Here is a 204331-nt window from a genome sequence, read left to right as displayed (position 1 = left end):
CCCTTATACACACACACCTGGCTATTTCTAGCAAGATGATTGTCTTATTTAGGAATTCATTCCTATTTAGAGTCAATGGAGCATTTGGTGTTCATGCTCACAAAATGTTGTGTGTAAATGGACATAGTTCTCCTCCTACCTCCATTTACATATCACCACTTTTTTGGAAGCTTTAATGAGAGTGGACTCACTCAGAGGACAATTAACTAAGCGTAGGCTGTAAAATTTATATTTGGCTGTGTAATTAGAGATTGGTTTGAAATGCTCTTCCCCTTCCCACTTGATTAAACTGTTGCTTACATTAAGCTGTGGTTACTCAATCAGGCCCAGACCTCTCCATTATCCCCAAATACTTTATATAACCTGATTCAAACGCACCCAAATATAAACCAAAACCTCCTCCGCTTTCAATTCAGTTTGATGGCTTCGACTTCACGCATCAGTTAACATCCCAGAATTTACCCTTTTTATCTACGGCCTCATCCAGACGTTTGACTTTGAGCCAAACCTTTAACTTATTGTCTATAACTCTGCCAGGGCAGGTACAAAGCCGAGTGCTTTCAGCAATATTAAACATGGGAATGTTGACAGATTTAATTAAAATTATGTAACAGGTTAATCTTAATGTGAAAACAGCTGCTTGATTATTGCACCCGAAACTGCTCTTGCACAACCTAGATGACAGATGTTGAATTAAGTTACCTGGTAAATTTGACTGATTAAAAAACAGTCTAGTTAATTCACTAATACTGTATTTCTCATTCATATGCAATGTTGCAATGCAGCGTGTACTGTATGTATTACACCAAAGACAACTAACAGTCTCTAATGTCCCTCCAACTGCAACCACATAATGACTGTGGGTGAGCTGAACTTGTTTCTGCAGGTCCAAACGCACAACAGCCACAGACCTGCTGCACAGGTCTCTGTGGCCACACCTGAGCCCAACTGTCATATCCGTTAATGCTGTGACACACACACACACACACACACACACACACACACACACACACTAAAGGCTCTTGCGGCACACTAATATGCACCTCCATGCTCCATCTTTCTCTGTTAGATTCACACACATCCTCAGTCTCCCCTGGGTGCTCTCAAAATACAAATGTGAGGTATTAGTAGCCAGTTTCTGTCTCTCTACCCACACTCTCTTACACACACACACACACACACACACACACACACACACACACACACACTGTGGCAAACACACACATTGTAACCTGCAGGCGTGACAGTCAGCTGTCAGTCATGACTTTCTTTTGGGAGGTTTTTTGTGGTTAATTTTTTTGCTTTGTGTCTACAAATTTGGCATTTGAAGTATGTTAGGGATTTTATTAGTTGAATTAGTTGAAGTAGTGTTTCACTCGCGTTTGCCCCTAAAAGTAGATATGTGTGAACCAGAAAAATTATTTACCAGCACAGTGTGCGAATAAAGACTACAATCTACCATAAAACTTGTGTGAAGCCAAAATATTCCGAATACAGCCGCTGCCACCACCATCAATCTCAGCTGTCAATCATGACGTCTCACCCCGGTTTTATGGCAAATAACTAATTAAAATCAAACTTATCAGAAAAATGAACACTTGAATGAAGAACTACCTGAAATGACTGAAACCATCTTTGGGAAAAATGTATTTGATGTGGGTGTTTTTTTAGTTCAGCCCATGTCCCACCCACTAACATGGAGGGGGTGGGGTTTATGACCTATCTTGCAGCCAGACACCAGGGGGCAATTGAGACATTTTGGCTTCACTTTCAGGGAGCTGTCATGTCGTCCATTTTTATATACAGTCTATGATCCACACCATTGCTCCTTCCTGCCGGTCCCAGGCTGACACTGCTCACTCCGCTGATATCATATAGAGCATAAATAACCGGGCACTACAGAAGGAGGAGAAATTATACAGGCAGCATGTGACACAGTTCAGGAAACTTGCCAATGCCCACAGGAACTGCTGTGAGCTATAGATCAAGCACAAAACCCCCTCGTCTGAAGATATACATCAGAGGATGTATATCAGGACAGTTTGTCACATGATTTAGCTCCGCTCTCTGGGTTTGTTAGGAAGTGGTGTTGGACCCTGTGTGTCTGGCCATCATCACCAGCACTGTCATGTATTTCCCCGTGCCATTTAAACATGTTTGAACTGCTTAATTTAAGAAAGACAAACATCCACACAAACTACCTCCAGAATTTTAGCTGGACATGGGAGTTGCAGTTGTAATTTGTATTCATTCAAGTGATTTCATTTGCACTGTTATTTCTATTTTCTGAATTTCCATTTTAGTATGAACAGTGTAACATGTCTGCATACTGGAAACTGTGCAAGGGCAACACTGACCTTAAGCTTCACGCCCAGCTAAATATCCAACACAAATGCCTCTTGCATACTAAACTGTGAACCTCTGGCCTCCCTCTTTTCCTCCTCCTTCCTCCTCTCAGGGCTTCATCCTTCCCCCTCCTCCCTCTCCCTCGTTCCCTCCCTGGCTATCACACTCGCTCCTGCTCTCCAACAAATACACAGTGTGACTTGCTTTTGCCTTAGAGCTGCAGGATGTCTGGAGGCATAAGTCAGACATGTGGGGTTTTTTTTAAAGACAATATTGTGATTGCGATAATGAATTGCAAGATGATTCAACTCTTCAAAAATGGTCCAAAACATATCGGAGTGCAAGAAAATAAAACTCCAGCACCTTCTGAACTAGAAACTGATTTTTGGGAAGTCTATTTAATGTGAAGCCCTGTGTTGTGTGTGTTGCATTAGTTTACAGCAGTAGGACTCAAACGCCAAATGTGCTCTCAATGAACTCTTGTGTGTCTCATCCTCCTCCCTCCCCTCATGTGTCTGAAGTCTGTGTGTTTGGCAGTGAGTCTGGCCTCCCAGCATGCTCTCACATGCTCTTTTATCCATCATTCGCCCCTGGCATTGTGGGTCGACCACCCTCCCTTTCTCCTCCACCTGCTTCTTTATCACTTTTTGGCTGACCGTCCCTCCCCCCCTCCCTCCTGTCTCTTTCTCTCTGGCTGTCCACCTCCTTCAGTCTGTCTCTCTGCTCAGAGGCTTTCTTGGCCTTTTGTCTGTCTCGTGGGGAAGGGTGGACTCTGTCTCTCTTCTGCTCTTCGCTGCAGTCTCATCCCTCCGTCCGCGTGCAGAGAAAGAGATGAAAGGGAGGAGTGTCAGCAAGGGAACCGAGGCGCCGTGAAACTAAATGGGCAAAACTTCCCACCCCCCAAAGGCAGTTTTAGTATTGTCAGTGGGATGAGCACAGAGAGTTCAGTGTAAAGGAACTGAGTTTTTTTATATAGCTGCGTTCCAATGTGATCATTTTGCAGTACAATCGTCTTGACCTAAATTATCATGACATCTGATATTATCTTGATTATTATTCAATGCTAAAATTGAGCTAAAACAGTATCATTAATATAAAAATTCAGTGACTTGTAACATTAACTTACTGTCATACTTTATAAGTTCTGTATATGTGTATAAAGCATGTTGGAATGGTTAAACTATTAAACTGTTAAGTTGATTTGTTGGGTTGATCAATTAATCCACAGAAAGAAAAATAATCTGCAACTATTTTGATAACAGGTTATTTGTTTTGTCATTTTTCATGCAAAAATACCAAATTTTATATTTCTGGTTTATGAACTGTTGTTTGGACAAAACAAACAATCTGAAGACGTCACCATGTTTTGAGATTTCACAAACAAAATAATGAACCGCTGTAATCGGTAAAATAAACAACCGCATAATCGATAATGAAAAGAGTCGTTAGTTGCAGCCCTACGATGCTGTCTACACGTTTCCAGGCCAACAGTGAGAGTTAGCAGTGATGAGGATTGCAATGTGAGGTGAGCTGGTGCAGCAAGTAAATAAGATAAGAGAAAAAGGAAAACCTGTAACCCGTGTAAGAATAAGTGTTTCATTTATTTAATGTACATATTTATATCAGTTAGTATCCATGCCTTCTGTCAATAAGTCAACAACAAATTCATTAGGAGTCAGAGATCTGTACAGAAACGATGATATTGTCCAATATTTGGTTTATGACTGAGTACCTGCAAAACTATCTTCTTATCAGCCTCAGTTGTACTTTGTGTTTACTGCCAATTAGTAAATGTAACACGTTAAACTAAGATGGTAAACATGGTAAACATTATATGTGCTAAACATCAACATGCTAACATTATCATTAGGCGCTTGTTACATTGGCATTTAGCTCAAAGCACTGCTGTGCCTCTGTGCAGCCTCACAGAGCTGCTCGCATGGCTATAGACTCTTAGTCTTGTTACTGAAACACATGAATCTCTAAAGATATGAGTGTTTCACCCAACAACACTCCTGTTTTTACTAGGTTCAGTCTCATCTGTTTGGTATTTAACATAATACAGTGGAGATTGGTTAGGTGGAGACAAACTGTAGGGAGTGCAGGGAAAGGAGTTATAGCCCAGAGAGTTTATTGCTGTAGTGTCTCTCTTCGTCTCTCCATGCTCTTCGTTTACCTCTCTCTGTCTCTCTCTCCCTCTCCCCTGCCAGGTTGGCTGTTGTCACCACTCAGGCGTCTCGGGAATGCCTGCAGATGTTTTCTATATATGACTCAGACACACACAGTCTCTTGGACACGTTTCCTTTCTTGTGCACGTAAATAGCGTGAGGCAGACTTTGTTTTGACTTCAGGTGGAAGCCTGTATCCAACCTCTGTACTCAAATCCCTTCGCAGTGAACAGATCCAGGAACAGCTCATGTCTCAATCTATTTTCATGCTTTTCATGAGGAGCGACAAACCCAAACTGACATCAGATCTGCGCTTCATAGCAAATCAGCCATGCAGACCCATTTCTATCTCTTTACTTTAGAGTTAACACACACACAGGAGTATAACACAGTGATATCAGTGTCGTTCGTGCAGCTCTGCAGTCTTTCCATGAAGCTCATCTAGGCAGATACCCCAAACCTGTCAGAGCAATTACCCACACATCTCTGCTCGGGTTGCTTTCACACACTCATATAGTCTAATAGCACACATGCAGACTTCTCACAGAAACCACTACAGCATCAAAGAGCTTGATTATCACATACTGGTTTGTTCATCTCTAACTTGTGATTTATCTTTTTCATCTTGACTAACATTTAGCGTTATCATTGGCATCAACATCTGCATTTGACATTGAACTATCCTCTGTTATTAAACCAGTGAACCATAAACTCTGCAAGATTACAGATTGTCACACTGATTATCTGCCGCTGTCAGCAAGAGTGCATCAGTAAAGGGGGTAGTTTGGTAGTTTCGGTTCCTAATCTATAGATATAAATGCACTTCTGTTTTTTATTTTTATTTTATATTTAAGCATGACATCGTAGGTCAGTGTGTTGTCTTGGTTACTGTCACAAAAGCAGCAAAACAGGATTAATACCAGAAACATTTCTAATAATCTTAGATACTTTAATTCTCAGAAGGCCAACTATTCATCATTGTGACTTTTTAGGCCGTCTGCCTTGTTACTGTACAGCTTAAGACCATTTTTGGAATATTTACTCTTGTTCACGTAGAGTTTGAGTCCACTTACTATAAATCACTTTGAGGCAAAAGGGTCTGCCAAATGAATGTAATGTGTTACTTGCATGAGCGAAGGTGTAAATTAGTTTGTCCTCTTTGCTGCCTCTGTGTGTTCATCTGTAAGAGAACAACACGGTGTGAAGGCTTGTTACTACTCGGATATCATTTGCTTGAATAGCACACACACACACACATACACACACGTATACACACACGTATACACATCAAACTACATAATGAGGATTATCACAGTTTAGCTGTAGCTAGCTTCCAGCTAGCTATTAACTGCGATGGGACACTGTGTAATTAAAGTATTGTTGAGACATAACCTTTCTAATAGTAACTATTAGAATAATAAACTGATCAGATAGTTTAGATATATAATTCAACATGATTTGTTTCCACTTGATGTTCATGGCTTTATTTTTTGTAACTTCACAACAGTTGTAATTTAAATGCCCTCTACACACATGGTAAACCCACTCAGGTCATTTAAGTATTTTAGCTGATTAGACCTCCTCTCAAGACTGTGTGGGTTTGCAGCATCTTTAATAGTTCATCTTAAACGATTGCAGATGTGTACGTCTTCAGCCTTTCTTCGTGCCAGTCTAGTTTTCACCACCAGCTACAGTTAACATGATCAGAATGACTGAACACAAACATCAATGGTTGACTGAAACTAAAGGCTGGAGATGTATGTTGAGAGACTCACTTAATCTTCCCTGAATAAATGGATCTTAAACTATGCAGCCATGTCATGAAGCTAAATATCCCACTTGAGGCCGGTGTGTGTTTACATTCCCACCTGGATTTATGTCAAACTGTTTCTGAAAAGGTTACATCGGTGCTCTCTACAGTTTTTTGTAAGCTACTCCCACAGCATGTCGGCCTTTTTTTGTGTGCTGGCCTGAGGATGATTGACAGCTGGTGGGTATCCTCACTGACTCAGCGGGGCAGGGATTGGACAATGATTGATGGGTGTCTGGTCCGCTCACCGAGCACGTCTGCAACAGATAGTGAGTGACAGATGGCCTGCCGAGCTGAGGGTCCTCCCCCTGCTGCTGAGGAAGATGAATGCGGCCGGTGTGAATGCCAGCCTCTGTGTGTTTTATTCTCCAGAGAACAGAGCAGTAGAGTAGCTGTTTGTTCCTTTCCTCTGCTTCCTTTCATCTCTATTCAAGGAAAGGTTCAGTGGTTATGGATATGGAGCCACTTCACCCTGGACAGACTGTGTTTACATTCCCACCTGGGGATGTTTGTCAGTTAAACATCTCGCTCCGTCTACTGAGGCCTCTTTATGATTCATCCTTTGCTCTTCCTCTCTATAAACATTTTCAGGCTCCCTGGGTTTCAACCATTTTACTCAAAGATTAGTTCTTACCTGTTGCTTCTCATAGTGCTAAGGTTGTTCTGTGTAGGGCTGCAACTAATGATTATTTTCATTATATAAGTTCACGATCATCTACCAATGTTAGCGTATTGCAGCCAGTATTGGCATTTATGTCTGCGTATAAGTACAAAGAAAAAAGATATGTTTGAGGAAGAGCATGAAAGTTCACCCTTGACCTTGGAAATACAACTTGAAAGCTCAGTAGCCTTGTGTTAAGATGAAAAGTTTGCCGCTCAGTACAGGTCTTCTTTAATAATCAAATGTACAGGATCCCTATCAAAAATTATGTCTAATTTTATGTCTATGTTCAAATCTGATTTTGGCTGATATATTGTTACTAGATTTTTAAAACTTTCGATATCGTGTCCCCCTCAAAAATCCAGTATCAGTAGATCTCTACTGTGCAGGCGGGGCCGGGCCACCTGACCTAAACTAATAGAGAAGGTGTTCCAGTTTGCATTGCTCTCTAAGTTAGCAGGGATCCACCAGGAATGGTACCTTCTACTCCTTCTAGTTTTAGGGAAACTGAACTTAGATCCACCAGACAAGACCAAGGACCCAGTAGACTCTTTTTTTGACGGAAGCCATCTCATGTTTTCAAACCATAATTTCACAATGTCACGATGATGTGTGGTCACACTTGAAGAGGAATCAGCAACTTGGGGTAGCACATTAGACTGCTGTTGATGAAAACATAAAGTATGTTGGTGAGGTCAGGAGGTCAGATGAGCAGATGGTAAAAATGTTTCTGGGGTTCGTCTGAGACTTTATTAAACTCGTCTTGTCATCTAGTGTGGACCTAGTCTTAAGATTATCAATAACCTGGGATGGTATGAAGCCCTTCACGTGCTTTAGAACAAAACATATTGTACTGTTCGCCTGGTAGGACTGATTAATGTGATTTTACCAGACGATCAGATAAATATTTCCTCTGGAATGTTTTGCACCTGATGTTGCACACTCCTCGTAATGAATTTCTGTGGCGGCTTTATTTGTGTGTGCTGCAGCGTGTGAGCAATAATCCAGGTGGCAATCAAGTACCCCGCCCAAGGTTTGCATAACAAAACAGCAGCAGCTTCCTGACATGTGCGGTTCAACGCATGTCAGGAGAGGGAGGGAAAGGAGTTGTGAAAGAGATTTTGAATCGAAGCCTCCCCATTTTCTCCCCTTGATTTTTTTTTTCCCTTACCTGCCATCTCACTTTCACTGTACTGTTCAATACAAAGTAATATAAAAAAATATATATATAAATATCTGAGGCAGAGTGTCTGTTGCTCTGAGGCAGAGTTGGGCTATGCTGTATATACTCTACGCTGTAGACTGTAAGATGCCATTGTCCTATTTCCCCGCTTCAAGTCAACTCCTCAGAAAAGCAGCAGTTGAGTCACATTCAGCACATCTCTGCTGTCTGTCTCCTGACGTCTTGTGTATGTACGGTGTGTCCAGTGTGTGCTACATGATTCAATTGAAGCACATCAACTGAAACATGATTGGACACGGCCGGTGTGTGTGTGTTGCTTATCAGCCTCATTTTTATTCATTGTAAGATGAATGAGTTTGGCAGTCATGTTTGTCCTGTCACTAAAAAGTTGGATGCAGCTCAAAGAGCAAGGTTTCCTCCACCACTGCCAAACTGTCAGACTCATATGGACCCGGGTTGAAGAAGTGAAGTGGCCATTAGGTGGTGAAAACAATGGCTGCCAGGTTGAGCCACGTTTATCTATCAAGATCCAGCTGCCACAATAGAAGCAAGGGATCATTCTTAAATTCAGTGTTTTCTGCCAAAATCGCCTCTTCTTTTAAGTGAATGACAGTATGGGGGTGGGGTGGTCAGACTAAAGGTTAAAGTTGGAGATTGTTGTGAAAACAAAAAAGACGAGGGGGAGTTAGGGGGAAATTTTTAGTCAAGAGGAAGATGGAAAGTGGTGGATATAAGAAAGGGAAGATGGAGAAGAGAGAAGCCCAAGTCAAGGAGGGGTGGGAGGTGATGGAGGAAGGCCTGGAGGTGGTGAACACTGTCCTGCCGTCATTCTCATGTGGGTGTGTTTGTGTATGTGGGTGTGTTTGGGCAGGGTCAGGTCACCTTGTCCCAGTTTTAGCCATCGCAGCCATGTCTTTCTCCGGTTGTCTTCTCTCTATTCCTGCCTCCTCTTGCCTCTGATAATGTATGTTGTGTAGAGCTGAAACAACTAGACAATTAAAGGTGTCCTTGTTCACTTTTTTTTTTTGGTGCATTGCTTTGTTTTTTGGTGTGTTACTGCCACCAACACAATAGGGGGATTTTAGAAAACTACATTCCCAGTCTCCAATTAACCTCTTGTTTCTGGTGCTTATGTGAAAAGTTAAGAGAGACTGAAAAATGCTGTTTATTACTATAAATGTATAAAGGATTCAGTCCTCAGGAGCTATTTTGATGAACACTTGACTGGCACAGTCGTTGCACGTGGTAGTCGCCCCGTTTTCTATCTCCTTCCTCCTTTCTCTGCTTATTTGTCTGTTCTGTCTGCTTCAACCCTGTGACCCTCTCAGCTGTGCCTCATCCGTCTCTCTCCTCCCTCTCTTCCTGTCCCCATGTTGCTCTCTCTTTGTTTGCCTCGTCTGTCTTTCTCTCTCACTTTCGGCCCCTCGCTAACCACTTCTCTCTCTCTCGCTCTCTTTTTCATGAGCGTGACTGGACAAACTGGCTTTTGCTCCTGCCAGTGTATATTTTTTCTTTCCAGTCTCCATTGCAGATGGTCCACTTGCTGATGATTGTCCGTTTGTATTTGAGTATTACTGCACTGCTAGCAGCAGACCTGTACTGTACCCTCAAGAATAATGTGTTCTTGAATTTAACAATGTACCTTTTGATTACTTTTAATTCCATAGTATTTTCCCAACACATAAAGGCCTGTGTTAAACCAATTTCTCCTTTGAAGGAAACAGTAAATGTTTGTTTTTTTAATTTCCCTCTTCGTCCTTGTCCACTCTATTCCTGGGCATTACACACTGTCTTATTTCACCTTGCTCCCTGTCGCTGCCTCTCTACCATGCCGTCAGTCAGCTTGACATGAATAGGAAATGTTTTTTTTCCCCCGCAGGTTCATCTTTTCAGCAAAATAATACAAAGTGGACCATGTGGCAGTGGAAGACGTCTACAGGAAATTATATGCAAGTTCTGTGAATCCATTAGAGAAAGCCCCTGCAGACTCATGCTTCTGTCATACTGTGTGTGTGTGTGTGTGTAACCTGATAGCTTCAGCATTCCCAACTACAGTACATGCAGTGTGTTACATGACGTAAGTCTGCGCATGTGTTTTTCTAAGCGCCAATATGGCCTTTATTGCCACACATGTTCAGCCAGAAGAACTTGTAAAAAAATCTTCACACCATGTATTTAGTCAGTTAGCCATTCCTATGTTGTCTTTTTCTGACTTGCATGTCTTAATGATAGGTTGAAGTTAAAGGGGAACACCACCACCGCTCCTAAAGCGTTTGAAATGATTTCAAACTCTTCAAGTTCGATCCAGGATGAAAAATACTGGAATTTCCCTCTAAAAACATTAGAACAGAAAGCACCTGATCAGTACCTGTCCTTGACACCTTTCAGATACAGATAACTGCTTATGTTTGGGTCTGAAAAGGCCCAGATAAAAAAAATATCATACATGCATCATTTGCTCCTCATCAATACTCCTCATCTGTTGCTGTAAAAGAGTCCTCTTCCATCTGCTGTTCATGATTTGTTGCTTTTAAAAAAATGTCTTATGTCTTCCTCTTCTGTCATTAGCTGTGGCTTTGAGCACAGTCAGAGCCCGTCTGTCCATCTTTCTCTCATGGTAGAGCGAGCGTCCAGTCACAGCTACAATGGTATTTTCACCTAGTGTCATTTTCAACAGCCCACATCAAGGTCAATTGTGGGATGGGTGTACTGGAGCCCTAAGAGCACACAGATCGCACCCTCTACAATAACACAGTCTTCAGTCACAACTGTGTGGCCTCACTGCCCAAGAGACACGTCCTCATGTTTCACTGGAAATTGAGAGGAGTTTTCTCTGTCTGTCTGTCTGTGTGCGCGCGCATTCATTAAAAGTGAATATCTGTCCTCCTATTTTTGTCCATGTCATGTACGCTTGCACAACCACGCCTTTCCATGACCTCTGTGTGGACACTATCTCTGCACTGAGCGGTCATTATCACTCAGTAGGAAAACTCCAGGCATTGTCCTCACAGTGGAGGACAATGCTAATACACACACACACACACACACACACACACACACACACACACACACACACACATAAAACTGCACTTTAACCCATGTTCTGTCTTGTCCTTCTCAGTCCAGCCCTAGGCTCCTCTATGCTGCTCACACAGTCTGATTGAATTAGCCTCGCTTGGCGCCGTTATCTACTGAATTAGCCCGTCATTACTTCCCCGGACGCCGCTGCTGAATGCTCCTCCGAGGGCTAGTTCACTAACGAGCTGCATGAGATGAGTCATTCACGCCCGTTAGCTGTCGCCATCTTTGTAGTGTTACACTGGGTGGACAACTGAAGGACGAAGTTGAGTGGTCATATTGTGTCAGCATCCTGTCTTTAACTGCTGAGCTCGGTTCATTGACGAGGTGTCAGTCAAAGAAAAGTGGTGTCAGTTTCTTTGTGAGACTAGTTTGTGATGATTCATCTGCTGTTGCTTTTCTACACTACATGCGAATGTGTGTCAGAACACATTCTGTCAACATCTGCTGCTGTTAACGCATCTTTAATACTTGTTGTGTTTGAAGTGACAGAAGACATGTTCCCACCAGCTGAACAAATGACATCCTGAAGGGTGGTGAACTGATCTGAGTGGAACTGGACGATTGTCTCTGTTTGGATCAGATATTGTGTTTTTTTTCTGGTTTAATTGCTGTAACTACTGATAGATTTCTCTGTAAAAGTTTGGTTTATCTTAAACGGGAGGTTGAGGCTTTTTTTATAGAGAAGTGATAAGAGTGCATTCAAGTTTCTCCCTTTGCAGAAAGAACACTAACTCTGTTGTCAAATGGCCCAATGAGAGCCTCAAACCTGCCCAATCCTTATAAAAAACATTCAGATTTATTTAATGTATTAAAGAGGGTATTATATCAGTTATGACTGGATATAATTTAAATATTATTTCAGCTTAATTGTAATGAACTGAAAGGACGTTTGGTTTTGACGGTCCTCAGTCATCAGTGTGTTGGGCCTGCTGAACTCTGTCTTGTCTATTCCTCTATCATAATGTATTGTACTTCGAGGAGAGGAAAGGCCAATTCTTGAGAATGTAACTATAGTGTTTCATCGGGGAAACTCGCTAAATATTACAACAAGGAGAGTCCACAGCCATGCTAGCAGCTCTGTGAGGCTCTACGTAGGAACAGTGATGCTTTGAGCTAAATGCTAATGTCAATGTGATCACAAGGATAATGCTAACATGCTGTTGCCATGCAGGTGTAATGTTTATTGTGTTTGCCATGTTATGTTAGTGTGTTAGCATGCTAATATTAGCACTAAATGGCTGAGGCTGGTGGGAATGTCACTAGTTTTGCAAACAAATAACTCCTTTTGTGAGGAAAGTCAGAATGATGATGTGGATACCAGGTTATGAGGATAGTAGAAGAACTCAAACAACCTCTCTCCACTTCAGTTACACAATCAGGTCGCCATCTGACACACAATCACTTGGCAGTAAGGCCATAGCTCAGCAGAAACACAACAATCCACAGTTACACTCAAACACTCCCAATCTCTTTTAAGCAACGGCCATCACTCGCACTGCAGCTGATGCTGCAAGTGTAAGCAAACATTTCGTCATTGTTTCTGACAGTGACCGGTGTGGATCACATGCACGGGGGGGGCGGAGATGGTGGGTGGAGACAGAGAGGATTCACTGTGTCATGTTAAAATGACGTCTTGGCTGCAGTGAGCTTCTCTCCTCATCTTCAACTGGCTGTTGCTCTTGTGAGTGTAAATAGATCGAGAGAGGTCACAACCTCCGGGCATCCAAGACCAGAACAACCACAAACAGTCTCATGCAGAGTCTCATGCAGACAGGACACACTGCTGACATCTATTGAAGCTTTCCAGCAAAGATTCTCAAAGATGTTGAGGGTAGTGTTTCCCAAACATGGGTAAAGTTAGTGTTGTGATCATTTTTGTATGAATTATTTCACAATGTTGTTGGCATCCTTAGAGTACGGCAACATTTGATTAATAATCGTGATTTGTCTGACTGTCGAAAACCTTTTTGATGCAATAACTAAAAGATTTCAGTTACATAAAGTATTTTATTAATTGGAAATGGGGCAAGCGCCAGTTCATGGGATCATGAGTATCTGATTTTATTAATTTTATTAATTAATTTATGGACAAACTATATGGTAACAGACGGGTCTCATTAAATTAATTCAGCAGATGTTTTCAGCTACTACCTCCCTTGCCGGCCATACTTCCTAGAAACTTCATAGCACTTTTTTATGTACAGTACATGTGATTTCTTAGTTTTTTATTTTTAATAAAATTGCAAAAATTTCAAAAAACCTTTTTTCACATTGTCATTATGGGGTGTTGTGTGTAGAATTTTGAGGAAAAAAATTAATTTAATCCATTTTGGAATAAGGGTGTAACATAACAAAATGTGGAAAAAGTGAAGCGCCGTGAATACTTTCCGGATGCACTGTATATTGATGTCATATTATTTTGGCCAAAAATTGTATTGATAATTATTCGTCAGACTTTAGCAAGTGAGCCAGTAAGTGAACTGTTTTCAGCTACAACAGACATACTGAAGGAAGTACATAATGAGTCATTATTGCAGGCTTTACCTCATGTATTAAAGAGTGATTCTCCATAATTAGTTTTAAAGCTCTAATATAGAGTGACCTCTGCCGTGGACTTGCAGTGTAGGTGTCGGCTTGCTTATAGCCAGTAAATTATGGAGTCTGCTCACCCTAAATCCACAAAGTCTCTATCTTTTCAGATTACAGGAAGTAAAACTGCCCGTCTTCAGTCGGTGTCACCTTTCTTTTCTTATCTAGGGCTCACACAGACCTACCGAGGAGTAGAGAGAGATGAGTCAGCTGTATGTGGAAAGACCACAAAATGACCACGAAATTACAGACATAATTAGTCCACTCTCTGTGTGCTCAAATTCCTCTGCTATGACGAGAAAACACATGACACATTTCCACTGAACCGGACTTTTTTCTCAAAGTTCAAATGTTTTCAGTGGTCATACTATAACGGCAAAATTTGCTTTATGTTTTGTCTGTGTAACTATTCTACATCCTGTTTTCTGCCTTTGCAATAAACCAGTTTCCCCACAGACATAAATGTTTGATCAACAAAGTAATCCAATCCCCTCTCTAAAGACTGTTGAGAAGGTAGTTTAGGTAAAGACTGATTGGAGGATAGTGTTGGAAGATAGCATTAGGGCGCTAACCCCACCCACTGCTGCTTACATTCAGATGATATCATGTTTTCAGATGAGGCTGTGACTGTATGCGCTAGTCTTTCTATAGGGGAACGGGAATCACCACCTGTGGTTTGTAGATGTAGAGCTCAAAGAAAATAAGAGGTCAAGCAGGCAGCAGAAATGCGTCCCAATATTACTTTCTGGCTCCGATCCAATACTTAGAAATCCTTCCCTTGTTTCCACCCACAAGATTATATCACCGAGCAAAAAAAAAAAAGAAAAAAGCTGTCACAAATTCACTTCAAGCCAGATCTGATTAACCAGTGCACAAAAGCAGCCGAGGAAGACTTGACATCATACAGGCTTACTGCCACACATCCACACAAGAATAATTTACAGAAACGTTGAGAGGGAGGATGTGTCCTCGATGTACAGAGTCCCTCTTTTCTCTGTGTCTCACTCTCCACTGACAGCAGCAAAATCGCAGAGGAAACAGGAAAGGCCTGGGCAGCTTGGTGTTGGGACGGATATCCTCTCTCGGAGGCGTTCCCCCTCCTCCCTCACTTAACTCTCCCTCTCTTTATCTCTTTTTATCGTTTTTACCCCCTCGGCCCACTTTGCTCTCAGAGTGGCATTAACTGTTTGGCCGAGCACGGGAGCGTACCAAAGATTTCTGTCCCTCTGTGGGTTTTTTGGGTCATCACATCTGAGTGAACTATGTGTTGGCATGGTGACGAGGAGGATGAGGACAGCTCGGAGGTGAAGTGTTGTTGGCTTGTTTGTTTGATTTGTGTGTTCCTGTAATAACGGGTGAGTGGCTGTGATTTCTAGTGATTAGCGCTCGCTCTCCTGCCGTGTTCCTGATTGTGTGTCTGGCTTGTTGAGTCTCCAGATCTCACTCGGTAGCAAATAGTCTGCTAAAAATGATTTTTTGAAAAGACACAGGAAATGAGCAGAATCTTGAGTCCAGCTGTTTACTGGTACTAAAGTATTTCATTTAAGTTCATGGCATTGTCACCCAGTAGAGAAGGAGCGGTTCATGAGAAAAGGCTGGAAGAGTACAATGGACGGCACAGGTCATGGGACAGCTTTGTACTTCACTTTGATGTTTGTGTGTAGTATTGAGCTTTAGTCCATTTGGCAGGCAGGCGATCCTGAAAATGGCATTTCTAATGGAAGCTTTAGTAACCCTAAAGCTCTTCTTGTAAGCAGGTTGGACATTGGAGATTTGTTTTGAAATATTATAAACACTGGCTGAACAAGATTTTTGTCATTCCTCACTGCTCCTCCTTCATCTTTCTTCCCATCCTCCTGCTTCCTCTTCTAGTATTTTTCATTTTTACCCAAAGTTGCCCTTTTTTTTCTCTCCCCCCATCACTATCATCTCTCCCTCTCTATCTCTTTCCTCCCATTACTGCCTTATCCTGCGCACCATCTCTTCCTCTTCAGTCTACCTCACTCTCAACACCTCCTCTTGTCAGGCTGACTATGGTGTAATTTAAGCCTTTTATTGTCATGACAAAGATTTAAAATTTGTTCACAACCACATTTCCTAATTTCTTTATCCTTTGTCCTCATATTCCTTTTTTTCCCCTTCCCGCTCTCCCTCTCCATTCACCCGTCTAGAGTGACCCAGATGGGCTGTCGGTTCTGGAGCAGCTCGGTCTGGACCAGAACTCGGACTTCTCCGACTCCAGTGTGCAGCAGCTTCTGGACGAGCAGCGTGAAAGGATCCGCAGAGAGATTCGTAAGGAGCTGAAAATCAAGGAGGGAGCGGAGAACCTGCGCAGGGCGACGACTGACAAGAGGAATGCACAGCAGGTTAGCCACAGTTACGCTTAGATCCTCTCAAAACCTTCATCCACCAGGACTGGTTAGAGTCCAAACGTCCCCAGATATTATGATCATCATACCAGTCAAGTGTCTTATTGTTTGTGGAAAAGAGCCTTTAAACAGGTTTCCAACTGGTTATCTGAAATAGCAAAGAGAAAGTCAGGCAGACACTTCACAAGGATACTGTATATGAGAAAGCATCTTTCATTGACAAAACATCAGTAACAGGTCAGGAATAAAATGCTACGCTCATGGAAGTGCTTTGAAGTTTGAAAGTCACTGAATTTTACATCAGTAAGTACCACTGCAGGAATCCAGTTTAATGACTGCTGGAACAGTGGCTGGTGAATCAGTCACATACCAGTTCTTCGGAACTGGGTAGAACTGCTGGTATGTTAAGTTCCTATCCTGTTTGTCCTCACAGAAAAGGCAGGATTTTTTTTAAAGCCCCATGTGACCAATGTTATGACCTTTGTTTACTCAGTCATAGGCTCACTGAGCACAAATTTCCACATTGCGAGGCGGGGACGGGAATGCCACACAGGCTCACACGTATATTTCCCGGAGCTGCCCAGTACAGCTGCCAGGCACCAGTTGTTGGAAGTGAGCAGCAATACTCGAGCGGTTGGAGCAAACAAAGGAGAAGGATCACCACCATGTCATCATTACCAACTCCTTTGAGGAATCTTTCTTTGCTTTTGACAAGTTATTATACACCTTACATCTTTTCTATGCTGTTTTTTTACATTATTTTCAACCTAATGACAACAGTATGTGTTCAAATATGCATTTGGTGGGTGAAAGTAGATTTCTTTTTTTATTATCATAAATAATATTCACTGTGGTTGATAGAGCTGGTAGAATTTAGGTCACGACTGCGCCTCTCTAAAATGTATGCAAATGACTTTCATTTTGTAAACAAATTATTGTTACAAATAAGTTTTTCCTGAACACTGCCTGCAGTCATTGTAATTTCAGGATGGCATCAACAGCTCACTGAACATTCAAGCAGCACGTCTTGATCATTATACCAGCTTTAGTCAGGTACAGCATGGGTTAGCATAAAGTAATTACACCTGTTTGATCAGAGGGCGTGAACACAGAAATACATCACCTTTAGGCAAATCATTTCCCTCAACACTCAGCAGATTACCCAGAGGCATTTTTATTAATGGAGAACTTTCCAACAAGTGTTCACTTTGCTTTATTTAGTTTGACATGTTTGCTGGGGCTGCTTGCCTGCTTCAGCTTGCAGAATAGGATTATATTTGAACCCCGTGCATTAAATGGGATTAAGACAGAAAGTCAACATCAAAATGGGAAACGTTATAGCAACACCTTAAGAATTAAACAGATTTACTGGTATTTAAAGTACAATGTTGAAGGATAAAGGTCTTGTAGAACTGGTTTGAAGTCAAACGCCTGCTCTCTAGTGTCTCATGACATTTGTGCATGTGTTGATGGATGTTTATATCCACACATTGGCCAAATTTTCATAATTTACTACTTTGTTGATACACTGAAATTATTCTCCATAACAAGAAATAATGTTCTGCTGTATTTGATCTGGCCTACAGGTGGACAGCCAGTTGCGGTCTTCTAACCGCAAGCTGGACAACCTTCACGCTCAGCTGCAAGAACTGGATGCTCACATTGTGGTGAAGGGAGGAGAGGAGAATAAAGGTATGCCACCCCTGCTATAGATGTCAAATGTACATCGTCTTGTGGTTCCTTTTGTCTCTGATATAACCAAGAAAGTGAGCAGGTTAGTGAGCAGGACCTGCTTTGTGGAAATATTCAGTTAGGAGTTTTTTTGCATCAGTCTGTGAAGTGCCTTGATTTGTCAGGGTTTTTTTTATCAGTATTTGCTGTAGTGATAACAGGTGAGTTCCAGTCAGATTCATGTGTCTCCATGGCAATAAGACTAATCCAAAAGCCACAACGGATGAGAAAAGACTTCCTTTAGCTGCTGCAAACTTAATCATTACAAACTCCTTGACCAAACCAAGCTATTATTTGAAATGATGTATTATCAGTGTTGTAGTTTTTTTAGTGTTTTCAAATAAAATACTTTTAAAAGAATGAGACTTTCTCTGCTTAACGCTGGAAATTAATCATGATGATAAGCATACATATGTTTGTTAATAACTTGTCTGTAGACATTGTAAACGTTCTTTATGATGAATTTATATCCTCTCTAACACATTCTTGATAAATGGGGACTTCTGAGCAGTGGAAAAATAATATTGCCTGATGATTCATCTTTTCCTATTCCATCTGGGTGGGACACCATTTGGAGAAGCCAAAGTATTGCTGCAAACCTTCTGTTTGTGGCCAGCTGGTAAATGCTGTAGTGGCTCTCTAATCGTATGGACAACAGTCAGAACTGTTCCCATAATGCAGGATATTAACCCTGTGTATGCTGCCGCAGAAATTCAAGAATGCAACAATATTCTTTGACATTACATGAGATTCCCCTGACAGTATTTTGTCTTTAGAGCACGCCATATGAACCCTCATCTTGTTCCTTTTTTATATCATCTACAACCTTCTCCTTCCCTCCACAGATGAGTGTCCTCAGTCTCCCGGGGCAGAGAGTCGTACGTCAGCCCACAAGGAGCGCATTGCTGCCCTGGAGAGACAGCTCAACATCGAGCTAAAGGTCAAACAGGGAGTTGAAAACATGATCCCCATCTACGCCAATGGATCTACCAAGGTAGAGGACTTTGACTGAATCCACACACACAGACACACTATAGACTGTGTATACAGATGGACGACGCGACAGCTCCCCAAACGTGAAGCCAATTGGGTTGGCGGGACCTCGCACCGCGACTCATGTTTGTACAGTGGGAGGAAGTGGAGACACGTCATACATCTTTATATACAGTCTATTAGACACACATGCACATAATGAACTCAGGGAAATGTAAAGAGCATTTATGTTGAGTATGTTACACATTGTACCCCTCCCCCAGCTGCCTGATAACTGACTCTGTGTGTGTGTGTGTGTGTGTGTGTGTGTGTGTGTGTGTGTGTGTGTGTGTGTGTGTGTGTGTGTGTGTGTGTGTGTGTGTGTGTGTGTGTGTGTGTGTGTGTGTGTGTGTGTGTGTGTGTGTGTGTGTGTGTGCGCATCTTAATGATCCATAACCTTGCAATCTGCTGACTCAGATGATGATCTCTAAATGTGTAGGAACAGTGACACACTACCCTTATGCACACACCCTATCCCTGGATTACTTCAACAATCCCCTCCCCCTTTTTTTATGCAGCGTCTGATTCACCTTGCCATTCGACCCTGCTCTCGAACCTCCACTTCACTTTCTGTTTCAATGTTTAAACGCAATAGCAATCAATCAACAGTAAGGAAGACAGGATTAAGATCCTCTGTGTTGTTTATACAAGTTTTCTTGTATAATGATATTTACCTTCCTGCTTCATGTCATGTGATTTGCTCCTTGTCTTGTCCCTGCTCCAATCAGGACAAGAAGATGCTGCAGACGGCCCAGCAGATGCTGCAGGACAGTAAGACCAAAATTGACATCATCCGCATGCAGATCCGCAAAGCTGTGCAGGCCACTGAGCACAACGATGACACACAGGGTGAGTCTGATTGGCTGGATAAATGAGTGAATACAAAATATAACTGATACTTTATGTTATGATGTGGTACCAGTGATTCAAAACCTGTGGCTCTAAACAAACACAACCAAGTTCCAATGCCAGGAAAATAAATTTTGATCAATAAGGGTTACTCACCTTTGTGGCTGGTATATTTATGAGATGATCACATTTAAATGCTGTGTACAATATTTGGGCTATTGTTTTTTCAGTATTTGGTTGCGCTCTAGGATTATTTCTGTCAAAGAGTAGCATCAGATGCAGGTAGCCAAGGTAAACAGTCCCATAACACTTCAAAATACTGTATACTAAACCATCTATCTATCTACAAAAAACAACATGCTGTAATTATTTCTAACCTGAATATTTTCAGTTCACCTGTCACCTGTCAGTGGAAAGTGAGCTAAACTGTTAATTTCAGATGCTGCCTGTGATGATCCATGACTCTCAAGTGTTACACGTTATGTGTGGTCAGCTGGCACTGACAGGATGCTTTTGGCTGAATCTTTTTCATCTCTATCTTCATGTGATCTGCGGTCGCGTTTTCTTTTTTGTTATACAGTTTGCCCTGAGCAACAGCTGCAGACACAGCAGCACAAACAGATCAATAAAAAGCACACATCTTTTCACATCTCCCCGACTTAGTTTTGTGGGGAAAAGAAGATGAAGAGGACAGTTAGGATTGTTACACAGTGGACTGTGTGTGTGTGTGTGTGTGTGTGTGTGTGTGTGTGTGTGTGTGTGTGTGTGTGTGTGTGTGTGTGTGTGTGTGTGTGTGTGTGTGTGTGTGTGTGTGTGTGTGTGTGTGTGTGTGAGAGTGAGTGAGTGAGTGAGTGAGTGAGTGAGTGAGTGAGTGAGTGAGTGAGTGAGTGAGTGAGTGAGTGAGTGAGTGAGTGAGTGAGTGAGTGAGTGAGTGAGTGAGTGAGTGAGTGAGTGAGTGAGTGAGTGAGTGAGTGACACAAAGCCTGTGAAATGGCCCACCTGGCACATTACGGCAATCAATCTAATTCACACACAGATGCTTTTTTTTTTTTAAAGACCCTCCAACAAAAGGACCGGCAGATGAAAAGTCTCTCTTTCACACACAAGCGCACACTCACACACTCGCGAACAGTATTTTATTGTACCGTGTATAGAGGCACAGCAAAAGAAAACGGGCAGGTGATTGCATGTATTAAATGTGCAGAAGTGCGGTCATTATATGTTGTGGCAGAGTGATCAATGCCATTTCAGGGCAGGTGAATGAGTTTTCTGTAGGGCGGTGAGTGCTGTGGACCATTATGGCCCCTCTGCTGGGAAAACAGGCTGATTGATTATGGTCACAAGAGGTGGGTGGTTTGCTAAAATGCAGCAGGGGAGCAGGGAGAGTGCGATGGGAGGGGGTAGAAGTAAAAAACAGACTTTAAAGATGGCGTATTCCCTTTGGGGCTTTTCGTTTCTGCTCACGTCAGACTGAGGCAGCTGATGGCTGTTAAGAAAGTGGGTGTCTTTTAAGGCAAAGAAGATAATGGCCATTTGGAAGGATTATTTAAGGGCCTTTTAAGGGCCGTACTGTCCCTCTGTGCCCTCTATGTGGAAAACCCACTGGGTTTTTAATGATCTGAAGTTCCTTCCACTGCTGCAGCATGATAAAATAGTATTATAGATGTTAATGACTAGACCGAGCAGCAGTCACTTTATACTGAAAGAGGAACTCAACCAAGTCTGTTTACAGGTCATGGGGAGTACTACTGCATATGTGAAAAAAAGTTGTATAAAGCCTCCAGAGGGAGCTGTGTGAAGTCAGATAAATTGCCTCGGGTGATGTTACTTGAGTCAGCGTCAGTTGGGTCTGAAAACTACAAGTTTGAAAATGAATAAAATCTGGAAGTGAGCTTACCAGACCTTTGTAGCCCGCTCCTTGTCTCTGCTTGATGCTAGCTGCTCATGGCTATATTAGCCACTACAAGCATAACACACCCAAATCTCTGACCAAACTGTCTGTGGTCGAGCTGCATTGTGGGTAATGTAGGCACTGGGTTTTTAAAAGGAGGATGCATGCAAGGAATAAAAAGGACGATAACTATGGTTCTGCTGCATCGTTTTGATCCTTTTTTTTTTTTAAACTGTCCATCATGAGTCAGACAGTGTTACAGGGGTACAGTGCTACATCTATGGAGGCCTCTTTTTAATGAAGTTTAGTTCTCCAAAACTTTAACTATTATGCAGATACATAGAGTATCTGCCTTTCTACGCTTTCTCTATAGGTATTTTATTATTTATTAATGGTAACTTCAACACTTAATATTCCTCTTTTGTGCTGGTGTCCCACATAGTCTCTGGATATGTCTTGGTTATTCTGTCTTTCTCCTCACACACACACACACACACACACACACACACACACACACACACACACACACACACACACACACACACACACAGGGGTTGCGTGTATAGTGTACACAGACAGACAGTCTCCAGGCACCACACCCGGTGGAGAGGTCATCTAGCAGGGTCTGGGCTCCAGGCAGAACACCTTATTAGGAGATAAAAGCATGCACATCCATCTCCAGCCCTACCTCCCTCTCTTCCTTTCTTTCTCCTCCTGTCTCATGCAGCATTTTGAACAGCTCATAAGTCCTAAAAATCATTTTTAATCACTCCTCTTGTGTCCTTTTGTCCTTCCTCTTAACAAACCTAGCATTTTAAAGTCAAATGCACCTTTTTTGAATGCTACTTGTGCGATTGTCTTCCTCCTTATCTCACGCCTCCTCTCTCCATATCTGTGTGCTCCATGTGTTTGTTACCCACTATGAGAGGCTGCTGCTGCCATTAAGCTAACCACTTAGCTGTAATTGGGTGCTGCTCTGGCGCTGACCCCATGTTTTGTTTCTTTAAGTGAGGAAGCTTGAGTATGTTTTTACCTTTTCACTGATAGCATTGCACCTACTATTCTGCTTTAATGTAGCTACCGTTACCAAGTCTTTCCATTTAAGGGGTGAAATAACCATTTGTCAGTGTTTTATCAGTGGCATTGGTGCATTTTGAAGTGGTCTGCTGTGGAGAACGACTGTTTTGTCTTAAAGTTATTCATCATTTCTGTCTCTCGTCCTAAAGCATGTGAGCAGGTCCTGATTTATTAAACTATTTGTAATGATGGCAGGTTTTTTTCTATTAACTTGGTCACAACGTGATCAAATAGGGGGCTGTTTTACAGCATAGCAAGAAACAAAAAGGGCAAGATAGACGCTGTAATAGAAAATATTCCAAATAGTTCATACTGGACAACAAGCTATTGTTACTATAAAATCCTATGAAATCTTAGTAGTTTAGATATCACTAATTTGTTTGTTGCCAATTTAATTTATATATCAATAAAATAATGTATCACAAAAAAGAAACATTAATTAGATAATTAAATAAAATCAAAAAGAAGCTTTTTGATTTTATATTTTTTTCTGTTTGCTTTTAAAGATGGGAATAAGAAAGTCGTTCAGAAATGATAATGTTGTTTACTGGGGAACACTCAGAGGCTACTTACCTCCCTCCAGGTGCTGCTGATGTCTTTGTCTTATGTAATGCCTGCATTAAGGCATTAACCTAACTTAGTACGCCCAGGGGAGTTCGCTGTAACACACTACTGCCAAAACAAAAGATGTAGTCTCGATGTGCATCTGCCAAGATCTAACTATAGAATACAACTGAGCAGAAGGTGCAGGTGTGATTAAAGCGGCGTCCTTTGGTATTACAGCCTCAGCTGCACTGTGTAAAATGTATTTTGTCCGTCCCAACACTGCAGGTAACCACGACCTCTGTGGGGTGGAGCTGCGTATTGAAGAGCTGAGGCATCACTACAGGGTGGAACATGCTGTCGCTGAGGGGGCCAAAAATGTGCTCAGGCTCCTGGGGGCCAACAAGGTCCAGGACAAGAAAGCCCTGTCTGAGGTTAGACTGGACACACACACACACACACACATCCTGCAACAGCAAACCCTTCCTCAGACTCAATTTTCTCAGTGCAAAGTTGTGAGACTCTTATAATACTTGCTGTCTCTACATGCCTAACAGTTTTCACAGCATCGTGACATTATGAGGTGTCTGAATGTGATACGTTTTCTCTTTATGGGTCCAACGAGATACTAAAAGCAATGTCATTCCTCAAAGCAATTTTCTCTGAAGTCAGATATTTCACAGAGCAGCTTCAATTACTGCACGCTCTTTATTCAAAGTAACATTTGAGAATCTTCACAGCAGCAGCTGCAAAATCACATATGGCCTAACGCAAAACAACCATATCTGTGCAGTTGTTGGAAGTGTTTTTGATCAGCACTAATGATTCACTGGTTCATTCATTATTTGTTGAGATTTCTGGCTTTGAAAACTCACTTCAACTCTTTGCAGTTCTCAAACAGAAACCCATTACTCTCTCACACACACGCACCCCATTTCAGTCACAGTTTCGAATGCAAAGGCTAACAAGCAAATATTAAAGCAGTATTTTTGCAGTATATTGTGGTATAGAGCATCTTTACATTGTCACACCAATACTCTCACTTACGTGACTGAAATATGGTAGGAGGGAGGGATTGTGTGGGCTGTGAGATTGGACAGAGAAGTAATATTTTCCTTAACGTAAATGGATGTAAATGTGTATTGAAGCTGCTCTGTGTTGATGCTCTGTAGGCACAGTCTCGTCTGAGCGAGGCGTCACAGCGGTTAGACCTGCTGAGGGACTCCCTGGACCAGCGTCTGGCAGAGCTGCCGGAGGACCATCCCAAGGCCAACATCATCAAAGAGGAGCTAGCCCTGGCCTCTTCCCCTGCCTTCAGCTCTCGCCATGGCGCCCCCTACCTCCAGAACCAGTACAGCACCCTCAACAAGCCCTCACCTCTCACTGGTACGTAGAACAAGACAAACAAACCTGTGCAAAGCAAAGTCAAGCAAGTTTAGACCACAAGAAGTCATCATTAAGTATATATAGAATGGGGATTACAGTAAAGTGTGTTCTATGATCCCATATGATCATGTGTAATGGCTGTTCATTGATTTCCAAGCCGGTGATGCTGATTGCTGTTTATGTCTATTTGTGGAAGAGGGCATTAGGCTTTTACAAGTTCACATAATCTTTATAAATCAATTTGTAAATGCATATCTATTTTTGTGTTCAGAGATGTTTAGTCTTGAATTATACATCTGTCCTCTGGTGTTTTTGGTCTTTGGTTGGTTATACCTGACTTTGTGTTCTTCCGTCTTCAGGTACCTTACAGGTGCAGCTGCTGGGCTGCGTGGGGTTGTTGGAGGTGGTCCCAGGTCGCAATAAAGGGACAGCTGTCATGCTGCCCTGCTACAGCCCTGGAGACACCAGGTCCTTCATGAGAGGCAGCAAGGGACTGTACGGACGGAGCGGCTCAGTCAGCGGGAAGACGCCCAGCAAGACAGAAGAGCTCTCCTGTGAGTGGTTGTATGAGTGTGTGTGTCTGGGGGCGGGGGCGGGGGGGTTGGTGCGGTTAAGCACTGTAGGTCACACATAATGGCACAGAAACATCAGCAAATATGGCTGAATTACCTCCATACCCTGAGTAGGCAATTCACAACCAGCTTTTCTCTTTTTAAAGGTCTTGCACTTTCTGCAGTGTCTCCAAGGAAATTAATGACCATCATTAATCAATACTTTAATTGTGTTATTGTAGCGTGAGCATACAGTCGCTTTCATTTTTACAGTGGTCAGGGTTAAAGTGCCAAGTACTGTATAGGACTGTCACCTATAGAGAAGATCAAATTTGCTGATTGTGTGTGCGTGCAGCTGAGGTGAGTGCTGTGCTGAAGCTGGATAACACAGTGGTGGGCCAGACTGCTTGGAGGACTGTGGGAGAACAGGCTTGGGACCAGACCTTCACTGTGGAGCTGGAAAGGGTCAGTACATACACACACACACACATAAATGCATAGAGTGCGTTGAAGTTGAATCCTTTTAGTAAAGTAAAACTGATTGTGTGTGTGTGTGTGTGTTTTAGTCAAGGGAGATGGAGATCGCTGTTTACTGGAAGGACTACCGCTCTTTGTGTGCTGTGAAGTACCTGAAGCTGGAGGAGTTCCTGGACAACCAGAAACACAGAGTTCAGCTGGAGCTGGAGCCTCAGGGCCTTCTGCTGGCCGAGGTACACACACACACATACAACAAACAATGGGAAAAGGGACAGCCACACACAAAGGTGTGGACATGGATGTCCTCGCATACATGACACCCATCTATGCAAGTGCTATAAATACACACAAGTATATTCAAATGTGCGCATGTACACCTGCCCACACACATACACACACAAGCTGTCACATGCACCTGTGCTGAAAAACACTTTGAACCTTTCAAGTATGAAATATCAAAGGGATCATTTCAGTATGATGTCTGAAAATAAAATGTTTTGTGTGTGTGTGTGTGTGTGTGTGTGTGTGTGTGTGTGTGTGTGTGTGTGTGTGTGTGTGTGTGTGTGTGTGTGTGTGTGTGTGTGTGTGTGTGTGTGTGTGTGTTTTCCAGGTGACCTTCTTCAACCCGGTCATTGAGAGAGTTCCTCGCCTCCAGAGGCAGAAGAAGGTCTTTTCTAAGCAGCAGGGTGAGGAAGAGACAGAGCGGAGCAAAATATGCTGATCTGTTTTTCTACTGCGGTCTTAGTGCAGTTTACACGGACGACCTTTTGAAATGAACAAACCGCTTAAAGGGAAACTCCGGTATTTACGTATAAGTTTCGCTCCGTGAGTTGTTGCAGGAAGACGACAGCGTTTCTGGTTAAACAAAAAGGATCTTACTCTTCAACAAAAAGGTCTGTCTCTGTAGGGATCCTTTCCATTATGTTGTCAGACACTTATAATAACAATCTGAGCCTGTCACTGGCAAAAGCAAGCACTTTTAGAGGATGTACTTTTCACGGGCGCAATTGCCCACAAGTATTACATTCCGGCTGAGGCGACCCCCTGGATCAATTCCAAAACTTTTGGTAACTATTTGTCATTTAGACACCAAAATTTGGTTTAAACATACCAGAATTTCCCCCTTAACGGTCTTTATCTTAATATGAAAGAGAACATAACCAGAAGGGAAGACACATTGCAGTTTTCATTTAGACCACAGCACCATCTAGTGGTAAATAAATGATCTTGTTTCTTCATGATGATGACAACTTTATTTACGATTCACTTATCCAATCAAAGAAATTACTTTGCTTAAATAATAATAATAATATTAAAATCAGTAAAAAATAAATAAATAAAGCCTAGAAAGGTCATTCAGCCACTTAGATGACTGATGACAATGACTAGTTTCTCTCTTTCTGGTGATCATGGAAGTTTTGGAATATCATTTAATATCAAGAGTGTATTTCAGACAGTGAACATCAGGGAAAATTATGAATCCCCTTGGGAAGTCCGTGAATACCAGGGAATGGTTTTAACTGTGATCCCTACACTCTCATTGTATGTTGTTTTTTTCCCATAACAATCCCCGACTGTAATAAAAAACAGACTTTTTACCCCTTTAAGATTTCTACAACCTGGAAAAACAATGAGTGAAGGAACATACATTTTAGGTTAAAGAAAGAGTTCATTATTAGTCAGGGAAAGTAAGGATACTGGACAGAAAATATCTACAGAAGTAGATGTGATAATGGTCTCTATATCTATGGCTCTGTGAGACATACATTAGTGACTGTAGATGTGTGTGTACGTACGTGCGTTTCCAGGTAAGGCGTTCCTGCGGGCTCGTCAGATGAACGTGGATATCGGGACGTGGGTGAGGCTGCTTCGAAACGCCATTCCAACTGTCAACAACTCAGGAACCTACAGTCCCAACGCGCACAGCTTAACACTCAACTCCGGGTGAGACACACACATACACAAAGCAAACACAAATAAACAGTGCGTAAGCCACACAGATGCACACACAGTTAATTGTACTGTGTGACGTTTGATAGCTGTCAGACTTTGCTATCAAACACAGCAGCATTCCTTGAACCTTTTTCCTTGTGTTTCCTGGCAAAGTATAAAGCATGTGATGCTTTCTCTGCCCCACATCTAACAGCCCTTTTGTGTTTGTCTCTGTTCATCTGTCTGTCTGCATCAACGCGTTGGTCTGCTTGTTATGTGTCCGTGTGAATTTTCCAGGGAGGTCTCAGTGGAGAAGCTGAGTCTGGACAGCGACTCTCCGATAAGAGGCGATTACAAGAGAGACACGGACACACACACCCCGGTGAGACAGGCCGAGAGAGAGGAAGCCTGGGAAATGGAGGGGGGGGGGAGCATATTAAAAGCCCAAGCCCTGTTTCACAAGTAAAGACTAACTGTAAACACGAAGATATGGGATAAATCAACACATGGGCATTTGTCACTTTGATCAGTGAATAATGTAATAATCCATAATCCAGGCTGCAATAACTACAGTGTAGGACAAGTTTGGACTGTATTTTGAATTTATAGACAAATTTTGCATTTGCAAACGAGAGATCAAAACATTTCGTTTTGGATTTATATTCGTTTGAGATCATTATAAAAACATTATAAACATTATAAAAATATCTTTGAAGAAATTATTAGATGTGCTCCAAAACAGCTGTTAGATAATGCAGCGTTCATGTCATATCAGAATTATTACCCGTCTTAAAATTTTGTTCATATCAACATCTATGTTGCAAATACAACTGGAAATTTTCTAAAAGCTCTGATATATCCAACTTGGTGCCTCATGTCGACCACAGTCAGTTGTTTATCTAGTAAATTTGGGTTTAATTGCATTATAGTTTTATAATGTCAATGCTCAATATCCTCACTCAACCGATTTGGTGAATGGCTGCCTGTGGAGATTATGGACTACAACACTGCGCGATGGTCCAGCTTGTTAGGTTTAAAATTCAAAGCATCCCCAACAAGTGAGTCCTACTCACTGGAAAGCTGTTGGTATGTCATTTATTGTCTTCTATCCTGTGTCCTCTTACCTCTCGGTCTCTGCATGTCTCTCTGTGTCTTTTCCTTTGTGTCTCTTTCCTCGCACGTCCCCCGTCAGGACCGACTGCCAGTCATCGAGCCCTTCTCCCCCCCAGACCTCACCCCCGAGTGCCCTGTCCCGACCCCGTCTGTTAGCAGGTATACACACACACACGCACATAAACACTGCATCCTTATTCTTTTATTTTTTACCTTACCTGCATTATATATTTCTTTTGTTGATATAATTACTACAGTTTTCCTTTATGTGTATGTTTTATATTAGGCCTTTTGCACCAAAGACATTTTGACATGTTACAGTAGAAACGTTTCAGTTCAGTTAATGTTTCAGTCTCAGGATCCTGGTATTGTGCATGTTGGCTCACTGTCAAAGTCTCAGCACTTGCTGGGACACTTGACACAGAGCAGAGACATCGTTAATGTTATTAGTAACACTGCTTTTCCTACTATCACAAGTCAACATGGCTGCTGTTAAAAGTGCTTGTCTGTTAGCATGAGAATATTACCTTTGAAAACGCAGTGCTCTCTGTCTGCCATGACACATTATACTGTTCTGTTCTGAGCCTGCTGGCTGTGTGTGTCCGTCTCTCCAGTAAGCAGAGGAAAGGTCCTCTGTCTCTCCAGGACTTCAGGATGATCGCTGTGTTGGGCAGAGGACACTTTGGGAAGGTACAGTGTGGCAAACGGTCGGTTTTGTTTTTTGTTTTTTTTAATGAATGAAACTTTTAACTCAGAATATACAAAAAAAAAAAAAACACTGGGAAACAGGTCAGTAATAACACAAAGAACAGAGGAGGGGAGTTCTTGAATTTAAAATGCTCAACATGTCTGAGCACTTACTGGCACAAGAAACACAAAAAGGCTTGGACTGGCAGCTCCTCTGGATTCCACCGTGTCCTTCAGGCAGCATCAAGAGGTTATGCTTATTTATTTCTTGAAATAAGGAAAAAACAAAAAGTGTTGTGTTAATTACACCACAACCAGAAAACCATGCATACAAGACAATTTTTAAAAAGCCCTTTTGGTTTCTTTATGACATCAGGTGCCTGTGTTTGTGCACATATTGTGCATACTACGTTTTCTCACTTTTCTGCATGTAATGGCTCCCTTCCTTTTTCTTTGTGAAACATTCAACGTCACATACAAAATTAAAACCCTTGTTTCATACACATTGATTATGTTCATTCAAAAAAGTTTTAAACAGCAGTAATGTAAACAAGACAAGTGAGTTCAACTTGCAGGTTTAAATCATGCAATTCAGACCTTGTTGTGATATCTTAATGAATTTCAGTTTCCATTTCTCTTCCTCATTAAACCAATAAACATGCACATCTAGAAGTTCACTTGTGCTGCTTTTGTTCAGTTTTTAAGAGTGAAACAAACTGAGTTGTTCCTGCATGTGTTTGTCTCCAGGTGTTGTTGTCAGAATACAAGAAGACAGGCACGATGTACGCCATCAAAGCCCTGAAGAAAGGAGATATCGTCGCTCGGGATGAGGTGGAAAGGTGTGTGTGTTGATGTGTTTATTACTTCCTGTGTTTGTGTGGTTGGTTGCTGTTTTTTAGCATTGATCTTTGAGCTCCAGTAATGCATTTTAATTTTGTATTTAATCTGTGCTGCTGTGCCTTGAATCACCATGATTACAGTTCATCTGTGGGATGAGTGTGGGTGTCTCATCAACCAAAATAAACGCTCTCTAATTATGTGTAAATGTCTCTCATTTTTCCCTCCAATCTTTTTTCCGTCCTCCCCTCAATCCTTAATTTCTCTCTCATATTCTGCATCCTTTCTCCGCTTTCCACCTCCTCCTTCACATCCGTACACTTCCTGTTTGTTTCTCTCCCCTCCGTCCTTACTCTCCTCCTTTTCTTGTTCACTTTATTTTGCCTCCTCTCCTTTCCTCCTGCAGTCTAATGTGCGAGAAGCGCATCTTTGAGATCGTGAACATGTCGCACCATCCCTTCCTGGTCAACCTGTTTGCGTGCTTCCAGACTCAAGAGCATGTGTGTTTTGTTATGGAGTACACAGCAGGAGGCGACCTGATGATGCACATCCACACAGACGTCTTCACAGAGCCACGAGCCGTGTACGTAACGTCTGCATACGTGTGTTTGAGAAAGAGAGACTAAATACAGATATTTTGGAAGTGTTTTTATTATTTGTTTGTGTAATAAGTGAGTCTATAAACACACATTGCGTATTCCCACAAATTAAGGCTCTCATACAAATCTGGAAAGTCCTGATAGTGGGGGAAACGAGTTTCATCATTTTCAGGGTTTGGGAATTACTTTAAATCTCAAAGTAGAGTAACAAACTTCTACTTCTAATAAATGTACATTTAATATAGTTATAGCCCCAATAAGTCCCACCATAATTATTAAGAGGACAGAGTCACATTTTTCTATCTTAAAACAATACTTGCATACCCATATGTATATTGAAAGCACTGCTATAATTGTTCCTCCTGTCGATGCTGGCTTAAAGAGATTCCATCTTAAGGCAATAAACCTTTTTCACAGCAGACATTTTGACTTGTCATAGCAGGAAACGCACAGGTGGAATTAATCACATTAATGTCAAAATGTCTCCTGTGAAAAATGCATATTTGATAAAAGTGATGGGGGACAAAATCTGCAGTCTTTCTATGCAAAAATGCATTCAAAGTTCATGACCAAAAGCCCACAAGTTTGACATGAAAGGTATGTATTTAGTAGTAGTGTCCATTTTTGTTCTCATTCATTCAGTTTTGTACTCTTCATGAGGTTTACATTTACATCCCTTTTTATTGCAAAGTAGTAATAATGTTTCTTTGGTTTGACTTCAGGTTTTATGCAGCCTGCGTAGTTCTTGGACTTCAGTTCCTCCACGACCATAAGATTGTGTACAGGTGAGTGGAACTAACACAAACATGTTTCCACACATGATAGTTGGGGTGTAAAAAAAGATGTCTATTGAAGAAGCAACAGACTAAAAAAAAAGAAACCACCTATCCATTAAAATCTGTGCAAAAGATTTTGCAGTGAATGAAGTCCAATGATGCCCAGTGGAGAAGCTCCAATACCTCCACCAAACTATTTCTTTTCTTTTTGAAATTCAAACAAAGAAAACTAATTATCTGAAAAGAAAATTCCAATAGCAAAAAAAAAATAATGCAAGAGATTTTCAGGAATGAATCTTAAATACCTCAACTGTCTATCCCTTTGAATTCACATGAAATGTCTGATTCTGTCTTCCCATCAAGTATTAAGTATTGAGGTCTTGATTTTTAGCCATGCTAGCAGCAGGTCTGTAGGTTGGTCCACCACTTTGGTCCAGATTGTAATATCTGAACAACCTCTGGATGGATTGCCATCACATTTTGTACAGACCATGTGACGATGAATCCTACTGACTTTTCCTCTAGTGCGACCATGAGGTTGACATGTGTGGTACAGACGTCAGCATGTTAGCAGTGTTTAGCTCAACGCACCGCTCTGCCTAAGCACAGCCTCACAGAGCAGCTAGCATGGCTATAGACTCTTATTAGACTAGTTTGTGTCTCTTTTAAACTCCTCGTCTACTCTCAGCTGTGATTGGTGAAAGAGACTCTTATCCTCACCTACATCTTTTTATCTTTCTTCCAGAGACCTCAAGCTTGACAATCTGCTGCTAGACACAGATGGTTATGTGAAGATTGCCGACTTTGGACTGTGTAAAGAAGGTGGGTATTGATATTACTGACAGATGGGCTCATTTTATTTGTCATCACGAGGGCTTTTTTTCATCTTTTTGCCTCTGTCTGTAGGAATGGGCTTTGGGGACCGGACCAGCACGTTCTGTGGGACTCCAGAGTTTTTAGCCCCAGAGGTCCTAACAGATACGTCCTACACCAGAGCAGTAGACTGGTGGGGACTGGGGGTCCTCATCTATGAAATGTTGGTGGGAGAGGTGAGGACTAACATACACAAAGCTCTCACACTGTCCATGGGGAGACAGCTGAACAGATTCTTGTTAGTTTAAGGGGTCAGGCATCTAAACTTCATACAGTATCGTGTAACTGCCGTGTCCCTCGTTCAGATCTGACTTAGTAGTTGTCATCCCATTGTCTCGATATGTTTCCTCTTACTGTGTACTGTAAACAGTTCAATAACAGATCAAACTACACAGTACACAACACTCACAAAAAATAAAAGCTTATTGATTTCATATTGATAAATGGATATGGACCTTAAAATTGGTAAATGGAATAATTAAACATATTGCAAGTGTGCTGAATTTCTTCAGTCTTAGATGCTGAAGATTTATATTCCTACACCTTTACAAAGATAATTGGATGTTCACAATCACTAACAACATGTTCACTGTGGTTAACATGAAAATGGATTGTATTGAATGAGGTTAATTAGTGTGTTCTCCGTTTTGTGTGTGTGTGTAGTCTCCATTCCCAGGGGATGATGAAGAGGAGGTGTTTGACAGCATTGTGAATGATGAAGTCCGCTATCCACGCTTTCTGTCCACGGAGGCTATTGGCATCATGAGAAGGGTAAGAATACACACACACACACAAACACACAAGACACACTCACCGACTTTATTACCCATGAACAATACGTGACAAATGCTGCACATACACAGGAAACACTTATTAGTCAACAATATAGCTTACATGTCCACGTACTCACAATCACAGAGGTCACACATCAGACGTTTGATTGTAATATCCTCCTTATAATTTCTTATTTGTGTGTGTGTGTGTGTGTGTGTGTGTGTGTGTGTGTGTGTGTGTGTGTGTGTGTGTGTGTGTGTGTGTGTGTGTGTGTGTGTGTGTGTGTGTTGTCATGAGCAGCTGTTGAGGAGGAACCCAGAGAGAAGACTGGGCTCTGGTGAAAAGGATGCAGAGGAGGTGAAGAAGCAGCCATTTTTCAGAGTAAGTACACTCGTACTTGTCCATCTCTTATCTGTTTTTTGGTTTTTTTTAATGTGAAGCACCAGGAAATATTCAGTTTGCTGTAAGCGGCTGTGGCTCAGGAGGTAGAGCAGGTCATCCATTAATTGCCGGGTTTGTCGGTTCAATCCTCCCGTCCACAGTGTCCTTGAGCAAGACACTGAACTCTGGCATGATTTAAAGCGGAATATCCCATTCCTCTGGAAACGAGCCTCTACTTGTCCTTGACACTTTGAAGGAAATATATGCAGAACTAAGAAAGATCAGCAGATTCTCACTTTTTTTTATTGATTTCTTGTCTCATTTTTCTCCGTCCAGAATGTGGACTGGGAGGCGTTGCTGCAAAGGAGGGCGCCCCCTCCCTTCGTCCCCTCCATTGGCGGCAAGGAAGACGTCAGCAACTTTGACGAGGAGTTTACCACTGAAGCCCCGATGCTCACACCTCCGCGAGAGCCTCGCGTGCTCTCCCGCAAAGACCAGGACAGCTTCCGGGACTTTGACTACGTCTCTGACCTCTGTTAGTGGACTGGGGGGCTCGCAGACCTCGAGGAATGTTCTATTTTGAAGGCTTCACGGCAGGTTTTGTCGGAGCCGACCGGCGGTCTCTGCTGACTGTTTGTCTGCCATTAATTACACTGTGAATGAATGAGGAGAGACCAGAGGCAGTCGGTCTGTGTTTTGTGTGTCTAAAGATCGAGGACTAAGAATATAAAAGCCGGGACGGATAGCTGATGTGGTAAAATGTTCAATCACAAACAAAGGACAAACAACGCCCCCCCCCCCCCTCCAATCATTGTACAACACACCAGTGACTTGAGTATCTTGCAGACATTAGCCTTTTTAAAATGCCTCCTCCCATCCTCGTAAGTGTCAGTGTGTAGTCACCTGCTCAGCTGTGAGAGGAGGAGCTCGCTGTCTCTTCGTACTGTTGACTGTTTGGGGGGTTGCTTAACGGCCTCTCATAACAATGCCTTACATTTGTATTTGTATTTAATCCACAGAAAAGCATTTCGTTTTTTATTTTGTGGCCCTTTTGTATACAGCAGCAGGAAGAGCGATCCGACGTGCTGCAGAAACACTCTCAACTTCAAGAAGAAAAAAAAAAAAAGGATTTGCTTTGTGAGAGTGGAAATACTGACGTTCAGAGTGAATTTCTACTCAAAGCTTTCCCAGCAGTCGTATGATGACGCCTACTGGGAGAATTATGAGTTGACCACGGGGTAAAGAACCACTGTCTTACTTTTCTTTTGGACTTTTATCAACTACTTTTTAAAATTTGTGCTGCTTGGATTTTAATTTCTGCGACAATTGTTAGAACAACAACTTGCAAAGAAGTCATATTTTATGACCATTAACTGCTCAGTGCATTATTCAATACCCGGCACATACTTTGTTTTAATTGCATATTTTGGTATTATGCATCATTTGATATAAGCAGGTGTAGCAGACACAGAATCACAACCACCAGCATTGAAGCTACGTGGCAAGCAGGTTATTTCTTTATTTCTTTTTTTTATTTAAAAGAAACAAAACATCCGAACACTAAGACTTGATGTACAAGTAACAGACTGTCCATTATGGGTTTGAGACACATTCATGCTACCAGAGTTTTGTGAACATGAAGTAAGTAATTTCCCTCCAAGACAATTTATATCTGACTTAAAACTCTTCAAACACAAAGAGTTGTTTTAGCGAACTGTGTCTTGTGGTCATTACAGGTTTTAGTTTCCATCACAGTGTTAAAATCATCTTTCTTTCAGCCAACACCGATTGATATCTTCGTGATTTTGGAAAATCTGGGTGGCAACACAAGCACAACAAACCTCATTAGCCACTTTTCCACAGTAGAGCCAATTAGAGCTGGCCTCCTTAGATCCCAGCTAACAGGTCCTCTTGGCAATACATTTCAAAATATCATTTGAAGGAAGCAGAATGATAAATGTTGGAAACTTCTGAAACACTTTAACCATTTCTGAGTACAGGAGAGTTTGTTGTGAAGTTGTATGTATGATGGATTTTACTTATCTTGTGTATGACAATACAAAACCATGTGAAAGTATGAGATGACTTATTTTATAAAGAAAACCTGGAGTGAATATTATGTCTGTGTGTGGTTGTTATGGGAGTTTTCATTCAAACCATACATTTAAAATGATATAAAACAGCTGAAAATCAACAAATCTTCACGTTGGAGAGGATCACACCTGCCAAAGTCTGCCATTTCTGCTCATTAAATCACTCAATCATCAGTCATTTTCTATTGATTGATTGATGATCACAACTTCTATCCATCGAATAGAGTCTATACAACTGCACATGTAAACAGGCCAGTACTAATCTGTCTTTCAAGTGGAAAACACGAGAGTGGATCACTACACTGATTAATATGTGGGGTCAGGGCATGTAAAACTGTAACTTTTAATATTGCAACACCCTCATGAACTCTCTGCAGGTTGGAATATACACCGTACTGAATGTGATATTTACAACATAGCAGTGTGTATTGGAGGCAACGCATACTATTGCTGCAGTCAGTGGTCAAATTTAAGAAATCTCCTTCAGTTATCTCTTCTACAAAACATACATTAGTTTATAAAATATCAGAGAATATAAAAAAATATCCATCATGTTTCCAGAGCCAGAGGTGTCATTTTCAAATGACTAGTTTTGTCCGAATAAGAGGACAAAACCCAAAGATATTCATATTTTTCAAGGAAGATGTTGACTGGCCATAGGAAAAGCACAGTGTTACTAATAACATAAATGATGGCTCCGTTCTATTCAAGTGTCCCAGTGAGCCAGCATGCCCAATACCAGGACCCTGAAACTGAAGCAGCTAAATGGAATTCAGCCATCATTCATTTATTTATTTACACCTATGCTTTAAATTCTCACTTTGGCACCAGATGATGTTTGGAGGGGGTTTGGCGATAAATGTTTTGTTGATCAACTAATCGATTAATCGTCTCATGAAAACCTTTTGTAGTTGATCGATTAGATGTCATTAATTTGGTATCTTTACCTCTCTCCACGGTACTTCTGTGAGCCAGTAGCTCTTTGAGGTTTAGCTCCAGGGACCCAGAAGGGGACTTCTGCCCCTCACAACTTCCCAGAGCTCAAAGTAACATTTCAAGTTGCTTGTTTTGTCCAACCAAACAGTCCAAAGTGTTAATATCTTAAGTTTACTCTAAAAGCAGACAATTCTCACACTTGAACGCTGGAACCAGAGACTGTTAGCAAATTATCAATGATTATTATTATTTTGAATTATTATGAAAATAGTTGCAGATTAATTTTCAGTCAATCGACTAAATGACAAATCCTGTCAGCTTTATTGGACTTAACCATTTACTTGACCGGGATACAGTGCAGCAGTTCCCACATCACATCAAATGACTTATCTGGAGTTAACACAACAAATTGGACTCAAGGTCTACTTGTTCTGTAACACATATCTTCTTCAGCAAATGTTTGCCATTGAACTGTAATTTGAACATCTGCAGTCCCATGAAAACTGAGAAAACCACATCTGCTGATGAAGACCTTGTGATTTGGTCGAAAGCGCCTGAACAAGCGAGTCCACTGCTGTTTCCAAGGTCGAGAGTGAACTGTCACCCTCAGCTTTTGGGGTCAACATGGACGAGAGGTCCTACAGATGCTCAAAATTGTGGATAGTCTGAACATTTACACTTCCTTGGTAACTGAACAAACTCAATCTTATGATGAGGATATAGCTGAAAGCTCTAGAACAAGCAGATAAGTGGACCTTGAGTTGAGATAATTATTTAGTCAACTGCTTTTTTCCAAGGCAAGGACTGTGTGTGTGTGTGTGTGTGCGTGCGTGCGTGTGTGCGTGCGTGCGTGCGTCCAGTCAGTCAGTCAGTCAGTGTGCTGCTGGCCCTGCCTGCCTGCCTGCCAGAGAGGGGAGTCGAGAGCTCTGCTGGGAACTACATGGTGCTCAATTTTTCAAGATGTCGTCGCTGGAAAAGAGGCTGTCGCGAATCGAGGAGAAACTAAAACAGGAAAATGAAGAATCTCGCCGGAGAATCGACCTCAACATCGACATGAGTCCACAGCGATCACGTCCGAGGCCGAGTGAGTGTCCACCGGGGAGGACCGGGGAGTCTGTAACGGCCAGAATAGCAGGGGGAAAGATCGGAGAGGCGGAGGGAGGGAGAGGAGTGGGGGTGTTATGCTGCTCCTAGCTACTACATGCTAACAGGCTAGCTACATAAACAAACACCGACTCAGCTTGGTCGGTCGATTTTACTGTCAAATCACTTACTTAACAAGTGGGGCGATTAATATAGCGAGTAAAACAAAAATTAAAAAGAATAAAGCGCTGTCATGAAATATCTCGCTGACAGTCACGTCCCGAAATCTGTTCTGATTCTGTCCTGTCAAACATGCTAAGCTAGCACGCTAGCAATCTGAGTGATAGTCGGTGGCAGGCCCAGCGTCAATCTGAAAATGTGTTGTAGTTTCCAGTCTGCTTATGAAATATTATGAAGGCGCCACTTATCTCCAGCTTATTTGTAGTTTCATATAATTATTAAGCAGCGTGTTTGCTCGTGACTCTTGCGACAAAGTCAATTTTCACTGCCAGTTTTGACCCTTGACGAAACAGACGCTAATGTGTGCAAGCTATCACATCTAGCTAACGTTCAACATACGTTACCCACTGTTGGCTATGGTGCTGTGTTTTATACGCTACTACTGCTTCACATTTAGAGGTAACATTTAATTCTGCTGCAGACTCCATTGAATAAAATACTTAACAGTTTTCAATGAATATGAAGTGAGAGTTATAAAATTGGTGAAACAGTAACGTTGGGCCTTTGAACCTGTCTGGAGGAGAAAGAAAACTCTCCAACAAACAGCCCGGCTAGCTCAGCAGGGGAGTCTGCAACATGCCTGTGCTGGCTGACATGTAGCACCGAAATAAACACTGTGCCGGAGACAGAAAGCTCTTTATTGTCTTACCAGTGTAACATGGTTCTCAAGAAACCCCATTCACTCACTGACTGTACTGAGATCATTCTTTCCCACAGATCACCATTTCTTGTCCCATTCACATGAGCTTTGAGAGACATTGACCACAAACCTGCTCCTTTTTCCTTTCCTGTTCTTTTAAACATGTTTTTGAGGTTACATTAGCTGTCTGGAAGAATGCGAGTGTGAAATGAGTTGAAGGAAAGCCTGGTGGTATTCTGTATTTTTCTTATTGTCAACAAGTCTCATGAAAAGACCAAAACCAACAATAAATTGACCCTACTGACATTTATGATATGATTATTCCTCTGTGACACAAACCTCACTTGTTGTCCAAAAACTAGTAATGCTCCAATCCGATACTGACCTGATTAAGTTGATCAGGCCATGACATAACTAATCTGTGTTTTAGTTCTCAATGTTGTTATACCATTAAGTGTTTTCTATCATCAGTTACATTCAAGAAGTCACAGTTCACCAGCAATCCCTCGCCTTCAGTTACGTTATCTAAAGTGGCCCCAATAAGTTACATGCAGCAAGTTATACACATTTTTAAGTGTGGTAAAAGGAGACCACTGAAAAAAATATATTTGTGACCCAGATTTATGACTTCAGTAGGAACCAGTGGGCTTTGGGCTGAGTGCCACGGACAGAGTGGGAGTCGGACTCGGAAAGTACTGAAAGACGGACTACCGCATTGTTGAGTTTGGTCTTTTCATAGGATTTATTGACAATAACAAAAAGATAGAGTAACGTCAGCTTTATCCTTTAATATTCACTGCTTTTGTTTATGTGTGAAGAGAACAAGAGAATTATTGGAGCGTGTGTGTGTGCACACGTGTGATCGTCTCAGTAGAACAGTGCAGTAATGTGCGTGTGTGTATATTTTCTTTCCTCCGTCTAGTCATCGTGATCCAGCTCAGTCCTGCTCCAGCCCCCTCCCAGCGTGCAGGTATCATTCAATCCATCGCTCTCTCTGCCACTGCTCCTCTCCACCCCCCCCAACACCATTGTCCCCCATTTCACCCCTCGTCTCCTCTTCCCTCATCTTTGTACTTAGTATTTTTTAAACTTATCAGAGGAAAACACAGGCCTTGCTCCGAGTTAAGTTTCCTTTGTTTTGCTCCTTTTAGTAGAGCCTAATATGACCTCAATACTACTACTTCACTTACTTTAACTACTCACATTTGTCTTTTTAACACTTTTATAGTGTAATTTAGAGTATAAAAAGGACAGAATATGTGGAATAATCTGTTACTTCTTTAACAAGTGGCTGTAAAAGTCAGTTCACTTTCTCCAACAAATATAGGGGCATATTATGTGTCAGCCAGACCGACGTGATGGTCTTTTAAGTAACATATAAGCAGTAACTTATGTTAGCATCGGTTGAAAAGGTGTAGTTTGGTTTCAAAGACATTGATTAACCGCAACTTTTAACATGCCTGCATATAAACGTCAAATTTTCTTTCATTTCAGACCTCCTCCCTGCACACACAAGCTTTCTCTCACGCTCACACACTTAATTTCTTACTCTGTGTCTCACACCAGTGCCTGATAAGATTACGACTGAGTTTAATCCATGTTTGTGAAACCAGTCCTTGACCACTTCTGATATTTTAGCCCAGCAGTTCTTTACACCTCCCCTCAAATCACATCCTCTCTCCATCTTTCCATCCCTCCCTCCCTCCCCCTCTCTCTCTCCCTCTCTGTGTCTGTGCCAGTGGCAGGGCAGTGTTGGTGTGTGTTAATGTTCACAGTGTATGTGTGGACGTGTGTCAGATAATTAACCTTCGTTTTGCTGGAGGCAGAGAATCACGGTGCATGTGGCTTTTGTGCACGACACGATGTTTTGGGTTGTGTTTTGTTTGACACAGTCTCTAATCCAGCATCCCAACTGGTCCGTCTGCAGGATTGCTGCAAACACTCTGGCTTCTCTTTCTCTCTCTGTTTTCTTTGTGTGGCGACTGAAGACTTGCCTTCCTGTCCGAGTCCAACTGACTGACTGTCTGACTTCCAGCTTAGTCTGTGCTATGCAGTTTTGGCCGAATTTCTCCTCCCTCTCTCTCTCTCACATCGGACTGTTTGATGTTGCTTGTCTGTTATTCATCGTCTGGCATCCCCCTCATCCTCCTCCTCCTCCTCCTTCCTTTTGCAGCAGCTCTGTGTGAGCAGGAGGCGGTGCAGCAGTGCCTGTGAGTGTTTGTGTGTCTCCCCCTCTCCTCGCTCTGTCTGCCCGTCTATCCTCTCATCCGTCCATCTGGAGCCAGCTGAACTGTGGAGATGCGATCTGTGCCAAAGACTGCCTGAGTCTTCCTTCCCTCCGTACTAACCCCTCTTCCCCTTCACTAACTGATTCTCCCCTTACAGGCTGGTCCATCCAAAGGTGACTCATGGATACAAACACCTGCTGGCACTCTCAGAGGATCTGCCACTGCAAAAATAATCATAATAATAACAGCTGAATGGTCCTCGAAAGGCTTTGCAAACTGGTTTCCAACATTTTGAAAAGTTGGGGGAAAAAATGTGGAATTGATGATAAGTAGGGATGTAAACTCTTAGTCATCAGAGGCCTGAAGCCCCACTCAGTGGTCATAGACGGGGAGGTCATCAAAGCTGCTGAATGTCTGTCTGAGCATTTGGTTGCATGACTGGTCTCTGCTGATACTACTTGTCGTGGGAAGGGATGTGTTGTATTTTCCCACTACACTACTTTAGATAGTTCTGTGCTTTGTACTTGCTTTCTTGTACATACGCCTGATATTACAAGGTCAGCAGAGTTTTAACATGTCCTTGAACGCATGTTTTAGATCTCTGTTTATACGGGGCTAGAAGCATGTTGCATCTTCTGTTTGGAGCCAGTCAGTTGTGAACTGGACCTACAGCTGTCAGTATGGTGTCCAGGGGTATAAAGTCACTTAAGGGGTGTCAATCAGGCTGTGGGGCTTTATGTTGATAATACTGGCTTTAATTTTATTACAACTTGGGTTTTATTTTCATTGGTCCGTCCATCAGTTCTGTCAGTTATGACAATATTGTATTCACCACAATAACTCACTCTTGGTGTTATCTCCAAATAAACTGTTGGGTTGTTTACAACCTGTATCATCGAATGACTGCTCGTACTTGTTTCCCTGTTTGTTGCCACATTCTGAGATCTCAGCAGTCACTTTATGGGGTACAATGCTATCCTAACTAATAAAAGCAATGGCTTGAGCTAATAAAATATGACCCAAGTGTTAATATAAACTGTAGCTTTCCTTTATGAATGAAACGAACTGTGGACGTCCACATCCCTAAACTGTACCTCCCGGGCTGTGAGCTAACCCTGTGCTGTCTCTTCCTGAGAATGGTGTTGCTTTTACTCTGAGATAACCATCCTGTTTGTTTTAACATTAGGTCGGGACATCAGCGAAACAAAAACAAAGCTGTAACTTTGGGGAAATAAAAACAAATAAAATACAAACATATGCTAGTTAAGTACTACACTGGGTCCAGATAGCAGGGCTTTAGTGGAAGAACTCTTTGACTTTTCCAAGGCCCGTTTCTCTTGGTGTCTCATGGGAAATACATTTCAGTTGGTACTACACAGGATATGATGGATCACATTCTTTTCTCATCAGACACTTTGATGTCGTCATTGTGTAAAAAAAAATTGAAACCTAGATTTTAGAAAGGGAATACAAAGTCAAAAGGGAACACCAAAATTAGTTAAACAAAGCTAATGAAGCACAAGTAATGTGAGTCAGTGAAAATGCATGAATAAATGCCATCTTACACCCTCTGGCATGCTGGCCTCTGGTGCGAAACGTACTGTACCATTCGTTCTGTTCTGTGTCTAATGTGTTGTGTGTCCCCCCACCCCAACCCCAGCACTCCAGCTGCCGCTGGCCAATGATGGAGGCAGCCGTTCATCGTCTTCAGAGAGCTCGCCTCAGCACCACCCCTACCCCAGCCGCCCGCGACACATGCTCACCCTGCCCACACCTCCGTACGGCCTTCAGAAGAGCCTAGAGAAGTATGTGGACACATGCTGATGTTCGTCTGAGCAGTGATTAACCAGAAACTGTATTTACAGTCATATAAAAATAATATTCAATACATATTTGATTTTGAGTAAATAATAACCTTTCAGGGGACGTCAACTAAGCGATGAATAGCATTAAGTGTATTTTATTAGCAAGTCTTTTACATTTAACTCTAAATGAAACTCAGGCAGCTGCAACTTTAAATCACAACTATCTGGTCTGAAAATGAACATGAAGATAGACACACATGCACAAACATCCACACAGGATGAGTGAGTGCAACGTTTGAAGTACAGAAGAAGTATTATTATGTAAACATGGAGAGACAAAACAGAGTCACAGTGATCTTATATATATGTACACACATGATTGTCGCATGAACACATACAAGACCACAGCGCAGCCACACACAAACACTGGGGAGTGAGCAGAACGAAGGATCATTTAAAGAAGAGCAGGTTATGTTGCACATGTGTGAATCAAGTCGTTCCACACTGAAACATACTTCATATAGCATTTGTGCTCCCTGACATTGTGTGTTGTGTGTGTTTTGTCCCCACAGTGCAGAGATTGACCAGAAATTGCAGGAGATCATGAAACAGACGGGTTATCTGAAGATCGACGGTCAGGTGAGATGTGCACACGGAGACACATGTTGAGTTTCTCTGGTTTGGAAATCCCATACAAGTCATGAATTACATAACTGAAAACCGTGGTGAGAGGTCATGATCATGGTTATGTTCAACAAATCCCATGAAAAGACCAAAAACCAACTAACAGGTCCTACTAACACATTGTCTTGCATCCAAAGCTGGATATGTCTTATTCTTCTCTGCTATTGACCTCTGTTGTCCAAAAACTATTAAAAACATCCCTGAGCCACACTGTTGCCCTGGCTGACATGTTCCTTTATTAAGATGAGCAATAAATGTGTATTAATCCTGCTGAAAATTGTCCCAACAAAAGCACTATTTACTCCTGTTTGAGTAACATTTGCTACAAACTACAGTGTCCAGTTGCTTTGAGAACTTACTTAGGCTTTCATAAAAATAAAACTACATATTTATGACTTGTTTCTAAATATTTACATCTTAAGTAGGAACCGACGGGGCGGGGGCTGAGCACCAAAGACAGGGTGGAAAAAGAGGAAGACAGACTAACACATTGTTGGTTTTGGTCTTTTCTTTCGACATGTTGACAATAAGAAAAATATAGAATTCAGACAGACTTATCCCTTGACACAATCTCAATCCTGAATTAGTTTTTTAACACTTCTTTGTTCTCTTCAGTATTCAGTAAGCAAAAATCTAATCTATTTCACTATGATGAGAAAGCATGTAGGCTGGTATAGTGAGAATGGAGACCATTGTTAAACCAGGTTAAGGTTAAAACCCTATGAAAGCAAACATCCACACCACTGAAGCGTCCTTCAGCAGAGAATCTCTATGAAGAAAAACAACAGCCCCCCCTGGCAGGTTTTCTTCTCTTTGACAATAAACAGAATATTATAAAAACGAGAGATGCGTGTTGTTTTTATCTACCAAGATAAAATCGAGGACATTGACTATGGTTGTCCTCATTTTGTTTGTTTTTTTTGTCCTCCCTCCTCCAGCCTTCAGGTGCAGTATCACAGTCAGTGCCAGTCACTTGAGAGAATGATTTGACTCATCGCTGCACTCCAGATTGTTTTTTCTTCTTCTCATTAGCCCAGAGGGGTTTTTACATCATGCGCTCAGTGAGATGTCATTCACTGCATCTCAGTCACCAATTATTTAATTTTAATGAAGCAGGGAAATGATGCATCTTCCCTCTGTGTGTTGGTATTCACAGACATGGCCAGTGGGGGAGCAGCTCAATTACACATCAAAACATTTGTTAGTAAATGGGCCCCCACTTTACGATGCTGAAAGTCACAACTGGCCTCATCTATTTTCAGCACATTTTAGCATGTAAAAATATCTTGAGAATGATTTAAAATCTTGTTTTGTCCGTGTTTGTGCCTCCTTGTCCGTCCACAGAGGTATCCAGCGGAGGTGACAGACCTGATCAGTGAGGGGGAGATCGGCAGCGGCACCTGTGGTCAGGTCTTCAAAGTGCGATTCAAGAAGACCGGCCATGTCATCGCTGTCAAAGTAAGAGCCTCCTGCACTCACCTGTTCACTGTTTATACAACACAGTAGGAGCTTGATGCTCAGCCCGGCTTCGCCCTCTGATCTTCTGTTGTGCTTTAATTGTGACTAGTTTACCAACACAGTGGCAGTAATAACACCACATAACAACCCTCCTATTTAAGAGATGACTTAATTGTAGCCGTCCCAGTTGTTGAACAATCAGCGAGTCGATCAGCACACCAGAGGAGTCTTTGTTTTGTGATTTCCTCATGGCTTGTTTGTTAACATGCACACCCAGTATGGTGTGTGGTTCATACATTCAAATACTGGCAGGAATCTTACATGTCTTCTTGTGTGTGTGTGTGTGTGTGTGTGTGTGTGTGTGTGTGTGTGTGTGTGTGTGTGTGTGTGTGTGTGTGTGTGTGTGTGTGTGTGTGTGTGTGTGTGTGTGTGTGTCACCAGCAAATGCGTCGTACAGGAAACAAGGATGAGAACAAGAGGATCCTGATGGACCTAGATGTGGTGCTTAAGAGTCATGACTGCCCTTACATCATCCAGTGCTACGGCGCCATAGTTACCAACGTGGGTTTCTTTTACTATCTTTATTCTTAATAAGTAGCAGGAGCAATCAGAGTACTTCCACAGCTAAAAAACAAACTGCAAGCTCAGGTTTGTGTTTAAACTCCCCTGTGGCACCTCCTGAACTGAGCTGGTAAAAGCTGGATGTTGTTTGTGTGATTGTATACGTGTTCAGACGGATGTATTCATTGCCATGGAACTGATGGGAACGTGTGCTGAGAAGCTGAAGAAGAGAATCCAGGGCCCCATCCCAGAGCGAATCCTTGGAAAGATGACAGTGGCAGTAAGTGGAAGAAACACACACAGATGGGAAAGTGTAACTCCGCTCACTTGGTTGTTTGGTTCTTACAGTCTTGCTGCGTGTGTTTCTGCTCCAGATAGTGAAGGCGTTGCTGTACCTGAAAGAGAAACATGGTGTCATCCACCGGGACGTCAAACCCTCCAACATCCTCCTGGACGATAAAGGTCAGATCAAACTGTGCGACTTCGGCATCAGCGGACGCCTCGTCGACTCCAAGGCCAAGACCCGCAGCGCCGGCTGTGCTGCCTACATGGCGGTGAGTGAAAACCCACACACATCCAGTCTGTCAATCATCTATAGACACACACTCAGTCTTACATATTTGTGTTTGTAGCCTTATAAATGTATTTTCTTACAAGGAATAAATGGTGACAAACAAATGCTAGTTTACACATGATACACACACTTAAATGTTGCCTGTCTCTTGTGTTCTTGCAGCCAGAGAGAATAGACCCTCCAGATCCCACCAAACCTGACTATGACATCCGAGCAGACGTGTGGAGCCTCGGCATCTCTCTGGTAAAACGGCTTTCGTATTATTACAATGAAAGAAGTGAACTCATACCTTGTTTTTAAAGTGGGTGCTGGGTCAGTCTGGGGCTGTAAGGACTGGTAAGGGGTGCCACAAGATTTCTGCATTATTGTATTTTAGATTTTTGCCTATAATAGTATTTATTACATTAAAATTTACATTATTTACATTTTTAAATAGCATTTTTCACATATTGAAACCCCTGTTGTAATGCATAGGTATGATGCGTGAGGTGAAGAAGAAGCAGCTGAATATTTGGCGTTTGATATTTGTATATTGTGTTGAACTTGTGTGCGTCAGCAGTGTAAACAGACTCTGCTGCTCTCTGTCAGCTCAGTGTCAACGCACTGACCTCAGACTGAAGTTCACAACCCAAGCTTGCTAGCTTAGCATGAACTGCTAGCCCTGTTTGAAAGTGATTGTTTTTGTTTGTTTGATGTTTTGCTTGTGTACCTTCATCCATTATTCTACAGCTGGCAAATAGTCCGAAAATTAATGAATAAACTATGGTTTGAGCATTAAAGCGAGTTAAATTGTCTTGTCAAATTCCTGACGAAACCTGCATACATCCAGTTGTAGACAACTGTAGAGTGACTATTTTGTGTTGTTGATTTATTTTCTCTTCACAAACAAGTAAAGCGTTTATTGTCAGTGGATGTTAATGGGTCCTTGTGTCCTCCAGGTGGAGCTGGCCACAGGACAGTTTCCCTACAAGAACTGCAAGACAGACTTTGAGGTTCTGACCAAAGTGCTGCAGGAAGATCCTCCTCTGCTGCCTCTCGGCATGGGCTTCTCCCTCGACTTCCAGTCCTTCGTCAAAGACTGGTTAGTACAAATGATGCTCACTGACTACAGTCCAGTCATAGCTGTCAGGTCCTCTGGTGGTTTTCTAACTGAACCCGGAATAAGATCTAGATCTGGTGAAGATGATTTTAGCTACTTTGGTTCTGTTCTCTGGAACAAACTGCCTGATGACTGGGATCTGTCACAACTGTGTCCACATTCAAAAGTAAACTGTGAACTTTTCTGTTTTCTTAGGCTTTAATGTGATTAGTTATTGTGTGTGTGTGTGTGTGTGTGTGTGTGTGTGTGTGTTTTGTGAATGTCAGTTTTTGTTCTTGTATTTTATTTATTCTAATGTCATGTCACATGTTGCTGTAAGCACATTGAATTTCCTTGCAAATAAATGTTGTCTATAAATACAATTGCCTTACCTTAAAATTTATTTTTTAAATTTCATTGTGTATGTTTTTCCACAGCCTCACAAAGGATCACAGAAAAAGGCCAAAATACCACCAGCTGCTGGTAAGACACCGGCCATACTGAGTAACAAACGTTTTGTTGAGATTCACCAGCATAACATAATGGTCAAAAGTAACTAAACTGTCTCTGTATCTCTCTTTCGTCCAGGAGCATAGTTTCATCCGGCGTTATGAGGTGCTGGAGGTGGACGTGGCCGGTTGGTTCCAGACGGTGATGGATCGCACCGAGTCGCCACGCAGCAGCCAGTGTTACAGCCATCAGCACCAGCTCCACTCACTCTTCAGTAGGTAGCCTAGCCCAGCCTGGCGTTAGCTTAGCCAGACGCTAGTCTAGCCTAGCTTTAGCTTTGCCAAGCCCAGACTCAGTCTGTCCTAGTCTAGCCCAGCGTTAGCAGCTAAGCCTAGCGTTTAGACCCAGCCCGCCTGTCCCATCTGTCCACCAGAGCACCTGAAGAGCCCTCAGAGGAGGGGAAGGACTCTGGATGGACAGATGGAGTGATGGACGGAGAAATGGACTGATGGATGGATGGATGACACAGGTGGTTCTGTTTATTGGTGTGTTGAATCTGGACAGGCAGACAAGGGGAGGAGGGAAGAGAAAAGGGTGCACACTGCAGTTTGCTTCATTCATTTACACGCGGTTACATCTCGTCACACTATCATATCACGTCACATCACAGTGTGTGTAACAGCCACACACACTTACATACAAACTGTGTGTGTATGTTGTATGTGTTTCTACATTTCGTCCACTTTTCAGTAGTTTTTCCACCTACATGTCTGTCTCCAGCATTGATCCAAGCCGTTGGATAAGTCAACAGAGTAGTCACTACACACTGGAACAAAGCATCTGCTACATTAGCAAACATGAATCTCTCTTGTACATAAACATTATGGAGGACACAACAAAGTCTGGTGCAATTATGATTCTTCAGGTGTTTCTACTATCACACATTCTCAGGCTGTATCTGTATCTGTGTGTGTGTGTGTGTGTGTGTGTGTGTGTGTGTGTGTGTGTGTGTGTGTGTGTGTGTGTGTGTGTGTGTGTGTGTGTGTGTGTGTGTGTGTGTGTGTGTGTGTGTGTGTGTGTGTGTGTGTGTGGATCAATATCAATACACAGTCACTGGTTGTTTCTGAAGTGAGATTATATTTGCTAGTCTTTTATTCACCTTCACACTACAGGTGTAACACACAAACCAGAATGAATTAATCTGTTAGTCGTGCTTCATTTTTAACATGTAACGATAGTAATCCTCATTAACTTTGATATGAAATATGTTTAGATTACCCATCATTGTATTTAGCATCTGCATAATTGGAGAAAAAACACAATGAAAAAGAATTACAGAAAAATTAGTGTTGCATTCTAGCTTTGTAAAAAAGAAGTCTGGTTTTGTTTTTGTGTGTTCAGAATGACTTAGATGAACTAGAAGAACATTACAAGAGATGGAGGGGTACTAAGAATATGAGTTTGGGGGGGGGGGGGATGTGACTCTTTCTAGAAGTGTGCGAGAGAAAAGAAAGTAGAAGAAGAGGGGAACTGAACAACTGTTACTAGTGTGAGAAACGAGAGAAGTTGAAAGAGAGAAGTAAAAATGGGAGCCAAGTGCTTTTTCTTTGAGAAAGCAAAGAACAGGAGCTTATCTTGTACAAAGAATATATACTGTTTTGGGGGTATTACCTGTGGAGCATTTCTTTACTTCTCTCTCTGTTTGTCTACCTCTTCCTCTTTGTCCACCTCTCTGTCTGCCTCTGCTGTTTAGTGTGACATAGTGCTCCACAGTGTTTCCAGACCAAAGGCTGCGTGTAGGTTGTTGTTGGTGGAGGCCAAGAGATTTAGACCTGCTCCTGCAAACATTTCAGACGTTAAGAAACCGCACAGACGAGTCTTGATAAAGCACGTGATGGTGTTTTTAGAAACTAGAACAGGGGTCTCAAACTAGATCAGATCTGATCCACAAGGTCAAAAAGCCGTCCACGATTAGAATTCATTCTAAAATCGTACAGTCTTTTGTTTTGTCTTATCCCTGATTTTCTTTAGTCTTTATAGTCTTTTAGGCCTGTTTTATCATTTACTTTTCCCAGAATTGCAAGGGTTTGAATATTTTCATTATTGATTCATCAGTATCAATAATAATTCGTAATTATCTTTTCCTTCAATCATACAGTCAATCAAGTTTCTAGATTCAAAGGGTTAGGGTCATAAACTTAATAATATCCAGTTTGCTATCATTGAAGACAAAGAAAATCAGCAAATCTTCATTGTTGAGATGCTGAAACCAGTGAATTTGCTGGCAGTTTAGCTTGGAACATTATTTAAACGATTAATAAATTATCCACATTTTTTCAGATTAATTTTCTGGCAATCGATTAATTAAGTAATCGTAACTACTTACTATAAGCTCAGACCAGCAGCGCCTAGATTTAGCTTAGTGCACCTGACACCAAAATGTCTCTTTTGACACCCAAAAGAAAGGTTGACCTGGAGCACAGACAGTTTCAAGAGACCTGAACAGTTGATTATGTTTTTGTGGAGTTTAATGTGACTGTTTCCGGTCTTATCTGTAAGGACAAAGCTGCCGTTCTCTGGGAATTCAATCTGAAATGGCATTAGTCAAGAGTTTTTTTTTTTGTTTTTATTCAGAGAAGTGTTTATGCAGCCTCACTAGAAGAAAACAACCTGGCCAGTGGCACCCAGTTGATTTGACTTTGAGACCCCTGAACTAGAGGATTGTGAAGATAAAATTGAGCGTGTCAGGCTTGATAAACCAGGCACAGCTGAACTGGTCAATGTGTTTGAAACTGCGATGTATAGATGTACTTAATGAGCGCAGGTCTTCAGAGACTGACTGACTAGATTCCTACTGCCTCCCCTCTTGCAGGGCCACAGCCAAAGCCTGCTAGATGTGCAGACTCCCACGCCCCGTCACGCACCAAACCAAATCACTGCTAGACACAGAGAACTGAGGAATGGCAACGACAGAGAGAGAGAGGGTCAGAGTGACAGACAGAGAGAGAGAGAGAGAGAGAGAGAGATGCAGTAATGTTGTCAAGATGGCAGAAAAGACGAGTGAAGATGAAACGACAGGAAAACGAGAGGAGAGGACGGAGTGAGGTGAGAGGGAAGACAGGGAGTGTTTAGGAAAGTGGAATGGGAAGTTTAAGGAAAAGTCAAAAGAGGTGGATGACAGGAAGTAAGTGTGTGAAAATTGGAAACTGGGAAGGAGGACATCAGTTCCGCGGGATTGCCGTGCTCTGAGGCTAGCTGGTTATTGTAAAAAGCTTTCATGGTGTTACACCAACCTACCAATTATGATTTTAGCGAGTGAGTTAGCGTGTCGTGTTTATGATGTTTACTGTTCTGTTCAAACAATGTTATTTATAATTACATCGCTACTGCTGCTACTTTTTTTATTGCTTTAGACGCTGCTGTCACTTCTTTTCCCCAAAGGACAAATACTTTATTCTTTTTCTTTTAAACCAAATAAGTGAAATAATGCAATGTCAACACGTGTTACCAAATACGGAAGAGCAAGTCTGAGGAGAGCAACAGCAAGTGAGAGATGGATTAGAAGACAGAACGCAGGGAGGTGGGCTTCACAAAAAGTACTAACTCACACAAAATATAAACACACACCTCACCTCAAATGTAGCTGTATGTGTAATGGAGGTAGTTAATCATTTGTGTCTCGACGTCGCACTAAACTCTGTACAGTGTAGAGGGGGATGTCTGTCTGTCCAGATGCTTATTTGTCACATCCATCCGTTACTCTGTCCATCCATCCCTCCACCTGTCCACAGGTTGCCTGCAAGCTTGACAACCTTGACAGTTCACACCAAAGGTGTCCACAACTCAACAAAAAAATACGGAAGAGCGTTGTTGTTATTGTTATGACTATTGTTATTGACATTATAATTGATTACTCTCAGCTATGATATATATGAAATCTCTCTATAGCTAATGGAAGAGGGTGAGGGGGGGGCGCTGTAGTGTAGCAGTGCCGTGTGTTTGTGTGTGTGTGTGTGTGTGTGTGTGTGTGTTTGTGTGTGTGTGTGTCATATTACTGTACAGGGGGAGACTGTTAACTAACACACGTCAAGGGCTGAGCAATGAAACCAGCTGGCTCATCCCACTTGGGGCCTGTATCAGAAGGTCTCTGGCTTCACTGAACGTTAGCCATCCTGGATAACTGGTATCACACAGCTGGTTAGCAACTGGCTCCGTTAACTCTGGGTTTTCCAATCCAGCTAATCCAGTTCGCAATCACAAGCCAATCAAATTTTATCAATCAAACTAAGGAAAGCTCCCTCCAGTAGCACAGAATACAGATGTTTTATTTTTTACATAATTATCATGTAAATCAAAGTAAATTTACTGATATCTTAAGATATGTGCTTTTTATTACTTGTTACTTTATTGTAAACTGTGTTGGTAAATCTTTCTGAATGATGGCGCCATGTCTCCAGTGATCTGATTGGTCAGTAGGCGGTCTGTTGGCAGGTTTAAATCTGATTCCCTGAAGTTAACCTGCTCCGTTAGCCCTGCAGTATAGGCTACCATGGTGATCTACCCCGGTTAAAAGTGAGCCAGTTTGGTGATACCAGAAAACCTGAGTTAAGCCCAAAGCTTGTGTCTCTTGGTGATACAGGCCCCTGAGCAGATGTGACGGTGAGCTGGCACAACTCCGTTAGCTCAGCCTTTGTCGGGTGGAGACCAGCGTGTGACCTGGACCTGATTTAGCTTCCAGCAGTGAACAGGGACTCTTGTAAACTCTTCAGATGACAGGATTCAGGGCTGACCATGACAGATCTGCTCAGCCCCTCTGCTAAAACTGTTGTATATAAACCTGAATCTGGTGCTTAACATCCGTCAGCTGTACTGCTCTACCAGCACAGCCTGAGGTGTCCTCATTGGTTGCAGTTTCTGAAACTGTCTCAGAGCTGGAGTGACCCACTCTCACTACAACGTTCACCATTCAAACTCTTTGTGTGTGTGTCCAAACACAAGACTGGACCCAGTGTCCTGCTGTCGAAGTCCTCTGTTATTGAGCTGATGTGTATTTCACACGTGCGCACACTCGCTCCACTGTGCTGTTTGCGTGCATTTCCATCCAAACACCTGATTGGGTGACACTGCCACGCTACACCTCTGTGAAACCAATCAGGTCAGGCCAGGTGTGCACCTCCTCTGAATGACTGTCAGTGTGTGTGTGTGTGTGTGAGGAAATTAAACACCTGATTACTAATCTACACACACACCCCAAATGTATGAAGCTAACCCATTCTACACAGTGACGCTCACTACTGCCAATAGTGGCTTCATGTGTATATTAGCTTGTCAGGTGCGAGGCCAGGGGTGTATAAAAACAGGTAGTTCATAGTGTGCCCCTGCGCTGTGCCTTGGCACCAGGGGGAGTGTGTGTGTGTGTGTGTGTGTGTGTGTGTGTGTGTGTGTGTGTGTGTGTGTGTGTGTGTGTGTGTGTGTGTGTGTGTGTGTGTGTGTGTGTGTGTGTGTGTGTGTGTGTGTGTGTGTGTGGTAAACCCATCTGTAAGTAAACCAAATATCATTTTCACTATGCAGTCATTCAAACCATGTCAGCTTGCTTCGATGGGAAAAAAAGCCTCCTGTACATACACAGATGTACAGATAAACTGGAGTTAGTGACAGTGTGTTTTTCTTTTCGAGCCCCCCTCCCCCCCTCCTCCTCCCAGTGTGATGAACATCACCACCTTCAGCTAGTTCACAGAGAAACGAGAGAGAGCAAGAGATATGTTTTGAATGAGCTGACAAATATTTAAGGATTGTATTGGGGTCGGGGAGGGACGGGGGTTAGACTTTGTAGTTTTTGGGGAGATACAGATCAATGCTGTAAAGTATATCAATTGCATGTTATTGTCACCGTTGTAACTGCCATTGTTTTGTTTTTTGTTTGTTTGTTTTGGGGTTTTTTCTTCCAAGACAACGGTTGGTTGGGGCGGGGATGCACAAAACTTTATCCTTATTTATGATTTTTACACACATAGTCTGTGTTTTTTGTTTTTGAATTATTTTGAATTATTGTGTACTTAGGAAAAGACACACTTGTTTTTTTATGTTCTTTGTCAACTTTGCAATATACTTTTTCACTTTGGACCGAGGAGGAGGAGGAGGAGGAGGAGGAGGAGCTGTATCTTTATTAGCAGACAGTGTTTGTTAGAAAAACGTCTCAACGTCCTGTTTTCCCCTCATTCACGTGACGTGTGTCTTTCTTTTCAGTTAGTTGTGTGTGCGAGCAGAGTGTGTGTGTGTGTGTGTTTATTCGTCTACCAAAAGTCTTTATTGATGGTGATTATTATTATTATTAGCTTTTGTTTTTGTTGATTGTTTTGTTTTTTATTATTATGATTACTGTTTTTATTATTATTTTTGTTATTATTATTATTATTATTATTATTATTATTATTATTCAGGGCAAAGATGACACCAAATTGAACAAAGAAATAAATGGGTGATCCCAGACAGATCTGAGAGCTGGACAGTGTCGTCCTTCTCTCTAAAGGTTTCTTTTACTGGCGAGGTGGAGCACCGTTACGCTGTAGTGTCTGTCCACCTTATTTAAACCAACGCCACATAAAGATAACCTCTGAACTGAAAGTCTAATAGTATTTTTTTATTATTATTATTATTGTTATTATTATATATTGTTTTCCTTTGATCAGATATCATGATCGATTTGTTTCTTGTTACCCCAGTTTGGGTCATAAATTGTGTGCTGTTATTTAATTCCCCCCCCCATCATCCCTGCCCACTGCTTTTGGATTTTATTTTTTATTCTATTTTATGATTATTATTTTTTATCCTTTCTGGTTTGTTTGATGCTGTAGTAGTGAGCTGATTGGTCAAATACCAGAGCTTTTTTTCTTCTTTTCTTTTTTTTTTCTTATGCTGAGACTGTCGTGACTGATGTTGCACTTGTGATGGGTTTTATTTTGTTTTTGTTTTGTGTTGCAGATTGTTGTGCAGAGAGGAGAATATTGGGTGTTTTCCTTATTTTCTTTTAAGTCACAGCAGTTATTTTATCAATCATAGATATGTGACACAGCAAGAAAATGATTCAACAGTGTATTTTTTTCACTGATATTTATTTATTGGTCATTTGTATGGTTTGTTTTTGTTGCTTTTCATGTGTATTGCTTTTTTGTGGAGGGCAAACAGGACTCAAGGTAGAGGAGTAATCTCTCTTTGGCATTTTTATCATTGTGTACAAAAAGCAAAATATTGTATTGAACCATCACACTAACGTACAGTCTATAAAGTAACAGGCTAAAATAGAAACCTACAGCACAGTAAGGCGCACTGTTTCTGGCTTTACTGTGGCTGTCCGACATACTTACGTCCATTATTTTGTTTACTGTTTACCCTCTCAGAAGGCCCCAACAAACAAACTGCTCATGGTTTAAAGCCGAGTAGCCGCAGCATAGTGTATTTGAACTCTAGTGCTTTGCTATTAACTCACAGTTAAAGCTTGTATTGTTTGAAACTTGGATGGTTTTAGGTTTTTCAGCTGATGATGAACTACTATGATCGTTGACTGATTGGCTCGTTATTAACCTGCACTCCCCGTTAGCGCGGTGGGACACACCTGCTTTGAGATATCATTGAGGTTTTTCAAATTGCAGTTCCAAGTCTAGAGTGCATGACTTTGCTAGTTTGCAGGGTGGGGGGAGGATCGACTTCAGTCACTGCTGTTGCAGTTCAAAGGCTTCTTGTATGTACGACACCATGGATTTATCGTCTTGACAGTTGTATCCATCGACACAGCTTTACTGCCTGTTTCGTTTATTTTGATTGTTTGTTTGTTTGTTTTTTGTTTTTTTATTGGCTGTATTTTACCCCCCATCCCCCCTCTCCCCACCCCCAGAGTCTCATTTCAAACAGAATAAATGCCATTATATTGTGAATACCTCAGGATTTTTTTGGAGAAAAAAAATAATAAAACACTTAAAAATCAAATAAATAAATAAATAAAAACTCATAAAAAGTTGATGTGTCATGGTTGAATTTTTTTTCTCTTCCAGTTGATGGCAAATAATACACTGTGAAATTGGTTATAGGGCTTTTCCGATTAATGGTGGTCTAATAAAATAAAATGCTATGTAAATTGCAGTATTATTTATACACTTAAGTCACTTAAAATCACATTTAGTTTTCAGAGACCTGATACTTAACTCATAAATGTTGCGTTTATATTTTAACCGCAAAGAGCACTTTACTGATTGATTGACTAATAGAGAATACTGACAATAATACAGATTACAGATGTGGGAAGGTTTGCAGCCCTGAGTTGTGTCTGCAGGCGTCCTCTCAGACTGCAGGCACACATTCCACCAATCAGGGGAGGGCAGTAGCCTGAGAGGAGTTAAAAAAGTCACAAAGCACTTGCTGCTCATGAAGCCTAAATGCTGCCGAATTAAATTTTGAAAAGTGAGAGGGACAGAGGACATTATGCCCTTTATAGTGTCTTTCATTAGACCCTCTGTGCTATCTTTCAAACACACAGCCAAGTTTTTAATTCAGGCTTCCGGGTAAATTCTGTAATTTCCTATTTTTGTTTTCCACAGGTAGCTTCATGTACATGTAAATCATTGGAAAATGCTAAAAACACAGCTCAAAAATGTGGATACACTTCAGGTTGTAGTTGCCAGTTTTGTCCACAACGGGGTGCACTATTCAGTCAGTGTTGGTCTAACAGTGACAGTGACACACAGAGGAAAAGTGTGTTAGAAATGACAACCTGTTTTAAATCTGACATTTCCAAACTGTGACTATGTTTCTAATTAACCTTGAAGTATTTAGTGATCGATAGAGTGGATCTGGACGAGCAATCTTGTGTTTGTGAGTGTAACTCACTGAACTTCTCTGTAGGTAAAATCTGCCGTCTATCCGCCAAACACAGGCGGGCCGATGTGCTCAAACACGTTCGAATAAATGCAGGCGTCCTCTGACAACAGTCTACCTGCACTTTCCCCCCTAGTGAAATTTACCACAATCACCTGCATGACTTGACATGACTTGACATGACTCTGCTTTTGCTCCTTGTTGAAATCTTACAAAACAACAGATGATACATGTTTTTACTGTGTTAACTCACTTGAAACAGCTTTTTATCTGGTGAAGGGAGTGTGAAAGTATCTACACTGTTTTATGCAGAAAAAATATGACTATGATCATCTTACACCGAGGCCATTATGACATGTGTGAGACAGTTTCCCTGTCCTGAAGCGAGCTGCAGGAAGCTGCGTTATATGTGGTGTGACAACAGACTGTGCCCTGTGGCTGCAGAAATGAGCCAACAGGATGAGAAACATAGTCAGCTTTGGATAAACGCTTTGTTTTACAGTTTACAGCCGAAAAATAAACTCTGAGTTTGCAAATTGGTTGCAAAACTCGTCTTCAGTGTTTACTGTTGAGGCGAATTTAGATAAAAGCCAGTCTCCGTTTTATCCAATCACAAAGGAGGAGAAGGGGGCAGCTCGGAGGAGGATTCGTGGGAATGTGTGTTTTCAAAAGTAGCTGTGTAGGAAATGGAGGATATGTCTTTAATATTTTGTATTTTGAGTTTGTAGGAATACTGGTACTTACGTTAAATATAGGCGAGAGATAGTTGGACCAACAGTGAGTGAAGGATTTTACTGATTTTGTATCTGAAGCAGGACAGAGGCTGAAAAATGTTAAAAGGACAAGTTCACCACTCAAAACTATACTCAATGCCCATATGTACATTGAAAGGTTGTTATAATCATTCCTCCTCTCCACAAGGTGTTCTCTGTTTGTACAATATTCAGTATCTAGGGCAAAACCTGCCCCAAAAAGCCCGCTTTCTAAAGCAGTGCAAGTGAAGGGGGACAAAATCCACAGTCCTCGTTCGGTGCAAAACTGCATTCAGAAGTTAAGCAGAAGTTGACGTGAGGCTCCAGCCGTCTGGGCAATACAAATTAAACTGGTTATCTTCCAAAGTCGCAGAGTTTTCAGTACCAAATGTCCTCTTTGTTCTTACGTTCCGACAGCGTTTCCTCATTGAGCGTTTCCTCTCCAGCAGAGGAATAGAAACACAAAGAGGGAGTTTAATACTAAAAAGATTGTAACTTTAGAAGATACCTGCTTGATTTGTCTAAGTCAGACTGCTGAAGCTTCACATCAGCTTTGGTTGAACTGGAAAGCATCTTTACACAGAAAGAGGACTGTAAGATCACTTACATTGAAACTGCTTTAAGAAGGAATCTTCTGTGGACAGTAAGAACAATTAAAGTGACCGACACTGCTTTCATTGTACCCTCGGGCCATGCAAGTATTGTTTTAAGACAGCCTGGAAAAAATGTGAACTGTTTCCTCTCTGAAACAAGCAGCTGCATCAGAAGTAGGACTGAATCAACATTCATCTGAAGTGTCTATTACTGTATACTGTATTACTGTTTAATCTAAATGCCTCCAGTGAAACCCAGTCATGAAACACAGTGTGTCCCTGCTCCGTCTTATTCATGCTGCAACATGCCGCCCCTACACTTCTATCAGCCCATCTTTGATGTGTGACAGATCTGAAACAACAGAAGGACCGGGGCTCGGGGTAATGACAGGGTTTTGAAAAAAGAAACTTTACACCAGCAGCAAAGACACAACAATAGACCACGCCTCCCTCTGCCTCTCTGCTCTGCAGCCTTCTCTCTTTCTGGAAGTCTTTTTCTCTTTCTTTCTCTGTCTCCTCTCTCTGACCATATATGGTAGGAAATTAAACCAAAAGCTCATTGGTGGATGGGAGGCAAAGTGCAGGTAGACACTTCCCCTTGTTTGGCATATGTTGTGGTTTATACACTAACATCATGTCTCTCTCTGTTTCATTTGTGTTTTGTTGTCAAGTAAATAAAAGTTCATCTTTAATTTGTTTTTACAGAGAGAATACGATACCAGAAACAAGTGCAGACATTACTGCACTGTACTTACATGCTTACACTGACAGTGGTCCCATTGACTTGTCATTATAACCATTAAAACATAAATATATAACATAAATATATAAGATGCATGTTGCAGTCTTACATGTTGGTTTCCCCTCTTTATATTTCTCTCTCCACAGCCAGTTATGTGATTTGTGTCATATTTCCAACTTGGACACATCAGCAGTGCCACACCCCTTCTCCTGTTGCAGGTACCAACGAGGGACTGCATTCCTACACACACACACACACACACACCACACAAACACACACACACACAATACAGTCCCAACACTATCTGACCAGATGCTCCGATCATACACCAGATAATCAATGACTGTCCTCCAACAGTAAACAAATCTCAACATATAAACATTTATTCCCTCTATATGTAATTTACAGTAGATGAAGCGGTTTATGTTTCCATTTCTATTTATTAGGTTTATCAATGTGCAAATATTGCTAAGTAATTTTGAAAGAAAGTACTGCACACTTCACAGGTCTCTTATATATCTGAAATATTTGTAAGTTATGTTATTGATACATCTGTTAGCATTTTCTTTTTCAATTAATGAATTAGTCGTTTAGTCTTTACAAGTCAGGAAATACTGAAAAATGTCCATTGCAAGTTCCAAGAGCCCGAGATGAGTCTTCAGATTGCTTGTTTTTACTGATTTTTGGTTGATAAAGTACTTAATTGATTAGTCTGTCATCAAAGCTGTTGCTGATTCATTGTCTGTAGCATATCTTAAGTATTTAAAGCATCTAAAGTCTACTTTAAATAGCTTCATCACTATCAGTTAAGGGAAGGCAATAGTGAGCATTAATTAACATTATCAATGAACTCTATGCTGCCATCAAGACACATCTAGCAAAGTCATGAGAACATCCTGGATGATACTCGATATAAAAGTTACATTATGTCAACACTTTTTCTATTGCAGAAATGTAATTAATGAAATCACAAAAGCTTAACGCGCCACGTCTCCTCTTTATTCTGCGCTTCCTTGAGCCTTTTGGTTTTTAAAGTAGCAAACTGAGCCAGGAAAACAACGCATCTAGTGTTTTAGTCTACTTTTTTGATTCAGAAGCACTTGCAGCGGCAACTCTTAACTCCAGGTTTTTTACGCGGAGCTCTTGAACGCAGCACAGACCGCGGACCGGGGGGCGGGGCGTTTAAGTTACCTGCGAAAAATAAAACAGGGCGGATTAAAGGTGCACACCGTCCATCCTCGCCGAGCCACGCCTGAGCAGCTGGACCGCATGCCAGAGACAGAGACTAGGCTTCTTCCCCCGCAGCTGCGTGTTTTGTGAACAAAGTGTCGTCGAGCAGGACACAGCTGCTGCTGCTGACACGGACACAGAGAGAGACGAACCGAGCTCACCTACAGTGCCTGCAGCTGAAAACCAGGTGTGTGTTCTCGTTTGTTTCTGCAGGTGGAGAGAGAGCTGGGTGGTGTTGACTGTGTCCTGTGAGCTGCTGCGCGCTGACACTTTTAGATTTTAGTTTAAGAAAGATGAGAAGAAATCAATTTGGTTAAAATGTGGCGCACCTGGCCAGGTGTTCTGATCAGGGGGCACAGGGGAGCCCTTTAAACCCGCGCATGCTCAATTACCACCTCTGAATATTTGTATTTACATTATACGTTGTGCATTTTGAAGTTGATTAAACCTTCTGTTAGGACCTTTGCTGAGTCAAGACTGTTTGATAATTGTGACAGCTAACTGTCATATATCAGAAACACTAATAAACTGTTTTCTAAATTAAAAGTTAAATAAATACTCTTATGTTTAGTTAGTACCATAAAGACACAACTTCAGTTTTCTTTATTCACCAGGAAATGATAATATGTGCAGTGACAACAGCAGCAGCATATCAGGACAGGAAAAACAGGCCCATCCTGTGGTATGAAAATTCATGTTTTCATCTCCGGTATTCACTGTTTAGACTTTAGCTTATGCCTGTTGTATTTACCTAGTTTGGATCCTGCCATGTGATTTGTCTTTTTGTTTGTCTGGTGGCTTGCATGAGATGATCCTTTTTTTTTTTTTAACTTCTCTTTCATTAAACAAACTGAACACACCCTGCTGCTGTGTGTCTACCCTCAGGATACAAAAATTGGCATACAGTCACATAGAGGATTTGTCTTTGTGGTGAAGATGAGCAGTTATATCTGACATGAGTTGTTTGTTTTAGCTGGGGCATATTTCTACTTATGAAAATAGTTTGCTGGTCTTCCTCTTTTGGTGTCAGCCCGGATATTAAACAGCGCTGTCTGGAGCAATAAAAAGTCTCTCTCATCACCTTTTTTTAATATACATAAAGTTGAATACAAACATCTTTGTTGCCTTTGCCTTTTCTCCTCTTTTTTTTCCCACCTGTTTCACGTCTTCAGCATACAGAGCAGCTACATAACCCATCCTGCTCCGCCCTGAAACATCTTCTCATTGACTGAACTCGTTCTTTGACAAATCCCCAGCGTCAGTGCCACCACATTGTTGACCTCTTATCGGTCCCTCACCCCACCAGCCTCGTCTCTGCAGCCGGGCTGCAGGTGGCAGGGCTCGTGCCCTCCATGTTAGGTAAGAGCCACGGAGGCAGGGATAAAGAGGGGGATTGACTGGCAGCCAAGAACAGGAGATGCTGTTGAAAACGTGCACGATAAGACGCAAAGAAGACAAGAGACGTAGATTAAACAGGTCCATGCAGACAATACGAATGCTTCCGCAGGGAAAACTAAATCCAAAAGCTTGTGAGGTTAACAAGGTGAGGGGATCTGGACTGATTCTGTCTCCAGACATGTTGGTGGAAAATCCTTGTGGGAAAACTCTCCGGGTCAGATGCTAAGACTTGATTCTTCGTCCTGACCTCAGCAGAGGTTCGCGTGCTCTGGATTCGAATGATAGGAGTCGATACGGAAGGGTGGATGTAAAGATTGAAGTAGTTCATCTTGTCATTCTGAACCACAACGTGTCAAAATGTGCAGAGGCAAAGTTTGTGCAACTTCCTGAGGAAGTTAGTCCATGGATAGCTTTTAACAGTCGAGGTGCACACGCGTGAGAATGTCACAAGTTTTAGGCTTCGTGTTTAATGGTTTCGAGGCGTGAGCCTGACTATTAATGATGCATTCAGCCCCTCGTATGCTGACTGTAAATGCGTGATGCTGTCGGTCGTCTCTGTCCTCTGTGAATACTGCAGCTTTACACACTTTTGCAGGATTTTAGTGCTACATGATAAAACCAGAAGAAATGTCACTGTGTTCCTCCTCCACCTCCCCCACTGATCTTCAAGAGTCTGAGCACATAATGAACTTAAGAGGGACACAGATGACACCTTGTGCACTGATCCCTTTATCCCTCACTGTATAAACACACACACACACTATGTCTTTTATCTCTCTCCACACACACACACACACACACACACACCCTCGCATGCTCTATCCTCTCCCTGAGAGGAGGCAGCTGCTCTGAACTTCTGCTGTGCAAACATTCATATACAAACATTTATGAGCACTTATATAAATGACGCTGTCTTTGATTGAAAAGAGAAAACCTTGGTTTTAATTGATGTGAATTCTCTTTGTAGTTTCCTGAGGTGTCTTACGTCTTTTTTTAAAACGTTTTTCCTTCTCCAAACTGAGGCTCTAAGGCTGAGGCAAATTAGTATATTTATATTATAATATTTTGCAGTAGAAGGATGAAATGGACTTGACTTGTATAGGAATCCTTAAGAAATGAAGAGGAATGATATTCCTGTCTAAAAAATGTCCACACCTTAGTTTTACTTTTTAGAGGCTCGAACATTGTTTTTCTTCAAACGTCTGGAAACCGCTTGTCGCCCAGCTGCTGCTTCTTATTTCAGATGATGTCAATATTGTTTATTGTAATGCTGTTTATGCAGATGTATACGTTTGAGGCTCCGGTTTGGGCTAAATGCCATAAGATTGTTGTAATATTCACTTTTAAGTGCATTCTTTTTAAGTGTCCAGTTTATTTGGAGTTTTTACAGCCATTTATCTCATATTCTCTCTAATCTCTAGTCTCAAATTTTGTTTTTTATGTGAAATACTGGATAGTTCTTCTAACAATCCAAGGAGGGGACATTTACTGTTTGGCTGAGCTGCTCACAACTCATCTCAATTTGTTTTATTAGTTGAGTCAACTTGCAAGAAGACATTTTTTTATCCAAATTAAAAAAGGCTAATAGGAACCACCACCTTAGTCTCAACACAAACATGCTCCCGTTGATTGGAGTAATTTACTGACGCATATTAAATCCACAACTTCTAAGATCATTAAAAAGTAGCCTTTTTTCTTAGTAGAGATCAAGCTGCTCTTTGTAATGTTTACTTCAATATTCCTGAATTCATGTTATATTAATAATAATTTAGTTTTCTTTGAAACATAACGACTTAGTGCTGCATCTCCAAAGGGGATTATCCCGTAAACAATAACTGAGTCCATCATGACGTTTGGTGAAAGCAGAATGGAGGTAATGGATTTGATCTTTTTGAGGGTGTTTTCTTCTGACGAGGCATCGAGTCTCTCTCCAGGGTGTGGCTGGGAGAATAATGACATTTCTCTCTCTGCCCGGACTTGCTCCCGACATTCCTGCCTGCCTCTCTGACTGCAAAGCATCCCTCCGCCGACCTTTCACATAACTTGCACACTACTGGAGGCTTTAAATGCACAGAGCCCGTCTCGCTGTCCTCAAGCAGAACGATACGTAATAGCTGACCATTTGTTACCTGTGACGGAAATTGTGGCTCTAAAGAGAGAGTTGTGGATAATGAGGAGTGGGAGAAGGAGTCAGGAATTTGTGGAATTCTAGGTAATGAGCTGGTGAGGAAGGAATGTGGGTCAGACGGGGAATAAAGGATGGACAGGTAGAGGAAATGTGGAGAGTGAGAGTCGTACTGTGGAGCTCAGGTGGAAAGTGACTAATTGTTTTGTTTTGACCGTGTTGAGCCTCAGGAAATGAATACACCGGCAAGGACTGAAGTGAAACATGTTTGGATTGGTAATACTACAGAGAGTTTTTATCAATCTCCACATTTGTCTACGTTTAAGAGCTTTAGGTTTATAAGTCATAGAGTTAAGAGGTTGCATGCTCGTAATAATGCAGTGAAACAACAGCTGTCGAGGTGGTAATGTGCCCAAACTTGTGCTGTACCTCATGTTACCTCCTGACTGTATAGTACATTTCATCACCTTGCTTTAATGTCGGTGTACACACCTCAGTTAAATATTTATATGAAAAGTGATTATGCAAACTAAACACACACTCATCATCACACATGACACAAGTGACACTTTAAGTTGCATGACGAGCAGCAATAACGGAGGCTGCTGTAGTTTCAGGACACACAAAGTGTACTTTACTTCTTGCACAATGTTGCACGTTACATTGAAAGGTGTTTATAATTTTCCGTCTGTATGTAAATGGAGGGTGGGAAAAAGAGAACTATAGAGTTACACCTCTCTGACAAGACAACTTAAAAACTGGACACCACTCAAAGGTAATAACTCCACCAAGGCTACAGAGGCCTTTTAAATATTCATTTTATTATATTTTTAGGACAGAAATCTTAAAAAAAGAAATGTTTTTGGGGCGTTTTGCCTTTTTTAATTTGATTGCGAGAGAAATGACAGGAAGTGAGGAAAGAGAGGAGGGATGACATGCAACAAAGCCTGAGATTACTGTGTCGGTGTCTTAAACTGCCCTGGCCTCCAGGACGTCCCATGTTTTACGATTTTTTAATCTGAATTCTGATTCTTTTGCACCTCTTGTGGATTTGTTTATTCATAAAATGTTTGTAGGATCACTTGGAGTTGATGAGTTAAGGCAGTTTATGTCGAGGCTGGTCGGCCACACCTGTAAGAATTTGCCAACAAATTAAAGCAAAATAACAGAACTAGTGAATAACTTCTTTCTGCTTCATCTGAATATGTTGGGTGCTAAATTGGGAAACTGGGACTTTAATTTCTTTAGATCTTCTTTTGGGTTGTTTTTATTTTGTGGGTGTTTTTTGTTTCCTGCGTTTCGGTAATCCGCATCAGTTGATTGGGGAGGGGGCACTGTGATTTCAATGTTTTTATGGATTCATAAATGAATAATTGAGCCTTTGAACCCTTGTGAAGAATAAATTAAATCTGTTGGTGTGAAGTGAAAACCGGGACTGTTATAATGATGCATTGCAATGTTCAGGAGTTAAGATTTGTCTGGTCTCTTTGTAAAACTTAATATGGCATCTGAAGCCATCTCCACAGTAAGTATATATCAGTTATTTGAAATGTTTTGTTGCCTCTGAAGCCTTAATGCTAGCTCTCTCTTTGGAAGGTCGGGCTATTGTAAAAGTCTTCATGTTTGTTTAAAAGCTCTCTTGCTCTCTCTTGAAGCTACCATGACGGACGCAGACAAGTTCCTGTATGGGGACCGCAGTGGGGTGAACAACCCCATGGCCCAGGCCGACTGGGCCACCAAGAAGCTGGTGTGGATCCCCTCTGAGAAGCTGGGCTTCGAGGCCGGCTCCGTCAAGGAGGAGCAAGGAGAGGAGTGTGTGGTGGAGCTGGCGGACTCTGGCAAGAAGGTGACGGATGTGTTCATCTGTTAGCATTATGAACTGAAATGATTGTCTGAAAACAATGTCTCCACTATCTGCGTCTCGCTCAGGAAGCCCCTCTCACAGCTGTGTTCTCTCTATGAATCTCAGGTGAAAGTAAACAAGGATGATATTCAGAAGATGAACCCACCCAAGTTCAGTAAGGTGGAGGACATGGCGGAGCTCACCTGCCTGAACGAGGCCTCTGTGCTGCACAACCTGAAAGAGAGATACTACTCTGGACTCATCTACGTGAGTTTGGGTGGATGGATCCACGTGTTTATGTAGCGGCACCATGGATCTGTGTTTGCAGAGGATCTCGTGTTACAGATCTCCCTTCAGTATTGATGGTGTGCATCAACACTCCTCTCTGACAGTAACTCTCTCTCTTCTGTCTTACCCAGACGTACTCCGGCCTCTTCTGTGTGGTGGTCAACCCTTACAAGTACCTGCCCATCTACACTGAGGAGATCGTGAACATGTACAAGGGCAAGAAGAGACACGAGATGCCCCCTCACATCTACGCCATCACGGACACAGCCTACAGGAGCATGATGCAGGGTACCGCGGTTGCATCTTTGAAAGAATCTTTGAAGAAAAACAATGTTGACATGAGACATTATTTTCTGCAGTATATTTACAACACTCAGACTAGAAGTGTGTCCGCGCTGATATGTGCACACACACACACACACACATGGTTTTAGGCCTGTAACTAACGATTAGTTACACTTTCAATTAATAATGACATCATTTAAACTAAAACATATCAGAAAATAGTGAGTAATGTCCATCGTAATTTCCCAAAAGTCCAATGTGACCTTTTTTAAATTGCATTGTTTAAAACCTGAAGATTTTTAATTCATGGTGATGTAAACATATATCTTTTAGAGAATGTTATTAATGGCATTTATGCTTCATAGATATCGGATATTTAGTTGTCGATCAACAAAGATTTATCAACCAATCATTTCAGCGTTACATGGCTTTCACGCAACAGAAACTGTAGAGTTTAACATGTCGTATTATTCTCACTTCAGCTGCTTGTGTTTTTCTATTATGTCAACTTTATTTTTTTTTTCCTCTTTCTCGTCCTCTCAGATCGTGAGGACCAGTCCATCCTCTGCACGTAGGTTACTCTCTTGTCTTGGTATCTTCACAATAACTTAGTTTAGGAGAGTATGCAGTCTCTAGTGGTCAGATTCATACAGTGTCTATTGGTTGTAGGATAAGGTGACCAGGCGTCCTGGTTTGTCCAGGATTGTCCCAGTTTTAAGCTGGGTGTCCCGAGTCCCGATGGATATCTGTAAAACACTAAAATGTCCCGGTTTTCAACATTCACTACCAAATTGTCCTGGTTTTCACTACAATTAAAATAATAATTGCAATATCATACTTGTTTTCAGCGCTTGCATAGACGTTTATCTTGTTCTGTCCCACTCGTTACTACCTAACCCAATATAAAAGCACAAACAATGCACCGTGCGTCTGAAGTACTCGGCAACGAAAATGCTGCATTCAAGGCGTCCATTGTGTTGAAAGATGTACTCGGTAACTGTGCTAAGTGCTAAAATAAAAATGCCTGTTTTTGCACATTTTTGTTTGATCCTATTGATTTAAAGTCAAATTTCATTGAGCTACATTATATTTTGACAAAACAATCTCACCTGAAGCTTTATTTAGTTTCAGTTCTGGAGCTTTTGATCACGTCACATGATCTTTATCAGCAGATAGAGTTTGTCAGGTTGTTGGGCACTTGCAGCTTTTCTCACCCATGTTGTATAAAAAAATTTAGGTTCAAAGTTTGTTCTAGATCTTGGAAACATATTACTTGTTTTATATTTCTGTCTATGTTAAAAGACCTGCGTTGTCATGTGTTGCTTTTAATGCAGCAGGATCAGTACTGCCCCCGCCATGTTGTTCTATATACTGACCGCGGATGATTGATTCATATGATGTGTCTAAATCTTTCTATGTGCTGTGTGTTTTTCTACAGTGGGGAATCAGGAGCAGGGAAAACAGAAAACACCAAGAAAGTCATTCAGTATCTTGCCCATGTTGCCTCATCTTTCAAGTCCAAGAAAGACCAGGTCAGTAAAAACTTTTTCTTTTTCATTTCCTTCTTTCTTTCTGATTCTTTCCTGATGGTTCATCCGAAGATTTGGAAATACCACGATGGACACCCCCCCCCCCCCCCTTGTATTTTTCCTCTCCTCTGATTTTCTTTAGTATAGTCTACCTGAACGAGCTGTGTGGTGACTACTGCACATTCCTCCTTCAGGCCTCGACGTGTCTGCCTCACCTCTCTGACTTACACTGAAGCAGAACACAGAAGTGAATATGTGCGTGTGTGCGTGTGTGTGTTGATCTGTAGGTTGTTTCACAAGACTTTACATGAAATGTTTGATAAATATCTTCTTCATAATTCACTAGGTTGACACCAGGTTTCCTCTGCAGTTACGTAATTTGTGTGTTTGAAGTTGATATCAAATGTGTTGAACTCTCTCCTTTCTCACCTCTTCTCCAGGGCAGTGCAGTTTTGTCACATGTGAGTTCATCCATACGCATGGTGTCTGACTGTTTGCACATCCACTACTCTACTAACGGGAAACATTTTATTGTCTTTGTCTGGGTTTTCAAGGAAATGCATTCAAATCTACTTAAATATAGCCTGAAATATGCTTCATTTTCTTGCAAAGAGTTGGACAAGAAGATCGATACCACTCTCATGTCTGTACGTTAAATATGAAACTGAAGCCAGTAGCATAAAGACTAGATATGGGGGGGCAACATTAGCTAGCTAGGCTCTGTCCAAAGCAACAACCCCCCCCTCCAGCACTTCTAAAGCTCACAAATTAACACGTCATGTCTCGTTTGTTTAAATCAGTACAAAAACCAAACAGTGTAATAAACCATGCCTTGATATTTTTACATTTTGGTTTTCACTACAACAGATAGAAGAAAGATAAGAAGATTTACCCCTCACAAGTTTTAGATATGAGTTGAATAGTTTCTTTTAAAATACAAAAACAAGTTTTCCATGTTTAATAAAGAGTCTGGTGTGGGTTCAGAGGATGAAGAGATACGTCTGCGGTAACAATTATTTCCGTGGCGGCAGTGAACTGCTCAGCGACGCAGCAGAGCAGTGAAGCAGTAACCTTATCTGAGGTTATTCTCACACATGCTGAAATACACCTTTAGTGTTTGTGCCTGAGGTGAAAGTATCCCACTCCACCCAGCAGCTATTTTTTTTCCCTCAATCTGGTCAGTCTTGATTTTGTCTTTGTTATGTAGTAGTTAGTAGCTTGTTTGAGGTGAAATACACTCCTGCATTTCCTCTGGGGGATCTTGGTTAACCGGCCTGTGTGCTTCTTGTGTTCTCCTGTTTGTGCCTGCATGGACAGGGATGGTCTTACAGGGTTTTTGTGCTTGAGTGGGCTTGCTGTGCTGCGGGAATGTGTGTTGGAATGTGCAGGATTCTCGTGCGTGTGTGTGTGTGTGTGTGCGTGCGTGTGTGTGTGCGAGAGAGAGAGAGAGCGAGATTCGGCAATGATAACATCCCCTGAGGTCATTCTTATGAATATGCAGCCTGAAATCTTTTGAATGCGTCATTGCACATAGAAAGAAATTAAAGATCTGCAGCGCTGCAAGAAAATGCATGATTTTAAAGTTGCGCTTGCTTGACTGACGTCCAGCTTGGTCATGATGAAGAGTCTGTAGTTTGCTCTGACACTGTGTCGTCTCTGTCAGGGGGAACTGGAGAAACAGCTGCTGCAAGCAAACCCCATCCTGGAGGCCTTCGGCAATGCAAAGACTGTCAAGAACGACAACTCCTCAAGATTTGTAAGAATGACTTGAAGCACCTAAAACGTTATTTCAATTCCCTACATTTTTTTCTAGATAATATAAAATTAATGTCTAAGAAGCATACGTTTAAAGCCCCGCCCAGAAAAACACACATATACAGAAATCTTTCATATGAAATTAACTTTTTGGACTTGTAGTGAGAAGCTGATTGAGCTTCTTTTTTTTTTAAATGTATTCAACCTTTCAAACACCAGTTTTACTAGTTTTAGTGCTGCATTACAAAATTAGTTGCTTTGTTTTCTCTTGTAGGGAAAATTCATCAGGATCAACTTTGACGTCAATGGGTACATCGTTGGAGCCAACATTGAAACTTGCATCCTTTTTTAAAGATATGTTACTTTCTAAATGATTATGTACAGAGCTGGATTAACCTGCTCGGTGGCCCCCAGCACATTTTTTTCAAAGGGTGACAGAAACCAGTCAGAAGTCCCTGTAATACTGCGCTGCACCAGGTTTGCTTATTCAGCAAAGTCATTTAAGGATATTTATCATGTAAGCTTAATATCAACTGACATATTATAAGTAGTTTCTGACACAGGCCCCCTCTATAAGACAGGGCCACAAGGTTGAGTAAAAATGCAGGTGCTGGTGGAACCTCAGGCCCTGTACATTTCAGTTTTTAATTGTCCTTTAATGGTGGTCACATTACCACAAAGACAACCTGGAGTTTTCAGGTCTGCTGGTTGTCCAGCCTTGTGTCTGCACTACATTTTAAAGATGCTGTTTGTCCTGCTGTATTGGCTTTTGCATTTGTTTGTCCTTGACCGAAATGTTACCAGATCTGCTGGAGAAGTCTCGGGCCGTCCGACAAGCTAAAGAGGAGAGGAGCTTCCATGTCTTCTACTACATGCTGACAGGAGCAGGGGACAAGCTGCGCTGTGAGACATTTTATTACAGCATCAAACTAGGCTACGTGAAAGAAGTGAAATAAATGTGGCTTCTTGATAGCTGAACGTGACTTGCAGTTCAAGAACCAATACACTTATCAAGCAACTTATTGAGAAACACAGGAAGTAACTGATTTAATCCACTAATATTGAAAATTCAGCTTCTCATTTCTTTTTCAGTTATTAGTGTCTGCAGTACAATAGTGCGGAAGTTTAGCTTGAGCTTAGAAGGTCCATGAAAAGCTGTCTCAGTTTAACAAGTCTTCTCTCCTCTTTTTCACTCTCTAGCCGAGTTGTGTCTGGAGGATTACAGCAAGTACAGTTTCCTGTCCAATGGAAACGTGACGATTCCTGGTCAGCAGGACAAGGACTTGTTCACTGAGACCATGGATGCCTTTCAGATCATGAGCATCCCAGAGGAGGAAAGAATTGGTACCTATGATCTTTTTTTTTTTACTTGTTTATAAGACTGTGAGTTTCTGACCTCGAGTAACTATGGAGCAGTCTTTGTTTGCACATGCAGCCACTAATCAACCGGTGGTGATAACACACAAACATATGATAATAATATAATGCGCCAGCAAAGACAGAGAAGAAGACTGCAAACTGGTAAACATGGACATAAAAACGTGTCAACACGTTTAGAGCTCCAGGAATCACACAATGCATTTTGGTGAGAGACTGTAATTTTGGGCAGTATTGTCATATGACAAGAAAAACATAAAAACCAGCAATCTAATTTTTGCTCATCAAAAAAGTTGCAGATAAACTTCCTAATTTTACATTGACAAATCGATAAATCAACATTGTTGCAGCTCTACTTTAATAAAATGGTATTTATTTTGAACAACTTACGTGAATGTAAAACAGCATGAGAGGTGTAACATTTTTCTTAATCTGTCAACTCTCAAGGAGTGTGCTTTGAAATATCTTATTTTACATGAATTTTCCAGGGGTGTTTTGGGGTGAGATTATGGGTAGTATGTATGGGGGGACACATATTATTGATCATGTGATTCTTTGCTCTGCAACTCACAGTGACCTCTTCTGTGTGTTTGTCAGGTCTGTTGAAGGTGGTGTCGGCCGTGCTGCAGTTGGGGAACATGACGTTCAAGAAGGAGCGTCACTCTGACCAGGCCTCCATGCCTGACGACACCGGTACACACATTTCACACAGGCACACCATCATTGTCGTCATCATTTCCTCTGCGCATGCTGTCTGTCTCATCCATTTGCTCAAACCTTCCCAACAACCTTCAATATGACCCCCATGTTTCACCCCCAGCTGCCCAGAAAGTGTGTCACCTGCTGAGCATCAATGTGACCGACTTCACACGAGCCATCCTGTCTCCCAGAATCAAGGTTGGCATAGCAACCAATACATGAAAGAGCCACATAGTTTGTGATGCAAATTTCTACCTTTTTTTTGCTTGTCATTTGATGTCTTGTCTGGACATTGAGAGACATTTTTGACCCTTTTTTCCCCACTTCTTTTGTTGTCTATTTGTGAACCAGTCTCCATGTAATGTTCATTTTAGTATTGGAGGATGACATTGGAGTATTTCTTTGTGCAGGTTGGCAGGGACTATGTCCAGAAGGCCCAGACCCAGGAGCAGGCTGAGTTTGCTGTCCAGGCTTTAGCCAAAGCCTCTTACGAGAGGATGTTCCGCTGGCTGGTGTTGAGGATCAATAAGGCCCTGGACAAGACCAAGAGACAAGGAGCCTCCTTCATTGGCATCCTTGATATCGCTGGATTCGAGATCTTTGAGGTGAGGTTTTCAGGGCTCGACAGATTGGCTATGATTGTTATGCATTGTAACTCTAGTTCTATGATCAGACAGCACCCTGATGGGGCCACTCAGTGTGTTTATGTCAGCAAAACAAGAGTCTGTTTAATGCTGTGCATCCTGTAGTGGTGTCAGTTCAATTAGATCAGAAGAGGCGGCTTCAAATCACAATCAAGAAGTGAATGCGTAATGCCCAGTTCCTCATAAAAATGAATCCGCAGGTCCAATCAGGCAAAATAGTTAAAAGCACCTGTAGGGTTGTACTGTGTTGGTCGGGTCTTTAACGAAGTCCCTGTACTGTAAGACTTTGGAGAAACCCTGACACACACAACAGGTTAAACCTGATGAACAGGCAGCTGCTGCTCATGTTTCTCTCTTATTAGTGATGAGAGGAAAATTGTAGCAATAGTAACAGCAGTTAAACAGTTTTTAGTACAACAAGGGGGGGGTGAGGAAGTATAGTTGCCACAGCTGATGTTTCCATGATGACGATGATGCCAAAGGAAGATTTGAGCTGTGCTGTCCTTCCAAAAGTCTGTATGACCAGAATGATCTGGGGCTGGTTTGACAAAGATAGATTTAAGATGCAGTCAAGTAATAGTCAGACTTCAGATACAGATAGATGTCAAAATTCAGACGCTGAACAAACCTGTCTTGTTCTGAGGAGTTTGCTCTTACTCTTCAATAAACTTTCCACGCAATGGTTTCACATTCTTCCACAGATCAACAGGTGGCAGTAATGCACCAAGAAATGCAGCAATGTGCTATCAAAGGCAGGGAAGAAAGAGACCGCCTGTTAGTAAACATGGATGTACACAATGCAGGATTTAGAATACTTACTAAGTTGAGTAACACTCAATGTAAATATAACTTTTGTTTACAAGAACTCCACATGGCACCTTAAGTGGGATTAATTTGCTTTTCTGGGTAAATTGAGACTTTTTTCAAAGTTTAAAAAACATGGAGCAACCAAACCACTCAGCTCTGCTCACGCTCAGTCAGAAAACGCTTGTCCTCTGGGAAAATTCAACTGTTCAACAACGAAGACATTTCTGTGAAAAATACGACTAACAAGACAACTGGCCTAAAACTACAGATCAGTCTAAAGTAGCAATAGTAAATAACCAGCCCCCCTATGGATAACCGTAAATACTGTATATTCATTTTAGGGCTGCAACTAGTGATTCTTTTCATTATCAATTTTTATTGATTAGTCATTTGGTCTATAAAATATCAAAAAATAGTCCTTGTGTGATCTGACTGACAGATTCAGTTTACAAACATGGAAAATAAAGAAAAACATTTGAGAAGCAAGTGTGTTTTTGCAATACACAATTACTGGATTTTATATTTAAAAAGATTTGCAGATTAATCTTCTGTCCATCGAGTGATGGTTTCTGTAATTCTCTCCTGCAGCTGAATTCATTTGAGCAGATGTGCATCAACTACACCAACGAGAAGCTGCAGCAGCTCTTCAACCACACCATGTTCGTCCTGGAGCAGGAGGAGTACCAGAGGGAGGGCATCGAGTGGAGCTTCATCGACTTTGGCCTCGACCTGCAGCCCTGCATCGACCTCATTGAAAAACCTGTATGTTGCCTCCCACTCATAATTCCTCGACAAGACTCGATACTAACAACACCGACGGTGTCTGTTTCTGGAGTAACACTTTACTGCGTTTTCTGCAGCAAACAGTTGTGTAAAACAAGTCGAGGTGTGTAACTGCACACGGTTCCTTTTGAACTGCAGACTGATGTGTGTTTGTCCTGTTGTTTTTTTCCCTCCGTTGGTCACAGGCCGGTCCTCCAGGCATCCTGGCTCTGCTGGATGAAGAGTGCTGGTTCCCCAAAGCCACAGACAAGAGCTTTGTGGAGAAGGTGGTTCAGGAGCAGGGAACGCACCCCAAGTTCCAGAAGCCCAAGAAACTCAAGGACGACGTTGATTTCTGCATTATGCACTATGCTGGAAAGGTCACTGACGATAACTTAATACATAACTTAAACATATCGAACATGTACAATTACAGTTAGACATGACTTTCCACCCAAAGAAGCACGCAAAGTTCTTGCTTTTCCTCTTGACAATCTAAGTCAGTTAAGACGAGACAGGCTGTATATATTCCTACAGAAGGTATATGAGTGACATTATTAGCACAGTATTATCAGCAAAGAATACTTAAAGTATCTAAAGGAAACAGCACTCATTATACAAGAGTGATATATTGTTAGTGTATTATTATTATTGATGCATTAACATAAATGTAGTATTTTGATGTTGTAGTTGGTGGAGGGGAAACTAATTCGAGTTGATTTATATACTGTTGGGTAGTTTGATCTATATATGGAGTCATTCTATTAGTTGATCATACTTTTATTTATATGCAATTTAACTAGTAATTATATCTGTCATAAATGTAGTGGAGTAAAAGTATAAAGTAGCATAAAATTGAAATACTCAAGTAGAGTACAGGTAGCTGACAATTGAGTGAACGTCCATCGTTGCTTTGGACTGCTAGATGGCTGCAAAGTAACAACATGGTCCGCTGGCTAAAAGTGTACAAAGTTTGGCTCATACATTGAATTTGTAACTTAAGTCAACGTCATAACTGCTTGCACTGTGCTTCAGAATGAGGTGGGGCACCACAGCGTTAATTTAAAGTGACAATGGTTTAGTGGTTACCTTTTATCATTCGATCATTATACATGTTGCTCTCCTCTGGTGCAGGTGGACTACAAAGCAGACGAGTGGCTGCTGAAAAACATGGATCCTCTGAATGAGTGCGTGGCCACTTTGCTCAACCAATCTACAGACAAGTTTACCGCTGACCTGTGGAGAGACAGTAAGTGGTGTAGCTGAATTTACCCAAAACCTTGTAATTCTCACTGCTGTATGTAAATGTAATTGGAGGCATTTCCAACTTGGTACTGACAGTGTGAAGGAATTTAACAGTATCTTTGGCATGATTTTTCTACACACCGGTCTACCAAGTGTGCATTAGACAACAGTAAATTTCTCACCTTAAAATAACCTTCAATTAACTGCCAGTAAAATTTAAATGCTGAAATGAACAAACGGCAGAAGAATCGCACAATGGCAGTTTTTAAATATTAGTAAGGCCTTCTGGTTTCTTGTCAAAAGAGCTGCAGTCAGGGTAGCAGAGTAGTTATTTGTTATCTACATGTAAAAGATGTAACAAACAAACATATTTTCATAATGAGAAATAATGATGGATTTTGTTCCCAGTGGACCGTATTGTTGGCCTGGATAAGGTGGCAGGAATGTCGGACTCCATGCACGGTGCGTTCAAAACCCGTAAGGGCATGTTCCGCACTGTGGGCCAGCTATACAAGGAGCAGCTGGGTAACCTCATGGCCACGCTCAGGAACACCAACCCTAACTTTGTTCGCTGCATCATCCCCAACCACGAGAAGAAGGTACAGAGCAAACAACACTCTGCTCTGAAGCTGTTGCAGAAACTGATGCATGCGTGCTGTCGTACAAGTGAAGGAACATTTAAATATAACAAACTACTAATGTGCTCTGGCACACTGCTACATGTATAAGACACAAGTTTAACTAACAAAGAAGAAAAGAGTGAGAGATTTACGAGCCTTGAATGCTTTGCCAAAAAAAGTCAACAACAAAACATTAATAGACAATTATCAGATTTTTCCATTACAAACAATAAAGAAACAGAACACACAAACCAAACAGCTCTTTAAAGGTGTTTTATGGATTTGTTTCTTCAGGCAGGTAAACTGGAGCCTCACCTGGTTCTGGACCAGCTGAGGTGTAACGGAGTCCTAGAGGGGATTCGTATCTGCAGACAGGGCTTCCCCAACCGCATCGTCTTCCAGGAGTTCAGACAGAGGTGACAAACATCAGCAGATGTATCTGCAAAATTGTGAAGCTCTTTCTTCTTTTTTTTTTTCAATACATTTTTAGAAAGAGACTTAAGTACGTCAAGACCAACTCCATTAAAATATGTTTTTTTTTTCTTTCACGTTATCCCCCCCTTTATAAAGTAATCATCCTCCCACCAGAGCTTTTTCTGACACACATTTATATTTTACCCACTCAAAAACAGATCATTCACAGCCAGTCTGCCGACATGAGACTTATAATCCACAACAGTGAATGTACCTGAAACTATAAAAGCAAGTTGTTAAAAAAGTGGCATGTTTAATTATAAAAATGTAATTGTAATTGTGCTCGTCTGTCTCTCAGGTATGAAATCCTTACTCCAAATTCCATCCCAAAGGGCTTTATGGACGGCAAGCAAGCCTGCGTGCTCATGGTAAGAACAATAAATCAAATTTAGAAGTAAGCAGTTCAAAAAAATGTCTTCTCCATCTGAAGTCTCTTTTAAGACTCGTCCCTGAGTCACTTCTGTCCTCTTCATGTCAGATCAAAGCTCTGGAGCTGGACCCAAACCTGTTCCGCATCGGTCAGAGTAAAGTGTTCTTCAGAGCCGGAGTCCTGGCCCACCTGGAGGAGGAGAGGGACATGAAGATCACTGATGTGATCATCAGCTTCCAGGCCTGGTGCAGAGGATATGTGGCCCGCAAGTATGAAAGATTCACTTGATCCATAACATTGCACATATTTTGTGTACGTCAGATTTAGTCTTTTACTGCGATTGAATAATAAATAACATGCATGATGAGAAACAAAATGGCAAATATGTTATTTACATTTTTTGCTCCAGAGCTTTTGCCAAGAGACAGCAGCAGCTGACCGCCATGAAAGTCATCCAGAGGAACTGTGCTGCTTACCTCAAACTCAGGAACTGGCAGTGGTGGAGGCTTTTCACCAAGGTAAGACATTAAAGAAGGCTTTTTATCATTGTTGTTGGACAACCCAATAATAGGACAGCGGTAGTTAAACCATGCTAGTGTCATGGTTAATATTAGAACTATCAAAATATATGAATAAGAATAAATGGCACCCTGTTTTTACTTGTTTTGGCATTTAAACATAAATTCAGTCCTGTTCTGAATTACTTGCTCAGCAGACTTTAAAACAAGTTTATAAACTTATTATTACAATATTTTGAATCAGGAACAAAGCTGAGCAGTGGCAGCTAAATGTTGCTGCCTGTCTGACAACATATTCATATCTTCAATATTTTAAAACAAAAAAAGGTCCGTAATATCTAAAAGCACATTAATAAGGGAACTATTAAGCTACTCATTTATGTGTATAGACTAATTAATCTTTTAATGATTATCTGAATTTGGAGTTTCCTCCATGTTGTCATGGTGCCGGCAGCTGCAGCCACAGGTGTGTGTGTAAAAGGATATGGAGACATTGTGTCTCTTCCCATTTTGTTTTTAATTATTGGTGACAGTTTGATGATGCTGCAAAAGGTAGAACTACACGCAACACAGCAATTTTTCAACATTTTTGGATCACCAAGTTAAGTCTCAAGTCAACTCAAGCCTTCAGGCATAGCAGACAAGTCCGAGTCGAGTTGCAAGGCAACTCTGTTCCTACATGGGTCCAAATCTAAAGTCTGTAGCTCTGGGTGTAGATTTGTAGATTTTTGAGTACATACCTTGATGTTATTTGTGAGAAATTGACGTCTCAATCGGGCGCCTGTACAGCACTCATCTTTTATTGCACTGCTGTAATGATAATTACAAAAATGTGAAATAAATACATTTTACTCTGTTTCTTGTGAGCATGCCATTTCATCCACCCCAAGAAAGTCCAAACATCACCATTAGTTTTACATTCATTTTTACTTCTTCTTCCAGGTGAAGCCTCTGCTGCAAGTGACTCGGCAGGAGGAGGAGATGGTGGCCAAGGAGGAGGAGCTGATAAAGGTGAAGGAGAGACAACAGCAGGCTGAGGAGCAGCTCAAAGAATATGAGACCAAGCAGCAACAGGTAAGAGTCTTAATGAAGTCAGCTTAATCTACAGTTTATTTTAAATCCGTGAAAGTGGATGGATTTATTTATAGATCTGATCTTCTTACATAGCTGCGATGTAATTTTCCCGTCTCACTTTGACTCTGACTCCCCTCTGCTAGCTGAATGCAGAGAAGCTGGCTCTTCAGGAGCAGCTGCAGGCAGAGACGGAGCTCTGTGCGGAGGCTGAGGAGATGAGATCCCGTCTGGCCACCAGGAAGCAGGAGCTGGAGGAGATCCTGCATGACCTGGAGTCTCGCCTGGAGGAGGAGGAAGAGAGGGTCACCCAGATGCACACGGAGAGAAAGAAGATGCAGCAGAACATCACGGTCAGTAAAATCCTGTGGGATACAGAATGTGAGATGTTTTAAGATGTGCATTAACTTTTGCAAATTGTTTGCGTTGTTCATCCAGGACCTGGAGCAGCAGCTGGACGAGGAGGAAGCAGCCAGACAGAAGCTTCAGATGGAGAAGGTCACCATGGACGCCAAGCTGAAGAAGATGGAGGAGGACATCATGGTGCTGGATGACCAGAACAACAAGCTCAACAAGGTCTCCATAAAAATACAATCCAGCCAATGTTCCAGTGACAAAAAAAGTGCAGCGTGAATAAAACAGAGCCATTACACCTGAGACAACAATTAATCTTAATTTCTTGGATTTTATATCCTCAGGAGAAGAAACAGATGGAGGAGAGGATCTCAGAGTTCACCACCAACTTGGCCGAGGAGGAAGAGAAGTCCAAAAGTTTGCAGAAGCTCAAGAATAAACACGAAGCCATGATCACAGATTTGGAAGGCAAGTATTGTTTACATTATTGTTATTGTTTTTGTTTTGTTGACATCCTGAATAACATACTAGTGTGGTTCATAATGAATTATGTCAATATCATTTTTTTTTCTTCATTGATTGAAATCAAATTTTAGTAGTTTTTTTTGTTGGTCTTTTTTTAAGCATTACTATCCCTTTTTATGGAGCATGTCATGGTAAGAAACTGTTTGCACAATTTAGTAATTGATGCTCTTGAATTACTAGTGTGAGTTCCCAATTTAATATTGTTTTTTGGCGTGAGATACCCACTTCCACGCTCTGTTTCTTGCTCTCACGCTGCCCAAACAAATCTCAGTGACATATGAACATAATCTGACATAATAAATAAGATTTATTAAATTGTAGAGCAAAGTGAAAGAGGCTAAACTCCATAAACACTGCTAAATCAAGAGTGTATTATATAAAGTATAATTCATGCTCACAAATAATGTTGTTGGGGGTTTTTTTCCCTCCATGACACCTCCAAACTTTTTGAGTGCTTTAATGTGTTGTGGTATTTTAACTTATGAAAATAATTACACGTTACACAAATTACTAAATAACAAATGCGGGTTTTTCTGTCTTCTCACTCACAGATCGTCTAAGAAAAGAGGAGAAAGTGCGTCAGGAGTTGGAGAAGAACCGTCGTAAACTTGAGGGAGACTCCACTGAGCTCCATGACCAGATTGCAGACCTGCAGGCCCAGATCGCTGAACTCCGAGCTCAGCTGGCTAAGAAGGAGGAGGAGCTCCACGCTGCACTGGCCAGGTTTAAAACACATTTAAAAAGATTAAAATTAAAAAATGTGATGATTGTGATGACTGACCTAGAGTCATAATCGTATATGTATCTCATCCCTCCTCTTTATCTCACCTCCAGGATCGAGGAAGAGGCTGCAGCCAAGAACTCGGCCCAGAAGAAGATCAGGGAGCTGGAGGCTCAGATCTCTGAGCTGCAGGAGGATCTGGAGCTGGAGAGACAGGCGCGTTCCAAGGCTGAGAAACACCGCAGGGACCTGGGAGAAGAGCTGGAGGCCCTGAAGACTGAGCTGGAGGACACTTTGGACTCCACTGCAGCACAGCAGGAGCTGAGGTAACAGTCAAGCTTATGTAGTCTTGTGGGTTTTTTTTGTTTTTTTTGGAAAAATACTTAATTGTGAATTACTTAAGAGACAGAATCTTGTGTTGACATGAGGTACAGGGAAGCCCTACACTGAAATCAACTGTAGCCACACTAGCAGCCCTGCTGGAAAGTCTGACTTGTTGGAGGTGCTAAATGACATGACATCAAAGTCAATAAGATTCATCCTCAGGGGAAATGTCTGCACTAAATTTCACGGCAATCCATCTATAGTTGTTGAGATACTCGAACACTTTGGTCAATCTGTTCATCTTTGGTCCAAAGCGTCTGTGAGGAAGGCTTTGAGGGAAACACGATATATGCAAAGATTTGTTTCTCTTCTGTTCTCTTCTCACATCTCGTTCTTTGTTCATTCAGGTCCAAGCGTGAGACGGAGGTCGCCCATCTGAAGAAGAATCTGGATGAAGAGGCCAAGATCCACGAGCAGCAGATGGCTGACATGAGACAAAAACACAATCAGGCATTCGACGAGCTCAATGAGCAGTTGGAACAGGCCAAAAGGGTAAAGGAGTGGTCAGAAGAGAAAGATGCCAATGCTTAACAAACCTCTGAATAAACACCAGTAACATGCGTCATGTGTGTCGCTCCTGCAGAACAAGGCGTCGGTGGAGAAAGCCAAGCAGGCCCTGGATAGTGAGTGGAACGAGGTGCAGATCGAGATGAAGACTCTGACACAAAGCAAAGCGGAGTCTGAACACCGTCGCAAGAAGGCCGAATCCCAGGTTCAAGAATTACAGGTCAAATACGGAGAAAATGAACGTCAGAAGCAGGAGATGACCGACAAGATGGCCAAGATGCAGGTACAGTGTGGACGGAGTAGGTGGTTGAAAGGAGGAAAGTGTGTGATGATGATTTAAATTGTGTCTGATTCATTTTCTTTCTATCTGGAGTCTAGACAGAGCTAGACAACGTAAACAACCTGCTGAGTCAAGCGGAGGGCAAGAACATCAAATCCAGCAAAGACCTTTCTTCTACAGAGTCTCAGCTGCAGGATACACAGGTACATAGAGAACTACCATTTAATACTTCTTCTTTTTGATGTCTAATGCACTCTCATCTGTCTGTCTTCTATTCTCAAATAAAGCTGAAACAAGTAGTTGAATAAGGCTTTTCTCTGTTTTATTACACTGTAAATTTAATATCTTTGGGGGGAAAAAAACAAGTGTCTGAATATGTCATATTTACAGAATTGTGAGGCGCATGTTTCACATTTTGTTGACCAAACGATTAATTGAGAAAATAATCTGTGGGCTTTTTGCAGCTAATCTCTTACTGTACCTATTTAATCTGGGATACAATTGTTTTTGGATTGATGATGGACATTTAAGTATCTAAGCAACACAGTATCGGCAACATGTTACTTTCTTTGAACTCTTGGAGCCCAACTTTGCATTTTGAGTCATAACTCAGTCAAATACACAGACTTGATACACGTATTTGTAGATACAGTGCGACTCACACTTTCCAAGGACATCAATATCTCCAGTGTCTGTAAATCTGCTAAGATATCATGAAAAAAGATGCTCCTTATGACCTGAGATCTTGCCTGATAATTATCACCTTTGAACGTTTTCTTCACTATTAAAAGTCATATAGTGGTAGTTTCTGTACACTAATGGTGACACTGCCAGTAACTGCCAATAACTAGTTCAGCATTACTTTTCATTCAGTGAAAACTGAGCAAAAAAGCCTCAAGTTCAAAGGGTTTTTCTCAAGTTGTTTTTTTTTTAATCCTTTTCTAAAATGCAGGAGTTGCTCCAAGAGGAGACTCGTCAGAAGCTGTCCCTCTCCACCCGCCTGAGGCAGCTGGAGGACGAGCAGAACAGCCTGCGGGAGATGCTGGAGGAAGAGGAGGAGAGCAAGAAGAACATGGAGAAGCAGGTCTCCGCTCTGCAGGCCCAGGTCGGTCCGAAGCCCTTATCTTTGTTTCACATTTCACATCAACAGTTATTAAAACTGAGTTCTCAGATCTGTCTGATTCAAGAGAGTTGATTTTAGAGGTCAGTAATAATAACTTTACGTATGTAGTATTTATAGGCACGCTAGTGGCGTAGCTCTAGGGATGGCAATGCCAGTCTGTCGGTCGGTCTGTCCACCACTTTGGTCCAGACATATTAGATATTTGGACCACTATTGGATGGATTGAGATTAAATTTGGTGCAGATATTTAAGTTCCCTAGAGGTTCAATTCTAATAACTTTGGCGAACCTCTGACTTTTCCTCTAGCGCCACCAGCAGGTCAAAGTTTTCAGTCGTCTCAATATATTTTACTGAATAAAGTAGACCATCCAACTTGCCCACATTTCATTCTTGTCTTTCTAATTCCCCTCTTTTTTTTTTTTTTCTTTTATGTCTTCAGCTGACAGAGATGAAGAAGAAGCTGGAACAGGAGGTCTCGTCCCTGGATATGGCAGAGGAGGGACGCAAGCGAAGCCTGCGGGAGTTGGACAGCGTGACGCAGCAGCTGGAGGAGAAGACCGCAGCCTACGACAAACTGGACAAGACAAAAACCCGTTTACAGCAGGAGCTGGATGACCTCATAGTGGATCAGGACCACTTGAGGCAGATCGTCTCCAACCTGGAGAGGAAGCAGAAGAAGTTTGACCAGGTATCATGTCAACAGTGACAAAGACATATATTGCACTAGAAGGCTGCTTATGTTTCTTTTGACAGGTTGAGATTTTGTTAAACTGTCTTAAACAAAAAAAAAAGAAAAGAATCAGAATCAAATATAAGATATCAACACTTTTTGTAGCATCCAAGATTGATTTCTCAAACAATCTTTAATCTGTTCATTTCACCAGTGTGACCCTTTCCCGGTCTCTCCCTTCCCCTAGATGCTGGCCGAGGAGAAAACAATTTCTACTCAGTATGCGGAGGAGCGCGACAAGGCAGAGGCTGAGGCCAGGGAGAAGGAAACGCGAGCACTGACACTGGCCCGCGATTTGGAGACCGTGACGGACCTGAAAGATGAGTTGGACCGGGCCAATAAGCTGCTTAAAGCTGAGATGGAAGACTTGGTCTCCTCCAAGGACGATGTCGGCAAGAGTGTAAGAGACAACACGGAGAGCTGCAATGAGATGTGCTGTGTCTGGATTAGAATGGACGTTGGTTTTGCTGAAAAAGTCAACCCTGGAAACATTTTATTATGCTTTATAGAAACAATAAAGATTGCATTATTGCTCTCAGCAGAACACTGAATGTGTACCAACGCAACCTGCTTGTCCACAGGTTCATGAGCTGGAGAGGTCAAAGCGTGCCATGGATCAGCAGCTGGAGGAGATGAGAGTTCAGCTGGAGGAGCTGGAGGACGAGCTGCAGGCCACAGAGGACGCCAAACTGCGTCTGGAGGTCAACATGCAGGCCATGAAGGCCCAGTTTGACCGAGACCTGCAGGCCAGAGATGAGCAGGGAGAGGAGAGGAGGAAGCAGCTGGTTAAACAGGTACAAGACACAAACCTAAAATGTCTGGAGATGTTTTTTTCACAAACCATTTCAGGCTTGTAGATTAAATTATATTTTCACAATTGCTGAAGTAAATGCTGAATTATGGTTTGACTAAATATCCTTTTGCTGTCCTTCAGGTGCGTGAGATGGAGGTCGAGCTGGAAGATGAACGCAGGCAGCGTAGTCAGGCGCTCTCATCCAAGAAGAAACTGGAGTTGGACCTGGCAGAACTCGAGCTCCAGATCGATGCTGCCAACAAGGGCCGCGACGAGGCCCTCAAACAGCTGAAAAAACTCCAGGTAAAATAGGCAGGCATGCACACACCACACAAGCAAAAGTGTTGCCAAAGACTGGTTTGGCTGGGTCATCCATAACTCAATCAATAGTTTGACTGGGAAATGGATATGAATAAAAAACAAATACTGGAGCCTTGTATCACTTCCAAATTAGTTGACAGGTCTTTATAATACACAGACTAACACTAGAAAACAACTTACTGCAAGTTATGTTAATGTTTTCTGATGCTATTTACATGTTTGTTGGCTATGATAAATTGTCAAACACATAAAATTAGTTTTCATCTATAATCCAAACTGTTCAGTTATGTATGGGAACATACCAGTAATTTTAGAAAATTCGTCCTTTTAAGCACCCGCCTCTTCAGGAGTGAGTTAGGCACTCTTGTTGACTATTAATGACAAAAGTGGTCATCGTGGTCACATGCGTTGATTGGAAAAGCCCTCACAATGGTGGGTGTCTAACTTCAGTACTGCTGTCTGCATGTGCGCTCTCCAGGCCCACATGAAAGAGCTGATGAGAGAGCTGGACGAGCTGCGTTTGTCCAGAGAGGAAGCCGTCAACGGGGCCAAGGAGACCGAGAAGAAGCTCAAGGCCATGGAGGCAGACGTCCTGCACTTCCAGGAGGTATGAAAGTAAAAATGGAAAATAACAACTCAAAACTGGATGTGGAGACAAAGTACCTGGTGTGGACAATTTCTTAGTGTCATAGACCATGTAACATGAGGTATGTTACATGGAATATTAAAGGATGGTGTCACTGGTATACCATCGTTTTAAGTCGTTTTTTGTTAAGACCAAGTCCAATGTATGTCATTAACTCAAATTGCCTCCTTGTTTACAGCGAACTGTCCCAGCAGCCCCTGTAGTATCAGGCTTTAAATCTTAATATGCACTTAATATTCTATGTCTTCTGCTTCCTCCAGGATCTGGCCACTGCAGAGAGACTCAAGAGACAAGTTCAGTCGGAGAGAGATGAGCTCCAGGACGAGATCAACAGCAGCAACAGCAAGAAGTATGAGCCAAACAATAACAGCCAGTTTTCACATGAACTTAAGTTGCACCCACAAATACATACAAATATGCAACCATTACAACTTAGAAATTGTATATTAAAGCTTGGTTCCTCTGCATATCTACATGTACACGTTGTAATGTGGAACTATATAGTATGTACTTATTTAAAAATGCAAGGTCAGTGTACACAGTTAAAGGAAATCTACAAGTTTGTTTCTGTTCATTAACCATCACTCCTCTTCCTCACTTGTTGTTGCCAGTTCTCTGCTGGCAGATGAGAAGAGGAGGCTGGAGGGTCGTATCACCCAGCTGGAGGAGGAGCTGGAGGAAGAGCAGCTCAACACTGAGATGGTCAACGATCGTCTGAAGAGAAGCACACTGCAGGTAAAGACACACGGTACCCCACACATGTTGATTAACAGCTGATCATTTTACCTTTTTTATTTGCAATCAGGAGAAAACATTTTGTGTTCAGTGGAAAGGAAGGAATGTTTTTATATATCTGGCATCTGTAATAACAATTTGGAATAAACAGAAATACACTTAAGTTCGTTGGAAAGAAAAGAAACCTTATTTTTATCTGGACAAAAACCTCAGAAAAAAAACTTGTTAGGTGAACTGTGAGGTTTGCAGTGAAGAAACAACACCGCAATGAGCACCAAAGATGAAGAAAATGTGAAAAAAAAGATCACTACTTCAGGATACGCTGTACTTTAACAATACCATTCTGACATTAGACTGAGCAGCTGACCACAGAGCTGGCTGCAGAGCGCAGCTCCTCCCAGCGGCTGGAGGGGGCTCGCTCCCAGCTGGATCGCCAGAACAAGGAGCTGAAACTGAAGCTGCAGGAGCTCGAGGGAACCATCAAGTCCAAGTACAAGTCCTCCATCACCACCCTGGAGGCCAAGATCGCTCAGCTGGAGGAACAGCTCGATATAGAATCAAAGTGAGTGCCAGTGCAATGGACACTTTGATAAATATTGTGGTCAGTCGGTGAACCAGTCAAAAACAATTTGGATGGTGTTTCAAACAAAAACAGAACTTTTTGGACCAGTCATGACCAGTCCATTTCTTACGAATCCCTAGATCCTAAAGGTTTCAGTAATTCTGTCTGTGTGTCCCTGATTCAGTACAGAAAGATGGATAGAGAGTTAATAAATACATCTAAAGTACAAAAAAAAGTTGCCAGAGTCCCGAGACTGTGTACTGATTCCTCACTGCATTCGATTTTCTTTTCATTTCAGGGAGCGTCAGCAGGCCTCCAGGCTGGCCAGGCGGACAGAGAAGAAGCTGAAAGAGGTGCTGCTACAGGTTGATGACGAGAGGCGCAACACGGAGCAATACAAAGACCAGGTAAGCCTCATCACTAATCTCCTTTTACTTTTAATTTCCATATTGTTAAAGCGAGACGAGAGGAGTCTTACAATGTAGTTTGATCCTCGCAGACTGCTTGTGTTGTTTTTGTCACTATGTGAACCGTCTCTCTGCAGGTGGAGAAGACGAACAGCCGAATGCGTCAGCTGAAGCGTCAGCTAGAGGAGGCAGAGGAGGAGGTGACGCGAGCCAACGCCTACCGCAGGAAGCTGCAGAGGGAGCTGGATGATGCCGCCGAGTCAGCAGACGCAATGAACCGTGAAGTCAGCACTCTGAAGAGCAAGCTCAGGTAGAGGCTTCCAAAGGGTCTTCCTCTCTAGATAAAGGGCAACTACATTCATTTTACACTTGAAGATTAGTTTACTTGTCGTGAGAGTGTAACTCAAGCGCCTGTGGGTGTGGGTGGGTGTGGTTAGAAGTAAGTGATCTTACCGGACCTCATGTCTTCATTAGCTGCAACTAGCATAACACACCCGAATCACCGACTGCTCTATTGGAGTGCAGTGCTAAATGGGTGGACTTCCCTAGTAAGTTGCTAAATAGGAAGAGTAGGATCCAGGGTTTTTGGAGTGTGACCTATTCTAGGATTAAATGTCAGGATATCTCTGCCTCTGCTGTTTTGACTTTAACAATTATTTAAAATCTGTAGCATGGACGTCCCCCAACTTTAGGGACTTCAATTTTGATTATACACTCAATTATGGTCTTTAATACTGTATGCCTCATCTTTTCTACTTGTGTGCAGTATTTGTGCAGCACCTGACCGTGTTTGAACCGTTAATTTGTTTGTTTTAAAGACGTGGGGACTTGCCTTTCAATATGCGGCGTACCCTGAATCGCTCTGGCCTGGACAGTGATGAGGATGCGGAAGCGCAGCCTGAGGCATCTGAGCCTGCAGCTGAGTGACCGGAGGAGAGCCAAGAGGGAAATATTATATTGACCACAGTCCACATGCAGATATAGTAAAATATTAACCATGCAAGCTATCAAGTAAGACTTTTTCTGAGAGGATTTAGCCTTGTATTCCCCTTGACAATCATCTCATAGCCTTACTGTTGCTTTCCATATAACGCATTTATATTTGGCCAAATAATTGTGAACATCTCCGTGAATGTGAGTGGTGTTTTTCTACAAAGCTTTCACACATACTTTTCTACTCAATGGGTATATTATATCATAAAATATTGCTCTTGTAACAAGCCATTGCCAATGAAATTGCCATTTCATTTTATTTGTGCTTGAGGTATATGTGCTGTTACTGTACCATTTTTGGGGGAAACACTGGACATTTTATGCTTGTTTTGCACACAAATATGGGTCTTTTTTTTGGGGAGTTTTGATGCAGTTACAAACTTTGCTAGTGTCAGTATAAATCTGTGCATCTGTACTGTATGTTTTTCCTCTCACTGTGTTATCCTGTCATGTTTTTACCTCAACCAATTTTGCACAATGCCAACACACAAGAATGGAAATTGTTCAGTTCATCAGAGGTGGTGTAGTCCAGAAATACAGCAATGTTGGTGAAAAAATTGAATGATAGCTTGGTTGATGTATCACTTCTCACTGGTTTTACACTTTATTGATTGTTGGTGGTGGGTCATCATGTAGTAGCTCTCACTGTACTATGCTTTGCACAGCAGGGGGGTGGGGGTCTATTGGCACATTAGCCTCTGAATGTTTTGCTAGAGTTGAGTCCTGCACATTTTAGATTAAGTATGATACCCTATCACTGTATTATCAAACAAATTACATGACATATTGATGCCAATATTTGAAGGCTATTCTATATTTTATCAAATGCCTTAATGCAATAAATTGACCAAATATCAAATGCATTTGACCTTCCTCATTCTCGTGAGTAAACTCAATTTTAAAAGTTGTAGTTATCATTCCTCCTGTCCATATGGCTGTGAAAACAACCTTCCTAAAGTCATTTTGAATGAAGACATTGGGGACAAAATCCACAATCCTCTTTCTGTGTAAAACAATTTAAAAAAATAAGTATCTTCCAAAGTTGGTCTTTTTAGTACATTTCTTTTCAAACCACTGAACGAATGATTGTCCCAAATGAGGAACGACCCATAGTGGCTTTAAAACTACTACGGTGACGTTCAAGTTCAAACAAGCGGTCCTCTCTCTACGGGGTACTGCAAATATGTCTAAGGAAACTCATAACTTCACATTTAAAATAACGATGCTGACATGAGGGAGAGCTGAAACTAAATGCCACGAGAAGTTTTCTCAGCAGGAATCACATTAACAATGGGTGTCTCTGAGCTGTAAACTTATGAACCTTATAGTCTGCGTTGAATGTGCAACTTCAGACCAGTCAGTCAAAATGCAGCTCTCCAAATGTATTCACTTACATCTATGTACCCTTTAATTTATGTTAAACTAAATTCTTCTTTGCAAAGTGTTTGTATTAGTAACTATAGGGTACTCGGACAGTAGATATACCCAGGAATATGTTTCAGTTGTGAAGGAGTTCTGTAGGAATTATGCAGGCATTGAGCAGGACAACGAATTGGTTTGTAGGGCTTTTTTTTGGTAGCGTTACGGTACTAAGTTGAAGTGTGATAAGAGGATTTGTCTCAGTTTGTGCAGTATAGTGCCTCAAGAGGACACGTCTCAGCAGCCATCCAATTTAAGCTTCTACAGATTACCCACTGATGGGAGGACTATATCATTTTGTTTCTCCTTTTATTTGGATTAACGATATATAATTAAAACGCATACTAAACCACGTTACGCCAGGAGATCCGCATATTTAGGTTGTGCTTTAGACAAACATCTTAAAATCCTATGGAGACCTAAAGAGTTTAAATAAGAAATTAAATGAGCTCACTCATTCAATTTCATAGTTTGTTTCCTCTCTTTATTCATACTGTGACTTATTTCAGAATCTATCTATCTATTTAATAGAGACTCATAATCAGGCATATGACAGTTTTTTATTTTTTGTTTTGGGGGGGTTGAACATGTTAAAACAGGTTTCCAATCATTAAAGATCATCATCGAAACCGTTAAAGCAATAAAGATAAATAGTTGCACACAGTGCCAGACAATACACTCCATAATGAATAAAAATAAATGGTCCTACTTTTCCTCTCAGGGCTGACACACGGGACAACGGCGCCATCCTGAGGCCACTATTAGAAACGCATTGAACTACACATTCTGGCTTGTTTTCTAAGAAATTCTAACTAAAACAGCAGAATATGAACTCCATATTCTAGATATACATATATTATTATATTGTGCCTTATATTGCAGATAAAGCACACTGACCGGATTTTGATCACCGATCAAACCAACCAATGTGAAATACTGTGGTGCTACTGGTACGAGTGTGTGACAGTGAGGTGATGTGTGGCGACGCTGCGCTGGAGGTGAACTTTGCTAGCCAGATGCTAACGTTAACAGTCGCAGCAGCACAGCAAGTAACGGTAGCGACAACGTCGTTGCACGACACTTGTTACTGCGGTTAAGATTTTCTTTATAACAAAAAAAAAAAGCTTTTGGGACACGATCCACATCTGGACATTCAGAGTGATACATATTATTGTAGAAGAGACTAAAGTTAAATAACTTCCTGGAGTGAGCTAACATTAACGTTAGCTATCTGACGAGCCTGGCCAGAAAGTTATGTATTCAGTCTGACAATCAAAGTGTTAAGGGCAAATGTTGGACTAAAATATTCGCAGATTGTTACAATAAATACAAAACATGGTGTTCCTGAAGCTGGCAATGGTGACCATCGCCTCAATCAGTCCATAACAGACTTCAAAGTCAGGTAAGAGGAGCTAGCATGCTAAGTTAGCAAGCTACAGTGACTGTAGTGCTAAGTAGTGTATCTTGCTGACTGAAACTTCGGCGATCTTTTCCAAAACAAACTGACTGTGATATCTGACAGGTTTTGCGGCGTTTGCATTCAAACTAGTGCTATTTGTTGTAACAAGTAATTTGTGTTATATCCGAGTTGGAAGCAGCCAGCTTGTCGGTGTTAGACTGTCCTGAGAGGTTGATGTCATACTACCTTCACTTTAGCATACTGTGACAGCTAGCTTAACTAGCTAAACTAGCTTGCTTCCACCGGCTTCTTAGAGACTTTGCAAAACGACCTTATTGTTTTGAAATGTGACTCATGACTGCCATCTGATTCCCCCATTTCTAGTAACGTTGGCTGAAATTAACAGCTTCAAAACGGCAGCAGCAGAGAAACTGGACTCCTCCGGCTCAGCATCCAGGTCAAAGATGGAGTTAGCAGCGGTGAGTGCACCTGCTGGCTGCTGTGGACTGAATCTGTCAGTCAGAAGATGAATTATATGAATTATATTTTCCTATATAAAATAAAACGGTTGATAAACCTGTGTTAAACCAACCCATAGTAATACTGTTTGTGTGTGTGTGTGTGTGTGTGTGTGTTGTGACCTTACAATAATATTCTGCAGTTACCCATTTTCACCTTTGATTATTTGGCTACCAGTGGTTCATTAATAATAGAAAAGATAACCCAGTTCAACTTGATGGTACAGCAGTTAAACTATGTGTGGGCAAAACTGATCACCAATCAAAATTCAGCTGTCTTTTAGCTGGTTGCTAATGACATTTGATACCAGAGTAACATTGACTGCCATAAATGCATTATTCTTGACTATATCCCTTTAACATTAGAGATTGATCTCCTGCCCATGATAAAGAGAAAGCCATGCACTTTATTTTGAAATAAGAAATTCACGATTGTTTGATCTATACCAAGGTGGGACAGAGCTGACGTGGAGGGCATTACGGAAAGCTGGGGTTGATTTTTCTCTTGATTAGCCTGTTTTTGTTGACCGAGCCACACAGGCACTGAAATCCAGGGTCTGAAATCACAACACAGACACACACACACACACACACACACACACATACACAGCCACTTCATGACTCATGCCGTTTGACAAAGATGCAATTTAGCAGTGAGCTGTACAGAAGGGGGGGGGGGTACAGATGTGTGAGTGTGTCTCCAAAAGATAAAGATAGAAGCCCATAGAAAAACGAAAGGCTGGATTAAGCTTCTGCTTTGGCTGTGAAACTGGGGGGAGGGAGGACGAGAAGCAGGAGAAAGCCATTGTGGGTCGGCGGGAGAGAGAGAGGGAGGGAGAGAGGGAAGGAAGGTTTGTGAGAGAGATGGGGGTCTATTTTATAATATGCTGTTTGTAAGAGCAGCATCACAGAGAGGGAGGTGAAAGAGGGCAAAATGCAAGAAAAACAGGATTCTCAGAGCCGAGCCCCGGGCAGCCTGGGGAAGGTAGGAGTGTGTGTTTGTGCATAATGTATGCATTTAAGTGGCACGTGTGTGTAGCAGCTACATATAGTATGTAGTGAACGTTGTGTGTATGGCTGACAGCTTATGTACGGTGCAGAAATGTTATTTTGTGTTTGTTGCTGTAATTGTAGTTATTGTTATTGCCTCATAAACACTGAGATAAACACTTTCTTTTCCCCACATGTTTTTGTTTTCTGTGTAACTGTCTGTTTACCTTCAGATGCAGCTAAATTTAGCATCTGTTTGTCCATGTCTGTGTCTCATGCCCCCGCTGCCTGTTTGTCCGTGAGGCATGTAAGCACAGATAATGTTGAGTCTCAGTTTAATTCTACCCAACAGCCCCTGTGCGTGTGTCTCCGTGTGTGTGTGTGTGTGTGTGTCTCCGTGTGTGTGTGTGTGTGTGTGTGTGTGTGTGTGTGTGTGTGTGTGTGTGTGTGTGTGTGGGTTGGTTGTCTCCACACATCTCCATCATCTCCACTGTGTGGGAACCTGGCCTTTGCTCTGTTCTACAGGCTTGTTTTTTTTCTAATGGAAATGTCACACACACATACTTTATATTCTAATTGAAGCCCACTCCCTGTGGAGGAGGTAATGTTTCATTATTTTGGGGCACATTTCTGTTGTGTCAGGATTTGTGATATTTGTGTGGATATCGTTTCCCCGCTCTTTCGAGAGGGTCTGTGGCATTCAACAAGAGGTAACCAAGGCAGAGAAGATGTTGAATGGCACATTTTCACGTTATGCTATTTACACTGTGAGTAATCCTTTACGTTTCTCTCTGCCTCATCCATTTTCTCTGTCTGTCTTCCTCCACCACTCTCCTCTCTCCATGCAAGCTCTTCTCCCTCTCTCCCTGTCCTCTCTTTGCTCTCTGTCCGCCATTTCTTTCTCCTGTCTCTTCTCTCCCTTACATCCTCTTTTTCTTTGCGTCCCTGTGTCTCTCACTCCTTCCGTTGTCACTCTCTCTGTCTGTCTGTTTGTCTGTCTGTCTCTCTCTGTCTGTCCTCGTCCTCAGGCTCACCCGGCTCTCAAAGCCTTTATGTGTGGCTCTCTGAGCGGCACCTGCTCTACGCTGCTCTTCCAGCCTTTGGATCTGATCAAGACACGGCTGCAGACCCTGCAGAACAATGCCAAGCCAGGGTGTGTGTGCACACATAACACGCAGACAAATCTCACGTGTATAAACATGCAAACGCACACACACTACACATTTCACCTGCATGCAATCAAACGCATGTACACCAGCATGCCCCTGATGTTATCTTTTCTCCATCTGACTGACTCTCACACACATCATGATAAGCAACATGCTCTCCAGGCACAAAACAATACACACACACAGCCTGGCACTGCCTGCCAGGCTGTGTGTGTGTGTGTGTGTGTGTGTGTTGTTATGACCCATATAGGGCAATTAGTCACACCAGCACCATGTAATCATACTGTCAGGCTGCTAGGTTCCTGAAGACAGGAACAGGAAATGTTAATGGCTAAAAGTGGATATTTATTTTAAACAACGCTCCACAGGTGGAGGCCGTGCCTCAGTACCAATTTACGCAAGATCATTTCTGTAGTCGATTATTCTACGGTTCTCTGTCTTTGAGTATCAGTATGTTTTTACATGTTTGCACATTTGAATGTGTCCATAACCATTCTTCAATTTCATCCTGCAGTGCACCAAAGGTGGGGATGTTTACCATTCTCATCAATGTTATTAGGAAAGAGAACTTCTTCAGCCTGTGGAAGGGAGTTTCACCAGTGAGTAACGGACCTTGTTTATTATTTTCAACATTCACAATAATTCTTGCCGTTATAAATCCTATTGTTACATGTATGTATGTAGTCAGTAGTCAGTGGTGGTTATTTATCTGTCTCTGGCATAAATCCACATACACCCCTTCTGTCTTTCAGCTTACATTAGCGATACCTCTCTTTCTTGCTGTAAGAATCAGACAGCCAAATTAGGTCTGCTTTTCCTTATAAATAGCACATGACTATGATTCTGTCAGAGTTCTGAATTTATAGAAACAACATCCATCTAGTGCAATGTCTTGACATGGACTAGGCCATCTCTCTGACTTTAATTAGTAAGTCAAACAAAACAAAACACAACAAAAACCAAATAGATGAGACACTATTGTGACATTTAGACATTATAGTATGACTGTAAAATGTTTCAAAATATGTTGAAGTGTGTTTTACACTCTTGGTTGGCAATGTTTATAGCTAATGCCACCTTTTAACACCATCATATCAGGCAAAAAGCTGAATATGAGAAATGTTTAGCACTTCTGTTTCTCTCTGGCAGTCATTTGTGCGCTGCATCCCCGGGGTGGGCATCTACTTCAGCACCTTCTACTCCCTGAAGCAGCACTTCTTCCTGGACCGGGCACCCAACGCTGGCGAGGCAGTTCTCCTCGGAGCAGGTGCCAGAGCTGTAGCCGGTGTCTCCATGCTGCCGTTCACAGTCATCAAGACACGCTTTGAGGTGAGCAACAGTTTCTTTACACACTGAGAGACCTCTGACCTGAGACGTGCTGTGTGATTTAATCACAGGCAAGTTTCAATTAATGTTGTTAACTTATTAACAGGGCAGTTTACAATTCAAGACAGTTGTAAATGTGTGATTGCATTTAGTCAATGGTGCAGTTTTAGGCAATGATTAATGATCTGTCTTTGTCATCTATTTTTGAACCTGTTTTTAGTATTTTGTTATGAGCCAGTTTCACCCTGGATAGACCTTTAGCACATAACAATAAATCTCAATGTATTGATCCAACAAAAGCACTTTAAGAACACTCAAGCCACATGACGAGAAGCTACTTTTTGTGGAGCTATTTGCTCACCAGTATGTTGGAGTCTTATTTTATGCTTTCAGGCACTCCTCATAACCTCATGCTTTTGTAGTAATAAGTATGACTTGTGTAAGGTGCCTTCTTTTTAGTCAAAAATAAAGGCCCCGAACAAAAGTAGCATTTTCATGATAACAATTTTAAAATACATGCGGTTTGGTGTTGCTATTTATCAGGTTCTAGAGCAGGAAGATGACTTCCCTATTCTTAGTCTCGCCTACACAGCTCTGATTGGTCGGTTGTTTTTCCAACTGGGGAAACGGACATCAATGAGCTAGACATGGAAAAAAAAAGTCTGGAAACAGACAAACACAGGACTACTTTGTGCTGCAAGAAGAAAACAGAAGAGGTTATTTGTGTTTGCAGACATTTTCAACATAGACTGAGAATGTCCTTTCATGACATGTCCACCTTCATCTTATTCATTAATCAAGAGTTCTGATTAGTTGTAGCGTTCATTTGCTGACATAACTTTATATCTGAGCATAACAAAGATAGTGACCAATGAATGAACCACGAAGTATCTGTGAGTAACGGACATTGTACTTAATGAATGACCATTCCACCTAGCTTCCATAAATTAATAACCCTAATCTACAGCTGGAAGTCCACAGCCATTCTCTAACACTGTAAAGAGAACTGTATTCGGCTGAGTGTTTCCAGGTGATTAGGCAATTACTCCCAGTGTCATTTAAAAGCAACAGTGTAAATTAACGTGTTCCATATTAATTTTACGTGTTTGTATGTTGTTTCAGAGTGGCTGTTACAACTATGTGAGTGTGGCAGGGGCTCTGAGGAGTGTGTATGAGACGGAGGGAATCAGGGCTCTGTTCTCGGGGCTGACTGCCACGCTGCTCCGAGACGCTCCGTTCTCTGGTATATATGTCATGTTCTACAGCCAGGCCAAGAAGGCGCTGCCTCAAGGTAAGAGCCACACTGCGTCAGCAAATCAAAGTGGAGGTCATTGAAATGTGAAGCGCCTTTTTCTTTAGATCTGATGAGCGTGTGATCCTCGAACAAACAAACGAACAAAACTGAGTGGAAATGCCAGAAATTCTAAGAAAAAAGTTTAAATATTGCAAAAGTGCTTGGCTGAGATAGAAAAGGCAGCGTATCGATATAAAATGTGACAATGGGAGTAGACTTGGTGATTACTCACTGGAGAGATGAATAATTGCTGCAGATGAAAATATCAGATCTGACAAATAAGGAGGCTGTAATGTTCCTCAAATACATGACATAAATAAAATATTTCCAGCAAGTCTTCCACACAGTTTTCCATTGTTTGAGGTTTGACTTGTGCTCTTTTAATGACATCATCTTGTTGCGCCCTCTTCCTCTGCAACATTATGCAAGATGATATTTTATGTGACTTGGTGCCCCTACAGTTTTCGTAGTGTAGTTCACCCTCATGGACAACATTACACGTGCATTTGTTGACAAGCTGAAGGATTTGGATTTGGTGGGCTGATCAACACAGCGAAACATCAAGCAACTGCAACAACACGTTACATCACGAAGCTCTGGCCAACAACTAAGAGCCAGTCCGAGAGTTACTCTTGTCCAGCCTCTTGCTTGGTCACTGTCTCTTTTTCTCGTCTTAGCTTCCTCCATCTACGTCCTCTTCGGTCTCTTTGTCTCTGTATTGAGAATACTGAGCTAGACGAATGTGTGATGTAGTGCTGTAAAGCATTATGCACTTCTTGCAAGAGATCATACCCGTTCAGCCAAGTTACATTGTGCAAGACAAGGCCTTCGGGGTTCACAGTCGGAATGAAAGCAGTTCCATTCTCCCTATTACAAGTCAGGGTACCATCTACAGTCATGGAAAAAATGATTAGACCACCCTTGTTTTCTTCAATTTCTTGTTCATTTTAATGCCTGGTACCACTAAAGGTACATTTGTTTGGACAAATATAATGATAACAACAAAAATAGCTCATAAGAGTTTAATTTAAGAGCTGATATCTAGCCATTTTCCATGGTTTTCTTGATAATAACCAAAATCACTTAAGTTCTTACATCAATAGCTATGGCATTGTACTGCCAAAAACAGTGCTTTTAGGCAGTCCATGTTTTCTTTTCTGTCTGTTTTAGTCACATGATACACACAGGAGTTAGTACTTGATTGCATAACCATTGTTTTTGATGACTGCAGCCATGCGTCTTGGCATGCTCTCCACAAGCTTCTGACATTGTTCTGCTGTCACAGCAGCCCATTCCTGTTGCACAAATTCAAACAAATTTGCTTTGTTTTTGGGCTTGTGGTTCTCCATTTTGAGTTTGATGATTTTCCACAGGTTTTCCATTGGATTTAGATCTGGTGATTGAGCAGGTCAAGGCATGGTTCGAATGTTCTGGTTCTCCATCCAGGCTTTAACTGACCTTGCCGTGTGGCAAGGGGCATTGTCTTGTTGGAAAATCCAGTCATTCGAGGCAGGAAAGAGTTTTCCAGCTGATGGAAGAAGACTGTTTTCAAGAGTAGCCCTGTACATGACCTGGTTCATTCGCCCTTCACACAATTGCATTTGCCCTGTTCCACCCATACTGAAACAACCCCAGATCATCACTGATCCACCCCCATGTTTTACTGTAGGGGCAAGACAGTCTGGTTTGTAGGCTTCTCCAGGCTTCCTCCTAACCAGTAAGTTGGCTGGAGTAGGCATCAACTCAAAATTGGATTCATCACTGAAGAGAACCTTAGCCCAATCATCAACAGTCCAATCCTTGTGATCCCTAGCAAAGAGTAACCGGGCCTTCCTCTGCCTTTCGTTGATGAAGGGCTTCTTCCGTGCCCTGTGTGACTTCAGACCAGCTTCAAGAAGTCGGTTTCGAACTGTCCTTGCCGAACAAGTCACAATTTTCGACAGTGCCCACTCATTTTTAAGCTCCTTGGAGGTCTGACGACGATTCCTGACACAGGAACGGATGAGTGCACGGTCATCTCGTGGGGTAGAAAGACGTTTCCTGCCTCGACCAGCTAGCAATTTGGTGGTACCATGTTCGGCTTGTTTTTTCTTGGTGTAATGAACGGCTGTCTTGGAGATCTTCAGTTTTTTGGCTACCTGTCTCTCACTCATGCCAATTTCCAGCAGTGCCAAGATGGCTGCCTTTGTGGCTTCACATAATTCTTTTGTTTTAGGCATTATGTGAGAGCTGACAACTTCTGAGTTGTGCTACGGCTTGAATGTTAGCAGGAAACCACTCCAGGCCTTTGCATGTGCAGTGCTGCTTATGACATGAAATGGCCTCTTATATACCCTGGGAATACAATTAAGCTTAAGCATGTCAAATAGGACATAAAGTATTATGTAATCAGCTGCATTTTTTGTCGTGTTCATTGTATTCTTCAGGTAATATACCTTTAGTGGTACCAGGCATTAAAATGAACAAGTAATTGAAGAAAACAAGGGTGGTCTAATAATTTTTTCCATGACTGTAAATGATTTTGAAGCTGTTATTTTAAGGTAAAACATAAATGGCACCCGACTGTAGAATTAGTGTCACCATCTGTTAATCTCCAACTCCTAATATATGTGTGTATATATAAATAACTCTGTTGTTGAAACATTTTGGTTCAGAATATAAGATTGTGCACCACCTGCTTTTTCCTGTGTTTCTTCATTTAACTCAATGGACGATAATATCTTATTGTAAATATACCACTCAGCTTAAGTTACCCAATAAGTAACAAAAAACTGCAGTACAAAAATGCCAAAGATAAGATGTCCTGCTCAGTCTTGGTCACAATTATTTTTTAAATGTTTTTTATTTTATATATTTAAAAATCTTGAATTTGGTTTCGGTATTGGTAAAAATCCAGCATTGGTCAGCATCAGTGTACTCTTCTATTTTCTCCTGATACCTGGTTTTTGTTCTCCCAGAGGTGGCTTCGTCGGCCTACGCCCCACTGGTGAACTTCAGCTGTGGGGTGGTGGCAGGTGTCATGGCGTCACTGGTCACACAGCCTGCAGACGTGGTGAAGACCCACATTCAAATCAGCCCATCCCAGTGGAGCACAGCAGATGCTATTCGCTACATTTACATGGTGCGTGCTCATTTAATCCCAGCTGTCCGTTTTTGTCTTACTGCATGTCATTTTCATGAAGAACGTAGCTTGGCCTCTGCATTAGTGACATATCATACTGAACTTTCCTGCTCTGTCCTCTCCCTCAGGAGCATGGCATGAGCGGGTTTTTCCGCGGGGCTGTACCCAGGTCTCTGCGACGCACTCTGATGGCTGCTATGGCTTGGACTGTCTATGAACAGCTGATGGCTCGAATGGGCCTCAAATCCTGAAGAGCAGCAGTGTTGAGCCACAATAAAACACGATGAAATATGAGGGGATAATGATACAGTATTTTGTCACTGAAAGTCCCGTGAAAGAAGAAAAGGCAGCTGCGGAGCTCGTAGAGACGTTGAACCAGGACTACCAAGATTTCAAAAAGAGGAACCAGGTGGATAAATGTCTGGAAAAAAAGAGAGTGGGAATGCTGAGTGTGTGTGTGTTTTTGTTGATATTTAAGTGTTATGTGCCTGTGTCTGTAAGTGTGTAAATTCGAGATTGTCATGTTACACCTGACACACTCTTACGTCAATCTTTGACCGAAGTGACACTCCCTGCTGTGAAGTGAACTTATTCCTCCTCTCACTATTTATGTTTGGACTCCCTGAGGTATGGCTGCCACTAGAAAAAAAGCTCTTGACAGAGGTCCTGTTAGTGTCGTTGACAAGGTATTTTAAAATGCTGTCAAGACAAACGGGACACTCAGCAAGCTGGTGTAGTGTACATCTGCTGAGGTAACCAAAAACAAAGCACTGCAGAGAGAGGAGCTCTGGCTCCTGCCATGTTTATGAAACTTGCATTTTGGGTAATGTTTCTTATTTGCCAATTAATAAGCCGGCTTTGATATTTAATTTGTTTCAGGCTCAGACAATCAAAAGTACTCACACCGCTGCAATATGGGAAAAAAATCACAATAAAGCCTTTGTTGCCGTACAGCTCAAAACTATGCTGATTTACAGTACAATATACCACTGTGGTGCATTTTTTGATTCTGCATAGTGAAACCAGATGTGCTTTTTGAAGAAGTAATGATAGCCAGTCACATCTGGGCTTAAGAAACAGCTGAAAGATATGTACAGGTACAGATACACCTGTGATGGCATCTTAGTCAGGTCAGGATTTTGTGGATTTTTGTAAATGAAATGCTTGATTTTGAAGACAAAAACAGCAATGCAGTTTGCACTGCTTTATGTGTTTAGGTAAGCACTTTTATAATTTGACTTTTTTCCTCCACATTAAGTAAATATTTTAATGACAGGGTGAAATTGCAATCTTTCAAATATTTGAGAATTTGTGATTAAATGAGTGTCCTGTGAGCATATTTCCAGAACATTAAGCTTGCAAGTGAAGCGTTGCTTAATCTTTGCGCAATTACATATATAAAAGAACCCATATCAGTGCTGGAGACATTTTCCAGAGATTTTCCAGCCTCTTCCTGGCTTTGTAAATATTTGACTAAATAAAGAATTATTGGTTGTAACAAATGAAGACCATATTTTTATGTTGCTTGTACAGTGTGCCCTTTGCTATAAATATTATTTATTATTGTTGATAAAAAAAAAAGAGGTGATATATTGAAAATAATTATTATATAGTGTTCATAGAAATAATGCCAAATGGAAGATGTCATTAGTGGAGGAGATTGACAGACTTAATTGTCTGAACAAAATGGATAATTTTGCACTGAAAGTGTAACACTGAAGATTTTTGGAAGTCTTGGTAAAATGACAGTAAGGTCACTAATGTCCAGTGTGATATGTGATATAAGGGGGAAGGCTGTGTAGCAAAAAGAGAAATGTTATGACAGGAGTTGATATCTAAATGCCTCAGTGTTTGCTGTGTAACACAAACTGTCTCTAACTGTGCCCTACATGTGCCATAATTCACACCTGGAAGTTTTACCTCGTCAATTATCTTCATCATCACACCACTTCGCCTTTGTTGGTCCTGTGTTGTGACTATATTGTAGGTCCTTGTTGTAGTAGATATTTGGTCTGTGCATGTGTTTGCTCAGACAGACACTGTGCCTGCCTGGTTTTTAACGTCAATAAATCTTGCTCTTTTTTTAAAAGTAATTTTGGCTTTTTTATATTGGAAATTAAGAAGACTTTACCTTTGTTTTGTTGTATTTATAGATAGCAACTATTATTACAATAATCAACCATACCAACCATCTCGGAAATACAGTATCAACCATGTTATTGACAAACCAGTGCATGCTGCTACTAAACTTGTCAGAGAGCCACTAGATATGACTGTTGCGCAGCGAAAAACAGCCATTATAACCACAATACATGAAATGTATATGATATTATGTGAAGCATTCATTGGAAAATATATCAGATTTTCAACAGCTATTGAAGTCTAAATATAAGGCAGGAGAATTGTTAGACATTGATTCTTTCACAAACCTATGTCCTTAAGTTTCTAAATAGACTTGAAAAACACGCAGACACAAGAAAGATAACTTAAAACTAAACTCGAAACTAACTTGGCCTTGTCATAATAGTAAAATGGTAGTAATAGTAGAAAATATTTGTACAAAACAGACATTATAAAGACATTTTAAAGCATCCTTTAAAAAGATGTGAATAACATTTTAATAGCAGATGAAGTTGAGTTTCTCCTGGCAGTCCCAGTTCTCCCACAGTCCCCCTTTGGTTAAAGCTCCACAGCGTTTCCATATTGGACACTGGTGGTCCGGATCTCCTCCTTGAGGCCAGGCCTCATACACCAGAGGGTCACTGTCCACCCACAGCCAGCGGTCCTCCAGGTAATGCAGGCCGATCCACACCTGCTCAGTGATGTGGCTGTGCTTGATCTTGCTTAGGGCCAAAAGGTGTTCGGTCTCAGATGCCAGGCTGGTGAGGTCAGTGAAAGTCTCTCTGCAGTGCTCCAGAGCCTCCTCCCAGGTCTTCTTCACGTCCACCACGATCAGGTTGAAGCAGAAAAAGGGCTGTTTTTTGGATGAAGGGAAATTGCACCATCCAGGCCACATACAGTTGTGCCAACAAACACTAACATACATGAACTGTGCAATGTCATATGGTTCGCCGGGACTCCAAGGTATGTTTGTTGCACGTACTCCTCCTGACCACTTCCAGTCTGTTCCATTATTTTTGTAGAGACCGATCCAGAACTCACCATAAACTGTCCCATTTACTTCATGTTTCAGTCTGTTTTCATCCCACTGTGTAGTGATGGGGGAAAGATCAATGTAATTTTCTCTGCAGTACTTTTGAGCAGAAAGCCAGTTGTTGTGCTCTTCCACGTATACATGCTTTCCAAATTTCGCTGACACACTTACAATAAAGAGCATTTTCAAAACCACAATCTTCATGGTGGTGAAGTTTACAGATAATGGTAAGGATGAGTACAAAGTGTGTTCTGTTCAAGGTGAAGCCTGTGTCCCTCCTCTGCTGCCTCTTCATATAAGTCAGTGAATTCCTCCTGCCTTGACTAAATGTCATTGTTTGCATGCAAATTAAATTACGCAAAATAAAATCTGATATCCGAGGCGTCCTGGTAGACAAGTGGTTGATACACAGACCATGTGATTGCAACTTCCTTGGTTTGAGTCTAGCCGGGGACCATTGATGCAAGTCAACACCCCTCTCTCCTGTTTCCTGTCTGTCTCAACAAGGGCTGTTTCTAGCTTTTTGGGGGCCCAATGTAAAATGTTGTTTGGAGGCCCCTATTTTGTGAACTATTCTGCTCACAAGACACAGCTCCCCTATCATTGCAGCATCTTAATAATGTTTATAATCTGATGTTTATAAATGAGGGTTTGGATGAAATGCTTAGTAAAATATTGACTATAGTGACTCGTGCAATTCAGTGTGTATAATCCGCTGGTGCTGCTGCAGTTGATTACAAAAGCCATTGATTGCCTCTCATTAAACTAAGACTAAACAGTCTTTTAGTGTCATCAAATTTTAAAGCAATTGGCATCAAAATCATCAAGAACCAGCAGGATCTCTAGCATGAGCTCTAGCTACACCTTGTCTCCTCACAAATCCTCAAAAGTGAGTGGATTCTCCAAATCTAGATAGCAAGATAAACTGGGGACAGAATGCAATAGTTAAAACAGGATTAAGGACCAGACAAAGCAGGCAGCTTCCTGTGCTGTGTCAAAAGGTTTGCAAATTGACACAGGTCACGCACTGACACTTGTTTTACTAAATTTACAAGTGATTAACTGACATCAGTGAAGCCTGCAAGCATTTTCCTAAACAATTTTGCTTAGGAAATTCATTTCCATTTGACGTTGAGAAACAACAGGTGACAGCAAGTCCTGTTTGAACTCACCACATCCTGCCTACTTTGAACAACCTACATAAATAAAGTGAAATGCTTTGTGTAGTCTTTTGGCAAAACAGTGAATTCTTGTCTTGCATCGAAATCTGTGAGCCATCGGATTCTGTGAAGTAAGAGGATCAACTCTGGAGAAAAAGGCTGATGGGTTGAAAAAATATTGACAGGTGAGGTGTACAGGCCCTACAGACAGACCTACTACTAGCCACCACTTTCTGCTACACAGCTCGTCAAAAACTAAGAAAAAGATGCACCAAACTGCGGTCTACAGATCAAAGGTATTGATACAATTCATCATCTCCAAAATCTTCAGAACACCGAGAGTGTCTTGTCCTCTGATGAACCCTGAGTTGCTCGAGGAGATGTGAGTGTTGCTGCTGCCTGACTGGACATGAAGCCTGATGAGACATTGTCACAATGATTGACATACGCCGGCATGTCTTCCTATCAAACCAGTTCTTCTGTGTCACTTTGAGTAAACATAACATTACTTGTAACACACCCATACTTTTGTTGTAATAGAACAAGAATTTTATTGTAAACTAAATGTAAGAATAAGAAATAAACTAAAATAAAAATGAAAACTAGACTGCATGAAAGTAAAACTGAACTTCCACTTCAAATCTATAGTGTTGCCAAATATAAAAAAAAAGTTGGATATTTGAGAAAAAATGTGTGTGATTGCTGCCCACATTTACTGCTCAAAGCATAGATGTTGACATGAAGACACATATTGACAGAGTTGGTTGCCATACTTAAAAAACTGTAGCAGCCGTACGTACAGCTACAATTTTTGAGTGGGGAAAACTATTGCAAAATCTCATCCTGAAAATCTGATTGGACAGACATTGGTGTATTTTTGCACCATTTTCCCTGCAGAATTCAGACAGTCTTCACCAAATTTGGTACAAATTTCTTTTATTTGTTGATATTCCAAATTGGTTCTTGTGTGGTGTGGCGATTTTACATAATATTATCAACATAATTACATAACTGTCATGAAACTGTTCCAGTAATCCTGCTTTCAACCACCATGAACATAGACGTTACTTTAGTTATTGATTTTGGAAGCTTTGTGATTGTTTTTATTTTTCCTTTTGTTCCTACTTACTGTGACAATTCTCTTGTTTTCATTGTAGACTTCGATTTTATATCTTTTCATATGTAGGGTAATTTCACTTATTTCCTGATCTGTATATTTGGCTTGTGTAGCATAAATACATAGCATGAAGAAGTTACTAAAGGGCAGTGAAGTAGAGTGATTACACTCTCTTCAGGCTATCAGACATGATCAGTGTTTATACTGAATATTTACACAGTATTGATACTGTGATTATATACATTTCTAATTACTGTACAACTTATCACTACTTCTTCCACTCTCACACTCAAATGCAGATGAAGTTGAGTTTCTCCTGGCAGTCCCAGTTCTCCCACCGTCCCCCTTTGATTAAAACTCCACAGCGTTTCCATATTGGACACTGGTGGTCCTGATCTACTTGGGGCCAGGCCTGGTACACCAGAGGGTCACCGTCCACCCAGAGCCAGCCTTCCTCTAGGTAACGCAGGCCGATCCACACCCGCTCAGTGATGTGGACTTTCTGGGCCAGAAGGTGCTCGGTATCAGAGAGCAGACTGATGAGGTCATTGTCTCTCAGCGGTTCTCCAGAGCCTCCTCCCAGGTCTTCTTCACCTCCATCATGATCAGATCCAAATAGAAGAAATTGCTGCAAACCACTCCTAGCAGACCATCCATTACCACTCAAGCCCAGTCTAGGTAGCCTATTCTCATCCTGACCACTTCCATCCAGTGGGGCTGTTGGGATCCCTGTAGAGACCAATCCATCCTGAACCGGCTTGACTAACAGACCTTCTGAACACCTGATCTTCCAACTCACTGGTGTTGGGTGAAAGGTCAGGGAAGTAGCTATTGCTGTATTCCTGAGCCCTCTGCCAGGGTTTTACCGTTGTGATAAAGACATATTTTGCGGACAAACTGCATACACTTGTAATGATGAGCACTCTGGAGACAGTGTTATTCTGGGAGGAATGAGATTGTAGTTTTGTTCTCTCCCTCTTGGGCTGAGCAGGTGGCAGAACGCACGTTTGCATATGTATAAACAAGAGCAAAGACAACTTTTCAAACAATTCAAATAATGTGTATACAAAGCAAATCTTCTTAAGCGCATCACACAAACATTTGTGACAATTTGAATGTTGTAGATATTGACATCAAATCAACTCAACTTTCAATTAGAGCCATTATTTGAATTTCACTTTGAGAGGCTAGTAAGTGGACTTTGAGGTACGTTTTTTTTTTTTTTTCTCAAACTAGAATTTTATGGTTGTATAATTTAGGCAATACGAACTCTTTTTAAATTACATTTTAATAGGTTTACTTGCTTTGAATATGAATGTGCTTTTATTTTGACAAGGAGACTAAGAGAATTTCACTAGCCTTTAGAGTAAAATAGTAGCTATACTGTATATTACAACATACTATATTATACATCTGCTGTATGTACTATTCATGTGTACTTTCTATGCAAGACCTCTGGTCTCTACAGGGTCTCTTTTTTCCTTAGCTAGATTCAGAAATCTAGGGTTACCATCTAGAAACGACTTCCATTCATACGAAGCGTACCTGACAGGCGCAGCTCAGGGCTTCTTTTAACTCAAACTATGCGGAAGTAAATCTCACCATAAATATGACGTCTCTTCCTTCTCCGGTCTCTTTGAGCTGCCTTTTACCATGAGGTACAGATCCCAGTACAGCGTTGTCCCGTGGTGAGGAATATATCTTCTCATTATTATAGTCAAACTGTGACTAACATGTCAGTAAAGCTATCAGCTGCAGGGGTACATTAATGAAATGCGTCATTATGACCCGTGTAACGGACACAATATTAAGAAAACGTGCTCTCGTTTAACTCTGGTTATGCTCCCTGTAAATATTACATATGGGTGGATTTAAATAATTTAGGACGGTAAATGTCACTTAATATTTTATTTAAAATAAGTAACATACGTTTAGCTTTGTAGCACTCATCTCTGACATAATTGTACTTGACGTAATTATTTCCATTCTATGCCACTTTATACTTCATTATATTTCAGAGGAAAATATTGTACTTTTTACTCCACTACATTTATTTTACAGCTTAAGGTACTAGTTTGTTTTTTTTGTTTTTTTTACAGTAAAAACATGTGATAAGCTTATGATGTAATGCAGTACTATACTACTAATCTACCGAGTAGCATGCATCGCTGGCTCCACATTGTCGAACTACAACATGAAAATGCTCACATGTATGTGTAAGTGATGACAACAGAATGATTTAATATTCTATTATATAAAACTGTGAAATGAGCCATGCTCTCTTCCATTATATCAGAAGCTTGCCATCAAGAATTGTCAATTTGTTGCTTCTCGCTATCTGACACCTCTTTTTTTTTTTTGTGACCCCCCCTCCCCCAACTCTCCCACTAAACTTGTGGTGCAGAGAAAGTGGTCACGATGTCCAGAGGTCTGGATGTGCTGCAGATGAAAGGAGGAGGATGTGCTGAAGTTCCTTGCATCAGGAACCAACCTGGACTTCCAGATGGGGCATTATGTCTATAAGAGGAAGACTGCTGGTCAGTTTGACTTTCTCATTTTCCATTTCATCGTGATTCATCAGGTTCACACAAATCATAGCCTGTCTGTCCTTTTACTTAGCTGTATTTACTCTTTGAATACATCCTTCTTTCTGACTGTCAAGACTATCAGTTTAAGTTTCCATGCCGGTAATTGGTTTAAAGCTTAAAACATTGCAATTTAACCTGAATGTTGAGGTTCAACATGATTTAGTTTTTCCATTACGAAGAGAGGACCAAGTTTGGAAACCACACTGTTTTTAAGTTTTATGAAATTATACTTACAGACCTTTCTGTATCAGGTGTGGTGGTAATGTGTGAAAACTACAGCCAAATATACATACATTTATACTATACAAACACTTTACTTTTGTCTTATTTCTTGCTGCAAGTGGACAAATCACTGATCATAGGACCTTGACCAACTAGATTAATGCAGATGTCAGTTATAACTTTGTCATGAGTGTGGTAAGTAATTTGGCTTCCTTCTGTCCTCCTCCAGGTGTGTAAATTATTAACATGACTGCAGGTAGCCAGGGCCGTGGAGAGTCTAGCCGAGCACAGGACAGGTCAGTTCGACCAGAATGCAACTTAATGTCTGACAGGCTCCACCTCTCAGAATATGTTCTGTGTATTAATATTGTTGAGCTTATTGCATTGCACTAAACATGCAGCACACCATTAAAGCCTGGCACTGATCTTGTCGGTGTTAAGGTGTCGGAAGTGTGCCAGAGTGATATGGCCAGGTTTTCGCTAACACCATGAGGACTGCTGTCCCATGACTGGGGTTTGATAGTGACCTGAGCCACACTTCAAAATTAAATACTCGAGTGCCTTTTTTTTTTTTCTCTCATACTCCATTAATTGGGCACCTTCTGCAGGCCTAGTCGCGCTAAATAACCTGCAGTGTTTGTTGTCGTCTTGTTTGTGGAGCCCACAAAGCCCTGCCTCAGGTTACTTCATTTGTATTGGCTTCAATGAATCAGCAGATTCTTCAGTGACAGGATTAGACCCATGTGCAGGCACATTGTGAGGCTGTTTGCTGTGAGCTTTACTGGTGTCTGTCATAGCAAAAAAACATGAGGGATGCAGAAATTACAACTGAAGACAATGTCATCCTTTGCCCCAGGGCCTGTTATGAAATTTATATCAGCTGATTAAAAGCCTCCAAATGTGGCATAATTATCCATCAGTTGTCTGTACTTAACTGCCAGACATTACTCTCAAGTGTATAAATGCTGTGTGGGTGTTGAGCTCTGGAATGGCCCTACTCAACAGGAAGATGCTGGTCAATGAGGCCACCGTGTTGATGCACTTGGTCAAATGTTGGGATTGAGCGAAAGCTTTTTGTGCCTCTTTACTGTCCCATGACTCTTTATTTTGGTATTTATTGTCTTATATTGTGTAGGAAAGTAAAACACGTGGTGGATGTTGGCTAGAGAGGTGTTGAGGATGTGGGGGACCATCTCCAGGGAGCACCCTGGGAAGTCATGCCTGATCTTTACTTCTACAGAGACCCAGAGGAGGTGAGCGGTGGAAAAATTGCATGTAAACACGGACTCCCATTAAAGGCTGCTGTAGAGTTTTTGATAATCAAGAAGTGAGATGTATAGATTAGTATACTTGTAAACTTGATATCACTTGCTTCAATTGAACAAGTATCAAATAAAGATTCTAATTGCCTTAAATACAGAAAAATATGATCGGTATATAAAGTGTGTAAAATGTATTAATTTAAACCAGTTTCTACTTTTTTTGTAACACAAGTGACAACACAGCTAGTCTCTACAGAGAACCAAAATTCTTAATTGGTTGATTTTTGGCAGATGTCCGAGGATTAGCGTAAACAGTTCATCAGAAAGCATATCAATTAAATATTTCTCACACTGTTTCCTCTTATTCCTACAGAGGACTGGAGTTCCCAGACTGTCACATGAAGACTGGTCTGCAGCTCCCACTGATAGACGACATGATAAAGATGGACGACATGTCTCCACTTCCTCCCATTATATAAAAATGAAGCCAAAATGTCCCGGATACTGCCGGTGCCATCTTGTGCGTCTAGTGACAGCATTTAGAGCCAGCGTCTGTGCAGTAGTGATCGTGAGTGGAGCCGCGGTATTGATTTCCGGGTCACAGGCAGGAGGAGGGAGGACTCCTCCTGCCTATGCTCTCCTCTCCGTGCTCTCCGGAGCTCTCCTCCGAGCTGAGACAAGGAGGCACAAAATGGAGAGAAGAGTCTTATGCTCCCACCACACAGGCCTCAGACTGGGGCGATGCTAGTTCTGACTGGTCCTAAGTCATGTCTGTCAAAACGCATGAGAAATGCATACCACTATGAGCTGAGAGATCAATAAAGTTGGCTGGTTATTCATAAAACTGACTTGTTTCATTTTGCTTATCTTCAATGAATATGTTCCTAATGTATGCACACAAGCTTAATACAGTTAACATATCAAATGTGTCTAATGTTTACATTTATAGGGACAATTGCATAACATAGTTCAAGGCTACATACTACAGCCTTAATAACCTAAGCTAGTTTGCAACACCTGTCCACACCTGCTTTAAGTACAAAACAAAACAGGAACAACTTAATGAAAAGCACCTGATTTGCATGACTACATCAGTAATCCCCCCCATCTACTTCAGTTTGGAATGATACCATTTATGAGCTCCGTGGATAAGGGCAGAACTTACCCAGGTGACTGCAAATTTTGTTCGTAAGTGGTTCTTAATGGTAGTTACCATTCATCATTTGTAAGGATACATATACTAGTTTTACTTCATATGTGCAAGCAATGGGATCTGGGGTCTGCGAATGGCAGATGCTTTAACATTAAACCTTTGAGAAACTTGTGCTTTAAAACATTCCACCCCAGATGGGACTCGAACCCACAATCCCTGGCTTAGGAGGCCAGTGCCTTATCCATTAGGCCACTGGGGCTTTTATAATTGGTTTCATATAAATACATAATGTAGAACAATGGAGTAATTAGTATGTATGTAATAACGAACATTATTGGTTTACGGATGTATTTTATGGTTGTGTCTTGTATAACACATATATTTCGTAAAATGTTGGGTGGCAGCCACATCTGTGTTACGTTGCTAGGCAACAAGGAACACACCACAAGTTCAACACAGAAGACTCGAGCAGTTTCCTGTTAAGCCTCAAACTCTGTTTGACTACAAAATAAATGTCACTCGTGAGCAATGTTGTAAAACGGTTGCAATGTCCGAGGTTTTCCTTCAATTGGCATCTCGAACTTGGGGTTCGGCTCGCTCAGAGGTTTTCAGAAGAGGGCCATAATATGGGTCACATCAACACTTTACACTTTCCTTAACTTAAACTGCCTCACTACATTTTAGGTCCTTTGCTTGTGCCATTAATTTGAAAATACGAGAGCGGAAAAGGCAATCTAAACTGCGGCATAGATGCAGCAAGCTAACGCTATCCGAGATCATACATAGCAATTCTCCTCGAAATGGTGGAAAAACTTGCCAAACTGTTATTGTATTTTATTGTGTTAGTCGTAAGATAATTCAGTTTAATGACATAATGAACCTCAGTAGCTAAAACGTAACGTATGGTAGCGAACGTGACAGTTAAGCTAACAATTTGTGTTTATCATAGATAAGTTAGGAACACCCAACGTTACCTAGGTTAGTGATAAACAAGTCTTAGCTAGGTACCTCTTCAAGAAAGACGCGGCGACATGGTGAGATAACCTTTTTGCTATCCTAATAGCTAATAAATAGCTAATGCTATAAGTTAGCAGTAGTTTGACCTATTTCTGAAATGGTCGTGCATGTTGGCCCCAACCCACTCAAAACTGTGATAACTTGAGGAAATCAAAATTTCTACCTTGGCAGATCCTCTCTCGCGTGAAGCCAGCCGTGGGAGGAGAGACACCGGTGAGCATCAGTGAGAAAAAGAAGAAAAACAAGACAAAGGTTCCCCACTTGGAGGAATACCTGCAACAGAGAGACTACCTTGGGGCCTTGACACTGTTAGAGGTACATAAACACACACATAACTTCAAAGAAAAACTTAACTTAATCCAATGATAAAGATAATAATTGCATGCTAAGGATTTCGAGGGAATTTTAAAGGGCCACCCTTCACTAGAAGGTACGTGTTAGAGATCCCATGCAGACATGCATTCATGGATCACAAGTAATTTAATCCGTACCAGCTCTGTGTGTGCTGTACTGCCCCTGACCGACATTTTAACAATTTGCAGAGTTAGAAACATCCCAAAAGGGCCTAATTATGTGCCACATCATAATTATTATTGTTACAATCACTAGAAATGATACAACAATGGGTGTATAATTTAACAGAACTGCACTAGGTTCAATACCAATGTAGTAAATGCTAAATACAACAAATTTACAAATGTCAGAGAAATCGGTTCAGTGAAATGAATCCCATGAGTAAGTCCAGTCTAGGGCTGCAACTAACGATTATTTTCATTATCGAGTAATCTGCAGATTATTGTCACGATTAATCAATTAATCGTTTAGTATATTTAAATGTCTATAAAATGTCAAATAATTGTGAAAAATTTTCATCACAATTTCCCAGAGCCCAAAGTGACACCTTCAAATTGCTTCTTTTGTCCAACCAACAGTCCAAAACCTCCATTTACAATCATACACGACAAAGAAAAGCAGCAAATCCTCACATTTAAGAAGCTAGATCCAGCTATTATCAAAACAATAGCACCTTCAGACCACAGCAAATTCCTTGTAATGTATGTTACTTGGCAATAAACAGTTTCTGATTCTGATTCTGATTCTGACTTGCAAAATAGTTGGCAACTCTTTTCTTTCGATTCAACTTTTCATCGTTGTGAAGTGATCACACTCATAGAAACTCTTGGAAAAATATGTAAATACAGTTCTGTATCAGAGCTAGACTGATAAATCAGCCAGGCTGACATATTGGCTAATATTGGCTTATTGCAGATATAATTGTGTTGGTGTATATGTAGGCCAAGAAGTAACAAGAAATGGCAAAGTAGGTTTGAGGTCATTAAAAACCAGAGAGCACTGAGAAGTTCATTTTTCAATTGAATGTCTTAGTATGTAACTAAATTCTAAGGATCTGTATGAAGAGTGTTTATGTTTAAAAAAAAAAAAAAAATACTTTTGACCAATATAATGTTATTGAATTTTTCTATACTGTGGTGCAGACTCTTAAGTAAGTGGTCTGTTAGTTACTGTCTTTTGCCTGCCTGTGATTGATTAGACCATCATTTTTCAAAATTCATGAATGAAGCAGTAATTTCCCATAATAAAAAAGATCCAAATGTGATGGTTCGGCTTGAATAGCTCAATTGGCTGAGATGGAAGTACTGGGCTAACTTGCCCCTGTGGCTGAATAAATAATTGCTGCACTTTCACAGGTCTAACTTTTGTTTTTTAACTGCAATGCTCCTCCTGCAGATTATCCTGTGTCATGCCCTGGAATTAAAGTTTCACAAATAGAGTCACTCCCACATCTATGGTACAGACAACACTGTATTACTGAATGTTGCTGCTCTGCTGCTGATGTGTTTCTGTGTCATCTCTAGTTTCAGAGAAGTATTGGCGAGAAAGAGGAGCATGCGGACCTCTGGATTGGCTACTGTGCCTTTCACTTGGGTGATTACAAGAGAGTTATGGAGGTATTTCTTGTTGTATATGTGTGTGTCTGAAAGACTGTGTATAGCTGGTTCCACAGAATTTCCCTAAATTACCCTAAATGCTGTATTTGAATAACTAATTCTGAATACCTGTTGGATAAATGGATGTGACTGATCACATTTACTATATTTCCTTATGATCTGACAGGAGTACAAGTCTCTGACGATGAGTCCTGATTGTCCTGCTGAGGTGTGGGTCTATCTGGCCTGTGCCCTGTTTTTTCTGGGCCTCTATAAAGAGGCTGAGGAGGCTGCATCTAAGGGTAGGCTTTCCAGCTGAGTACATTTGTAAAGTCATGCTTTGTACTGTATGCTAACCACTTGACCTATATTTTGTACAGTTTTGTTCTGGAAACAACCCTCTTGCTCACCAGCACACTGTGGCACTATTAAGCATTTGATTGTCTCCAAATATATCTAATTATTATTATTATCGTCATTGGTTTATTTTAAATTATTTACTCATTCATGTGATTTAAGAATCACATAAATTTAACTGAGTTATTGTACAATTTTAGATTTTTTTTTTAGCTCACCAAAACCTAATCCAAATGTCACAAAGTATGCTCATCCAGAAAGTCCTCCATTTTTGTGCCTAGGCTTGTCCACAAACTTTTGTAAACCATGTAGTGCATTTTTGAACAACTTTCAATAGCAATTGTGCACCAGGCTTTATTCAAGAAGTCAAATAATCACCCTGCAGGTGTTTATTATTTATCTATTTATATTTGTAGCAGACTTTGCCATATGGGGTTGCTGTACACTTTCAGTTCCCATTAATTCACTCCTCAGTTATTGTGTACATTGTTTGCCAATGCCATTTTTACAGTGCTGTTCAGTTGGTTATGTGATTGCTGAGAGTAAGGTTATGATGTTTGAATGAATTGTGCCTCTTATTCTCATGTGATTGCCGTCGAACTAAATTTGGTATCTCTTTGCTCTACGTAGCACCAATGTCCCCTCTCCAAAACCGACTACTCTTCCACTTGGCTCACAAGGTTGGAAAACTATTATATTATTGTACTATTGTGTGTTTATTTTTCCTCTCTGCCTTCACGATCACTAAAAATTCAACCCTGTAGATACAGGTTTATGTCTATAATATGAGAGAAACAGGTCTGTATTCATGTCATACAACACTGAGTTTGTAGTTTATTCCATCTTGTTTCATCTGAGCTCAATAATGAGGAAAAGTTTGTGGCATTTCCAGTGTTTATGTAATAGATTTTCAGATTTAAGTGTGATTCATGTCTTCTCCACAGTCTTCTTAGCTCTTTGTGTCATTGTGATCACATTTCTTATTGATGTATTCCTTCATTGTTGGTCATCTTTCCTATTGTGTCTCAGTTCAACGATGAGAAGAAGCTGATGGGTTTCCACCAGAACCTGGAGGATGTGACAGAGGACCAGCTGAGCCTGGCATCCATCCACTACATGCGCTCCCACTACCAGGAGGCCATAGACATCTATAAACGCCTTCTACTGCAGAACAGGTCTGTGCTTTTAATGGAGGAGTGTGAGATTTCATGTGCTTCACGCCTTGTGGAACCATAAAGATAATTCAAGTGTCAGTGCAGCAGACCTGCTGAGCTAGCTTCCTCTAACGCTGATATACTGTATCTGTAGTAGCAAGGGTGAGAAAATGAAAGACTTTGATTTCACTAGATATCCAGTGCCACTTCTCTTAGAGATCTATTCATGGCTGTGTGGCGTCTGTGGGCCAAGGTGCATCTGAGTTTTTTTTACTAGGTTGAAGGCCTCTGCAGCAGCTCTGAGCACACGTTTTGAATACATATTAGCCTTACTACAACTACTACTTATTCTGAATGCTAACAGAAAAAAATGCAAAAAATATCAAAATAGTGTTATGCAAAACGCGTATTTCCCTCACAGAAGATTGCAGAAAAACCCAGAGCAGCAGCCGTTTTCCCAAAGCCTTGATGTTGACATTTGTTGTCTTTTTTTCCCTATGATAACGTCTTGTCTCTGGCTTTTTTGCACTTTGTGGGATTTCAATAAAAATCTAAGAATATTTCCATTTATAAAAATATTTGTTATAATATACAATATTTCTTTGCTGAAATGTTGACAAAGAAAATTTACTATGAAAGAAAAAACTGCTGTAGGTTCTACAAACTGTACCACAGGTAACGTTTGAATGAATTCTTGATCTGATTTAGGTAATTATTTAGTTTAATGACATCTGTATACACGCTGCTATGTCAAGCAATATAAGATCATAGTGAGTTTCTACATTTATGACATGGGTATCATTTATAAAATGTCCTGTTCTAAATGGCATATATTTGTTAATTTAAAAGAAAATCATCAAATTGTATCTTGTCTTTCAGAGATTTCCTGGCCCTGAAAGTTTACGTGGCTCTGTGTTACTATAAGCTGGACTACTATGATGTGTCCCAGGAGGTGTTGGCTGTGTACCTGCAGAGCATCCCGGACTCCACTATTGCCCTCAACCTCAAGGCCTGCAACCACTTCAGACTCTACAATGGCAAGGCAGCTGAGGTACTCAACGTTTGATTGCTGCAAATGCCTTTGGTTGTTTTTCATATTGACGTGTTTTCACATTTTCATACACACATTTTTATGTTTTGTGTCGATATCTGGAAGAATTGAAAAGTTAAAGGTCAAAGGCTACATTACATTAACAATGAAATGAGAAAAAGGACAAACTAAATATTTATTTCACAGAATTTTTATTTTCAAAGCTCCTTTCACCAATAGATGAACATAAAAAAATCCAACAAATAATACAATGGCAGATATTTATATTTTTTATAATTAAAACAACAGCTCACAGTGCTTTAACTTTTAGTGAGAGGGAACTAATATTAAGATATCTTCAGTGGTGTCAGCGACAGTGCCAGAGTCAGTAACTGCTGGTAGGTCTGACTTATGTGTGCACCCTCTCCCTCGTAGGCGGAGTTGAAGAACCTAATCGACATCTCCTCCTGCTCCTTTGAGTTTGCTAAGGAGCTTATCCGACACAACCTGGTAAGCTCTTCACAAGCTCTAACTGTGAGTGTGTAGGTGCGTGCCAGTGTGTGCACTAGTGACTTACACGCTTCTTTTCCACACTCTGAATCTCTCCGCTGTGTACTGCAGGTGGTGTTTCGTGGTGGGGAGGGGGCGTTGCAGGTGCTGCCTCCTCTGATCGATGTGATCCCTGAGGCCAGACTCAACCTGGTCATCTACTATCTCAGACAAGGTGTGTGGCCATGGCACTGCAGGTCTCTGGAGTAAGCAAAACAAGGAAAATATTTGCCTTAAAATGCATAAATGCAGGATTTTACTGTAGAATGAGGAGTGAAGCGTTAACGGTATGAATACGAAAACAAAGTGTTTCTTATAAACGCACTGTATAATAAGTTAAAAGTAAACTAAAAATGATGAAATAGTATGCAACACAATGAAATCACGTGCTTACACTGTCACATTTATCATGCAATATTTAATGTAAATGCAGCATCCCTGTTTCCATGTTGCAGCTAATTCAGAGAAAACCTACCGTAGCTCAGGGATTCACATGCTCCATTTTACACTTCCAGATGATGTCCAGGAAGCCTACAACCTCATCCAAGATTTGGTGCCTACGACACCTCAGGTAATGATTCAAAGCGACACAGAGTTTTGTTGTGATATTACGCTTGTTCTTTCAAGGGTGATGAAACTATATCCAGATCAGCTACATTTCAGTCGACCTTGAAAAATAGTACAGTAGCTGGGTTTAACTACAACCTTGTACTGCTTGTGCTTGTACTGACCATTTTGCTTTCAAGGGTTTATAGGTTATGCTCTTTTACAGGAAAGAAAATGTGCAATGAAAACCAGAATCATGCCGGATTAAATGAAGCCTGTTCAAAAACCTCTTCTACTCGCTCCACTTAAGAGTTCCTGGAGAGCCTTTTCTTTTATGTGACCAGTTTTTTATCTTCAAAAGCACCTCAATGTGGCCTGGATCTGAAAGCATGTGAAGTGTTTGGCGTTTGTACCTCCTTTATGCATTTTCTTTTACTTGTTGAAGTGGATTTTCATGGGGTTTGAAGCGGGAATGAAAAAAAAATAGATCAAAATGATTGATAAACTCCTGATGAAGTTCTTAAGAGAAACATTTCTCTTGTTTATCTTTTACCCTCAAGTGAATTATTTCTGTTAAGTGTTTTTTTGTGTGTTTTCTATCAAGATTATCAGGATTGCCTTCTTCCCTCTCTAGATTCTAGACAAGAAGAAGAAGAAGCCTATGAAGTTTTTCATTTTTATCCTTTATTTTCTCAGGAGTATATTTTGAAAGGAGTGGTAAACGCCGCACTGGGACAAGAAATTGGCTCAGTGAGTATTTCTGTTAAATAGTTACATGCAATCAAATTAGTTAACAGTTAGTCTGAGACAAATTTTTGTTATTTTGTCTTTCAGAGGGATCACCTGAAAATTGCTCAGCAGTTCTTTCAGTTGGTCGGAGGCTCGGCCAGCGAATGCGGTAAATTGAGCAGAAGTTTGATCAATATGATCCTTTAAAGCGACACTGCGTGAGCGTGCATGAGTGACATTTCTTTTCCCTTTCAGATACTATTCCTGGCAGACAGTGTATGGCCTCCTGCTTCTTCCTCTTGAGACAGTTTGAAGATGTCCTCATATATCTAAACTCAGTCAAGGTTTGTGTTGTTTGCTTAGTACAAGGCACACATTATATGGTATATTTCTGTGAAGAGTCACAGTCATATTATTTTACTGTGGCATCAGTATGTAAGTGGGGGGTGAAAAAAAGACTCCCACTCACTGGGTGATAGGTGTCACTTCAGATGACAAGAGAGGCTTTACAGATGCAGTATATTTATTCAGGTGTGTGTTTGTCATTTGCACTACCAGCAGAAAGATGACACTTTTTTTGGACATGTGGACACTTAACCTTTTTGTGTAGGCATGACTGTGCTTTTCTTTTTGCAGGGTTACTTCTATAATGACGATACGTTCAACTTCAACTATGCTCAGGCTAAAGCAGCCCTTGGCAACTACAAAGAGGCAGAAGAGGTACCTTACTTCAGCATACATCTACATCTTTTTACAGACTTTGATTAGTTCTGACAAGTTGTTTTCGACTAATTTTAACATTTCTTTCAGGTTTTTCTGCTGATTCAGAGTGAAAAGATCAAGAATGACTATGTTTACCTCAGCTGGCTGGCGCGATGCTGTATGTATAGTAGTCGTACTGATGATAGTATATTTAATTACAAAAATCCCTCTGCAAGGCAGATTCATTCATGTAGTACAATTCAGATTTCTAGCCTCAGGCTTGTAAAGAATTTAGGGTCACTCATGCACTCTTGCTGGTGTTTCGCTCAGCAGCTCTAAGAAATGGATATCTCCATTAAAAGATTTTTCTTCCTTTCTCTGCTTAATCCACATCAATAAAACCTGCCCGCAGGCGTTTAATATTTTCCAAATCAGAACCTATAAAAGTTGCTGAAACTGCCTGTGAATGATGGATTATTGAACAGTCGTCTTATTCTTGTCAGACATAATGAACCAGAAGGGCCGGCTTGCCTGGGAGATCTATCTGAAGATGGGCACTTCCTCTGATTCCTTCAGTCTGCTGCAGCTCATTGCCAACGACTGCTACAAGGTGACGTCATCCTCTGTACTCTGTATCAATCTCTGGTGACCACTTCAATGGGAAGAGAAGTGTAAATGTATGAATTATTGCCGAAACAGACAATTAATCGTTTAATCGGTCGACAAAAAATGAATCGCCAACAATTTGATAGTCAATTAATAGTTTAAGTCATATATCTGGCAAAACATTCTCTAATCTTTAGTTGCAGCCCTAGAAAGACTGTTTATTTGCCCTTCTCCTGTGAATTTAGGCATATGGCTGCAACTAATGATTATGTCCATTATTGCTAATCTGCAGATTATTGTCTGAATCAATCAACTATTGTTTGGTCTGTGCAAATTCACAATTTCCCTGAGCCCAAGGTGACATCTTTGGATGTCCTGTTTTGTCTGACCAACAGTCCAAAACCAAATTCACTTTATAATGATAACAAATTGAAGAAAGCAGAATATGCTCAGATTTAAGCTGGCAGCTTCAAATTTTGGGAATTTAGAAGTGACTCATAAATTAATCGATTGTCAAAATAGTTGCTTAATACTGTTCTGTCAGTCGACTAATTGTTTCAGCTCTGTTTAAGTACAACTGCCCCACTGTCTTCATCTGGCTGTTTCTTTGTTAAAATACCATAATTTATTGCGAAGGGCAGGTTTTCCTGAAATCAAATATGTCAAATGTGTATATAAACTTGATTCCCAAATGTCACCTTAAATGGAGAAATTGCTCATTTCATTCTCCATTTGGCTCCGTTATTGGGAAGTCAATACGTCGCATACTAGTGCTCATGATCACTGCCTGTTGTTTCAGATGGGCCAGTTCTACTATGCAGCCAAAGCCTTTGATACACTGGAGAAACTGGACCCAGGCTCCAACTACTGGGAAGGCAAGAGAGGGGCATGTGTCGGCATCTTCCAGCTCATACTGGCGAACAAGGAGTCCAAGTATGTTTGTCTCTTTTTCCTGTGCAACATTTAACAATGTTTTCTTTTAATTTTTTTAAATTGTCATTACCCAGCAAAACTGAATAACATCTGGACATCGCATATCAAACCTCTGTGGTCTGCTTGAGTGGGAATGATGGCTAAATAAAAGAAATATGAGAGATGGTGCATTCTTGATCTAATCTTGTTTCCTCGCATATCCTGTTTGTGTTCTAGGGAGACACTTAAAGAGGTGGTGTCCCTGCTGCGAAATTCAGGAAACCCGCAGGTTGAATACATCATCCGAGCTCTGAGGAAGTGGGCCAAAGACAACAGAGTCCTCCTCTCATGACAGCCTTCGGCACTGAACTTCAGCTCACTACATCGAGAGTAGCTACATTATGCAGACATCAGCAGTCATTAAAGCACATTCGGCCATTTCACTTGAAAGAATTTTATGAATTATATCTATGCCACATGAAGCAAAGAAATATGGAGCTATTATCTCTTCTATACTGTAGTGTTTTGCATTGGAAATATGTATGTTTTGAATTGTAAATTTCATGTATATTTGTATTAAAATGTGACTGTACTTTTAAAATTAATTTCATGTTGTCAGTGATTAATTTATATGAATTTCAGTGCAGCAACTGACTTCACGCTGTTTTTTCTCAGCTTTTATTAAGCAATACAAAAACAATTTACAGAACAAGACAACAATAAAGATGAAGAAATTTGGGACAAGATATGAGTGACATGTAGGTTTTCTATTCATCTTTGATATGAATTAAATTAACAAAATTAAGCAAAGATGAATTAAAAGATGTCTGTTAGTCCACTATATGTGAATGTGATATTTACCCAGTAAAATTTAAAAATTAATAAGATCCAGCAAGTCAGTATCCAGATTATTTTTGACTAGGTCAAGAGATGAAACATATTTCCAAAATGCATGTGTATGTACTGAAGGAAAGAACAGAAAATACAAGGATCCATCCCCAACTTATATCTCCTCACGGTCTAATGTAATTAATTAATTATTAATTAATTTCATACTTCTACTGACTTTCGAGTATGTAGTGTGTTGACAGTGGAGTCAGTATGCAATAACTAAACAATCCTTAATTCTGCGTCCTACATTGCATTGCATAAAGGAAGTGGAGAAGCTGCTCACAGCTGCAAAACATGAGAATAAAATGGAAATGGTGGTGAGGAAGCTCCACAAACATCATAGGAAACCAACTAACATACAAATTATTTTATAAGTATTTATAAGTGAATCTCTGGAGAAATATTTTGGTTTTTGGCAATGGCATGTTAAAGTTTGATTAACATGCGCTGGTGCATGAAATGTACCACTTCCTGTTAGTACAACAAGGTTAAAGGAGTACTCCATTGAATTAGTATTGCACTTCCATAAAGTTTTTTTCTTTTGCAAGAGACAGTTTAAAAGAAGAATGGTCACAATCAAAGCAGCAGAGGCTGAGAAATCCTGAATTTTAGTCCCTAGTGTAAGCTGAATACACAGCAGAGCTGTTATCATTAACCTAGATTTTATTGTGACGTCATGATTATAAAATAGGGATTTTATCATCAGCAACAACCAGCTGCCTGACAACAGAAACAGAAAAATATGTAGATGAGAATAACTACTGTATATGGTGAATTTGGCTGTATTTGGTTTGTGTGTGTAACCAGTCACAGGCGGGAGATGTGTGGCAGCAAAGTTAATAAGGCAACGTTTTGTCCTCACGCATTTAAATGTTGATACAGCCGATCACACAGAAATAATGATGCAGATTTTCTTTCTTTCTGTTTGGCAAACAAGAAAAGTTTCACTGTGCACAGAGGTCCCTGCAAAAACAACCTAGAAACGCAAATCAGTCTCACACAGAAATGCTGTTTTAAAATCTAGATGGCTTAATGTAGAAAAAATTGTACTCCTCATGATGATTAAACTGATCCTCATGTGTAAAATGTGTAAAATGCTCTTTCAATTGCAAATTTGGCAACTACACAGGACTTGCCACATTGCACAGGGGCCGGGGGTAGGTGGGGGGTGAAGAGGGGGCCAATGACAAATTGTTGCCCTGGGGCTTTTTTAACAGGTTAATGCAGCCATGGTTTACCACAGAAGTACAGAAAATACAAGCGTCAGTGTCAAATTTAAAACTATTCACACAGTTTATTGTTGTTAGTAGCATGTGTGCTACACTTAATCCATATATCAACAGGTGGTCATTAATGCCTGTAACTGAATCAGCTGTGTTGGGGTGGTTAACTGAGACAGCCAATCATCTGGCTTTCTTTCTTCCGTTTAGGATTTGATGTTTTGAGTGTGTGCTGGTGCCATTGTAGAAAAATGCACAATTCAGCATTTTCCTGAATAGACAGAAAGAAAGGCATCAAATGAAAGCTGTCGTTTCTAAAAAACCGAGGGGAAGCTGGACACACACAACATGCGGTCTGTATATCCCTCAGCCTGTCCTTCACTCAGACACTTTATACAGGTCATAATAGTACTGATAGTGTTGTTATTATCGCCTGTTGTGACAGAGGCGGGTTTAGGATCGGGGCACGCGGTGATTGGACGTGATGACCCCCCTGTGTCATGATGCTTCCGTTCTGAGCGTACGCGCAGGCGCAGCGACCCCTCTCTTCTGATATTTTATTTACTCCCGAAACCCAAGATGGCTCCTGTGAATGTCTCGGTCCCATAGCAAATTGAGGATGCAAGTAGCTGCCGAAAAAACAACTTTTCCCCGATCGTCGCATCCCCTGGAGTTCAATTCGTATGGTGCGGGGGAGACCCTAACATCCGTCTAGGCACTGAGCAGCCGCCGGAGCTTCGCGAAACCATCTTCAATCCTCCAATTTGGAGTAGTTTCGCGAAGTAGCTCTTCTCCTCGCTGTCGCTGTCTGTCCGGAGCGAGGTTCAGACAGGCAGGCAGCTCATCCAAATGGCCGAACCGAGAAAAGTGCAATTTGTCACCCTCTCGGCCTTCGCAGCTGGAGCAGCCGCGGAGTCTAGGAAACGCCGGCTGGAGGATGAGGCCGACTTCAACTTCGGTAGAGCCGGGGAGGTCGAGGCAGCGACCGGGGCAGGGGGTGCTGCCAGCAACGGTCGTCTCGGCAAAACCGGCGACGGGGACAAGGCTGGAGCCGAGAAGAGGGCGACGGTGCGGCTCAACCTGTCCCTATCCGAGCCTGACGACCGCTCCTCCGTCGAGTTTAATTACGGCGAACTCGTCCAAAACCTCCAGGTAGGATCTCCCAGTTTACCAGGCCGGGTGAGACTGGAGCTGGAGTTGATTTTATTGCTCTTGGAAGTGTTTGTGTGGACTTGTCATTGCTAAGTAATGGGGGTGGGGGGAGTGCACCTTGTCCTTCTGTGGACTAGCGTGGTTGAAGCTGACCATTAGTGCGACTCAACACAAAAGACAGAAGCAGCAGTTTTTGGCCACGCAGCCAGTCCACTCTGCGTGCTTTCCAACTTCAGCTGCGCTCTAACAGATTGTAGCTTTGTAGCGGGTGTGTGTGTGTGTGTGTGTGTGTGTGTGTATGTGTGTCGGGGGGGGACTCCTCTTTTTTGCACATGTAGAGAGATGAAGCTTATCTTGTGCTGCTACCTGTGTCATGTTCACTCAGACTTGCCCAGCAACAGCCCAGTCACACAGCCATTACAGCACTTGGAAATGCCACATGCAGTTTGGCCCTCTGGCTGCGGGTGATAGATAGATGAGAGAGCATTGCTGATGGAAGTACCAGGATGTAGTATGGGAGCATGGCAAATGTCAGAACTGGGAGATCAAAGACAAGCTCGCCTCATTTTTGATTCTGTACAGTTTGGGATAATCCAGGTTTTGCTGTAATGTTGTTTCACACGAGTGGGGAATTGGGGAAAAGTTTGCAAACCACAAGATCATTTTTTAAAATGTATTATGTGAATCCAAAAGGTGGTCATGCCAGCACCATGTTTGGTATAATTTGTGGTTTTTGGATTGTTATTTGAAGTTTGCTGCCAGTATTGTGGTAATAGATTAAATCTGATTGCACTTTTATTATTCTTGGAGGTTTGAACATCAGTAACTTTTAATTTAATTTTGAATTTTCATTATTTGTTCCAGGCAAAGAATAATCCTCCGAGTCAGACTTCAGCCCACAATCCCAACGACCCCTTCAACGATGACGAGAGAGAGCGGCTCCAGGTTGAGGCACTGGCCAAAAAGTTTGAAAATAAATATGTGAGTTGTTATTATTTATTTATTTATTTATTTAAAATCTCTGCATTTGTAGTGTTTCTATTCAGATCATATTATAGCTCATATATCCCGACCAATACTGTATTTCTGAGGCTGATATCAATATTTGAGAGTTTCAAAAATCCAGTAATGATATATCGGCCATTAAACAAACATGAGCAGGACATTTTACAGTTGAAAAAACAACTTGTCAGTGCTCTCTGGGGGACAAACAATGTAATGGTGACACTTAATAAAATAAAATACCTCATACATATATATGTCATATACATCAATACCGCTATCTGCAATAAGTTGATATCGGCTTATGTATCGGTTAAAATGACTGTGTTTGTTTGTTTTAGAAACTTGGCAGAGTCAAGTCAATTTAATTTATATAGCCCCAAATCACAAATCTTCCTTTAAGAGCTTTACAGTCTGTACGACAGGCAACACCAATCTATCCTTAAACCCTCAATTCAGATAAGAACAACTCAACAACTTTTTTTTAATGAGCGAAAAACCTCAGGAGCAACACAGGCGGTTATACATATATTTAGTGATATTTTTAATCACTTGTTGATAAATGATGTAATAATAGCTCGACTGATATGGGATTTTTGACGCTGATATTCATATTTGAGAATTTAAAATATACACTAACAATTTAATGTCTGATATTCATTTTTTCCATGAATGCATTCCATAAACACTTTTTAATAAAGATGTCTTGTTTGTTTTTAAAGAACTAATGTATATACGGAGCGGGACATTTTACAGTTGGAAAATAAACTAGTCGGTGCTCTCTGGTGGACAGACTGTGTAATGGAGAAAGTGTTTCTGTATGACCTCAGACATATCTTTGGCATTTCTTCTTATCGGTTGACATATATGCCAGTAACCAATATCGACCAATATATCGGCACGGCCGATTTATCAGTGCAGCTCTGGTAGTGTGCTCTGTGCCTGTGTTTTTAAGAGTGCCACTAAATCAACAGCCACATGGAGAAAGTGAGGACATTTTGTCAAACCTCGCTGTGAAAAGGGGCCATTTTAAGATTAAGTTCAGAAAAAATGTGAGGAATTTTCATGTGAATCAAAACTTAATATCTGGGATTGTTTTTTTAAATTTTATTTTTCAGGGTAACACAGGGAAAAAGAAGAGGAAGGACAGAATGCAAGATTTGATTGATATAGGCTTTGGCTATGACGAGACAGACCCCTTTATAGACAACTCAGAAGCTGTGAGTACCCCTCACTTTATTAACGAAGAGGCTATTTTTCCACATATGTGTCTGTTTTTTCCAGGATGTCACTTTAATTTAGTCAGCTGTGTCCCTTTAGTCTTTATAATCGCATTGCACATTGTTTTCCTTTCTCCTTCATTATCTGCGGATTAATTTGCTGTCCTTGTCACATTCCCGAACTGCTGTTCTCATGTCTTGTTGTATTGAGGTAGACATTATTCCTCTGTGGTTAAATATTTATTTCCTGGCTTGCTGTTTTAATACGTGCATTCAGTGGCGCTTCTAAAGATAGATACTTGTCCCTTCTTACAACCAACCTGAGACTATGGTCTAAAATCATCCTTGTGACTCATGAATACGTTCGTGCTCCTTATATGTGTTTTTGTTTGACAGTGTTTGTCGCTCAGTATTCAGAGGATATCGCTCTCTGTCTGACTGTAATAGGTAGAATTACGCTCTTTGTATGGATTCTCTGTCATTATATGATAATTGTTTTGTTGTTTTGATAGCTGTCCTCTCTGCACTCACAAATTGGCAGCGCCTTTTTGACCCCTTTTTCTGTTTTGATATGCTCCGTGATGGAAAAATGTTTCATCTGTGGCCTGGAGGCATTGTGATTCTTTTTAGTGATTTATTTATTTTGGCGCACAACAAGTCATCCATTTTCACTGACCAACAGAAGAGCACGGGCTGCTTTGTGTAATGTTAACAAAAAACATTTTCATTTACTCTATGTTTTGAAATCCGCAGACGACATTTTCTTTTGTTGGGATTTGTTGTTTTCTACATTCCTGTGATCTTATACCACAAACCGTCTTGTATTGTGTTTTTTTCTCAGTATGATGAGCTGGTGCCTGCATCTTTGACCACAAAGCTGGGGGGATTTTACATCAACACAGGCACGCTGCAGTTCAGAGCGGCCTCTGACTCCGAGGGAGAGGGGGACAAGGTGAGACTACATCAACACGTACACATAAAGTTGTTACACAGTGTTTCAAACTCACGTTCTCAGGCCTTGAAAAGATATAGAAATGTATGTATTTTTTTTAAATTTTGTTTAGTTTATTTGACATTGTGAGAAAGAGTCATAACATCATACTATCAACAGGCCAACACGGTGAATACTAGACTCTTTGGGTTTTGGACTGTTGGTTGGACAAAAGAAGCAATTTGAAGGCGTCACTTTGGGCTCTGGGAAATTGGGATGAGCAATTTTTGTGACATTTTATAGACTAAACTATTAATCGTGACAATAATCTGCAGATTAATCAATAAGGAAATAATGTTAGTTACAGCCCTACTTCACCATTAAAATCACTCAAACTCAAAAAGCCCAAAAATAAAGTATAAAAGAGTTACATACACTAATAAAAACCAGGATGATAAGCTTATACCTCCACATTTTTGGTAAGCCACAATTTATCTGTACTTATTTTAATATGCAAAAGTTTGGATTGGCACAACATTTTGTACAGACATACATTTTCCTCAGAAGATAAATTCCAGTGACTTAGGTGATCCCTTAACTTTTCCTGCCTTTTACTAATAAGCAAATTGGCACACTAACACGCTAAACTAAGATGGTGAACATTATACCTGCTTAACATCAGCATGTTAGGTCAAAACACCGCTGTGCAGTACAGCCTCACAGAGCCGCTAGCATTGCTGTAGACTTAGTCTTGTTTGTTTAGTTTAGTACACTTCCTCACAAATAAAAACAATCCTGATCTGCCCGTGCCAAGTTCAGTGAGACAAAACAGCACTTTTGGACACTGTGGACAAATGGTGGTCTAGGAAATTGTAATGTGTCATTGATGTTATGAATTATATGGTTTTGGATTTCTAACTTGGAGAAGTGTGAGCTTCAGTGCCAAGCCATGCTTTATTCAGCAGTAAATAAAGCACGGTTTACTGGTGAAGAGTGACGCGTTTTCATTTTGATAAATAATATGGTTAGTAAAATTCTGCTTGTCCCGTGGTTATTGCAACAACATCTCAACAGTCCCGACAAAGCACATGAATGTCTTCCTAACAGGAGCTTGATTTTCATTGGTTTAAGTGAGATGTGATGTAGATGTTATCTTTCAAGAGAAATCTCTGAAGGACATGCTGGTGCACGCTCACACACTCACACACTCACACACTCACACACTCACACACACACACACACACACACACACACACACACACACACACACACACACACACACCCTGAGCACTGCACGTGTTCCTCAGACAGAATTGATCGTTTGCCACTGTGCGCTGTCGTCATCTGCTAGTTTGAGTTAAGGAGTGTATGTGCTCATGTTTCAGAAGCTGAATGATGACAAGGGGCAGGTGATTAAGAAGAGGAAAAAGAAGGAAGTGAACAATCTTGAAGAGAAGAACCCGAAGAAGAACAGAGTACCTAAACAAGGGTGAGAATCATGGCACTATAACATTACAGTCTGTGTTTATTTTTTGTGGTTGTCTTGTGTCAATTGGTGAAGTTATGCTTCTTCATGTAAGTTTATAGGTTTTTATTAATTAAGAAGCTGAATGAACAGCTCATGAGTATCTGAGCAAGATAAAACTCCTAATTAGGAGGCCATTCCATCTTTTAAAATAGACCTTTTAAAACATATCCCACTTAATCAAATGATTCATTACCATTAAGCCAAGCTATTGAAAAAAAAATGTCCCTTTTAAAATGTCAAAAACACACACACACACACACACACACACACACACACACACACACACACACACACACACACACACACACACACACACACACACACACACACACACACACACACACACACACACACACACACACACACACACACACACTGTTATGTACAGTGCATCCGGAAAGTATTCACAGCGCTTCACTTTTTCCACATTTTGTTATGTTGCAGCCTTATACCAAAATGGATTAAATTCATTTTTTTCCTCAAAATTCTACACACAACACCCCATAATGACAACGTGAAAAAAGTTTATTTGAGATTTTTGCAAATTTATTAAAAATAAAAAACCTGAGAAATCACATGTACATAAGTATTCACAGCCTTTGCTCAATACTTTGTTGATGCACCTTTGGCAGCAATTACAGCCTCAAGTCTTTTTGAATATGATGCCACAAGCTTGGCACACCTATCTTTGGGCAGTTTCACCCATTCCTCTTTGCAGCACCTCTCAAGCTCCATCAGGTTGGATGGGAAGCGTCGGTGCACAGCCATTTTCAGATCTCTCCAGAGATGTTCAATCGGATTCAAGTCTGGGCTCTGGCTGGGCCACTCAAGGACATTCACAGAGTTGTCCTGAAGCCACTCCTTTGATATCTTGGCTGTGTGCTTAGGGTCGTTGTCCTGCTGAAAGATAAACCGTCGCCCCAGTCTGAGGTCAAGAGCGCTCTGGAGCAGGTTTTCATCCAGGATGTCTCTGTACTTTGCTGCATTCATCTTTCCCTCTATCCTGACTAGTCTCCCAGTTCCTGCCGCTGAAAAACATCCCCACAGCATGATGCTGCCACCACCATGCTTCACTGTAGGGATGGTATTGGCCTGGTGATGAGCGGTGCCTGGTTTCCTCCAAACGTGACGCCTGGCATTCACACCAAAGAGTTCGATCTTTGTCTCATCAGACCAGAGAATTTTGTTTCTCATGGTCTGAGAGTCCTTCAGGTGCCTTTTGGCAAACTCCAGGCGGGCTGCTATGTGCCTTTTACTAAGGAGTGGCTTCCGTCTGGCCACTCTACCATACAGGCCTGATTGGTGGATTGCTGCAGAGATGGTTGTCCTTCTGGAATGTTCTCCTCTCTCCACAGAGGAACTCTGGAGCTCTGACAGAGTGACCATCGGGTTCTTGGTCACCTCCCTGACTAAGGCCCTTCTCCCCCGATTACTCAGTTTAGATGGCCGGCCAGCTCTAGGAAGAGTCCTGGTGGTTCCGAACTTCTTCCACTTACGGATGATGGAGGCCACTGTGCTCATTGGGACCTTCAAAGCAGCAGAAATTTTTCTGTAACCTTCCCCAGATTTGTGCCTCGAGACAATCCTGTCTCGGAGGTCTACAGACAATTCCTTTGACTTCATGCTTGGTTTGTGCTCTGACATGCACTGTCAACTGTGGGACCTTATATAGACAGGTGTGTGCCTTTCCAAATCATGTCCAATCAACTGAATTTACCACAGGTGGACTCCAATTAAGCTGCAGAAACATCTCAAGGATGATCAGTGGAAACAGGATGCACCTGAGCTCAATTTTGAGCTTCATGGCAAAGGCTGTGAATACTTATGTACATGTGATTTCTTAGTTTTTTATTTTTAATAAATTTGCAAAAATTTCAAAAAAACTTTTTTCACATTGTCATTATGGGGTGTTGTGTGTAGAATTTTGAGGAAAAAAATTAATTTAATCCATTTTGGAATAAGGGTGTAACATAACAAAATGTGGAAAAAGTGAAGCGCCGTGAATACTTTCCGGATGCACTGTAAATGGACAAGTTTTTCTCCTGTGCTTGAAAAGTTGACCTTTTGGACATCCATGGATTTGTGGGCCACTGTGAATATGTGATGACGCATTTGTCCTTTCTTTACCACGCTAATAATCCACCACCCTGTGTGACACTATACTCCAGTGCTTTTGTGCGGATCCTCTCATACATCTATCATGAGGCAGGGATGCTGACTGTGACTTGCTCTTAGCTGCTGTGACAAGCCAGCCACCTTCTAGAAAACGCTCTATTATCCGCACTCAGATAGGCCGAATACTCATGCCGCCATTCTGAAAATAGCAGCAGCTATTGCCATTGTGCCATTATGAAACAGATGATGTTATATATATGGGTATGTGTGTGTGTGTGTGTCAGATCTTTCAGAGCAGACTGCAGGTTAATCCCCACAGTTCCACGCTCTTCCCACGTTTCTGAGTCGTCTTTGTCAGCGTGTGTTGATACCTCAGTGAAAATGTCTTTATTTGTTGCATGGGTTTCATTTATTCTTGTTTCTTGTTTTTATTCATCTTTCCTACATAACTAGCTAGCTCCATTAATGAAAAATAGTGACAAAAAATGGCAACAAGCGTGGATGGGAATGACTCAGCTGTTGTAAGTCATCTTACAGAAATAACAACTCTTAAATCACTTCTGTGTCAACTGAAAATAACTTTGGCAGGAGGATACGTCATTCAAAACGTATTAGTTAGGGCAAAACAAATTAACCCCCTCAAATATGAACACAATGAGCGTGTTTACATGCACACTAGTATCCTGGTCAGTATCCCTGTTGTGTGCATCTTAGCATCATAACCTGGTTTCAGAAACCTGGATAAGCCTGTATCTTCGTTTTGAGAAATCTGAATATGCTATCTCCAGTTCCCCCTATAGAAGTCGGGATACTGTGGCATGTAAACACATTATTCAGGTTTCTCATCGTTCTCTGTTGGTACAGAACATATTGGCTGAGATGTTGTGGAATCAAGACACATAAAACTGAATACTGTTACGATTATGTGAACAGGGAGATTAATAACTGGTTTCTCATGTTCCATGTAAACGTCATATCCTGAAGGCGTGAGGTGAAACAAAATGCCAATGCAGTCTGAGGAGCTGTATTGCCTTTCGTTCAAAATGTGTACTTAGCATTTTGCTAAAAACAAGGCATTGCTGTGTTTTCCTTCAACAGAGTGACAGCCCTCAACCTCCACCGGCCGGAGAAGAAGAAGAGGAAGAAGCTGATGAAGGACTCGCTGTACCTGGCGGCCATGCTCCGCCGCTTCACCCGGGAGAAGGAGGAGATGAAGAAAAGAAACCCAAACATGGCTCTACCCGGCCCGGCAGGAGGTGTGGCTATCAAACCCCACTCCGCCAACTCAACGAACCACCTGTTGGCCTCCAACTCCAACCACCCGCAGGGTAACGCAGCCAGCAATGACATCTCACTGGCAGACCTCACCTCGGACCCCGCTGTGATGTCACTGCTGGGCTCGGCCAATGAGAAGGAGCTGGAGGTTCTCCTAGGCGACCTGGACTTCAGTTTGTTGGGCACTGACCAGCAGCATGCCATGGTGGCAGCCAGGGAGAACGGCATTCTGGGTGTAGGCGTTCCAACTAATAAAGCAGCAGCAGCAGCAGGAGGAGGAGGTGGCCAAGGGCGAGGCCTGGGGTCTTCCAGCGGACTTTTGTCTCCGCCTCCACTGCCTGATGGACTGCCTGCTCCTCTTATTAAACGCATCGAGGACCTGCGGGCGGTGAGTCAGCTGTAGCCTGTCTGTGGGTGGCTGCAATTGCCTGTGAAGCCTCTTTACTGAAGTTAAAGACAAATGCCAATCAGCTCAGGAAGTGGCACAAAATGTTTATTGATATTGTTTAGTCAAAAGCGAAAAGTCTCCTCTAAAGTATTGGAGAAACATGGCTCCAAGCTGAACCCAGAGGGGTTTTTATGTAACCAACAGCAGGGTTGGCATCACGGTTCTTATTTTCTTGTTGTTCTTATTTTCTTGTTGTTCTTATACCTTGGAGCCACGGAGTCAATCCGCAGCAGAGAAATATTTTTCTAGGTGTTGGTAAAAATGTAAAGAGAGGCAATTGAAAAGGATGATGCAAGTGAAAGATACAGAGGTGAAGAAGAGAAGAGTGAGAAGGAGGAAGGCAGAGAAATAAAGAAATGGTGGATTTTTTTTTGTTGCTTCCAAATATAATATATGTGAATGGGAGAAATTCAACATAAGTAAGGAATATTAATTAAATAAGTTGTCGCTTGGCGTATAGATTCATTTGGTCTGGGTCGTATTGTACATTGTTGCTTTTTAGTTCAGATCGGTTTCGTGAAACAAAGTTATACAGAGCAACAGGTAACTCATTCATTGGACAGTTTTGGTGCCTTTCATCGTGCATTATCAGCTGTATGTGGGGAAATCAAATTCCAGTAACAGACAGCAGATCATGCAGCACTTTTCTGCCTCTTATGTGTATATTTTTCTTTCTGGTGGTCTCACAGGCTCGCAAAGACATAGTGAATTATGAGCATTATTCGTCGAGGCAGCAACTGCACCTTAAGTCATAAATAATGATGGACAGGTAGAAACAGGATGGAAAAGAGGCACTTTTTCTCTCTATCAACAGGTGGATCTAACAGTGGTTTAACTGAAATCACAGAGTCCACCTGGAGGATCTGGTTGTTTAGTCTGCACCAGAGTTAGACTGACGGCTTTCACTCCAGCCAAAATAAACCAAACAAAACGAGCAAACAAATCAATTAGGTGAAGTGTAAGAGTGTATGGTTAAAACTGGAGTCAGCTGATGGGCAGTGTCGGGCAAGTAGAGGACAAGTAAGGAAATGTGTTTCTGTCAGTGCGAGGTCCTCGGAGGCACCGCATCACAGATATATGTATATGTATTTGTACTGTATGGAACAGTGCTGGTATGCTGACTCAACCTTTTCTCCCACAGGCCTCGCGGCAGTTTGATCAAGAGGGCAGGAAGAAATTTTTCACCTTGGACATGAATAACATTCTCCTGGAGTGAGTAGGACAGCTTTTAAATCACCGTCAGCCAAATCCCAGCTCACTCTCCTCCTCCTCCTCTCACTCAGTCTTTCTCACTCATTTTCAGCTGATTTCCCTCGCTACCTCTCCTGCTGTCTTTAAGTGTTTTGTTTGCTCTCTGTCTCTCATTGTCTGTGTTAATGACACGCTTCTTATTTCCATTACTTGCTCTTGTTTCTTCAACTTTATGTCCACTCTCCTCTCATTCTGAGCAACTAGTCTTTCCCATCCTTTACTTCAATCTCCCATCTCTCTCTTTATTCTGTCTCTCTGTATCTCACCATCTTTTTCTCCCTTTTCTACTTCCACCGCCATAACGGCCTCCTTCCTCTTCCCCCTCTCAGTATTGAGCTGCAGGTCCAGGAGCAGCCTCATGCGGTGCGTTCAGACATCTACTCACACATGGAGGCATTTGTGCCGTGCAACAAAGAAGCCCTCCTCAAACGCATGAAGAAGCTCAGTCTGAACATCCAGGTGAGTGAAGCTTATCCGTGTAGAAAGTGAGAAATCCCCCTCAATTTAAATCGATCCAGAATCTGATTCAAAAACATCTTGTGTTGTGCAAAGAAAAACAATTTTAGGAATAATTGTTGTTGCTTGACCTAAAACAAATAATAACAATAATCCATAAGTGATTAGTGAGTCTCCAAATTGATTTACATATTAGACAATTGTGTCTCATCTTAAGAATAGCTGCAAGTATTTACAAATCTCTCTCAATCCTCGTTAAATCTTTGCAGTGAACTGACTTTGAAATTATACAAGATCTGTACTTGTCTAGCTACTTCCTGTTTATGTGTTTTTATTGCACCATATCAGTGATTTCTATGGTCCCTTGTGGCTTATTTGGCCACACACTCATGCTCATCTGTGACCACAAAATATCAGCTATTTGGGGATATTTCATAACATATGAATCAGGGAAGCAAATAAATATCAGTCCAAGTTCTTCCTTCAAACTCTGCTTTCTGATGTGCGCATTTCTGAGCGTTTGATCTGCTTCATTCAGCTCCTGTTGTCTAACCCCCAAAACTGATCCTCTAGTTTCCCCACATTATTTTGTCTCTTCATATAGCTTTTAATCCCCGTCTTCACTACTTCAGTTGTTGATGTGTAGGCTGAGAAGTGCAACGAGGACTGCCACTGAAAACAGGCTTCCAAATGTCTTTTGTTATGGACCATTAAAGTAGCATTGTTGACTAAATACATCAACATACTCCCCCACTTTCTCCCTCTTTGACTCTATCTCTTCTTACCCCTGCTGCTTTTCTTTTTTCCTCCCCCTCCTTTCTACCTTTTTTTCATCTGTTTTTTTCCCTCCTTTTTCTTTTCGTTTTTCTTGCCTGCTGTTGCTCTGCTTCCATCTTTTCCCACTCTCCAATTTCCTCCCTCCTCCAACTGTTCTGTTTAATGTACCTTTCATTCCTGTTGTTCTCCCTCTGTCTTTAATACACCCACTACCTCTTTCTCTCTCTCAGGACGATCGACTACGGACGCCACTGTTGAAGCTCAAGCTGGCGGTGTGTAGTGTGATGCCGGAGCAGATAGCCAGATACAACATGGACTGCATGGCCAAGGTTGCAAAGTAAGTAAATCCTTTTCTTTTGTTTCAGAAGACACACAGGTAAGAAACTAAGCAGGTGAGCTCAAAGTAAAACCTCCCTGTCTTCTGCCTCTGCCTTTATGGCTGTTTATGAAGTTCAACATTTTTACCAACCAACCAAAACCGCCCCCCATCTAAAAAAAATGACAGTTGGAGTCATGTTTAGTTCTTTGTTTACAGAATAGCTATGATTTTGAGGACGGCATCACAATTTTAGCTGACATGTTTTTACAGCCACGTGTCCATACACCTACAAGATGGTTAAGGTGATGCGATAACGTTTATTCAGGCTGTTTGTTTGTGAATGTACGTATATTTTACTGAGTGTGTCCTGCAGGCAGCAGTCAGAAGAGGGCGATAAGAACGGCTCAGAGGAGGAAGATGAGGAAAAGCCTGGGAAAAGGGTGATGGGCCCGCGGAAGAAGTTTATCTGGGATGACAAGCTCAGGTAATGATCCAGGACTCTCCTGGCTGGATGGTGTGCTATGTGTTTGTGGTGCTGCAGGTTTGACTCTGTATCCTGACAAATCTTTCTCACCCTGTCCTCTTTTGTCTTCATCTGTCCTGTTGCTCTCCACTGTTGGTGTCTAATCTAGTAAACAGATCTTACAGAGCTGCTGGGATGGAGAAATATACGAACTCGAATGTTTTGAAAATGAATGGGGGGGGAAAATGGTCATGGTCAAAGTCATGAGTATTCCTCAGCTGTTAGGATTAACATGTCACACTCTGGAGAAAAAACCTGTGTTTCTCTTCACTTCATCATACATGAAAATCAGTCCCATGTGATTTTGGCCTAAAAATATTCAATACAGTCCCTGAATTTAACCAAACAAGACATTTAAAAGAGTACTCCACTGATATAACATTGCAGTCCTGCAAGTTCCCCTTTAAAGTCACTGTGGAAAGACCTGAATTTTATGTCTGCATGAATGAGAAAACCCTGAGTAAAGAATTTGTGTCCTAATGAAGTGATTAAAACCTTGAGACTCGCAGCTGCTTTTCAATAATCATTCATTTTCATAACAGCTTCCGCATTTTTAGGAAATTATTACCATATCATTATTCCCTCTGACTCCCTGAAGAATAACAGTCTCTTTATGTGCTCAACACCTGCAGCCTAATTTAGATTTTAATATTGAATGATGTGTGTTGAAGTGAACATTTGTGTTTGTGCAGGAACCTGCTGTGCAGCCTGGTGCGAGTGAAGCTGAGCTGCTATGAGATGGAGAACCAGTGCTCTCTGTCTGTGGAGGACTACCTCAAGGCCTTCTTAGAGAATGAGGTCAAACCACTATGGCCCAAGGGCTGGATGCAGGCCAGGTGTGTGTCTTTGTGTCTTTGTGTCTTTGTGTCTTTGTGTGGTGTGTGGTGTGTGTGTGTGTGTGTGTGTTCTTGTCCTTACGTAGCCTATGTATGTGACAGCTGTTGAAGAAATTCCTTCGTGGTAGTAAGACAATTACTGAAATTGCTGTACCAATGGAGGTAGGTTAGAGACTGTGTGTGTGTGAGACAGATGCCAAGAGACCAGCCACAGTCCTGGCTGTTTATATATCACTTTTCAGAATAGCATTTTTTTGTTAATTTATTCATTTCTACTACATTTATTGGTTCTACTGCTCTGACTAGTTTCTTGTTTAGTGAATGGGTTTTATTTTATGAGCATGTCTAACCTTATATACAACAGCTGTACATTACAAAGGCACATAATCATACAGTATTGTGTGTGTGTGTGTGTGTGTGTGTGTGTATATATGGAAACACATGTTTCGAACTATAGGGAAAATAGGTTTCAGCAGCAGTTTCAGTATACTAAAATAATGTTTTAAATGGCTAACATTAGTGCTAACAGTGGCCACTCAGCCGAGATAACAGTAATAGGGTGTTTAAGAAGAAGATCTTGCTATGATACTCTGACAGACACTAGTTTGCTAATTTATAAGCTGGAGTTGTTGAGCTCCATTTTCATGATGTGTCTTCTATTTGTGAGGACAACACACATTAATCAACATTTGTGTAAATGTGGTAGTGTTTATTTACAACTGCAGTTCTTTGGCAAGCTATACTAAAACCAGTGAAGTGACAGGTTAAGAAATATGTACATAAGACAGTTAGAAGCCAAGATCAACAAAACCAGCATACACAAATCATGGAAAACACTGATGCGACGGTACAACACACTTCCATACATCCAGCCATACACAGCAGTATAGAGCAACAGAACATACATTAGTAATACTGTTATTAACCACATTTTGCACACATTAGCCATGTAGAGTAATGAGACATAGATAAGATTGATAAGTTTTACAACCAGTAGTATTTATCTTAATAAAGTTGGTAAAATGGTAATATCTTGCATTGAACACGTAACAAATAGTACTTTTACAAAATTAACTTCTAACCGACGTCCATACTATATCTTTTGTGTGGGTCCACTGTTGTCTCTGCTGCTCCTAAACAAACACACAGACAAGTTTGTCTTTCTCACGGGTGTCCCATGTTTTTCCCTACTTTATCAAATCAGTAATGATGCATTAGTTGTAATTGAAAAATCTCTGCTTCTTGGACGTCCATGACGGAGACATTCTTTAGTTAAGTGTGCAGAGAAGAGTAATTACTCGGGGAAATTGAACCCGACATTCTTGTCCTCTGGCATTAACACTTTGTGTTTCTGATCGTTCAGGATTCTTTTGAAGGAGAGTCTTTCAGTTCACTGTCACCTCACTGGAAACCTGTAAGTATTTACTTTATCTCACACAGCTCATGTTTCCTCAATAACACCAACTCCTCAAGGTATTTCTCTGCGACTAGGCCTGAATGCAGAATGTAAATAGGAAAGTCTGAATATTTGCTGGTGTTTTTCCGCAGAGTCAAGAGGAGAATGGTGCCTGGGCCCAAGGCCAAAGCCAAGGTGAGTGACTGCTCAGATAATTTACTGTATAATATCTAAAAATATCCAACGGAGTTTTCTCTTTTTTATATTACAGTTTTTTTAATCACACAGTGATAATTTATAATAATAATAATAAAACATATTTTTTTTACTGGGGTAATTATAAAATAGTTCTGTGTCTCTTTGCCTCTGAGGTAGATTTGAGGATTTACGGTATCTTTTGGGGTTACTAACACTGACGATTTGTCTTGTGTTTTTTAGGAGGGTCTTTGGATCCACAAACCACCTCTCACCATGACCTCCACCCCGTCTCTGCCCACCTCAACCTCAACGTCCGCTCTGACCTCCAATCGCCAGCCCGTCTCCTCCTCGCCCTCTGAGCCCATCTGTCTGTCGGACTCTCTGGATGAGGATCTGACTGCTCCCTCTCTGGACTCCATCTCTCATGCTCTGGCCCTCCTCAGCAATGCATCCAAGGGCCTGGGCCCCTCAGACAGCCCCTTGTCGCCCCCACCCTTACAAATGCCCACCTCCTCTCCTCCCCCCGTCACCCCTCACTACCCCTCAGCCTCTCAGCTCTCTGCCTCGGTTGCATCCACAACGCAGCAACATTCCCTGTCTAAGGTGGAGACCGCTCAACTGGCAGCTGCGTCTGCCGGGAACTTAACCACAACAACGCTAGCAACCTCCTCTTCTACCTCCTCTTCCTCGTCTCCTGTTGTCGCCTCCATGGTTCGTGTGCAGGCAGCAGGTCTGTCGCTGGCCTCCAGGACTGCAAATGGTCCCTACAGCCTGATCAAAGGATCCGGCACCATGGGCCAAACCCAGACTCAGAGAATTGTTACCATGGCATCACCCAATCACAGGCTAAGCTCTGTGATGGGCGGGAGTGGCAAGATACATCCACACCCCTCCCCATCGCCTCCGAAGCAGCGGCCTCCTCCCACGGCTTCCCCTCTGCTGCCCCCCCATCAGAAGGGCTTTGTTAGCCCAGTGGGGATGCTGGGAACTATGGGAGCCCCTCAAGGACTGACCAAGAGCAGTGCCAAAGCCAGCGTCGTGAGCAGCAGCATCACACCTTCTTCCTCCCCTTCTTCACAGTCGCGCTCCAACCCTACCTCCCACCCTGGCCTGCAGACCTTCTGTCCTCCCTCCCCGGTGGCCTCCTCGCCGTCCCCCACCTCGCACACCTCACACTCCGCTCAAAGTAAATCCCACACCCACCACCACCACCAGCCCAACTTCATCACGCCCATGCAGGCCACCCTCACCAAGTCCTCCCACAGCAGCAACTCCTCTCCCATCATCAAGCTCACCCCTCGGCCTCCTGCACCCACCCCTCCTCCCTCCTCTTCCCCCTCCCCGTCATCCTCGCCCTCACACCCGCTCTCCCATCAGATGATGCCCAGCCAACAGCAACAACACCAGTACTCCCCCAAAACCCCCAAATCTTTTCGGCCCCCCTTCAGTGTATCGAGCGGCGGGCAGGTGAAGCAGACGCAAGGCAGCTGCAGCTTCGCTGGAGGCCAGAAAGCTCAGTCCACCACGAGCAACAGTAGCATCAACAACAACTCCAACAACAACAAGGGAGCAGTGTCAGCAATCTGCATTCACCCAGACAAAACTCCCTCTTCTTCTGCACCTTCAGTCTCAGCCAATCACGGGCAGAGGCAAAGGATGGTGGGTGGGGCTAACCAGAGCTCAAAGGCAGGAAACGGTTGGGCGGCTTCAGGAACTTTGGCCACGTCCTCCACAACGTCACACCTCTCACAGGTCAGTTTCTGGGGAAGAATATTGGACAAAAGCACATTTTACGTTGAGCTTGACTCTGTATTTGATGCTGGAGTTACTTTGATCTTCCTTTTCCTTGCATCTTGTGTCTGCAGGTATCAACAGCAGGCACTTCCCTCCTGGGCAGCCCCTCAGCTCTGCCCCTGGGCTTTGGGATGTTGGGAGGCCTGGTGCCTGTCTCGCTGCCCTTCCAGTTCCCCTCGTTGCTCAATTTCAGCCCTCCTGGAGCCCCAGGGGCTGCTGGCATGGGCTCAGCCCCCAGTTCCAACTCAGGATACCCCCTAGCACAGAGCGACCTAATGGGTGAGCAACCACACAACTTCTTAAAGCATGTTTAGTCACTTAACATTGATTCAGAGAAAAAACATTTGGGATTTTAGTGCTGTTTTGAAAGCCCAAAGACAAAATTGGGTGAAATACTATAATTTCTTACTGTCAACAAAGTCCATGAAGACTAAAAACAGCGATGCGTTAGTCCATCACTCAATACTTCTCAATATTTCCCTACACTGTCTGTGGCACTTGCCCTGAGCCCACTGATTTCCTCTGAAGACGTAAAGATCTTTTAAAAAGCAGGTAATAAAGTCTAAAGTCTAAGTCTAAGAAGTCTAATGATACATAGTTTCATTGTTTAAAATGTCTGGGCTGGGCACTGTAGTTTTTAGCAAATGTTACTCAAATACATAAATAAATAATACATTTGTTGGGGACCATTTTCTGCCGTGGATTAATGCACATTTGGTGCACAAGTGAGTTATTTGACTATTTCAGTCAGTGCAACAGTAGGTGAATCTCTGTGGCACAGAGAAATAAGAGGCATCAAGTTTTTGGATACATGTTAGTAGGATCATTGTTGGTTATTTCATTTATTGACCTTTTTATAGTTTTTAAAAAACATTTGATATTAAGGTCCATTTTTTTGGAATACAATTTATTTTTGTGCTGTTTTATTATGATAATTTACTTGGTGCAGTGCAGCAGCGACTATACAGATTAAAATACACATGTAAAGCTAAACTATTATGTCTTAACAAGCTGTAAAAAGTTTACTGAAAATTAAGAAGCAGCCCGCCGACTGTGCCGTCTGTAAAGACAACTGTAGTTACGCACATTAACTCTAAATTAACCTGTAAGTTGAGTTTTCTTCAAATTTGAAAAAAAGAAGAATCCAGATACACAACAACAAGCAATTCATCATTTAATCTGTTTTTTTCTTTTCATAGAGAAATTGAAAAATATGCTTGATACAAATGTACTTTGTTTAATACTATGTAGACAACCATTACAGAGCTGGAGTTTGTCAGAAAAATAGATATGAAGAGTTCATTTACAGATTCTTACGTTAAATAACACCAGTTTGATATTCCCTGGAGATGATTCGGGGGAAATTAATACAAATGGAGATGCAAATGAACTTTCAGTCCCATGTGAAGAGGATGTATGTGAAACAGTATGTGTGTTTGTGTGTGCGCTCATACTGAAGTATACCAGCAGCACCTCCACTGTGTCTGCTCTGCTCCACATCTCTCGCTGTGACCCTCTCGTCCTGTCTCCTTCCTTTGTTCTCGCCATCTTTTGTGTCCGTCTCTGTCATCTCAACCTTTTGTACTTGTATGCTTTGCTGCCACTTCTCTTTGATCCTCTCCTCTCTTTTGCTGCTGGTCTCCCATTTTAATATGCCCCCCCTCTGTGCCATCGTTTCCATATCCCCCCTTGTTGTTGTTGTTGTTGTTGCTGCTGCATTCTTCCCTCTCATCTTCCCTCCATCTCTCCTCAGATCTGTATAAGAGTCTCCAGTCAGGGTCGCAGGCTGCCCTACCTCCTCACTTGCAGCTTGCTTTCTCAGGTAATGTGCATTCCTCCTCCACCTCGTCCTCCCTGTGTGTGTGTGTCTCTCTCTCTCTCTCTCTCTCTCTCTCTCTCTCTCTCTCTCTCTCTCTCTCTCTCTCTCTCTCTCTCTCCATCTGTCTGTGTCAAGTCGACCTGTCGTCCTCTGATCAGCTGCTGTGTTGTTTGCTCTGTGACTTTCTGCTTGCTTCAGTATACTGGGTGTATATTTGGCATGCCTCTGGTTTGTCCTCTATAGCTGTAGCACAGTAGACGCATGTTGTAAAGCTACTGAAGGTAGTCAGAGATATATTGTGTTTTTCAGAACGAGGATTTGGTTGTACAGATGGTTCTTTGATTTGATAGTAGCTGTCTAATTAATCAGTGAAACTGCAGTCTGTGTGATTCGGCTGTCTGTCTCAGGGACACGTGGTTTGAAATTCTGCCCCCATAAATGTATGTAGCTTCATCTGTGGCTGAATTCAGTTGTGTTTATTAGCTGTAAGCAGAGTCTTAAAGCTCACTGTCCAGTCTCACCTGGATTATTCATGGAACTCAAAGAACCATCTCACATCTAAACCAGGAGACACAAACTCAAACACAGCTGGTCCTGTTTGACAATGTTGCTGCCTGACCAGCAGCAGCAGCAGCAGCCTGTTGCACCAGCTCACCTCGTGATGAACCTCCGCACTGAATATTATAATTAAGTAATTTGACACTGAAGCCACGTCTTTGTTCAGTTACACCTCTGAAAATGAAATGTTCAAAACAGAAAACAGAAAATTGTCAGTTTGCAACAAAGTATAAAAAATATTTCCACCTTCTGTTGTAGAAGAAGGGCAAAATCCGATTGGGGATTAATATTTGGTCATGTGTTTTAGACCCAATACCTTCTCCAGCATAAACTGACCAAGTTAACCCTCAGACATGTCAGCCAGCTTAAGTTGTAGTACAGTTTTGCTGTCAGCTCAGTGGCTTCATGTTTCTGCTGTAAATTATTCCTCTAGTTTACAGCAGGTTTTTTTTAATGTTGTGAAATGTATCTGACGTGCTTAACAAGACTATTTAACTATTTAAGACTTTGCAACAAAAAGAAAAAGCGAGTGTAAGGTTGAAGTTGTAACTATTATAGCCCGACAAATACTGGATTTTTGAGGCTAATATTTTTCTAATGTTTTATGGATCAACTTTGTAAATGTTAACAAAAATAATTGGTGGTTGCAGCAAAATAGGTAGAAGTGAGACAAAAATAGGCAAAAAGAAACTAATAATAATTAAAGTACAGTTATAGTAAATTGTGGTTAAAAAAACAAAGGAGGATGATGATTACAGACCTTGAACTCACCGTTGATGCGCTGACATGAGTAGGTGTTCAAACCACTGTGTAAATGTGAGGAGGTGGATGTGGTTCAGCGCATTACTCGGAGTGTACAAGACTTTTCCACATAGGGAAAAAAAGAAGCCTTTTAATATACATTGGATACATTCAAATGTTAGATGATGAAGGGCGTCTTTAATTCACAGAGAAAATTAAAATAATAAATAAATTGAGGTTCAAACGGTGTAACTGGTGCAGCAGCAGTTACACTCATCCAGACGTCCTTAAAAGTCTCTCCTCTCCTCTCAGATGCGAACCAAAGCCAGGGTGGAGACATGAAGAGGAAATCCCACTGACCAATAACAGCGCAGAAGGTGGACATCAGCTGGGGTTACATCACAGCCTCCTGGACACCTTCATCAATAGGAATCTTCACTTTGAATGACTGACACAGTGATGTGGTATGAGGGGGCGGGGCTCCACTGCCTCTTTTAAAAATGGACCTAAAGGAGAATGAGTTTATCCTCGCTACGAGCGGCAACGATGAATTAATTTAACTGTATTTTCTAACGAAACCGGGTATGAGAACAAGACGGAGTGAATGACGAGAAAACCTATTTTTTGTTCAGCTTATTTTTTTTTTTGTCAACATGTTTACATATGACCGACCTTGATCACTGTGGAATGAGTGTGAGCGAGGTGGTGGTACAGATGAGAGTAGTTGTGCGCTACGTAATATAATTTGTATTTAAGCTTATGTGGAATAACAGGACTCTTGTTCTTGCAGTACAAAAAGAAAAAAGAAAAACAGACTGAATAATGATTTTTTTATTTTTATGTCTTTTGTCTCAGATGTGGGAATTGTTGTGTCCGTTTGAAATTTTATTGTTGGTCACCTCTGCTCCCACAAATGACTGTTAAGTAGTAGCTTAAATTAATATTGATAAATTATTTGTAATTTACACAGGGACAAAAACATGTTATAGTGTGTGTGTGAGTGTGTGTGAGAGAGAGCGAGCGAGCAGTGAGGTTGATTTTGAATGTGTGTATGTACATAGAAAAACACAATATACTGTTAATTTCTTTCCAGATTCTTCTGTATGAATGGATAAGGACGTATCCCCTTTTTCACAATAATGAGCAAGTGTAAGTGTGATGCCCCTCTCTTGCTCAGTGTGCTTTTGGTGCTGTTTAACCACACTGGACCTTTTCTGGAAAAAAGACTTGAATTGAAAAAGTTTTGGGCTCCTCCTCTGGAGAGGTGGAGCCGCCCGTGAGAGAGGGGAGAAACGTCAAGATTGTAGCCTACTTGAATTGTGTTTTTTTTTTTTTTTTTTTTTTTTGTGAGTTAAGATTTTTTTATTTACTTTCTCTGCTTATTGACTCAAACCAACTTAATATAACACAACGCCTTAGTTTATATTGAAAAAGTATGAAAAAGATCTATGCAGGACTGTAAAACGCTCAATGCAAAAGTGCAAGTCGTCGCTTGGCTTTCAACCTCTACTCAACTTGTCAGTGCATTTCTGGAGTTGTGAATGTTTGTAGATGTTATTATGTCACTTGAGACTCCGTTTTTTTCCGGTGTGTGTTCAGACAGAAGGCAAAGCGAATTTTAGAAACTGGACGTTTGCATACAAAGTCAATGGAAAGACGCGATCTGACGCAGGTTGGAAATTGACTAATTGAAAATGTTGCGATAAAGTTGCGCTTGTGCCGTCTTCATATGTCATTTAAATGATTAGCAACAGAGTGCATATGTCAACAACTGTTAGCAAAAATAATCTAATATTAACACTAATACAATCGATTCAGCTAATTTGAAAGGAGCTATACTCTGTTTGGACGTAGTTTCACTTGGCAGTGAACAGCTACAAATACATAAAGCAACAAAAGCTAAAGAAGCTAATTTAGGCTGTTTATATGGCGTGGCTACAACGTTAGCACTGTGGCTAACCGTCTTGGAATGATGCCTGAACATTCCCAAGTGGGAATAACGTTTTTTTTCTCCTGTTCTTCCCATTCTGCTGACATTGCGTGACTGCAGCACCGCTTCATTAATCTGCTTCTTAAATGTACAGAGACGAGAAGAAAAAGTGGAAAAAGATACAAACCGCGCTTTGAACGCAAACGCAACACAAACTGTTCCCATGGAAATGGTTGCTAGTTAGCCCACAGCTGACGTCTGTAATTGGGGTCCATACATTGGCTGTTTGAGGCGAAGAAACGGTCAAATTTGCGCCTCAGTGACACGAGGCAAAAATCCCCTTTGCCGTCTATGTGAACACACCTTTAGAGAAACCTTCCCTCTGCTGAATACCTCTGTTAACAAAACCGGTCTTCCTGACTGAGTCTCTCGCTGTCCTCCCCGGACTAGTTCCCCGCCCTCCTCCATGTTTGTCTGGCTGACCGGCTGCACCGAGAACGGCGCCAAAGATTGTCCAGTAGCTCACTTATATCGGATGGGGTGTCGCTGGTCAGTGTGTGTGTGCGTGTGTGTGATTATTCTGACATTTCCTCCCCCAAAATGTAAACCCATGAGTGTCAACTTGTGGTTGTTCAGGATGTCATTGTGAAGTCATGTGAATGGAGCAGTGGGTGACATCTTATAAATTGTGCTTTCTTTGGGGGTGGGGGAGGATAAAAATGACATTTCGTGGTTAACTGGTTACTTAATTTGGTCTTTTGTAGATTATTTTTGTGTGTCGATTATGAAATTAAACAAAACAGGTGGTTTTCACAATGACTTTTCTAGAGTTTCTTTTTGTCCTCTTCTTTCTTCCTCCATCTCTGGTATTGCGATTGAGCAACATGTTCTTTCTCCATCAACACCAGCAAGCTCATAGGCCTCCACTCACATTTACTTCAAATGCTCTTCATTCATTGGCTGGACTGAAAACACATGTGGATCCGAGGACGCCGGAGGCAAAATGGCTGCATTTCATTAGTCGTTCCACTTCCCCTTCGCCCTTGGTATTATGTAACAGCATATGTTGCATGGTGGCCACTTGGAGAGCAGCGTGGAAGTGTGCAGGGGATTTAAATCCTTGTAGTCATTAGTCACGATGGATCGTCGGCCTGATATGTGTGCAGCGCTTTATTGGGCCTTGTAGGTACTTAACAGTAACTACCGATGCCGTCCAATGAGGCAACGGCATTTCCTTCAGATGACTGCATTACATCAGCTTTTGGTAAGCAGGCTTGCATTTCCAGTCCCTTGTGAGCTCAGAAAAGCAGCCTAAATTCTGTAGCCTACAATATAATATTGAGAATGAGTTATATTGGGAACTGGAATTACTGTATGCCTCTGTGAACAAACATCCATGTCTGTCCAGACTCCTATAATATATGTAGTGAATACTGGGAAGGGGAAAAAAATGTCATTGTTGTATCCCATTATGAAAGCAGGTACAACACCGCGCTTGTGTCACAGTTTCAAACTGTCATCGGCATCATATTTATTTTATTCTGTCTTTCAAGACGTCACCTATTGTCTCTGTTGTGGGGAACACTTCAGGTTGTATTTTGGATTATGTATCCGAGAGCACGGTTAATGAACAGTATGCATGGATTTGTAAACCCAGAGTAGACTTACATATGGCTCTATTTTGTTTTTTTTCCTCAGCTGACCCCAGGGGGCTCCGCACCTCCGTTTGGACCAGACAAAAAGGATACGGTTGGTGTCAGAATACATTTTTCTTTTCCTCATCAACGCTCTCCCACTTCCTACTCTGTCTGTTCCCTCTGAAGAAGTGAATCTTTAAACTGGTCACAGATTAAAGTTTTTTTTTCCTTCTTAAAACAGCTGAGCACTGTAGTTCTGAGCTAATGTTACTCAGTCTGGAGTAAACAGGTGCATTTGTTGGGGACTATTTTCAGCTGTGTATTAATATGTTTGGTGCTCTCGTGAGTATTTACAGTAGCAGGATGGTTTATGTGGGATCAACTCGGAGTAAACTACAGTGCTCATGTTAATTGTAATGATGGAACAAGCCAGAGCAAAAGATGACTGTCAACTGTGGTGTCACTTACATCACTGACACTCCTTTTGGATTTAGTAATGTTTAAATGTGACAAGAAGAACAGGAAACTCAGGCTGCAACTAATCTACTGATTGTTTTCTCAATTAATTGTTTAGTCTATAAAATGTCAGAAAATGTCCAGTTTCTCCGCCAAGTCCACGTGACCTCTTCATATGTCTTGTACATGTCTCAGAAACCCAAAGATATTCAACTTACGATAGAAAATAAAGAAAAGGAAAAAATCTTTATATTTGAGAGGCCAAAAACAGCTATTTTTGGCATTTTTTCTTAAGAATGAGTTGACACTGAATGTTTCGTCTATCTATTAATCGACTCTACTTTGCCTAAATGTTGTATTGATTATAACTTCTAAGTATAAAATAGTCTTGCACGATGTTACAAGCTAACTGTGAAAGTATATCTGACTTAACGCTGTGCAGGAATGGAAAGAAAGAAAACCGGACTTGGTTGAAACCAAAAATGAAAAATACCAGTACAAGTCTGAGACAAAACCAGACCAGACTCCAGTCCTGCAGCTCTGGTCCAGCCAACCCCCCCCCCCCAAAAAAAACCCCACAACAGCATAACAGCTACAATGAATATGCTTTATTTTCCTTTTACAAAAACAAACAAAACCAAAAAGTTACCGTCTAGAAATACAGGTATACAAGAAATAATATGATGGGAGTATTTGCAGTTGAATGCCTGGTTGTCAACAGCCAGCTGGAGAATAATAATAATAATAATAATAATAATAATAAAATAAAAAACTAGTTAAACTACTTGTGGATGATAAAGCTTCCAACCAAATGAAACACCGTGCAGTGCATCATTTCCCAGAATAATGTCAGTACTGAGCCTTCACCTGTGAGCGGTCACAGGGAGGAAAAAATTCTTGGTAAAACATTATTTTGGGAAACGCAGCTGCCGAGGGCTCCGCCTCTAATGTGGTTAATCATACTGGAATACTGATTTTGACCCAAACATGTTATTATGAACACAGAGGTACACGGCAGATATGATATGAAGCACAGCAAAAATACAAAAAGAAAGAAAAAAAGAGTAAGTGTTGAATATCTTCTTGGTGTACCTGTTTTCCTCTCATTAGTGTTTTCTGTTTCATGTCTAAAGGAATCATTTGCCCACTTATGTTCTTATTTAGTGTCTAAGGCACTTTTAAAGAAACATGCTGTTAACATTTGAGGAGAAGGGCAACGGAGTCTTCTGTAGACCACCATCCTAATCTGCATGTCCAGAACAAAGGAAAAGACTGAACCGAAGTAGATTGATGGATGGATATGGGCGCTCGGGCATGTTGTGTTTTTACACTGGAGTGGTTTAACAATTGAGGTGGCTGTTCAAGCAGAGCCTTACGTCAACTTGCTAAAAATACTATTAAACGGAAGTTGGGCTAAAAATGCAAGGAAAGAAAAAAAAAAACGTTATTATCAGACAACCTGTCACCTGTGAATACGAAGTGCTTAATCAGGACTGTCGGTAGTCTGAGGAGTCGAGCTTCAACTCACAAGATCATGGCATAAGCCAGCCCTAGTTTGTTCAGTGTTATCATGTGTTACCATTACATTCAAGAGAAGAGGTTTTCTGGAAATTAATACAGAACGATCTCTGAAAAAAACGTTTAACACAAAGGTTTTTATTCTAACTTTTTAGCCAGCGTTTTTAAATTTTTAACCTGTTTCCTAATTTCCTGTCCAGGTAGCCAGAAATGACGCATCTCCATGCTTGTTTTGTACGACACAAGAAAAATATAAATTGTATGAAAATATAAAACAATAAAATGTGACATGAATATGGACAAATGTAACTGAAATTTACTCGTTCATTTTGTTACATGTCGCCTACCATTTGGAAACAGGACATAAGAGTCGTAACTCGGGAAACAGGTTAAAAACCAGTTGTCATGGAATTGTAGATCTTCCAATTTCCATTTTTCAGAGCACTTTAAGGACTTCTCATCCATGCTGGCTTAAAAGATTAAAGTTAATGTTAAAAATCTTTTTTATTTAAATGAATATTTTTTAAATCCAGATTGTTAGAAGAATCTTTGAGGATTTTGGAAACGCCTCCAGAACAGTTTACAAAGATCGGCAGGTAATTATTGTTCAGAAATCTGATGCTTCAGCTCTGTGACTCGAATGTAATAATAAAACAAACTGGGGCACAAACACTGAAATGTAGCGAGAAGTTGACTATTTTCAATCTGTCTCCATTTCTAATTAAACTACATGTTTTACCTAAGCTGTAACGCAAACGTGGACTGAGCGCCACTTTAGTGCTTCCAGTAAGAGCTCCCTGTTGGTTTCCAGTTAAATCTGTCTGTGCAGTTTCCAGCATCTTTGCATCATTTGCAGCTCACGCCAGTCCACAGTAGAGGACAATACAACAGTGTTTGCAATGGTCAACACTACAGAACGGGCTGAGAATTTCCCAGTTAAAACCCAGCTACACATTCCTTCACTAAATGTTGAGTTGAAGCAACAGAAAATAAAATACCTTGTTTTTCTTCACAGTAATACACTTTCAAATTCAGAGTCCATGTTTTATCGAATGTATGTCCCGAGATGTTAGTCGTTCCTGTGGTGCTGTAGTGTAGAAGCTGAACAACAAACAGTCTGTGCATCAGAGGGAGACTCATGCAACACGAGCAGCCGGCGTGCTGCCGTCTGAAGGCCTCAGTGACCTTGATTCTGGGATTTTCCATTTCGAAAGGACAGTCTGTCTGAGCACTGGAAGGAAGGGAGTGTGTCGGGTATGAGATGGCTTTTACACAATTAGTGAGCAGAACACTTACAACAACACCAGAGTGAAATGCGTTTCCTTGTAGTCCTGCATTTCCAGTGTGGAGTGCATTCACATACGTTACATAATTGATGTGTGTACACCTCACAGCCTCCACCTACGTCACATAGCAGAGTTTCATATGTATAAAAAGCACTTTGCACCTATGCGTACTTTCTCAATAAGCTGAGCAGATAACTTCACGCCTGATGGGAAGGATGGATTGGGGGGGGGGGGGGGGGGGTTGTTATGTTATGGCGCTGAGATGATACATGGCCAAGAGACGAGCCAGGACTAGCAGCTTGCCAGAGGAGAGCAGAGTAAAGCAGAGTTGTCCATTTGCCCCTGCGACTCTCCAGGACTGGAGGCTTTACTTCAGAGGAGGGCGGTGGCGTTTCCCTGCAGTGTTAACTGATACAAAAAAGGGCAGAGGCGGGCTGCCGGGCGCACTCCGCCCAGCTTTACCCAAAACAGCTCATCGCTCCACTCTTCTGTCCATGAAATAGGTGGTTTGAAATGAATACAGACGTTGGTGACATCGAGTATTTTTTGGGGAAAAGCTGGGTGCAGGTCACAGGAGGATGAGGTGAAGGTGAGGTGGGTCAGTGACGAGAGGGGGGGGGGGGTGAGAGGGTTGTTCCGTCTACTCGACGTTGGAGGTTTGCGTCTCGTTAAAGTCGCCAGCGCGGCTGTCGGCGTCATCGTCCGACATGTCGACAGAGGCACCGTCCAGATTGAGGTTGCGGCGGCCCGAGCGGCTGGAGGAGAAGCTGCTGACGGGACCTCCACGCCTGCTCAGAACAAAGTGACAAGACAAGTTAAACCTCTGCTGCTTTAAAGAGTCGTGCGACATGTTGGGAAAGTCGCTGATTTGCTTTCTTGCCGAGTGAGAGGTGAGAAGATCGATACCGCTCTATTGTCTGTGTGCCGAAGAGGCGATTAGCTTAGCTTAGCATAGAAACTGGAAGCAGGGGGAAACGGGAAGCCTGGCTCTGCCCAAAGTTAAAAAATATGCCTACCAGCACCTCTGGAGATCACTAATTAGATTCTGTTGGATCGTGTTTGTTTAATCTGTACACAGTTATGTGCACAAACTATTTCTTGGCGACCAATTGCAGTACGTAACTCCCTATGAAACCACAACTTCTTGATTTGACATTTCTGTTTGTGTACGGATTAAACAAAATAGATGCCTCTTAATTAGTGAACATTAGAGATGTTGGTACATGTTTTTGAACTTTGAACTGAGTCCGGCTAGCCGTTTCCCCCTGTTTTCCAGTCTTTATGCTAAGCTAAGCTAATTGCCTCCTGGCTCTAGCACCATATTTAGTGTACAGACATGAGTAGTATCGTTCATCTAACTCTTGGCAAGAAAGCAAATAAGGGTAATTCCCAAAATGTCGAACTAGTCCTTTAACCAGACAGCAAGAAAAGCCTTATAACAATTCTTTTAACAAAACTTTTAAATTAGACAAGTATACCTGAATAGTATTACTGGATACCAGGGCCACTGACATAGCTTATACCTTAAAGCAAATACACACTTCTGACGATCACTTGTTCAGTTTTCTAATGTTGCCCTTTGTTATTCTTATAATTGCTTCTTGTGGTGTCCCGTTTTAGTTTATTTTATTGATTTTTCTTTCGTTTTCGTACACGGGGCATCTGAGGACATCCCTAATACCGGGTTAGCAGAGTCCTCCTCGTACCTGAGGCGGTTCTTGAGGGAGTTGACCTCCCGGGTGAGACCCTCACTGGCCTCGGTGGCGTCGTCCAGCTCCCTCTGCAGCTTCCTGCGGGAGGCGTTGGCCCTGGTGGCCTCCTCCTCTGCCTCCTCCAGCTGACGCTTCAGCTGCTTCATACGAGAGTTGGCTTTCTCCATCTGATAGAAACGGGAGACAGCGAGAGGTTGTGGGTGGTTGGCTGAGTAAAAATGAACCTTTCCATGCGTGACACTTTGCTTCTCACGAGTCAATACCTGCTCCTTGTACTGGTCAGCATGACGACGCTCATCCTCCACCTGCATCATCACCTCCTTCAGTTTCTTCTCCGTACGACGGACGATTTTGTTGGCTGCTGCTCTCTCCCTGAAAGTTTGAGACAGAAAAAGGTAAGACAAGACTCACCATCATCATCACCATCTGTATTTACTGTCTTGTCAAACTTCATGTAATAGAAGGCGCTAGATCTTTCATACTGGACTCTCACTAACACCATCTACCACCATTACTGTCATAACAGGAAATCTCTCCACTGATGTTTCATCACTGAAATTGATCTAAATGTCTGTGACATCTCGTGAAAACAGGTGAGTTTGGTCACTTACTTGGCTTCCTGCTCCAGCTGCTCCTCCAGCTGCAGGATCTTGGCCTCCAGGGCAGTGATGGATGCCTTAAACTTTGACTTGACGGCCCCCTCCAGCTCTGCCAGCTTGGCTTTCAAATCCTGCGTTCATAATATGCGACTGTTAGGATCATGAGCATTAAATATGACAAGATATATACTTTTCATTTAATATAATCTCTACATGCTGAAGTGCTTTCACAATTGATGAGAACAGCGAACCCAACAACAGAAGAGGTGATGCGTGCATGTACAGAGAGGACTCAGTGAGCCTTAACAAAATAATGGAGTTAGTAAATAGCAACTATGGAGTAGAGGCAGGCTATCACTTTCACATAGTTGAGGTGTTTTTAATGGCTGACATTCAACATGTGTACAAAGCCGACAGGTAACCAGCCTTTTCTGTTCTTTTATCCAGCCCCTGTATGTGCAGAAGAACATATTCATATATGCTAATGTACTTAACAAACTACACAAGACCTTGTTCTGTCGCTCCATCTGTTGCCGAGCGTTCTCACTCTTCTGCGCAGCGCTGCGCTCTCCGGCCAACTCAGCGTTCAGGCTGTCGACCTGAGAAAGAGATGATGGTGAGAGAGGGTAGAAGTAGAAGATGAGAGTGATGGGAGGAAAGGTTGATGCACTGTGTAAACTGATGTACTTCATGCACTTCATGTTTGGAGATTTTTAACAGAAAATTTGCCAAAAGGGAATGAGGATGTTTGCATAGACTGACCTCTGACAGCAGTAGTACTCAGTTAACGTGAAGTCAGTTTACCTGCATGGTGGTTTTCCTGAAGCGGTCGTTGAGCAGCTCCATGTTGCCCTGCTCCTCCTCCAGCTCCTCCTCCAGCTGGGCGATACGAGCCTCCAGCCTCCTCTTCTCCTCCAGCAGTGACGACCTGACACACACACACACAGACAGACAGACAGATTTTAATTATTTTATTTCAAGCTATCAAAAAAGATGCCTCTTGGTTAAATATCAATGTAATCAAATATTTTAAAAAGTAAACATAAACAAGGTGACACTGACTTTCCAGAGGCACTGTTGGAGATCTCATCAGCCAGCTCATCCCTCTCCTGTTCAGCATGTCGACGGGCCCTCTCTGATGCTGCATGGTCCTACACACACACACACACACACACACACACACACACACACACACACACACACACACACACACACACACACACACACACACACACACACACACACACACACACACACTAGGGTCAGTATGGAAGAGATCTGTATTCCCATTCTTGGCCATCAAATACAGAAAATACTTGTTAACAGCACATGTAGGACAATTAGCTGATCTCCAACTCAAAAGTAATTTTCAGTGTAAAATAAAATCTGGACCTCCTGCAGCTGCAGAATTTCAGCTTCTAGGCTCTTGAGTTTCTTCTCATTCTCCTTGGACTGGGTGAAGATCTCATCCCTGGAGGCTCTGGCCTCCTCCAGCTCCCTCTGATAGTCCTTCATCTGAGCCTGCACAACGGAAACAATGTGGACAGAGTCAAAGGCTGACACAGCAGAAAAGTTATAGTCACTCAGTTATAAACTTTTTTCATGCTGCACCATCAATATTTTGTTGACAGTTCTTGGTAAAACTGACCCTCTCCTGTGTCCATTCATACACACATATTTGCTCTGTTGAAAACCTGTAAACCTTTTGAAAAGCAGCTTTGTCTGCGGGGGACCAGGTGTCAAACCTCTGACTCTATATGGCTATACTGTGATAAAAAACAGACGAGCCAAATAGAACTAGAGAAAAATCAGCTTTACCAGCAATAGTATGTTACTTCTCTCAATATGGTTCTTCTAATGTGTGTGTTTGTGTGTGTGTTTGTGGAGTGTGTACCTGCAGTTTTCTGAGCTGTTTAATAGCCTCGTCTCTGCCTTTGTTAGCGGCTTCGATCTGTCCCTCCAGCTCGTTCAGGTCCATCTCCAGCTTCTTCTTGGCGGCAACAGCCAGAGTTCTCTGCTTCCTCTCGTCCTCCAACTCCGCCTCCATCTCACGCACCTGGAGGAGCACAATAACACGCGGCATGTCGGGTTAAACCAAATGTTTCAGCACATTTCTCAGGTCTGTCTTGTATTTCAAGACCAATACAAAACACATGGAGCCAACTGACGGTGGTCATCATCCCTGTGATCCTGTGTACCTGTTTGACAAGCGCCCTCTTCTTCTCCTCTCCTTGCTCATCTCTGGCCTGCAGGTCTCGGTCAAACTGGGCCTTCATGGCCTGCATGTTGACCTCCAGACGCAGTTTGGCGTCCTCAGTGGCCTGCAGCTCGTCCTCCAGCTCCTCCAGCTGCGTTCTCATCTCCTCCACCTGCTGCTCCAGCGTTCGCTTGGACTTCTCCAGCTCATGGACCTGTATGCAGCATCAGGAGGAGAAACAAGACCATAACGTCAGCAAAACAGCAGATCAAAGGTCCTCAGACAACCCCCGGTAGATTTCCAGAGAGAAGACTGTACTCTGGAAAGTCAGAGCTGGAAGCTACAATGTCATTTCAGCTGCAAATGAAATCCAAATACATTTAATTAAAAAAATAAACTAAATCTAACACCCATTTTTAACACCTGACACAATTAAGAGGTCAAAGGTCACTCACATTCTTCCCCACGTCATCCTTGGAGCTCATCAGGTCCTCCATTTCAGCGCGGAGCTGCTTGTTGAACCTTTCCAGTTCCTCTTTGGCCTCCAAGGCCTCCTCCAGAGCTCTGGCCATAGACAGAGCCTTGGTCTCCTTCTCTCTGGCCTCAGCCTCCGCTCTGTCACGCTCCTCAGCATAACGAGCAGAGATGGTCTTCTCCTCAGCCAGCAGCTAGCGTAGACAAAGAAACAACGGTCTTCAATACTCTCACAAACATCTGACCTCAATCTATCATTTCGGAAACATTTTGCCAGTCCAGTGTACCTGGTCGAACTTCTTCTGTTTCTTTTCGAGGTTCGAGACAATCTGTCTCTGGTGGTCCAGGTCCACCATCAGGTCGTCCAGCTCCTGCTGCAGTCGGTTCTTGGTCTTCTCCATCTTGTCCATGGCCATGGTCTTCTCCTCCAGACGCTGGCTTGTGAGCTCCACGTCCTTCTGGAGTTTTCTCTTCACCTCCTCCAGACCCTCCATCGCTCCCACGTCCTCCTCTAGCTTCTTCTTTGTCTCAAACAGCTACAGAAAGGAAATTTTTTTAAATCAGTGAACACATAAAGATAATACAACATGTCAACGAGTCATCTGGCTTTCTTGTGGTCACTGTGGCCTTCAGTGTCACAGCGGTGTGTGCAAAGCTGGCGGTAACAAAACTGAAAAGGTGGGGCAAATTAGAAATCATGAACTGTGTGATTTGTGCTTCTCCCAGCAGTCTCACACACTGATATTTACCTCCAGCTGCTGACAGAAACGTGAGGAGAAACACTTGATCCATCATCTTAAAATAAGGAACTATGCCGTTGTAGTGTCTCATTTATACAATTCCAATTCTGTGTGCATAAACATAACAAGCCTAAAGCTGAACTTGGTTATTGATTATGACTAATGAATTTCATGAAAGCAGTATAAACATTAGAAAACTAAAATCCAGAGACTACCTCACTTACTTTTAAAATACAAACTAATGCAGTCTAATAACAGTCCTGTAATAAATGCTACTTTGTTCAAACGGATTTAGAGAGGTGTTGATTCAACTTCATGATAATCTTGGAGGCTGTAGTTTGTGGTGCTGTTGAATTGTATTACATTTTACAGAGAGGTGTTTCTATTATTTAGTCTACCCTCACTGATATAAATGAGGTGAAAATATTACAAGCACCTGTAAAAATAGTTTCAACAAAAAGTGAACATTACAACCTTCTTGAAGGGAGGATTTATGACGGCACTGGGTTTAGCGAGGTGTACCTCCATAGACTGGCAACTGAGTGTACATCACTATATTACAGTAAGCCTAACATACTTGTATTCTTGTATTTAGTTTCTGACCACTATAATATTTTAAATCTCTGTCATTTAATATATTATTATATTTGTACCTTGTGGTTTTATCTTATTTTTTATGTATTTTGATATGAAAGTTAATTCTGGCAAAAGGGGAATGAAATGTGTATGAACCTCTGTTGGTTTGTTTTAACCAAAGATTTACATGACGGGGACTTAAAATAAAAAACACATATGCAGTATGTGTGGTGATCCTGTGCTTTTACTTTGACTGCCTTTGCCATTTGGCAAATGTCCAGCAACATGCACTCCCACCATTCAACTTGTGTAAGTCCTGTCTACATAATCTAAACCACACATCTTGAACTGAGGTCAGATTTTCACTTCATGGGGTCTTTAATTTTGCTGCAGGGCCTCACTGCTTTACAGCTGTCTGCGTGCTGCTCTGCACATCAACGACAGGTGTTAGCAGCTTCTAAACAGCTGGAAACTTTTGCCTGGCCCTTCTCTTGGCACTCAGTCGAGAATCAGTGGTACCTGCAAGGTGTAACTGCCTCGTATGTATCTATGTACATGTTTCTGAAACTAATTAACGTTTGTGAATATGAACAACTGTACCTGAGCATGCACCGTCTGCAGCTGTTTCTCCAGGTTGCGTCTTGCCTCCTCATCCTCCTCCTGCTGCTCCAGCAAGGTGTTCTTTTCCACCTCCAGCTGGCGGATTTGGCCGCTCAGGTTCAGCTTCTGACGCGTCTCTTCCTGCCGCAACTCCTACACACCAGACCACAACCAGAAAAGATGATCAGACAAAAGAAAAGCAGGGAGACATATCTGTCATACCTGTTATGTGCTAATTAGTGAGGCGTGATCACAAAGCAAGAATACATTTTCAAATGCATAAAAAATCAGGTAAGGTGCATTTTCAAACATATGAAGCTTCAGAAAATGCTAAATTGAGATTTTTCTAGTTTTGAACAGTTAAATAAGTGACATATTTTCTCTCAGTAAAGCTGCATGGTAGGTTCATTAATAAGTTAAGACTTGAGAAAATGGTGACCTCTGTGCAGCATTCAACTGTATGCGGAATATTACAGGAGAAACACGTCATTTGGAGAGCTTTTTCACTTTTTCACTGACTTAGAAGTGACAGAAATAAAAACAAAGGATGAATGTATATATACATTGGAAACAATAAAAGACTAATTGGTCTAATTGGTTAAGATCTAGCTAAGGATGTAACTGTTCTATTGTTGGAGTTTTCTGGGGCTCCACAACCAGCGATTGGCAGGGTTAGCACACGTCACCATTGTGATTAATAAACACTTTTGAAATAACATTATTTGCGTGTTATAGCTCTGGCTTTGGTGGTATGCCATGGTTAAAATGTCACGATAACAAACCTGTGGGCCGTGCAGATTTGTCTTGTGTGACGTCTTTATGTTGTTTACATTATTCTAATGACCTTCTTGATCCTCACCATCCTGGTAACTGCAGACTAAATTATGGTGCCTTTGTATAGATTCTACAAGTTTCCTGAAGCTTTAAACTCGTTTTGACAGAAAGGCTGACGTTCATGCCGCCTTTCATACCTCTGAGTCTTGCAGTTTGCTGTTCAGTTTGTCAACTTCCTTGGCCAGTTTGACGCCCTTCTTCTCTGAGTCCTCCAGCAACGCGGACACATTGTCCAGCTCCGTCTAACAAAAGACAAATGGGCAAATATCAACACAATATCAAAAGGTTGTCACAGGTGTTGTCCTTGGAACTCTTGTTCATGCTAAAAAATTATTTGGGTTTCTTGAGTAATCTGGGGCTTTATCCCCTACAAACTGTATTTACCTGGAGTTTGTGCGAGCGCTCAGACAGCTCTCCCTTGGCCCTCTCTACCTCGGTGGCCCTGGCCGTGAACTCCTGCAGCTGGGCCTCCAGTTTCTTCCTCTTGTGTTCTGACTCCGTCTTTGTCTGCTGCAGACTCTTCACCTCACAGGCCATCTCTTTGTTGTCACTCTCCAGACTCTGCTTGTTCTTCTCCAGGTTGGCTTTGAACTGCACAGAACAGAAAATAATGCTTTTATGGTTTTATATTTATAGTTTTCTGTGTAATGAATTTAGACAGGGATAAATATGCTGGTATTGCAATACTGAAACTAACATAGCCATAGTATCTAAATTGGCAGTTGTTGCTGGGATCCTGTCTGTTAACTGCCTGTTAAATTTTCTGACTACATATCGTACAAATGATACAAAGAATAAAAAAATACAAGCCCTTAGAGAGCAACCAGGTACGACCCACTCACCCTCTTGGCCTGTTCCAGCTGTTCAGACAGTTCCTCCAGCGCTGTGCCGTGTCTCTGTCTCATTTCCTGGATCTGAGCCTCATGGTTTTTGGTCTCCTCCTCTATGGCCTTCTTCAGCTCTGCCACCTCTTGCTCTCGCTTGGACCTGCAGTTCGGACACAAGAGAGAGGGTTAAGAGGAGAGGACATCTTCTAAGATACAATACAAAAACATCTTTGTATTGCTACTATCGTCTTGATAAAATCCCAATTAACTAAGCAATGAGCATTAAGTGGTAACTTAACTCACACTGACGTGTGAAAGAGGACAAAATTATTTTAAATAAATTCTATTCATGTCTTTAGCATATTAGTGGCAAATATCGAACACTGCTTAGTGTCAAATAGTGTCAATTAATAAAAGATTTACAAATAAAAGTTACGCTTTTGTCAGACCCTGTAGTTCTTGAACAACACCAGTATAAAAGAGAACTACACCAATTCAGCATTTCACTTGTATAACATTGTTGGACTCACGATGGAGAGGGTCCAACTAAGGTTGGAGATTCAGGTGTGATATGCTATTAGCGGCTAATGTAGCCTCGAGCTGTTAGCCACAAGCAGAGATGACGATGCGGGCTACAGAGGTCTGGTGAGCTCCACACCTCCACACCAAGTGACATCACCTGAGGCCATTTATCAGACTTCACGCAGCTCCCTCTGGAGCCACAAAAGGCTTTATATGATGTGTAACATATACAATAGTACTCCCCAAGACCTGTAAACAGACTTTGATGTGTAAAATCAGTTTCCTTTATCATCACTGATAAAACAGCTTTAAACAAGCACCTGAGCTCCTGCTGGGCAGCGGTGGTATCCAGCGTGTCCTCCAGCTCCGTCTTCAGAGCCTCAAGCTCTTCACTCAGGTCCCTCTTAAGTTTTTCAGCTTTAGTTCGGCACATCTTCTCCGACTCCAGATCCTCCTGAAGCTCAGCTAGCTGGGCCTGCAGCTCCCGGACCTGCTTCAAGGCGTTGTTCTTCTGGACGGTCTCCTCGTCACTCCTGGTTGGAGACACAAAAGAACAGTTTTTCAGAGTGAACCCTTACCATTCACCCTTGTCTTCCTCGTAATGAAAACAATGAGAACATCTCCTTAGCTTGGAAAATCTGAATTTACGAAGATTTCTGCTATACCAAATTAACATCTTAAAGTCAATGTTTGTTTTTAATTCCTTAAATCCTCAAAATGAAAGCACACGTACAAGTACACAGTGGTGTAAATGTATTGCATGTAATTATTCAGACTTTTATTGCCTGTCTAAAGTAATGACATGTACATTAAATGCAGGGAAAGTCAGTGATGTCATTTTTCAAACTGAAATGAGGCCACAAGTGCACACAGGGTGGCAGTGTGGTGAACTGTTTACTGCTGAAGCTGTCCATATAAAATGTGTGTGTGCTCTCTGTCAGAAGATGAACATAATAACACTGCTGATTTGTTTGCAGCTGGACATGAAGCTTAGTAAAGTTCCTGCTGGCTGCAACAACCAAAACATTCCTGTCATACATAGAAACACACTGATTAAACACACTGCATATCATAACGATTCAGTTATATAATTAACGTAATGCCACAGAGTGGATTAAAGGCACTAATGACTCCCATATAAATTAAATCGAAATTTTCCAAACAAAGATGATACAATTGTTCTCAGAATAGCTGCTGAATTCAGAATGAGGCACATCAAGTTTAATGAAAGCTTAATTATCTGGGGCTGTGAATAAACCGATGATTTCTGTGTGTGAAATTAGTCAGACAGACGTTTCACCACCAACTCCTGCAGTCCTGATGTAAGGTGGAAACTGCTGAGAAGCCATAATAATCTGAGCTGACCTTCAGAGCAACGACCTCCACAGCTGTTAATGTCATCGGCATTCACTCTTGTGACAGCTAAATGGGAAACTAATTGAGCATGACACCAAACGTGTTGCTCAGAATATTTTTCCTGATGTGTGGAAAATCAGGATAAATTAAGGAGTGAGCTTAATGAAGAAGATATTTTGCTGCAGGGATAGAGTGGTAAGACGCAGGTCTTTTACAGCCAATATTCTTCACAATCGGGACATAAAAGACAAAAATCTTCTGACTTGTTAATAGTTTCTCCTCCACTATGAAATGACAGCCTGATGTATCCCAAATCTTTATTGCTTCATGTGGAAAAAAACTAATGTAAAGCCCCGGCCTGAGAGCATCAATCAACACCAATTTGCCTGTAATCAGACACGGCTGCCTCCAAGATGAAAGGTCTCAGGCAGTGTCGCTGAAGGCAAACACTGCAGCTGGGAGCAGTGAACAGGGGAGAGCAGAGAGGGACTAAGGTGAGTGACAGGCAGAGGAAAAGTGTGTACGTGTCCTAAAACACTGACTGCAGCAGCTGAAGAGGACATTGGCTGCTTTAAGTCAGAGTTGACTCCGTGTTGTCTTTGTTGTATTGTCTATTTTAGGTCTTCCTATTGACTTGGCTGTACCACAGTGGAGTGCAGTTGTCATGGAGATGGGATGTACTGCACTGGTGAGAGGATGCAAGTGAAGTTGTACATTACATACTGAAATGAGCAACACTGCTAACAGTGATATTTTACCACATCGGTTTAGGTTTGATGCATCTGCCTTGCAGCGGCTATAAAAACACGCTTCAGTGTTTTGTATCCTTTGATTTAATACATGTGGTTAAACAATTCTCGTGCTTTCTTCAAAAGAGACATTATCTGTGTCATTGTGAAGGCTCAAATATTATACTTTGTACATTTGAATGTTCTATATACCAAGATATAAGGCACATTATCATTAGGTGCTTCTTATTTTTGTATCAAAAATGTTCAAATAATGTTCATAAGCTTGAGGCAAAACACTTGGACAGCGACAGCTAATCTTTGAGCTTCCAGTCAATGAAGAGCCACTGAACAATAAATTAAAGCATATAATAGCATTTGCTTCATTGTTGGAAAAAAGGAGGACTTTTATTCAACTGGAATTCATCAGCATGTTAGGCATCTTGCTGGTGTAAAGACCTGAAAATTAGTTTTATTTAAAAAGATGGCAAAAAGAAGACTATATGTTGATGGGTGTAAGATAAACTTCAGAAAATACATACATTGTTAATATTTGTTTTGTATTCAGTGTAACTCAAAGTTTGATCAATAAAAAAGAAAAAAGGAAAATCGTGCCATCCCATCTTAGTGAGGATTTATGCAAATTGTGTTTTCATAACATTACAATCTTCAAACCTATAATCGAATGTGCAATAAAAAAACGAAATATTAGATTTGTCCAAGAATGAACAAATGAGCTCATTATTTCAGTAATTGTAATGTATATAGAGATTAGAAAGACATGGCTTTCAGGCTCATCTGGAGAATATACACTTCAGTACCTGTTGGTTCAGTAAACTCTCAATGCTAAAAGGCTCGTGTTTGGATTTAACTCATCAGTGTTGTATATTTTACAGAAGGTGTCTGATGCAGTCCTTTCAGTTTTGACTTGTATGTCCATCACTGACCTGGCCAGAGCAGCCTGCAGCTCCTCTTCCTTTTTGGTCAGCTGGATCTTCAGCTCCTCTATCTGAGCCTGGAGCTCCACGATCTGGTCCTGCAGGTCAGTCGTCTCAGCATCCAGTTTACGTTTGGCCTTCTCCAGCTCCTGCCGCGTTTTCTCCTCCTTCTTTAAACGCTCTGGAGGGAGACATTATAAACAAGATTCTTAAACAAAATGCAAAGTCAAACATGGCCAATAATTATTAAAAACATTTTTTAATAAGCATTTAAAAATTTTAATAATTATATATATAAAAAAAAAGAATTACAAAAACTTTTGGCTGGAGTTAATCTCGAGGTAAATAGGCAAAGTCACAGGTTACAGATGGGTCACACGAGGCACAACGAGGTCACAGAAAGTGACAAACCACAAACAGCTGATTGCTAACAGCCTGACACAACTAATGGTAATCAGATTAGCTGCTGTGCAGCTCATTAACTGTTAAATGCACCGAAGTTTTTTCAAACATTCCTACATACCTCGGGTCTTTAGGGACTAGTCCCTTGTATATGGCAGATTAAGCCATACATTAAAATCATATCCCATGGCCTTGAAAACTTTTCAGAATGTATTATTAACAAAATATATATTTGCCATTTATGATTATTTTTGAATAATTTGTAAGTCAGCAGTAACAACAGCTTGCTGGGAGTCGGAGTGCCTTACCCTCCAGGTCAACCATCATCATCTCCTGCTTGTTCTTGACCTTGCCGAGGTTCTTTGCTTTCTCCTCCTCCTCTGTCAGCTGGGAGGTCATCTCACCGATCCTGTCCTCCAGCAGCTTTTTCTCCTGTTGGGTAAAATCAAAGTGTGGCTTAGACTGGAGGCTTCAAGACACACAACTACTACATAGAGGTTAGACAAAAAAAAATGTATAAAAACAAAACAAAAAGTTCTATGTTGGCACTGTAACTGAAAGCCAACATACACAACGTGTAAAATGTGTCATGGACTAAGTAAAGCCATTCAAAATACACAATTTATTGTTTTTATTAATATTTCTCCATGCTTCATCCATCACCACGTACTTGTAATGATCCTAACTTAAAGGAGTTACTCTGCTTTCTGGTTCTGGTTTGACTCTTAATTCGCAGATATAATCCTCTCACCTTGAGGAACTTAGAGTTCTGGTCCTCCAGCAGGAGAATGTCCTCCTCCATTTTCTTGATCTTTGCCTCAGCTGTCACTTTGTCCAGCTGCAACTTCTGTCTTGCAGCTTCCTCCTCATCGAGCTGCTCTTCCAGGTCCTGTAGAGAGGAAAACACACAAAGATTCAATTTAATGTGATGAGGTTGAAGTCTGAACACTGTAGTTTATAAAGAAATGGAAGTTTGACACATACAACTCTGTAAAGCCCCTGAACGCTTGGCTTCAAATATTTCTCTACAACATTAAATATTTAAAAAACATCTTAGGTAAGTAATGAAGTTTAACACTTGAAAACTCAGCTAATCTGCTTCATCAGTGTTGGTGTGGTTTCAGCAGATTTGTTTGGACTCAACCTCTATTTCAATAGATGTCTCCATGTGGAATTGAATTCAAATGTTTATTGTATGCTGATGATTTAGTTTTCCTGTCACCTACAAAAGGGACATATTTAGTGATTAAATTAACATCAAGAAACAGAACATTTTGAATTGGCTGTGAAAGAATTAAAGAAGAAAAGAGCATTTTACACCATAAAAGTACAAACAGATATCCTGATTCAAATCTGGCTGAAAATAATCAAAGCAGAGATCAATTCTTTCACAAAGCCACAATCGTATGTCTCCATATGTCTCCCTTTTTCCCAACTGAGCCCCGCCCACTTCACACTAGTGAGAAGAGCCAAGAGAAAAAAAGAAATGTAGAAATATCTGATGTGAAATAACCAAAACTTCTCAAACTCTGGTAGAAAATAGTGAGTTCATGTAAGATCCCATCACTTATAGTAAGAAAAAAAATACATTTTTGGGCCCTTTAAATGTTCAAACGAGGACAATTATAATACTGCATAATGTTTTTGAAAGGCAAATTGCTTTTCCCATGTATTTTTCAAACAAAGCAAAGTTAAGTTTAAACAGGTGAAGCTATAAACCTGGATGTGTGACTGCATCTTCTTCTTCTCATTCTGCAGGCTCTGGTTCCTCTCCTCCTCCTCCTCCACCCTGGACTCCAGGTCATGAAGGATCTCCTCCAACTCTTGCTTCCTAGAAAGCAGACGAACTCTCATCTCTTCTGCCTCGGCAAACAGCTCCGTCTCTGCATGGAGTTGCTCTGCTAGAATATTCTTCTCCTCTACGAGCTGGAGAGAAGGAACAGTTTGAAAAAATGTCTCCAGTCTTCTTAACTACGAGATTGATTTCTTCAATTGTCAACCAAAATTTGATAAAACACAGTAAATACAGTCATTTCCTTACAAACACTCGGGGTACGTAGGTAAAACCATCACAATGATAAACTTATCACCGTTTTTAAATAAGCCTTCATCAAGGCCACAGCTTGCACACTTTCCATAACAGAGGACATGTTTACCTGTTGGTGTTTCCTCTCCATCTCTACCAGCTCATTCTCCACCTTGAGCTGTCTCTCCTTCACCTTTATCAGCTCCTCGTCTTTGGCTTGCATCTCCTCCTCTTGCCTGGTGACCTGCAGCAGAGGCTTCACCTGAGATACAGAGAGAGAGAGAAAAAAAATCAACCTCTTCACGGTTTAATACTACACAGAATTCAATTTAATACCTCTTTCAGGATCATACTGGTCAAAGAATGACCAGTAGGGACAATAAGACCTAGAATCATCTATTAAGTACAGATGGCCTGGTGAAGCAGAGACGTAGAGCAGTGCATCATCTGCACATATGAACTACTTTGTTGGGGGAGGAAGCTGTCAGGGTTCTCACCTTGGTGAAGAGCCTCCACCACTGCCAGTGTCGCAACTTCAAGTAAGCAGCACAGTTCCTCTGGAGGACCTTTAGGGCACTCAGCTGCTGCTGCTTTTTCGCAAAGGCCCTACAGGGAAGAAACAAAAGGCAAGAAATCAATGTCTGGGTACAGTATTGTTTTTAAAGACCAAGGTTGGGCTGCGTTCAGTGTACAGATGAGCTGTAAATGCACCAAACTTAAACATAAGGGGCAGCAGAGACAAGTTGTGGATGTAACATTGACTTATAATCAACTTGGCGGTTTGAACAACTGGATCACTGTCCTTAAATGCATCTTGGTTATCCAAACGCAGATATACATTCATACCTAAGAAATAGTTTAACACCGAGATCTGACACTCACTTGCGTGCCAAGTATCCACGGCACACAGACTGGAAGTAGATGATGATGTCAGTGATCTTCAGATCCCTCTCCTCCTCCAGGTGAGCCAGAACACCAGTTCTGAAGAAGATCTTACTCTGACCGATTCGGAACAGGTTGGGGTCCAGCTCCAGGGCTCGGATCTGTAAAAGGTACATGAAGAGTGGTTAAGAATGTACCTCTGTGGGCAGGGTTAAATTGTGTTTTAAAGAATTCAAAGCAAGTATTTGCGTTAGGGTGTTTCCACCGCAGGAGCTTTCCCAAGGTACCAAGAACCTTTTGAGGAACTCAGGAACTATAACCTGCATTTTGACAAGAGGAACCAGGGACTACATTTAGTTCCTGCTGGATAGATACAGGTGTAAAAATAGTCCCTGCACTGGGTTTAAGAACTTTCTGATGGTTCAGGATCATTCATAAAGCAAGAAGTACTCTAGTATCGATATTAAGATGAATGACATTTCTTGTTGTTTATTCATGTTAAAACCAACATTAGGCTTTGATGTCGACTCTTTTTAAAAAGAGAAAGAGGGAAAAAGCGAACGAGCTGAGAGAGAGCGTCAGTCAAGCAAGTTAGAGAATGATTGAGAGAAATATAACTTATGTACTTACATATAATAGAGAAGAAATATAACTTATATAACTGTTTCATTATGCATAAAAATTGCGTTTCGAACACGCATTCATTTTTCAATTTGCTATTCTTCACAGTTCTTCAGATATAGAAATGCAAACAGGAATGCGCAAGAGGTGCTTTTAGCTACTAGTTTACTTCCTGCGTTGCTCTGGTTCCATAGTTCCTGGAAACTTTTGGTTGAAAAGTTCCAGGAAGATTCCAGCAGGTCTTCAATTACAGTAGCTCAGCAGAATACACAGTGTGTTTTGCTTTCCAGGGTAGCAGTGTTAAAACTGAAATACAGCAAATAAAAAAGCACTACCATTCTTTCACAGGCTTGTTTCCCATCCATGAATCCCTTGGGGATAGCATTGGGTGTCAGGATCTCATATCTGTGAACAAAAGAGAACATAAATATGAACTGGAAATGAAGCCAACTTCTCCTCTGTGTAAAATGAAGTTACAGAGTTCAAAAAAACTCCTTCTTTGTTGTTTGTCACCTCTGTCTGAACTCCTGGAAGACGATGCGATTGGGGAAGCCCTGTCTGCAGATACGAATCCCCTCTAGGACTCCATTACACCTGAGCTGGTCCAGAACCAGGTGAGGCTCCAGTTTACCAGCCTGAAGGAAAAGACAAATACACCTTTAAGAACAGAAACAAGTAATTGTGTACTTACTAAATTTCTATCGTACAATTTCTACTCAAGGTCGCTGACTTTTTCTCTGTATTTTATTTTCTTTCTTTTTCACTGGCAAATAACTATTGCAATGAACAGTATAGACTGGGATCAGAATCAATTGATAATCATAATATAATTAAAATAGTTACAGGTCCTTCACTCTCTACTGCCTGATGGACAGCTTCTAACAAATAAGTTTAGATTATGCATTTACTCTTTTTTCGTGGTTAGGGATGATGCAGCGGACAAAGTTGGGGTTGGTGTTCCTCAGCGTGGCCATGAGCTTGGTGAGCGACTCCTTGTAGAGCTGTCCAACTGTACGAAACATGCCCTTCTTCGTTTTGTAGGTGGCACCGAAGGCTGTCTCGTTCATCCCTGACACCTGATCCAGGCCCACGATGCGGTCAACTGGTGGGGAGATGGGGAGAACTGGTTAGAGTGAGAAGACTTCATGGGAAGCAGAGAAGCACTGTAGGAACGGCAGTAGCAACACAGTGACATAATGTAGCTACATGAGGTGCAGGTGGATGAAAAAGACATAACAAACAACGGCAGTCTAATAAAGTAGCATTCAAAGTCTAGAGCTACCACTAGCTTCTACAGATGGTGATGGAGCGCAAAGCCTACATATTCCTAAGCCTAAGGGTCTGTACATACAGGGCTCCACATGTTGAGTTACCTTGGAGAGAAGCAAGACCTTTAACATGATTTACTTACTAAGCATTAACAAAGTTTAATTGCAAGAATTGAAATGCTTTTCTCTGGTCACAGTAGATGAGAGACAATGCTTGATGGCAGCTGCATGAAAGCTTTTCAACATTTTACAGCTTATGACACAAAATCTGCATCAACATATTGCCGGGATATCACCTCTTCTGTACATAAACAAAACGAAATTAAATAAAATTACAATATCACTGTTCTTAACTTATATCAAAGGGGAACTGGATCACTTTTACACATCAAGATCAGTTGACTAGTCATGGTTAGTCCCACTCAGCCTGTGAAAGCAGTTGCACAACGTCTAGAGCTGCAACGATTTGTCAATTAATCGACAAGTTGATAATCATATAATCATATAATACAATTTTACAATTTTCAGGCCCAACTTTTGGATTGGCTGCTTTTTATTGTCTTATTTTACAGTTCGTTGAATATCTTTGGGTTTTGGACTTTTGGTTGTACAAATCAAGATGTTTGAAGATGTGACCTTGGAAATTGTGATGGGCATTTTCACAGTTTTCTGATGTTTTGTAGACCAAATGATTAATTGAAAAAACTATTGGCATATTAATTGATGAATAAAGTAATTGCTAGTTTGAGTACTGCTGTGATTGTACCTTGTATGATTACAGGTGACAATAAAATGGATTGATTGATAATAATGTCTTCTGTGGCTCTGGAGAGAAGTTTGTCAAGTTTGAGAAAATGACGCACGTAGTATCACTTCAGCTTGGGCTTGGAGACAAAAAATGTTTTAAACAGAAACCCTGCATTGCAAACTAGGATGTCAAGTTTGAAACGCGTGGGTGAATACCAGCATTATGGGAAATGTAGGATCCAGTATTTGACTTAAACGGGGGACTAAATGTCAGGATACCTCAGCCTCTGCTGCAGCCTCTTGAAAGTGCAATACTAATCCCTTTAAAAGGATATTATTTCATATTTTTATTATTGTCAACATATCCCACAAAAAGTCCAAAATAAAAAATAAAATGCATTAGTCCATCTCTAAATACTTCTTGACTTCCCTACCCCATATGTAGCTCTCAGCTCTAAGCCCATTGGTTCAAATAAACAGGTCACAATTATATAGTTTAATTTGTAAAAAAAGACTACATAATTTCCTAAAACAGCTGGGATTAAATGGGATTAAATTGTGTGTTTTTTGGGGACTACTTTTAGCCACTGATGTGATGCTATAGTGAGTGTTTAAGTGAATGTGGGATTGACTCAAAACCAAAGTGACAACAATGGAGCTCTACAGCACAAAATAATAAGATAAATCAGGCTGTGGATACATAGACAATTATTGTTAGTGTGATCAATTCTTTGTTGGTTTTGGTCTTTTCATGGGAATTCTTGACAATAAGAATATCACTAGAATTATCCATCAAATAGTACATATTTTTAACATCTGGCAGTAATGTCAGTAGACTTACTCTAAGAATTGACACAGCACATGAGTTATGACTTAACACACAATTAAATATACACTATGTCCAACCGACTAAGTTAAAGTATTTGATGAGTCACAGACAGCTGGAGTTTCAACATTCAGACTGAGGTGATGTATGGTCCGCTGTCTGGACCCTCTACACTGATGTCTGAGCTCAGAGCCAAAGCAAATACCAACATCTGGTTTCAATTCCCCGCCACTGTGATCCTATCTAGGAAGGAAGATGGCGGGAAATTAATGTCATTGCATTTTCTTCAGTCGAGCTTCAAATTCTTAATTTGCTCGTTGACGTATGACATCACAGAGGAAGCACAAAAACAGAAACAAGCTGCACCAGATCCTAAACGCTTGCTTCAGGGCTATTTGACCACACAAAGATCACAGGACTCACGCACACTAGTTTGACTAGAGGGAGCAGTTGACTATATTCTACTTTAACTTGTTTAGGAATTAGGCACTACTACTTTTGGCTGAGACAAGGGAGCCATGCAGCCATGAAGCAAATGGGAGCCATTGTAGCTATGACGGACACAGTGCCGGCTGAAGCATGAAACATACAGCCAGATCTGGGCAAAAATATACCACTTTCAAGAAGTTAACCTGCTTGGGAGGCGCTTATATTTAGCCTACCAAGCACCTTGTTTTCACAACCCCAAACTTTTAATTTTCAGCTATTATTATTATTTTGGCCCAGGTCTGCTACAGCACGACCCAGTCATTCACCTGCCGGCTCATCCAGACTAGGGACATTGTCATAGAATGAAGCCCTTTGAATGGTCTGAATCTCTACAACACAGAGAAAGAGACAGGGAGGGGAGGGTGATGTTAATTCTTAGAAATCAGATCAATGTGTAGGCCTGGGTCTACAAGGCACACAAGCTGTTGTTAGTAGGCTTGAGTGAGAGACATATCGACGTGCTGGTTAACTGAATAAGCAAACAGGTATGTACATAATGAATCTTAAAGGATGTGTTACTAAAGTTGATTCCTTCTCATATCTAGTACTGTTTAAGTGTTAGGAGGTACGCAGGTAGCAGCTTACCATCTTTCCAAAGTTCAGCCACAAATTTGTCAGTTGACTGATGCAGAAGTGTGGCCACATTGTCATTCAGGGGGTCCATGTTCTTCATTAGCCACTCATCTGCCTTATAGTCCACCTGTAACAATGAAGTGGTACAACTCAGCAATATGCTATAATACCACAATTATAGCCTGACAGATACTGGATTTTTGAAGCCAATATGATATACATATTTGAGATTCCGAGTGATCCAACGATATACCTGCGATATTTTTACATTAACATTTCTGATTAAGATCCTTTATATTTGCTGTAAAGAATTGCAACTAAAGCATTTAAAGCACATATGGAAAAAGCATATATGTTTAGCATTTCTGTATATTTTTTGTTAATGTCAATAGCATTTGACATTTATTCTGATATGTATAGAATATTTTCGTGTAGCTTATTGACATTGTATGTCATATATGTTGGCCATACAGCCAATACTAATATATCTTTGATGAGCTAATGTTGGTCGATATATCAGGGTCTAAACAACATTATGTTAAAATAATAGATAACAATAAAACCTGGTAAAACGTAAAACTAAGTTAGTCCCACAAAGCCTCAATACATATGTTCTTGAGTATACCATTTAAATTAATTATTAGTTATTTTAAACTCTCAAATATAAATATTTATAACAGCCTTAAAAATCCAGTATTGGCCGGGGTTCTAACTGGTAGTGTGTGTATATACGTTGACATCTGATAATGCAAATATTGAAACCTTCTGAAAAAAAAGAAAGAAAAAAAACTAAACAAACAATATATAAACATGTATATATACAGTATATTTGAGATATAGTTTAGATATATATCATATTTCAATGTTGTTGAGAGAGATGATTTTATACCACTAAACTATGAATTAGTGGGACGTGCTGGAGGTCATTTAACAGAAGAAGAGGAAACATAAGGAGGAAGTATTGTGTCTCAGTTGTATCAGCCATAACTGCTCTATCAAAGTGAATACCTGTAACTAACCAGTCAAGTGGGTTTCAGCCTGGCATGCTAAAATATGTATTCAATAAAGTTGTCTAAATATATATTTGTACATCTGACACATCATGGTGACCTGCTGCAAATACCGACTTAATTTACCAGCCACACTTTACTGTAGTGATTCAGACTGCATACATGAGGTCATGTTTTTTGTGCATACCTATGTTGACAACATTTGGCTTCGTGGCGCGGCAGATTTTCCTCCACAGCAGACGTTCTTAAAGTTCAAATCTCTGAGTGTTTGACTGATTGCGGTGTAAAACGACAAAGTCCACATAATGGTAAGCAGATGTGCTACTCAGTAGGTCTCTCTGCAACACAAATGCTGAGTCCTATTGCATAACACCACTGACAACGTCCAAATCCACTTTCATACAATGTCATATAAATCAAACCACAGTATTTCCCTGAAATCCCACCACAGGAGAACTTTGCGTCATTGTTTAATCTGAGCGCTGACCGGCAGCAACTTTTCACTTGCCGTTTAATTTTTGCAGGAGAAGATCAGGGAGGAGAAAATATGAATGTGGACAGAAATAAAGAAGCTGGTCCAAAACAGAACCAAAGGATATATGATATGATGAGAAGTAAGGGAGTCATTAATATATCACATATATTTCTGAGTAACATGGAGGAAAAACAGAACATTCATTCCAGTACGTCCCAGCCTTCCAGGAACTTGCATGCCTTATTCAAAAGGCATGTGTTGATGTGCCTTAGAGGTTTATGGTAAACTAAAACAACTGAAAGCCTAAGTGCAGTCTAACAGCTATGACTATCAATATGATTACCTTTTTCCTATGTGCCTATCTCGGTGAGTGCTTTTTAGAGGAGAGCCTGACAAATGCTCTAAAAACAAGCTCTATAAAATGAAAGCTATATTCTTCAGTAAACTGTAATTTCCAAGGAAAGACAGAATTTATTTTTTCTTTTGAAAACCCGCCAGGAGTGGACTTCCAGCTTCAAAAGAAGACAGAAACCTGCTGAGTGTGATTTTCAAAGAGATAAAAATGAGCGTACCTTGCCGGCGTAGTGAATGATGCAGAAGTCAGCCTTATCTTTGAGCTGACGGGGCTTCTGGAACTTGGTGTGTGTGCCCTGCTCCTGGGTCAGCTTGTCTACAAAGGTCTTGTCCGTGGCCTTGGGGAACCAGCACTCTTCATCCAGCAGAGCCAACACTCCTGGAGGGTTTGCCTGAAGCAATATTAACACAGGACAGAACTAAAGACTTCAGAGAGAGTGAACAGTATGTGGCATGACCTCCACCAGCAAGACAACAACTTTTTTTTTGTTGTCTTTTTTGATGTAAGCATCTTGAACCCCTCGGCCACCAGGGTGCCCCAACAACAACTTTTTCTCAATGTAAATGCAAGTAAGTAAGTAAAGTTTATTTATAGACTAACTTTGGTGTAAGTAACTTTTCCTATCCAGTTCAGGCAGAATGATTTAAGAATAAGCGGAAAATGAGTTAAACTAGGTGTGTTTTGTTTAATTAATTTCACTGATACTAGCTAATCATTCACACTCACCGGCCTCTCAATGAGGTCGATGCAGGGCTGCAGGTCGAGGCCGAAGTCGATGAAGCTCCACTCGATGCCCTCCCTCTGGTACTCCTCCTGCTCCAGGATGAACATGGTGTGGTTGAAAAGCTGCTGCAGCTTCTCGTTGGTGTAGTTGATGCACATCTGCTCAAATGAGTTCAACTGTGGTTGTGGAGAAATACATGGAAGAACAATACTTTCACTGGAAATGTGGTAGATGACAAGAACTCAAAACCTCAAATGTAGACAGCTTATAGGACGACAACAACAACAACCAAAAAAAACACATTTTTAAAAAAGATTTTCATTCAAACCTGGAAAATCTCAAAACCCGCAATGTCCAGGATGCCGATGAAGGAGGCACCCTGCCGTTTGGTTCTGTCCAGAGCTTTGTTGATACGATGGACCAGCCAGCGGAACAGACGCTCATATGTTGCTTTAGCCAGGGCCTCGACAGCAAAGTCAGCCTGGAGGGAGAGAGAGAGGAGATGAGGAGATACAGAGTTTCCAGATCCTCGTGAAGAAATATATTCTACACTGGACAGATGGATTCGTACATCTTGGCAAGACTGTGTACCGTCAATGTTCCACATGCTTTCTGAGTCAGACTTGTATTATCTAAAACAGTTGAGACAAAAGCTGTATCGATCAAGCTGTAGCCATTATGATCAGAAGTCTGCAAGAGTATTGCACTTTAACAGGCAATGAATGAAATAAACAGCACTTTGGAGTGGTTTCCCATAAGGTAAAACTATCCTTCCCCTGTGCCCACTCCAATATGAAACAAGGAATGATATCAGGTCAATTTTGGACAGCATGTCTTCACTGTTATGGCCATCAGTTTTTAAATAATCTCAATTTTATGTATGTATTAACTGAAGGCTCAGCCACTACTGTCCGGAGAAGAGGTTAGTCAGAGGCTTGAAACACAGATGTAGAGAATAAAAAATGCTTTGCTGTGTGGGAACAAAACACAAAGCCATAACAGCAAAATTCATCCAAAACTGACCTGCTCTTTAGTCTGCGCTTTCTGGACGTAGTCTCTTCCCACTTTGATCCTCGGGGACAGGATGGCTCTGGTAAACTCCATTACATTCATACCCAGCAGATGACACAGCTTCTGAGCGGCTGAGAAACATGGAAAAGGAAAAAAACGTTTATTTAAATGAGAATGTAAGAGGCCACAGTGAGAAGTTTCCTGTTTGTTAAAGTACTGTTTGATAATTAGATAATTTAATCAATATTATTACAAACCTCTCTAAAAGCCATAGAAACTGAATTCAAAGGTCCCTGTCGAAGATGGCAGGTCAACAATACAACATTACTGATTAATATTAAGATTCATCACATATCTTTCAAAGATGTTTTCTTATGAAATGTAACAGGGAAAATGTCGCATTTTACACGGCTGAAGCTTGTGGAAAAGTAGAAAAAAGAAGGATCCAGTCTAGATCAGCCAAGTCTCACTACTAAAAAAAACATCTGCTTCAGTCCTGAGTTCTGCTTGTCGCATTTGGGAATATCTGGCCGAGCTGCATCACTGGCATTAGACTCATTCTCTCTCCCCGTCTCCCAGTTTTAAGTGCCAAATATGCAGTGCCACATGTGGAGGAACTGGAAGGCTGTGCCCCATTTCCTTCAGGAGTAAATCCTCATAATGATGTGGCTTAATGGCAGGTTGACAAGGCTCGGGGAGAGAAAAGACATAAATCACCAGTTCCTCTGCTCTGTGGACAAGGTACGCAGTGTGAGGGAGGCAGGAATAGGGGAGGAGAAGTTGAAGTATATATGGGAAGAGGAAAAGGAGGACATCTTGACCTGTGAGCTCCAAGCTATAAGGTTATGAAGCAGCTGTAAAAGGATTGCAGTGTGTGTGTGTGTGTGTGTGTGTGTGTGTGTGTGTGTGTGTATGTGTGTGTGTGTGTGTTTGTGGGATACCTACCAGTATTATCGGGCATGGAGGCTTGGTCGGAGTTCCTCTCCTTTTTAAAGACAATGTTTCCAAACTGAAGTACTGAGGACACCACTTTCAACATGGCTACAGATGGAAGAATCCAGAGAAAACCATATTACTATAGTAAGACATCACATCAATGTGTTGGAAATGGGTTTGTTTCATGGCCATGGAAGGATTAAGAGAGGACCTTGTTTAAATCGTAATCTCATTGGAGATTATCAATTAAAAAATACAATTAGTACTTTATAACAAATGTATAAGATCCAGAGAAATAAAATACACATTTCCAAGTTATTTGCTCTGTTATCTCTTGGTATGTGCACAATATGTGACAAAAATCATTTGAGTATTTTCTTGAGAAACTTGTTATGTATGTTTTATGCTGGTGTTATGGAAAAATGTACCCAGGATCTCCTCATGGGCGAAGCTCATGATGTGCATGGCCTCCATGGTCTCCTGGAAGTTGTCTTTGTCCTGCTGGCCCGGGATTGGGATGTTACCGTTGGACAGGAAACGGTAGTTGTTGAATCCTTCCAAAAGCAGGTCCGCTGTGGGAAAAAAAATGGAAAAACATGTTGAAACATGATTAAGATATGAATTTTTTTTCTTTTAAAAAGGTAAGGCTCATGGACTAACAGAGGACTGAGTTTTAGTGCTGTAGAAACACACCAATTCTTTGTAATTCTTTATAAGAGGAGGTGACTGATTTTGATTAGAATTGTTGGCAAGTTTTGGTATAAATATGAATTGAATATGAACTATGTAATGTTACAATTTATACTGTTAACTTATCTTTTACATATTCAATTCAATTCAATTCAATTTTATTTATATAGCGCCAAATCACAACAAAGTCATCTCATGACACTTTACAAAATAGAGCAGGTCTAGACCGACTCTTTATAATGTTATTACAGAGACCCAACAGTTCCCACCATGAGCAAGCACTTTGGCGACAGTGGCAAGGAAAAACTTCCTTTTAAGAGGCAGAAACCTCGAGCAGAACCAGACTCTAGGTGGGCGGTCATCTGCTTTGACCGGTTGGGTTTTAGGGAGAGAGAGAGAGAGAGAGAGAGAGAGAGAGAGAGAGAGAGAGAGAGAGAGAGAGAGAGAGAGAGAGAGAGAGAGAGAGACATAGAGACACAGATAGACAGACAGACAGACAGACAGACAGATAGGTAGGCAAAGATGTATGGCAACACTAACAGTAGAAATAGCTGTAATATTAGCTGAGATTAATAATAGGAGCTTTAATAGTGACAGAACTACGACTAAACATAATAACTGTAGTGATGAGAGTCAGGCAGGCCCATGGCGGCAGCAGCACCCAGGCGTACCAGGACCACATAGTTAAGCTGGAAACAGACAAAGAAGATAAGAAGTACGTGAGAGTATAAAAGCTTAGTCTACTTACATTTGAGGTGCTCTCCGGCTCCAGCCAGCAGCTGGTAGAAAACGTGGAAGGTGCGCTCATCTTTGGCTTGACGAATAGCTCTGGATTTCTCCAGTAAGTCTGACACACAATGCTCAAAGAAAAAAATCTAGTTGGTGGATCAGATTGATGTAGAATCAAAACTTAAAACATCAGTTCTTGTATATACGAGACACTTCCCAGTGTAGTCAAAAATAAACTTCAAATGAACAACACATTTCTAAAGCATTCTATCATGAAAATGTCCTATTGGATTCATTTTTGAGTGTGCTTCCAATAAACACCCCTTGCTAGCCTCTTTGTAAATACCTCACCTACAATGACTGAATTCTGCTCAATTCTAGTCAATTCTTTTAAACAGGATACAGGTTTCAATATTAGCTCCAACAATGTATCCGGTGACATCAAAGTTGATCCGGATGAATTTCCCCTGCAGAGATTAACAGAAGATAAATGTTCAGGAAGTGCACAAGACAAGATAAAGAGAAATCAATCGCCAACAGAATGACTCATATAATAATGTTGTAACACACACTGAGGCCTCGTGGTGAGGAGTTTGTTGTTTAAAGAATAATGAACGAAGAGTCAGCATGACTCCTCAATAAACATGAACACTTATACAGATCATTTACAGGGATGATCATTATATTATATTTTATGCAGTACAAAGCAATATCTACAACATTTGTAAAATGACATTATAAACTAATATAAATTATGCTCATTATGTTTACTAGATAACTTTATGTTTACATTTACACTGAGTTTACATCAGCTCCAATATAAGTATTTGTACAGGTAGGTCCTGATTCGTACAACAAAGCAGGTCTCCTGATCAAGTCCTCATTGATGACAAATGGAAACTTGGTATTCTAGAAGAAAACCCACTTAAATGTGACTGATTAATTCACCACAGTTATTTTAAAGCCAAGAATTTATTCATGTCCCTCTGGTCCTACGTCACTATTAAGAAGTGGAGTTGCCTCCAGTCTGAAATGATCCAGTATATCAAAGGCGTCATTAATGACTAGCAGGCGCCGGTGTCGGGCTATATGGCCTGTGTAATTGCTTACAGGAAAAGGAGGATAATTAAATTACTTTCAAGCTGTTTTACCTCTGCTTATTCTCAAAAAGGAAATTTCTAGAAGATACAAAAACTTCACCTAAATCTGATTCAGGTGCCGTGAATCAACATCAGCCAAGGTGGTGCTGTGATGAGAGGAGACTTTGTGTGGTGCACATTAAGAATGTAGCCCCTCTTCATGAATATCATTCCTACTTACAAAACGTGACGAGTTGTCATTTTTCACGGTCTTAGCATTCCCAAAAGCTTCAAGGATGGGGTTGGCTTGTAAAAGCTGACGCTCTAATTCACCCTGAAAAGAACAGAGGGACGTTACAGCAGTCCTGTCACCACATGAAAGTCAAGACCAACAAACCAAAATGATTAGAAACTGATTTTCACAGACAAATGAAAAAACAAACATAAGCATGCAGACAAAGACAGCGAACATCTGAAGACTTGTCATGTGTTTTATACAGAAAGACGAGACCAGCAAGCAAAGCAAGTCATACTCCATCACACTTGCTTTATCGTACCAAGTCAAGTCAAGTAAATTAAGCCCTTAATCATCATGATATTATTGAAGTATGGTGTATACCATGTGTTTTTTCACATGGAGAACGACATGTTCAAGGTTTTTTGTAGTTGTTCTGCAGTTGTCTACAATCTCAAATAAGCTAAATGATGCTGTTTGGAGACAGATTGTTTTTCTGAGAGTTAGAAGTTTTCCCAATCCCAAACTGCAGCTGAATTTAAAGTTTCTATGGGAGCAGTGCGGTGCATCACGAAGAGCTTTTTACAAAGTAATTTTCATCCAAAGCAAGACCAGGCAGAGACAATGTGGCCACAGCATTAGAAAAACAGTATAAGGAGGTAACATCTTTATGTGAGAGAACACACCACTCCAGTTAGTAAAAGTATGATCACAAGGTCATTGTATTACCTCTCCATCAAAACAATTCTTAAAAATTCTGCATTGATCCGATAAGTGTCTCAACAATTAGTCGTTTGACAAAAATGTAACCATAAATCATGTAAGTGGTTTATCAAGCAAAAGTGCCAAACATTCTGTTTCCAGCTTATAAAATGTGACGTTTTGCTGCTTTTATGTTTTACGACATTTGTGTAATTGAAATATCTTTGGCTTTTAGACAAAACCAGCAATTTGAAGACTTAAACTGTCACTTTATTTTCTGACTAAACAATTGAACAAATAATTTGATCATATTTAAGAAATCAAAATGCTGAAACCAACAGTTCTTGGCAGTGGACTTGAGGTTTTTGGACTTTTCTCAAGCACATAAAAGATAAACTAATCCTATCAACATGGTGACCATAAAAGCTTCCACAACCATAATTCCATTTGCAGAAGTTTTGTCTTTTGAAGATTAAACTTTAAAGAAAAAAAAGACACTGAACTAATTATGTGTCATGGTGCTTGATAGTGATTAAGAAAACATTTCTAGGAAAATTTGGGCTTTTTGCTGTGAGAAAATCCAGACAGCCTCTCTATCATGTCAGGAGGAATGTGTCCACAACACACAACAGAAAAACCTTGGCTTATTTTGTTAGGCTGGACACTTTAAGAGAGGCTGAATAAATAAATAAACTTATGCAGATGTTTGGACAGGTGGCCCGCTGTGTTTCCATCTGAGCCACATTGTGGGCTTTGTCATGACCAGAGAATCCAAAGTGTCTGAGAGAAAAACAATTTCTTCTGCAATGTTACTTCTCTTCTTGTGGCTGAGTGGAATATTTTCCCATTACGTCAAAAATAGCTGCACACACATTGAAGGTTTGAGGAGGCCATTTTCCACAAATGGAACTCTGCGGGATGAGGAATCAGCATTGCACTCAGGATGTGAGACATGTAATGTGATCTTTGGCCGGAGAGAGCGTGATGGACTGCTTTTAATTGAGTTTTTGGGCAGCTGGAATAAAGCAGGGCTGAACTGGATAAACCTGGTCCTTTTCCAGCTATCAGAGCAGTGGCAAATCCCACAGCGGGCAGAGGATTCAAACCAAAAGCCTTTGTTTCTATATAAACATAGGCCTGTGGTACAACTTGGTAGTTAAAATTGTTCATTGGCATCCTCTACCCATCTGTGTGGTCTGCTGTACGCACATAAAAACAAAGAGCAGATTACAAACACCAGTGGGGGGCCAATTTAGCAGCATTAGAAGCTGACCCACATTCTTGCTGCAAAGTGAGCATGTCAGACATCTGACAGCCAACAGAGCTGACTCCTCCACTCGAGATGGCCAATTGTTGTGTGGCTGTGATCAAATTTAAATAACCTGAGACGCCTCAAAACTACTGAGAGATTATCAGTCACTATTAATAATACAGTCATTTTGAAGCTAAAAAGACACTCCTCATCACCTCCTTTAAACTATTTTTTAAAAACATTTCTGCCTTTCTAGATGACATTTACAGGTCATAGCTACAAGTGTGTCTCTTATCGGTGTGCAGGCTGTTTGGCAGGCTACGGAGCAGTACTTTAAGACAGATTGAGTGGAGTCAAAGAGGATCAGTCAAAACTGTTCCACTAAATCTTATGAGGCAGAGGCCAGTAGTGGTGGATGTGCATTCACTGCTCAACATCTGCTCCAGAGGTCACAAGGCCAGACAAATATTACAAGTCGCTCTTTTCACCAGCAGGGAAAAGGAGAACACTTCTTGGAAAATGGCTGAAAGTATTTAAATCTGGACAGGAACAAGCCAATGTGGAGGACTCATCTGGGCCAAGCAGAGCTTTTAGGCTGAATCTAGCTTAATGTACGAAAGGTCGAGAAGAGGTTCTGCATCGGGCACTAGGTCTAGGTCAACTGATTAAGACGAGCTGGCTTGAAAACCAGTGAAGCACTTTAAACATACTTGGTATAAATGCAGCTGTTGATTAACCGGCTATCTAAAAGCAGCCAGTAATTAAGTAGGCTGTAGCTAATTCACTTCAATCCTGTGAGTTGGAACAACAAGAAGGAAATTCACATTTCCTACTTAACATGCTCGCTGGATGACAGTGTCTGTATATTTTTGTTTGGCTAAAGATGGTTTCATTGAAGAAGAAACACCCCTCTGTATCATTTTTGAGGAAGAGAGGGCTGAGTATTTTTGCTGTTCTTCATTTTCTATATATATGATCCAGGTGATCACCTCACATTAATTGCAGGTAGGTAGCTTGGTTGCTGTCGAATGTAAACGACAGCTAGGGAAGGGAGTGTTGAAATTTCTCAGTAACAGTGAGTCATATCATCTTTTTAAGCTTATCACCTTAAAGGAGTTTTGATTGTTTTGTTTTTTTTCAGTTTGTGTTGTGGGATTTCGACATACATCACTCACAATTCTTCCCACATGACAAGCTGGGACTTTGAGGCCACCAGAAACCAAACTGGAAACCTTGGTGTTAACATGCCAACAGGTTTTTTTTTTAAGTGAGACAGAGTGGAACATATTAGTCAGTCAATGTTTACAACCTGCTTCATTATACAGGCAAATAAATAGCATGAGATCTATCAGCTTCGTGGTAGCCCATTAGTTTATTAAAATGAAGATTAGAGCAATGATTTCTAAGGCAGGAGATGTCCTCACATTGTACGTAAATGTACATGTTAAATGTCTGAAACAAGCAGATCCTAATAACTCAGTGAGGACAAGAAGTACAGATCATGCAATGTAAACGTTAAAGCAAAACTACAGCAGGTTGATTAATGTGGATAGCGTCTACTGCCAAACTACAGGCAACACTAAAGAGTTAAGAGTCAGGTATTTTTGCGGGTAAAGAGTTGGTGGCAACCGAGTGGGTAAAGCACCCCTTTTATATTGTAAAGGAGGTGAGAGAGGTGAAAAACTACATACTACTCACATAAAACAGGGGTCCACTCTGTAGGATATGGGGGAGATTCAATTGTTATTATGGAAAATAATAAATTGCATTAATGTCACGGATACAAATGAACCTGTAGTTCAAGCTAAACATTTTTTTAAATGATGCATTGGCGTCAAAATATAAGCACAACCTAGAGCAGTCTATGGATGGCATTAGCAACAGGTGTTATTATAATACCTCAGTGGTCTGTAATCCTGGCCCTCAAGACCCAGACTACTGCTGATGTTAATTGTTTGTACTGTACATATCAGGTATACTGTAATTCAGTCACGGGTTAGGTGGCTACAAGAACTACATGCAGGGCTCTAGGGCCTGATGACCAGGACTGAGACTTTCTCGGGTACTGCAGGTAAACTTGCTAAATATTAACCTTAATTCTTATGGATGTCCTCAACTGACGCTTTTAAGCAAGACAGGTGGGGTCACCATTTTAACTTACAACAATCTAAAACAGGTAAGATACATGCCTTGCTATAATACAAGTACAATTAGCATTTTAACTATTTTTGAAGCAGCACAAATGGCTAAGGTTCCTATAGCACATGATGACAGCCAAGACTCAATATGTGGCTACCACAACAAATAGAAACAACATGCATGTGACTAAGTTTCACTGAGTATCAATCACAATAATGGCAAGCAAATTTACAGTATGGCACATCTGAACAGAGGAAATACCATTCACATAAAGCACAATAATCATGCCAGTTTTGAAATGTACTTACAACTGCATTTTGTGCCTGACAGAGAGAGAAAATGTAAATGCTAAATATGCTGTTTTCAGTGTATCCACCAGGCATTTTACTAAATACAGTATATTAAGTGTCAGCTGTAACTTCTGGTGTCTTTGAACTTACAAACCATTTGATGAGCCCTTAGTGGGCTCATGTCAAACAGATATTCTATGTTTGAGAGGAAAGTGTGAGTGTAGCATGCACATGAACATGGTGTATAAGAAAGCAAAAAGACTTGCCTGTAGTTTCACTGGTTTAGGTGATTCTGGCTGTGTGTTACAGATAAACAAATACAAATTGTTAGATTGTCTGCCCACACAAGCAGTGCACAAAGCCATGTCTTCTACTACAGGTATTGGTTTCTATAGTTATAACTATACTACATAGATATATATATCTATATAGTATTATTTGTAATTATCAGTACATCTCAGTAACTTGTGACTTCATTATAATCTCAGTGAAGCCCATAAGAATGCCACATCGGCCAAACTGATCGTTACTCTAATTACAGCGTTATATAAGGTCAAAAGTAAAACCTGGTCTTAAGGGGTTGTGGGGGCATACAAAGATATGACTGTAATTCATTTCTCATACAAATTCAACATTAACGTCAGTATTTCAACACATTTTTATGGGCTCACTCAATTCAGTTTATGGCTTAGAGCAGGCAATGCTAACCTAAATTAGAGAGATGAGAAAGGAGAATACTCACAGGAATGTTGTGGTCTTTTCTTCCTTTGTGGGAGGAGGCAACATGTGCCAGGTACTGAATGACCTTTTTTGTGTTTTCCGTCTTGCCAGCTCCTGACTCACCTCTGTGAGACAAAATAAGACAATGCACACAAAAACAGACATCCTCAGAATAATGTGTTTAGCATGACCCCTTTTACATCTACACCTTAGCCACTTGGTGCCAATAAAGCTGAGAAGTACTGTCCTCCTTTAGCTTTACAGATTTGCAGGTGCCTGTGGACACAACCCTGTCCTCTTTTCCACTACAAGGAAATGCACGAATATAATCTCAAGACTCAAACTAAGCACTGGTGCGTATATAACCATATGTGTCTTTCTCTGCAATATATTTTTTGAGTGTCAGCCCAGCTCAGGCCTGTGGTTGCTGGCGTGTGGATGTGCGGCCTGCTTCTCACTACTCTGTCATACAGTGACCATGGCATAGAAAAACAAGAAAGAAATCTTCTCAAGTTCTCCGAGCCATGCAAAAACTTTGGCGGAGCAGTTTAGATTTAGAGAATAGTTGAGGTTTTACAGTAAGTGCAAATTTGCATACACCGAGTACACACAAAATATTGTTTTGCTTTCAGAGTGAGTGAGTGTGATGTGGCTGAGAGTAAAAGACTGGGAGAGCGGTGTGTGTGTGTGTGTGTGTGTGTGTGTGTGTGTGTGTGTGTGTGTGTGTGTGTTTGTGTGTGTGAGAGTGCTCTCAGTCTTGTTGGCTACTGTGAACAGAGGGTAATCATGGAGGGATTATGTCAATGTCTCTGTTGTTGGCCTTGGACTGCTGGGTGTTAGATTCCTCAGCTCCCCCATTTCAGACGACATGCCACATAAACACACAAACACACAAAGTGCTGACTTAATCATGTCTTTTGTTAGCATGTCCATATTAAGTGTTTTATACTGGTTTGCAATAGGTTTGTGTATCTCAGTGCCAACGCCCTTGATAATGCATAATGCCCTGCATAATCTATATTTTAATGTCTGTGTGTAAGCGTGAATATATCCTTCTTTTGTGCAACACGGCAGCAACCCAATACAATACAATAACCATGTAATATAAGTGCTAACTAGTTACCCTAATACTACATTTTTACTGCATGGTAGAGGTGCTAATTCAACTGTAGAATACTGTAGAATATATCAGGACCCACCATTCAAAAATGAAATATTCAATCTGTAATTATCTGTTCAAACTCAGGATTCACAGATGTCTTACAAATGTTTGGTGGTTTAAGCGTATCTCGTGGTCAAGAATGAACTTCCATACTCTTCACTGTAAATGCAACAGGCTGTGTCTTGTCTTCTAGTAAACTGGCTAGCCTTGCTGAACAAATAATTATGACAACAAACCATCTGAGAAGTAATGCGTGGAAGCATTTTGGATTTGATATCATAGATGTAAAATCATGGATAAAGGTAAAGGCTGTTTGCTGACTGTGAAATGCAACTGCCTTACAGTAATGTTACCATGACAACAAATCTGAAATTTCCTGTTAGATTGTAACTCACATAAGGCAGCAGAGGCACCGTAAATGAAGGGAACAATGTCAGTTGTTTAGTACTAGGTTACATGGGTTGAGTTCAAATTAATTTAGTGTTAGTTCTCATTTGTTCAAACTAGATTTTTTTAGTGACAGCCCTGCAATATGTTTAAGGCTTTGTTTGTGGTGTGTATTAAAGAGAAATATTTTGTAAGGTGTGTTGACAGCCTGTGTGTCTATAGAAGGGACTAAATAACACAATAACACAACACCTTGCCATTCACCCTGCATGAGTAAAAGGGCTGCTGCATGGTTAATGTCTTGATACCCTCTCTGGCATTTCTCTTTGCTGACATTTCTGTCATCTGTAGACACTTGTCACTGAAAAGACGCCAGAGGGCTGCGTCGCACAAATGTCAGGCATTTCTCAGACCCACATTTCTCACTTTTCTCTCAAGTAGTGACAGTCTGGACAGTGTCACTGAGATACACCATTTAAAATAACTGTCAAGGCCCTGGGGGCAGCTGGTTCACTTGCACTGTTCCTGAACTTGTGTAATTATCAGTAAATGCATTATTGTCATTTAATTCAGACACAAAAAAAGGGGGGAAAAGCCTTGGTGAAACACTGCACCATGTGATGTTATTTCCGAGAATATAAAGGGGAAAGGAGACATGCATGAGGGGAGGGTAATGAATGAACCATGAACCTTAAGCTATCAATATGGCCAGTTTATCCCAGCAATATAATATGCAGAGGTATACAGGTGTGGGGTCGGGGTACCTAAAATGATTTTATCAACAATAACCATAATATGCTTCAATAACAGTTTCAACAAAGCAAAGTGTTTATATAAAATTCATGCAGTAGTGGCCTGAGCCTGTATACTCACGTGCAAAGAATGGATTGGTCCTCTCGATCTGTGGGAGACAAAAAGAGGGAAAGAGGGGAGGAGGAGGTGAAAATAAAGTCAACCTCAGCAGTCTTTGATTCAGTTTCCACTGTGTTTTCACAAGGTTTGACTGACAACCTCATCACCAAAACACACTGCAAAAAGTAAAGTCTTAACAGCAGATTGTGGATTTGAAGGTCAAAGTCAAGCTTAAGCGTGTGCATGTCAGCTTGCCATCAAAAGTTTTGAATATCATGTTTTTCACAGCCTGAGACTCATTTTTTTTTATCAGAAAAAGAAAATTACTTTTGTCAGGGCATATTTCTCAGTAGGCTCATGCTTCACAGCATTACACCACGCTTATTTCCTAGTATGCAATGTCAGAAATGTCAGAAAGGCAGAAAAGGGGGACTGTGAAGTCAAATCACTGCATGGGAGAGATAAGGCAACTGTAATGTCAGCTTTATATTGGTAAATACAGGGTGGCTAATAATTCCTGATTTTATATGTATACATATATTTATATATGTATAATATATAAGTACAGATGGAACTATATTTTACACAAGTACATATCGATTAACTCAGATTTGGAACATACAGTAGAAAACACATATGATCCATTTCAGGTTGCATGCAGCTTTATTGAACCAACTTTACAGAATTAAATTTAAAAATGTCTTTTCCAAGAGTGTCCTGGCCAAGATAGGCAGCCATGCCAATTAGTTACACATAAACAACATAATCACTATAGCCTGATAGATATAGGATTTCTAAGGCCAATACTGACGTCAATATTTGGGAATTTCACAAATCCCATTAAGACATATCAGCAGATAGTAATTAGTTTTCATAAACACATAACATAAACAACAATCTTGATATTGGGATTGTGACCAAGATACATACCAATTCTAAATTACCCCAAACCTAGTTTCATTTCTGTACTTATTGGCCGACATATACACCGATACCAACAGCGTCAGAAATATAGGCACTGGGGGGCAAGGGAAAAAATGCCTCAAGAAATCTCAGAATGCCCCTAAAGACCATGATTGATGATGATTGCCCCCAAGATTTATCCTAATCCCAATTATGCCATCATTGTATTTTCATTCAATTCATTTAATTTCCATTTCCGTCTCTAACACACGCACGCACATACAAACAACATTGTTGTTCACACTACGCTACTGTTACGATACCTGGCTGGCAGAGGCCATATTTGTACTTTTATCATCTGTTTGGGTTTTACTGGATGTAGACTATTATAATGAAGGATCTCTAAAATGTCAGCTAGATTAGTAAAATGAAATGTGTAAAAGCTTGACTGAACATGGCGTCAATCACTTAGAGCATGATGTCACAAATAGTGATCCAGTTCTTTTCTTGTTCATGTGTGCTGTGCTGAGGGCAATTATCACTGTGGTCATGTGGCAATAAAATATGACATCTAACGCGTCTCCATTAATCTCTGGGGTATTCCGGTGTGTCTTGTGAGCTTGACGTGGGGCAGATCAGAGTCATCTAGAGGCCTAACAGGGGAAAATAAAGGTGATGATGTCATGGGAAAACTGTGCTTTGTATTCCCGTCAATACAAAGGCAGAGGGCCTCCTGTCCAGTCACATGGCTGGCTGAGCAGCAAGAAGCCCAAAGATTAGATAAGTCATCAGGCTCTCTTCATGCTGCACTCTACTGACTTAATGTTGCGGGTTGGATCTGTAGCCATGTTTGGGGAGCAGAAAGCAGTTCATCAAAGTGGGCTCAAAGCTGTCCTGTGATTGGTTTGAGATTTATGTGATTTATTTAATTTCAGCTACGACAGTTTCCTGTATCTCCATTTGATGAGTAAGTGCCTGTTCATCAAGGGGCCTGATCTCAGAGGCCATTAATATTCTAACTGTATTGCAGAGTCTACATCTTTGTTAATTGAAGGAGTTACCGGTGATTGGTGATTGACAACTGGTGCATTAGTAGATTGACTTGGGAGAGATAAGCCATCAATACCTCAGGGAAGTGGTTCAGTGTGACTAAACAAGCCAATTCTAGCCTTAACATTCATATTTATTCTAAAATGAATTCAGTAGCTCACTAACAGCCTAAAAACAGTCTGCTCAAGTTTGCCCTGAGCAAACGGTTGCAAGGCAACAAGAGCTTGCATTAATTTACTTTGTACAACAGGCAGAAAATGATACACACTGATAAAATATAATTTCTCTGTTCCTGAATGGGCCGTCAAAACCTGCTAATTCTGCTGTATTAGATCACTTCATAAAAATAAGATTCTTTGCAAAGGAAAGAATGAAAAACTGGATGAGAAAAGACAAACTACAGTGTGGATGGTTTCCTCTGCCATTCCAGCACCAAGCTAACAAAATATACATGATTAAAATCACAGCAGTAGAGGTGGCTGTAAGAGAGAGCTGATTGTTTAACCATGAGGAGCAGCAGAGCACACACAGCAGAATGCTAGTGGTCCAGTCCTTGATTGTACTAATTCAGTTTAGCATGTTTAGTCTGACGGCTCCCTGATCTACTCGACATGAAAAAGGAGGGAGGACACTCATTTTGTATTCAGACTTCCAGATTATTTTATATATGTAGGAACACTCACATGTATACAACCTGCAGGCCGGGATCCCACCAGGGGGTCCCAAGATTAATCACAAAATTATTATATTTAATTTTCTATAATTTTGCTTTTTCTTGAGAAATATAAATCAACACAATCCAAAAATAACACACCCTGGATGAACTGTTCACAACTGGCACTCAAGGCTATAACATGTGATGAGGGAAGGATGTTAGGTACCACTGCTCTAAACCATGCTGTGAATCATTTTGTACATGTAGAGTCCCAGGCTGGACCACTCTGCCAAAGGTGAAGAAGGTTTCCTGGTCTGAAGTGCTGACTGCGGGGTAAAATGATGGAAGGTTATCTGACTGAGGACACAGCTGGATGGCTCATCAGGGACAACCTGGGTTTCCTGGCTTTGACCAGGAACTTCCTGCAGTTAAGTACCTTAACAAGGGGAACTGGCCTCACAAACATGCATGCAAGCTCACGCACACACTAACACTACTCCATTCCTTCAGGATCTCTCAAGCTATCACGTCAACTGCTGCTCCGTGCATGACAGCACACATGCAAACACAATCCCCCCTATACCCCCACCTCTTTCTCATCTCTCTTCACATTCACATCCCTATCTGAATCAGACACAGACACAACACCGCTCAGAAAGCTACTGTCTCCTTTATCAGACTGGCTGCAGACACACTGGAAAGATATGATCCAGTCATTGTGAGACAGTTCACTTCCATTCATCTATTTGCCAGCGCTGCTGCAACATTCACCATGTCTCCAGACTGTAAAGAGATGATTAACGGCAGAGGACTGTCGCTCTGTGCGGATCATAACTACCCAAGCAGGGGCTGTTATTTACGTAACATTACTTGATGGTCATGAGGACTGCTTTTGTGGGTTTCGCATGATTGGTAATGTTCTTGCCAGCTTCACATGACTCCATTATGTTGGGTAGGCAGTGAAGATTCCCCCAGGATATATAGTAGTATTAGTTAAAGAGAAAGCTGAAGTTTGAAACATTGTCAGATCATAAAAATAGTAGGATTGTATAAAAGTTGGAGTAAAGCAGACGATCTTCAGGGCGTTTCAGACATACAGGTTTAAAATATATCATATCATGCCCCAGGCTACACAGATGTCTATAAAGTAGTCTTCAGAAAGGGTCTGCGTCAATGGTCTTACAAACTGGTGACAGTGAAACATTTGAGGATGTCTTGCAGCTTTGAAATAAACACAGCAGCTCTGCATGTGGTGCTTCTCCCACTAAGGAGAGAAGAGAAGGAGTGGGGGGGAGATGGGGAGCTGATCTCAGCTCACGACAGTGAGCTCATTGTGAGGCTGTGGCACGCTGGGCTTGGGCCAGTGTCTGCCACTGATGGCTAGTGCCTGTATTTAGGAGTGGCAATGAAGTGCAAACACTCACCTCAGAAACGTTACTGAAGTGTCACAGCAGGACAAAAACTCCACAAAACCACAGTGATGTAAATAGAAGAACACATTAGTTGAATGCTAAGGGTGATGAAGACAAATCCATGAGCTGTCTCATTAACAGGAGGAAATAGAGATGTGTCTCTATGCTGCCTGTGAAGGAAAAGGGAGCTATAATGTTACTGATGGTGTTTGCTTAGGTACAGACAGTATATTAAACCATTACCCAAGTCATTAACTAGCAGTTCTAAATGTTATTTCAGTAAATGAGCGTCCACTCAACTATAAAATGAAAATCAAAGACCTAATTTCCTCTTCAGTAGCATACAGGGCTGTCCACTGCTTACTGAATCCATTCTCATAAAGCAAATATCTACAACAAATACTTGTTAGAATGCATCAATTACACAGCTGAAATACACACTTGTTCTTAATGGAAACCTGAATGCTAATAACAAATCCACAATGAACTGTGCAGCCATAGCAGACGCTTCCTTAAAGGCTCTGCACACCCATACAGGTGTTTTCAGTTACTTGTGTGAGTGGACTATCAGTGTGTTGGGGCTTTAAAGACAACAACAATTAATGCAGACACCATACTTACTTCAAACATAATATTATTTTCTAGTCCACAACATCGTTTTTTATGAACCTGGGTGGCAACAACCAACCTTTTGGTCGCAGTGCACCTCTAACCTTTAAGCTGCCACCTCTAACCCACAAAAAACCTCACAGCTTCAATTTTGTTTTAAGTGCATTAATGCAATCCTGCAAATCTAGCCATACATCCAGCTATGACGTAACACTGACCAACATCAGAGACAAAAAAACACTTCCAAAACTGCATAATGATTATGCATGGACTACCACCAATCTTTCCAACTAAAATAAAGTAGTGGGTCGAGTAAACCATGTGGCAATTATGGGATTTGCTTCGAAGCACACTTGGATGGAGCAGGAGTGTTGGCATGAAACTAAACTATAACAACAACAGAACAGAAATCTTAAGCATTGCTGATTTTGAAGACTTCTGGGTGTCGTGTCCTTTCTGGTATGGAAAATCTCATAACACAGAGGGGGCTTGTGATTGTGTATTAGTGTAACACCTCAGAGCAGTTATACTTATGACAGGGCGCCGAATGGGGCTTTACAGCCTATTAAAAAAAGGCTATAGTCATGTGTGCAGTGGCATGAACCAATACTTGTCTTTCATCTTACTGTGCCTTCCAAATATAAGAAAACCATTTACTATTGGTCTAAAGGGATTGGACTATCCCTTTACATACAGGTATCTATCAATACGATTTTAAAAGTCAAAGAAGTCAATCGTTTTAAACCATCCATTTTAGGGCTATAATGGCAAAGGCCTCTGGTGTGGGCAGAACTGGGGCTGATGCTTCAGCCAAGGACTTACAGATGGAAACAAACGCAATGGAGATTCAGAGTATTTGCTTTCCTGCGTGGAGAATTTCTGAGAAGGAAAGTGTGCAATGAAATCTGATAGGGAGATTAACTGTGTTTGATTAATATCTACATCAGGTGCAAAATAAATCAGTGGTGACAGTAATAGAGGTGACTGAAAGGGAGGAGGACGAAAAATCATTGAGTGTGAAAGGGAAAATAAGACATACTGAAGGTGATATATTTAATATGGAACAAGAAAGACAAAGCAGTAATAAATCTACTTTAGCTCATAATATTATATAATGAAATATTGGTCCGATGCGCAGTCTCCTTTCCAGTAGCCAATGTAAAGAAAATAGCCACCAGGTGAAATTTGGACATAAAGAACTATCTGAGACTTTACGAGCAACACTCATATAAACTAAGTCTACCAGAAATCATTTCACGCTGGGTGACAATAACGTGAAGGTATTTGTGCTGTTGATCCACATCATTTCTAAGACGGATGGAGGTACATTAAGCAACAAAAGTGGAATCAGCTGCACCGGCAATCACAATTACGAATTTTGCGAGCTCTCTTTGTGGAGATACTTCATCAGTCACACAAGCTTTCTGATCAACGGTTGTGTTCAGTCTCCCAAATAGACTGGCCATGCTAACTGGACTTAAGACACTGACCTATAGGCCTACACTGCTGGGGGACTTCCCATGATGCACTGAGCTTTCCTCCTCTCCCTCCTCATCTTTGCACATTCATCACAGTCCAATGCATGTTACTAACTTTATTTCTTCCCCGGAGTTTCTTTGTGCTTTGTCGACTCGTAGGTCGCTGTGGATCGTGGTCCTGGTACGCCTGGGTGCTGCTGCCGCCATGGGCCTGCCTGACTCTCATCTCTACAGTTATTATGTTTAGTCGTAGTTCTGTTACTATTAAAGCTCCTATTATTAATCTAAGCTAATATTATAGCTACTTCTACTGTTAGTGCTGCCATACATCTTTGCCTACCTGTCTGTCTGTCTGTCTGTCTGTCTATCTCTGTCTCTCTCTCTCTCTCTCTCTCTCAAACCCAACCGGTCAAAGCAGATGACCGCCCACCTAGAGTCTGGTTCTGCTCGAGGTTTCTGCCTCTTAAAAGGAAGTTTTTCCTTGCCACTGTCGCCAAAGTGCTTGCTCATGGTGGGAACTGTTGGGTCTCTGTAATAACATTATAAAGAGTCGGTCTAGACCTGCTCTATTTTGTAAAGTGTCATGAGATGACTTTTGTTGTGATTTGGCGCTATATAAATAAAATTGAATTGAATTGAATTGAATTGACCTCAACATAAGACGCTACACCTCTGAACAAGCCACATCTTTGCTCACAACAAAACAGACATTTTATCTTTGGTCACGGCTGTACCACTATGTTTGATCCAATCCTGGTCAAACAGATGTTTCATTTTATTGGAATATATAATTAGTGCTTCTGGGTTACAATTTGTGAATGAATGTAAATCAGTTGAAAGTGTCTATATGTGGGTCTGTGTGTCAGGGAGGAAAGCATTATCTTGATGCACACAAGGTCTCCAGAGAGCTCCTTAATTTTGGCAGCATGAAGAAGATATACTATTCAGTGTTCCTCTCTGATGGTTTTAGTCACCTGTCCTATTAGATTTAATTTGATGGAGATACAGAAGAACTTAAAACACAAAGTAATAGTGATGGTTATAGTTCCAGCTGTGATAGTACTATTAAGGATAAAACTGTGACCTTCAGTGGGATCTATTACATAGAAAACAGGAGTGCTCCTTCAGTCACTGACTGTGTGGTTTCACTGTCCACAACCACATCTGCTCCAAGGTTTTTTTGGAGGGGAAAAAAGAGCAACCTTTGGCAGAAAAAGAACAATAGTTTCAGTGATTGTAAATCTGTCCCCACATCTCCTTGTGGCATCTTTTTTGAAAAATGGTGGATCGCTTTTTCAAAAGAAAAATTTCCTGTGAGCTTAATGCGCTCTGGTGTGCCCAGGAGGAGGTTTGAGGTTGAAAGAGCCCAGCATCAAGCCAGGGTTCAAAAGGCCATCAAAGCCATTACTGTTTGCTATAGACCTCATTGGTGCCAGGTGGGCCAGAGTTTGCCTAGAAAGTACACTGTGCCATTGTAAACATTCCCAAGATCATTTGATCACACATTCCTGAGAGTATAGGTTACACTGTACACTTCAGGGATCATGCTTTGCATTCTTCAAACAATTTGTTTAATCTTCTATCAATATCAGTAATGCTGCTGACATGTGAGATGAGAAGGGCTGTGTTCATTGTTGACTAAATGAACCTCTATGAGAGAAATCAAAGAGCTGTGCTTTGGGAAAAACCTCATGGAGCTAAGATGGATCTAACTGGACTTGACCTCACGCCCTGATTAAACACCAGGGAGAGACTCAAGAAGGGGGGTCTTTCACCATTTCTACAGAAACAAAGACCCCCTGTTTCAAAACCCCACCTAGGGACACCTTCAGTGCTGTTGATGCCTGTCCACTCTTGGAATCCATCACAACTGCTGACAAGACCTGTCCTGTAACACATGTTTTCATTCAAGCAAGGATCAGCATTTCCTTACAACACATTTCCAGATATGATAAAACTAGCTTCTTGTGCATCAGTGAGTTCACATCGGCTGAGCAGCTAGGGCAATTATGTAAAGTATCTGGGCCGCTAATCAATGACAGATGTGCAGTAAGTTCTAGAGGTCTGCTTACACACCCCGTCTTTGTTGGGTAACACCTCATTTAACCTCCCATCTGAGCACTGACTGGCTTCACAGCAATGCTGAGGCAATTAACAGATCCCTGTGAGGTTTAGACACCCTTCAGCCGTAAATATGATTTGCCAAACTGTTCAGCTCCAAAGGTCGTAAATTAGAGGCAACAAATTATGTGTCTCAAGTGTTCTTTCTTGTTCAGATGGCAATTGACGCTGCAAAGTCTAAACATGAAGTGTGAAAGGTCTGATACTAACGACTGAAACATTCTGAGATAACAGCGACTGGGTTGGGCAATATGGTGAAGATTGTCAGAAATGTTCTTTGGTTGTATTGGACTAGGGCTTAAACAAACGATTATTTAAATTTGCTTATCTGTTCCATGTGGAAAAATGGTCTTTACAATTTCAATAGACCAAGGAGACATCTTCACATTGTTTGTTATGTCCAACAAAAACCCAAAGATATGAAACTTACAATGATATTAAACAGATAAGCTGAAAATCCTCATATTTGATAAACTGAAAACAGTGATTCTGAATGGCATTTTTCCTTGATAAATGACTTAAATGATTAATTGATTTAATCAAAATTGTTGTTTTCGACTAATGAATTAAACAATAAATTGTTTCAGTACTATACTGGACCATTGAAGGCAATGTTGCACAATTGCTTAATTGTAATGCAATTTTTGTATCTTGTCAGGTATTTAATTTGCTGAATGAGCCAAAAACAGACATTCACATCATTACAGCAATATAAAATTACATATAACCTGACAGACAATTTCATCCATATCGCCAACTCCTAACAGGGACACCTAAGAAATGTGATGAATTCTGCCAAATTGTTTGGCTTTCCAGTGACTTTACCACTTGGAGAAAAGAGAAAACCCCCACCAGTGCTAATCTTTACAGCTGGATATTATTCACTCAAATTAACCAGGCTCCTGAAATGCTCAGGGCCACAGCTGAACAGCAGCTGGCGTCCACTAATCTCCAACCCACAAACCTCCTTTTTAACCACAACTTAATTTCTGATACGTCCACAACTGGAAATGGGTTGGAGTACCAGTGCATGAAAAATTACAGGGCATGCTTGTGTACTCTGAGACATAGAGTAAATACATGCAGCATTTTGAAAAGCTCGAGGGCAGAGGTCACTGCTTCAAGAAAATAAGAAAACGCACAAATATGTTGGAATCATTAATTGACAGGTCTCCCAGCTCTGCCCCATGCGTCCATGTCCATTCATGTAGAAACACAGTGTGTAGAGAATAGAGGGTGTGAAGAAAAAAGGAGGAGGTGACAACAAGAAACTAGCCTGACTAAATGACGAGCTGGCAGAGTTCCACAACAGCTACAGCGGGGCTACTACTGAAACTATGTTCCTGTGCTTGTACATCATCAGCTGTGAAGAGATTATACCATTCAATCAACACCACAACAAACATCTTTGGAATAAAGCTTAGAAAGTATCACTATAAGAAAACTATGTATAAAAAATTGCAGTAAAAAAAGGGGGTAGTAAAATAAATGTCTTGCAATTGTCACTTATGACAGTAGTTTTTGTGTAAAGAGAGTGCAGGTATCATCAAGCTACTTGTTGACACAACCGAAACTTCCTTCTGTGTACTAACATGGGGAGAGCAAAGCCTAAAAGGACTGACAGGACTGTCCAGTTTGTCACCACCCCCACTGGTCGGCCCTCGCAATCACACAAAGGACCTATTGTCGAGCACAATGGGGTCACCCTCTCTGTTCTCGCTGGTCTGATCCCAGTCAGTCACTGCTCAGAGAGCCTTGGACACTTGCCATCTACCAGGCAAGTATCTTTGAAGACATCGTTCTGAGTGGATGGCCTTCACTGGCAAGATGTTATGTTCCTAGATGAATTAAAACAGAATATACGCGACAACTGGGGCAGACTGGATGCCACAGATGACAGTGTCATGCTGTTCAAGTATCACTTAAAGTAACGGGAAAGATGTGCAAATATGTTGAACATCCGTGCTACGACAGTAGTCATATTTGTGTGGATTAATAGAGACAGATGCTTGAAAATAACAAAACTAATGCTTTAGCTGTATGAAGGCCTGACCTGAATTAAAAAACACACTACTATGTCTATATTTTCATGGTGCTTTCATCCAAGAAACTTAAGATACCGCAGGTCTTTCCTCCTGGCTGCTGTCAGGCTTTACAATCAGCACTGCTCCCAGTAGACCACGCACACCAAATTGGACAATCCAGCTTTTATGTGAAATCATGTTGTAGCCACTACAAACTCATGCTTTGGCCCCTTGTTCTGTGCATTCTTCAAATTACTGGCAAAATCACAATCTCGATGAGACAGAAATATGCCACCAAAATGCTATAAAGGCATTAGGTTCTTCTTTAAGACCAGGTAGCATCAACTAATCACATCTGAGGAGATGGGACTACAGAATACAGGTGTGCAGGTAACAGTGTATGCAGAGGAAACAAGAACAAATTGATTCTTAATAGTATGTAATATAATGTAGAAGGAGAAAGAGACAACCTAGTACAGTAAGTTGGCTGTAACATATCCACGTAACACTGACACACACAGAAAACACTTCAAAGTCAGCGAGAGTGATAATCGCATCATGTCTAGTTAAACAATGAAAATATGGTGAGTAGATGTGACCTTTTAAGGACACACAGCAGGCAGGGTGTAGTAATATAAACAGATTTCTGAACACTAAAAACAAGTCATGATTTAACACACAACCTTTGAAGCCAATACACTGACTTAAATGGTACTTTAATGTAAGTCAAAGTGGTTGTTCCTCTATGTGAGGTGGACGGAGGTAGATGAGAAGCAGAAACACTCTTACCTTGTAGCATGCATCTGTATGCAGACTCTGAGATGGCGTAGATGTGAGGCGGCATTTCGTGCCTCTTTTTGCCCCGGTACATCTCGATGATGTTGTCTGAGTAGATGGGCAGGTTTTTGTAGGGATTTATAACCACACAGAAGAGACCGGAGTACGTCTATAAAAACAAAGAAAGGAAGCATGGTTGACTGTTAATTCATCACACTCGAAACAGTTAACATTTCATAGTGTTTAAGTATTTACATGCATTGATTATACTGAGCACTGAATGGACAGTGAATAAGCATAAAAAGGACTCTAAGATCCTTTTAGTGCGCAGTCATAGGAACAAAATAACATTTAAGGAATTTAGAGGGAACAGTGCTGAGAGTGGATTTTATTGGACGCTGATGATGCTACCTGTAGATGTACATTTTTTATTAGTTATTACGTCAACAAACTCTCTTAACCGCACAAATCTTCGTAAATCGCTCGTTTCAGCCTGATGAATGCCATCTTTTCATGAGGAGGTGCACGTTTGTGAGATTACATCATTTGCATAATCGACATCCCAAAAATTGCCATGTCAGACTGACTGTTCTGCTGCATTTGTGGGTCCATGACTAATATCAGAGGCAGTCAAGGGGACATGAAAGAAACTGAGATATTAGTAGAGAGAACATTATAGCCTAGAGTATGTGAAGTTACACATAAAATAATTGAACACTATAACCCTTCTCCTCCCTCCTTCCACTGGTTTGACTTGTCGAAGCAATAGCCATGTCCTTGTATTGTCATACAAATTTATAATAAATTCTAAATGGGAAAACCTGTATGACTCATACGACAGGTCTGGACCACCAAAGAGAAAAGTGCAAGTAAGAATTTGTTTAAAAAGTGGTCACAAATTCTTTTAAATCCCTTGTACACTACGTGCCACAGAATGAGTGGTTCTTGCGCGAGGCCCGTTGTGTTGTGCAGATTATGAATTCACGGCTCATGCCAGAGAATTGTGCACGGCTGCAGGTTTCTGGCACACTGCCAAGCATCCTACAGTATTTAAGATCCTTGCTCCGCTCACTTATCCTCCTCACGTGTGCCAATTCTCCATCTCCTTTGTCTCTACATTAAACTGGTGAAATTTCACCCAGACATTGTTTGACTGAAATCAGGGGTGGTGATTTTAATCCACAACTGTACATTGGTCCCTCAGCTGTATAACGCAGACAGACATGCAGTCAGACAGGCCAGGACAGGGTTAATCCCTGACATGTCTGCTGCTGCTGCTATTGGAACACTCCAATAACTCAAGAGTGCATGGGGTACACAGTATATAGTTGACGTTGCCGGATTAAGGCTTTGTGAATCACACATCGATAACTGGGATCAAAAGTCTTAATACATCATGGCAATAAAAACTTTGCAGCCAAAATTGCAGTCATCTATCTGTCAGTCATGATCATGCTTTAAATTAAGATGAAAAGAGGGTGTCCACAGCCTTTTTCTCCTCCCTCTGCGGACCAGACATGTCAATTTACTGCTCTCTATTCTCTTCTCTCATCCTTATCATTCATCCATGTACCAACTTTCCTTCTGCTTTTTACTCCTTTACGCTGCATCCCTCCCTGTCTTTTCACCTTTCTGATCTCTGTGCGAAGCCGGGCCGCAGAGCCACATTCTTTTAATTATGTCGTCTGTGGCGGCCAGTGGGCTGCAAGGGGCCCAGGGACTGCTAACCCAGTTGTTGAACTGGAACAATGGTGACATGACCAAAGCATGCTGTGGGAGCAGAGTGGATTTAGTGTGTGTGTGTGTGCGTGTGTGTGTGTGCGTGTGTGACTGAGTGAGAAATAAGGCTCTGACAAACACATCACAACTGTCACCTGGCTAAAGGTTCACACATACACAACACATATCTATCGTCTGATACTGTGGACCCTAAAATCACATGGCAATGTTACTGCAACACTCAACCAGAGCTGGGCAAAAATTAAATATTATCACTTAATATATGCATTGCCTAACATAACAAGTTATAATAGTTATTATCGTTAGATGTATTATCATTTTTAGGATTTTCTTCTACTAAAAAACACAAAAATGTTATGGTAAACAAAAACAACATTGTTTTAATAATATAGCCAAAAAACAATGTTTATTAATTAATTTATTCCATATTTCCCAAACCTTCAGTCAAATAATTTTTTTTAATGAAATTCAAACACTGCTGGTGATGGAGACCAAAGTTGCTAAAATCGGGCTGAAATTGTAGCCCTGTCAGAAATGTATATAATGAGAGGATCTCACTGATGTCACTGGTGGTGATCGTGTGTTGCTGTAGCCCACGTGTGTGCATGTGTGTGTGTGTGTGTGTGTGTGGGTGTGTGTGTGTGTGTGTGTGTGTGTGTGTGTGTGTGTGTGTGAAGGGGAGGGGGGGGGGGGGGGGGGGGTGTAATGTCACCAGATGGCCATCAACCCCCCCACCTCTTCCATTTGCACAGATGCTTTAGACACAGCACTGTGCTGCAACCTGGCCACATAAAGATTTGTTACTCTGGAAAAAACGGCAGGAACATTGTTGTTCATTGATCAATGAGGCCAGCACTCACACCTCACTAACTGTAACTAAAAAAAAAATACACTTCATGCAGTTCAAGAGAATATAGAGCCGTCGCCATAATAACCCCTTCCCAAACCCCCTATGGTGGGCAGAGTGCCAGGCAGACAGATCAGTGCTCCTGACCCAGCATGGGCCATAGGCAGTGGGGACAGGGATGACTCAGCTGGCTGTCCTTGACGGCAGACTCCAGGGGGTGTTTGGGGGATTAATGGGGCTCTGAGGCCAAGGGGACACCTACACAACCAGGCATAACAAGACACCAGCCAGCCAGCGTGTTGTGAATCATTCCTTTTTCAAAATGCAGAGTTTGCACAAAGGAATGTCACAGGAAAGTTACCACTACAATCAACAATATAGCTGATAGATGAACTACATATGTATCTTTGACTACATAATGATGGTTATTTTGAGCTGATAAATGGATTTGAGCTGGTCAGAGAGACTATGGTCAACAGAAGAGAACTCTGACACAGTTGAAAGGGTTCCCAGCCCTCCGGAAATGTCCAAATACATGTCTGTGAACCAAGCAGTGCTTAGCAACAGGGCCTCAGCCTCTCTCAATGGAAAAGGGGGAAATATTTTCTGGGGTCTCTGCTATTGCATGAATTAGTGCTCTCCATTCTGACATAACTGGGCTAACTGGGCTTTACCACGTCTGTCAAACCCTAAAACCCACGTAAGTATCTTTGCCGACTTCCCAAGGAAATTAAGGAATACATTTGCCTTACAAAACACATTTTAATTATGTCCAATAGTGCCCAGACAGACCATGAAGTTTCTCATAGCGCAGTATTTGCTCTAAATCTCTAGGTGCTCTTAATCTCACTCAACAGCACTTGATTAAAATGACGAACCTGTCATCACTGTGTGCTTTTGACTGCTTACGAGAGGGAGCTAACCCAATTTCAAACAGCTTTGACAGCTGAAAGGAGAGGAATCCGTGTAACAAGGAAGATGACAGTGTAAAAAAAAAAAAAAGACTTCAAAAAAGACTGAATGCAAATAATCTGAGGAATTATAGTGGGACGCCTCCATTAAGCAGCATAACTCTACTAGTGTGTCACTATTAGTGTGATGTTGCACAGAAACTGAGTCACTGAGTTGGGTTTTACCAATGTCTCCACCTCTACACAGGACAGAGAAAACCCAGGCAACTGGCAAGAGTCCCAATCAAGGCAAGGGTTGGATGAAATGGACTTGTAACTACCATTAGCAGTGATTCTTAATGCAGTGGCTGTGCATCATTGTGGTCTAGATGTGAATGGAGACCAGCGAAGCAACTGTGTGAAGATAAAGACTCATAACATTATTAGTATGTAGCAAAAAATATAAGAATCTTTGACTGGCCTGATGTTTATTTTCTTGATAAAAGACATTCAAGCAAAAAAAGATTTTACTAACAGGTTTCAGATGAGAACAAAGAGACCCATGCTCCAGTAAGAGGCGGGCTTAATGAGCAGAGAAATAGCCTGCCAATACAGGCATACAAGTATCCACATAAAGCTCTCTGGAGCCTGGAGCTGCTAACCATCTTCTTCAGGATGTACACGCTGCACCATCAATACAACAAAGGATGAGCATGTAGTGGCCTGCATTCAATAATACATCACAGTGACATCATTACTATACCCATTCCTCTTTTCTTCTGAGCCACTGGGTTGAACCATATTTGGTCAACCATGCTAATCAGCAATGCCAGGCATGACATTGTATATCCATCAAAATTTCAATGACTGAAACATGTTTTGAACATAAGAAGTTTCACATTTCTTCAGTCCATAAAGTCCTTCTTAATTCGTTCTGATGTCAACAAGTTTGAATCATCCACTGCCTGATGTGTGAATGGAAGTCATCAGAGAGGTTAACATGTCAGTGTTGTGCTATGCTGGTCTGACTTGATAGGTCACACAATCCTCAAAAGGAGGACAGGAAAACATGCAGAGTCTGGAATGCTAAAGCAAATGACCAACACAGTTCAGCATGCATGCAACTCAAATCTCTTAAAACTCCTTGTTCATTAGCTTCACACGTGGGGACTTAGGCTTTGCGGAGAAATCAAAAAGATGGTAATTTAGCAGCACAAAAATAGACTAAGCAGGCAAACTGGATCAGAAGAAAGGCACATCTGTAACCCTCAGAAGAAATATTCAAAAGCTGACATGGATTGACTGTTAATAAAGCATCGGCTTTCTGACAGCAAAACTGGAAAAAAATGTCAGTTATTTGAGCAAACAGCTGTTGGTTATCAGTGAACACAAAGAACAGTGTTAAGGCGGTTTGGTTACAGTGTGACTCAGCACAGGCCTCCCTGAGCTAAAAGATGGGGCTGGGGTCACGTCTTTCTCCCTTATAAGCCTTCTGGAAATACTGAAAAATACAAAGATGTTCTTTTAACTTGGGCTGAATAAATAAAAGTGAACTTAATAACCAGATTGCTGCAGCTGGTGTGGGGAAAAGGAGAGTTTTGCTATAGCACATATACAATCTGGAACCAACGATTAACTTTTGTCAAGAGGTCTGAAAAGAGATTGCCTATGATTTATGTTAAATCAAGGTCATGGTAAGGTCATCATTGTTCTAATATGGTGGCAAACAACTTCTGCTCTCAGGAGATACAAACAAAGCAGTCTCTTTGCAGGGAGCCTTCAGTAGACAGCGACCACATGGCAGAGCTCACACTGCCAGACTTTGCCGGTTACAACCGAAAATACATTACATCAATTATTATATGTGGTGAAATGTTATATTTAGCCACAATACAGCAGAACACCAGAAAACATCAATGTTAGAGTGTCAGATTTTGGTTTTTATTCTGTCATGTTGGAAGGTGCCATTCTTACTACTGTGTCACATTTGTGCTTTGTGAAAGTCTTAACAAATATATATGTAAATAATCATTTGTCACATACTTTTACTAATACTGCTCACAAAAGACACCACCTGTAGTAGACTCAACAGACCATGATATAACGTATCTAAAACTAAAGTGATCAGTCAATCAACAAAATATTGATGACTGATTGATGATTATCTGAGTTTTGGACAGCTGGTCGGACAAAACAAGCAATCTGAAGGCATCATGTGGGCTCTGACCAGCATCTGTCACCATTTTCTAACATTTTATAGACCAAACAGTTAATTGATCAATTGAGAAAATAATAGTCATATTAATCAATAATGAAAACAATTATTGATTGCAGACCTACACGTATCCATAACATAACACTAGGACTTGCTAAAAAGCATCAAGGAAATGTAGCAAATCATTTAATAGGACGAAGGTCAAGTGAAGAGGGTAAAATAATAAAGTTCAAACGTTAATGTAAAACAGCTCTTGGAATAGACTGAATATCACAGACCGTTTGAATCCCGACATGGTAAGAATACCTGCGAATGTTCTTCTTTCCTTTAATTCTTCCCCTGAGGGACATAATGCCATTATGCTGGTGGTTTGGCAGGCCATCTACTGGATGATGACAGTGATGTAATTATGCCTCATCAACAGAAAGAATGCACAGCGTCTTCATTAACCTTTCAAATGTCATGACTTCATCCATAAAGCTTCCAAAGCTCCCTCTCAATGGCCAAAGCAGAAAACCACAAAAGTACTTTCAACTGCAGCTCATTTCCCTTAAAACCTAATATAATCCCCTGACCTAAAAGGAAAGCTTTTTTGAAATTATGTACATGTAAGAAGTAAATGATTTCAGACAATCCCTGCTGTAACCATTTTTTTCTGATATCACTTTACATAAATCTCGTAATGAGTTCCACCGTCTAAATCCAAATAATTTACTGAGTAAGTAATCAAGCAATATGACTGAATAAGGAAACAAACCATCCTTCTCACACTCTGCCCTAAGTAACACCTAGTTTAGCAAAGCTCATTTCTGTCATTGTGACTAGGCCTCTAAGTGTGAACCCCCTCAGTCTCTGCCTCCTGCCTTGGTCTCAGGTGGCCCACAAGCTCTATGTCTGCGCTATTCCAGGAATGCATGTCACTAAGTGGGTCATAATCACAGGGGAAATCGGCAGCTTATGTAGGACATGATGGCTTGTTCATTGAGGGAAATTTGATTCTTAGTCTCTTGAATTCTTAGACTCAAATATGAAATGCTACAGACAAGATATGTAGATGTTTTGGTTAGAATGGACCAGATAAGTTTAATGAGCATATTACGCACATTTTGCATTGATGATTGTCATGCCACCACTGCACTGACTATATGAATGAAGCAATTCTGGAGGAATTCAGTAATGTGGTAAAATGCACTACATTACAGCACACTGTCCACTGATTTGGCTTCCCAAGGCATTACACTGGGCTTACTTGATGTAAATCTACTAAACTAAACTAAAAAGAGACTAAACTAGACTAAAAAGAAAATATTTATCACAAAGTTAGTATTTATTGAGGGGCTAATGGACAGTTTGATGGAACTGTTTACATCAACTCTTGTGCTGACAAAGTGATAAATCACAACAATGAAACTGACGAGTGGATGACAAATACTCACATAGATGAGGCCAGAGTAGTAGCGGTCTTTGAGGTTGTGAAGCACGGAGGCTTCGTTCAGGCAGGTGAGTTCAGCCATGTCCTCGACTTTGCTGAACTTTGGCGGGTTCATCTTCTGGATATCATCCTTGTTGACCACCGCCTTCTTACCATTCTCTGCCAGCTCCACCACCACCTCATCTCCACGCTCCTCTCGAATACTGGCAGCCTCGAAGCCATGGCGTTCTGATGGGATCCACACTAGCCTCTTGGCAGTCCAGTCGGCCTGTGCGGCCGGGTTGTAGACCACAGCGCGGTCCACAAAGAGGTACCGCTCCGGGTCCTCCTGACCACTCCTCTGTGACATTGCTGCTGGAGACCAGAAGCAGAACACTCTAGGCCACCTGTAGAGAGGAGAGAAAGTATGATGTTTATCTGACCAACAAAAAAAAAGTGACACCATTCACTTTGTAGAGCACAGATGAGATCACCACTATGACTGAAGACAGCAGATATCTTGACTTGTCATAGAAGGAAAAGCACAGGTGTTACTAATAACATTAACTATTTATTAGAATGCTTTGTTCTATCAAAATGTGCCAGTAAGCCATGACAGTGAGAGAGTGATTCAGCATGCACAATACCAGGACCCTGAAACTGAAACAGCCATCATTCATTTCCTTATTTACACCTGGGCTTTTGTCAAAATGTCCTCTTTAAAAGTCTTCCACACAGTCAGAGATATGGTATAGGTATAAAGATAAAGTATGCGTCCTGGTCACAGCTCAGTTATAAAATCCTGCGTAACTGCTGACAGTGCTGTCAGCCAAAGAGTCAATGACGCTGGGCAGCAGCAGAGGGGGTTATACCAGCATCTGGTTTGAAAGTGGTTTAGCACCAGAGCTAAAAGCGTCGAAACTGCTTACAGGAATGACATGTGCTTCCATCTCCCTTCTCCATTTCCATTACTGTTAGTTGTTACAGTAGTTAGGTCATTTTTGGATCGGACAAGGTTTGTAACATGGATAGCCTTCCATGCTGTTATCATGCGTTGCTCTGTATATAATGATGCAACTTAAAAAAACAATTGTGATTTAACTGACAAAATAAGTTTTGACTCGGGCGCCTCTCAACTTTTAATTCAAATCATTGACGTTTAGTGGCCAGCCCTTGTTGAGTGGGAGGCTTGTGAGAATGTACTACTCCTCTGTCATGATCTATGTATTATATATCACAATATCAACTCTTCACAATATAATACATTTTCTGGGAAAGCACTTGAAAAATTGTTTTGTTTGTCGGTAATTTTGTAAAAAAATGGTAAAATAACCAGACAAGAACGTCTTAAACCAAACTTGATGCAAAAACATATTTAAAAAATCCAGTATTGCCATAAAGCAGGTCCTGGCTCATTGATTTGCACAATTGATGACAATAGCTAAATTCAGCCATGGATGTTAAAGAAAGTGTTGCCATGGTAAACTGGTACAGCAAAATCTCTGACTGTCGATATCTATATCATATCACTGTATATATCGCCATATCGCCCAACCCTGATGCCAAACTACCTGGACTAGATCTAACTGTTTGGTGGTGGCACCATGACTAAGATTTTGACGATTTCAGTGGAGATATCGATTCAACCAAGCTGCAATCAATACAGCTGAATGTTGAAGCGGATGGTAAAGTGCTTTAAGGACAATGCAGCTTCTCTAATGGCTGCTAAATGCAGAGTCCAAGAAAACTCTTCTTTGTATTTCAGGTGACTGGAATCCCTCAAATAACAAAAATGTATATTTCTTCCACAACAAGTTAGGCTTTCAATAGCTAATGCCATAATTTCTAGCTTATCACAGTCATCCATGGTGGTTTCTGCTCACCTGTCAAAAATCAGCGACTTGTGATGGCCAACCTTATATTAATGTACTATTAAAAAAATGTGGTCATCTGAAAACATTGGACCCTCTCTGTGTACCTGAGTGAGTAAGTGTATGCATCGTCTGAAGAAGACTAATGTCTCAATCATTATTTATAGTAGCAGTTACAGTAAAGATTTCTGAATCATCATCTCTTATAAACGGTGACAGAATGAGAGGGGAGCACCTGTTATCTTACTTTTTTGAGATTTTTTTTTCTGACCAAATTAGAGAAATTTAAACCAAATAAAAATGTAATGTTATTTATATTCTGTCTTTTAGTTGGAGTCATTTGCCGTCTATCCTTTGCTTTAGGGCAATTTTTGCAGAGGGACTTGTTTGGCCCACACAGACTGGTGTGTGAGCTCCAAGCCTTTACACCTCCATCCCTGTGCATAACCAACCCACATGTACAGTAATTTCACCATTTGAGCGTCTTCAACAGCCAAGGGAAACCTTGGCTGTTTTGTAATACAAATAAGGGAGAAGTTTTCTGAGCCATAAACCAAGGCAATTTACTTTCAAATAATATAATTACAGCTGAAACGATTAGTCGATTTGATGAAGGACAGAAAATTAGTCAATTAACAGTCAATTAATTGTTTAGGTAATTTTTGATCAAGAATTGCCAAACATTCCCTAGTTTCAGCATCTCAGTTGTGAGGATTTTCTGTTTTTCTTTGACTTCTTTGACAGTATATTTAATATATTTCGGGTTTAATTTGTTGGTTGGACAAAACAAGCAATTTGATGATATCTCCTTGGGCTTTAGGTAACAGTGACAGGCATTTTTCACTATTTTCTGACATTTTATAGACCAAACGATTTATCGATAATAAAAATAATCATTAGTTGCTGTCCTATATATAATACGAAATGACTGGTCAGTGGTTTTAAGCTTACTATGTTATTAATAGAGGATGCAATTATAACATCAAATTGATAAAAGCATACACTTCCAAAAACTGAGCTGAAAACAGACAGGACAGAGTCACTTTGTAAAACTTGGCACTTGATGCCCTCAACAGCTGATGCACAATCTAAATGTTAGCCATGACAGAAACACCACTCCAGCTTGCTTCTTATTAATCTGAGACAACATCAGCTGCTGATTGCTCAGAGATATTTAACCCACAATCAAGTCCCATGCTTATATCAGGCGGTGGTTAGAAACGAATCTGGGTCAGGTCAGGGGATGGGGGATAAGTGTGTGGCTGCTGGCTGCCGTGTCACTGCATCCCTTCACTCCGAGCTCGAAAACAGCAACTTTCATCCCTCATTCAGCTCTAGGCCACGGGAATATATAGCACACCACACCTCCGGAAGGATATTTCAGCAGGGGAGGGTCAAGATATTGCAATTAGCTGTGAAAATAGCTCGCAGGGACTGATATACCCCGGCTGGGCCAAACAGCTGCATTGGCTAGGTTAGCTTGCTAACGTTAGCTTAAAGTTGGCGTGCTGTGCTTCATATCCCACCAGCTCGAAAAAGATGCCTGCAAGGACTCGACAGCTCTGATTGACCAACTAAACACAACTTGGGGTCTACAGCGGCGCGTCTGTTACTTGCAGCAATTAGAAGGTGAACACAAATTCCCAAATAGTCTAATGTCTATGCAAATGAGAGTTTTAGGGCTGAACTGAGCAGCCTCCTCAGACAAAATCCCATCATGGGTGTGGGTGGCTCAAAGACGTCTGGGTGGGGATAAAAGCAAGCGGACAATGACCACACCGTTTCAGGGTAACTCTTAAAGATTCAACTTCTAAAACAGATTCCTGCAACAAAATATAAATTTAAGACTGTGTAAGACTAGTATGAATAGCACGTTGGCTCTGCGGCGCCGGCTAACATTAGCAAAGCTGATGGTCCTCCATCATTGAAAAGTCATGGCACAATAATCCGCTAGCTAACGTTAACGGTTACTGTTGCTAACCACTTACATCCTCACTACAACGACCGGCCCTGGCTTCTCTGCTGAACTTACCACACACAGTAGATGAAGAAACCCGGCCCGGGTGTTTATCAGTATCCAGTAGGTAAATGTGATAATCCTCCAGTGCGTGGTAAAATAGCCCCTTCTTTCGCCCGCTCTCTCATCAGTGGTACTCCCCCACCATCCAGCACCAGCACCCTCTCAACCGAACTCTCGCCGGCCAGGGAGGATGCACCGCACCGCCGCACTCTTTTTGGGTAACGCCCACAACACAAATATGGAATGTGATTGGCTCTCAAAGTCTGATGCCTAACCGCGAT

At 41.2% G+C, this 204331-nt stretch overlaps 7 protein-coding genes, 1 long non-coding RNA gene and 2 other non-coding genes across 17 annotated transcripts; 8 read left to right on the top strand and 2 right to left on the bottom strand.

Moving 5' to 3' along the window:
- Positions 1-15100: 15100 nt before the first annotated feature.
- pkn1a (protein kinase N1a) lies at positions 15101-34292 on the top strand. Of its 3 annotated transcripts, XM_070913468.1 has the most exons (24): positions 15101-15142; positions 16010-16204; positions 17794-17899; positions 18784-18932; positions 19699-19819; positions 22945-22947; positions 23619-23764; positions 24503-24716; positions 25076-25270; positions 25623-25732; positions 25834-25977; positions 26355-26430; positions 27553-27688; positions 27974-28058; positions 28869-28948; positions 29404-29479; positions 30224-30315; positions 30720-30896; positions 31635-31697; positions 32434-32510; positions 32595-32737; positions 33225-33332; positions 33636-33716; positions 34053-34292. In XM_070913468.1, the coding sequence occupies exons 1-24, from the start codon at positions 15101-15103 to the stop codon at positions 34254-34256; spliced, it is 2823 nt and encodes a 940-aa protein (XP_070769569.1). In that variant the 3' UTR covers positions 34257-34292. The 3 variants fall into 3 exon arrangements, with proteins under 3 accessions (XP_070769569.1, XP_070769561.1, XP_070769552.1); XM_070913460.1 differs by lacking the exon at positions 22945-22947; XM_070913451.1 differs by lacking the exon at positions 22945-22947 and having other exon boundaries at positions 27974-28095; positions 28864-28948.
- A 3413-nt stretch (positions 34293-37705) lies between these two features.
- Positions 37706-54577, top strand: map2k7 (mitogen-activated protein kinase kinase 7). Of its 2 annotated transcripts, XM_070916605.1 has the most exons (13): positions 37706-37829; positions 39631-39678; positions 42597-42741; positions 43314-43380; positions 44770-44883; positions 45325-45444; positions 45617-45724; positions 45819-45998; positions 46181-46261; positions 46957-47099; positions 47534-47579; positions 47685-47820; positions 54528-54577. In XM_070916605.1, the coding sequence occupies exons 1-13, from the start codon at positions 37706-37708 to the stop codon at positions 54575-54577; spliced, it is 1362 nt and encodes a 453-aa protein (XP_070772706.1). The 2 variants fall into 2 exon arrangements, with proteins under 2 accessions (XP_070772706.1, XP_070772714.1); XM_070916613.1 differs by lacking the exons at positions 39631-39678; positions 54528-54577 and having other exon boundaries at positions 47685-48577.
- Positions 54578-59748: 5171 nt separating this feature from the next.
- Positions 59749-87495, top strand: LOC139292218 (myosin-9-like). 2 transcript variants are annotated; one of them, XM_070914449.1, is made up of 43 exons: positions 59749-59918; positions 64910-65100; positions 65224-65364; positions 65517-65673; positions 66214-66241; positions 67109-67202; positions 67640-67660; positions 68863-68955; positions 69229-69289; positions 69756-69857; positions 70155-70298; positions 70929-71024; positions 71152-71228; positions 71441-71635; positions 73070-73243; positions 73450-73623; positions 74378-74492; positions 74897-75087; positions 75403-75524; positions 75881-75950; positions 76061-76221; positions 76362-76470; positions 77413-77544; positions 77688-77894; positions 77980-78117; positions 78240-78363; positions 78972-79143; positions 79255-79467; positions 79873-80017; positions 80109-80315; positions 80411-80515; positions 81265-81417; positions 81875-82123; positions 82353-82565; positions 82747-82959; positions 83100-83261; positions 83758-83886; positions 84186-84274; positions 84537-84660; positions 85014-85222; positions 85521-85629; positions 85767-85939; positions 86448-87495. In XM_070914449.1, exons 2-43 carry the CDS (start codon positions 64915-64917, stop codon positions 86554-86556), a joined length of 5886 nt encoding a protein of 1961 aa, XP_070770550.1. In that variant the 5' UTR covers positions 59749-59918; positions 64910-64914; the 3' UTR covers positions 86557-87495. The 2 variants fall into 2 exon arrangements, with proteins under 2 accessions (XP_070770550.1, XP_070770561.1); XM_070914460.1 differs by lacking the exons at positions 59749-59918; positions 67640-67660 and having other exon boundaries at positions 64903-65100; positions 69229-69292; positions 69759-69857.
- A 1577-nt stretch (positions 87496-89072) lies between these two features.
- slc25a38b (solute carrier family 25 member 38b) lies at positions 89073-99360 on the top strand. 2 transcript variants are annotated; one of them, XM_070914480.1, is made up of 8 exons: positions 89073-89443; positions 89825-89919; positions 91977-92101; positions 92632-92716; positions 93267-93446; positions 94566-94734; positions 97695-97858; positions 97987-99360. In XM_070914480.1, the coding sequence occupies exons 2-8, from the start codon at positions 89905-89907 to the stop codon at positions 98107-98109; spliced, it is 861 nt and encodes a 286-aa protein (XP_070770581.1). In that variant the 5' UTR covers positions 89073-89443; positions 89825-89904; the 3' UTR covers positions 98110-99360. The 2 variants fall into 2 exon arrangements, with proteins under 2 accessions (XP_070770581.1, XP_070770572.1); XM_070914471.1 differs by lacking the exons at positions 89073-89443; positions 89825-89919 and adding an exon at positions 90893-90943.
- A 5570-nt stretch (positions 99361-104930) lies between these two features.
- On the top strand, positions 104931-108205 carry LOC139293292 (uncharacterized). 3 transcript variants are annotated; one of them, XR_011597924.1, is made up of 6 exons: positions 104947-104977; positions 105389-105499; positions 105694-105826; positions 106329-106395; positions 107235-107352; positions 107735-108205. It is a non-coding gene; the product is annotated as an uncharacterized lncRNA (long non-coding RNA). The 3 variants fall into 3 exon arrangements; XR_011597918.1 differs by having other exon boundaries at positions 105389-105505; XR_011597912.1 differs by lacking the exon at positions 105389-105499 and having other exon boundaries at positions 104931-104977.
- LOC139281819 (small nucleolar RNA SNORA62/SNORA6 family) lies at positions 106497-106639 on the top strand. The gene has a single exon (XR_011596948.1). It is a non-coding gene; the product is annotated as a small nucleolar RNA SNORA62/SNORA6 family (small nucleolar RNA).
- Positions 108206-108700: 495 nt separating the features above from the next.
- On the bottom strand, positions 108701-108773 carry trnar-ccu (transfer RNA arginine (anticodon CCU)). Its single transcript has one exon. It is a non-coding gene; the product is annotated as a tRNA-Arg (tRNA).
- Positions 108774-111689: 2916 nt separating this feature from the next.
- Positions 111690-118577, top strand: ift56 (intraflagellar transport 56). Its single transcript, XM_070915385.1, has 15 exons — positions 111690-111782; positions 112468-112517; positions 112867-113012; positions 113871-114042; positions 114457-114531; positions 114643-114745; positions 115086-115141; positions 115813-115866; positions 115951-116014; positions 116101-116189; positions 116482-116565; positions 116656-116725; positions 117051-117157; positions 117953-118086; positions 118303-118577. The coding sequence occupies exons 2-15, from the start codon at positions 112473-112475 to the stop codon at positions 118415-118417; spliced, it is 1314 nt and encodes a 437-aa protein (XP_070771486.1). The 5' UTR covers positions 111690-111782; positions 112468-112472; the 3' UTR covers positions 118418-118577.
- A 2172-nt stretch (positions 118578-120749) lies between these two features.
- LOC139298643 (ubinuclein-2-like) lies at positions 120750-140874 on the top strand. Its single transcript, XM_070921345.1, has 17 exons — positions 120750-121328; positions 122193-122309; positions 123449-123550; positions 124392-124502; positions 125867-125970; positions 129223-129787; positions 130989-131059; positions 131428-131557; positions 132562-132668; positions 133024-133134; positions 133866-134009; positions 135373-135423; positions 135558-135600; positions 135844-137355; positions 137469-137676; positions 139151-139219; positions 140828-140874. Exons 1-17 carry the CDS (start codon positions 121026-121028, stop codon positions 140872-140874), a joined length of 3795 nt encoding a protein of 1264 aa, XP_070777446.1. The 5' UTR covers positions 120750-121025.
- Positions 140875-147982: 7108 nt separating this feature from the next.
- LOC139292319 (myosin-10) lies at positions 147983-200529 on the bottom strand. Its single transcript, XM_070914629.1, has 45 exons — positions 200185-200529; positions 193069-193225; positions 182049-182076; positions 179649-179751; positions 179173-179202; positions 178925-178939; positions 178176-178193; positions 174530-174622; positions 173613-173676; positions 173229-173327; positions 172219-172362; positions 171800-171895; positions 170867-170985; positions 170172-170324; positions 169846-170019; positions 169337-169510; positions 167292-167406; positions 166973-167035; positions 164285-164478; positions 163890-164011; positions 163712-163781; positions 162756-162916; positions 162371-162479; positions 162004-162135; positions 161567-161773; positions 160599-160736; positions 160156-160279; positions 159455-159626; positions 156744-156956; positions 155917-156061; positions 155459-155665; positions 155212-155316; positions 154241-154393; positions 152612-152860; positions 152306-152518; positions 151852-152064; positions 151548-151709; positions 151046-151174; positions 150716-150804; positions 150458-150581; positions 150163-150252; positions 149666-149784; positions 149318-149426; positions 149049-149221; positions 147983-148130 (listed from the first exon to the last, which is right to left on the bottom strand). The coding sequence occupies exons 1-45, from the start codon at positions 200527-200529 to the stop codon at positions 147983-147985; spliced, it is 6060 nt and encodes a 2019-aa protein (XP_070770730.1).
- Between the last annotated feature and the right edge of the window lie 3802 nt (positions 200530-204331).

This window comes from Enoplosus armatus, chromosome 2 (genome assembly GCF_043641665.1).
Source record: "Enoplosus armatus isolate fEnoArm2 chromosome 2, fEnoArm2.hap1, whole genome shotgun sequence".
NCBI classification, from domain to species: Eukaryota; Metazoa; Chordata; class Actinopteri; order Centrarchiformes; family Enoplosidae; genus Enoplosus; species Enoplosus armatus.
Note: the sequence above shows the minus strand (reverse complement) of the source record. Positions and strands in the feature narration are given on the sequence as shown.

Coding starts and splice junctions, on each gene's coding strand:
- pkn1a (XM_070913451.1), top strand. CDS start 15,101: ATGTGTTGGCATGGTGACGAGGAGGATGAGGACAGCTCGGAG. Junction 18,933..19,698: donor ACGCCAATGGATCTACCAAG/GTAGAGGACTTT, acceptor TGCTCCAATCAG/GACAAGAAGATGCTGCAGAC. Junction 32,511..32,594: donor CTTTGGACTGTGTAAAGAAG/GTGGGTATTGAT, acceptor CTCTGTCTGTAG/GAATGGGCTTTGGGGACCGG.
- map2k7 (XM_070916605.1), top strand. CDS start 37,706: ATGTCGTCGCTGGAAAAGAGGCTGTCGCGAATCGAGGAGAAACTAAAA. Junction 37,830..39,630: donor GCGATCACGTCCGAGGCCGA/GTGAGTGTCCAC, acceptor TCCTCCGTCTAG/TCATCGTGATCCAGCTCAGT. Junction 47,100..47,533: donor CAGTCCTTCGTCAAAGACTG/GTTAGTACAAAT, acceptor GTTTTTCCACAG/CCTCACAAAGGATCACAGAA.
- LOC139292218 (XM_070914449.1), top strand. CDS start 64,915: ATGACGGACGCAGACAAGTTCCTGTATGGGGACCGCAGTGGGGTGAAC. Junction 69,290..69,755: donor CGTTGGAGCCAACATTGAAA/CTTGCATCCTTT, acceptor CCGAAATGTTAC/CAGATCTGCTGGAGAAGTCT. Junction 71,025..71,151: donor CTCCATGCCTGACGACACCG/GTACACACATTT, acceptor TTTCACCCCCAG/CTGCCCAGAAAGTGTGTCAC.
- slc25a38b (XM_070914471.1), top strand. CDS start 90,893: ATGCAAGAAAAACAGGATTCTCAGAGCCGAGCCCCGGGCAGCCTGGGG. Junction 92,102..92,631: donor CAGAACAATGCCAAGCCAGG/GTGTGTGTGCAC, acceptor TTCATCCTGCAG/TGCACCAAAGGTGGGGATGT. Junction 97,859..97,986: donor CTATTCGCTACATTTACATG/GTGCGTGCTCAT, acceptor CCTCTCCCTCAG/GAGCATGGCATGAGCGGGTT.
- ift56 (XM_070915385.1), top strand. CDS start 112,473: ATGTCCCCTCTCCAAAACCGACTACTCTTCCACTTGGCTCACAAG. Junction 116,190..116,481: donor TATATCTAAACTCAGTCAAG/GTTTGTGTTGTT, acceptor TTCTTTTTGCAG/GGTTACTTCTATAATGACGA. Junction 116,726..117,050: donor CAGCTGGCTGGCGCGATGCT/GTATGTATAGTA, acceptor TATTCTTGTCAG/ACATAATGAACCAGAAGGGC.
- LOC139298643 (XM_070921345.1), top strand. CDS start 121,026: ATGGCCGAACCGAGAAAAGTGCAATTTGTCACCCTCTCGGCCTTCGCA. Junction 123,551..124,391: donor TTATAGACAACTCAGAAGCT/GTGAGTACCCCT, acceptor TTTTTTTCTCAG/TATGATGAGCTGGTGCCTGC. Junction 125,971..129,222: donor AACAGAGTACCTAAACAAGG/GTGAGAATCATG, acceptor TTCCTTCAACAG/AGTGACAGCCCTCAACCTCC.
- LOC139292319 (XM_070914629.1), bottom strand. CDS start 200,529: ATGTCACAGAGGAGTGGTCAGGAGGACCCGGAGCGGTACCTCTTTGTG. Junction 170,020..170,171: donor CGGGTTTTGAGATTTTCCAG/GTTTGAATGAAA, acceptor CCACAACCACAG/TTGAACTCATTTGAGCAGAT. Junction 149,785..150,162: donor AGATGGAGCGACAGAACAAG/GTCTTGTGTAGT, acceptor TTATGAACGCAG/GATTTGAAAGCCAAGCTGGC.